The sequence below is a fragment of the Gobio gobio genome (assembly GCF_949357685.1).
Source record: "Gobio gobio genome assembly, chromosome: 4".
NCBI lineage: Eukaryota > Metazoa > Chordata > Actinopteri > Cypriniformes > Gobionidae > Gobio > Gobio gobio.
Window position 1 is genome coordinate 22375448 of NC_137100.1, and position 288358 is coordinate 22663805.

Sequence of the window (288358 nt, forward strand, 5' to 3'; positions counted from 1 at the left end):
GTGTAACAATTTATGATTTGCAAAAATAACTGTTGCATCTGTGTAGGTTACATGAGCAAAGTGTATGCGCGTTGTGCACGCTATACATTATGGTCAAGCATGCGCCCTTAAAATAGCATAATGAACAACGCGCAACGCGCCACTGACTTTAGACTAGGTTTTTTCTGGTCAGTGGCGCAATTGTTTAATGGAACAGCAAAATAGCACCAGGGATTTTTTGCGCCGGAACACGCCTCCTTTTTTGCACTGAACCACCCAGGGAGCGCAAGTTCATTCACTAGTTTAGCGACGTGCTTCTGTGGAGGGAAAAGCGCGCTTTGCGCGGGTGCAAAATAGGAATGACACATGCGTCGGTGTACAAAGTCAATTGCGCTGGGTGCAAGATAGGGCCCACAGTGTTACAGCACAAAGCAACCGGGTTACAGGGTCCCTATTACTAAGCGGCCCGCCCCCGAATCTAATTCAACCCTTGGCTTCACGAGCCCAGGCCTGGCAGGCCATTCCTGGTATATCAAATTGGGTGATGAACATAATAAAACGAGGTTACTCATAACAGTTTGCTCGCAGACCCCCGCGCTTTCGCGCCGTGGTCAAAACCTCAGTGAAAAGCAGCGTGAGTCACGTGCTCCGCACCGAGGTGTCGAAACTGTTGGAAAAGGGAGCGGTGGAAACCGTGCACCCGACACAAAGTAAGTCAGGCTTTTACAGTCGCTACTTCCTCGTCCCGAAAAATTGGATGGTGGCCTCAGGCCCATCCTAGATCTCAGACATCTGAACAAAGCGCTTATGATGCACTCGTTCAAGATGCTGACAGTGAAACAAATCCTCGCGCACATTCGCCCGGGGCTCTCTACATTTCATGGCGAAACACCTCCTTTTATGGGCAGAGCAATACCTGAGCTCCCTGTGAGCGGCTCATGTGCCAGGTATCCTGAATCAGGGTCCGGATATGTTATCCAGAAGCGGCATTCCCCTGGGGGAATGGTCCCTTCACCCGCAGACAATTCAGTTGATTTGGAGCACCTTCGGCAAGCGAAAATAGATCTTTTCGCCTCAGAAGACAATGCTCACTGCCCGATATTTTCTCCTAACACAGGGATGCGCTGGCCCATGTCTGGCCCAGACACCCTCTGTATGCTTTTCCTGTGATCGCGATGTTGCCACCGGCCATCAAAAAGATCAGGCAAACCGAATTCACAGTGCTATTAATAGCCCCATTGTGGAAAAACCAAATATGGGTCTCCGAACTGACTCACATGTCAGACACAGCCCCATGGCCGATTCCGCTGAGGAAAGACCTCTTTCACGCAGGCTAGAGGGAAAATCTGGCATCCTTGTCCCAAACTGTGGGCCCTCCACGTATGACCCATCAACAGATACCCGGGAACCTCTCTGAAAGAGTACTGAATACTATTTCTGAAGCTAGAGCCCCCGCAACCAGGCGGCTCTATGCACTGAAATGGTCGGTATTCTCTATCTGGTGTACAGCATGAAACCTCGATGCACACTTGTGCGAGGTGGCAGAAGTGCTCGCCTTCCTTCAAGAGCTAATGGACATGGGTCGTTCCCCCTCCACGCTCAAAGTATACGTTGCCGCCATAGCAGCTTATGGCGCTCGGGTCGCGGGACAATCACTGGGGAAAAGCGAGCTTATTGTACGTTTTCTAGAGGCTTCCCATAACGCGATACGAGAGAACGAGAGACCTCTCGAAAGGGAACTTACTCGGTTACTCACGTAACCTCGGTTCCCTGAGAGAGGGAACGAGTATTGCGTAACACGCCGTGCTTGTGCTTCTCAGGGTATCGCTTCAGTCGATTTTAAACCTGAATTCCTATGGCAGAACAGTCTTTTAGAGCCTCAATATGCTAATTCTAGCGACCTTGTTCGGCTGGATTTTCTAGCAACCCCTATTAGTTCGCCCTCTCAGCCGCCTCGCCATAGGTTCCTGCAGTTGCCGCAGCACAGCCAATCAGCGCGCAGCTCGCGCTGTTCTATCTGCTGTGCAGCCGCACTGCGTTTTACATAGACACTTTATAGAATAAAGTTTTTGCTTCATATTCTCGAGAAAAGGAGTTTCCCATAACGCAATACGAGAGACCTCTCGAAAGGGAACCAAGGTTACGTGAGTAACCGAGTACGTTTCCTGGAACCTGCCTGTTCCTTTTCCCTAGTCGAGACAATCAATCTGATATTGTTCCTAAATTGTTCTGAGTTCGAGATTGTAGAAGAGGTTCCTGAGAATACGTGTCTTCCTCGTCCAGTCCCCTCAGGAAAGCACGCTGCCTGGTCAGTTCACCCTCAGCCAATTTCCTCCGCATATCCCTCCAGTGGGCCTGCCGGTAAGGTCCTGCCTGCCCCTAAGCCCAGGCGGACGAAGAGGTCTGCCGCTAAGCCATCGATTCCGGTCGTGATGGCCGCGACCACGGCAGATCCACTGGAGCGGTGGTTAATAGACTGGAGCAGACTCCTGGGGTGGAGAGCAGTATGTGGCCCAAACACACAAAATGGCCATTGCCGTAACAGGGAGTACAACTGTCAGTGGAAGAACCTCTGGAACCCTCAGAGATACCCCCACAGAGATGCCAGCTGCTCGCACCGACATCAGTGGTGTGTCCTCCAAAGTGAAAGCCAGTGTCAAATGCAGAGGGACTGCCCTGGTGAGCTTCAGATGCAATGTTCATGACAGAGTATAGGGCTATAGCGACCATAAGAACTGGACATGCTGGCAATTGTGGTAGGCCAATTTATTGAGTCCAAAATTAATTTCATTGAGTCCAAAACAGAAGAAATCAATGAGAGCGTGGTCAGAGAAATTTGCAATGGTCCTAAATGTGGTCCTAGGGAGGTCGATTACCTTGACACAGGCAGAGGATTCTTACTGCTGGATCCATAATGTGTCAGCACTGCATTTCTGAGCGCTCTGTATTTGGCTTCTCATGTTCATGGTTTTTGACTCGCCCAGTTCCTCTTGATCTCTCTGTTTTGACCTTTACATGTTTTTTAGATGACATCTTTAGATCACCGTTTAAAGGTCCCATGGCATGAAATTTAAATTTTATGAGGTTTTTCAACATTAATATGAGTTCCCCTAGCCTGAATATTGTCCCCAAGTGGCTAGAAATTTTGATCGGTGTAAACCAAGTTCTAGCTGTCTTTCTCTGCCTTCGGGAAAATGACAGCCCAGACAAGCTGATCTTGAATTTTCCTGTTATGACGTCATAACAGGAACGGTTACCTCCCTTTCCTCCGCCCAGAGAATTTGGCACGCCCATGTGAGCGCCATATTTGTTTGTCCTCGAGAGATCATGGCTTGTGAACGAGTGAATGCTGGCAGTTTCTCAGTGTTTGGATGTACAAATGAAAACAGAAGTCTTTTTTCAGTTCCTTCTGATCTGTGATCAGTGATTTCTGATGTGTAGTTTCTGCTCAACATCGGCAGAGCCACATCTTTATAGATAAACCTCACACACGCCGAAGCTCGGGCTGCACTGACCGGTCGGCCTTCAACATCACCGACCCCCAGTACTGCATCTGGCCCACAGCGGAGGCACCAAACATGGCGCGAGATTAAGCAGAAGGGGGGTAAGCGTGAGCGTATCAGGGCTAGGCTATCCCCACAATAAACTGGATTACATTCGATTACTGCGCTGTTGTGTCTTTTTTTGCGCTGTGTACTCAATGCTGATAGGAATAAGGAACTTTTTATATGATAGGAAAATATCTAAAAATAATGCTATAATCAACACTTACTCGTAACTCGTTCATCTCGACAGCTGTAATGGGACATTACATGTGTTACAAAGATGGTAATAAGGAGGAAGACGGGCTCGGCGTGACTGGGACTCATGTTTATTCAGAACTCTCAGATACAAACAAAATAAACTTGCGCTGACAGCGCTCTCACAACTCAGTAAAATATCACTTTGTTAGCAATCTCTCCGTCTCTGGTCCATTGATGTCCGGTTCGCGAACAAATCTTTCTTTTGAACCGGTTCTTTTTAGTGAACCGGTCGAACCAGTTCACCAAATTGGACTGAATCGTTCTAAATGGTTTGTGTCTCGAGTCAGCACTGATCCATCATTTACTAAAGTTGCTAACTTTCTGACATGAGTGACAGTACCTCCGATTAGAAATAAACTAATAACCTGAAGTATATGCTAGTAACTACAACAGTTCACTGAACTGAGACGTGCTGAGAGAACTGATGAGAAGTGAACTCAGGTCCATCCGTCTCTCTGGCAGCAGGGTTGCCAGATGCCAGCAGGGTTTTCCAGACCAAAACTTCGCCAAAAACCGCCCACATTTTTTTTGGCTTGTTTCTCGTTTAAATACATTGAAATCATTAACAAGCTTTAAAATTACCCATTTATCGACTAGCCTATCCGATTTCAGAAACAACATTCAATGAAATGAACGCAACCGTGTACTTTTGCGTCCATTCCTTTTTTCATTTTAAACCAAGGAAACAAAAACAAAAATGGAATGGTTGTTGTATTTTTAAATACTATGTTGAATACTATGTTGAATAACAAAATTTAAATAAAAACGTAGGATATACACAAATTCCATGCGCACAAAATAAAATAATTTATTTTTGGATTTTTTTAATTACGTTTTGCATTTCTATAAACTAAAAAATAACAGATTCATATCAATTTACAAATGTTCTTTTGTAAAATTATTTCCAGGTAAAGATAGGATCAGTCAAATGAAACACAATAAACTTACAAATAATGATTACAAATTAAGAAATGTCGTCCAATTTTCTAATATTATTATTTGATGACAACAATACATTTGGAAAACAAAATACAGCCATTTCTGCTCATGAATAACATTACATGAAAATCGCGTTGCACATATTTTTTATAGAACATGTGTCAGTGCGCTCTTTGCAGAAGCAGAACTTTCATGCATGGCGGGCCATCTCTACACAAAAAAATATTTTCATATGCTAAATATCTAACTTGAGTTTAATACCTGTGATTTTGAACAATTAGGCCTAATATCATAAAGCTATAGCCTATATTCCACGAACCGACATGAGCTGAAGGTAGTGGGAGGGAGTGTCTGTTGTGAGTTTACGTCAGGGCACGTCAGCCAGCCCAGAGCTGTAGTGTGTGTGTGAGTGAGTGAGTGAGTGAGTGAGTGAGTGAGTGAGACTGCTGCCTGCTGAACAGAGGGTCGCAGGAAGAAGGATCTGAAGTGCCGGTGTTTCGTCTACAAAAAACCCACCGAACTGATCCAAAACCAGCCCAATTTTTATCCACCCGCCCAAACCCATTTTTGCCTGCAAAATAGATTGCGAAATCGCCCAATTGGGCGGGAAACCGCCCAATATGACAACCCTGTCTGGCAGACTCCTGCCTCCTAGACCTCGTTAAACCACGCCCCCTCCACTCATTTTAAATGCAAAGATGTCAGCCAATCACAACAGTGGCCGTTTTCACTGAAGTCTCACAGAAGACCCGCCCCTTGAAACAGGGCATTCAGCCAGAGGGCAAACATCAGTATAGAAAAAATGCCATTTATTTATAAATTATGACATTTTATGATGTAAAAATCATACTAACAATAAAAGTACACCTCAGAATACATTATAAAATAAAATAAAAAATCCATGCCATGGGACCTTTAATAAGCTACAGCATTTTGATCCTCAATCTTTGCGTCTCCGAGCAGTTCATGACAATATATATATATTACACACCCACACACACACACACACACATACACACACATACACATATATACACATATACATATACATACACGTATACATATACACATATATATATACATACATACATACATACATACACACTTTTATGTATATTATACATTTAATTACAACATTTTTCACAGATGTTCTGTATGGGCCAAGTGAGACCTGCACATAAAAAAATTATCTTCCTGTGGTTTGACTCTCATAAAATATATATTTGTGAAACCTCATGATGCTATTAAGCCAACACGGTCTTTACGGTCTTTAGACGCACTGCTGGAGTGAGAGCAAACATCACCCTTCTTTGTAAATGCACTGCCATAAGGAAGCTTTTCAACCCTCCATTAGGTAAGTGCTCTGCCAAATAGGAAAATCCATCAGCTTTTGTGAAAGCCATTAAGTCATACCTGTCCATTCAGCTATCACTCTCCATTCATACAAAAAAGTATAATTCAAACTTTTCTGTTTGCACACAATAAGTGATACAGCATTACAGCATTGTGCAAATTAGTGCATCACACAATCTATTTCAGAGCATGCTCAGTTAGTGTATCCAAAATTAGAAATGCAAAATGACTTGGCTTTCTATGAAAATAGATTCTGTGCTAATATTGAATTGCTGTAAGGGCAAGAACACACATTTGTTGAAGCACCCAGCATGACTGCAAGCAGGATGCCTGCACTCATGCACCTGGGTTCGCTCTAATCAGATGCCCTTTATATCCCTGTAGTTCTGCCAGACAAATCATGTTGTTTTAGTGTTAAAAATTGCATTATATCATCTCAAGCTAAATTAATCAGCCAAGTTAGGAAAAATGCTAATCAGAAGTACCGATCACATTCCATTTGACCCCTTTCTTACCCCTATTGCTCTTGCTCCACTATTGCAAAAAGCCTCCCAGAATATAATTTTTCATTTATTGATTAGTTTGTTACTTTAATACAATTCAAGATATAAAATAACATGTGCTAAAAGCCCAGCTTTATTAATCAAAATGGCCATATTAACATGGCAAATAAAATAGTTTAAATTGCTAGATTTTACTTAACATTACCAAACATTTGAACATTTCACATAAGAAAAATTGGTCAAAATATGTGGGGTAAGATTACATAAAGGCTGAGAATGTAGGGAATGTGTGCACAACGAGGATGCCGATTTGTGTTTTAAATGTTGTGGGAGACTGTAACAATGAACTTGAATAGAATGGAGAATGATATTTTCATTTAGCCTACAAAATTAAATGAATCTTGAAGAAACCTTGGTTGTTGTGTAATTTTGGCGCTCTATTTAGCGCCAGTGTCGACTAGCCTACTGCCTAGGGTGGCTTTTGTCTGTTACAAGGAGCGATTAATGTTGTCAACAAGTCACTGACACCCCATAGGCCTATGTGACTCTCAAATGATCGTGATCCTGCGAATTTAAAGGTAGGGTGTCTTATGTTGTTAAATATAGTTGGTTTATGCTAGCTGGTATTTTGGGGATTTACGTGGTTAACTCGGTCTAATGAACTTACATCTTTCAGAAACATTCAGACTTCACTGCTAGGGTTGCCACCTTTGATTTGTAAAAAACCGGGACACTGAGATGAAATTTGTTTTGTTGTTGTTGTTTTTTTTTTGGGGGGGGGGGGGGGGGGGGGGGGACTCCCTTTCTTTGTCATAAACGTTGCAATGGCTAGATTTTTGCTTTATGCAAAACTCTGGTGCTTCTTTGTAAAAACGCTGTTTTCCCTTCATATTTAAATGACACAATTTTGGCAGGACACAACACAGGTAGCGGAGAACGGGGGCCTGTTTCAGAAAGGAGGTTCAACCAACTCTGAGTTTAAACCTGAACTCTGAGTTGACTTACTCTGAGATGGGAAACTCTGAGTTTTGGGTTTCAGAACAGCTGAATTGAGGTAGTTCAATCAACTCTGAGTAGACTGACTCTGAGTTAAGCTCATGCACTCCAACTATGAAAAGCCACGATCAATGGAGCTCCGAAATTACGATTCACCATGGCAACAGCACCCAACAAAAAGACGTTTGCATACTTCCGGGTCAATACACAAGTTTAATTCTTCATTATTTTAATTAAGTTTAATTTTCATGGTATCCAAAAGGCAAACAAAGAATGTGGCAGCAGCTAAAAAACAAAAAAACAAAACAAAAACATAATTCAATCAGGAAAAGCTTTAAGCATAAAATGTTCATGAGTGTAGGTTTAATGACTTTACAAACATTTGACATATTAAATAAATATCATTCAGTGTCCAATGTGCAGCAGCTTTTCCCACATAGACCCTTTTCACAGACTGTGATGACGTGTTTTAAATGTCATCAATATCGTAAATCCTGCAACGTTTTTTTTATTTTTTTTTATGTATGTACATTTATAACACTAATACTTTGTATTATATTACTTTTGCATCAAATTACAAAAATCAAGTTACCGCTGCTGTGAGAGTGTTTCTAATACAGTGTCTATGGGAGTGATAGTTAAAATTAACATCTTTCTCTCTTTTCACTGCAGTTATCAATCTTACTTTAATTTTTCCATCTTTTTGAAAGTTGTGAAATCACTATTGTGGAGTTTTTCTTTTGCTATTTGAGCAAATGGAGACACAAAAATATGTATATTTAATGTATTCTCTCATTCACCGCTATAAGAGTTAACCCAACTATGACGACTTCAGCTTCGGAAACCCAGAAATGTGAAAAGGGTCTATGCTCTTTTCACATAATGAAATGTTCTCTGATCCCACCTGTTACATTTATTAATCAGGGTAATGACATTAACATTTGACTTCTACTCAGGCCAGCCAAACTCCAGCACCACTGACAGATGAAGAGGAGATGGAGGAAGAATATTAACACCCAACAGGAAAAAAGAATAAAGCATTTGTAGGAAATAAAGATGTATTTAACAGCTGTGGTGGTAGTTATGCCATATATCTTGTACTACCATCTGGCAGCATCCTTCCATTCCATACAATAATCCGTTTTCAGAAAGTGTGATGATGGGTATATATGAGTGTCATAAATGCGTCCAACCACTGGAAATCCTAAAGGAAATTCTAATTATTAGGTTACTTCTAGAGGATTATCAAGTGAACGTCAGGATCCTGTATAAAAGGACATGCCATGTTTGTCACTTTGACAGTGTCCTCATGATGAAAATATGAGCAATGAATGTTCCTGCAAAGAATGCTTTTCTTACTTTGTATTTTTGTCAAGTGGCAGATAATTTAATTTGTTTTAAGTAAACTTTACTTACTTTAGATTTAGATTAAATTTATAATTTTTTTTATAATTATACGTGAAATACGACCAAAATACTCAGTAAGAAAAGCATTTGTGGCGTTTGAATGAATGAATAAAGTATTTAAACACTGCTGGTGCTTTAAAAAGGGGGAGGAGAAAAAAAGAAACTCTGGGTTTACCAAAGAAAACCTGCTTCTGACCAGGTTAGGTTCACAGAGTAAGTTACCCTGGTAACTGACTCTGAGTATAAGTTACCTCTCTTTCAGAAACGGGCTTGGCTTACCCTGCTTTCTCGGGCTTGACATACCTCCCATTCTGAAACAGAAAACCCAGAGTTTCCCTTATTTCAGGGTTAACCTACTCAGAGTTTTCACTTAACCTCCTTTCTGAAACAGGCCCCGGGTCTCCTTGGGTGGGCCTTACCCATTCAGAAAGGTTTTCTCTTTTTGCAGTCTGAGTTGTAGGTTGTAAATCGTTTTTTCTTTGACAAAATCATCCGATTTTGCTGCGTTATCCTACTCGTCCGTCTCTCCCCCCATTTCACAAAACTGAGTTAATATAAAGTTTTAAAAAAAACTAGCTAGCAACTGAACACTGTTTTATCCTGCAAATGTGTGTGGATGGATGCGTGCGACCGACCGACCGACAGCACAGGCAGTTGCGATAGGCAATAAGTTGAGCTTCCAATCAAATAAAAGTAAACGCCTGGCATTGGCCAATCCACTGTTTGTTTACCCGTTTACAGACACAGGATTGGATGTACACAACCATGAAGAAAACACAGTAACAGTATAAGGAAACGGTTTAATTTGAAGCCAGGAAATTCTACTTTAGAAGTACATTTTCACAAAAAAACGGGACAATTCGTGTCCCGGGAAATAATATACATTTCCCGGGACAGTCGCTCAAAAAAGAGAATAATCCCTGGAAAACCGGGACGGGTGGCAACGCTATTCACTGCACAAAAACAGGGCTCTGGACGCACCGAGCTCTAGATACAAGTCATTACAGGTGAATGTTTGATTTTTATACTTTGTTCAACGTTTAAAGAATCTCACTTTTTTTCTGCCCCTATGGGGGTTTGAATTAAATGTTTAATCTCATTTTCAGTCCACTTGGATCACGTCAGAGTGTGACTCATCCGCTGTGCCACATTCAGGATGTACTTCCTCCTGGACTCTTTAAATATAGTTGATCCAAATAAATCTGTGCAAAAAGGATTTTGCAAAGAGTACTTATAAAACAAATCCAAAACCAACGCATCAACGACAACTCAACTTCCGCAGATTATGAGTCATTCCCAAAAGTTTCCACAAGATGACACTCTTTCGCAAAAATTAGACTCGCTATCTTGTGCAGAGCTTTTGAAGAAGAATTTACCTACATCCAAAGCCTTACACAGTCTACGAATGAAGATCCAGCAACAGAAACTGAGGAGATGAGAGACTCGAACTCCAGCATCTGTGGAGAAAGATAGACAACATTTTACCAGAAAAGTTTGCAGGGTGACAAACAAAGGTCTGCATTGTCACTGAGCATTAGGGTATTTACAAAGCACGGACAAAAATATAGAGTGAAAATATGTCAATTAGATCAGGGGTTTTCAAACTTTATGATGCCAAGGACCCCCAAATATGATGAACCTTTTATGAGGGACCCCCTTCCTTAAATCCATCTATATTTTTATGTATGACATTTTTTTAAACTGTTGGATAAATACTATAGTAAGTGTGACATTATAAATACAACATATTGTTTCCAAGCATAAATCAGCTATACTTAGGCTAATGTTGGAGTTATAAACCTGAAGAAGAACATTTTCAATCAAAAATAATTTGTATAAGCAATTTCACAATAAACGTGTGTAAGCAGCTTATGTAGGCTACTGCGCTAAAAATACCGCTTTACAACCCCAGTGATCAATATAAAGGGGACAATAGTGTTAAAAACTCACTAGAAAGATACAAAGCAAACATACAATTCTGGAAAGTATATATACGGCAAGAAAGGAGAGACACATTTAGAACTGAAACAGTTAGAACGTTCGGTAAACTTTATACATTTTTGCTTTGTCTTTTTATTCTCTGAAATTTTCTGGGGACCCATTAGAACCTTCTGGAGGATCCCTGGTGGGTCCCCGGACCCCAGTTTGAAAACCCCTGAATTAGATGACTTAGAACTTTACAAGTCTGTGTTAAAAAACAATAATAATGTAATTTTAGAAGCAAAAGCATCACAGGGTACTTGTGGAGTTAGGAAAAACCCTGTAAGCTGTTTTTCACCCAATGCCGACTACCAAAGATCTGATCTCCGGGGTGAGACTATTTAATACAATGCTTCCTGACCTAGAATATAATATAAAAATGTCTCAGAGGTTTCAAAGCACCTTGGCCTACTAAATGACTTGCGTAACATAATAGAGCATTTCAATTAAGATTTAAAACTACACTCTGAAAAAGATAATAAAAATTGTATCTTTAGGGGTACAACAGCTTGTCACATGGGGCAGTACCCTCAAAAGGACATCTTTGTCCCTTATTTACCCCTAAAAGGTTCGTAGTAGTAACCTAAAGGTACAGATTACTACTCTAACCATTGTGAAAAAGAAGTACACTTATTTAAATTAAATGTTGACAAACGTTTTATATGTAATATAATTAGGCCTACTTATATTGTTTGACATATGGTGTACTGACAAGCATTTATGGTAAATTAAAATATAATTTAATGTAATTTCCATTGAAACGTGTATTTTTATATCATGTTGTTAAATAAATGTGAAATTACAATTGACCTTTTGTTTAGTTGTTATTATTATCTGCAAGTAGAATGCACATTCAATACAATTAAGCATACCTCTTTTTCACATGGGAAGGTACTGATATGCACCTTTCGGGGGTAGATAAGGTACACAGTTGTTCCTTTAAGGGAACTGCACCATGTGACAAGCTGTTATACCCCTACAAAAGGTACAAGGTTTGCCATTTTACCCCTTTTCCTTTCTTACCATGCAGCAGAGCATTCTACGTACATATCCGCCTGGAGGAATGCCCAGGGGCTTGTGAAACTAATTTTGAACTCACCATGCACTGCTTTTTTACAGGCTGAAAGAGTCAGTTTTAAGGGTAGGCCATAATTCACTTGCATTAAGTGTGCTCACATAATCAGACAAGCATCTTATGCATGCTTATATCATATTTATCTGCAATTATATGCACCTTTGCGTTATTTTAAATTTGTCTAGTTCTCATGCATGCACTTTCTTTACAGATCAGAGTGAGTCAAACAAGAGGGCTCCTCAACAGCCTGTTTTAAACACTCAACCAAATGGAGACCGGTGTTCAAAACAATTTAAAAAGGAAGAGGATTCATCTGAGAAGCATGCCAACTCCTTGAGAGCTCAAGCTCAAGTTTTAAGCATCAGCCGTGCAGCTTCTTCATGCCCGGTCAATGCATTTCCGTTAGCACACATAAGTCACTACTCTAGGGCATCACAAAATCCCACCTCAAATGTCTTTGTTAAAAACGGTGACATTACAAGACCACTAGTAGCAGGTAAAGAAAATGATGGCCAAACAAAATCAAACAGGCAACCAAGACATAATATCCAAGAAGTGCGTGAATACATGCATCACCAGGTCATTGAGAAATGGAAAAAGGGGCTGAAAATAAGGAAAGAAGCACAGCAAGAAGATGAAAGGAAACAAAGGAATATGCATGAAGTAGTTAGGAAACAAAGGCAAGTGCTCCACAGGGCCAAGAGAGAACAGCAACAGGAGTACAAGGTATGTGAATGAATGTTGTCTGGAAAAAGCAATAAGCAAATGTTCTTACCTAGACAAATTAAGAACAAAAGGGTTACCACTTTCGTGCTGTTACAGTAATTGGATATAAATGTGCACTTACACAGAACAGAGGCGGTTCCGAGGAGAAGAAGAGATGTGCTCATGTAGCTGACACAACTGAAGGACAATTGCCTGTCTTTCCTAGACAGAACCTAAGTGTGACAGTGTGAGTCTACTGCAGAGCCCATTGCTCCCTTTCTCAGCCTCAAGAGGGTAGTGTCGAGTCAGCAATTGTTTAAATCACAGAAAAAGACACTATTCATGGTCAAATGCATGTGGACACCACACCCTATAAATTATAGGCTTGTTTAACATTTCATTCAACTTTCCTTTAGCATCACAGCTCTCTAGACAACTTTTCAATAGATGTTGGAATATGCTGTGGGAATTTGCTCCCATTCTGGGTTGTGTCCCATTCAGATTTGAATTGATAATACCTTTTTAATTCCAATTCAGTTCTTTAAATTGAATTGGATTTTTACCAAGGTTAGCAAACAGGATGCAAAATTGAAAAAAAGAAAAGTAAAGTTTATCAAAACATAGATTGATGGACAGAAAAACAGACAACCATTTTTAAAAATGATTTTGCTGCATTTATTTGATCAAAAATACAGTAAAAACAGTAATATTGTAAAATATTATTACAATTCGAAAGAACTGTTTTTATTTTCATTTTTAAAAAATGTAATTTACTCATGTGATGCAAAGCATTTCAAAACATTTCTTATTATCAGTGCTGAAAACTGTTTTGCTGGTCAATATATTTTTGATTTATGCAACGTTGTGTTATTTTAGTATTACTTATATATTTATTATCAATTCGAATTATTACAATTGTATTTTAATAGTTTAATTTTAGTTTATTTTTTAAAGAATTTCGTTGTGTTTTAGTTTTTGTTGCCTTTAATTTATTTTTAATTTCAGTTTTAGTGATTTTAGTTCTTCAACTTACGTTTAGTTATTTAATTTAGTTGCCAAGACAACACTTTATGATTATTTTATTTTACTTTACTTTATATTATTTATTTTATATACTTATTTTATTTTATTGAAAGCCATTTCTGATAGCTTTAGTTAACAATAACAACACTGTTATGCAATGTTTGTATGTGTGATTTTGCATGTCAGTATCTCTCTTTCTCAGCTGTAATCATTCTGATCATGCTTTGATTACAAATCTGACATCTTTGAACCAGCAGAGCTAAGCAGGTGGACCAGACTCAGAGCTCAGGCATGCTGAGTGAAGCTGGCAGTCCTGCGACTGCAGCTGATGTGAGCTGGGCTCAAAACGGTTTGGAAACTCACAGACACAGAGTGGAAGCTCTCAGGAAGACAATTGGTGCTCTGGATACACACACGTACGATGATGCAGCCTGGCTGCGAATCACAGACCACAGAGGAGCTCTGAGACAGTCACGACCCACTGGACAGGGCATCTGTGGAGCCAAATCAAGGCAAACTTTGTCTGATTGTGTATCTCTAGATAGAGATACACGGACAAACCATAAACAAAAAGGAGTGTCCATTAAAAAAGAGATTAAAGATGAAAAGGATGTTGGTATGTGTGTACAAAAACATTTGGCCCCCACTAAAGCATTTAAAATCTTTGGAAGAAATACATATATATAGTGTGTTTGTTTTAGATACGGGACTGTGTGCTGCAGAGACAACATTTAGACCCCAGATTGACCAGACAGAAAAAGGACAAGAGGAGCAAAGTGATAGCAGTGACTCCACCAGCAAGGTAATATATTAAATAGCATTGAAGAAACAGTTTTTCAATGTAATATTACATTTTTTTTGGACATTGGGTAAGATGACCACAACCTTCATTTTTACAGTAGATTTTTACAACACAAAAAAAATGTAATAGTTTATTTATTCACATTTCATGGATTGGTATGCTCAATTTATGCCCAATTTAAAGGTACCCTCCACTTTTTTGAAAATAGGCTAATTTTCCAATTCCATTAGAGTTAAACAGTTGAGTTTTACCATTTTTGTATCCATTTAGAGCTCAAAAAAATCAAGCCCGACCCTACCCGAGCCCGTGCACGTTGTGTCTGAGCCCGGCCTGACACATTAACTGTAATTATGAGCCCGAGCCCGATTTACACCTGATCATTTTTTAATGCGTGGGCGTTCTGACAAGAACTGTAATGAGCGAAGCGGAGCGATGTGAGGCTCAGCTCAATAATCCGCTCTATGTCAGCGTGCTCCACTCGTGAACCGCTCACCGGTAAAATGAGGTTCGCTTAAATCCCACTCAGACATGACATTTATCTGTACTGTAGGCTACTATACTTGTTGTAGCCTTTAAACAATGTATTTTGTTTCATATTTATGTTTGAATATTATAATGTTATTTTTAAATTTCATCTGATTATGAAAAGGGCAAAGATGCGAGTGGGTTAGAAATGATTTGGACCACTTAATTAAGTTTTGTTCTGTAGAAAGCCTTTCTTTAAAGTGAATTTCGTTTTGTATAAATTGTATCTTAATTTTAATCTATGTTTCATCAGTGTTACATAACAGAAGGGACGGAGACAAGAGATACAGGTAAATTATGTTTATTGAACAACCAGAGGAGTTGACGGCAGTGCAGGTGAGGAATAGGTAGGAGTCTGATGAGGATAACTAAGTGATAGTCTTTGTACTTGCAGATGCAGCGGGCTGGAGACAGAACTGGAACGAAGGAGACTCTGGAGGATCCACACAAGACCAGGGACCACGATGGAGACTTGGAGAAACACTGGAAACAGGTAAGTAGGTTTTGGCAGTTCTTAAGGTGAGCATGAAGGTAAGCTCTAGATGCTAACGAGACCAGACAAAGACTGAGTGTGTGAAAGTAATGATAAAAAAAACACAAATGCTTGATCATTTGACGGGATCCCTTGGCGGGATATATCACCCGACCCGGCCCGCGGGTCAAGTTCGGGCTCGGGCAAAGAATCGAAACTATAAATCCATTCAGCCGATCTCTGGATCTGGCGGTAGCACTTTTAGCATAGCTTAGCATAGATCATTGAATCTGATTAGACCATTAGCATCTCGCTAAAAAATGACCAAAGACTTTCGATATTTTTCCTATTTAAAACTTGACTCTTCTGTAGTTACATTGTGTACTAAGATCGATGGAAAATTAAAAGTTGTGATTTTCTAGGCCGATATGGCTTGTAACTATACTCTCATTCCTGCGTAATACTCAAGGAACTCTGCTGCCGTACCATGGGTACAGCAGGCACAATGATATTCGCATCGCCTGAAAATAGTCCCCAGCACGCTCCCTGTGTAAGGAGGTTGTCACGTTGGTTATATTGACGGAAGTTAGCCTATTTTCAGGCACTGCGTAATATCATTGCGCCTGCTGGTATGTCAACAAAGTTCCTTGATTATTACACAGGAATGAGAGTATAGTTCCTAGCCATATCAGTCTAGAAAATCGCAACTTTTCAATTTCTGTCGGTCTTAGTACACAATGAAAGTACAGAAGTGTCCAGTTTTAAATAGGAAAAATATCGAAACTCTTTGGTCATTTTTGAGAGAGATGCTAACGGTCTAATCAGATTCAGTGATCTATGCTAAGCTATGCAAAAAGTTCTACCACCAGACCCGGAGATCGGCTGAATGGATTGGAAAACGGTACAACTCAACTGTTTAACTCAAGGGGAGTTGGAAAATGTGCCTATTTTCAAAATCTGTTCCTTTAATCTAAATATAATTTGTAAAATTAATTTAGTCAAAACACTTAACTGAACTAATTTTGTGTCTCTGGAAAATATGATCTATGACAACGTAAAAATTGTAATAGCAAACATTTTTTGTGTCATTTATTAATGGGGGGATTTTATGAACAAAATCATGTTTTTAGATTTTTAGGTTTTTATTTAAAAGTGAAAAGATCAGACCCTTGGGGTAAGATTGGCACAGAAGGGCTAGAGTGGCATGTTGTTACTAGTGTTATTATGTTTAATACTTAAATAAAATTCATGCAGTTATTATTCAATAATTCCATGAGTTATTTATTCATTAAATCCTATAGGCTCATTGAGTGAAATCATTACATTTGAATATACAGTGTTGCTATTATGACAAAACATCAATGTATGTGCCTGTATATAAATCATAGAATACATTTACCTTTCAGATGAATCTCTTTTAGTTGGATTTTGCTTTGCCTGTCATTTGCTTATTCAATTGTCCAACTAAAAAGGTGACTCATAGGGTAGATTCTGTCTGTAGCTACAAATTGCAAATGTGCACTAAATGGCGTGCATGGCACGTGTATGTCAAAGTATTGAACGCACATTTATGTCTGGCTCCTCTATTAATGCAATTTGTAGTGGAGTGAGCTGAGTGAGTTGTACAGCCAGTGGCTCCACGGCAACCTTTCTCTGGCTCAGAGCCAGCAGTTCCTGAGGGAAGAGGAGCTGAGGGCACGGAAGTACAACGCCCTCTTCAGGCTTAGTGAAAAAGCGGTCTGGGAGAAGACCCAAGCTGAGCTTGACTGGTTGGAGCATTGCAGAAGGTAATGGAAAACTTGTAATGATGTTACATAATCACAATACAACAACATATTCTGTTACAGTTACATTATAAAATATGTATTCAGATTACCGGTGCATTTAGTGAAAATGGGGATTTCTTTGAATAGGATATACTGTATAATCAGGATGTATAAGGGAAACAATATTGTGTAAGCAATGGCACAATCTGCTCACTGCTGAATATCACATTCGCAACTGGGACCTCTCACAACATCACATATTCTCAAGTCAAGCATGTTCAACCTTTGAATCAGTTGCCAACCCAACTCAATTGAATGCCTTTTACTTAACACAATACTGTCATTACATAGAAACATTGTAATTCTAAAATAGTGCCATTTTTAATGATTACACTGTTTTGCTGTTGTACAGAAAATACAAGGCACTATGAAGTATTGTTTTTCTCTCATCTTTAAGTGGCCTTGAGCTGATTAAGTATAATTGTTTTGTAAATAATTCAAGATTTGTCAATTAGTCATTTGTCACAGAGCTCCCATTACTGGATGACAGCATTTTACTCTGTATCATTATAGATGTTAGTCCTCAATTTCATAACTGATGCAATTTGTTTATGCAACAATTTTTATTACCACTTATTCATATGAGAAAATTATTTAAATCATATACAAGTATGATGTTATTGTTACAGCCATTGTATGTAACCATCAATATTGTCATATAACACATCTGTTTTCATAGAACATTACAAGATGATGCACTTGCTTTAGCTGATCTCAAGGAGAAGCAGGAGGAAGTAATCCACAGACTCCAACAAGAGCAGGTGACTTTTGAGGACGTTTTAAGTTTTAAAAAAAGTTAATCTTTTTGTTTAGCAAGGATGCATTAAATTGATCAAATATATGACATCTACGTTGTTACAAAAGTCCCATTTCAAATAAATGCTGTTCTTTTGAACTATTTAGCAAAGAGTCCCAAAAAAAGAACGTTTCCACAAACATAAAACAGCACATTGTTATCAATGTTGGAAACAATTACGTGTAGCCTATCTTAAGCACCAAAGTAAAAATTCAGCTTTATCATCACAGGAATAAATGACATTTTACAATATAATAAAACAGAAAACATTTATTTTAAATTGTAGTAGTATTCCACGTTATTACAAATAATGGAGCATTGGTGAGCATAAAAGACTTCTTTCAAAAACATAAAGTATCACCTCCATTTATATATGTAAGCATCTGATCGATGTTGATTAGGCAGAGATCCACCAGTGGAGAAATATATACAGATCAGGCAGGCGGTAGAGACGGTTGCTTCTCCACCATCAGAGAGACATTCTTCAAATCAAGCAGTCAGCTATTCACTTCTGACAATTGCTGCAAATGCAGACACTGCCAAAGAAATAAAGAAACACCAAGCGGGAGAACACTGTCAGATTCAACGAATCAGAAATCTACCCTTTTACTTCAGTAAGTCTGTGGTTAACATGAAACAGCATTCACAAGCCACTTTCAAAATTTGAGGAATTTACAAATGCAGCATGTTGTAATGGAATACCAGACTCGGAGACAGATTTTAGGTTAACACCACTACCTATCACTATCCCCTCAAATAGTGCCCTATTTAAAGGGGACATAACACACACAGTGTCTGCCAATCTCATGTAATTCTTGAGTACCTATAGAGTAGTATTGCATCCTTCATATCGCCGAAGAGTCTTTAGTTTAGTTTTATCTTTTTTTTCAGAGTTTAAGACAGAAACAGCTGTACCGCTTCTTTCCGAAAACAGTCGAGCTCCTGGAGGCGTACCGTGGGCAGAGCTAAAGAGTCACGATCACACACACACACAATACATGATCGCATTATCCCTGGATAACTTTCGATTCACTATACGTTCGTGTTGTTTATATTATATGCACTTATGTGCCGATTGCCAACAAAACACAGGCATTTGATGCAGTTTACTTACTGCCTGTGGTTTCGAAACATGACTGGGATCTTTTATCTTACATAAGAAAGTCATATACACCTAGGATGGCTTGAGGGTGAGTAAATCATGGAGTCATTTTCATTTTTGGGTGAACTATCCCTTTAAATGTTCACAGTAAAAAAACAAAAAAACGAACAAAAAAAAAGACAACCTAAATAGTCCATTTTGATTTCATGTTGACTTTTTACAAAGTCCAAAATGCAACAGTTCCCATTGCCGTTACTGCAATAATGTGATGGATTGAACAGGAGTGCAAAACCATGTGATAATTACCCATAATGCTCAGATTCCACTTTTAGAAGTACTGATTTTATGCTGATGTTTTGCAGGAGGAAGAGGGTGTTATGCAGCCTGGGATTAAGCCAGATGCTAGAAGCACAGATGAAGCACCCAGAGAAGAAGGGAGGCAAGTGTGATCCCTATCATTCCATAATTTATTATCATACACTTACACAGAGAAGCAGGAAGCATATTTTAGTTCCATATACAGTAAGCAGAGGCAGTGCCAACACATTTATGTAGGATACCACCTCAAGAGGAAATACTGCAGTGCACCACTTACTGTCTTGCAAATCCTGCATGACACACAACAGAGGAGGAGACATGGCAGAAGTGTGTGCATATCATAAGCTTGTTATCTACAGCATTTACTGTGTCTGTCTTGGTTACATGCACCACTCAGAGTAATTACCCTTGGAGAGAGAGAAATGGAAGGAAGTCGCAGAGATAGAGTGGAGACAGATTGAGTGAGAGAGAGAGGAGGGGGAGGCAGGATGGGAGGAGAGAGTTATTGGATGAGAGAGAGTGAGGGAAGCAGGAGGAAGTTAAAGAGAATAAAAAGAGGGCATAGCTGTAGAATAGAGATGCAGGATGACTGCTCTCTCAGCCCGTGGCTCGACTGCAACTGCAAGTAGACACGATATTTGGGGAGTGGCAGCAGCGTCTCACAGGGGACCTGAAGGAGGACAGGCTACTGTTCCTCTGGCTGCTTGCTCGCGACTGAGCCCCTTTGTGATGGCAGTATGCCAGTCATGAACAGGTCAGGGTAGGTGGACGACATTTCTCTCTCTCTCACTCTTTCTGATTCTCACTCTTTTACTCTTTCTATTTGCATGAGTAGGCATTAGTTGTGTGTAAGGTATATAACAGGGACTTAAAGCAGTAGTTCACTCAAACATGAGCATTCTGTTAAGTACATTTCAGTACATTATTTTTAACTTTTTCCATGCAATTACAATTAATAGAAACTAAGTCTTCTGTTTGATGCTTGAAAGCCACAGATCCTGCTAAATTTAATTGCACAAAATTGCAAAAAAAAGATTCTATTAGATATCATTATATTTCGGAAGATGCGTTTTCTTTCATATGGGACAAAGAAAAATATGTTGTTATAATTTGAAGGATAAAACGTGCAATAAAGTTCAATTCATTAACTAAAGTTCAATTCAGTAAGTTTTGTTTTATTTACATTGTATCATTAACTAACAATGAACAATAACTTTTAGCATTTATTAATCTAGGTTCACATTAATTTTACATATACTAATACATTTTTAATATTTCAAGTTATAATTTAACATTAATCGAGAGTAATACATAATGAAAAACATATTAAATTGTTTTTCATTGTTGTCAATATCTATTGTAAAATTATAGTAAAATGTTACATGATGAGGCCTTCGATTTGAGACTAAATGTGAGTGCAAACTTTGCTTGTTTTCCTTCAGCTTGTTGAGTAAGGCAGGTTTGAGGAGGCTGTTGTCATCAGATGAAGTGTGGACTTTAGGAAGGAAGAGGAACCAAGTGGAATTTGTCCCAGCCGAGCAGGATATTCTGCAAGTTGCAGAATCAAATAATCCTCCTGCCAGTCCCTTTCACAGTTACAGCCGACAGAACCAGGCCCCTCTTCACCTTATCAGTCCAGAAAGAATCGCCAAGACGGAAGGTGGAAGCACTTCATGTCAGCGTGATGCTGTGAAGGCTTTAAAATCAGGATCTGAAGTCAATGGTGGGTAGAGGGCTCTGTGTTTTCTGGGGATTTTGAAGCTTTCATGAACACATAGTGACTGCTTCGTCTTCATATCAGGCCGCCAAACAAAGCAGTCAGACTTCATACAGTCTGATTTTACTATTTCACAGTCTGTATCATTGATAGATGCCGTTCTGTTGTTATTGAGTGGACTGCAATTCATTGTGAGTGCTGATTTACAGTATGTTTATTTTCTGCTGACTCATGCTGTTAGCAGAATGACTCAATACCCATACTGATTTACTGTGGCATTTATAGCACTGCATATAATGCAAAACTGGAAAACAATTACACTGTCATAAAAGTGTCAGAAAATCAGAACCAATTCTAATGGGATTGAAGAGGAATCCTTTTAGAATCAAATAAGGGGCCGGTTGCATAAACTGCTAAGACTAGCCTTACAAGTTATTTTTTCTCTATTTAAAATACATACATTTCTCGTAACTGGCACGCAATCAGTTCTGGGGTAAGCAAGGCCACGAAGGATCCATTTGTTGTATTTTGGTTTTAGGGCTGGTTTGGCTTTGGATAACCTAAATGGAAACCACAATGGAACATTTATAGGTGTGAAGTACTTTAGCTGTGACAAAAGTCACGGTGTCATTGTCAGAGCTGAGGACATCGCTCATATTCACAGAGAACATAGTAGTGATGTAGAGACAGGGGTGGATGAGGATCTCTTCTCAGATGAGGAACTGCCTAGTGCAAAGAGAGATAAACACATTGCTAAGACTAGCCTTACAAGCTCTTTTTTTTCCCTTTAAAATTTGTCAATTTCTCTCAAAAAATCCTGTTGTTACTGCCGCGCAATGAGTTCTGGGGTAAGCAAGGATGTGAAGGATCCATTTGTTGTATCCTTCTTTTCACGGGAAACCAAGGCCGCATTTGAAGGAACCTTCAAAATTGAGGCCGCCGGTGACGCAATCGGCCTTCAAATGCGCCCATTCTGAATGGGACGCAGCATATGAATGGGTCATTGAAACATTGAATTCATATAATTATATACCATTGGAAAAAGTAGTGATGATCTTAATAGTAGGACAAATGAGCGTCCGAATCAAGGCTGGACATGGTATTTTAAAACCCTATTTAACATTTTATTTTAAACAGTTGGCAAACAGGGGCGCCGCTAAGGGGGGGAAAGTTAGGACGATTCTAAGGGCCCACACACTTTTGGGGCCCCCGGAGATCATTAAGTTTTGTTTTGTATAAATTGTATCTTAATTTTAATCAGTGTTTCATCAGCCAATTGGGGCATTCTGGGTCGAGCGAGCAGTGCTTAATTGGTCAGTATTATTAAATTGCAGACAAATATTTTGGATAGCTAGGTTGGTGCGGTAGGGGGCCCAACATCATATTCTTTCATAGGGCCCAAAATTGCTAGCGGCGCCCCTGTTGGCAAATATTGTTATATTCCTTCGCGCTAAAAAGCACCATATCCCTACTATATAGTACTGCGATTTTGGATGCAGCCTTAGCATTATGGCACTGCTGGTTACCCAGCATGCTTTGTGGCTGGGCTCAACTCAGAACAAGTTTAATCGCTAGGAATATGTGAAACATTTTTATTGGGGTATATAGTTGATTGAAGGTTTACATTTTGCTGTAATATTGCATGTGTTACCATTGTTGAGATTTACAGTCAAACCAAAAATTATTCAGACACCGGATATAATTTTGTAGGGTGCAGGACACTATAGTTCATTTATGTAAGTGAGGATAGCAAAATAAAGTAAACTGTGACATATTATACCCAAAAATTCTTCACAGTAAAAATGATAAATTTAGGACCAAAATTATTCAGACACTTGTAGTGTTTTTTCTTTAATTGCTAATGCAACCTTTTACACCACAGACTGAACAAGATTAAGCATTGCCTGGTAATTGGTTGACCTAAATGGGTATTATCTAATTGTGCACTTAAATTTAACAGCTGATTGGTTGATTGTAATCCATTACATGCCTTTCTATCAAAGTTATCTGACATTATCAAGATTAATTTGTTCTGACACAGTTTAACTCTTGAGTTTGTGTCATATTTTATTACCATTTTCTAAACTATAGCGAACAAACTGTGATAATGTGAGAAAACGTTGAAGATGTCTGAATAAATTTTGGTTTGACTGTATATCTCCAGACTTATGTAGCCTAAAGGTTATGTAAAGGGGGGAAAAAAGTGAGAATGTTTTACCACATTTGATTTGCAAAAAAATGCTATTTTAAATGCTCCAAACACAGGAGGAAGTTAAAAAATGAAAAATGAATTAACACCTAATTTTCGTCAGATAAATTTATAGAAAATCATTTGAATTATAGCCATTTATTTTTGTTTTCAGAACAAGACACACAGAAGAAAGCACAAGGGTTTTATGAGGACGCCTGCACACCCAGAAGACAAAAGCCACGATATCCAGCTGAAGTGCCAATGAAGCCTGTATTAAATATCCAGCATTTCACACTCACCCGTGAGCCTCATCCAGGCAAAAAAGATGAACTCCGATTGGAGAAGAGCCATCTTAAGCCTAATGAGCAAGATGACATAAAAACGACAAGGGTGGTCCATAGCAGTGCAACACCAGATACCACAGCTCTAAATGTACAGAACAATCAGAGACTGCACAGTGTGCTAGTGTTTAACAACAACCACAATATCTATGACCAGGATGCAGGGGGGCAATGGAAGTCATCTTTTTCATACTCCAAAACTGATAAGACCAATGCAGACCATGAGCTTCCTGAACAAAATACTCAGGCTTGTACAAATGAGCCTGTCACAGACAATCCACTTATTGAAAACTTGATTCTGGAAGCAGTAAGTGCGGAAATAAGAAAGGCTGAGGATAGTCCATCTTGTGATGTCAGTCTGTCTGAGATAGATGAAAAGTCAGAGGCAATTTCATTTCATAGCGAAGCACTCGCTTGGTCTGAGGAAGAGAGGGATTGTCTCGATGAGGAGAAGACTGAGGCAGCTCAAGCAAGTAGTTGCTCTTTGGTTTTTGCAGAAAAGTACACTATGGTACCAGACGATTTTCAGCTTTATGTGAACAATAAACAGGAAGGACGCTGTACACCACCACATTATGAAAGACAAACGGCTGGAGAGTCTACCTTGTCAGAAATTCTCTCTCCTGTAGATGAAGTTTTGTCTTACGGAAGTGCAGAACTGCTTCCGTCTGCTAAAGGAGGAGCCGCATCAGGTCTTGACAGCTATGGCTGTCCTCCTCCCCCTCCTGCCTTTGAGATTATTACATGGACCAGTGAGGAGGAACTGCCAGCTCCACCTGATTCTGTGGAAGATCTCTCCATTAACAGCGAGAACATCCCTCCTCTCCCTGTGGACTTTTCTCTGAAAAGAAGAGAGTCTCTAAGTCTAGGCTCTAACAGTCTGAGGGAAAAGGTGGTAAACGATGATACTAATGGAGCTCTATATGAGGATGCTGAGGAAAATGACTGTTCAGAGTATACTAGCTCACTTCCTGAAGATGTGAGAAATGAAATCTCAGATCCATTGTCCTCTTTTCAGATTGGAGACAGAGTTCTTGTGTGTAACTCTAGACCGGGTGTGCTGAAATATAAAGGCCTCACAGCATTTGCAAATGGTTTTTGGGCTGGTGTGGCTTTGGACAACCCGAATGGAAACCACAATGGAACATTTAGAGGTGTGAAGTACTTTAGCTGTGACAAAAGTCACGGTGTCCTTGTCAAAGCTGAGGACATCGCTCATATACACAGAGAACATAGTAGTGATGTAGAGACGGGGGTGGATGAAGATCCCTTTTCAGATGATGAACCGCCTAGTGCAAAGAGAGATAAACAACAGATAGACACATCAGTGGCAGATAGACAAAGAGGACATATTCATAGTCAGTGTCCTCCTAGAGATGAGATCATACTGACAATCACCACATGCAGACGAAAAAAAGAACCTCAGGAAGTTAAGTCTGATCAAGGGAGGAACCTTTCACATCCCTGTGAAATGTCCTTACCAAGAGTAAGTAAATATAAAAAATCTAAAGGTATATATATATATATGTATTTAAATATATATATTTATTGATTTATTTATTGATTTATTTATTGATTTATATATATATATAATATATACACTATTTGCCAAACTTTTTGGAATAAATGGAACACTAAAAAATAGACTGTAACCACTCAAAAGACAATAAGTCCCAAGGATAAGAGACAATAGGGTAACATATACTATATAGTACAAATAGTGTACTATGATAGAGCACACACACACACACACACACACACACACACACGTGTATATATATATATATATATATATATATATATATATATATATATATATATATATATATATATATATATATATATATATATATATATATATATATATATATATATATATATATATATATATATAATGTACTATGTATGTAGTATATGTTGTCCTATTGTCTCTTATCCTTGACTTATTGTCTGTTGAGTGGTTACAGTCTATTTTTGTTTACAGTCTATTTTAATTGTTCCATTTATTTCATTTTTACTACAAACTGTATGGCTAGAATGATGATAAACTACATTTGAAATGTCTGTTCCTCACACAATGTGCAACTTCAGAAAACGTATAGAATAAAAGTCATATGTACTGTACTGCTTTATTAGTGGTTTTTGTCCTTATTGGAGCTTGACAGCTCTGTGTGATTTCATTCCATGGAAAAGAACGTGTTTTGCAGAAGAAAGAAAATCATACCGTTTTGGAAAGAATGAATAAATGATGACATAATTCTTATTTTTGGGGAACTATTGCTTTCACAAACTTAGTCATGTTAATCTTATAGCATAATGGCAATTGTATCTATCACTAATCACCTGTATTTTACAGCCTCATGTGGATGCTAAACTGACAGAAGAGCTGGATAAAGATGCTCAAGATACTCAGGATACCAGAAAGAGACAAAGAATAAAATCATTGCATGACAGTCAATCTACAGATACTGTAAGTTGGCAAAACAGCCTTGAAATGTTTTAACAAAGGATACAATATCTGTAGAATAATATATATGCATGACATTTGCATGATAAAATCGTATATTTCTGAACTTCTCACTCTTTGATATTCAGGATATCAGAAAAAATGAGGAAGGTTATTTTATGCCACGTGTCTTGGAGCAGTGGCATCAGGCCCAACCCAACACACCATCAAAGATAAAGGTGTCGCCCCATGAAGACCGTATCGTATGCAGATTAGTTGATGCTGCAGTGGAAATTCTGTGCAGCCACGCAAATGAAGACACTCTTGATCTTTATGAAACACCAAGCTATCTATTAGATGATGACAGTCGCAAACATTATCGAAAGGTTAGTCTATGGAATGTATAACAAACAACTATACAAATGCTAAATGAATGAGAGAAGTAAAAATCTCATCTAAACCTTAATTTTTTTACTGTAGGTGATCTTTCAGTTAACATCTGATGTACTTCATGAGATTTTGGGTGATCTGTTAAGGACAAAACCTGCCCAGAATATAGAGGATCAATCTGTAATCTCAACTATGCAATCAAGTAAAATTTCTGTCACATTTTTAAAGGTAAAATCAGCTGTATGAACTACTGATTTTTTTATTTATTTTTTTTTTCTAATATTGTGCAGGTACTTTTAAGCTGAGATATGTAAACATAAATGCCACATTCGACCACTCTAGACACGTTGATACATCTGCCATCTTGGAATTGTGAACACTGTCACCACTTACATTAAAAATCAATGAGTTTTTTAAGATGCCACAACCTATGAAAATAATCTGCTTAAGTCTACTGCGGATATGGATATTCATACATGCGTGTGCACTGGCTTTGACCGTTCCAAAATGGCAGACAGCTTACGTATAGCGCTCCATAGAAACAGCCACTAATGAGGCATCTATGTGTATATATATATATATATATATATATATATTATATTCTCTGAAGCACAGTATATTTGAATATTTTTGGTGTGTTAATCTAAGGTTATTTGCAGGCTGCAGTGAGGAAAGAGATACAGAAAATTCTGAATTTAGAGCGAAGTGAACAACAGATGACTGAGATGCTCCAAAAACTGTGCAAATACTGGTATGCCAAGAGAGACAGAGTGGACTTTATACTGGTGTGTGTAAAGGCACTCCTATAATAATATGCTTGCTTATGAAATTAGTGGTCTTGATAAATTTTGCTCAAATATTATTTAAGACTGCAGTAAATAATAGGACTGAAAATGCCACATTTTGTCTTTTTATCTTCTTCTAGATTCAAGAACTTCATAATGAAGAAAGAACTTGGCTAGACTACAGAGCTGACCAGTACACTGTGAAAATGCATCTGACTGAAGAGATTTTCAGCCTTCTTTTGGATGACACAATATTAACCCTAAATCATATGCACATTTCAACATAGACAAGTTCCCTTTCAGTCAGTCACGTTCAACATACATCGGAACTGAATGACAAATTGATCGCTTTGAGGGACCAATCTACTTTGAGTGTTAACTAAACGAGCCAATGAACATTGGCATGTGGTTCAGGCATTCCACGCTCCTCCCCGCTGTGCGGGTATAAATAAGGAAATGGATGCACCGCATCTTTGCTTTCTGCTTTGCAGCCGAACGATTGCTGTTCCCTTTGTTGACTGTAATCGTTTCTACAAACAGGTGTTTCTTGACGAGTCTGCTCTTTGGGAGGACAGTGTTTCCAGTGTGGTGCAGGTGAGATCGCACTATCAAGTCACAGAAACAGCTGTTTTCACAGCTCTCTGAGAGTCCACCCTGTTGAGAATACAGCTGATTGTGTCTTCAAAGAGTGTGAGTGCTCACAACAGGCTGGCACTTCAGAACTGTTGTGTAGCTGCGGCCATCTCCCCTTTGTGTTCAGCAAGAGCAGTTTACTTCTAAAAGAGCTTACAGGGTTTGACCCTGCATCTTTTTTAAGATGTCATTCAAACCGTGTGTTTCTGGATGTGGTCGCTATCTGTCCCCGGCTGACGGTCACGATCGCTGTCTCTCGTGCTTGGGCATTAGGCACGCTGGTTTTCATGGATGGTTCATGTGTCTTCTGTGGGAAAATGACCATCGAGGTGTTAAGGTCCAGACTTGAACACCTCATACCTCCCTTTCGCCTATTCCCTGATCTAGTGCGTGTTCTGGGGCAACTCAGAAGGTGCCTACTTCGGTTAATAGCCTTGGAGGTGACCTGAGGATCACAGTGAGGGCTTCCCCGCCGAGTCAATCTCCTCAGACCCCTCACTCCTCCACACTGCAAGCTGCGCAGCTTCCGAGAGAGCTTGCTGGTTCCCCCAGAACAAGTGTCCAGCCATGCTGTGGTATTTACGGATGCCTCTGCCACCGGCTGGGGGGGTCACGTACAACGGCCATGCAGTCTCGGGTCTGTGGACAGGGCCTCAAGTGCATTGGCGCTTCCCCCAGTGAGCTTTCTTGCATAGACACTGTGCAAAGTAAGGGAGGACGTGGAGCAGGTCTTGTTAGTTGCGCTGTACTGGCCCAACCAGACCTGGTTCCCAGAACTGATTTTCTTTGCAACAACACCTCCCTGGCCCATTTCTCTACGGTAGGACCTACTTTCTTAGGGACGGGCACCCTTTGGCACCCATGTCCAGACCTCTGGAAACTCCATGTCTGGTCCCTGGATGGGACGCGGAGGTTTTAGTTGACCTACCCCAGTCGGTGGTAGACACCATTACTTCCGCTAGAGCAAGGGGCTCTACGAGGTGCCTCTATGCATTGAAGTGGAACCTGTTCATTGAGTGGTGTTCTTCCTCCTGGGAAGATCCCAGTTGGAGCGAAGGCTGTCTCCCTCCACCCTCAAAGTGTATGTAGCGGCAGTATAGCACGATGCAGTCGAAGGTGAGTCTATAGGGAAGCACGATCTGATCGTCAGGTTCCTCAGAGGTGCGAGGAGTTTAAATCCTCTTCGTCCTACCTCGTTACCCTCTTGGGACCTGTCTGTAGTGCTCATGGTGTTGGAGAGATCTCCCTTTGAGCCTTTGCATTGAGTAGGGCTTTTCTCTGTCCTGTCTGCGCTCTGCTCTGCGGTTATACATGGACTGAACGCAAAGCTTTAGGACCTCAGACCAGTTCTTTGTCTGTTACGGAGGCCAGAAAAAGGGAAAAGCTGTCTCCAAGCAGGGGTTAGCCCACTGGATAGTGGATGCTATTGTCTTGGCGTACCAGTCCCAAGACATGCCTTGCCCGTCCGGGTTGCGAGCACACTCAACAAGAAGTGTTGCTTCCTCCTGGGTGCTGACTCAAGGCGCCTCACTGACAGATATTTGCAGAACTGCAGGCTGGGCAAAACCTAACACATTCGCTAGATTCTATAGCCTTCGTGTAGCCGGTATCTTCATGTATACTCGCCTCCAGTGGCCAGTAGCTTGAGGGACCCGTTCTAAGTGTCGGCTTGCAATGCCACTCCCACCCGCTGGGCCGGATATGTCTATTTGCTCCAGCAGAGTTCCCCAGAAATGGCAAAAACTGTATTGAGTTCCTCCGTCACCCCCAGCAGTCAGATGTGGGGGAGCGTCTGACGCCAGGCCTACACTCATATGCATGGTGGAACCTGTGTTAGGCTGGGTGTCCATATGTAGTGGTCCCTGCGGCGACCCCATATGTGTATTCTTCCACGGTACGACCACACTGTCTTTTCCTTAACGGAACTCGCTCTGTTGTCTCTGCGATGTGTTCTGTAACCCTCATTCCCTGAAGGAGGGAACAGAGACGTACATCCTGTCACCACAATTGCTGTACCTCCGCTGAACGTCCGAGTCACTAAGTTCAGCTCCTCGTCAGAAAAGCAAAGATGCGGTGCATCCACTTCCTTAATAATATGTGTAATGCGTGAACCATATGTTCATTGGCTTGTTTAGTTAACACTCGAAGTAGATTGGTCTCTCAAAGCGATCCCTAATTCGTCGGTCAGTTCCGACTTATGCCTCTGTTCCCTCCTTCAGGCAACGAGGTTTACATATGTAAACGAGACATTTTTTTAAACTTGATGGCATTTTCATATTCTGCTTTTTTGATATGCTGTTATTTTTCTTTTTATGTAAATCTCACAAATCCTGTCAAGAACATGCCCAAGTCATATTTCATATATTTCATAAATAATTTTAGCTTGAAGAAACAAGCAAAAAAAAAAAGCGTTAACAGCTATTAAGTTTTATTAAGTTATTGTGGTACTATTAAGTTCTTGTGGTAATAATAAATTATGTTCATGACAATTAAGCACATTTTTGCACTTTTTGCAATTACTGTAATAACAACAAAACATAATTCTTCTCATTACTGAAAAAAATTAATAATGATGTATGATTTAAATTGTAAAGTATACATCATATATGTATTGGTTGTACTACCTTTAATATCTGCTGATGTAAGTACAAATTTTATGTATCATAGTCATCTGTTTACTCTGATGCATTAAAAATACTTTTACAGTATTACAGTAATGATAATCTAATGCAAATCAATCACCATGATGAATAATGGAGATAACCATAAAAGTAGATGTAATGATATATTACATTAATGAGAATTTCAGGACAAAATGTGCTTAAAGTCCGCATGAAATCAAAGTTTTTTGGCTTTTACAGTGGTATGAATATGTTAGCCTTACAGTTATAGTGTGTTTCAAAACAATGACAAAATTCGTATTTAGAAGATATAAGCGTTAGAAACTTACAATCTCTCACTTCCGCCAATATGAATCAACGATAGAGGGGTAGGGAATGATTCAAACAGTGTAAATATGCTTTCCCTTGGGGCGAATAAAGTCTGCTCCAGTCCAGAGACACGGAAGCACAGAACGGATAATATGCGCGAGTCAGTACAGACCACAAAACGTATCGGACCAATTAGAATTCTGCACATAATGCTGTATTTTAAAGCGATATTGAGGTGATTTGGAGGAGAAACTGTTAGGCAGACGGCATTAGAAACAGCACTGATGAGTAAAAGAAATAACACTGGTGCCATGCACAAAATTAAATGACACTTTTCAAACTACACATTCTCAGCATGATTATGTTCACTGTTTTGCTTTAGTAACAGTTTTATATTAAATCTAAAAGGGATATCTATGGTTCTGACCGAGCTGTGAAACACTTTAAAAAGGAGAGAAGCTGCTCGGTATGTCCCGCCTTGTCTTCCTGTTTCAGTGAAAATTACGTCAACAGATTGAATAATGCTGCACGTTTCAAGGCGCTTGAAACGCTTGCAAAAGTGGGCCTTTAATGGTCATACAATGAGACCATTAGGCACGTCAAAATAAAAAAATAAATTAAAAAAATGCATTCATTTTCTGTATGCAGTATTTATTCTTTTGATTATGGAGTGAGATGTGTTCAGGTTAGTTCAATTTTTTTTTCTCTGTGTTATCTTTATCTTTATCTCTGTTGCTATCTGAAGCTATTATGCTCATTTCTCCCTTCAGGATGGACTTTTTTTGTGTGTAAATAAGTCTGCTGTAATTTAGATCCTCTGCTCCTCTTCCCTTGCCTGCACTGACAAGATGTGACATCAACCTGTTTTTGTGAGATTTACTCTTCTTTTAATCATTCTTCTAATCTTTTTATTGATTAATACTATATGTTTGTGTACGTTATACATTAAAGGTGAAATTTTTTATAGCAACATTTGTGGTGAATGTTTTTTTTTTTCAAAACAATAATTATATAAAGACCCAGTTTCACAGACAGGGCTTAGACCTGGAGGCCTTAGTTCAATTAGGATATTTAAGTATAGCTTTTATAGATGTGCCTTAGAAAAAAACATTACTGGTGCATTATGGGGATCTTGAGACAAAACAATGCCACTTGCATATTTTGAGATATGCCAGGGCAAGTTGCTTTCAGTTAAAACAGCTCAAACATGCATTTTAGTCTGGGACTAGCTTAAAGGGATAGTTCACCCAAAATTTTTAATTACCCATGATTTACTCACCCTCAAACCATCCTATATATGACATTCTTCTTTCAGACGATTACAATCAGAGTTATATTAAAATATGTCCTGGCTCTTCCAAGCATTAATGGCAGCCCAAAATTTGAAGCCCAAAAGAGTGTCCATCCATTATAAAAGTAATCCACATGGCTCCGGGGGGTTAATAAAGGCCTTGTGAAGTGAATCGATGGGTTTTTGTAAGACAAATATCCATATTGAACACGTTATAAAATATCTATAAAATAGCTTAAGCATTTTGAACTGCGAGAGAAAAGGCAGTCTGCCGAAGCTAGATATTTTACTTTATAACGTGTTAAATATGGATATTTTTCTTACAAAAACCCATCGATTAGCTTCAGAAGGCCTTTATCCACACAGAGGATATTGGCCTTCTGAATTACTTTTACAATGGATGGATTCACTTTTTGGGCTGCCATTCGCAAAGCTTGGAAAATCCAGGACATTTTTTAATATAACTCTTGTATTCATCTGAAAGACGAATATCATATACACCAAGGATGGCTTGAGGATGTAATTTTCATTTTTAAGTGAACTATCCCTTTCAGTATTATCTGTGAAACCGGGCTTGCATTAGAGTAGGCTACCATGATATGCGTCGATCATACGCAGATAGGATGCGCACGATAAGCGTCTGCGTTCTCATAGCGCAGTGACAAAGCTCTAGAAGACACGTCTCCAATGTAGTCATCCATGGAAGCGAGCAGAATCACTCTGAATGTAGAGAACTCATTTATGTTTGGTGGCTTCATATTGAACGGCGTTTCCTCTATCACCTCAAATGGCAGTTGCGTTTTGCGTTAAGATCAGTATTGTGATGGGGCTGCTGTTCGGACAGGGTCAGTCAACTCGATTGTACAATGAAGAGGATCCAGTGGTTATACTGAGCAGCGACAGCTTGAAGCAGACCGTGCTCAACTCCTCCAGCGCCTGGCTGCTTCAGTTCTACTCGTCGTGGTGTGGCCACTGTATCCAGTATTCGCCTACATGGAAAGCACTGGCCGGCGACGTGAAGGGTAGGTGGATTTTGATCCTCTTCCTGTTTATTCACTCTTTTGAGGAAGAACACAGTATCGGTGCTTTCACTTCAGGCACACAAGTGTTTCCAATAGTATTGACAGATTTGGGATGGTCACCCTTTCTGTGGAGGGAGGCGGTACCATAGTGATGGTAATATCATGGTACTTTTTATAGATTCCGTGGTACTGTGTTTGATAACCATATCTCCACGAATACCATGGTAGGCTACTATCATGGTAATGTCCATAGACGTGGAATTATTGTCATGGTGGTAGGGCTGTCACGATTATAAAATAATCGTTTGATCGCGATTAATTGGTCTAATCGCGGTCATTACAGGTGATCGTTATTATTGCCCACTATTAGAAGACACAAGGGGGCCCTGTAGTTAGTAGCGGGAAGTTCGGATCATTTTACAGACTCGGATCTTTGAATCTCGTTCAGCAAAATAAAAAAATAAAATAAAAAATTGAGTCATTTCAGCATAACAGGAAGAACGAAAGACTCGGACCCGGCGGAACCCGAACCTCGAAAGATGAACGAATAATTTATCTTTCCGGTTCTGACAGCATAGTCTACTATAGGACTGACAGGAAGAACGAAAGACTCAAACCCGAACTCGAGACTCGAGGGATGAACTAATATTTTCTGTTTCATGTACAGAACCTATGGGATTTTGCGCACACGCGCGGCCAACAAAATGAACGGATCACTCTCTGAGACAACTCGGTAGTCCCGAGTCATATTAAAGAATCATTCGTTCATGAACGACGTACCTGCAGCACTCTACTTCTACCGGTCTCCCTCTGAATTCATTACGCTGAGCATTACGTTCAAATTATATTGCCCTGTTGATTTCTCCATCCTGAGTTAGAGCAGCCCAGTTATTCAACAAAGATGGTTTTAGTTTCAAAGCCGAAAACGACAACGCCAATCAACATGACATCATGACTTTGCTTAAACATACACGCCACTTTCTAAAGCCAAATGGCGTGTTAGCCTATCTGTACGCATTTTGAGCTATCCGCGTGTATGTCTACGCCGTGTGATTCCGCGTGTATGTCTACGCCGTGTGATTCCGCGTGTATGTCTACGCCGTGTGATTCCGCGTGTATGTCTACGCCGTGTGATTCCGCTTGTATGTGTACGCCGAAACCAACCATCATCTCCGCGTGAATGTCTACGCCGTGTGATTCCGCGTGAATGTAAATGGATTTATAAACATACTAAATTATGTTTTTTTTTTTGAAAATGTAAAAATGCAGAATGTTTCTTGTGATGGGTAGGTTTAGGGGCAGTGTGTGTGTGTGTGTGTGTGTGTGTGTGTGTGTGTGTGTGTGTGTGTGTGTGTGTGTGTGTGTGTGTGTGTGTGTGTGTGTGTGTGTGTGTGATGGGTAGGGGCAGTGTAGGGGGATAGAATGAAACGGCGTTGATAAACACGTTAAAAAGCGATTATGCGTCTTGATAGCACTCCAAAATGGCATAGCGAATTGGCGTGTCATACATAGGTTTCCTTTAATTTCCAAGTTGGCGAGAAAGTAGCCTACATGTGCATATGTGCAACAAGTACTGCTTCTGAAAGAATGTTCAGTACAGCTGGCAACATTGTCACCCCAGTTAGATGCTGTCTTAAGCCAGAAAAAGTCAACATGCTAGTGTTTCTTTCCCGTAATCTACCAAGCCATTAAGGAGCATGATTGTTTTTATTTCAGAATTAGATTTTTATGGCCTGTTCTGTTATGATCATAGTTTATATTTGTGATTCATTGTTTCTGTTATTTACAGAATTTTCAAATTTGTAAAATATATTTATATTTTACTTTAGTTTGGAATGAGATATTGACAGTCCTTTTTGTGTTATGGTAACTTTATGGTGATTGTTTCTATTATTTATACTTTCATATACATTTACATTGTTTCTTTAAATGTACACATTTCTGAAAGATACATATTTTTCATTGATTAAATTACTTTAATATTTAAAGGCTTTAAGTGTATTAATGTGTTATTGCAAGTGACAACTTACAAGGGATTCAATTAAATAATCACAACAATTTGTATGACAATTAATCGACAAAGCCCTAAAACAGACAATTAATCGTCATAATCGCAATTATTTATTGGACAATTAATCGTCAGCCAAATTTCATAATCGTGACAGCCCTACATGGTGGATGTCCAAACACCAAACAGCTGCTACTATTCATTTCCAGAATCAGGGTATTGACATCTGTCTGTCTGTCTTGTTCTACCATAACTAACCCATCATATTATTTCCTTGTGTATCACATGGGTTTTAATGAGGCTTACAGTGTTTTTGAGCATTTGGCCTTAAGTACACAAGAGGACATGCATGGAAAGTCGATAATCCCTTTGTTGATACACCTGCATGTAAATCCACGGGTGTTGCTGACTGTTATCTGTATTTATCACTCCGCTCAAGGCCTTAATTTGAACCCACAACACACACTCTTATTATATAGGTAGTGTAGTGTACAGTATATTTACTTTTAGTGGTGTTTTACTTTTAAAGTCACCATTAAATCAATTGACCATTCTTAGTTTTTATGGAATATTGCAGAATTTTTGATAAATGATTTATCTCTCACAATGCACATCATATTCTTAAATTCATGCGCATTCCCGTAATTTTTAAAGTAACTTCCCCTCCCTCTTGCAATGCAACAACACGGCCTAAAGAGCGAGTCAAATCCCGATGGACAAAATTAAGTCTAGCCCTATAATTTGTATTGTTCGAGAAGCCATTCCACTCGACACAATATAAAAGAAAACACAATTGCAGCTTCCGTTTCATGCCAACTTTAACTTTTTTGGTCACTTAAAGGTATCCCATTGTTCTGATCAAATAAAATAAACTCTTTTATGCATATGTGATAGTTTTTCTAAAATAATAAAATAAATATAGGACTATATTGCCTTTCTTGCAGTGTAGCACAATATATCATATTGTAACGCCTGTATCAAGATGCGTATCGTATCGTGCCGATACACAGCCCTAATCTTTAAAGGGGCTATATGCAACTTTTTCCCCAAAATAAACGTAACAATAGCCTTTTTATTTTACCATTTATGACTCAAACATCTCCTGATGAGCATACTGACACCTTGTCCGCTCACAGTGGGTGCACCTATAAAGGCCTGTTCACACCGGGACGATTTTCGCACGCGTTTATCGCCGACGTTTAACGCCTCGGGACTAAACAATGGGCGCCAATGTGAGTGTTCACACCGACGCGCAAAACGGCAGGCGTAAAAGCGTCATTTTTAAAAAACCGCCTCGGGTTCGTTTTTTTATTTTGACGCGGCGCGTAAAAAACTGTCCGACCAATGAGATCGGCGCTTTTGTTCACGTGGCTGGAGCTGCTGAAGTGACAGTAAAACACGACTTGGTGGCGCTCAAGCACAAAACGGTCTTGCCGAGCACACATTGATACGAGGAAGAAGTAGTAAGTAGACAAAGAAGAAGATGAACTGCTAATGCTGCTTGCCAGTTAGCAAAAAGTGTGTGAATGGTTTTGTCCATACACATAATATATCTGTGGTTTTGGCAAGCACGTAAATACTGTCTCTCTTCTCCTTCTGTGTGACAAGCGAGTGTCAGAGGCTTAAAGTGCCGCAGCACCATCTTGTGTACCGGGAGCGCATCTACTGAATGTGCACGTTCACTCGGCGCAGCGCCAGTGAAAATCGCTTGGGTGTGAACACTCAAGACGCGCCGAAAAACGGCACGAAAAACGCTGGCGATAAGCGCGCGCGATATTCGTCCCGGTGTGTACAGGCCTTAAGCCTGTATCCTATTTTTCCTATTTTCTGGCGGGTCGTTTTTTCCCGCGCTGTCTGCGGATGTGACGTCACCACCGCTGCGAGAGCGAGTAGGAAATAAGAGCAGTTCTGTTTTTTGGCCACAGGTGTCAGTCGCGAGTTTAAATTTCAGAAAAACGCATATAGCCCCTTTAAGTTTAAATGTTCTAGTGCTTGTTCATTGTAAGTTGTAACTGCATAAAAAGTATTCAGTATTTCCCCTTTAGTGCTAGACTGAAGACTATACAGGTTAGACACAATATTGTCAATACTGCAGGTAGAAAGCTATACATGTTTGTTATGACATGAGTGATGACAGAATTTCCATTTCGGGTGAATTAATCCTTTAAATAGTCCTACAGCGTAACCGATGCATTTTTAAAAGTACAAATACTCTCAATATGAGATCATACAACTGCATGATTAATTAATGAAAAAACATTTTTTTTATTTGTGCAGTTTGTGAAGGCAGGTGGTTTGTGAGTTTATCAAAAGCTAATAATTAAATCATAAAAATATAAAAATAAAACATCCACCAAAAATATGAAATATGCATGTCATGTGACCAGTAACCAACATCAGAGAACATCATTCAACAACCCGGATACACAAATAGCATTAGTGGTTTTAAGGTTCTGATATTTTGCATGATCTAAAATCAGGAACTCAACATAAGTAACCCTACCAAAAGTGCACTGTCGATGAATTTGATTTCAGAGGTTTACACCTCACAGATTTGATTGCTTTCTCTCGCAGCTCTGGTTGGATGGGGAAAGCCCACCTTTGGCCAAGCCGTGGCTTCCAAAGCCATTTTGAATAAATAATGAGATTAACTCTCTTCAGACCTTCTTAGATCTACAAGACCGGCCTTATTGCTAGTAAAAATGTGTAGACAACGGCGCTATGTGTCTGCCATGCTCTGAGCTAAAGGACTGATGGTATACTGGAGGAAGCCACATGTGTTGGGTGCAGTGAAGGATGACGGCAATGAAAAGGTCAGTGTAGACTGACACATTCAATATAAATGAGGGCAAATGCATTTAACACCTTGTCGCGAAGATGCCAAAAGTAGTAGAGCTGTGAAATGAGGGAGGGTCAGTTCTCTCTCACAGCTTCAGCCTTTTCTCTCATTGATGTTTGGCCCCATGGTAAAGGGATTGTGACCTACAGTACAAAGCAAAGTCTGAGATCAGTAGTGAGTTTTTAGTCAGTTCCTCTTTTTTTCATTTCAACAAACATTCTTGTTGTTACAAATTATATTTAGTTGATAAAATATGAATCTTAAAGGGACTGTTCACCCAAAAATGTACTCAATTAGTTTCAAACTTATATTATTGACTATATGATTGTTCTTCTGTGGAACACAACTGAAGATATTTAGAAGAATGTTGATAACTTAAAGGCACAATATGTAATATGTATTTTATAGGGGTGCGCCGAAATTTCGGCCCCCGAAAATGTTCGGCCGAAAATGGCATTATCGGTTTCGGGCCGAAAAAAAAAAAAACAGCCGAAAATGAATGTCACCCGCCCCTCCCCTCCCATCCGTGCGTAAACGCTTAAAGCCTTGTTTATACTTTCGCCTGGCTCCGCAGCGCGAGCCTCCGCTGACTGCGCACGCTCCTCCCCAAACGGACGAGGAGTTTATACCCGACGCGCTCGCCGCTGTGCTATTAAGTTTCACTCACGGTCGAGCTGTTATGACGTGACGCGTCTGCCTATTAAAGATTAAGCATGTCAGCGGTATGAGAACAAATAGAGACGTATCAGCTGAACTACCCATTGACAGAAGCGACAATCCCCTTGACTACTGGCGCGCGAACGAAGGCCGCTTTCCATTGCTTGCGCGGATTGCACGCAGGTTATTTATCTGTCCCAAGCACCAGCACAAACAGTGCACAGACAGACTGTTCCGTGCAGCATCTCATGTTCTTAATGAGAACCATTCTGTGATTTTTCTGTGCAGTTATTCAGATAATTGTGGATCTCTTTTTGCAAAACTGTTAAAAAACTATTTTATTTGATGGAACAAAACTTGAAGAATAATATTATTTGGTATTATTATTTATATTTATTGTAAAAAAATATTTTAGGTTTTGTTATGTATGTGTTTATTATATTTTTTATAATCAATTTGAGATCCATTAAATTCAAGCTATATATATATATATATATATATATATATAATATTAGTATACGTTTTTAAAAGAAGCCATTTTCGGCTTCAGTTTCGGTTTTCGGCCAAGTGCATCCTAAATTTTTGGTATCGGTTTCGGCCCAGAATTTTCATTTCGGTGCATCACTAGTATTTTATTATGTAGAGGTCACTTCAAGGCATCAACAAGCTACGCCTTTGTTTTGATTTCACTGAATCATGGGAGTTGTTGTCTTCAACTCTACAACCGGTGCAAAAGAATCTGACCGGACTCGGTCAGAAATCATATGGATGAGCTAATATACAACCCCAAATCAGAAAAAGTTGGGACAGTATGGAAAACGCAAAAAAAAAAAAAAAAGAAGTGATTTCTAAATTTACTTTGACTTGTATTTCATTGCAGACAATATGAACAAAAAATATTTCATGTTTTGTCTGGTCAACTTCATGTCATTTGTAAATATGCATCCTTTCCTGTCATTCAGACCTGCAACACATTTCAAAAAAAGTTGGGACAGTAAAGCATTTACCACTTTGTAATGTTGCCATTCCTTTTCACAACACTTAAAAGACGTTTAGGGACTGAAGACACCAAGTGATGAAGTGTTTCAGGTGTAATTTTGTCCCATTCTTCCTGCAAACAAGTCTTAAGGTGGGCAACAGTACAGGGTCTTCGTTGTCGCATTTTGCGCTTCAAAATGCGCCACACATTCTCTATTAGAGACAGGTCGGGACTGCAGGCAGGCCAGTCAAGTACCCGTACCCTCTTCCTCCGCAGCCAGGACTTTGTAATGTGTGCAGAATGTGGATTTGCATTGTCTTGTTGAAATATGCATGGACGTCCCTGGAAAAGATGTCTTCTTGAAGGCAGCATATTATGCTCCAAAATCTCTATGTACTTTTCAGCATTAATGGTGCCTTCACAGAAGTGCAAGTTACCTTTGCCAAGGGCACTGACACAACCCCATACCATGACAGACCCTGGCTTTTGGACTTGTTGCTGGTAACAGTCTGGATGATCCTTTTCTTCTTTGGTCCGGAGCACACGGCGTCCATTCCTCCCAAAAAATACCTGAAATACTGATTCATCTGACCACAGTACACGTTTCCACTGTGTGATGGTCCATCCCAGATGCCTCAGAGCCCAGAGAAGTCGATGGCGCTTCTGGACACTGTTAACATAGGGCTTCCTTTTGGCACAGTACAGTTTTAACTGGCATTTGTGAATGTAACTACGTATTGTGGTACTTGACAAAGGTTTGCCAAAGTAGTCCTGAGCCCATGTGGTGATATCGCTTATAGATGAATGACGATTCTTGATGCAGTGCCGCCTGAGGGATCGGAGATCACGGTTGTTCAGCTTAGGCTTGCGCCCTTGTCCTTTACGCACTGAAATTCCTCCAGATTCCTTGAATCTTTTAATTATGTTATGCACTGTTGAATGTGAAATATCCAAATCTCTTCCTATCTTTCTTTGAGGAACATTGTTTTTAAACATTTCAATAATTTTCTCACGTATTTGTTGGCAAACTGGCGATCCTCGGCCGATCTTTTCTCCTAAAGGATTAGACCTTTCTTGGATGCTACTTTTGTACCAAATCATAATTACAATCACCTGTTGACATCACCTGTTTCAAATCACATCATTATTTAAAAATTTTACCTCATTACTAGCCCTAAATTGCTCCTGTCCCAACTTTTTTTGAAATGTGTTGCAGGTCTGAATGACAGGAAATGATGCATATTTACAAATTACATGAAGTTGACCAGACAAAACATTAAATATTTTTTGTTCATATTGTCTGCAATGAAATACAAGTCAAAGTAAATTTAGAAATCACTTCTTTTTTTATTTCCGTTTTCCATACTGTCCCAACTTTTTCTGATTTGGGGTTGTATTAAAGATTTATAGACTAGTCTCAGCCTCAGACTAGTCTGATGCATATGGGACACTTTTCTGGAAACACTTCAGGAGTTTCGAAGTCATCATCTGATTGGTTGAATTCTACAGGATGTCTGCGAGACGTGTGTTGCATTCTTTAACGGTCCGCCTGGAAACAAATGTTGTGACACCAAACTCCCTCGTGTAATAAGAACGCCGTCGTGTTTACAACTGTGACAATGAGCGCTTACCAGGATCAACTAAACGCTGGATTTTCAAAAGTATGTGAAGTTCGCGACTCCATTGTTTCAGTAAACTTGCACAACGTCCTTGAATTAATCATTTATAGATGCACGCCGGCCTGTTATTGCAGGGACATCAACTTTACATCTTCTAGTACACAATAGCTGCGTGGCGTGAGTGTGTCAGCTGTGTGGCGTGTCGGTTTTTAATCTCTGCTCCCATGTTAACAGGTTAGAGCTTGCACACTGCCTGCGTGAAACGCGCAGGCTCAAGCATGGCTCGAGCCGCGGTGAAAACGCGTGCATGCTAGAAATAGAACCGATGCCTATTTTTCATGCGACACATAAGCTTGTTGGAAGCGTTTCCAGGCAAAATAGAATAGGAAAAGATGTTTATATGTCATTTTGACATGAATGCATATCAATAAATGACATTTTGATGTGTGAAAATTTCTAGGTTTTGACAAATACAGATATAATTGTAATTTAAAAAAAATCTAATATATATTATAAATATTAGATATTGCATAAATATTGCACCTAGCAGCAGCAGCAGCGTTTCTGCTGTGCAAAGACATAGAAAACGCCATGCTGCTGACACGCAACAGAAACGCCATGCTCACACCATGCAGCCAGTGTGTAGCCGGCCCAAACGTGACGTGGAACAAAACGAACTTTGATTTATTGTTTTATATGTCAGTCAAACATCTCTTGGGCGGTAAATCAAGAAACCGAGATCAAGAAACCGTTGTGTTAAACTATATAACAATGATTAGTTTTGTCCATAATGTATCCAAACCGTTGCTCACCTGTGTAATAAAACATATATTAAAGCATCTTTGGTGTTTCCATGGTTTCTACAAAATAAAACTTTCTACGTTTCTACGGAAATTGAGGGTAACGCGGGTATGATGTAATTTATAGGTGACGGATGGACATGGTCCGTGGCCTGGTTTAAATAGCTTATTTCTCTGAATTTAACATTCCTGGAAACGTTTGGGATCATGTAAGTACACAAGTCAACAAAATATATACAATTTTTCTTGTGGTTTTATTTTAATCCAAAAATCTTACATATTGTACATAATTTTTTCACTGTAAGGGGAAAAAAAATCCACTGAGGAATTTCTCAAAATATTTTATTGATAGTAATATAGTATTCATTTTTTGGGTGAAATATATTTCGTAATTTTTTCCCCAAAAAAATTCTAGGTTTGATTGGGATTTTAAATCCCAGATTTTCAATAGGCATGCAGATTTTTTGGACTATGGAATTGAATGATTACCATATTCTTTTACTAAACTAAATTAATTATTATGTTTTAGTTTTTTGGCAATTATTTTGAGAAGACCAGAGTGCTGTTGACTCACAAATACATTTGTCATCATGATCATGTCATAGGGTATATGTTCTGGAATGCCATGCCTTGCTTTTCTTCTTCAGTGGACTGGGAATAAGAATGATTGTGGCCTTTGGATGACTAACGTTGTGAGGACAAGTCTTCTGTTGAATGCTTTCAGTCTGCCTTTGTTGGCACAAGCTGTCGGCTGGGTGGCTCGCGAGTGGCCGCCTACCAGCTGTTACCTTCACAATGAGGGTCAGATGTCCCTATTGTGAGGACGCGACCCCGCTGTGCATTCCCCCACACATCCTAAAACCCACAGTGTCCCACCCTCAGGTGAAGAATAGAGGGCTAAAGTGCCCCCGGCTGTCCCTCTTCTCTCTCATCCAAACATTTTAAAATCAGCTGCCTTCATCACACCCCATCTGCTTCATCTTTCTGACACAGGTTTTACAGCTGTTCAGAGTTTATGAGTTTGCGTTAAAAACAAACCACCTGGCTCCAGAAACTCCATGCAGTGTATAAAATCGTGCTTTGAGGGAGTAATATTTCGTCTCACAAAGGTTTAGCTAGATACTTAATATCTACGTTTCTGATGTCAGACCTCAAAACCACGTAATGCATCAAATGATTTTAGGCTTCCTGCCAGAGTTCCTGTCCACTTAGGCTATCTGGCAGCTGTTCTGGGTGCCAGTACCAATAAGACATTTAGCGTGGACGTCAGCATGTGTTATACAACGCAAATGAAAAAATATAACAAGGCTCAAGTCTCTGCACATGCTCATTTACCTCATTGCATTATAGCCATATGCTTTTTTTCTGTTTAGTAATGTTCTTTTTAGACATTTCATTCAAGTATTGATATCATTTGGTGCTTCAACACTTATATTAATTGGTTACACTTTATATTGTATCTTTAACTACTATTTACTTACATAAAATATTGCATATTGCATATTGTGTTCATGTTGTATTGCAAAACACTTCTGCTGATATTGAGGTGGGATATGGGTAAGGTTAGGGGAAAGTTTCATGGTATGGTTAGGTTTAAGGGTGGGTTAAAATGAAGCGTCAACAGTAATTATAGATGTAATTACATGCAGGTATTTTTTAAATATAAGTACAATGTAAATACATGTATGTACACAATAAGTGCATTGTATAAAATGGTTAATTTTAATGTTAGTAAATATTAAAGACACTTAATTTAAAATAGGAGCATTACTTTTGGGTGATAGTTCACCCTAAAATGAAAACTCTGTCATTATTTACTCACCCCTGTGTCTTTCCAGACCCCTAAAATATTAATTCATCCTCAATCTCTATTAAAGATATTTTTTAATTTCTGTCCCTCAATTGAAAGTCCTTTCCACCAAAACTTGGGCGCTCCAAAAAGTTAATAAAGTGATTAATCCATATAAATCAAGCATTGATCAATGTTTATATGTGAATAAAAGTTTGTTAAATTTGTTCATCATATAAAGCTATTGGGTATTTGTACATTTGGATTAAACTGCTTAATTCATACTTTTATGATCTTTTTATGAACTTCTTGTAGTGTAGTGAAGTCTTGGTGGAGGGACAGAAATATCTCTGGTTTCATTAAATGGGGGGGGGGGGTAATGCTATTGCATGCATTCTGACTTATTTACACTGTTAAAGAGTTGGATTCTCATCCTAAACAAGGCCAAAATAATAAAAAAAACAAGTTGGACGTATGACAGTATTTCTGTGCCAAATTTTATTATTTTGTGTATGTGTGTGCCTGTGACTCTTTAGCTCCGCCCACTGCACTCCTCCACGAGTTGGGCTGTTTTCGGAAAGAATTGGTACAGCATATCTGTCTTTTATAAATCTGATCAAACTAAAGACTCTTCGGAGATTTGAAGCATGCATTACTAATCTATATGTACTCAAGATTAAAGGGTTAGTTCACCCAAAAATGAAAATTCTGTCATTAATTACTCACCCTCATGTCGTTCGACACCCGTAAGACCTCCGTTCATTTTCGGAACACAAATGAAGATATTTTTGTTGAAAGCTGATGGCTGAGAAAGGCTTCAGATAGGCCTCCATTGGCATTCAGTACATTTATACTCCCAAGACCCATAAAAGGCACTTAAAACGTTGTTACAAAGTCCATCTCACCACAGTGACTCTACAATAATTTTACGATGCGACGACAATAGTTTTTGTGCGCAAAAAAAAATCAAAATAACACCTTTTATCCAACTTGTTCTTGTCTTCCGTGTGTGCCTCCACGACGCATGCGCGAGAATATGACGCAGATCCGCCGTTCGGACACATGACCCAGAAGCGATTTGTTTACAAGCAGAGGAAGACGCGCGTGTCTAAGCTGTTGGATTCTACATTGATCGTGCTTTAGGTCTCGGCGTAGTTCTCAAAATGGGGTTAGAGTGTGCATTTCATGGATTCCCGAACCCCGGCGCTACGTCATATTCTCGCGCATGCGTCGTGGAGGCACACACGGAAGACAAGAACAAGTTGGATAAAGGTGTTATTTAGATTTTTTTTTGCGCACAAAAACTATTGTCGTCACATCGTAAAATTATTGTAGAGCCACTGTGGTGAGATGGACTTTGTAACGACGTTTTAAGTGCCTTTTATGGGTCTTGGGAGTGTAAATGTACTGAATGCCAATGGAGGCCTATCTGAAGCCTTTCTCAGCCATCAGCTTTCAACAAAAATATCTTCATTTGTGTTGTGAAGATGAACGGAGGTCTTACGGGTGTCGAACGACATGAGGGTGAGTAATTAATGACAGAATTTTCATTTTTGGGTGAACTAACCCTTTAACATGAGATTGGCAGATACTGTGTGTGTTCTGTACCCTTTAAAATATCTTCATTTGTCTTTTGAAGATGAATAAAAGTCTTATTGTTTTGGAACAACATGAGGGTGAGCTAGTAATTGAAGACAAAATGTTTGAGTTAAGTTTAAATGTGTTTGATATATGTGACGTGTCTCCTACTCTCATAGACTGGGCACAGGCCATTCGTATTGGAGTTCTGGATTGTGCTCATGAGAAGAACTTCGACATCTGTAAGGAGTTCGGAATCCACTTCTACCCCACCTTCAGAGTATGTTTGTGCAAATGATGTTATTTATTCGTTCAACAGATTAAACCTATATAATAAATCTGAGTCTTAACTAGGGGTTTGCAATATTGCCAAAATCATTTAAAAAATACTTTCAATCGGAATCTAAAACTGGGTCAATGAATCATTCACTCAACTGATTTGTTTAAAAACACTTTTCAGATTCAGATTAATTCAGATAAGTGTGTTGCTCAGAGATGCACAACAGTTCTGCTGTGATTTCATTGGTGGAATACAGCAAAAAAAGAAAATTGTGTCTAAAGTGTAACTCACATTATTAACTTCTTGTGTGACTCAATAATGTCAGCTCGCACATCATTAAAACAACAATTGCTGTATTATCGTAGACAATACTACAAACCTAGTCCTAACAAAGCATCAAGCAACACAACATTTTGTTTGCTTGGTTTTTATTTTGTGGCATAATTCAATGTCCTATCAAAATATCTGCATTTTAAAATGATGTGTCAAGGTAACTTGACAAAACAAGATCCTTCCTTCTGTTCTATTTTGCTGTGCTCTTTTCTAGCTGGTTTTGAACACTATAAGACGTCTTATCTATGTCTGATCGAGGTCAGGTAAACCTGAAACCAGGGTAACTATACAGTAGACAAATGTATTATTACACCCTTATCAAATTACCAAATTGCTAGAAACATGCCTGGTTTTAAAATAGACACATATAGGACATGTTGTTTTTCTAGTTTTCATTTAGGAATAATTTTTTTTTTCTTTTTCTTTTTTAGTATTTTAAAGCACATGACACTTCAAATGATTTTGGGAAGACATATCGAGGTGGGTTTCATCATTTTTGCTCTGATTAGAATTTACATTTTTTCAGTTATTATTGTGGATTTAACTTGTATATCTGATTTTGTTTTATTTGTGTACTGTTAGGAGCTGACAGAGAACTGCAAACAGTGAGGCAGTTAATGGTGAACTTCCTTCAAAACCACACTAGACAAGACTGGCCTGTTGGCTGCCCTCCCCTTGAGCCTGTCAGGTGCCCAAATCTGTTGTTACCACCTAATTTTTACATGTTCAATTCCAGCTGTGCTTAATATTTAACATGTTCTGCCTCCAGCATCAGGAGGGACATTTAGAGATGTTTGTTTAGGGTTTAATTTCTAGACAATAATAGAATGTGTCTCCGTTTAATATTTAGAAACATTAAATTTGTCATTTGTTGCAGGTCTGAGGACATCCTGTCCTTAATGGAGAAGAAAACGGAACTCTATACTGCAGTTATAGTTGAGGACGGAGACTCTTATATAGGGAGAGAGGTATGAAAAACACAGATAAAACACAATGTTTAATCAATCTGTTTTTGTAGGAAAGCAGTATAAAATCAGATGTCATAATTTACTCACCCATATGTAATTCGAAACGTATCTAATTGGCTGATATTAGTTTTAATCAGCCGATCAATTTTCATTTCAAGCATTATATTTTTATATATATATATATATATATATATATATATATATATATATATATATATATATATATATATATATATACATACATACATGCATACATGCATACATGCATACATGCATACATGCATACATGCATACATGCATACATGCATACATACATACATACATACATACATACATACATACATACATACATACATACATACATACATACATACATACATACATATACAGTGAGGAAAATAAGTATTTGAACACCCTGCTATTTTGCAAGTTCTCCCACTTAGAAATCATGGAGGGGTCTGAAATTGTCATCGTAGGTGCATGTCCACTGTGAGACATAATCTAAAAAAAAAAAATCCAGAAATTACAATGTATCACTTTTTTTTAACTATTTATTTGTATGATACAGCTGCAAATAAGTATTTGAACACCTGAGAAAATCAATGTTAATATTTGGTACAGTAGCCTTTGTTTGCAATTACAGAGGTCAAACGTTTCCTGTAGTTTTTCACCAGGTTTGCACACACTGCAGGAGGGATTTTGGCCCACTCCTCCACACAGATCTTCTCTAGATCAGTCAGGTTTCTGACCTGTTGCTGAGAAACACGGAGTTTGAGCTCCCTCCAAAGATTTTCTATTGGGTTTAGGTCTGGAGACTGGCTAGGCCACGCCAGAACCTTGATATGCTTCTTACAGAGCCACTCCTTGGTTATCCTGGCTGTGAGCTTCGGGTCATTGTCATGTTGGAAGACCCAGCCTCAACCCATCTTCAATGCTCTAACTGAGGGAAGGAGGTTGTTCCCCAAAATCTCGCAATACATGGCCCCGGTCATCCTCTCCTTAATACAGTGCAGTCGCCCTGTCCCATGTGCAGAAAAACACCCCCAAAGCATGATGCTACCACCCCCATGCTTCACAGTAGGGATGGTGTTCTTGGGATGGTACTCATCATTCTTCTTCCTCCAAACACGTTTAGTGGAATTATGACCAAAAAGTTCTATTTTGGTCTCATCTGACCACATGACTTTCTCCCATGACTCCTCTGGATCATCCAAATGGTCATTGGCAAACTTAAGACGGGCCTGGACATGTGCTGGTTTAAGCAGGGGAACCTTCCGTGCCATGCATGATTTCAAACCATGAATTCTTAGTGTATTACCAACAGTAACCTTGGAAACGGTGGTCCCAGCTCTTTTCAGGTTATTGACCAGCTCCTCCCGTGTAGTTCAGGGCTGATTTCTCACCTTTCTTAGGATCATTGAGACCCCACGAGGTGAGATCTTGCATGGAGCCCCAGTCCGAGGGAGATTGACAGTCATGTTTAGCTTCTTCCATTTTCTAATGATTGCTCCAACAGTGGACCTTTTTTCACCAAGCTGCTTGTCAATCTCCCCGAAGCCCTTTCCAGCCTTGTGGAGGTGTACAATTTTGTCTCTAGTGTCTTTGGACAGCTCTTTGGTCTTGGCCATGTTAGTAGTTGGATTCTTACTGATTGTATGGGGTGGACAGGTGTCTTTATGCAGCTAACGACCTCAAACAGGTGCATCTAATTTAGGATAATAAATGGAGTGGAGGTGGACATTTTAAAGGCAGACTAACAGGTCTTTGAGGGTCAGAATTCTAGCTGATAGACAGGTGTTCAAATACTTATTTGCAGCTGTATCATACAAATAAATAGTTAAAAATCATACATTGTGATTTCTGGATTTTTTTTTAAGATTATGTCTCACAGTGGACATGCACCTACGATGACAATTTCAGACCCCTCCATGATTTCTAAGTGGGAGAACTTGCAAAATAGTAGGGTGTTCAAATACTTATTTTCCTCACTATTTATATATAATTAGAGTTGTCAATAGTTCCGACTTCGGTACTGAAATTTTAAAAAATGTGACGTTACCAGCATTTCCGTCTAGCATTTTGAGCGCTGTTGAACGGATTCTTAAACACCTCTGATTGGCCATTGTGTTCAAGCGCTCAACATATATGTCTCTGATTGGCCATTGTGTTTACTCACTCAACATATATGTCTGTGATTGGCCATTGTGTTCACACGCTCAACATGCTCAAAATATATGTCTCTGATTGGCCATTGTGTTCACACGCTCAACATGCTCAAAATATATGTCTCTGATTGGCTACAATGAGCAATCACATTTTACTGAGTAAAAGCATATCTTTACCGAGTGCATCAATGATGCTCGCTCTTCACAGAGCGCTTACACAGATACACACCAGAGCATTTGAAAGGGAGGTCTACCAGCGGATCCCTAATATATTCGCTAATATATCCGTGAACAAAATGGCCAATAAGAGACATATATGTTGAGCGTGTGCACAATGGCCAATCAGAGGTTTTTAAGAATCCGTTCAACAGCTCTCAAAATTCTAGAGGGAATTGCTGGTATCGTCACATTTTTTTAATTTCTGTGCAGAGGTCTATCAGTGCCAGCGGATGTATATTAGGGATCCGCTGATAGACGCCTGCTTTCAAACGTTCCTGTGTGTATCTGTGTAAGCGCTCTGTGAAGAGGGAGCATCATTGAAGCACTCGGTAAAGAGCGTTGATCATTGTAGCCAATCACAGACATATGTTGATGTGTGAACACAATGACCAATCAGAGGCATATATGCTGAGCGCGTGAACACAGTGGCCAGAGGTGTTTAAGAATCCATTCAACAGTGCTCAAAATGCTAGAGGGAAATGCTGGTATCATCACATTTTTTTAATTTCACTACTGACTTGGTATCTAAGTTGATACTTTTGACAATTCTATAATATTTTAGGGCTGGGTGATGGCCAAAAAAAAATCATGATAAAATGTTTCATATCAGTCGATATCGATAACTATCATGATAAATGTCAAATGTTTAATTAATTCAAGTTTAAAGCCAGATTTTTGCACCTGAAAGTTGTAGAAACCAGACCATTAATTGTCGTTTTAAACTACTTTTTATTGTCAGAACATGACAAACACTGCACATTTTTTAATTCTTTACACTTTTCCAGTCATTTTTCCTCAACTAAATAAATACCTTAATAGAAAAATGTATTTCGCAGTTTCTGCTTGTTGTAACGGGTGATATTGTTTCAAATCATGAAACAGGTTTGTGTTGCCTCACTTGCCTGATTGCAGTGCAGGCTGCAATCTTAATCAGGGTTGGGGGTAACTTGAGTTACGTAATCAGATGACTTTTTCTAGTAACTAGGAAAGTAACGCATTACTTTTCAAATTTACAACAAAATATCGGAGTTACTTTTTCAAAACAGTAAAGCAAGTTACTTTTTCACATTTATTTGACTGACAGCTCTCCTGTCCCCATGTTGAGAAAATTCGAGAGTAAGTGTAGAGGCGTTTTGTGTAAACATGATGGTTATAGAAATGCACCGATTGATCGGCCAGAGATCGGAATTGACCGATTTTTCTGCACGATCGGTGATCGGCCGATCAGTCTCACGTGTCTCTGATTTTGAGCCGATCCATCTACATGCTGTGAGCACGAGCGCGGCCGCGGCGTTGATATCACAGCAACGCTCGTGCTCACAGCCGCATGCAAACATGTCGTTGGCATGGAAGTTTTTTACTGTGAGCGAAGAAGACACTAATTATGCCATTTGTAAAACTTGTAAGGTTAAAATAAACCGCGGGGGAACCACCAGGAAAGCACACAACACGACAAACCTAATTGGACACTTAAAACTCCATCACCCCGCGGAACGTGCCCAGTTTGAAGAAGGTAGTAAAGGTAAAAAGGCTAAAGCTGGCCAGAGCTTAGAGCCAGCCACAGGTCAGCAGCCTCTCCTATCTTTCCTTGTTTGTACATGCTGTCAATTATAGTTCTTAGAAAGAAAATCGGAATCGGTCGATCTCATTAACAAAAAATTGGAAATCGGAATCGGCCAAGAAAATTGCAATCGGTGCATCTTAGATGGTTATTGTAGTTCAAGACAAAATGTGAGCATTTATTCATCTCACTTGCACAATAAAGATTCAGTACTCCTCAAAATGAATAAAATCAGTCAAATGCAAAATCAGAATCCTATGCAAACCTCCAATAATTTAATGTTAAATAAACCAAATATTTGTATGCATTTAATCTACCTTTATTATTGACCAATGTCTTGTTGTTGACCTTTGATGATTCAGTTAAACCATGAGCAAAAATTACTCGATTTTTCTCCTGCGTCCTATTCTTCCATTATCCAGAGTGCCAGCACAGCACAGCAGAGCTGTGCCCTCTACTGTTCATGCGTGAATTTGCATTTTTACCTCAGCCTGAGGCTTATTATTTAAATTTTGGTATGAAGATGTCTTTACATTTGCACAAAAATAGAACTTTGTTATAAAAAACAAAAAAAATAAGCCCAGCCCAGGTGAGAAAAAGTAACGCAAAAATCATGTAACGCATTACTTTTCTTAAAAAGTAACTAAGTAACTGAATTAGTTACTTTTTAAAGGCGTAACGCAATATTGTAATGCATTACTTTTCAAAGTAACTTTCCCCAATACTGATGTTAATATTACATTTTTTATCTCTTAGATATGCACATTTGATAGTAGCTTGAGTTGACAGCAGTAGTAACTTGAGTTTGGATGCAGATTTCAATTTATGTTTATTAACAAAAACAGTAACATCTGTGAAAATTGTAACCTAATTTTTTTAATATGGTAACATTTAAATATTCTGTTTGAGTTTTATTAAAATAACCATGGGTCTTACATGGTGGCATACATTTCATTATAACCACATTTAAAATCATGCATATACAGCACCTCAATACCATGGTAAAATGTAACTATGTGAAAAAGGTTTCTATGGTATTTGTATACAAAACAGTACCCTAAATACATTTAGAATAAATGCACAAATGCTATAGGCAAACTTAATCACAGAATACTGTAATTATATTCCATCACCTTTAAAGGAACACACCAACTTTTTGGGACTTTAGCTTATTCATCGTATCCCCCAGAGTTAGATAAGTCCATACATACCATTCTCATCTCTGTGCGTGCCATAACTGTCTGACACACTCACTGCTAGACAGAGTTATGGCACGCACGGAGATGAGAATGGTATGTATGGACTTATCTAACTCTGGGGGATACGGGGAATAAGATAAAGTCCCAAAAAGTCAGCGTGTTCCTTTAATACATGTCTACGCTAATAATATAATACAATTCGATATGAATATCCCTAGGGCTGGACCAGAATATTCAAATATTTGTTCGATGGGTTTGTATTAGATTTTCAAATTTGGGATTATATTTTTTTTTTTCATCCCCCTTGAAACAGTTCTCATTCGCACTTGCATATGTTTACACTATAAAATTTGGCGAAATACAATACTCTTTTCTTTTACAATTCTTTTATAGCCTAGCAGTTTTTAATAGGATGGACAGTTGAATAGGAACCCAACCTCGTTATACTTAATAAATATGTTTGCTTCTTAGTGTTTCCTGCAACGGAGTAGTATTCTCTGTCTAGAGCGCAGGCTTCTATGGAAGAAGTGCATGCCTGAGCTTGCATTTTGGGTGGGTTAAGTTGCGTTGGTTTGACATTGTGGAAAATAGAATAATAGAGTCAAAATGTATTAGCCTTTTTACCCGTTAGGGATGTGACGGCCAGAAAATGTTCCCTCACCATCACATTGCAGTGCTTGTGCACTGAGCGGCTGTGAACGAATGCGGCCGTGCGTAGTTTACTTTCGGTTTGCCAGTTCGGGGGCGGGTTGCTTGAATTGTGGGTTCATTAGCCTATTATTCTAATGAAAAACACAACATCAAAACAGTACAATGACAAACTCCCTTAAATAGGCGCTTTTACATTTCGCTTTGAAACCAAATCTTCCGCGATCATCTTATCATTCAGCTCCTCACTCTCCTGATGAATGAATAACTCCTGCTGCAGTTTGTGCTGCGACTCTCGTTCGGCTCACGCGGCATGGTCAGTTTTTAATTGTAGTTAATCTGTTCTCTAACTGATCAAAATGATTTTTACTACTATAATATATCAAAACTGGTACGTAACAGACCTGTGTGTTTCACATCACTAGTGCAGTGTCCGTTCTCGCAGCATATAAGCCCTGCCCGTGTGAGACGCGCCACTTCTCGAGATTCATGCTTTTATTAGAGAGAAGAATATGTTCAGCCCCTTCCCTTCGAACCTTTGAATATTCAATGTTGATTACTACCGAAGCTTCGAAGCTCAAAAAATGGTATTCGGACTAGCCCTTAATATCCCACATTTCTGCCACAATACCATGGTGCAGGTAAATGGCGATTTGTAGACTGAATAGCCTTCTGACTGTATCTTGCACACAGTGTTTCTCCTGTTTGTCAGCGCTGTTTCATCTGGCTTTAAGTTAGTTTAAATCACAGAGACATTTGTGTTCTTTGCTGAATTCAAGCGCTTCTCACTGACCTCCCAGTGTTGTTTAGTGGTCATGTGACCGAGACCGTTCAGTGAGTAAACGCATCTGCTCTAGTGAGCTCGCGCTGCGCTCGTTTGAACTTTGAGCCGAGCGGATAAATATTCTGTGTGGCACACAGTTTAAATGACTAGAGCCGTTTCGTTCCACTTTAGGTCCATAAACATTATATTGAACATTTATCAAACTCTTGTTATGTTTTTGAGGAAAATTATATTATATGATGAGACATGCCTTAATTTAGATGTGTATGCCAGTGGTTCTCAAACTTTTTATACCAAGTACCACTTCAGAAAATATTTGGCTCTCCAAGTACAACCATAATGACCAACATTAATATACAGTAGCGTAGTAGGCCTAACTATTCAGCTGCAGCTCTGCACAGTTCAAAAAAGAGTTAGTTTATTCCTAATAATATTTATTGTTGTCAGCCACTTTAACATTGAACATTAACACTGCACTGTGCTTACATACAGGTAAATAAAATAATTAAATAATGATTAAATTAAAATGTGTTGTAAAGTTAAATTAAAACTGTACTGTACTTAAATGTAAAAAAAAAATACTCAAATAAAGATTACATTAAAATGTATGTGTTTTAACATTCATTTATTTAGTTATTCTTCTGCGTACCACTAGAGGCAGCCTGAGTACCACTAGTGGTACTCGTACCACACTTTGAGAACCACTGGTGTATGCCATTTTGTTTTATTGATATTAAATGCATATGAACTGTGATGTGCCCCTTCAAGGGTAACTATTGTGATTTTGCTGAATCGCTGTACAGCTATAGACCGTGAGGAATGCAAAAGTCATGGGTTCATTTCTCAGGGAATACATGTCAAGGCACCTTCATTTATATTGCACTTTTTACAACAGAGATTGCTTCAACGCAGCTTTACAGTGATAATAGGGAATTTTGTTTTAGAAAAAAAATTAAAAGTAAGTTTTTGATTGATTAATTTCTGTTGTAAAAACTGATTAGTTATTTAATTTGAATAAATTAACTAAAATAAACTTGAATGCAATGTTAGTCTTTGAAAAACTGAACCCTCATGCTGTTTACTGGTTGTACGTGTAACACTGGTGTTTTGGAGTTGCAAAAGAGCTCTGTTTCTTTTATATGCTCTAATAAATTATGATCTAGTGTGCAAATTGAACAAAGAAAGAAAGTCTGTGCATTGACTTGTACCTGAACTTCATAGGGACTTTTTTTAGTTGTGATATAGTGTCTCAGTCTACATTACATTCACACTGGTGTTTTAAGAAGCCAAACAATTATAATATAATAATAAGTATTATTTTATATTATTATTATTCCTATGACAGTAATAACCTATATATTGTAAAATCTGTGAAAACCGGTTTACAAACGCATCTCATTACAAATCCAGTGAAACCCTGTAATCAGCTATATACAAAAATGCAATAAATTTTGCAAATGTGAAAAATAATGCGTAACTGGTACCCACTACATTCCCAAATGCAAGCTAATCTCGCAGCACATGCAGAGATGGAGTTCACTGCATTCACTGTGTACTGAGCCATTCTGAGACGCGGAAGATCACGAGCTGATCGCTTGAGCAAAGTGCACACTTCGCTTGAAACCTGTAGTGCAAACAGACTGTATATTCTTAATTAAATCAGACTTTTGTGATTTATTAAAGGGATAGTTCACCCAAAAATGGAAATTCTGTCATAATTTACTCACCCTCAAGTTGTTCCAAACCTGTATGAGCTTCCTTGTTCTGTTGAACACAAAATAAGATATTTAGAAGAATGTTTGTAATCAAGCAGATAGAGCAACCATTGACTATCATAGTATTTTTTCCCCTGCTATGGTAGTCAATGGTTGCTCTATCTGCTTGGTTACAAACATTCTTCTAAATATCTTCTTTTGTGTTCAGCAGAACAAGGGAACTCATGTTTGGAACAACTTGAGGTTGAGTAAATGATGACAGAATTTTCATTTTTGGGTGAACTATTCCTTTAAGGGCATAAAGCCATATCACGCTTTTGATTTTAGTTTGTTTGACAAGTGCTTTGCAAAATCAATGGCGCAAAACAAAGTTGGAGACCTTTTATGTTATTATGAGAACTTTTAAAATATTTTGTGAAACTGAAATTGTGGTGGCACAGAAAAAACTGTTGATCCTTCACAATGTAAATTATTATTTGTATTTTTTCAGTATGGTGCAATAATGCTTAAAACTTGTACACATGTGGCAAGGGACTTTGGGGGTTTTTTATACGGTGATTGTTATTAACCTCCAGTTTCCATGATCTGCGCAGCATTTTTTCAAATCAGTATATAACTTTCTTCCATTGAATACAAAATATGAGATTTTTTGCAGAATGTCCTGGCTGTTCTTTGCCGTAACGTGAAAGTAGATAGAGGGTGTAAAGCTCAGAAAAATATAATAAATTAAGTCTGACTTATAATTCCTCTAAAGCGGCACAATAGCTTTAAGTGAGAAACAAATAGAAATCGAAGTTGTTTGTTATTTTGAAGGTTAATTTTGCCTTTGGTCCTGACAATTTCTTCCATATTATCAAGAGTGGCATATTTATGATATACAACAGAACCAAAGGCTTGTATAGCTCAAATGGTAGCGCATGCCACTATCAAATTCCCAAATTAATGTACAAAGAAAGGACTTCTAACATGAACAGACCAGGTCAGATCTAGTGGAAAGTCCCTTTCTGTCAGTCATGTTTGACGTTGTCTTACTTGGGAGCCCCAATTACCTTTTTGTATTAGCCTTTGTATTAGTTTTTGCCCAAATACAAAAATGGCCAATGAAATTGGCGAGTGGAATTTGCATGCTTAACCACTCCCCCGAACATACAGGTATATAAGATGGTAGCCTGCATTCATTCATTACATTTTTGCTCTGGAGCCGAGTGGTTGCTGACAGCGATGACTCTTCCAATCGCTAAAACGGAAGAATCTCTCTTGCTTGAAACCCTTTGGTGTTAAGCCTCACGTGTCTGGGCCGCGAGCACTCTGAGATGGTGTTCATGGATGGAGAATATGACCATGGCGACATTGCGATCGTGACTCTCCATCCAATTGAAGTGTGGAGTCCCCACTGCTGCTACCCAGCCTGGTTCCTCTGCACTGCACAGAACCACAGTGGTTAGCATTCAGGGAGGTCTGATGGTCAGAGTGGAAGCTCTTCCACCAGGCCAGTCAACACGGACCTCCCACCCCTCCTTGCATGTCCGGCAGAGGAGTCAGACTCAGAATTGACGGTCATGATACAAGATCCCTGTCTCTTCACGTCTTTACAAAAAGTTGAGGAGGCTGCCCTTGCCCTGTTAAGGGAAGCGGGCATTTACATTTTCAATTATCTTGACGACTGACTCATTCATTCTAGCTCACTCTCAATAATTGTTGTGTGAACACAGGGACCTGGTGCTGCTCAGGCACCTCAGCCATCTGGGGTTTCGGGTGAACTGGGAAAAGAGCAAGCACTCCCCTGTGCAGAGCATTTCTTTTCTCTGTATGGAGTTGGACTTGGTCAATATGACTCCGCATCTCATGAACGAGTGTGCATAGTCAGTGCTAAAGTGCCACTGAAACAATTTCTGAGGCTCCTGGGGCATATGGCATCTGTAGCCACGGTAATTCCGCTCTGATTGATGCATATATGGCCGCTTGAGCACTTGCTGCACAGCCAAGTGTCCAGATGTGCATGGCGCCGTGGCACACATTGTGTGACCTTCACACCGATCTGTCCCTGAACTTTCAGTCCTTGCTCAGACCTTGCTTTTCTATGGGCGGGAGTGCCCTTAGAATAAGTGTCCAGGCATGTTGTTGTCGCAACGGATGCCTCCAGAATGGGCTGGTGGGCTGTATGCAACAGGCACGCAGCCTCGGGCTCCTGGACAGGACCTTGACTGCAGTGTCATATCAATTACCTGAAGTTGCTGGCAGTGCTGCTCACCCAGCACCGGTTTAAGCAGCTGTGTAGCTCCATCACTTTCCAGGTAGGACCTACTGCCGGGGGTCAGTCCATGTGTGTATTTCCACATGTACCTCCCTATGGGTAGGATATGGTCTCCCTCTTCACCTGAACTAGGCACACTTACCCAGCGTTAACCACTGGTCATGGCTGTAAAAGAAAAATGCCGTGAAGAACTATTCGGCTTACATGGGGTTGGTAAGGTTATGACTCGGCGAGGGCATTTTGTTACAGGCATTGTAACTACTTGCCACCATCTGCTTTGCTAAAATGTGTAACGCAGTTCAGTATTGACATGCGTAACGTCAAATGGGACCGACAGCAAGAGAACGTCTCAGTTACTGTCGTAACCCTCGTTCCCTGATGGGGGGAACAGAGACATTATGTCCCTCCTGCCACAATCTTGAACTACCTGCTGTGTCCCGGCTCCTCAGCACAAAAAAATGAGTGGATGAAGGCCGCCATCTTCTATATCCGTACAGGGGAGTGTCTAGGCATGCACATTCTACTTGCCAATTTCATTCACTATTTTTGGAAAGCTCAGAGGTGATTGGGGCTCCCAAGTACTCTAATATCAGAATCGACATAACGTCTCCATTCCCTCCACCAAGGAACGAGGGTTACAACAGTAAACGAGACGTTTTTTTACAATGATATTGTTTTAGAAAATCTGCACACTTTTAATATAAATGTTTTGTTATTTTTGTAATATAATTCAAATTCTAAACAAACAGAACATTAAACTGACATTATATTTTTGAGGGTTTTTTTTTACCCAGAGGTCATATCAGCTTTCAGATATTGTTTTGGTCAAAGGGGGCTTTGGAGTCAAAAAGGTTAAGAACTACTGGCTTAAGCCCAAAGTATACTTCGTCCGCGCACTTTCCGTGTGACATAATTTTGTCATCAGGTGGTTACACACTGTCTGCATGCAGCACATTTTTTTTGTGTCCGTGCGGACAGTGCGCAAACAGAAACGCATGTGTGATTGACTTGAGTGCTTGAAAACAAAGTCCACTAGATAGTGCGCACATGCCAGACGCATCTTTCCATGCTCGCGGCCAAAGGAGTATACTTTGAAAGGCTTGTGTGCTCAACTGTTCACAAGACAGAGCGGAACATGGAAAATGAGGTATACTCAGGCCTTTAGACAATCTAAACTTCTTTTGTGTTCCATGGAAAAAGGAAAATAACATAGATTTCGAATGATGAGTGGGTGAGTAGATGATGATCTAAATGATCCCTTTAGGTATAATTAGTGATGTAGCTAGAATTGTAATGCTCTAATTTAATGTTTTATCTTTTTTTAACTAGGTAATTTTGGACCTAATGCCATATGAGGGTATAGCAGTGAAGAGAGCTCTGAGCTCAGACAAACTTCTAATGGAGAAACTAGGGATTAGTTCAGTTCCCTCAGCGTACCTCTTCCATCCCAACGGCACACACACTGTGATGAATGTGTACGTAAACGGCCTCTGCTATTTTTATCCACCAAATAGAAGCCCTGTATATGCGCAATTGATACATTTCTGTTTGTGTTAACAGTCAGAAGAGGCTACGCTTTTTCTTCTCCTCCTTCCTAAAACTCCTCCCTGGAGTCCACAGGAAACAGTCCACCTCGTCCCTTCAGCATCCTCAGCCAGGGAATAATGGGCAGGGAAACCAGGTGGAGTGGAAAGAGTTTAAAAAGTGAGTTTTATTATAATATATATACTACTGTTCAAATGTGTGGAGTCCGTATTATTTTTTTAAAGAAATGAATACTCTGCTCCTGCAAGAATGCATTCATTTGATCAAAAGTAACTTAATTAATGCTGTTGTTTTAAATGTTTTGTTCATCAGAGAAGCCTTAAAAATGTATCCACATAATGTGCACAAATATTTAAAGCAGCACACATCACTGATAATAGGAAATGTTTCTTGAGCACCAAATCAAATTAGATTGATTTCTGAAGGATCATGTGACAGTGAAGACTAGAGAAATGGCTGCTGAAAATTCAGCTTTGCCAGTATAAGAATACATTATTTTATAAAATATATTAAAACAAAAAAAATATTTTAAATTGTAATAATATTTCACAATATTACTGTTTTTACTGTATTTAAGTAAAGGCAGACTAGGTGAACCTAAGAGAAATCTTACCAACCCCAAACTTTTGAACAGTAGTCTATATTTTCAGTCAAATGTTTGGTACTCCAAATGTCTGAAGTTTAACAGTTGCGATGAATGCCTACAGGCTCTTTACTAGCTTTTGATTTAATTTTAAGTAAGACGAGTTCACCAGTATTAATGTTTGTTCAGGTCTAAGGTATACATGGCAGATCTGGAGTCTGGCTTACATTATCTACTGAGGGTTGAACTGGCCACCCACAAGACCTTAGAAGGAGAAGAACTAAAAACATTCAAGGACTTTGTAACCGTTGTCGCCAAGGTAGTGTTTTAACACAAACACAACTTTTTCTTTGCACTTGAGCTGTCTTCTCAAACTGAAATTGTTTTCATAAGAGCTTTGAAATTTTCAGAGTTGTATCTTACTTGGCCCCCTTGATTTTAGCTATTTCCAGGTCGCCAGTCTGTGGTGAAACTTCTTGAGACGTTGCTAGAATGGCTAGTCAGTTTACCTTTGGACAAGATCCCCTATGATGCTATTCTGGACCTAGTTAACAACAAAATGAGGGTAAGAGTGTCACCCGTTAAGCAACTTATTAATTAGCTGGGTTTCCATACAAACGTGAAGTGACTCTTTTCAAATTTTGAAAAAAGAAAAAACAAACAAATGCGAATTGTGTGTGTTTCCATCAAGTTGTTCGAGCGGATGACTAACCTAGGTATTGGTAACCTAGTCAATTTCTATTGGTAACCATCAGTAAATAAAACTCCCTCAGCTTAACCTTAACATGAAAAACGCTTCGTGTGGCTTAAGAAAGGGGTATTAAAAGACCAAACTCGGTAAACACCAAACTAATAAAAGCACACTACAGTATGTACAGAAAAACAGATGAGTCCAGATTATGAACGCAACACGTTTAATTACACATTAAGCATTTTCCTCCCATAGAAAACCAAGAAAATGCTTCTAATGAGGCTTAATGGACCAACAGTTAAAAAAAGACAAAATACGTTCTACATTATTAATGAAACACAGGCAGGTTTAGTGATTTGCAAAGACCAAATCTGCACTGTGTCATAAACGCAGAGGGAGAACTATTCCGACAAGCTCTCTCACCCTGGACACAAATTTGCATTCTTTAGTCATATTCTGGGCTCATCTGCTTTTCTGCACATAGTATGTTTTATTAGTATTTTGTTTTCTGGGTTTGGTCTTTTAATATATCTTTTTTAGTACATTCAGCCACTTTAAGCATTTTAGAATGTTTCCCCATAATGCGAAACAGACGATTTGTCACGTGGGTTTAATGTTAGCTGAAAAGCTACACACTACACACAAATTTGTCAGATTTGGAGAATCCATCCCCCATTATTCGCATTAACACAAGTCAAACACAACCTCAAGCGAACAGAAAAACCTTTTTTCAAATTAAGGGATTTTTTGTGTGAAATTCGGCGTTTCCATCACTCTGGCGTTTCTGATGCGATACTTCAAAATGCGCATAAAAACTGGGTGATGGAAACAGCTATTGTGAAACCACTGCTGCTCTTGCTATTAAAAGCTACCTCATAAAGTCTTTTAGTGTAAGTGTAAGTTTTTAGTATTTTTTGTGTATATGACAGGAACATTAATCAGTTTGTTGGTGGTTTTAAAGTGCTCTGTTGTATTATTCTCAGATCTCGGGCCTGTACCTGAGTGAGCAAGTGCAGTGGGTTGGATGCCAGGGTAGTAGTGTGGCACTAAGAGGATATCCCTGCTCCCTCTGGACTCTGTTTCACGTTTTGACTGTGCAAGCTGCCAACCGACCCGATGCTCTAGCCAACACTGGTATGAGCAGGGAAATCCCTTCCTCTTGAAACATGTTTGATATCTCATCAATTGTAATTATGATTGTAGATTAGTAAATTGAGACTACATTTTAAGTATGAATTTTGCTGTAATATAAGCATATATGTTGCTGTTTGGGCCTGTAGCAAGTAGAACAGTCATCTGGTAAACGTTTTCTATTAGTTCATGTTTCTTCATTGCTACAATTAATTTAAACCCACCTTCCTCTCAGGGCTTGAGGATGATCCCTTAGCTGTGCTTCAAACCATGCGTCGCTACATTGGGACCTTCTTTGGTTGCCAGGAGTGTGGGAAGCATTTTGAGGAGATGGCTCAGGAGTCTCTGAACCAGGTCAAGTCTGCTGATGAGGCAGTATTGTGGCTGTGGAGAAAGCACAACCAGGTTAATGCAAGACTGACAGGTAAGACAGAGAGGTATTTAAAGTAAAATGACTGCACAAATATGCATTTAGGTTCTTGCTCCATCTCATGGGTGTCAGTATACATTACTGATTAAAAGGGTTTTTCCCCCCAAGAAATAATTTTATTCAGAAAGGATGCATTAAATTGAACAAAAGTGTCTATAAAGACATAAGGTTTCAAAACGATTTCTGTATAAATAAATAGTTATTTTGATTTTTTACAAAATCAGAAAGGAAGGAAGGAAAAAGAGGAAAATGGGTTGGATTAAAAAAGGACAATATGGAGAACAATTAAACAGGGCAAGAAAGAAGAATTGAGAAAAGGACAGGTGGAAAGAAAGGAAGGGAAAGAGACCAGAAAGGGGAAAGAAAGTAATACAGGAAAAAAGGGGAAAAGGAAGGGGAATACAGAATGAAATCAGGACTAGATGGAAAAGAACAGGAAGAAAGAAGCAATGGAAGAAAATTAACAATAATCAAATTAGGACTGAAAGGAAAAAGAACAGAAAGTAAGGAAGGAAAAAAGACATGAAGAGAGAAAGCACAACGGAAAGCAAGAAAAAGAGGAATGACATGAAGAAAGGGAGAAAAGGCAAAGGTGATGGACAGGAGGGAAGAAAGAGGGAAACAGAAAGGAGAGAAAAGTGACAAAGGAAGAAAGGAGAAAAGACAGGAAGCAAGAAAGGGAAAAGAAGAAAGACAAAAAAAACTCAAAGAAAGAAATAAGTACTGGGATGAATGAATGAAAAGGGGAAAGGAAGAATTAATTAAATTAGGGCTGGATGGGGGGGTGGGGTGAAAAAGGAAAACCGGAAGGAAGGGAAGAAAAGAGAATAGACAGGAAGAAAGAAAGGGAAAGGGGAGAAAAGATAAAAGACAGGGAGAAAGAAAAGGAAAAAAAGAAAAAGGACCGATTACATGAAGAAAGTACCAGAAGGGAGGAATAAAAGGGAGAAAGGGAAAGGAAAGAAAGAATGACGCATGTTACCACACGTCACCCTCATAGTTGATTGCACTCTTTATGCAGGCTCAATGAGCGAGGACCCCATGTTTCCTAAGACTCAGTGGCCTACTCCTGATCTCTGTCCCACATGTCACGAGGAGCAAGAAGGCCTTCATGTCTGGAATGATCAGATGGTGCTCACTTTCCTCAAACAACACTACAGTGCTTCCAACATCTCCCCAAAATACTCCAGCAGCAGCCAACCAGAGCCAGGCCCTCCGGCTCTTGACAAACCCAAAGCCATAACCAAACCTAAAAGCAACCATCACCTCAACCAGAACCTCAAACCATCTCCTGAGAATGTTCCTAAACATCAGAAAAGGACTGGCACCAATGGTGCGGAAGAGAAGCACACTGGTGTCCAGATTGAAGCCAGACCAGGGATGACATTCCTGGGTCTGGGATTCTCCAGCGTGGACATGAGTCTTTGCGTGCTGCTCTACGCCGTCTCCTGCGTCTTTCTCATGTTCATGTTCTTCTTCTTCCGCTTTCGATCAAAGAGATTGAAAGCCAGAAACTACCGCCCTTACGTATAGTGGCGGCATATTGAGATGGAAAACTGACTAAGGTGCCAAGTGTTGAAGGAGACTTTTAATTTATTTGATTTTTTTTTTTATTATTATTATATTTGGGGGGGGGTTTGTTGTTGTTGTTGTTGTTGTTGATGTTTTTATGAAATATTTTGTTATGAAGAACTTGTCTAATGACCGATGAAAGCTCCGCTTAGGCCTAGTTGTGTAAACAAGCACCTGTTAGTGAGTATTTCTCAACCCTAAACAAACAGAGAGGACGATTTAACACGAGAAACTATTTTATTACAGTACAAGTAACAACCTAGGTCAAAGTATATTTTTATGGAATATTCTACATTTATTTATAGAGATTTTTATTGAAATAATATATCCTAAGTTAGTTTCTCATAGGGTATATATTGCTCTCTATGAAAGTCACTCTGTCCCCATATATCTATTTGATGGTCCAAAAAACACTTGAGAAACTTGATTTATTCTGTCACTCAAGGTCGCTAGCTGAGAAGCCAGTGAAACGTAACACTGCCTGTCAATGACCAGTGGAAAAACCCTCATGGTCCATTGAAATCTGTTATATAGGCTGCTTGAACTCTGTTTTTTTAAGTCTGCATGTGAAGTCACAAGAAGAGCTACAGTGGCACATTATTATTATTATTATTGACTTAAAAAGGTGGCTTTTTAAAAAATATAAATGCATTTATCTTTTTAAATATGGTTGAAAAGCTTCACAAATGGTTTATTGGTGCAACTCTGCAGCAAGTGATTTATAATCTCCATTGAAAACTTGAAAACTGGAACTTACTGTTTTTTTTATTTTTTTTAAATGGTCCAATTCTCTGTAACAATTAATGCATTATGATGTAGAGCTCCTATAATATGTTGAACCCTAAGGAAAAAGATTAATAAAATGTACTCATAGGATTCTTGATCACAGACCATTCATTGTTCAATGTGTATATCACTACAGCAGTATTTTGATTCAAAGTTAAGAATTAAAAAGTGTTGATATTGTGAACTTTTTCAGTATTTCAGGTTTATCAGCATTTGGTTTGTGGACTGATTTGAAGTAATGTGATCAATCTGTTGAAGCACTGTTAATGAAGACCTGAGGCTAAATATTTATGAAGCATATTTTTAATAAAATGCTTCTGTGTTGTGACCATATGTGCACATGGCCTTCTAAGCTGCTCCAAATGAACGGCTGTTAATTAAGTTGCGTTTTATTTTTATTATTATTTCCACTACTTTAAAAATTATATTTTTATGTAAAGCCTAGTTGTTCTGTATATGTAGTTTGTCCTTGCATTTTTTTATAAAGAATACTGTAAGATGTCTTTCAAATAAAAATGTATAATTCCTGAGTTCATACAAACATTGCAACACAAACTTTACGCATTTGATGTTTTTAGCCATCAATATTTTAAATAGCACCACTGCCCGGCCAAAACAAAAGTTGCTATTTGGATTTAAATAGGCAAATGCTTGAGTGTCTTTGATTGGATAATTATTGCAGTGATTATTATGTTCTATGTTTGGCAACAGTTCGTCTAAACCTAATTGATGGAGTGTGTTGCTTTTCATTTCTTAAAGGAAGACACATCATGACCATATTCCAGGATGACAATGTCAAGATTCAAGTTGGGACACATGAATTGGCACCTCTGAGTCCAGACCTTAAATTCATTGATAGTCTTTAGGATGTGCCGGGGTAGACTTTACAGAGTACTTGACTCTTGCATTGTCAATACAAGATCAATACAACATTTATGTACATCAAGAGGTGCATCACTTTTTGGTCAAGATATTTTATTGATAATGCAAGAGTCCAGCACTCTGTAAAGTCTACCCCACCAAAGACTTTCAATGAATTTAAGGTCTGGACTCGGAGGTGCCAATTCATGTATGGAAATGATTCTTCATACTCCCTGTCAACCATTCTTTCACAATAGAATATGGCCATTCTTCCTTCAAGAAACGAACAGCTACACACTCCATCAATTAGGGTTAGAAGACCTGTTGCCAAACACAACATGCTAGAAACATAATAATCACTGTGATAATGATCCAATCATAGACTCTTAAGTATTTGTATTTAAGTATTTCAAACTTTTTTGGTGTCGGGCAGTTACATGGGGTGTAAATGTTTCATTCTGAGAGTAATTCTTACTCGTTTATCAGGAGAACAGTTGAATGTACTATTCTGAGAACACAGTGTAACTGCAGCTTAAAGTCTAAGCACATTGAGAGGTCATTTAAGTTTTCTATTGCTGTAATTCTGCGTCTGCCCTCTAGTAGGCAGTACGGAGTCTCCCTTTCCCCACCAGCTCAAACTGCAGTCTGTTCTCCCCAGGGACATCATACATGTGACCATACTAACGCTGTCTATTACTAGAGCTCCAGCTGTCAACTTAACAGATGTCTGCACTGGCACTCTTGTTTCCAAATGTAAAACATCTTACTATGTTAATCTCTTCAGACTGGAAGAGGACATTTTCCTCAATGGCTGGAAACAAAGTTTGAGGGCAGTTTCTTCAAGAGACAGCTTAATGTGTCACATTTTGCTTTTCTCTGCGTTCGAAAAGACCAGACAGACAGCTAGTTTTGCAGCATTAGCAGGGCGTGTGTCTGCCACACTTTATTGATTTATTATAATTTTTTGCTGTTGATATTAGACAGAAGACTGGAACACGGCAGTTTATCTCTGATAGCGCTGACTCACGCCGTAGCCCGTCGGCGTCTCAGCATTAAAAGCCAGCAAGTCAGAGACGGAAGCACAGCGCCTTCTTCCCCACTTTGCTGAGAGACGCTGCTTTACTGCCCCACTGCTCTGTACTCAACTCTTACTCGCACAATACAGTCTTTCAGACTTCCATCTGTCTATGTGCCACCTTAAAATGCTTCTCTGTTTGATGCACTGATCTGACATTCAGGGCAGCTTTGATGCTGAGTCTATCTCTTTTCTTTCTCTTATCGGTTGAGTATCTGTCTGATGCCGTGTTGGCACATCTGATTGGGTATGCAGACTCTGTACTGAGCATGCCAGCCTGTGACAGGGACTGCAATGCAGAGCTGCTCTCCTGGCACACACCATTTGTCTGCCCTTAATGTAAATAATCCTGAACACGGAGCCGTTCATGGCAGAGACGGCTTCTGATGGATTATGTGTCTGCACACGTTCGGGTTGGTGCATGCGGGGTAAACGCTCCCATTCTTGTCTTTTCTTCGTGTGGTGATGCTCAAATAAAAGTGAGCCATTGCTCTCTCTCTCTCCCTCTCATTCTGTCTTGCCTGTCTTTTGTCTCCATCGCACATGAACACGTTTACTCTCTGCAGGGCAGTTATCCGCATCAGGCTCTCTCTCTTTCTCTGTCTCTTGCTCGATCTCTCTCTCTCACTCTGTGTCCTTAAATGACTTTCCTCCAGTCTCACTCCCTCCCCCTCTCTCCCTAGTCTCTGTGTCTGTGCCTATAGCCTCTCTCCCCCTTTCTGTGACATACAGTAGATGGTGCATCGATTGCACACAGACGCTTGCTTTCCCTCTCGCTGATTCAGTCCTGTGCGAGGAGGAAGAGGACGGATTGAGACGTATCTCGCTGCTTCTCAAGCTACATTTCCTCATGCTGAGCTGCTGTGAGGAGCCAGCCCGCATTCTCTCTCTCTCATCTCGGAAGATTCTGCTATAGAGGTCAGGTAGTGGCGGGGTGGAGAGGGAGGGTGGGCGGGTGGGTTTGTGGGTCACTTTTCAGCTTCTTTTGAATACTCCAGGCAAGCTTATGCTGACTTGCCAAACATGGAGACTCTAGTAATGTTGGGGTGAAGAGAGCTGTTTACCAAGGGAGTTGCTGTGCAGCATTTCTGTCGCATTTTTCTGCTGTGTCTGCACCAGATAAACATTGTGTGACTTTTGAATCTAGTAATTTTCTGTTTGTTACCTCATCAAGCTGGTCCACCTTCATTTTGACTTTCCTCTGTCTTAGATGTCTGGTGAGAACATCCTGTCCTTTCCAGAGATCTGAAACGGGCATGATGTCTCAACTCTTGCACATGGAGATTCCAAACTTCGGCAGCACTGTTCTGGACAGCCTTAACGAACAGCGGCTGCTGGGCCAGCACTGCGATGTGGCCATCATGGTCAACGGACAGGCCTTCAAGGCCCATCGCGCCGTTTTAGCAGCCAGCAGCCTCTACTTCCGTGATCTGTTCAGCGGTAGTGCCCAGACACTCTTTGAGCTGCCCTCATCTGTGGCCCCATCCTGCTTCCAGCAGATTCTGTCATTCTGCTACACAGGCCGGATGACGGTGAGTGCCAGCGATCAGCTGATGGTCATGTACACCGCAGGCTACCTTCAGATCCAGAACATCGTGGAGCGGGGAATGGACCTCATGTTCAAGGCCAGCGCTCCGTACTGCGACTCACAGTCGTCTGCCACAGACGATCCCCCTAGCCCAAACAACAACAACTCCTCCTTGTTGCTAGGCGACCAGCCCACAACTGTCTGCAAGATCAAGGAAGAGAAGTTAGAGACCCCGGTGTGTGCTCAGAATGGGGAGCTAAAGCACTCGGAGGAGGACAGGGGACCTAGGGGCAGATCTTTCAGGAATGGGACTCTTTTCTACACCAGTGGAGGTGTAAACGGGATCATACCCGTGATGCATGCCTACGAGCACTCGACCCGAGACCATGCCAGCCCCGGTGCCTCTAGCCTCCCGACCACAGACAGCCCAACTTCACACCAAAATGAGGAGGAGGACTTTGAAGACGACTCATACGAAAGCCTGACAAGCGGAAAGATCTTTGGGGGCTCGACTGGGATCTATAGCAGTAAATATCTTTTGATGGACTTCACTTTTGCTCCATTGCAGCTCAAGGTTCATCCCTGTGAGTGTGATCTTTTGTGTCTCTTCCCAGTGCAAGAGAAGATGGAGGTGTCCTCCCTGCCTCTGTCCTTGGAGAACCGTTTCTGTGTGCTGTTGGGAGGAGACAGAGAGGCTCTGCCCGCCGGACTCATCAGCCAGATCGGCTACCGTTGCCATCCTGCTCTCTACACAGAGGGCGACCCTGGAGAGAGACTGGAGCTGATTGGAGGTGAGGCCTGAATAATACCAGCCTGTCTGAAACTCCATGTCCATCTGAATTATTTATCAGTTCAGACTGAGTCATTTGATTCAGTGATTCAGAGCTAAGGTCTCCTTGTTTCTCTGTTGTTGGTGTTGTGGAAGGATCTGGTGTCTTCATGACTCGTGGGCAGCTGATGAACTGTCACCTCTGTGCTGGGGTCAAGCACAAAGTCCTGCTGAGACGCCTTCTAGCTGCTTTTTTTGACAGGTCTAAAACATTACAAATGTGTAACAAGTGTGTATGTGTGTCTGTAGAATGTCTGAAATACTAAGAGCTTAGATCTGCAGTAAAAAATAACCAAGCAGAGATGGAATCGAGGTCCTCATATTCAAATGTTTCAGTATATTGTGTTTGATAACTGTAGGGACCGCATGGTGTTTTGGAAATATTTTGTGTGTGTGCCCTCCAGTGGTTGACTATGGTATTTTGACTGCAGGAATACACTGGCTGACAGCTGTGGGACTGGAATACGTTCCTCTAACTGTGATCCGAATCGCAAACCACTGGACAGCCGCATACTCAACACAGTGAAACGTGAGTGACCCTTTGCTATGATGTTAAAGCAAACAAAACTGACCATATTTAGTATGTTACTGGTCTTAGTGTGCATGATTCCATTTGTATTTCAACAATATTTCCTCGCCTCCAATCTTTACTTTTCATGAACCAAACAGTTACACTGTACAAACTTTTCTCCTGTTTCATTTGGAAATGTCACAATATGGAATTGGAATAGGCTTAATGCTGACTTGAAGCATTCATTTTCCTGTTTCTTTCCCTCTCCATTTGGTCATTAGTGTATTGTCAGAACTTTGCCCCTAACTTCAAAGAAAGCGAGATGAATGTGATCGCCGCAGACATGTGCACCAATGCCCGGAGAGTTCGCAAGCGCTGGCTCCCCAAGATTAAGTCCATGCTTCCAGAGGCGATCGAGGTGTACAGGGGGACTGCGGTCCTCAGCCAGGTGGAAGGAGCCACCCATCCAGGCGGTGGCTTTCCCTTTGAGTCAGAGTTCAAACACCTGGCAGCATCAAATCTGACTCTGGAGCAGCACCTCTATGGAGACTGCAGAGAGACATTGAGGAATGGCTCTCACTTCAATATGGAAGAGAGGTCCCAAAAAGGTGAAGCAGCCAAGCCCGAGCCAGGCCGGGCCAAAGAGTCTGACAACCCACAAGAAGTTGAAAGGCTTCCGGAGAGTCCAGAGAGAGCGGCCAGTGTGCTCGCTCTCAACCCAGCCAGCAAGAAAGGGGAAAAAGAGCGGGCATCCAGCAGCCCCAAATCACAGAAAGAGGAACAGAACAGACAGAGACCACTCAAAGAGGATCAGTGACTTCCTCTACTTCATACTACTATTAAAAACTGGTCTGCAGCTTCTCATACCAAAAAGGATCACTATCAATGAAGGCAAATCTACCATGCCATTGAACATTTCATTAAAGCTGCATGATCATGGAAACTGGACATATACAATTTTTTCCAGGATAGATTGAAGAACGTCTGCATTAAATACAGTTGTGCTCACAAATTTCCCTTCCCCTTAGAGAGTCTACAAAATGTTTTTCAATTTATTACTGTCCTTATGAAGCCATTTGACAGATATTTACACATATTCCACAAGACAAAATAACTGAATTTACAAAACTGATCTTTTTCAAAAGTTTACATACCCTTGGTTTTTAATATCATAGTGCCTCAAGGAATCAATGACTGTTTGTAGTCTTTTGTGATAGTTGTGCATTAGTTTATGGTTTGTCCTGAGCAGTGAAGCTGTTCTTTGACAAAGCCTAGAGGGCCTGTAAGTTATTTGGTTTCCCAGCATACTCTGAACATTTGAGTTTTTCTCTACAGTGGCAATATAATGTTTTGCCACGATGGATAATTGAGGGATTCGTGCAAATCTATGATGCTTGAGGCAACACACAATACCAAGAATCAAATATGTGACCGTCTGAATAGGATATTTTTTGTAATGTAAGTTATTTTTTCTTAAAAAACACAAATAGGTTTTATTCAGCTTCTTCAGGGCAGTATTAAATAAAAAATATATTATTTTTTAGAATTTTATCTTTTTTTTTTTTTTAAATGCTAAATGTCTGATTTCCCAAGGGGTTTGCAAACATCTGAGCATGACTGTATAAGAAATTGTAAGGTTCTTTCATGGAGCCACTTAGCATACGTAAATGCAGGCTCACGCTGCATATTCAAGCTCAGTACATTAAGGCAATCGGCAGTGCGTTTTTTTATGAATGCATGTGATGCATAAGCTCTGGCATTTCTGACTAAATACTCTTGCCAGTCACAGAAACAAATGGATTATGGACTTCTGCATGGCAAAAACAAGTGAAGGACAAAGGCTCTCCTTAATATAACATGACTTACATGCTTCAGAAATCAACTATACTGCTTTTAACTCCAGCCGCACAGTGGGTTGCTATGTACAAAGCTGACTGTGGGACTGCTGAGTTCAGTACAGTAAGGGAAGCTGAACAGAGAACAACAGTTCTCTAGAGAGTAGCCTGGACTCTCAGTTTTCCCTCTCAAGCTTTTTAATCTCTCTCTTGTTCTCAAGCTGCTGTATAGTAAATGCTTGCCTGTTTTTTGCATATCAGCTGGTCTGGACATTTGAAACGCGATTGTATGATTGTTTTTGGAAGTGAAATAAAGGAAAGGATTATTTTGAGGGATAATTAGCTTATGCCTATTTGGTCACCATTATTGTTTGATAAAAAGGGCTGTTGCTTGATTTCAGTGAAATTTATTTAATATAGATGAAACAGTTGATGAATCAGTTTTACAGTCGAATGCAGTTGAATTTACAGTTTTAAAGTTGAATGCAGAAAATACAATACATGTGAAATGTCTCAATAAGGTCTAGATAAACAGAGATAATTACAGAATTATTATGGTTGATGGGATTATAATTTTCTTATCGAACATCTCATTTGCCTAACTGCAGTTCGCAACTATCAAATATATTGCGTTCATTTTCATACAGACAGGTTTTCTTCCTTAAATACATGGATGAATCTCTGCATCTGTTCCCCCAGCAGGCAGTTGTTTCTCCTTTACCCTGCAAAATAACAGCATTGTTCATTTTCAGATATCATTGACTCTATTCTTTGAAAACTGCTAAAAAGGATCAGATTCAGCATCTGCCCAGACAATAACCTCTGATTTGGGAGAGGTAAACAGCATGTTGTGCCATGTGTGGTGATTTTGTGATGATCTTTACACATCACATCCTGATCCTTTTCCAGATGCCTCCAGATGTTCCAGAAATCACGAACAGCACAACAATTCTCACAGTTTTTCAGCTGCTCGTTCTCTAGCCGAAATAGATTCCAAATAAAACGTCTGGTTGAACAGAAAGAAAGAATATGTCAAATAATAAATATTCTGCGAAATAGTCAGATAACCTTTCCTAAAATGAGTTTGCTCAAAGTACAATCTAATCCTGAATATTTTTCCTATGAGTCAGCAGCCACCGTAAAATTAAATTATAGGAAAATTAAATTTGCGCTAATCATTCTGAATTACAACTTTACAAACCCCCTCTCTTGCTGCTTAAAGTGTGTGACTGAAATCTAACCTGAGGACTTCCAGTGGTGCCAGCAGGGCACTTGCAGTGGCAGCTGCAGCTGAATCCTTCATCTGAGCCAGAAGGATATTTATAGCCCAGGAGACCCGCAACAGCACATCCGCCAGCATGGCTGCATAGTAGTACAACTGAAAGAGCACATCTCTCAATATTAAGAGCTGTTGCAGGACAGTTTGACCCCTTAGCCTCTAACAGAGATTAATTTAGTGGCACCTTTTCAGCCTGAAACTTCATGAGATGCCAGTGATATAGGCTTCCACGGTCGCCACACAGACTAAATCACTTACAACAAAATGTGACTTTGAGCCTCGCTTTGTCATGTTTGGTCAATTTGACCGAGTAATACCTATGCTTGATCTTAAATAGTGATAGCAGAGAAAGATTTAGTAAACTAGTAACTACTGCTAAATGTTTTTGTAACTCAGATTAGGGACTGATACTACCAAATACAGAATAAATATTTACTGTTGAGAATGATCTATAATAATAATGTGGATTTAACGTGGATCAGACAACTCGCTCTCACAGCAATTCGTACTTATTTAACAAGTTGCCCAATTTGTATGAATTTGGTCCTAAACCTACCCATGGGGTTTAGACAAATTGTAGGCCTATGAATTTGTGCGAATTAGCCACCAAAATGGTTGTGAGATAGTGTTGGGGCAGATAAACTCTCATTTATGGTTATGTGCATAGCATGCATTAAATGAAAGGTTTGCCCAAAATAAAAATTCTTCATTATAACTAGGTGAATTTTTAAATAATATCCCGGTTAGTCAAAGTCAATAAAAATGGCTATCTCAACAAGGTTGCCAGATCTGTTTAACAAAACCAGCCCACTGGCCAATCAAAACTAGCCCAAAAAGTAGCCAAAACTCAAAACATGCTACTCACATATGCCTCAAATATATATACTATCACTTTTATACTTGAAAATCACTGTAGTACACTCTTCAACAAACCGTCTCCGGGGTGATGACTCCGATCTTTAACCAGATAGAACTGGATAAATATTCTGAATGTTTCGATCCAATCTGACTTCGGACTTCTGTTTGTTCATTGGGCAGAGAAGAACTGGCCCCCCGACTGAACCTTGTTTCTCGCAAGGTTTTTTTCTCCATTCTGTCACCCGATGAAGTTTTCATTCCTTGCCACTGTTGCCTTTGGCTTTTGGCTTGCTTAGTTGGGGACACTAAATATTCAAAAATATTATTGATCTGTCTGCATTGACACCATTGTATGAAAATTTAACTGAGCTGGACAATGACATCATTGTTTTTCCAGATTTCCTTTGTCCCACTGTGATTAAGAAGACAGAAGGATGTGATAGGACCCTCAACAGCAACTAAAAGGACTATGGTAATCAGGACTGCAAGATTGAGGACATCAACGTCCCATTGATCACAGGCTAATCTCATTACCAGTTGCCCATCGTTCACCTCAGCCGTCCATGCCGGAGACCAAGGTGTGAATGACCATGGAGTGCCCAGGGCCACCAAACCAGTTCTGGCTAGAACACAGTAAGAAATGCCCCAAGAGAAATATAATCTCTATACACAAATTGGATTGACACCACAAAAATGGACAGGAAACTGTAAGGAACATGTCATATACGTCTCCTTATTCGTCCAGGAAAATTCATGCTGAAATAACAGTTAATGTAATCTCACACATCTTGTTGATACCTCAACCAATGTACATCAAGTTTGGACGCTATGAGTGCAAAACACTGCCACAGGAACTTTGAGAAAGTTTTGAAAAATAAATAAAGCATTTCCAAGGTTCTAAAGTTTTATTTAACTGTGTATTTTGGGACAATGCATAAAGCTCCACAGGATGGAAAGGTGGGACCTGATGGGCGAACACTTGGAATGCTACGACCCAATCACACCATTACAGTAGGAAGGTATGAATTAGTTATCCCCTCCCCAACTGGAAGGAATAAAAGCTTTCCCAAGTGTCCTGAGTTTCTGACCTGACGAGGGAAGGAACAACTCTTGTGAGTAAACCTTCACCCGCATGGACTTTCAAACAGCCTAACCGCTCCTGCTGAGGACTACACCACTATTTTCTTCTAGATCTGCTTTACAGCCGAAGCTAACTTTGTTTATTTAACTTTATTATTTTCCTGTTATCACTATAAAGCTGCTTTGAAACAATCTGTAGTGTAAAAAGCGCTATATAAATAAAGGCGACTTGACTTAATAAGTTCAGAATACTCAAAACATTTGTGGAAACCGATAAACTCAAAACATTAAAGTAGCCTAAGTTTTTTTTTAAGTTAACTAACCCAAAGATTAAGTTAGTAGAACTTAACGTTTGTATTTTGTACTACACAAACATGTTAATTGCAATTTAATTGAAATATTGAATAAACTCATACAGTCTGTTAAATATTATGTTAACTAGCATGTGCTAATGTATCAAAGAAACTGTTACTATATACACTTGTATGTAATCAACATGAGTAACTTTAAAGTTTTGCAGCCAATCCTTGACCAAACCCAAGGCTCCATCCTTCACCACAATGGTAAACCTACAAAACTTCAACATTCAGAAACTCTTGTAAATTCCAATTTAACAGAACATTAAACACAAACTCATCTCTCCCTATATTAATCTTGTGCAAAATAGCACTTCATTTCAACATTTATTATCATTATACAGTCTTACGCAAAGCATGCTAGGAACTGAAAAGTACACGTAAGTAATATTTGAGTGAAATTAACTAATTTCATTCATTTAAACTGTTCAGTTTTACAGTGTAGTTAGCCAAGTTGGCTAAACTGGCACACTTATGTAAATGTTTATTATTGTGCAGACTGTCCCTGTAACTCTAAACTGTATAAATAAAATAAATAGTAAAATAACATAATTTTACCTTAAAGCTGTAGTCCGTACGTTTTGCCTATGTGTCGCCATCTCTGTTTGAAACCTACAATTGCAGTTATTTGCGGAGTTATCATCTGTATGTTAGTCGTGCGTCGGCGCGGCTCCTCAGCGCGGATGAATCTAATGTTTTGAGGAGTATGTGCGGCTTGCTGTCAGTCACCACACCCGTGTGGATACTGTACTTCAGAATCACAGATTCTACGTCTTGTATAAGCTAAATAAGAATTTTTACCGGAAAATGTAATCTGAACAAGTAAGTAACATGTCAGGCACTTTTGGAACAAAACAGTACAATAAATCGCGCTACCAATGGTGATTAAATCTAACGATCGCTCATATCACATCAAAACGTGCAAATTATTACTAATGTTATACTTTGTTCTCAAATTGTTAATGTTAACAGCCTTACGCCCGTTTCACACATACTCCGTCTGCAGTGCGTATGTGGTGCGTATGCGGTGCAGGAGCAGCACGCGCTGTTGTGCTTTCATATATGCTGCGTTTGCAGCGCGCAACTGATCCGCGGTTGTATACCACAAACAGAGCATTTATTCACTATTTTTTTTATTTCAAATCCAAAAGTTGTTACTGAACATGGCTTGTCAGAATTGCAATTCTCTTTGTTTACACTTTCATAGATATCACGTTTTAACGTAGTACATTTAAACAACGCTTTATTCAATTCATTACTTTATATTTATATAGGCTACTTTAGATTTAGCTCACACAAGTGGCAAAACATTTAAATATAACTTATAGCCTATAAACATTTTAAATTAGAAACTTACAATAGGCTATACAAAAACAGCCGACTCTCGTCTTTTCTTTCGTTTTTAAACCCTTTTAAAAGCAGGTCATAAAGACCTTTGTTTTTCCACCTCCAGGAACGTACGTGCTCTCCATTATTTCAATTTTTGTGTGTTGACTTTGAAACTTTAAATTATATGCATCTGTGGTAAAATTACTAGATTTTCGCGTCAATACATGTTTATTTTAAAGCGAACAATGTGCTGTCACTTTAATTCCGCAGTGCAGCACAGCAAAAAATAGACTCGGTACGGAAACGATCGCCGGACTGCTGCAGACGCACCGCACCTGGAACGGACTGACGGACAGCATCCGCGCGCAGTGTGAAAGCTGTAATCCGTTAACATGGGTACGGAAAAAAATACGCACCGCATACGCACTGCAAACGGAGTATGTGTGAAACGGGCGTTAGCATTGCGTGACTACGTGTATTTAGTGTGTATTAGCGTTACCTGTAGATTTCAATTTCCGTATAATCTTTTGCTTTTGACTACGGGTGAATCTCCAGCTGTCACTGATGATGTCATTTGGGCCTTTCTGGATTACAATCTGCCATCAAAAGGATACATTGAATTGCTCCAGTTGCTGTGAGAAAAGTCTATAAATTATCCGCTGAAGAACATGCGGTATACATGCTCCTCACATGCGTTGCTACTACTAGCCGGACTCTTTCTTTATGTATACAGACGTGACGTAATGACGCAAAGACATTCTTGATTTTGCTGCGGAAATCCACCATACCACTCTAATTATAACACATTATTACAAGCTTACCGTTGTGAATGGGTCTATGGTAAGGAGATAGTTTTTAAAACTGGCTTGTTGTATATTTGCTCAAAAATTGATTTTGGATAATTTTTTACCAAAAAAAGTTACGGACTGCAGCTTTAAGAATGACAGTGAACAAAATCATTCAGCCTATGTCTGAAAATTCCTTTTTACAGTTTACAATGTCAACTAAACATTTCAAGATATTCCTATTAGGTTATCAATCAATGGAAAATGCTTCTGAAGATTACATATGATACTTTTTTTTATTTTTTTTTGTTTATTAGCCACAATCATGGAGAGATTTGCCAGTCTGTTACCATGGAAACAAAACAGCAGCACACAGGCTTTGTAGCAGTGGCCCTCAAATTCTCCCAACTCTGTCTCATCATCTAGCACAGATTTATCATTGTTAGAATATAAATATGGAAGAGTAAAATATTTTAATACAAGCATTTCTGTCAAGTCAAGTCACCATAGCGCTTTGTACAATACAGATCATTTCAAAGCAGCTTTACAGTGACAACAGAAAAACTATACATTTCAGCTGTTGTTCAGTTTAAGTCAGTTATGTGTTGTTTCAGATCCGTTGTAAAGATCATCAATTATTAAATTAGTTAATTTAATCAGTTCTGCAAAAAATGATGTCATCCTCCAGCTCAATTCAGTTCTCTTAAAACTGCGTCAGTACAGTCAGATCAATAATATTGTTGAATATTATAATTATTGTTGTATACAGTATGTAAGTGTCACCAACTAAGCAAGGCAACAGTTGCAAGGAACCCAAACTCTATCAGGTGACAAAATGGAGAAAATTAAAAATAAATATTTTTTTGTATCAAATACAATTTATGCAGTGTCAAAAAAACAAACCAAAAAAATCAAGCAACCCACATCTGCAAGAAAAGCACAGACTTGGGCACCCTGGCTGTCAAGCTCTAAATATATCTTAATATCTCATTGAATAAAAGTCTCATAGTCCATATGACATATACACAAGTTTTCTGAAGCCATATGATAACTTTCTGAGGAAGAGACCGAAATTTTGTGGTGAACTATTTCTTTAATATACCGTGCTAATTTATTGTCAAATATATTTCTCACATGCACCTTATCACTATTAATTTGACAATCACCAGATCAAAACTAAAAAAATTTAATGAAAAATTGTTATACTAATTTGTATACTAACTTACCTGTTGGGAGTACACCAACTTGTCTTTTAGCAGGCCATTTCCCTGAAGTAATCCCCAGTCCATCCTTAAATCCCAACTCACTGTAACTAGAACACCCATACAGGTAACCACGGCCCAGATGTACAGGTATATCCTCCCTTCCACAAGCAACGCAGATCTCTCTATTACACATATACACACAAATAGACTGAGCATCATAACATTTTCAAGGTCCTTTATTTTCCTTTATTATCTATTTGATTTTTTGCCTTGCATTAACCATAACATTTCTAGCCATGTTTAGAATAGTTATTTAAAACCCTGAGGACTCAATCATTTTATGTATGCCACTTGCTCATGTTTTTCTCTCTAAACAACAATGTTTCGTCATAATAATATATGAAGAATACTAAATGCTACCTATTTATACGGTCGTGTACCTCTGGCCATGTTGTAGAGGCCGGCGAATGTGACCATAAGAAACACAGTGAAGTATTTTCCTGCATTCAGGAGATGTAGCGTGTGGCCAGTGTCCCAGAAGCACCTCAGGCATTGTGCAAATCTAAGCCATGGTGGAAAACACTGGATCAGACAGGTTACAGCCATACTATATCGTCCACAGTCCAGACTCACTGTAACAAACAGAAGAAAATCTCAACTAAAAAAACATCAAAGGAATATAAAGAGGTTTTTTGATACATTGAAACATTCTATGAACTTTGAAGTAGTTCTGTCCTAAAACTTTTAAATGTGCTTTACAATATTGGAAGCGAGAGCCCCTTTCACACAAGTTAATGGGTGGTCTTCAATACCTGGTGTAAAGCACAGCATGAGGACCCCATATCATACCCCTTGGCGGTTACGTTGTCTTTTCCATAGGAGCGCTTAGAGAACAGGCAAGGGTCTTCCACGCTCAAAGAGTATGTGGCATTGATTATGGCGTATTACCAATGGATTATCGACAAACCAGTAGCTAAATGTGATTTGGTGATAAGACTCCTGATAATTGGCTGGACCAATCAGACACACAATTGTTCATTATATATAATAAATAATCTAACAGACCCCGCAAAACCGTGCTCTACTTTGCTTGAACTGAGGCGGCTACAGCTATATGTCATGCCACATAAAAGAGTGCAAAAAAGGTAATATAATATAATTAATATAGTAATATAATATAATATACCGGTTATATAATATACACTAGCAATTAGTGGTTTAGGATTGGGCCCCTCTTACCTGCGGATGGAGGGCTGTCAGACCACATATCTCTCCAGTTGATCTGATAGGTATAGAAGCACAGCAGATCCCTCAAGCCAAGGAACAAAGGGCTTAGACTGTTGAATTGATCAGCTAGCCAGCATTCTGCAAAGCCCACAGGCTGGAAGGGGGCTGCCAAGACCTTACACTGTGATTTGTAATGCATAAATGATGACATTGCATATGATGATGCATTCTCTAGAGACCACTGTTGATAAAATGTGCTATTGCAAAACATTTTACAGCAAAGATAGCAAGGTACTAGTTGACAACATGTCTACCCTAGTTATTAATACAGACAAACTTTAAACACAACATTAAAATGTCTTCCAAGTTTGGCTTTCCACCTTATTTTTCAAACCAGAAGAAGGCTGTTTTCTACAGTATGAATGCATGCAACCTCAGATTTATTAGCCACTATAGGTAATTAACTATACAAATAACATAGTGCAGTAAATGGTAAAACCATTTGTGCTACAACATAGTGTGTTCATGATTACTAATAAATTTAAATAATATGATAACAAATAGCCTACCAGTTTGGAATATCAAGCAGCATAACAGACTGGATGACACCAGATCCCTCACACATTCAATTTAGAAATGGCCGCACCCACTCTTATGTTAAAAATAAAGTGGACAGAAGAGCTGTAGATAAAACTGTGAAATAGAACTATTTGTAATTACAACATACTGAAATGTACATTATTAAATGGAAGTTGTGATAGTCTTTTCTTCCTTATTGTGACTTATACCCTGCTAACAAAATCCAGCATTGACCAGCACGAATTCCAGGTTGGTTAGTGCTGGTTAGTGCTGGTATAGTGCTGGTTTAGCTGGCGGACCAGCATAGTCATGCTGTTCGGAAGCAAACCGGAGCTGGTGAAGCTGGTTCACCAGCATGGTCTTCAGAGGTGGTCACAAATCAGTTAAAAAGAGCTTGAGTATATGCAAAAACAAAAACATATGGATATATGAAATTATATAATTTGTTTAATAACATGGGTTATGAGAAGAGCTCTTTTAATGGAACAGTTAATAGCAACTTGATAATGAAAGTTCAAAATTAAATGTTGCTGTTTTTAAAGACTTTCATGTTCTTTTGGGAACTTTTGTCAAAATCCAGCTGTCAGTCACAGATTCCAAAAAGTGTACATAGTAAAGGGTGTCATTGCAGTCAGGACCATGAAATATTGTAGACAGTAGTGATAGCATGCACTTTCATCAATTGCTGAAAGATAATTAATGCATGGGCCAAGTGCACAAAGAGGGAACATTAATCACCATAATGGTGACTTCAAAGAGACTTCAACAACTCTTATACATGTACCATATGAAAGAAATAAAACCAGGAGTTGGAGTTGTTTAAGCATTCTCTGGTGAGATCACTGATTTCATTTATAGTTGATTTCATCTAAGGCTGTGTGGCTGTATAAGGCCACATCCACCCAAAGCCAGAGCTTTCCCTATACGATCTTTTTTTTCCCTTGTTCTAAATTTTTTTTTCCATACACACAGCGTCGTCTCAAGAAATATTTGCATACACTCGAAACCACTGAAACCGACTCAAAATGATGTAGTATACATGCCAGACCAGTATGTGGCGCTTTAATTCTGCCACAGAGATACACAAAAAATGGAGAAGAAGAGCATGCGCATGTGGCCCTGTCCCAAATGGCATCCTAAACCCACACGGTCTTCCTCTGAGTCCGCACTTTCATGACATAATGCTGCTTTGACTGCCGGGAAGAAGTCCGCTGCCTAACCCCCACCAGTGCAGGCTCGGCAAAAGTGTGCATCGAGGGTGCATATCGACCGCGAAGCTCGTGAGCACCCTTCTGAGACCTAAAATGACAAACGGTCATCATTGACACCATACGGTTTCGTGGACTTAACGGACACACGCACGTGGCAGCCATTGTAAGTCCACAAGATTGAAAGTGCACATGAAGTGTGCCATTTGGGACAGGGCCTAATGTGTCTGACTAAGGTTGAGACCATAGACTGTAAAAAAATATGGACGTAGTGTCCGTGACGTCACCCATAGGATTCTGATGAGCCGTTCTGAAGCGCAAAGTATGGACGAGATGGCCGTTGCCATCTTGGCAGCGCGTCACTCCCGGATAACAGAATATGGGCAAAAAGGCGTGATGTGGGTGGAGCTGAAGTGACACGATGACTAACAGACAGCAGATAAATGGCTATCCACCTGTCACTCGAAGTGGCCACGCCCTTAATTATGCAGAACTTTAATGCTTTATATAATGTAAACGAATGAGTTATAAAAAAATTCACCCCCCTCACAGTTGTCATGAAGGGCAAAATTAGCCGTATAGACCAAAACCACAATTTGTACCAGGCTGTAAACATGTTTTAATCTGCTGTAAAGTTGGCCATTTTAACATGGGGCTCAATGAGATTCTGCTCCCTTCTGGAGCCTGTCCCTAGCGGCCAGTCGATGAATTGCAGTATAAGGCACTTCCGTATTGGCTTCAAGAGAAACTGTGGGAGGTTGCCGCTTGGTCGAGACGTGGGGTGATGACATCGTTGTTTCACAAAATATACGGATTGGCTGTACACGTGAAAACGCAAGGGTGTCGTTTTAAGATTTATCCACTCTGAGACCCGGATTAAAAAAATAGCGGTTTCAGACTCCCAAAACGCTGGAAACGTCTGGACGAAATGCCGATACGATATAAAATATTTACGTATACAGCTAAATTCGTCTCCGTGAGTACATCAGTAATAATTATTGTGTTTTCTGCCCATCTCTTCTCTTTTTTCTGTTCTTGTTGTTACTCTTATCTTCAGTGATTCTACTTGTTAACTGCAGGTCTCATCACTTATGCTCAATCATCACTTGTAGAGTTAATCTATTTTCATTCAAACTGCTTCAGTTAGATTTGGACCATATGAAAATTGAGCAGTGATCGGCACTGAGGATTTTGCAGCAAACCAGCAACCAGCATCAAATGTTGGGGACCATCAAACCATCAATCAGCATCCCATGCTGGGAACCAGGAACCAGTACCCCATGTTGGGGACCAGCAAACCAACAACCATCACCCCATGTTGGGGACCAGCAAACCTTCAACCAGCATCCCATGTTGGGGACCAGCAAACCATCAATCAGTATCCCATGCTGGGAACCTGCAAACCATCAAACAGCATCCCATGTTGGGGACTAGCAAACCTTCAACCAGCATCCCATGCTGGGAACCAGCACCCCATGTTGAGGACCAGCAAACCTTCAACCAGCATCCCATGCTGGGAACCTGCAAACCAGCAACCAGCAGCCCATGTTGGGGACTAGCAAACCTTCAACCAGCATCTCATGCTGGAAACCAGCAACCCAGAAACGAGCATCCCATGTTGGGGACCAGCAAACCATCAATCAGCATCCCATGCTGGGAACCTGCAAACCATCAACCAGGATCCCATGCTGGGAACCAGCACCCCATGTTGAGGACCAGCAAACCTTCAACCAGCATCCCATGCTGGGAACCTGCAAACCAGCAACCAGCACCCCATGTTGGGGACCAGCAAACCTTCAACCAGCATCCCATGCTGGTCCCCGGAGTGCAAAACATACCTTATGCTGGTGACAAGCAATACTGGATTTTTAAGTATCCATGTGAAATGGCTTCTCGAACAAGAAAAAATGTAGGGTGGGACTTGATTTTGTCTAAGAGGAATTGATTGAATCATTGGATCATTGTTGTTTGCTATTGCTGTGATCTTTTGTTCTGCCCGTATGCTGAAAAATGTAATCAGAGAAGAGACATGCCGTTCCAAGATTTAATAAATAATTTATAATAAATACTGCAATATTCCATAAAAAATAGGAATTATGAATTTTGATTTCATGTTGACTTTAAGAAATATCATGAGCAAGAATGTTGTTCTGAATCTGAATATCAGCACTGTACAACACGGCTGTGAAAGTCACCGGCTGTATTATTAATCAGAGCCCTGCTGACATTCAGACCAGCGGCACACTTGCGAGTGTGTTATTAAAGGAAGGTATTCATATTGATTAAAGTTTTTATTCTAGACACAATATTGCAAGTTACTGTCACCTTGGTTTGTCTTATTTTTAGTTTGGTGACAGGATCCTGACACACATGTTGTTAGTCTCTAGACTTGTCAGGGTGTCAAGTCAAGTCAACTTTATTTATATAGCGCTTTTTACAATGCAGATTGTTTCAAAGTAGCTTGTTAAACAGGAAAATGCAACAGAATTTTATTCGGCCGTACAGCCGCTCCGGAGAAAACGGTGATGTCATCTAGCTCATTTCAATTATCATACAGTGACAATGTGGGCAGATCAGTAATTTAGTTTATATAGTTAATTTAGTTTACCAATTAGATTCATTTGGATATTTAGTTGAAAAGTTTGTGTCCCCAACTTAGGGTGTGGTACATGAAAAGGGAGCGAGGACTCAAGTGCAAATAAAGAAGGGATTTATTAAATAGAAAATAAAACAAACACAAACAAAACATCCACGAGGGGAAAATCAAACTAGAAATACTTAAATACAACGCAGGAACATGTAGCAGGACAGAGAACAGACGACATCCGACATAAGACAACGATCCAGCACTGGACTGCAGACACGAGGAGATTATAAAGAGTGACAAATCAGGCAGGATATGAGGGAGAACAGATGGGGCAAATTGACCAATAATCAGATAACAAGAAGGGTGGGGTGACAAGGGACCAGAGACATGACATCACACTAAAACCACCACATGTGCTGCACAGGACAAGACAGACATGTGACAAGACTAGACTCTCCCCTGTGAAGGCCTCATCGGCACGACATCCTCAACAAATCCGTCTCCAGCGTGATGACGCCGATCTTCAATCAGATGGAACTGGACAAATATTCTGAATATTCTGATCTAATATGACTACTGACCTGTAATTTGTTGCCAGAATCAAAATCATACAATGTTTGTTCGTTGGCCAGAGAATAACTGGCACCCCGACTGAGTCTGGTTTCTCCCATGGTTTTTTTCTCCATTATGTCACCTGATGGAGTTTTGGTTCCTTGCCACCATTGCCTCTGTCGCCTTTGGCTTTTGGCTTGCTTAGTTGGGGACACTAAATATTCAACTATATTAATGATCTGACCGCATTGACACTATATGATAATTGAACTGAGCTGAATGACATCACTGTTTTCACCAAAGTACAGCCGAATCAAAATCTATTGCATTATATTCCTGTTTAACACTGCGAAGGTGCTTTGAAACAATCAGCATTGTAAAAAGCGCTATATAAATAAAGGTGACTTGACTTTTCCTGCCTTTGTGTGAGCGTACGGCTAGGTTGTTCTTTGGGCCGTGTGCTCTTATGTCTTATGTTTTGGGTGTGTGTGAGCACATGACTTCTGTCATGTTTCTTTGCCATGTGCCTTTTGCACATGACTTTTATTTGTTTCTGTGTGCCATGTGCTCTTTTGTCAGCCACTAGTATTGGTCATGCCCTCTTGTTACCTTGTTATTGGTTTATTTGCCCCACCTGCTCTCCCTTGTTACCCTCCTGATTTACTTCCATATTTATTCTCCATTTTGTTTTCTTTCCTGTGCTGGTTTGTGTATTATCCCTACTTGTATCCCTAATTTCTGGCCAGTCTCGTGTGGTTAGTCTCTTCATTGACCTGGTTGTTTTTCTAGTTTTATTTCTTTTTTGCCCTCTCAGCCAAGACAGACAACAAAGGGAGAATAAAGGTGTGTTTATATGACAACGATGTATAAAAAATATTTTTTTTCTTAGCTTATAGACAATAATGATCCCTGTTCACACAGATCTGCGTAAATGACTAAAAACGCTGTATTATGCATGCCGGCTATGTCACTTTGTATGGGTGCTTTCGAAACACTGATTCGTGAAGCGTTGAGACATTTGTGAATCTTTTGTCATTTGTGAAACTGCCTGTCACGTGATTTCAGTAAACGAGGCTTTGTAATGTCATAACTGTTTCAAAATGTTTTAAAAATTTAATAAGATAACACATTATACGGAGACGTCATATTTAATGGTATTAGATTATTTGTTAATTTAATATATTACATTTAATAGATTACACTTTCAATAACACATTTGTAATCGGTTTGGGAAATAATTTTCATGCATGTTTGGGCTCACCGTTCTGGCCAGCATGCATCACCAGCATGTGGTGTTTAGAGCACTTCGAAACAGTCAATCATTTTGTGAAGCAATTGGTTCGGTTGTCGTGTAAATTAATGGCCAAAACGCATAAAACGTTTTTCTTTTTGTTGAAAACTGTGTAGTGTATGTGACACCTGTAAAGGGGAGGAAATCAGGAGGGTAACAAAGGACAGCAGCTGGGACAAGTAAACCAATAATCAGGTAACAACAGGGTGGGACCAAGACTAGAGGCTGAGAGAAAAGCACATGGCACACAGAAACAAACAAAAGCCCATGGCAAACAAACATGATTCAATGACTCACTCATAAAGATAGTCACTTGTTTTGTTCCTGAATGAATTTTTTTGGAACAAATCGGTTGAATAAATTGTTCAGTGACTCATAAAGACATTTGTCGGCACCTATACTGCACTGTAAAACCCAACAAGTTAAGCTAACTCATTTAATTTGAGGAAACTGATTACCTCAATTCAATTGAGTTTAACAAACTTAATTGAAGTAAAAAAAACAGTAGTTATGAGTACTCTGAACTTATTTTAATTGAATGCACTAAACCAAGGATATTTCTTAATATACAATTAAACTTTATACTGCATTGAAACACTTTTTACAGCTAAAACTTCACTATAATGAGTAAAACAACAGAAATTACAAAATTTAAATGAACTCAGAGAGCTTGTTGCTGCTAGGTCACAATAGCACACACAAAGTCAAACCCAAAAGTTAAGCAAACTCATTACATTTGAGGAAACTTATTACCTCAAATAATTTGAGTTTAAAAACCAACAGTTATTAGTACTCTAAGCTTGTTTCAGTTGAGTTCACTAATATAATTTTTTTTAATGATTCTTAATATATGTTGCAGTTAAGTAATTATGTGATGATTGAGAATTAATTATGAACACCTGATGATAATGAGCAGAATCACTGAATGAAAGAGAAACATTTCCACAACTGCACTGGATCTTGTGCTGTAGAATCACATGGCTTCTTTTATGAATAATACAAAAAATAATAACACAATACCTCTATTACCAGAGCATTAAGGCCCGGGTATACTTCACTTACCGCGGCCGGACGCGACACGCGCGCAGCCCTGTCCGTGCGTCTTTCAAAGTATACTACATCACGGATGCGCGCGGATGATCGCGTTCAACACATGCGCAGTAAAAAAGTGTCTATGCTCTACCAGACATCAGAGGGCAGCACTGAGTCCTGTCATCAACGGGACATTCGCTGGGCATGATCGGAGAAGAACTTAAGTGCATCCACTATTGCAACATAGTTTGGAAGAAACACTGAATAATCAAAAATTCTCTCTTTTTTTTCAAGCGTGTTGTTTTTAAACCGGTCTTTGCACACTCTTCTTCGACGGCTGAACACTGTGCTCAATACTGTGTGTATTGCCACCTAGTGGACTCTCCTGTATTTTGCGGTCTAGAAATTTAGGCTGCGCTCGGACGGGGTGTGCGGCCGGCCGCGAGCCCTCCGAATGACGAAAATTACGTCATGCGGGCGGTGTACGAACGCGGACGGCCGAAGTATACCCGGGCCTTTAGACTCTGAATGAGATCAGTGATTCAGCCACCACATGACGATAAAATCATCACCAGATAACATTCTCTCTTGACTTTTCTTGCCATAACAAATGTGCCTTTTAAACAGTTAAAGCAGGCAGAAAAACATTTAAGCTAAAAAGGACCGGATCAAGGGCCCAACTAAAGCAAACACTGAACACCATCATGGTGACTTCAAACTAAACTATTATTTTCATTAAAACATAAAATCACAAAAATAAAGTCAGTCTGGTTACGAATGCATGAAGCTGGTAATGCTGTTTGTGGAGTTGTTTAATCCTCCTCTGCTGAGATATTCTGAGATTTAATGTCTTCTTTTATCTTCAGTTGATTTCATCTAAGGCTGTGGCTAAAGTCAGTTGTAGTTCTTGTGTTTCTCTTTCCTTCAGTGATTCTACTCATTATCATCAGGCGTTCATCATTAATGCTCAATTATCACTTATTTAATGACTCAACAATACAATCATTATCATCCAATTATTATGCTGGGAATTAGAAATGTTCTATAACTCATTCAATTTGAGTTCTGTTTCAGTCAGTCATTGTGTCCACATAATGTTTGGTAATATTTGAGTGCAGTGAACTCATTTTTATTTAGTACATAAAACTGTTCAGTTTTACAGTGTGGCGTACCACTAATACACAGATTAACAGTCTATCTTACCGTTGTGACCATGAGCCAGCGACGAGCCTGAGCATGAAATATGGAGAAGGGATTTAGTAGCAGAAACAAGAGGAAGCTGTGAAAAAGTAATGGGTGGAGCTGCTGTGGGATTGACAGCACAGGAGGATGAAGACTAGCCAGTACACTAGAGCACCAGCACACAGTCAGACCCCCGGACATCTGCAATACACAGTCAGACATATGAGGCCTCAGCACAGCAATCATAAGATTAGGCCTATTAAACACACTCAAATAAAGGATTTCACAACTAACCTCAAAAAGATGGTAGCATGAGAGGTGGTCTCTGGGATCAAGTCCAAAGATGAGCGTGTGATTTATAGCTGAAGTATTAAAGCAGTACAGGTTCAGTCCGATCAGGAACAAAAACTCAATCAGCAGGAAACATCCCTTGTAAAGCTGCAGCTGAGGCTTCAGAAACTCCAGGTCTGTTTCATTAAACACTTTCAAGACAAGTTAGCAATTGGGCGTTACATACTTTGTTCATGCACACTGGCATATAAATAGATACAGAGGAATATGACTTGAAATCCCTTGTATCATAATAATTTTTTGCACACATAGTAATGGTTAATAATAAAATAAAGTATCTGACCCCCATAGCCAGATATCGAAAATGATATGCGATTGGTTACAGTTGTTTAGGGAAATGGTGGGAAAGAGGTTGTTAACTTTACTAACCTCTGAAAATTAAAATGGTAAGGAAAGCCAGATTGAGACCGCAAACAAAGCCAGTCCGAAACATTATCCACACTCCGACTTTCTTTGTACAGAAGAAAAAAGACGGTTACACTTTATTTTACAGTATGTAGTTACAGTGTAGTTACCAAAGAAAGTACTAGTAATAAGGTAACTACTACACTCTCAGAAAAAAAAGGTACAGTGGAGGTACAATTTTGTTCCTTGGGGAACAAAACGTATAACTGTACCTTTAAAGGTACAAAATTGGTCCTTAGGGTACAATTTCCCCTACAATTAACCATTAGCAGGCAAGTTCGGTCCTAGTGAGCCGATGTCCTGCAGAGTTTGGCTCCAACCCTGAAAGACATCTATAGAAGCTCTTATTGAGAATTAACAGAGGTTTAGATGTTGGTTTTATTGAAAATGTTTGGTCACCATTATGACAATCGGGGTTTTCTTTAGTTGGGCAGTTTAACTCTTGGCTTTTTTATTTTAGTTTGTGCTTTTTGTTACAGTGTTAACAAAACACATAATCTGTTCAAATCAAAAGAAGCCATAAACAAAAATTGTCATGAAGAAAAATGTTTTACTGAACTCATCACTGACTAAAACTATTAATAAATTATGTTTCTTACCACAGATCAGGTATTCTGAATTTTGATTTTTAAATACATTCTAGGGGAAAAAAAGTTTCGATGCACACAGATATCAAGAATCAGCATATGCATCTCAACAATGGTGACATACTTAATGCTGCAATGCATGCTGGGAGCCATGCGTTTTATACTGTGGTGGATTAGTAGGGTTGGAGCTAAACTTTGCAGGACATCAGCTCTCCAGGACCGAACTTGCCTACCCCTGACTTAGAGGTACAAAAATGTACCCTTAAGGGTACCACTGATGGCCACTTGTACCTTAAAAGGTACAATTTTGTACTCTTTTTTTTTTGAGAGTGTAAGGTTATGGTTGATATCAGGATGAGAAATGTTTTTTAAACATGTTAATAAATAAATCATATTATGACATTTAACAATAGAAAATCTTGCATCTGATTTTAGATAAATAAGATAATCTTACTGCATTTAGTACCATTTGATTTTTGTGTGTTTTGTTGGTGATACAGTACAGTAAAAAAATTTTTTATAAATAAAAATACCTGCTGACTACCTTCATTCAGGAGGATTTCACAGGTGACACTGTATGTTCTTACCGGTGTTTTGTCCATTACTGGGACTTCAAGTTTTTTCATTGCTTTCAATTTGTCACCCCCTTCCAGCTGAATCATAAATGTCTGTAGAATTACATTCAGTTTACTGATCCAGAGACTTGATGTTCTGTATTGAATTAAACAAACTAAAGGTAATGTTACAGTCCTGCATTCTCACCTCCAGTTTAGACATGAGATGTTCACATTTGCCTCTGTCCGTGTTGAGCAGAGATGTGTCAAGCCTCTCATTTCTCCATTTTTGGCCATGTTCAGAAGCAAACTTTGAATCGTACATTATGGTGATCTTGCAGAAACATTTGTAATTAAATTCCTAGGGAACAAATCCAGCACAATGTATAATAATTTGTATTGTTTTTTTTATACCACTTCAGTCATGGACATCTGCTATAACTTTCAAAAGTTTGGGGTCAAATAATAATAATAATAATACTTTTATTTAGCAAGGATACATCAAATTGATCAAAAATGTTGTTTTATAATGTTACAAAATATTTCTTTCTAATAAAAATGCTTTTCTTTAGAACTTTTTATTCAGCAAAGAATCCAGCTTTCTTTTGTGAAATATCAGTTTCCACAAAAAAACAGCACAATTGTGATGATAATAATAACACATATTTTTACAATGTTCTAATAATTCACAATATTGCTAGTTTTACAGATTTTTTATCAAATAAATGCAGCGTCACTGGGCATAAGAGACTTCTTTCAAAAACATTTATAAAATCTAACTGAACCCAGACTTGCTTATGGTTGTGTGTGTGTATGAGTGTGTATTGCTAGATGTAAACTAAGATTTCTAAAGACCACCTGGTATTTTTGCAGAAAGGCCAGGCTCAGGTAGAGCTCACAAACTGCCATTTTGATTTGTTTTATATTGGTGTTTTGTCTTTTGATAGGTGGGGAAATTCTGATGACACGATTATCTCCTTGAAACTCAGATACAGAAACATCCTGAGCTACAATCCCAAATGTTGCCAGTCTGTTTTGAGCTTCTGATAGTTTCTCTGTAATATAGAAATAGCTGCAGTAAGGAATATGTATCCACATGTATTGTAAATGATCTGCTCTAAGTACATTAGAGTTGTCTACCTGAATAGAAGAGGTTCACCTTGTTCAGCTCTTCCTCGCAGCTTTTGAAGAATTCCTCTGTCACAGACCCTTGACTGTTTGCTATAAAGAGGTCTCATTATTACTGATGAATAAAACTTAAGTAATAATATTATTCACTAACTTCCTTCACAACATCTCAATCCTTTCCCTCATTAAGCATTCAACTTTGCAAAGTTATGAATGATTCATTTGACCTGCTTCACCTTTTAATATTGTGAAGATACCTGCCATAGAAAGTCAAAATCTATCATGCATTTAATTTCAATGGGAATAATTTATGAGGTTACACTGTTGTAAATGACGTTCATAAATATGCCTTGACACCAATCATTTTTTTAAACTCATTTTAACAGTGTACAATTCATGCAAATATGCAAATGACTGAGAAATATTATTTCGATATTGGAGTACTCTCACGTAACTGGAATTCATCACCTAAAACAACCAATGCTCTTACCATAACAAATGAGGTTAAGCCTATCTTTCTTTTTCAGCATAGACTTCAGGGTCTGAAAAATAAAATGCTTTCCTTTATTTGGTTCATTAATCATGCTAAGGTACGCTTACAATTGTACTACATTTCTGAAGGGTTGAAAGTGTAAAGAATATATCCAAGAACAAGGACCCACTCACCTCATAGCTAATATATTGCTTCTTCCATTCAGGAATCATTTGTAAATCCGGGTGGTCAGACAATGTCATTTGGACTACTTGATTAAAAGCATTGAGTGAGTTCCAGTGTTTCTCCAGGTGTGTGTGTGTGTGTGTGTATCATAACAATAGAATATATGAGAGGGAGGGGGCAGTCACAGTGCAAGAGCACAAAGAATCACTAAACCCATGTATAATTCAAAGATATCATGATCTTTCTTATTGGAAGTATCTTCTCTTTTTAGCAAAACTGTAGAAAGTAAACACTTGCCTGCAATCTTTAAACAAAACATTTACCATTTTTTTTCTGCCTGAAGAGACTTTAAAAATGACTTTTCGAAGTTGTAATATATAAATATCGATCAGGCATAACATTATGACATTATCCTAATATTGTGTTGGTCCCCCTTTTGCTGCCAAAACAGCCCTGACCCATCGAGGCATGGACTCCACTAGACCCCTGAAAGTGTGCTGTGGTATCTGGCACCAAGATGTTAGCAGCAGATCCTTTAAGTCCTGTAAGTTGCGAGGTGGGGCCCCCATGGATCGGACTTGTTTGTTCAGCACATCCCACAGATGCTCGATTGGATTGAGATCTGGGGAATTTGGAGGCCAAGTCAACACCTCAAACTCGTTGTTGTGCTCCTCAAACCATTCCTGAAACATTTTTGCTTTGTGGCAGGGCGCATTATCCTGCTGAAAGAGGCCACAGTCACCAGGGAATACGGTTTCCATGAAAGGGTGTACATGGTCTGCAACAAGGTTTAGGTAGGTTTACGTGTCAAAGTAACATCCACATGGATGGCAGGTCCAAAGGTTTCCCAGCAGAACATTGCCCAAAGCATTACACTGCCTCCATCAGCTTACCTTCTTCCCATAGTGCATCCTGGTGCCATGTGTTTCCCAGGTAAGCAACGCACACGCACCCGGCCAACCACATGATGTAAAAGAAAACAAAATTCAGAACCAGCATTAACCTTTTGAGCAATTAAGCTAGAGTAGCTTGTCTGTTTGATCGGACCACAGGGGTCAGCCTTTGCTCCCCACGTGCATCAATGAGCCTTGGCTGTCCATGACCCTGTCATGGCTTCACCACTGTTCCTTCCTTGGACCACTTTTGATAGATACTGACCACTGCAGACCGGGAACACCCCACAAGAGCTGCAGTTTTGGAGATGCTCTGACCCAGCTGTCTAGCCGTCTGTCCATTTTTCCTGCTTCTAACAAATCAACTTTGAGGACAAAATGTTCACTTGTTAATATATCCCACCCACTAACAGGTGCCGTGATGAAGAGGTAATCAGTGTTGATCATGATCATCAGGCTTAACTCATGGAGTTCATGATGCTTGAGTGCTGCTGCTGTTATTAAAGCAAAACATAGCAATCTATAATAACTAAAATGTACTGTAAAATGGTGATGCATTTATAAAGGTATCTTTATTTTTAAATGCAGAAACTTGATAAATGAATTGTTCTCATTCAGATATTTACATCAAAATGAAAACTTGATTACTGACAGGTATGATAAATATACACAAATGTACAAAGCATCTTTGTTGTTTCTGTAAGACGTTATCTGTATACAGAAGTCCTGGAGTAGCTTAAAGTCAGCATGAAGTGAAAATGCACTGTATTTCCTAAATACACATTATAGATCATATTATGAACTATTCAGCATGTTTTTTTTTTTTTTTTTTTTTTTTTTGCCTAATCAAAACCTTTAATCAACTGAATTTTCTGTGGTAAAATGACAGGACATCCTTTGGTGATGTTTGCTGGACTTCTGCCTTTCATCTGCCTCCATTTTTGAGTGCAACAGTCACATCCAAAAGTTCAATCAACCACAAAAGATAAAACCAAGTTCCCGCCCTACATTTTTTGTTTTTTTTTGGATAATCCATTACGCTCAGCTTTACACTCTTAGAAAAAAAGGGTTCAGTGAGTTTCTATATACAACCCAAGGGTTCTTTTAATTGAGAAATGTCTTAAATGATTGCGTATACTTTCATTTTTAACAATTATTTCTAGTGATAAAGTATGTTTACAGTCTGTTTAATTGATACAATTTAATTAAAAATAAAATTTAATTAAAACAAAGTTAATTCATTAAAACAAAATCCATAAAATGATCCATGATCAGGATCCGGAACTCCTAAAGGCCAATTCACACTGCACAGACAGATGCAGACCAATGCTGACAGCCAAGAGACAGGGGTAATGATCCAATAAAACCTGACAAAATGTCAGTTTCCGTCTGGGTTCTGTCAGGCGCTTCATACTGAAAACTTAAAAAAAGATTTGTCACTATATCACAAATTTTAAGTTTAGTACTTTTCCCTATATGACGTCATCATTAATACAAATATTAAGATTTTCTAGTCTAGGGGTTCACTAGAGGGTTACTATGACCCTATGAGGTCCACTTTCGAGGTCCACTTTTTGACCCACATGGTCCACATTCCAATTCCAATCCTATTCAAACATTCCTTAACAAACTAATGAAGGTCTTCAGGGTTACTAAAACGTTACTGGTAGGTAAGTTTAATCAAGGTTGGAGCTAAACTCTGGAAAGTGGACTTTGTTGAGTTGAGAACCCCTAGATAATCTGACTATTTGTATTTAGTACCCCTGCTCTTGTTTGTTCATATTTACAATGATAATACTAAACAATGTGACAAATAAGGATGTCCACAGAGTCTCTGTTGATACAAGACTTTTGAGATGTAAATGAATACATAAGAGTAAAAAAATAGGGCAACTTGGAGTATTTTAGAATCAGGTCATATGGTCCCTATTGAGAGGAAGCTCTCAAACAAAGAACAAAGTTTGTGTGATTCAGATAAAATTATTGGTCACAATCATCAAATAACAATATCAATAATATGAAGTTGAAATTCTATTGTGAAGCAATTTGTCTTGTATGATAAATTTAGATTTGATTTAAACTGACAAGTAAAATTAGAATTAAGCTGTCTGGCCTTTTGTGAAGTTTTGACAAAAACTATTTAGTAATGACAAAACTCAGACAGTGGGAAAAAAACAGTGACACACTGATTTTATTGTAGAGTTTCCACCTTATCTTCAACTTAAAGGTTATGCATATTAAAAAAAAAAATAGACAGAGATGAAGTACCTGAAACACAGCTTGCTCTCCTGAAAAGCTGCCTCTTAAAACATGAGAAGACAATTAAATTATTCACAGTTCTAGTCCAGGGAACATTCTGTAAGAGGTCATGGACACAAGTGACGTTTGCAAATGTGTTTCCTGTAATTGCACAAAATAAAAGGCAACAGAACTTTGGCCACACCGGACTAAAAATAAATATGCCACCTTCATTAAGCATTTAATAATCAGCTCGTTCTGTGTGAACAAATGATTTTAGTTTAGTTCATAATAATCGCTTTTATAAGGCCACATTTCAGTTTATGGCCAAGTATCCAAAGGCCACATGCAGTTTCGTCATACAAATGACAAATATTAAAATATCTTAAAACAAAACAGTGCACAATATAATAAATGTGTGTCCTTAAACAGCATAATAACAATCAGTAAATACACAAATAATACCTTTGTTTCTTTCAAACTTTAAATCAGTAGCCCTGTTTAATAGCACTCACTCCATGCCAAAGTTCATTTAATTGTAGCATTATTTAATCATTTCAAGCTAAGATGGAAGGAAATATCCTTCATGATATTTTGGGGGGATGACCACAATGGGCTCCCCATTTCTAGGCCGCCACATTAGAACCTGGGCATCATTGGCATTAGGCTTAAGCAAGGTGTTTGTTGGGATGGGTTCATTCCTAACTAGGACTTGAGGCTGCTCCTGGATCAGTGGCTCCATAACTATGGCTCTTTGACCCAGAGGCTTCTTTGGATCCACTTTAATACAGAGCTGCATCCTCCAGCGGACGGTTCGGAGAAGCACCATCTCAGCTGTGGTTTCGTTTAAGGCCACCAGCCAGGTGGTGAAGCATTGGTCCCTCTGGATGGAGCTCAGGAGAGCAGGACTGCTCGTGGTGCCCACTGGGACACTCCACGTCACACTTGGGCAGAAGTTGTCGTTCATGCTGACAGTGAGTTTGGTGCTCTTCTTAGTGGGGCCCACTATCGTGTACATCTCAGTGGTGCAGCCATACCAGGGGTAATTCACACCGTCTGAATCACTGATGGCCTGGATCTGCCCACATCTCAGCTCTGGGATCTCCCAGCTGGATCTAAAGGGGGAAGATGACACTTATTTTTCAGATTATTTCAAGTTGTTTAAATGATATGGTGAGTTAAAGGAACACTCAATTTAAAAAAAAAAAAATAGGCTCATTTTACAAGTCCCCTAGAGTTGAATAGTTGAGTTTTACCGTTTTTGAATCCATTCAGCCGATCTTTGTATCTGGCGGTAGCACTTTTATCATAGCTTAGCATACATCATTGATTCTGATCAGTCCATTAGCATCTCGTTCAAAAAATGACCAAAGACACTTTCAATATTTTTCCTATTTAAAACTTGACTCTTCTACAGTTACATCGTGTGCTAAGACCAACTGAAAATGAAAAGTTGCGATTTTCTACACCTATATGGCTAGGAACTACTTTCTCATTCTTGCGTAATAGTCGCGGTCCTTCGTGGCCGTACCATGGCTGCAGCAGCACAATGATATTACGCGCCTGAAAGTAGCCCCCAGCTAGGTAACTTTCAATGTGACCGGCACTAAGTTTGTGTAGTTGCAGAGAGAGTTTCAGGCTTGCAGCCGACAAATTGTATTGTGGATTTACCTGTGTGATTAGCCATGGTTCTGTATGTTGTAAAGGGCTGTGATAGTAAGTCGAAGGTGTATACTATCACCATATTTCACAAAATACCAACGAATCATTGCGCCGCTGCAGCCATGGTACGGCCGCGAAGATCCGCGACTATTACGCAGGAAAGAGAAAGTAGTTCCTAGCCATATAGGTGTAGAAAATCACAACTTTTCATTTTCAGTTGTTCTTAGCATACAATGTAACTGTAGAAGAGTCAAGTTTTAAATAGGAAAAATATTGAAAGTGTCTTTGGTCATTTTTTGAATGAGATGCTAATGGACTGATCAGAATCAATGATGTATGCTAAGCTATGCTAAAAGTGCTACCGCCAGATACAAAGATCGGCTGAATGGATTAAAAAAACGGTAAAACTCAACTATTTAACTCTAGGGGACTTGTAAAATTAGCCTATTTTCAAAAAAAGTGGAGTGTTCCTTTAATACACCCTTGCATCAGTGATGTACCTTAAATATTCACACTAATTATTTTCCACCAAATCGGAAACGAGTATTTGTGTGTAAAAGTTTAAAAACGGAATATATTCTTAACAATTAACTACCCTGTAATTTCCTGGAGCATGTTAATGTCATAAAAAATGTGAACACATGATCTAGAAATAAAACCTGACTGACAGACGCTGGTAAAGGACAAGCCTTTGTCCTTCTAGGGGTGTGTTCAACTTTTCTGCTGCTGAGGAAACAATCCCAGGAAATTGGACCATAAACATCACTTACATCCTGAGAAATAGTTTTTGCATAGGTTTTCATGCTACATATGAAGAAAGCAACTGAGATTATTTAGTTTAGTTCATTTTAACAATATTTTATTTACTGCCCTCTAAGTAGTGCAAAAGGCGGGAATGATTTTAGCATTTTGAAACAATGTGACTATGTGATATGTGATAAATGTGATAAATAATATGCATTGACTTTTATTCAAATTTATTCTCATCTTTGTTTCGTGTTGTCTAACTTTTTTTCACTTGAGAATGAATGGTTATTTTAAAAGCTAAGTAATTATTTGAAGAAGTAATTTTCCCCGTGGATACTATGTTGAGTGCAGTTCTTTGACTGACAAATGTTGCCATTTATGGGTTCACTTTTAAAAATAAAACTTTTGTGATGCAATAGGACCATTCAAGGTTCCCCAAAGGTGCTTTTTGTGAAAAGAGCACTTTTTCCCCCTCAGTGTGAAGAATATTTCAATAATCTTAAGAACCCTTTTCCACTATAACAAAACACTAGTGCAGTGGAAAGGGTCCTTGGATGTTAAAGGTTCTTCATGGAACCATTGATAACCATAAATAACTTTTTATTTTTTAAACGTGTAGATAGTATTCGGGGTCCATGCGCAACAATTTCCACATTTTATTTTTTAAAAAGGTAGAAGCCCAAAACAATAAACACACTAAAAAGGCAATAGTATTCAGGATATCTATTCATATTATTAAACAATGGACACACTTACACTCCTTCATTTCCATATATATTGAAGAAATCCATTTGATTGCAAGCCTGGATCCAGCCAATAGTCCAGATCTCCTTGCAAAGCATGGGTGGCACCAGCACCTGAGCTGATGCCCTGAAGTAAGGCGTGCGGTAACGCAGAACCACATTAGATGATTCATCGATGACAGTTGGACTAGGATCAATGGAGGCTTGCAGTTCCAAGACTGTGATGTTCTCATGAAAACTTGGCTTGAGTTTTACACTCTGTACACATCCCATGGTGGAGGCTCTTTAGACTGGCAGCACAAACACCCATCAGTATCAAAATGAAGCAGTATTATTCATAATGAGAGTAAAAGGGCCCAATTGTCTCTGGTCACAGTGCTATGACATGATCCATGACATGATTCCTGACATGTCAACATAACGGATCACTACATATTTCTTGTCATTTCTTAAATTTAGCATTAATAGATCCCAGGTCTTTCCCCTCCTTCAGTCAAGCAAAAATATAATAAACCTTACATATTCATTCTAATAATTATTTGATTAAACGTAATAATTAAAGAACTGTAGCTATTGCCTGTTGTTTGCCACAAAATATATGATGTCAGCTCATACGTGCGTTTGATTTAAAACCTGAAAAGTCTAAGCACCTGTAAGGCACAGTCCAATAGAGCGGCATTACGACCTGTTACGCTGCGCTCCAGTCAACAGTCGTTTGCCATTCAGTCGATCCATAATTCAAAAGGTCCATCAGGATGGCAAAAAGAACAAGAAACATTACTTTAAGTTGAAATCCACAGAGGCTCTTTACGGCTCGAGCTCCACGCTGCGTCTTCTGGGATAACTTGAGACTAAAATTTCTGGTGTCAAATAAAATATCGGTGCTCTTAATTTCCGCGTCATAGTATCTGAGAGATTTAAAGAGCGTGACCAGTCGGGTTATTTTGTGTCGCCCTGGCCCTATTTAAGGGTAGTCAGGTTCCTCTGGTGTAATACAATACTTCAGCTGTTCGCTTTTTTTATCCAAGCGGCTTAGAATTAGACTTCCCTTCTTGACGACGTTTTGCATCCTGGGTAGTGTAGTTTAGAGTCAGGGGGCTGGACAGTCAACAGGTTTCAGTATTTGTTCTTTCTTTTTTTCAAAATCTGCTCATTAAGCTATTTTATGAGAAGCATAAGAGTGAAGGATTGTTAGGCATTTTAGAATTAGGGTGACACATGCATGGAGTATAAAGTTTTTGGTGGAATTGTTTGGTAGAAAAGTGCTGATAAATGCTTTTAACTTTAAAGGATCTTTAAGGGTTTTTTTTTGTTTGTTTTTTTGATGCCATAACAGTGTAGGCCTATGTATAGAAACAATATTTGATTTAATTTATTTATGATTATAATGAACTTTGAACACAGTTGGGCACTGCATTGCATGGGTGGCACAGTGATTTATATTTAAATTAACATTGTAAAAAGTGAAGAAACTCGTTGCCTTAAAATTATTAAGTAAATAAAAATTTATTTATTTATCTATCTATCTATCTATCTGTCTGTCTGTCTGTCTGTCTGTCTGTCTGTCTGTCTGTCTGTCTGTCTGTCTGTCTGTCTGTCTGTCTGTCTGTCTGTCTGTCTGTCTGTCTGTCTGTCTGTCTGTCTATCTATCTATCTATCTATCTATCTATCTATCTATCTATCTATCTATCTATCTATCTATCTATCTATCTATCTATCTATCTATCTATCTATCTATCCGGCTGACACTTTTTGAAAAAAAAAAGAAAAAAAGATAACATTTGCTTCAGAGCATGCAGTTTGTCTGTCATTATTTATTTATTTATGTGCATGTTTAAAGCGAGGACAAGGCGATTTACTTAGTCGAGTGTCATTCGTTTATCTCGATTTTCTGCTGTAATAAGGCAGCATGTGGATGCGTCTCATGTATCCAGGCGGCTGGAATGTCTATTTATAGTGTAACTGGAATAGAAGTCGCAACACTTAGAACAGAGCAAGACATGATCTGGGAATGGACATGGTAGACCGTTCACTGTCTCTCAGTGTGAAGAACAGGACAGTAAAACATATTTAAGGCTGGAAGGACTGTAGAAAAACAAGATGCCTGCAAACCAGACTCGATCCAGGGCGAGGGAGCGAAACAATGTGCTGAACAGACCCGAGTTTATGTCTCTAAATCAGCCTTTAAAGAGCGGTAGCTCTGAAGCTCGCGGCACTGCGCGGAGGCCGTCGCAGAGACCGCAGCAAAGTCAACACCAGCCAGGCGAAAATGCGCAGAGCGAGTCGCCCGAGAACAATAAAGAGAAGAAGGAATTACCAGAAGAAGACTGCATGCAGCTAAACCCCTCATTCAAAGGCATCGCTATGAACTCTCTTCTGGCCATTGATATTTGTATGTCTAAGCGGCTCGGCGTGTGCGCGCACCCCTCATCGTCGTGGGGAAGCGTGCGCTCTATGGTCAAGCTGCTCGCGCTCACTGGCCATGGCATCCCGTGGATCTTCGGTACAATTTTTTGTCTTACAAGAAGCAACACGTTGGCAGGTCAAGAGGTTTTGGTCAATTTGCTGCTAGGTGAGTTGTAACGCTTCTCTGATAAGGAGTAGCCTATAGGCTACTGACACTCCGAGGAACGTCCAAATGTATCACAGTCTAAAAATGTGGGTGGCTATATAAACACCAGGCTACTATTTTGGTCAAACACATGCTACTGTGATTGAGAAATGTCTTCCTCTAAACCAACGCAGACCTTCTTGCCGAATGTCTGACAGAAATAGTAAAACAGTTTTATCTTTTTAAATTCTTAAATTGACTTAAGGATTTCCAACTAATTTAGAACAATTTAAATAAATACATTCAGGATAATTCCAGTGTTAGATACATGTAACGTTACATTTATTTGTATTTTTGAACCTCTTTCTGAAAGAGATTTAAATGCGATGTAAATGTTTGATGGGATTAAAGTGACATTCAAAATAATTATGTAGCCTACATAAATGAGAATGAAAAAAAAAATTGCATCCTGTTAAGTAAATCTGATTTTGGAATGAATTTGAAATCACACTGTGCTCACACTGAGGGTTTTTTAGCAACTTGTGAGGATGCTGTTGGGTTTGTAGGTCAGTGGATAAGGGAATACAAGGATATGTGTTCTGACTGACTGATGTGACTAGTTCATTGCACGCTGGCATAATGAAAATCTTTTCATTTATACTTTATAATTTATTACTTTTACCACTCCTTTTATTTTACTTTGGGTTCTAAAACCCAAAAATGAATATTCTGTCTTTCCAGATGTATGACTTTATTTCTTCTGCGGAACACATTATGAAGATCTGAAGTAAAACATTTCAGCATGCACTGCAAACAATACAGAAGGTCTGCACTCTATAAAATATTTTTTATTGATTAAAACAGGAGATATAAAGACAAAGTTTTAGCTGTTCTGTTCTTCATCAGTGTTACAATTCACATTTTACTCAGTGACTATATTGAAGACATTACAGATCATCAGGTGATAATTATCAAGTAGCTTAATAAATTGATTCAAAGACTCCAGTTCAACTCCATTTGAAACAACAGGTAACAATTTCACATTCAATTTCACACATTTCACAAGAGATTCAACAATTCACATTTTTCTCAGTGATTGTATTGAAGGCATTAAAGATCATCAATGATTATCAAGTAGATTAATTGATTCACAGACTCCAGTTCGACTTCATCTGAAACAACGGGTAAACATACACTCTAAAAAAAATGTTGCTATATAGCACTAAAAGTGGTTCTTGGCTCGCAATCATGTTGAAAGCAATAAGCACCATATCTTAACAGGTTCTGTATATAGGTAGCAGTGCTATATAGCACCTCAGTCATCCCAAAGAACTGGCGAAGAACCGCTGAAGAACCACTGAAGCACCCGATTTGGTGCTATACAGCACTTAAAGTGGTTCCCCTATGATTACGAGCCAAATAACCACTTTTAGTGCTATATAGCACCATTTTTTTAGAGTGTAATGGGAACAATAACACATCAGGCAGTACATGCTCTTCATACACATTGTGTCCAAAGAAAGAAGACTGTAGGTCCATATCACGAAAAAAAGAATTGGTGCTATATGGCACTAAAAGTGTTTTTTGGCTTGTAATCATAGGGGAATCTATTTTGGTGCTATATAGCACCATATCTTTAATGGTGCTCTACAGCACCTTTGTCAAATGGTGATGTAGAACCCATAAGAGGTGCCATATCGCATTTTATTTCTTCATCAAAAATGGTGCTAAACAGCACCAACAGTGGTTCTTTGGCTTGTAAAGAACATTTAAAGGGGTTTAAAAGGTTCTTTGTACCGCAGTGGTGCTATATAGCACCTTAACCACCCCAAAGAACCACTGAAAAAACTCTGAAGAACCATTCAGGGGCCTAACAGGTTCTGTATATGGTAGTGGTGCTATATAGCACCTCAGTCATCCCAAAGAACCGGTGAAGAACCGCTGAAGAACCACTGAAGCACCAAGATTTGGTGCTATACAGCACTTAAAATGGTTCCCCTGATTACGAGCCAAAGAACCACTTTTAGTACTATATAGCACCTTTTTTAGACTGTATGGTACACTGTAGGTCCATAAAATGCAAGTAAAGGATGACCAAAAACTGTAAAGCTCCAAAAAAAGTATAAATATAGTGAATCCATAATACGACTCCAGTTGTTTAATCCATGTCTCTGAAGTGATTGAATCAGTTTGCTGTAAATCTTTATTTTTGCAGCCTTCTTGGCGATCCTGATTTCAAACTTGATTAGCATAATACAACTTGAATTATCAATCTTGCCTGAGATGTTCTTATTATTATGGGGAGATTCAGCCTCCAGTTTATTCATCATACGTAAGCCTCACCTTCACTGACACCCACTATCTCCCCCGTACCGTCACATCTGTGCGATGTTCAGCAAATTTTCTCTGGTGATATCAAATCATTTCAATGGGAATCCCATCCTGATTTTGCAACAGTTTCAAGATGTTGCAGATTTGCCGTGTTGAACAACAGAAAGCTACTTGGTTTAAAGCGCCTCCTAATCTCACATTTTTCCTAATCTCAAATGGCTTAAGCTGTCTTTGTTAGTTCTAACGTAATATTTTCTAAGTAGTAATGAAGACGCATTGGAATCTTTTGAAGTAGCAATAAGAGATTTAAATCGGGGGTGTAAAATAGTAGTTCCATACACAAGAGGGTCTTTGGAAAACTCATTGGTTTTTCCTTACTTATTTACATACACGTCATTGTTGTATAAAAGCAATATCATACTTGCAAGAGTGTTATGGCTGTAAATCATGATCTTCTGGCCAAATCACACCGATGCTGATATATAGCCAAAAACATTCTTGTGAGTCTGATATTGCTTTAATAACATACATTTAACATCATTGCTTTACAGCTCTCTTACTGGATGTGATGACTGTAGCAGGCATGCAGAAGTTGGTGAAGCGTAAAGGGCCTTGGGAAATGGCACCCAGTTTCCTCGACTACCTGGCCATGGATATTTATTCTTTCCCAGCAGCACATGCAAGCCGAGCAGCCATGGTATCTAAATTCCTGTTAGCACACTTGGTGCTTGCAGTTCCTCTGCGTATTTTGCTTGTATTATGGGGCGTCCTAGCTGGCACATCCCGCGTGTTTCTGGGTCGCCACCATCTGACAGATGTCGGATGTGGCTTTGCCTTGGGATTCCTTCATTACAGTTTAGTGGAGATGGTGTGGCTCTCCTCCAACACTTGCCAGACTATAATATCCATAGGGACATTTAACTGGAGCCCTCTCTACTGATCATTGCGGGATTTCAAAAGCCGCTGCATGTTTTTTTTTCCCCCTCCAGGTTAAGTGACCTCCGCCTATACTGAAAAGTGCATGACAGAAACATGTACTGAAAAAAAAACTTACCCTAAGCAGCACACATCCATTAGCTTGATTTGACCATTTCTTGTTCCATTTCTGTCAAAGCAATACAGAGTTTGGAGAAACGCTTTGGAAAAGCATCAGGTGCACAGTTTTTCCTTTCGCGTTAAGAGAAAGGACGTTGATGCAAGTATTTTTTTTACTGTCAACTTTGATTAAAGGCCAAATCACTTTGTGTGATTTATATCAATCGGCTAATGGATTTTATTGATCACAGTAAGTGAGCGAAACATTTGCTCAGGGACTTTATCAAGCAGCATAAGAAGTCATTTCAGATTTCTATTTTCTTGGAATTGTATGTAATTTTCTGAATATTTACAATGTATTTGAGAAATGTTGTAAATTTAAACAACCATGGACTGTTTTACAGGACATCGTGGATAATTTGAGACTTTTTGGACTGTTTTGGTTGGTCTGGAGTTTAAATTCAGTTGTACTGACATTTCACAATACTCTGAATGCATCGCATTTATATGAATGAAATTACTGAACATTTCAAGCACATTTTTCACTTTTACCAAAAATCGCAATGTTGTTTATATGAAATTGTATGTTTTCAATCGCTGCAAGCCCCAGATGTGCCATTTTATATGATTTTCACTGCAGTGTTATATGTGTATGGGCCATAAATAAAAGAATCCCGTCAATGAATTTGATACCTGATTGTTGTAAATCAAAAGTCTTTTAGTGCTGTACAGATTGAAGAAAAGCATACATGATGCATAAATCAAACAAGTTGTACTTCTTTTACCAACAGTATTTATTGGTTATGAGTATTTGGCTACTGTGTATGTGCGAATGCAAGTGTGTGATATCATTAAGCATCATGACTTTTTTTCTTCTTCTTTGATTCTTTATGCATAAAAATGCAGAGACAGGGTTATCTATTATGATAGGATGATAACAAATGCATGATTTTATTTGGGCAAAATAAGAAAACAAAATGACTGTCCCCTTAAATATGGAACAGGATGGCAACTTTGTACATTATAAGATTAGACCAAGCGGCAACCTTCCTGTATCTCTTTTGAATCCAACACGGAAGAGACTTAAACTGCAAATCATCGACTGGCCGCTACAGACAGGCTTCAAAAGGGAATCAATCCCATAGACCCCCCATGTTAAAATGCCCAACTTTACAGCAGAAAAAAATATGTTTACAGCATGGTACAAAAAGTGGTTTTGGTCTATATAGCTACTTTTGCCCTTCATGACAACTGTGAGGGTGGATTTTAACTCATCCGTTTAAATTATATTAAAGTTATTAAAAGCCTTAAAGTTATGCATAATTAAGGGCGTGGCCACTTGAGTGACAGGTGGATTGCCGCTGCTGTCACTACTAGCCATTTGTCTGCTGTCTGTTGGTCCTCCCACGCCCCGCCTCTTTGCCCATTTTCCGTTATCCGGGAGTGACGTGTGGTGACACTGCCAAGATGGCGACGGCTGGCTCCGCCCATTTTGGGCTTCAAAAACACTCTTCAGAAATCTACAGGTGATGTCACAGGCACTATGTCCATTGTTATTCAGTCTATGGATTAGACCTATCTCAAGATTATCTTAAAAGCTGTTATGATGAGAAAACATCTTCAGACAGAAAAAGAGCAACAAATAAAGATGAAGAAATGCTAGGCGCCAAACACAGGTACTGATCCCAGAAAAACATGAGATATTCTCCATTAATTTTATCCAATCAAAAAACGGTTGAGATTCACACAATTCTACAGTTATTTAGCATTACAACATAACAACCTGACACAAAAGGTTGTGCTTTTTTGCACTATGATAAATTGCATTTTACGTTATTAACTCCAAAATCATCAGGTATATGCACGTGAGAGCGACTTGTTGAGACAACACTAGAACGTGTGTTTTAGTTTAATCATAGGCGGAGTGTGAACCAGGGTAAGGCTAAGGATGTAGTGAATTATAGGAAGTGAAGTGAAGTGAAGTTAAGTGATGTGAAGACCAAGTATGGCAACCTATTCTCAGAATTTGTCCTCTGCATTTAACCCATCCAAGTTAGTGCACACACATTAGGAGCAGTGAGTAGTGAACACACACACACTGCAAACCGTGGACACACAGCTGGAGCAGTGGGCAGCCATTCACTGCGACACCCGGGGAACGATTAAGTGCCTTGCTCGGGAGAACCTCAGTTGTTGCCTGCAGGTATTAAGAATCAAACCCACAACCTTCAGGATTAGGCCACAACTTCCCCTTTAAAAGCACACACAGTACATTTCCAGTTTAAATTTACGTGTCACACACAACGTCCAAGCATAAATGCTCCCGATAAATCATTTGTTATTAAAGCGTCTATGTTCACAAACCACTGTTAATTTGAACAGAAAAGCAATTAGGCCTATGCAGGATTTGGCATGGCAGAAAGCATGCAAAGAGTGTTCCCTTTATAATAACTAAAAGGCTGTCACTCATCTTAGTTCACTGTGACTTCACAAAGTTGTGTTATAATAAATGAAGCTGACTGCACAATGAATCTCTTATTCACATAATGTCTAGTGAGTGGATTTGCGAGCGTGCAGAACTCAGAATCCACTCACCTCTCAAGACGGTAGTGTTGTTTTTCAGTGCTAACTTAAACACCTTTGATTGGCCATTGCGTTCAAGAAATCAACAAATATGTTTGTGATTCAAGTGTGCTGATCATCATTCGATCATCATTCTGAATCCGATCCGGATGTAGTCTTTGACAAAAATGTGATTTCTCAGCTTTTTGTTTAAATGTTGCTTTTTTAATGAAACTTACACACATTCAAGTGTTGATAAAAAAGGATGCATGAAGCTAGAATAAAATGGAAAGAGTAAAAGTACAGTTAAATGTAGCCAATATTTCAAGTATAAAAAAATGAATAACCAAATAGGAATATAGTAGTATACCTAAAATGCAAAAATAATATATAAATATTAAACTATAAGTATGATGTTACGTTCATTTAAAGAAAATTTATACTTATACAAGTATACTTGTTGTATAAAACTACTAGTTTACTGAGAGTACGCTTCAAAGTGTATACTTTCATAAGCTAAAGAATTTACTACAGTATTAAAATAGTAAAGTATAGTATACTTATAAGTTCACTTGTAGTACAGATGCAGTACAAATGAGAAACGTAGTTGTGAACTAGTTGTGCACTGTTACACTTATAGTACACTTAAACGTATACTTTTATATACTAAAAAGTGGGCCAATTTAGTCCCAAGCGTTATTGAAATAGTACACTTACAAGTTTACTACTAGTACATTGATGTATACCTACTACATAAAGTATACTTAAAAATATACTTTAACTTTACTCAAGAATACTTCATTAAATGAACTTTAAGTATACTTATTTTTCATAAGGGTTGGCCACAAAACACGCTGTAAAGAGAACCTTTTGGCTCTTTAGAGCGCAAACACAGATACTAATTGGACCCTATACCAAATCTGTTTTGCCAATATGCTATATACAAAGTAAACTGATCCTAGGCCCGCAGTTATGCTAATCTCAAGCCCTTGGCCAAGGGAAGGCTAAGCCTTGCCCAGCCTTACACACTCTCTCTATGTTGGTATTTGCAGTCAGAGACACAAATAACTTTTGTGTAGCGTAATTAATTAATTGAGCGCGCCATAGAGGCACCCACACTTAGGCGCCGATGTTTGGACTGCTTGTTTTGCATTAATGTTCGACAGAAGAGATGAAACTTTTATTGAAATGGTTGCTTGATATCTCAGCAGCTGTCTTTGTCAGTCTCCCGACCAACTTTGTGCTTATAGCAGTGATCTGCCAATGCATGACCCTGACTCAGCAGTCTATAAATACCAGCAGGGGTCAGACTCTGAATCCATGTTCTTGCTACTGACTATTAGAACCCCACTGCTCCTGTGACCTACATACATAGTGTAAATACTGCTCACTACTGACAGAGTTGATTTGTAATAAGCTTCATTCACTATTGAAAAATCACATGAAGTGTAATTAAAGTATAATTATAATGGAAGATGAAACTCTTTTCTCTACTTTTTTAAAGCAAAATTCCATTGCAGATTAAGCAAAATTCTTTGTACGGTTTAAAGGTATTAAAGTCAAATTCTGTCAAACAAAAATACTATTGTTCTTTAAGATTACAAGAACAGTTACACAAAACGGCTTAAACACCTTATAACACATGAAAAATTGATTACAGTATATTAAAAATAGCTGAATTTATTAAAATGACCCCATTCAAAAGTTTATGAACCATTGATTCTTAAAGGAACACGCCAACTTTTTGGGACTTTAGCTTATTCACCATATACCCCAGAGTTAGATAAGTCCAAACATACCATTCTCATCTCAGTGCGTGCCATAACTGTCTGACACACTCACTGCTAGCCTAGCTTAGCACAAAGACTGGAGGTAAATGGCTCCAGCTAGCTTACTGCTCAATAAGTGACAAAATTGTCCTATTTACATGTTGTGATGTGTATAGTTATGTCGTGTACTAAGACTGACGGAAAATGAAAAGTTGCGATTTTCTAGACTGATATGGCTAGAAACTATACTCATTCCTGTGTAATAATCAAGGAACTTTGAGCCGTACCATGAGTGCAGCGGTGCAATGATATTATGCAGCACCTGATAAAAGTCCCCAGCGTTCTCTGTGCAAGCAGATTGTCACGTTGTGTAGCGTTGTGTCCAAATGATGGCCAGACTTTACTGGTGTTTCATGGAGTTTATTGAAACCGTTTGATCTCCAAAAAAATCACTGTAAGAGCTGAACAAATAAAGCAAAGAAGTGCGCATTAACACCTCGTACACAAACTCTCTCTCTTCATAGCATTATCATAACATACAGCGAAATACACAAAAATACTCATTACAGATGACAGTAAACAAGAACATACACACCTTATGCCTTTTCGGGGGGTGCTTAACAAACGGCAAACTTTAAATCTGCCTATACCACTCCGATGAACCGCGAGCTCTCACTATCTTTCCGTAGACTACAACATCCGTCAAAATAAAAGTCCCTACTTATTGAGACAGATAATGCAGACCTTAAACCTATTTAAACGTCAAAAATGTACACAAAAAACAAAAACAAATTATAAGATAAATCACAATGTAGTCTGTTACACGTTGGTTATGTTGATGGAAGTTAGCCTATTTTCAGGTGCTGCATTATATAATTGCGCTGCTGCACTCATGGTACGGCAGTAAAATTCCTTGATCATTACGCAGGAATAATACAGTTCATAGTCATATTGGTCTAGAAAATCACAACTTTTAATTTTCCGTCGTCTTAGTACACAATGTAACTATACTCATCACAACATGTAAATAGGAAAATGTTGGCGTTCTTTTGACAATTATTGAGCAGTAGGCTAGCTGGAGCCATTTACCTCCAGTCTTTGTGCTAAGCTAGGCTAGTGGTGGGTGCGTCAGACAGAGTTATGGCACACGGAGATGAGAATGGTATGTAAGGAAACACAATGCATTAAGAGCCGGGGGGTAACGTTTTGAATTTGAAGATCAAGGTAAATTGTGCTTGATTTGTGTTCAGGGAAACAGTATCTTCTGTTGCTTCCGAAAGGCAGTACTAAATGAAAAAGAAAGATATATAAACAAAAGAAGAAAAAATTGGACCATCCTGTTCAAAAGTTGTCAACAAAAGTTCTTAATGCATCAGGTTTCCTTTTGGAGCATGTTTGAACCTTTTTTTAATAGTTGTGTTTGAGTCCCTCAATTGTCCTCAGTGTGAAAAGACGGATGTTAAAATCATACAGTCACTGCTGGAGAGGGTTCAAAAATGCAAAAGATGCTGGGAAACGGAAGAATTTGCAGGACCTGAAGGATTTTTCTGAAGAACGTTAGGCAGTTTATCTGCTCAGGACAAACAAGGGACTCAAGAACAACCATCACAAAACAACAAAACAGCCGGATCATCCAGGTAACGACACTATAAATATTAAGAATCAATGGTTCATAAACTTTTGAACAGGGCCATTTGAATAAATTCAGCAATTTTTTTTGTCTTGTGGACTTTTAATGTAAAATATCTTAAGACAATAACTAATTAAAAAATAACATGCATTTTGTATGATCACTTACAGTATTTTGTAAAAATAATTCACAGATTCTGCAAGTAGTTCACATACTTTTTCTTGCAACTGTGTGTGTATATATATATATATATATATATATATATACATTAATAATTAAATAAAAAGTAAGAGAGTGGATATAAAAAGTCTACACACCCCTAAATAGCCAGTTTTTGTGATGTAAAAGAATGAATTTTTACACCTTTAATATAAAAAATAACAACCTTTGCAATGCCACTGAAAACCAAAGTAACACATTTCAAAGAAGAAAAATGGAATAACCACAATACGGTGCTTCTCATTTGTGCATCCTCAGCTCCACCCCCCTGAGGATGCCAGGGAAGGAAAACGAGGATGGATTAATCGATGGAAAGCTTATTTGTATATTGGAATATTTTTTATCACTCAAGCTTCACTTCAAAGCATGATCAACAGCGCTCAAATTATCTGCCCTTACGTTGTTGAAGATGGTTATTTAATTCAAATTCATTAATTAAATTCAAAAATAAAAATAATAAACCAAGATTCCCTGTTGAAATATGTGAGATATATGGTTTATTTAAACTGCAAAGGTAAAGTATAATTCCATATGTGCGTCAGTTTTTTTTTTTTTTGACAAGAAAGACTTCCGCATAGGATATGCCTGTGCACCTGCGTGTTTGTTTGACAAAATGTTTTTTGGTCCCAGGAAAATATTTATATTTATATATAATAATTATAATAATAATAAAAAAATGAAAATGTAAAAATGCAGAAAGTTTTCTGTGATGGGTGGGTTTAGGGGAAATAATTTACAGTTTATAGAGTATAAAAGTCATTATGTTTATGGATGTTCTTCTGTTCTGTTCTTGAAGAAAATGTGCTATTTAAGTAAGTAAGTAAATAAATATTTCCGATGAAATTGGTATTCTGCTAATATAATTTCTAATGAAAAACCTTCCACTATGTTGTTGCGTCAGATGGAATGCAGGGCAAATTAAAAGCTTTGATACACTCGGTTTATTGAATATAAGACATATATTAAAATACAATTTTATATTTTCTCTGCGCCCCTTTTTTAAATGCACATTCTAACAAAACGATACTCGTTAATTCACGTTACAGGGGCTTGTTGACATATCTCATTTAGTGACGTATTTCCGGTTTAGTTCAGTAGCATAAAGAGCAGAGACGTGCTCGACAACTTCAACGCCCCGTTGTTGCCTATCATCAAACACTTCTGCAAATAATTCTCGTAAACATGGCAGAGAGTGACTGGGATACAGTGACTGTTTTGAGGAAGAAGGGATCGGCTGCACAGTCAAAGTCTAAGCAGGTATCTCACAGTCATCTGCTACATAGTTTGCTGACGTTATTAGTTCACGTTTGACGAACACATTGTTGCTGTGACCTGCTTGCAAATGTTTCGCTTCAAATAATGCGCAAATATGTCTCCTAAAGCTTAAAATATCGGCCTGACATCAAGTATAACAAGAATACTATAATGTTAAAGCCAGTGTATGAAACGTGATGGAAGCCATAATAATAGTCATAATAACGACAGCAGCTCAAATATGTACGTGTAGTTTCGGTTTACATAACAATAATAGTGCTTTTGTTTCAGGCTATAATTACTGCTCAGAGGAAGGGAGAAGAAGTCGAAACGTCTAAGAAATGTAAGAACATTTAAACCTTTTGTACATAATCAATTTATATTCTCACTGTAATTAAATGAATAATCGGTAACACTTTACACTTTGGTTGTATTAGTTAACATGAACAACACCTCTGTTCAGCATTAGTTTATCTTTGTTAACATCCGTTAATAAAAATACAGCTGTTCGTGGTTAGTTCACAGTGCATTTACTAATGTTAACAAGATTTTAATAATGCATTAGTAAATGTTGAAATTAACAAAGATAAATAAATGCTTTATAAGTGCAGTTCATTATTAGTTCATGTTAACTAATGTAGGTAACTAATGTTAACTAATGAACCTTATTGTATAGTGTTACCGAATACCTCTGTTTTTTAAGGGGCTGCTGGGCAAAATAAACAGCATGTTATAACCAAGAACACAGCCAAGCTGGACAGAGAGACAGAGGAGCTCAGCCATCAGAGAGTACCTCTTGAAGTGGGGAAAGTGATCCAGCTGGGCCGCCAGAGTAAGGGCCTCACCCAGAAAGATCTGGCTACTGTGAGTATTTGCCAATTTAAAGTCCAGCCGGCCAATCGCAACTTACTGTATGATTCACCTTTTAAAGTCACCATGAATTCAAAATCAACTTTTTTTGTGTTATTTTATTTTTTAAAATTCATGTGCCCTTGTAATCTTTAATCAAAATAACTTCCCCCTCCCACTAGCAAAGACAACTCTTCTCTGATAATGTTTACTGACAGGATGGTGGGACAACCTGTCACTCACACGAGATCACGGAAATGGCAAACCACCATGATCTAACAACCCAGTCTATTCCAGATGTCAAAACCAAGTTTCGCCCCACATTTTTTCTTGTTCAAGCTGATTCACTCGGATATGTCACAATATGGAAGACATTTCATGCGACTTAAACATTTATAATTGTCTTTCTTGCAGAAAATTAATGAGAAGCCCCAGATCATCGCGGAGTATGAATCTGGGAAGGCCATTCCCAATAACCAAGTCATGGGGAAGATTGAGCGAGCCATTGGTAGGATTTTGTCATTCATTACTATTTGCCGCCTGCTTAAGGTTTATGCATTAAATGATAGGAAATCGATTTGTGCTTTGTATAATTCAGCAAAATAAAAAATTGCTTGCATCATGGTCTCATAGACTTCATATCGGTCTATCATGTGGGTGCAGCATTGTGCAAAATTTTTTTTACATACCAGTGACACTGTAGTATGTGTATGTGTGGCTTGTAATATATTCTGCAACTAAAAGTATCTGATAATGGGAGTAACGAGCAATCAATTAGATTTTTTTGTATAGGGATGACCCTAATAGTCGACGAGAAGAGGCTTAGTCGACCATATTTTAATTAGTTGGTTAGTCGCAGAAAAAAAATGCAATACATGTTAGTAGCCGTTTGCCACGTTGCATGTCTGCGCGCTCTAACGTTAACCTGGATAAATGTGCGCGATTATCGCTGCCTATTCAAATGTTTGTGCGGACTAACCCAGAGGCGCCGGCGCAATCTCTCTTTTTTTCCCCCTGATATCGGTGAAAAGAACTTTTGTAAAAAGAGCTTTTGTAAAATGTTTGTAAAAAAACCAGGATGCACTTTCTGCCATCTAGGTCTCTGTGTAATGGAGCGCATCACAAAAATGAACCGGAACTCAGCGTATACTTGCCGCACATGATAAATATCTCTCTAAATCAGTGGTCACCAACCTTTTCAAGCCAAAGATCCTTGACCTCAGCCTTGATGAATGACAAGATCTACTATAGATTTTTCATGGCTGATTCAGAGGGTTTTTTTTTTATTTCGAGACCATCTGTCTTCTTTTTTATTATTATTATTATTTTTTATTTTTTTATTTGTTTAAGCAAATTAATTTATTGTTTATTTGCTCTATAACGCTTTGTTTAAAATTTGAAATGTGAGGCAACCACTGCATTTTAATCACGATCCAAACAAAGATACACACATGTAGCATGAGCAGTGTTTTTTTTAATTTAAATTAGATTGCATAATTTCAAGACTTAGAGCAAATACAGAATGGTCTGACTTTAGCTTTGTGAAATTGTTACACAAGACACACCTGCACAAAACAAACACAGATGGACTGAATAAAAATGCTAATTCACTCTTTGACAGTAGATGGTGCTTATGGAAAAGAAGCGTTTCTTTGGGTACCGCTGTAAAATGCCATCAAAACTATTCTGGAGACAGTCAGTTTCGTTCAGAGATACATTCATGTTACCCCCCTCCCCTCCTCAATTCAATATTTATATTTTTCTTCCTGTTTTTCAAGCATCCCGAACAGTTATCTTGCTGGGACTATTTATACCTGGTGTTTTTAGAGATCAGATATCTGATTTATCAGAACGATTCCATTTACACTTGGTCACATAAATGTGTCTCCGCAAAACGGATATAAATCTGATCTTCAATTCCCACGCTATATGCATTTTTAATGGAGTTCACGTCACCGAAATCAACAAATATGAGCTGCATTGTATTGATCAACAGCTAATTTCAAAATCAAGGACTGCAATAGGAGAGAGAGTGTGGCATAAGCACTGATCATTTAGTTTCTTTACTTTTGATGATAATTATTGTGTATTGAGTGTCGGCAACTTTTACTTTCCTTTGCGGCAGTTTGCTGAAGAGATATTCAGCTGCAGTAGCGCTGTCATAACTATAGCATCGTCGATTTGTGCTGTGCGAATTTCGAGGTTGCAGAGAATACATTTTGGGAGCATAAGGAGCGATTTTCATGCCTTGATAATGTGTTTGTAACACTTTACACAGAGAGGCCAGATAGCTGGCCTGAATGGTTGTAGTCAAGTGTAAGCAAAACTCACGTATCTGATATTTGACAGGGGTTTATTATCAGTGTCGTCGATCCCACGTACACATGGGGCAGTTTGCAAAACACTTCACTAACAACTGCGTTACTGAACAGACAATAAACAGTGCAAAGAGCAACAGAAATATTACACGCATACATGCGATGTTCACGGCACGCGCTCCATCCACGGACTGCCCACTCATCAGTGAGTAACGCCCGTTTCACACATACTCCGTTTGCAGTGCGTATGCGGTGCGTATTTTTTTCCGTACCCATGTTAACGGATTACAGCTTTCACACTGCGCGCGGATGCTGTCCGTCAGTCCGTTCCAGGTGCGGTGCGTCTGCAGCAGTCCGGCGATCGTTTCCGTACCGAGTCTATTTTTTGCTGTGCTGCACTGCGGAATTAAAGTGACAGCACATTGTTCGCTTTAAAATAAACATGTACTGACACGAAAATCTAGTAATTTTACCACAGATGTATGTAATTTAAAATATACTCTGTTTCAAAGTCAACACATGGCTTTTTTTTCTCGGGGAAAGCAAGGAAACGACACCTTACCTGGCATTTAGGTTAAAAAAATTTAAATAAGGAAGAGCACGTACATTCCTGGAGGTGGAAAAACAAAGGTCTTTATGACCTGCTTTTAAAAGGGTTTAAAAACGAGAGAAGACGAGAGTCGGCTGTTTCTATTGTAAGTTTCTAATTTAAAATGTTTATAGGCTATAAGTTATATTTCAATGTTTTGCCACTTGTGTGAGCTAAAGTATAGGCTATATAAAGTTATATAGGCTATATAAATATAAAGTAATGACTTGAATAAAACGTTGTTTAAATGTACTACGTTAAAACTTGACATCTATGAAAGTGTAAACAAAGAGAATTGCAATTCTGACAAGCCATGTTCAGTAACAACTTTTGGATTTGAAATGAAAATAATAATGAATAAATGCTGTGTTTGTGGTATACAACCGCGGATCAGTTGCGCGGTGCAAACGCAGCATATATGAAAGCACAACAGCGCGTGCTGCTCCTGCACCGCATACGCACCGCAACACGCACCGCATACGCACTGCAGACGGAGTATGTGTGAAACGGGCGTGAGTGAGTGCGTGCGTTCTGCCTTAAAGGAGTGGTACATAATTCTACTTGTTACATGTTGTTCATTATTTTTCGGTTATTTATCGGGAGCTACCGGGACAGTGATAAAGATCGACCAGTCGATCGCGATCGACGGGTTGGCGACCACTGCTCGAGACCTATTGAAATGTCTACATTTAAATGAACCAATTCAAATCAAAAACAAATATTTTCTGATTTAATAATCTGAATGAAAACAAAAGCCCACTGCAGAGATGGCGAGTCCACATCATCATCAACATTTTTGCAGCCGACTATAGCTGTTTCCATCACCCTGTTTTTATGTGCATTTTGAAGTTCTACATCAGAAACGAGAACACCGAATTTGGGAAAACTCCTTAATTCGCAAAAAAGATGTTACGCTTGCTTGGTGGTTTTTGAAAAAGAGTTAATGTGAGATGGAAACGCATTTGCTGAATAAATTCTGACATAGTGAACATTAAACCCACATGACTAATCAGCGGTTTCCACTGATGGTGTTTTATTTACTATTGGTTTCTAGGTTACCAATACCACCGTCATCCGCTCAAACAACTTCATGGAAACTTACCTAAAAAACTTACCTTTTTCAATATTATGGCTTAATATTATGGTTTTATATTTCTCTGTAATGTATAACCAATGTTACATATATTCTATCTCAGCTCTGAAACTCAAATGTATGCTGGGTGGTGGCATCAGAAATTGGTTTCAAGTAATTTAATTAATATCATAAATGTCCGATTAGTCTACTATTGGCTTAAATGAGCAATGACTAGTCGACTAGAAACATCTTTATTCGGGGGGGGGGAAGCCCTATTTGTTTATATTTAAAAAAGTTTTAAGCTCTCTTATGTGGCGTTCACACCGGACGCGATTGGCGCGAATAATTCGCGCTAATCGCGCGAAGGTGGACGCGTGTACATTTTGAGTTTACTCGCGCGAATCGCGCGTGACATTCACTGCACAACAGATGCGAATTCGCGTCATGGGCGGGGCTTCCGCCAGCAGCTCGTTGAGAAATGGCTGACATGGGCTGTGTTTACATGTCTTTTTTTTGTTTGTTCATATCTACTGTTAATGTGTGACAAAACGTAGTTTTAAGACTTTTTCAGTCGATAAAGTAGTTGTTTAAAGCTCAAATCTGTGGTTTATTTACATAAACAGTGCCTATTTGAACATTTTATCTACCGTTGTCGGAGCTGTGAGCTCCAGCGGACAGCGCGCTCAGCGCACGTGAAAGCCGGCGAGGGCAGCCTTTCCTCGGCCAGTCCTTCTGCCGTCTACCGCTGGCTCTGATGTCTCTGTGGTGTGTCTCGAGCTATAATTCGTCTTGTAACGGCCGATCTTTGGTCTCATGGATCTATAATTTGTTCCCTGGCAAATCGTTTAGGCTGAGGGCAAAGATAAGTTTCATTACCTTATATTTTTAGGCTATAACTGTACGTTGCAGTTGTAACGTTAGCCTACTAGCACTGACTTTGAATGTTTGACTGCATTGTTTGCTTTATTTCATGTATAGCTTGTTATACATTACTTATACTTTTGTATTATTGATCATACATAAACTTGCATTTAACAAAAAGAGACTGGGTTGTGTTTCTTGTCATTTAATGTTATCACAGTGATAATCATATTGTCTGAACCAGATATTAATATACAGATTTTCTCCTCATTGTTGTCACTACTAGAGCAAGCTCCTGATTGGTTAACGCGGCGCGAAATATCCGCCAAAGTTCAGATTTTTCAACTTGAGCGAATCGCGCGTTCAAAACGCTCAATTCGCGTCCTTCGCGCCGCCTCAATCGCGCGAATCGCGCTGCAGAATGCCATTTCGCGTCTCTGCATTGACTTAACATGTAAAGGCCTGTACACACCGGGACTAATATCGCACGCGCTTATCGCCAGCGTTTTTCGTGACGTTTTTCGGCGCGTCTTGAGTGTTCACACGCAAGCGATTTTCACTGGCGATGCGCCGAGTGAACGTGCACATTCAGTAGATGCGCTCCCGGTACACAAGGTGGTGCTGCGGCCCTTTAAGCTTCTGACACTCGCTTGTCACACAGAAGAAGAGGAGAGACAGTATTTACATGCTTGCCAAAACCACAGATATATTATGTCTATGGCAAAACCATTCACACACTTTTTGCTAACTGGCAAGCAGCATTAGCAGCCCATCTTCTTCTTTGTCTACTTACTACTTCTTCGTCGTATCAATGTGTGCTCGGCAAGACCGATTTTGTGCTTGAGCGCCACCAAGTCGTGTTTTACTGTCACTTCAGCAGCTCCAGGCACGTGAACAAAAGCGCTGATCTCATTGGTCGGCCAGTTTTTAACGCGCCGCGTCAAAATAAAAAAACTAACCCGAGGCCTTTTTTTTTAAATGACGCTTTTACGCCTGGCGTTTTACGCATCGGTGTGAACACTCACATTGGCGCCCATTGTTTAGTCACGAGGCGTTAAACGTCGGCGATAAACGCGTGCGAAAATCGTCCCGGTGTGAACAGGCCTTAAATCACTCGCACGAATCGCGTCCGGTGTGAATGCACCATTATGCTCACCAAGGCTGCATTTATTTGATCAAAATACAGTAAAAACAGTATTGTAAAATTTTATTACAATTTTAAATAACTGTTTGCTATTGTAATATATTTTAAAATGCAGTGGCAAAGCTGAATTTTCAGTATCATTACTCCATTCTTCAGTGTCACGTGATCCTTCAGAAATCATTCTAATATGCTGATTTACTGCTCAAGGAAAAAAACGTACTAACCGCACACCTTTGAACAGTATAGATCATTTTAAATGTTTGCCAAAAGAAAAAATTGTGCAAGAAAAAAAATGAAGTCCTTTTAAAGGAGAACAAACATTATTTTAACATTTTTTTAGACTTTGTTTTCCTCCATTTTAAAAATATTTCTTCACTCTTTCACTTTTAGGTCTTAAGTTGCGTGGAAAGGAGATTGGACAGCCTCTTGATGCCGGCCCTAAGAAGAAATGAGTACAAAATCCTCGAAAGATCCACCATCTACTGAAACCTCCCAGTAGTTATATGATCTTTACAGTCAATCTTTAGTAATTGCTGCATTACTTCATATTTTGTCAACTCAATGGTGGACCAGACATGCACATTTTTCCACCTATACAAAATGCTTATTATCTAACGTTTTATGTCAGATGATGAAGACTTTAATTTTTTTTTAGCTTGCTCACTGCTTTGAAATAAAAACATGTTTCTATGTCTGACTAAGTTGTGTTATAACTGATGCTGCATTTTTTTTTCAGGTGATGTAATTAATGAAACTCATTATTTTATTGGGAATTTGATTTGTTAATTGCTTGGTTAAATACTTGTTTGTTGTTTATAGCATCAAAATTTCTCTTGTACTTGTACTGTAAATAAACCCAAGTGGTGCTCACTGCAGACTCAGAGCCAAATGATGCCCAACTCCCCCTTTGTGGACGTCATTGGTTGAGCTTGAACTAGTCTAGCTCCACCTCTGTGGATCTAATGGGTGGATGGATAGAGTTATATGGGTAGGGAGGGGTGTGGTTGAACCTTCTAGCTCCACCCATTACGCCTAATTTACATCTAGTGAGGGGGCGCATGACTTTACGCTCTGTAGTGAGCAGCCTCTCAATGAACCTGCACTAGGAACCATGAAACGTCTCCTGATTGCAGTCGGACTTGCATTCAAGCGGACGTTGTTGCCACAGGCAGCCGCTGGCGTTGTCTGCTGTTTATTTTCCCGAATTACTCCACAAGGAAACTGAAATTTTTGACACATTTGAATACCACAGAAGACCAGGTTCTCGTGAAGCTACTGTGAAATATAATTCACCTACTATCGGCATACATTATTGTCAGCCAACAAAATGCAGAAGGGATTAGCATGGTCTAACCGTCATTTAGATTATGCGCAACTGGTGAAGACTAGTCGCTTTTCTCCCTACATCAAGCCTGCCGTTGTGGAACTTCGGGGCATTTTTCTAAAGGCGTGATCAAAACCAAGACGACAGTTGAGATGATCACCTTCATGAGAGATTTAGCAAGACGTCTTCCCGCACTTCATCGGTAATACTCGCAATGACGGAGCGCTATCCTTTAGCTGAGAAGGCGATGTCGGAGGGCTACGCTCGGCTCCGGTTCAAGGACACATCATTGCTGATTTGGCAACAGCAGCAGCTGGAGCTGGAGAAAGCGCCTCCGACCAATTACCTGAGCCGCAGTCAGAGCTCGTGGTACAGCCAGTATGGCAACCAGGCGGTTGTGATACAGGACAAAACAAAAGACTCAGAGAGACCTGGACAGTCCCGGATTTGTGCGGTTATGTGATAGTGTTATTCTTGTTGTGACGGATACAACACACATTTGAGTGTTTCAAGTCAAAAATACTGTAATTTGTATGTCATTATTCAGACAATCTGGTGGGCAAGTTTACACCGAGCTTCATGAACAAAGCATCAGTATTTGACCATTAATGTGCAACAGCATAATGGTTTGAGGAACATCGTCTACTACTTATTAAAGTTACAGACGAACGAGTATTAAAAATTAATTGAAACATTTTAAAACCATGTTATACCCAGAAAAGTGAGCATATATTTTTCTCTCTTTGGATATCCCAGTTTAACAAACTGCACGTCTTTAAATTTTTTTTAAGTGTGTTTTATGGTAGCAGTGTTATTCTATGGGAAAACAAATTCAGAAATTGCTGTTCAAGGCACAACTAGATTATATACTTTTTCATTCAATATAACTACGCTTGTAGAATTAGTTACTTGTTTAAACATCATTTTTACATGCATTAAGATTTATATGAGACAATCTTAACACACACACTAGTATTATGCCCTGATTTCACAGACAAGGCCTAAACTAGTAGTCCCACACTTAAATGCATACTTGAGCTGTTTTAACTGCAAGCAAATTGCACTGACATATTAAAATATCAGTGCCATTCTTTGTCTAAAAATGCACATCAGTAATGTTGTTTTCTAAGGGATGTTTATAAAAGATACTTAATCTAAACCCTGTCTGTGAAACCAGGCCTATATGTACCAAATATTCTAGCTTTGTCTGTATTATATCATGCTTTGATGCCTCCAAAAAATGTGAAATCAAGATTTTCATGGGGTACTTTGACCATAAATATGGTACATTTTGACTTGACCTAATAACGCTGCTCAAAACAGTATCTTACTTTTGCGTTTTAATGTCTAATAAAAAGGGGGGAAAACATTAAGTGCACTCAAATAAATATATCTAGATAGTAAAAAGACACTTCTATGGGTTTTTGTGATTTATTTACGAAAAACGAGGGGCTCAGTGTCCAAATCTCAGATTAGCTTATACATCAGATATTACCATGTAAGTCTGTGCCAAAACATACTTGTCAACTTGCTTTAACTTGCTGAACTTAACATATGCAGCACTACCAATTTTAAAATTTCACTCGAAAGAATGACATTTACATGTTATAAACTGCTCAAAAAGTTTAAGAAATATACTGTAAATTGGCATGCAATACACAAACGTTCTCTCTCGTTCTCTCATAAAAAAAGAATTAAAATACTTAGACCCAAGACAGAGTTGACGAATAAGTAGTGAATATACATTTATATCTGTAATTATATATTCTATGTATCTTTATATCTCTGTCTGCATCATTTTCTGTATCATGAACCCCAGTTCAGTTTATACTGGGCTCTGCTGGAGGAATTGAGGAAGAGGAGCTGTAACAGAAATCATCTTAGCGACAAGGTAGGTTATAGTCACAAGGAACATGTAATGCAATACAGTGGTATAATGAATAAAATCAAAACATAATTAAAAGCATCCTACATGTAAAAAGAAAACCAATGAAGTCACTTTACATCACAATTTTTTTTGATGTTTTTATGATACAAAAAAAAAAAAAAAAACTATACACATTGGCTTCAACTTAATCAGCTATACCAGACCCATTTTACTTTATTTTAGTGTGCCAACTAAACTTAAGGCAAAAAAGAGCACATCCAATGATTTTAAGGGGTTCAGAGTTAAATTCAAGGCTGTTAAATGAAATAAATCATTGCCAATGCCACAAACCATGTGAATGAGTGGCATTACTGCAGCCACAAAAAGAAAATGAGAAAATAACCTCTAATACATTCATATTTTTTTTATAAAGATTATCAGTCATGGTCCATTTCCAAACTATTCTGGATACATGGCAAGAAGTGTCTGGGTACCATTGAAAGCATTCAATACACCATTTGAGAAAAACAAAACTAAAATAATAAAGTTGAGAACATACATTAGTTGTAATACTTTCAACTAATAATAACTATTGTCAAACACATATCCTTCTGAAATTAAACCTAGCACTGCTGCTTGAAGTCTTCTAAAAGATAAGTCCAACTTTGTCTTTAAATGCTTTCCTCTTTTTCTTTACAGAAGTGGCTGCTAGTCGTTTCAGAGGCTGATTCATTCCGATCTGCAGCCTTGTGGGTGTTTTTAACATCTGAATGTATTTTGCCATTATTTTTTAAGTGTACTCGGTCATTCTAAAATACCTCCATTTCATACATACTGAATTTAAATCCCAACTTTGATTGTCCTATGAGTGGACTGGGTAAAGATGAGGCATATCAGATAGAAAGTAGGATAAGAGATACTCAGAGCACCTACATATCAATAGTATAAAAAAAAGTACAGAAGACAATCCAAATATAAAACAAACAAACAAACAAACGAGCGTATGATATAGATTAAAAACAAACAAACAAAAAATTGCGACACATAATTCTACATCAAATACTGAGCTGAGAATGAACAGTGTTGAAATAGCCAAAATGACTGCGAAGCCTCTGAAAATGAAGGTTTAATAACGATACTCACACCAGAGATGCGGGATGCTGTCTAGAGTTCTAGTGAGTTATGTTGAGCCAAATTTCCTACATTTAAACTGGTCAACTGGAAACATTTCTGTAGACTGAATGTTGAAAACACGCAGAACTTTGTGCCTTTTTGGATAAAAAAAATAAATAGATTCTCTTAAAAATGTTAACAATGAAGAGTATTATCATAGTCAGCAAAATAAATGCGGAATGAGTTGAAATGTCATGCCAACATGACAGAACCACACCAGAGTGAGAGAGCCTATAATTCATTGTTTGTTCCTTCAGATTTTGAGATCTTGAGTAGCTACTCGATCAGTAAAATGCAGCCAGGCATTTGTCAGTTTTATCCCTAACGCACATTTTCAGTATGGATCTAACGAGCAGCAACCTAAAAAAAAAAAACAACGGACACACAACCGTTTCACCTCCACAACTGACATATTTTCAAAAAAATATCTTTTTTTTTTGTCTTTTTTTTTTCTTCCTCTGGTGATACCAGGCATTTCCCTTTGAGGGCCAGCGAGAACCTTAAAACTGCTTGAACTATTCCAACTCTCCTCTTTGTCTGAGCCAAGAGCATCCTACAAACTATTTTAAAATATCCTCTGCCATCTGCAAAGCATCTAGCTCTTTATAAAACGGGCCTTCAGAGAGATACTATCATGACAACACACACTACTCATTAGAAAATCGAGGAGGTTGAAGAATGCAACGTGTCGATTGGAGTTCAGTCTGAGTCGCTGCTCTCGGAGCTGGAGCCACTGGAGCTGCTGCTGCCCGAATCCGAAGAACTGCTGCTGCCACTCAGCCGAGATGGCCCGCCCCCCTGCGCTGACCCCGCCTTCTCTGCTGGGAACAGGGAAGAGAAGTGATTGCATGTTCAATATGCGTGCGAAACGCAAACATTGAATGTACATATTAATTTCCATTAAGACCTTTGTCCCTATATTGTTTTATTGGACGCCCTTACCCACACCTGCAGCTGTGTATTACAGTAAAGCAGAGACATGCACAAAGAAAGCAAAGAACTGATCTCGAAAGGACAGAATATATTGCGTGCCCACCAAAGCAGCTGACGTCAAGTGAAGTCGGTTAGTTACAGCACATACATAACCATATTCATCAGTTATTAGCTTCTCTAGCAGTTTTAACAATGTTTTACTCTTTGTCCAAGTCAGGGCTCAACAGCAAGGATTTTTTTTTCTGTCAGTAGCTCAAGATTTCTAATTGCCCTGCCAAGACTTTTACAGGCCCTAACACAAAAATGAGAAATTAATTAATATACATGAAATAACAAAAAGCAGTGTTTATAGAGATAGTGTTTATACAGTGTTTGGGGGTCAGGAAGATTTTTTTTTAAATGTTAATGAAAGTCTTTTATCCTCTAAATACAGTAAAAGTAATAGTGAAATTTAACTGTAATTTTAAATAAGAGTTTTTTAATTTTAATATTTTAAAATGTAATTTATTCCTGTGATGGCAAAGCCAAATTTTCAGCATCATTACTCCAGTCTTCAGTGTCACATGAGCTTTCAGAAATCATTCTAATATGCTGATTTGCTCACAACTTATTTTCTTATTATTAATGTTGAAAACAGTTGTACTGCTTAAGGTTTTTTTGGAAACCTCAATATATATTTTTATTAATAGAAAGTTAAAAATAACTTTCTTTGTAAATGTCTTTACTGTTGATCAATTGAATGCACCCTTGCTGAATAAAAGTAATGATTTCTTTCTAAAAAAATGTTTGATTTCAAACTTTTGAACAGTAGTGTATAAACAGTTATAATAATCATAAAGGAGTTCCAAGACAGGAAAATGATGGCATTTGTGGGTAAAAAACAAAATCTTACTGAATCTACCAAGAATATTAAAAGTCAAAACTAAGGGTTCACCAACAATTTCGGCTACCGAAAATTAAATGGTTAGTTCACCCAAAAATTAAAATTATCCCATGATTTACTCACCCTAAAGTCATCCTAGGTGTATATGACATTCTTCTTTCAGATGAATAAAATCAGAGTTATATTAAAAATGTCCTTCCAAGCTTTATAATGGCAGTGACTGTTGGGTCATTTTTTAAGTCCATAAAAGTGCATCTATTCATCATATAACTGCTCCACAAGGCTCCGGGGGGTTAATAAAGGCCTTCTGTGTTTGTGTAGGAAAAAGATCCATATTTAAAACTTTATAAAGTAAATTATCTAGCTTCCGGCTAATCGCCTTCCGTATTCACTTACGGAAAAAGTGTAGCGCCTCTCGCAATTCAAAATGCTTATGCTACGTCTGACGAAATTGCACACCAATTACGCTTGGATGACAATATATTTCTCGGTTTCAATCGATACTGACTGTTAAATCTCAAGATCGATCTTCTAGTCTATGCTGTTTTCTATTGATGCATGAACAAAACTCCACTACACACTTAGCACACCTGCCATCCAATAATCTCAATACGTTTTGCGGTTTGTTACTTTTAATATGAAACAAAGTCTCAACTTTCAAATTTTGTTCATTTTATCACAAAATTCAAAGAATAAATGTCATTTTGGTGCTCTTTAATATGGCGTGACAGATCACTACCTGTAGCCGCATCAGTTCAAGCGGCAGCATTCAATTAAATTTTCACTTCCAATCTCTTCCAAAAATTGTCTGGCAGCCCACAGCATTTACTCACATCAATACACTTCCACATCAAATAATAAAACACATTCACATCAAATAATAAAACACATTACAATAAGCACTTAAACGAAGGATCAAGCGCAAATGAACAGATACTCTCTTCCTCTTTCTTTACTACCAGTTATAGCACTGAATAAACATGAATGAACATCAGAAGGCATGTTGAAATATATAGACTGACATGTATGTATCATGTAATCTCTCAATCAGTGTTTCAACCACGGAAAGACGTCAATAAAACCGCTTGTATACAATATGTCCCGTAACGTCACATTTATGTTAGTTAGCTAGAAAATAAGGTTACACTTTATTTTGATAGTCCACTTTAAACATTCTACTAACTATAAGTAACTTTGCAACTACATGTCAACTAACTGTCATTAGAGTATTAGTTGACTGTCAGTAGACTGGTAGGTTATGGTTAGGTGTTAGGGTTCGGGTAAGTAGAATAAGTTGAATTGTAGTTGCCAAGTTACTTATAGTCAGTAGAATGTCTGTTGGGGGACCAACAAAATAAAGTTTTAGTAAATATTAATCAGACAGTCTTCAAATACTCTAATGACAGTTAGTTGACATGTAGTTGCAAAGTTACTTATAGTTAGTAGAATGTCTAAAGTGGACTATCAAAATAAAGTGTTACCGAAAATAAATAACTTTTGGTAAATATATGAACTGTATTACATAATCATTATATTTTTAATGTTACTGATGTCTTCAATTTTTAATGTGTTTCAATAAATATGTCTTGCAAGCAAATTAAAGCCATCATTATAGAATTTGTTGGTGAAGTTGATTTAAAATCTGCCTTGTGTCTAATTAATCTTTTGTTAAGCTCAGTTTTATTTGAGTGTTGATTATTAAAGAATTTAATTTATTTTTGGAAAATAAAGTTTTTGGTGTTTATGTAAAATTCATAACATTAACTAAAAGTCTAATATAAAAATATATATATATATATATATATATATATATATATATATATATATATATATATATATATATATATATATATATATATATATATATATATATATATATATAAAAATGGGGGGGGGTGTTCGGCCAAGTGGATCCTGAATTTTCGATTTCAGCCCAGAATTTTTATTTCGGTGCATCACTACCAAAGACTATTAAACTGAGTCTTTAAAACAAAACATTAAGCTTACCTAGCTAACAAAAGTACAAAGTTGACCAGCAGAATTCACTAGCAAATTTCACAGAAGAAATTCCCAGTAGGGCAATAGACAGTCCCATCAACTGGTTCAAAGCTGGGGCCAGCAGTCCATCCTTGTTGTTGAGCCCTGCAAACCCTTTTCAGTGTGTGAATAGCATTGCATACGAAGGTCTGACAGAAGCCCTTCGATCAAGTTAGTCAAATTAGTGAAGCAAAAAGCCTATCCTTATCTCCGTTTTCTTAGCCTACCATCCTACAAATCCAGCTAACCCAGATTGGTCACCTGTCTGCTCACATCTGCACACTACCACACAGGTACCTTTTTTGGGTGGTTTCTTGTTGTTGTTCAGTTGTCCGCTCACGTCCTGTAGCCTCTTTTCTAACTCTTTCTTCTTTTCCTGAACCAGTTCCTCTTTAGACTTGGCACTCTTTTTCCCAGTGCCCGCTGCAGGAGACACACAGCGGTGACCGGTGAGTAACGGGTTGCCCTCGTAGCCCACCGCCGTGGCAACAAGCAGCAAAAAGCACTCTGCTACACTGGTTTTAAACTCCATGATGTCAAATTTGTGTTCAAGGAATCTTATCAGGTTCAAGTTAAGACCAAACAGCAGCATTTGGTTACTACTACCATAAAAAATTATTTAGACCCATCCTTAATTTTCCTTAAAACAAACAAAGTTATGTTGAAACACTAAAAATTGCCCTGATTCACTTCTATTGTTAAAGGGTTTAAAGGAAATGAGAATTTATGCGTTTAAGTAAGTTGTTCGGTAAATTTTAGTTTATTTATTTTAGGGTTTATGGCATTATCATGGTAACAAAGTTGTACACAGAAACTGTTACCAAGCTATTTTTTTCACACCAAAATCATGCTAATACACTGTTTATGTCTTGTGGCTATACTGTAGAGTGCAACAGTCAGGTTCTCCATAAGGGAACAGATTTTTAATGATAATTCAAAAGGTTGAACTATGAGGTTGTTTATTGACAGTATAAACTTGCATTTGAAGCATTATTTCAACTTATTTTGTTTAAATAATAGTGAAAAACTACATTACCTATAATTCTGCAAAGAAATCACCACCAATCAGAGAACGGCAACAAGAAAACTGTGGTAAAAGAATTTTTGCGCCTACCCACTCTCCTTGAAACAACGTGAATAACGTAAAAGAGTCAGTCTCCCTACACTTTCAAACTACTTAATATTTATATATACACATGCTAATTTTGCATTAAGTGAGGCCGATTAACATGGTTTTAGCAATGGTATTTTGAATTGTGCCATTGTAGTTCTTTCCTTCATTAAAGATGTTTAATTCACAGTCCTGTACCTTAGACTTCTTGTCTGATTTTCAAATACTTTTATGGCTCAAATAAGTTTGTAATGTTGAGATTCACATCATAGCTGAAAAAATAAATAGAAAAAATACTTCCCAAACTAAGGCCACTAAAAATGTGAGCAGGCACGGTTGCACTGCATTGAAACCATTCTAATGGTTATGGATTGACCCCATTCACTTCCATTGTATGTGCCTTTTTTAGAAAAGAAGGGACAAGTGGAAATTACTTATTGTGATATTCAACATTATGCCACAAATGCTGACAACTGAGCTTAACTTGTAATGAGCCCAGGATATAGTGCAGTAGTGCAGTGTGCACAATAGTAACATGTACACTGTGTACTATAAGGAAATTCATGGTCTGATCAAATGTTCTCTACGGTATACTGATGTACTCTTTAAACCCTTGAAGCTTCACTTGAAAGTATTAATACCAGAGAAAGCACATGTAAGGTAATCCACCAAAAGTCATGCAAAACATTGGAGAAGGTGAGTGCTCCCAGCTCAAAGAAGGAAATAGCACAGCCCATTTCAGCTTTTAGAGCAGACGGACCAGGCAAGAAAAGAGAGCTGCTTGTCTATAAAACACTGAAGTAAGCCTATTCCTAGCAACAAATCTGCTGAGAAAGAAAAGAGGGGCACTCACGTAAAGGTTTGCGCTGCTTTTTCTGTAAACAGGACTTGACGTATCGTTCGAGCTCACGCAACGTGGAAGGCTTGAGCGTTTCAAAGTCGATCTCGATCTCGTCTGGGTTGGAGTCTCGCAGTGACGGCTCACGTGACTGGATGATGTGGACCACACGGCCCAGTTTCTCACCCGGCAACCGGTTGATATCCAGGCTAAGTTGCCGCTTCTCATCATAAGACATGGGAAGAGACTCCTCCTCGTCAGACTCGTAGTTTGCTGCGCCAGGTTTGCCCCCCTTTTTCGGTTGCCTGTGGATTGGAGGTGTAGTTTGCACAAAGGCTTCTAAACCTTAAAGTCTATACACAAGACTGAACTGGCATATTGAGACTGAACAAACTACATGATGCTAGCTCACTTTACCTCTATGACAGATAAATGGTACACTATTGTATTGTGTTGTGTTGATTTACTTTAAACAACTTAAAATTGGTATGTATCCACCTATACAATAGGCCAAATAATCAGCAGATATCATCAGTGGATTATCGGTTGATAATCATGACTGCTTGGCCTATTAACAAGTGTTTTCCAATGGTATTGTGGATCATGAGTTTTTTTTATGGAACCCTGTTTCCACCTCAGAGTAAAAAACAATAAATGTGAGAAACTGCGGTAACACTTTAGTTAAGGTTGTATTAGTTAACATTATTTAATGCATTAGTTAACATGAAATAACCATGAACAACACCTCTGTTCAGCATTAGTTCATCTTTGTTAACGTCAGTTAATAAAAAATACAGCTGTTCATGGTTTGTTCATGTTAGTTCACAGCGCATTAACTAATGTTAACAAGATTTTATTAATGCAATAGTAAATGTTGAAATTAACATTAACAAAGATAAATAAATGCTTTATAAGTGCAGTTCATAATTAGTTCATGTTAACTAATGTAGTTAACTAATGCTAACTAATGAACTTTAGTTAAGTGTTACCGAAACTTTAAAATAAGAAATAAAGTCACACTAAAGTCGCACTTTCTATTCATCAAAGAATAATGAAAAGAATTTACCAGTTTCCACAAAAATATTAAGCAGTAACTTTTTTCAACATTTATAATGTTGAAATGTTTCTTGAGCACCAAATAACCATATCAGAATGATTTCTGAAGGATCATGTGACACTGACGACTGGAGTAATGATGCTGAAAATTCAGCTTTGCCTTCACAGGAATAAATTCAATTTTAAAATATATTAAAATAGAAAACAGTAACAGTATTTCACAATATTACTGTTTTACTGTATTTTTATCAAATAAATGCATCTCAGATGAGCAAAAATCCTTAAAAATTTGTGCAGTGTAAAGTAGTGTAAAGTCACAATTACAAGTAACATTTTGTTCTTTTTTTTCAAATCTGAGGTGGAACAGGTTTCCATAGTTTTCAGATATTTTAGAGGGAATTTTGAAAAAATATTATGTAAAATAAAATGCATGTGTGCACATTCCGTTTGCAAATCGACATAAATCCTGTATAATAAAATATAGCATGCAGTATAACATTGTCCTGTATTACAATTATATGGCATTATAAAATACATATACAGTATAAGCATTATAATTAATTTGTCGGCATTCTTTTTAGATATCACAAAATCCATATCCACTATAAATAGGACCAAATATTTACACTACATTAAAACAAAATAAGCTAACCTTGTAGTGGATGTGCTGTTGGGTTTCCGTGCGGAGGTCTTTTTCTGCGGAGTTTGCTTATTCGGTTGTGTGGACTTGGCCTTTTTGTCTTCTTCCACCACCTTGACCTTGTTTTTGTCTTTGTCCTTCTCTTTGTCTTTTTTCTTCTTCTCTTTTTCCTTCTTCTCTTTCTTTTTCTTTGGTTTGCTCACAGGACCCTGTGACAGAGCGGCTAGCTGTTCATGAACAGCCTTCAGCTGAGGAGGAAGGTGGAGGGAATGGTTAGCAAGCAGGGGATGGGGCATGCTGCATCGATGCTAACTTAAAAGACTAGGATCTCAGCTGTGCAGGACAGATGATGGGACTGGTGATGAAGGGAAGAGTTTGAAGGAGGATAATGAATGACATTTGTCACCTACATATCTCCCAGTTTCATGGAAATGCTCTCCCCAGAAATTAGCTGTGTGCGGAAGACTCTTATTTTGGAAAATAAATGCCAAGCCCAGAAAAGTTGTTTACTTCTGAATTCTTTGCGAACAAAATGGACAAACACTTTTAACTACTTTAAATTCCAAATACACTGATCAAACATATTTACCATCTTTCATCATTTAGTTATCCAGTTACCAACCCACATGTAAACAGTTTAAAGTTGGTATAAAATGAAAGATTTACCTATTTTCGAAATGCCTGTTATTGATCTTACTCATCTGTTTGTAGGTTTTTTAAACCTCATAATTCTTCATTTAAATATCATAACTCAATTTTCCAGCGAAACGACGGGCTTCTCTCCGATGCACATGCCAGACTTCACCAAACATTTAGTCCATTTAATCCCGCCCCTTTCTTACAATCGACTGCAAGCTCGCATTCAGATCTGCCTCCATCCAATAAACAACCGAGTGATACAATCAAGTCCCAGTCCTACATTTTTCTTCTGTTTTCAATAAGAAAGACTCTACCATGATGATTTGGAAGCACCGGAGACCACATCCCAGCAAAGAATTTGGATTCTCACTGATAAACATGCCAATCAATGTCATTCACAGAGCAAAGAAGGAAACAGAGCCAAAAGACTAGCTGAGTGTCAAAGCAAGCTCACTTAAAGATGCCCAGCTCAAATACACCCCATAAAGCACCACCTTAACCCTCTACCGCTCACTTAAGAAGAAGCTACGAAAAATGGAGGAGTTAGTGGGGTGGGGGACCGGGAAGTAAAAATATCATTCACCTGAAAACGTTTGGCACACCCGTTTTTTGTCCCCGACCTGTTACCATTGGGGTGCTCCACAGTGAATTGCTGGTAAAAAAGCCAAAGTGAAATCAAGGGACAAAATAGTCATTCTCAAAAATGTATTTTAACAACAGACTGTGTCATGATGAGAGCAGAGTAACTATAATCGACACCAATATGTTTAACACTGAGACAGCGAAATTAAAAACTGTCATCTGAAGTTTTACAGCATGCAAGCCCAATGTATACCAAGATGCCAACACAAACTGCAGAGGCGGTAGAGGGTTAAACGTTCAGTCCAGGGTGAAAATGGGCACTCGTTTCCAAAACATTATGAAAACAAGAGACATTAAGGAAAAAAAAAATCCAAATGACTAACACAAGCAGTCAGACTGAGGAGGAGGAGGTGGTGAATGTGAGGGGGAGTGGCTGTGGCCTCTGCCTGTCTCTCCACCCTTGGTTTGGATCTTGGTCCTCAAGTGGTGACACCCACCTGTTTGCCACTCACCTGTTCCTGCAGCTCAGCCAGACGAGTGGCCCGTTCCTCCTCCGAGTCGGAGCTGGAGCTGGAAGAGTCTGCGCTGCTCTCGCTGCTGCCGGTGCTCTTGCTCACCACTGCCGTGGCCGACACCGCACTGGGCGAGGACGGCTCTACGGGTTCATCGGGCATCTTCGCGAACTTCATCTCAAACACATCCTGGAGGACATAGACAAATATGATTGGTGAGATCTGAAAGCACATCCTCAGGCACAATGGCTCTTTTTTAACCGCCGCACCTGGAGTTTTCTTGCCATGGCAACGACCTCGTGATCAGGCGGGTTGTACTTGTAACAATTTGAGAACATTAACCGAATATCTGCTGCGAAACTTTGGGCGTCTTGGTATTCTCGACCGTCCATCTTTTTCTGAAAAAGACACGTATGAGATAATGTTTGGCTTTAAAAATGTAGAAAAGGGGAGTAAAAACCGAAGTTATACATAAGTTTATTTAGTTAAAATCAATCATTTCATTTTGAATATTAACCATTCTATACTTAATAACTTTGCAAGGTGTAATTTTAGGCCATACTTTGACAGTGCTGAGGTCCATTGGTTGCTTGATGATTTCATGATAGTCATGCAGCTCCAGGGCCTCTGCATCTACAGGCTTGTAGAACGGCCAGGCGTAGGCCGCATGCTTCTTGGAAAGCATCTCTTTAAGTATAGTGTCACAGTATTTGAGATGATCGTTGAGCTTGCTTTTCTTGTTGCCTTGCTGTTGAACATCCCCATCCTCCAGGTCTTTTTTGGGAGGTTTGATGGGTCGACCTGTGCTCTCTCTTCTGGAAATGACTTTACTGAGTTTGGACTCTAACATCGCAGTGGGCGACTCACTTCTGCTGGCAGTGATCGCGCAGGTTGTGGGTGTGGTAGTGTCCGCTTTCCGCTTCACCCCTTTCTTCTGAGGAAAATTAGATCAGTGTGTGTTAGAACACTACTAAAATAAGGATGTGCAATAGGGATGTGCCCGAAGCCCAATACCTTATTCGGAAAGGAAATAAAAGCATTCCTAAAGGGACATGGTAATGGAAAAAAATATGAGATGGGAGGAAAAATATCTCTCAATGCATTTGCGTTCTCTCGCAATTATACAGTTGGGTAATTATATTGTAGACAGGGAGCTGCTATCAATATGTGGGGTATTGAAATCCGTTTTGAATGCACAATCGCTTTTCAAACAAATTTGAGCTCATGCATACTCTGTGTATAGGGAAGATATATTTGTTGTATAAAAAATAAATGCACACAATGTAACACTGACTAACCCAAGCAAGGCTAACCATGTCCCTTTAGGGGCTCTTTGCTATTAATTTTCTGTGCCTTTCCGGCTTCGGGCACATCCCTAATGTGCAAAATGACGGACTAGTCTTAAGGAAGCCTTTACAAATTAAGCTGGTTAAGGGTGAAGTTCATCAGACACCAATCAGCCATGTTTTTTTTAGAGATATACAGACACTAAATTCATCCTTCAATAGGATAAATTACATATTGTACAAATAAATAGACTACAGACATTTTTTATTGCACCAACTATTATAACCCTCACAAAAAACTGATTCTACATAATAAAGGGAACATTACTCACAGTAGGGGATATGAAATGTATTGCTGAAGGCGGTGAATCTGTTACAAAAGCTGTTATGATGGCTGAAATAGTGGTGCTTTAAGAGATGAAATGTGCTGACAATCTTACAGCTACTTTTAGACTGTTAACACACTAAAGCATAGCATGCTGTCAAAAAGACTAAAGACCTCTCAGAGAAGTTGCATCTCTAAATACATCCCCTTTAAAGCCCATCTGCTAAAAATATGTAAAGTTAAAATGTAATAAATAAAAATGTAAGATAAACAGACAGACAGATTTTAAATGTTATGATTTTATCTTTTAACAGACCCCCTAAACTGTGTGTGAGTTTAATGGGGGGTAATGGAGAATGAACAGGTAAAAGTCATTGACGTGAGAGGAGTCAATGCCGCCATTGCGATATAACTGATCGGTTATGATTGGTTTTCATGGGCGTTCTCGAATCAGCCTGAATGAAGACAATGATGCCGTTAATGAGAAGACTAATTAAAATTAAACAACTATATGTCACGTCAAAATGGTCTGAAACCATGTGGGGGTTTTTAGTGAACAATCAGCTTGGTGAAATGTACAGCTTCGCGTCTGCGATCAGTATGTACACGCTTGATGAACGCTGAAAATAAGTTGACTATTAAAAAGGAAAGCTGAACATTCATTTATATTGTTTAAATTGTTCCTGCCTTTAGTTATTATTTTGGAATAAATGTAAAAATGTGTAAAAACACTAACGTTTTTAATAAATAGCATTACATAGTTAGTGTAAAAATACAAAATAGAATGTTTTTTAATGTAATGTTTATTTAACCAGGAAAATTAAGAGCAACAGGGACATACATTTACATTTGATGTATAAATAAAAAATGTGAGGACTTTGCCTCCTCATTTTAAAACACCACCGCACACCACTGATAGATAGATAGATAGATAGATAGATAGGTGCCAGTAGTTAGTTGGCTTGGCTAGTCAACCACACTGATCCATCCCCACAACAAAAGCTATTCACTTTTTTCCTGTGTACAAATGACAATGAAAAGGACTGAGCAAGTAAAACCTGCTACTTCCACATAATTTCAGCTGGTCTTACTTTGACAACAGGCTGTGCGGTTGGAATCATGGCAGGGGGCGTGGCAGGGGGCACAGCTTGGACATTGGAGGTGATGGTCGAGACTGGAGTCGCAGCTATTACAGGAGTCTGAGCCAGCTGAGGAGGGGAGCTCGGACATGACGAGGATGGAGAACCAGTAGTCAGTGCTATTGATTGTTGGTTTTCTGTTTGGATGTGATAATGACAAGGTCAGCTGGAAACCCTCCTTCAAGCCGTATGTCATTGGTAACTTCAAAGGTTTATTATGTGTGGCATCTAGTCAGTTACCTGAACCAGGGGGTGCTCCAGGTTTCCGTGCTTTACCCTTCGGTGGTGGGGGTAAAAGTTCCACCTCCTCCTGGGGCATCTGAGCTACCTTTTGGAGGAAAATCTTTTCCAAGGCTTGAGCCATGAGAACAATGTCATCTGTAGGCTAGGGCAATAATTCAAGGGAAATTCATTTTAAAAATCACACATTAGTATTGGAATAAAGTATATTATTACAAAAAAAAAAGATAAAATATTAAGGACATGGATCTACCTTGTTATAGATGTAACAGTTTGTGAACATAGTGTTAAAGTCCTGCATGCATTCGCCAGCAGTCCAATAGTAATTATTCTCAAGTCGCTTCTTTATGGTTCCCATGTCCATTGGATTCTTAATAACTTTATGGTAGTCCTATTTGACCGAGATAATAAATTAGACAAGGCGTAATGCACTAGGTAGATGAAAACAAACATTTAAAGGTGATGTGTGTAATATTTTGGATTTTAAAACACTACAGCCATAAGTCATGTATAGTTTATTTCCCACTTGTTTGATAATCCCAACAAATAAACACTGACTCAATCAACTGCATTAGTTTGGGAATCTCTACTTGCCCGACCAATAGCGGATTGTCACTATTTTTGCAATTCCTTTTGGTAACACTAGAGTTACAAAAATTACACTAGTCACCTTTAAGTCAACTTATAACACACTACACTACTGGTCAAAAGTTTGGAATGATTAAGACTTTGTAAAATAAGTCTCACCATGGCAGCATTTATTTGTGTGTGTGTGTGTGTGACAGTAAATAAAAAACTATTTAGCAGCTTTGCCATCACATCAATATATTACATTTTAAAATATATAATAAAATAGAAAACAGTTATTTTAAATTGGGATAATGTAACTATTTCCCACACACACACATATATTCATGTGATGGCAAAGCTGCTAAATAATTATTTTCTGGAAACGGTGATAACTGATAATAATTGAGCACTAAATCAGAAAATGTTATCGATTTCTGAAGGATCATGTGACACCGAAGTCTGTTTTATTAATGATTTTACAATATTTTTGATCATTGGTACGCATGAGACTTCTTATAAAAAACACTTTTGACCAGTGGTGTGTGAGAAAATGAAAGGGAAAAAAAAAAATTACTCACTGGCAGATTCAACTTGATAGCATCCACAGGTGTGTAAAAGGGCCATGCAAACTGATGCTTCCACAGAGTCTTCACAACCACATTCTGCATATACTGTAGCTGGTTGGTTTTTCGGCCAGGCTTACCAGGGTTCGTGACCTCAGGTGGGGGAGGGTTTACAATGGGTGGAGGCACCTGGGCAGGGGATGTGACTACCGACATACTGGTCAGTTAAGGGAAAGAAGTTGCTTGAATGACGTCTGTACGTCTCTTAGCTCAGTTTCAATGATCCTCTTGCTGCTCCTTAGTCCCACCTCCACACACACATCCCATCTCAGGACCTGAGTGTCAGCACGCTGCCAGAAAACGTAGATACATAACTAATTGAATATACAGCTATGAAAATAAATTACCTATCTATCTATACGGTGTGTATATAGCATCAATAGAAATATAATTGCAAAAATGATACCAGTTTACACCATGATTTTTATTTGTTTACATATTATAATGCTATTTGCACATGGCGTAGCACAGCCAATAAAAATAAATTACCCAACTTAAACCTCAATAGAGCACAATCAAGGTGGAAGTGGATGTGCATGTTGTAAACAAACAGCATTTTTAATAACTAATGTTATTTTCCATAGCTGCATTAATATTAATTGATGTACACCAGGTTGATTTTAAAAATAATTTTCAGGTTATTTTTGTTTAGCTTAGTGAAATGTATGCATCGTCACCAGTAAATTAGTTTAAAGTCTGAACTACAGTATCGAGGGTTTCACACGAATGAATGACTAGTAAACCAAGAAAAAGCTGAAATTTCTGTGAACTTGTGCGTTTCATTTGAACCACTCCAATAGTTTTAAATACCAACAAAACGACCACAATTTCGCGTGAAATGAGAGGCCATAAAAAAAATCGCAGGTTTAGTCAGAATTAAACCAAAACATCAGCTAGCAAATTGCGCCCCTGCGCGCCCTTAAACGGAGCTCTAACTGTAAACTTGACTGGAAATACATTTTACCATCGCGCTTTAAAGTAACCGAATCAGGCTTGTGTATATAAGTTCTTGAAAAGATGGCGGGCACGGGGAGAGACAGGGCATCGAGTGAGGAATGCCGAGGATCGAGCCCCACCATGTCTTTAACACAACCATTGTGTGTGCATGCCGTTCAGCCAGCTAGCTACTCAGCGGGCTAATTTGAAATCATCCCACAATGCATCCACCAGTCCTGTTTATACACTTGATACAACGAAAAAAAACCGTGCAAACAATTGCAGCGAGCTCTACGTTTACGGATCGAAACGGCTGCGCGTGAAAGAAGGTTTTGTTACATTGTTGCAAAGCGCCGCTCATCAGCTTCTCTCTGTCAGAGGAGATCCTGCTAGCCACATTCAGCTGTGTTTCCCCCCAAAAACACCAATATACATCACCTAAACTGAATATAAACTTCGATCGGAATGCACTAATCGTAAATATATATGTTATACTTTATTACTTTCACTCCAAGCAGCTCCGGTAGCGTTTTCCTTGCAGATTTTCGGGTAGCTTTTATTGCGAAGAAGCATAATAGATGGCTGGGGTCGACACTGGTTGGGTAGTGTTGTGCGCATGCGCGCTGCGTCGCACGGTATTGTGGTTGTTGTTGTGTAAATGAACGCTCTCGGCGCCTCTCAGCCTTGTTCCAAACGTCCAGTACACTTGTTGTTGTTGTTTTTCTTTATTCTTTATTAAATATCAAAGTGGCATAGTTTCAGTGTAAAGTCAGTAGGTTTTGATTAGGAGCACGAAACTGTTTTGTATCACCGTGACGTGATGGGTTTGTTGTGAGCGTTGATGACCAACTGACAATAGTGTATTACATACTAGCTACTTACTAAATAAATTAATGCGTGGACGTGAAATATTGATGTATTGAATTTTTTATTTTCAAGAGACAAATATTTGATGCAGAGAACTTGCTGCACTCTTAATAATATATATAAAATATATATCTATAATATTTCTAAATGAAAAAAAAAACAATTAAAAAGTGTTTGTTTGTAATATTCCACATTTCATGACCGAAACAGTAAAACTGTATCAGTAAGGCTGATCCCAGATCAGTTATGTATGGAGCGAAATGAACACTTTTCCGAGGAAAGATTTCAACAATATTAGGCTAATCGTAAAGTACTTAAATAAAAATAGATTATTTAGTTTACAATATATTTATAAAAACTAAAGCTGTGGAAAATGATTATTGGTCGCTGCCATCGTAAGAAACTGAAGTTGTCATTACACAATGCACATGCGCGGTGGCGCGCGTGTAATTTCTATTTGGCCCAGCAAGTGTCCCGACGCATCTTTTCTACTAACCTTAGTTGTTTTGTAAACATAGTCGTTTGGAGCAGCTCGTTTGAAAGCGAAACTTTGGTTCAGGACCTTCCAGTAAGTTATCTTTTGTTTGTTCGTGTTTCGTGGCTTATGTGATATGGAAACATGAGCTGAATGCAATATACGGTTGTTAGCCATGCTAGGTGTGTGTGAGTGAACAGCAGTGACAGGCGTGTGTGCGTGATAGGGCGGTAACTACATAGTTGTTTACTGTTGTAACGGAATTATGTGTGTCTGACTTGTCAAAATATACTCCACACCAGCCGCAGTTCTAAATAAACATGAATTAGTCAGAGGAAGTAACTGGCTTGGCTGCCATGCTATTGTAAGCGAGACTTTCTTGTTAGGCCACGTGCATTTTGTACTAGACCAATGCTGAAGTTTTGTTGATATACCAAATAAATTACTTTATGAGCTCTTTCTCTATTATTTAGAGCAACTGTATTTGACCACATGAGATGCAGTGATGGCATCGGAGAAGAAGCTGGACACAGAAACACATAAGACACATGCAGCATCATCATCCTCTAAGGTAAAATAAAATAGCCTTTTGGTTGCTTTGGTCTTTTAAAGTCACCATGAATTCAAATTTAACCATTCTTATTTTGTATGGAATACTGCAGTATTTATTATAAATGATTTATCTGTGCACACCATTTATATAATGTGTTTTTCTATTGATGTAATCTGTATACGTTTTTTATTTCCTCAAGTCTTCCCCTGTGAAGCCAAACTACTCATTGAAGTTCACCCTCGCAGGCCACACAAAAGCTATATCATCAGTGAAATTTAGCCCTAGTGGTGAATGGTTGGCAAGTTCTTGTAAGCAGTGCTTTTTTTAATTTGTTTTGTGTTGTAACAATCAGTTGTAATCTACAAAAAGCAAACCAATGCCTGAAGATTTTAAAAATGACAATCTCTTTTTCAGCGGCAGACAAGCTCATCAAAATATGGGGCACTTTTGACGGAAAGTTTGAGAAGAGTCTTGCAGGACATAAACTTGTGAGTATAATCTAAGTTACAATGATAGTTGAAGGATTAGTTCACTTCAAATGTCACTTCATGTCTTTCTTTCTTCAGTCGAAAAGAAATTACGTTTTTTGAGGAAAACATTCCAGGATTTTTCTCCACACCGTAGACTTCCATGGAAACCAAAATGTTGAAGGTCCAAATCAATGCAGTTTCAAAGCGCTTCGAAGGGCTTCAGAGGCTCTGTGCAATCCCAGGCGAGGAATAGGGTCTTATCTAGCAAAACAATCGGTCATTTAAAAAATAAAATTAAAATGAATATACTTTTTAACCAAAATTGCTCATCTTGCGCTCTGCAGCGCACTAGCGATTGCATAATCACGTCGGAAAGGTCGCACTGGATGTAGGCAGAAGTACTGTCCCCCTGTGTTTACAAAGCGCACATGCGAAGACTAATACAAACATCCTTTAGCAAAACAACTATGTCGGACGATTTTGAAGTTGAAGATGTGTTTTTTATGTAAAGGGCGTTTGTATTAACCCTCGCACGTTTGCTTGGGGCGGTATTTCTGCCTACGTCTACGTGAGCTTTCCGACGTGATTGGGCAATCCTTGGCACGTCGCAGAGCAGCGCAAGATGACCAATTTAGGCTAAAAAGTATATTCGTTTTGTTTCAATTGTTTCGCTAGATAAGACCCTATTCCTCGTCTGGGATCGCGCTGAGCCTCTGAAGCCCTTCGAAGCACTTTGAAACTGCACTGATTTGGTCCTTCAACATTTTGGTTGCCATTGAAGTCCATTATGTGAAGAAAAATCCTGGAGTGTTTTCCTCAAAAACTTAATTTCTTTTCGACTGAAGAAAGAACATCTTGGATGAGATGGGGTGAGTGAAATATCTGGAAATTTTCATTTTGAAGTGAACTAATCCTTTCACCTGCCTTGTTGGCAGAGGCTATTTACACTAACTCCGCCCACTGACGTCTTGTTGGGCCAGACAAAATTACGGAAGATGCTGGATCGTCAACAGTGGCAGTAGTGTAGGGATAAGGCACGTGACAGACAGTTTCGATGCAAATTGACCCGAGTTTGAATCCGCCTTTTGCTCTACTCTTTTTTTTTTTTTCCTATCACATATCAGATCAGAAAGGCATTTATTTTCAATAGTTTAATAATACAGTGTTTATTGGTTATAGTTATGTATAGGGAGGCATTAATTGTCCCAATAAGGTGGCATCCTTAATAAATATTTTAAAATAAGCATTTACACTGTTATTATTGCATACAGTTTAATGTACAACAACACTGAGGGGCAAATAGTATCTGCCACTATTTATAAGTATAAATAGCATCTGACTACTATTTACACCTATTGCTAAATAAAATACTAGTTTTTACACAGTGTAAATAGAATATATTGCTATTTAAACTTAGTGTAAATAAAATCTGGATGAATTTCATTTTAGTGCAAATAGCCGCTGCCAAAATGAAAATTCTGTCATTGGAACAACATGAGGGTGAGTAAATGATGACAATTTTATTTTTAGGTGAACTATCCTTTTAAAGACTCAATCTGTAAATCCAGCAACATTCCGTAATCAAAGATAGATGTATTAAAGAAATGCTATTGTAAAAAAATACTCCTGTAAATAGAATATTCCTGTTCCAACATTTAGAGATCATATTGTGGTGTTGTATTTGGCAGGGAATATCAGATGTGGCCTGGTCTTCAGACTCAAATCTTTTGGTGTCTGCATCAGATGACAAGACACTGAAGATCTGGGATATGAGTTCGGTAAATCTTTTCAGATATTTTTATTTTATATATAAAGTATATATTTTGATGCTGTATATTTCATCCATATCAGTTTCTGAGTTTTGTCCCCAAATTCTCTGTCATGCTTTTAAAGGGAAAATGTCTTAAGACACTAAAAGGCCACAGCAACTACGTCTTCTGTTGTAACTTCAACCCACAGTCGAATCTTGTTGTTTCTGGATCTGTAAGTAAACAGACAGATGGATTATTTTTTAAATGCAAAATAAATAAATATTCATATGAGACAATGAATACAATGGCATGTGATTTAGTGATCGAGTGGTGTGGTTCATGTTGACAGTTTGATGAGAGTGTACGGATTTGGGATGTCAAAAGTGGGAAGTGTTTGAAGACCCTGCCAGCTCACTCGGACCCGGTCTCTGCGGTAAAAATCAATTCCTAAAAAATATTTTCGTTAGCTTGCATGCAGATTTTGATGATGTTGTTTTCATCTAATGTTTCCAGGTTCACTTCAACAGAGACGGATCTCTGATAGTATCCAGTAGCTATGATGGTTTATGGTAAGTTTTTGGATATGACCTTTCATGCAGTGTGTACTATTGCTGTTTGTGAATGTAAAATGTCTGCAAAGTTTTAAAGATCAGTGCACAAAACAAAAGTTATTGTTTCCTGAAAGAAAGAATCGATGCTGAACTGCCAGAAGCAATTCCAGTCTCACTTCCTGTTACATCATACCTACATAACAATGTAACACATTTGCATAATTCCAGCCTATGGTCTTCATTGGCTGCCCGCAAACAACGTCTCCATTGACCCGCCCTCAAACTCTGTAGTTGTAGCTGAGGCCGGGAAGAGTTTGGTTCAAGTTGTTGACACGTCGAGAAGGCACTGTTTTCAGCGCTGCAAATCCGCTTTGCATGCTCTTCAAAAGGATGAGGACGTGTGCTGGAATTGATATGGAAAAACCGACAGCTTCATTCGTATCACTATGTATCAAGCACGGAGGAAGCCTCCGGAGCTGAAATTCAGATATGGTAATAGGCGTTTCGTTTCCGACACACACTTTAAGCCTCTAGAGTAGACCAACAGACTGGGCCATCTGACAATCAGAGCAGAGTAGGCTGGCGGTAAGGCTTGTATTCGAATATTTGGGCTCATAAAAAATGAATATTTGAATATTCGTTTATTTAAATGACGTTATTTTGAGAAAATTAGTGATACTTTTTTTTTTTTTAATTCATCAAGTTGTCATCACCATATCTGAACAAACTTATGATTAGGTAATATACACAACAAGCTTACGTTTTATCTTAAGGTTTTCATTCAGTTCAAAACATTAAACAATATGTGAAAACAAAAAAAACAAAAATCGGCCCAAAGAACAAAAAGCATTATAAGCTCAAGTAGCGAGCAGAAAAAAAACCGCTAATAGAGCAGAGTGCGCCAGTTATCGCGCAGAACGTTCATATACACTGGAGTCAGAATATGGTTATCGTGTTTATATTTGCTTCACATTATAATGTTAGGAAAAACAATAATATCATGTGGATGATGATATTCTCGGGTGAGAAAACGCGCTCCGCTGACAGATGTTGCAGAGACACAAAGATAGCCTAACAGCACAGATGTGTTTTCTGTTCTTAAAACCCTCGACAAAGCTTAAAGGAAGCATTTGTCTCAAGATCATTTTGCTATCTCGCTCTGTGCCTACCTGCACTCGTGAATGCAGTGATGGACAGCTGTCTTTTCTCATTCGCCTGGTGTTTGGATTTCATGTGATTTCTCATTGTGGTCGTGATATGATAACTCCGTTTCATTAATTCATTTTATCAAAAGTAACTCCATTTTGTAAGCTCATTTTCAATTTTCATCCAAGTAATTCCAAACACCGCGTGGCAGACGACGACATTGATCAAATCATAGACTGTAAAAAAATATGGACGTAGTGTCCGTGACGTCACCCATAGGATTCTGATGAGTTTTGAAGCGTGAAATGAGCTACAAAAAAATTCACCCCCTCACAGTTGTATAGACCATAAGCACAATTTGTACCAGGCTGTAAACATATTTTATTCTGCTGTAAAGTTGGGCATTTTAACATGGGGCTCAATTAAATTCTGCTCCCTTCTGGAGCCTGTCCCTAGTGGCCAGTCGATGAATTGCAGTATATGTCACTTCCGTATTGGCTTCAAGAGAATAGGCTTGTTTGAGATGCGCCTCGCCTCGCCTCCAATTCAGCCGTGACTAGGCGGCTGCAGTGAGGGGACGAGTGAAAAAAGTGCTGGCAAGACGGACAGTTCTCTCTTCTCGTAGTGGATCAGACTGCGAGATCAAAGGCGGATATCGCGGGATTCACACTCGTGCACTTTGTTGCTGATAAACTGGATGTAATTTAAGTTTGGTTGCTTTTATATGAAAATAAATATGATGAACAAGACACCCAAAGTTTATTTATTTTTATCAATTATTTTTACTTTAATTACATAGGCTACATGTTTTTATATTATTTATAAATATCACGACCCACAGAGAGTTTGGAAAGTCAGAGAGTTTGGGAATATTCACACATAATTTATATACACATAAAACATGATATCAGAGTTTTAAAAAATAACCATACATCACGGTTGTTTAAACCAATAAGCATTAAGCTGTGTCGTCAGCAAGTCGTTTCCCATCATGCTTTTGATCAGAGCAGTCGGTGGAGAGCAACTGCACCCGACTGCGCAATATGAAACAGCCGCCTTTCGCTCGCGAGAGTTTGTTGACACACGTCATTATGACATCAGAGCAAGTCGGACGTAACACTTTTCTAACCGGCATGCATCTCGAGGTGATCACCGGTGATCGGTTCTGCGCAGATTTTCAATCAAATCTCAAATCTCAAACAAACCTAAACTGTGGGAGGTTGGCGCTTGGATCAGATACATGTAACACACGTTTTACAGACTCCACAGCGCCACTCAGTGGATTTAGTTATAACTGAGTTTTAGTGTGATTTATCATGGATTCACTGAATTTACGGCCAGCAAAGCAGTATAGTAAAATGAGTAGAGATCCACCGATTGCAATTTTCTTGGCCGATTCTGATTTTTTGTTAGTGAGATCGGCCGATACCGAATTTTGCCGATTCCGATTTTCTTTCTAAGAACTATAATTGACAGCTTATACAAACAAATATCCACTTTTTCTTCAAAGCAAAATTATATTTTAATTATAAAATAAATTATTAAACATTACAACAGGATCTTCTCGCACTTGAACATCTCTCAAAAAACAAGTGTTCTGTGCCTGGAAAGAAGTAGAAATAACAAATAACTAAAAATCAGTTGCTTTATGAAACAAAACATTATAAATTGACCTTTTTCTCTTTTTTACTTGTCTTACAAAAGTCAAAAGATCCTATGAATGAAAAAACCTGAAATGTATACTCCTCCAAATAATAGTTCAGTAATTAAGTAATAAATGTTGCCAGCTAGGAATGTCACGGTACCAAAATTCCAGTTGTCGGTACCAATACCATTCAAAATTTTACTGTACTCTGTACCAATTTGGTTACCACAGCTAAATGTGTTTTTATATATATTTTATTTATTTAACCATTTTAATGTATAAAGTTTATTATTTATGATGATAATCATTATAAGTAAATAATACATAAACATTTAAAGGCTGTAATGCTGTTTACAAGTAAACAGCATTACAAAAAAATCAAGTGAAAAATAATCAACCATCTAACCGGCATAATTATTATTATTAGTAGAGATGTATTATTATAACAAAGAGCCGGCGCTAAATCTACTATAGGCTACAACAGTAGCCTAATATATTTTTGTCAATTTCATTTTTTTTTAAAGTTAACTTTTATTTTGACGGATTGCCGTGAAGAGCTTTGAGTGTGTGTGTTCACGGTTTTCTCAAATTATATGGTAAATTCTCATGAAGTGACGGTTTATGCATTCGGCTGGTCATCCAGCGCCATGAAGTCCATTTCTTTTTAATTGCTTTGGTCTTTTCGCTGCTTATACCAAGGAAAGATAGGAGCGGCTGCAGATCTGTGGCTTGCTCTGAGCTCTGGCCAGCTTTAGCCGTTTTACCTTTACTACCTTCTTCAAACTGGGCCAGTTCCATGGGGTGATGGAGTTTTAAGTGTCTAATTAGGTTTGTCGTGTTGTGCGCTTTCCTGGTGGTTCCCCCGCAGTTTATTTTAACCTGACAGTTTTACAAATGGCATAATTAGTGTCTTCTTCGCTCAGTAAAAAACTTCCATGGCAACGACATGTTTGCATCCGGCCTGAGCGCAAGCGTGGCTGTGACATCAACGTCGCGGCCGCGCTCGTGCTCGTGCTCACAGCCGCATGTAGACGGATCGGCTCAAAATCGGAGACACGTGAGACTGAAACAGAAAATCAGCCAATTCTGATCCCTGGCCGATCAGTCGGTGCATCTCTAAAAATGAGGTGATGTGCAATGGATATTATGATTAAATTGTATTATGAGAACCTTGTAGGAATTTTAGGAGTCCTTCATAACAAAATTAGGAACCTATTAAATGGCATAATAAGGCCACTTTTAGAGGGTTAGTTCACCTTAAAATGAAAATTCTGTCATCATTTACTCACCCTCATGTCGTTCCAAACCCGCAAGACTTTCATTTATCTTCGGAACGCATCTTTTGATGAAATCTGAGAGGTCTCTGACCCCTCCATAGACAGCCTATGCCATTGCAACTCTGACGCTTCAAAAAGTTCATAAAGAGATTGGAAAACGAATCCGTATGAAGCTCAACCGAACTTGAATGATGCGTGAGAACAAACAACCTTCAGCAAGAGGTTTGTTCTTGCGTGTCATTCAAGTTCGGTTGAGCTTCTGTTTATGTTCGCTGATCAATGTTTATATGTGAGTAAATGCCTAAACTAAATCGGTTCATCATAAAAAGCGATCGAGTCTCTTCAGAACATTTGGACTAAACCACTCAATTCATATGGATTAATTTTCCAATCTCTTTATGAAAGTGTCAAAGTTGCAGTGGTGTATGCTTGTCTATGGAGGGGACAGAGCTCTCAGATTTAATCAAAAATATCTTAATTTGTGTTCCCGAAGATGAATGAACGGGATTTGGAACGACATGAGAGTGAGTAATTAATGACAGTATTTTTATTTTTGGGTGAACTAACTCTTTAAAAGTGCTGAAAGCCATTCCAGCGTATTTGCTAACTTACCCAAGACCACTCCCATCTCTTCAACCACACACCCTCTCTTTAAAACCTTGCCCTCCAAAGGCATGCCAACAAATCCAAACATGTAAAAGGCAGAGTGGCATAGCACATTATCTGTCAGGCAGAGCAGACATACTAAATATTTACTTGCAGCACCTCTAAGTAAGCCACTATCCATACTTATGATTCTTTAAGACCATTGTGATGTCAATATTTATCCATTCATGTTATGCACTGTATTTCAGTCGATTGTGGGACACTGCTTCAGGACAATGTCTGAGAACTCTTATAGGTATGTGACAGTTTTCTCTTTAGTATGTACTGATGAAGCCGGAGAGCATGATATGAAGTTTTCTAATTATAGTTGGACTTTGTTTTAGATGTTGAGTGTTGTTGTGGTGCCAGATGGCAGGATGTTGTGTGGTGCATAATTTGGATAAATGTGGCCTCTCTAAATGCAAATAAGGAGAATCTGTTGATGAAGAACTGATCCTTTTTTTTATTTGAAGATGATGACAACCCTCCTGTCTCATTTGTAAAGTTTTCTCCAAATGGAAAATACATTCTAGCTGCAACACTGGACAAGTAAGTGAACTCGCCCATCTATAGTGACTGTTTATGTTTTCCATTCAGCGTTTCGGAGACCATATTAATTCAGTAAAACTGTCAAAATTGTAAAAACAAATGTATAATATAAATATTATGGTAGCACTTTACATTAGTCAGTGTATTGGCTTATTGGCATAAATTAACAATGAACAATATATTTTTTTACAGCATTTATTAACCTTTGTTAATGTTAGTTAACAATCAAGTTCATGTTAGTTCACAGTGCATTATGTGAACTAATGTTACTAATGTTTATAGGTACAAAGTTTGACATTAATGTAAATGTTGAGATTACCATTAACTAAGATTAATACATGCTTTAAAGTATGTTTCATGCTAACTATTGGTAACAAGTGAAACCTATTGTAAAGCGTTACTAATAATTTAATATGTGTACCGGTATCTCCTTTTCCTTACAGTACTTTAAAGCTCTGGGACTACAGCAAAGGAAAGGTATGTCGTTTAACTGAATGTTGTTACATTAATGTTGACTGCTACTGATTAACATTCCACATACTATTATGCATACTATTAATTTTATTACATTAACACAAATATTTTGTGACATGTTGATAATGCTTATTTAAATGCATATTTGTGCATGATTGACTATACTTGTGAGTTCCAATTTATATTTAACCCTTGTGCATCAATTACCCAATGTCCATATCAAAAAGACTTAAGTTTGGTCTCATTTTGAAGAAAATCTTTTGCCAAATTGTGTTGAAGTAAAACGAAAGCTTATAGTTATAGGCTTAAGAAGTTAGAGGTTTAAGTTTATGAACATTATTTTATAAAAAAATATATATTTAATAAAACATGTTGAACTCAAAAACTGCTAGAAAAAAAGACAATCTGATCTAATCTAAACAAATAGTGTTCCAAATTTGATGTGTTTGATTTCAGTAAGATTGTGTTTTGGCGCAGTACCAAATTTTCCTCATTAGATGCCAGCAAAGCTCCACTGGTACACACAGTGGTTGGATTTGTGATTTGCATAGTTTTTTTCTCTCAAATATTACACACACTTTTTTTTTTTGTTATCACACACATACAAAACACACTCTGACATCCGTACCAACACACCCACACAATTATAGCTGCATGATTATCCATTTGGCTTAATATGCAGACAACAGGAATAAAGCAAATATTAGCTTTTTAGGCCAAATAGTAAAAAAAAATGATTTTGAAGCCTTGCCAACAGAATAAAAGCCTATTAACAAAGTCTGCATCATTTTGTAGTTAAATGGCCCTGGGATTAAAAATTGCCGTTTTAATGGGTTTCAAATTGGGGACTTTTTTGTACTTTGCTGCTCCTAAGTGTAACTATTTTGTGTACCTAGTGTAAAATAGATTTATTAAAAGAAATGGGGGTGAAATGGTAAAATAGAAAATACACACTATTGCCAAAATTTATGCTGTTGGCATTTTGTTAAAAATAACAAAATAAGATGATAACCTGAAAAAGATAAAAATGTCCATAAGGACACACAAAAGTTAAATCTAGTGTTTTGCACAGGTTTCTGTGAGGATTATGTTTAGGTATAGGCCGGGTTAGGTAATAACATGGATCATTAACCTTATAAAATATAATATATATAACAGAAAACTGTTTTATATTTTTAGAGCATTTTTATGATAAAAAAAGTTACTTACTATTTACTTATTTTTATACCCTTTTTTTATATGTACAAATGAGGACGTCCCCATACTCATGGACATCCAATGTATGTATGTATGTATGTATGTATATGTGTATATATATATATAGATAGATAGATAGATAGACAGACAGACAGACAGACAGACAGACAGACAGACAGACAGACAGACAGACAGACAGACAGACAGACAGACAGACAGACAGACAGACAGACAGACAGACAGACAGACAGACAGACAGACAGACAGACAGACAGACAATAGATGTCCATGAGATGTCCTCACTAAGTTTGGGGATGTCCTCATTTGTAAAAATGGGTATAAAAATAGGTAAATAGTAAATAATTTTTTTTTTTATTATAAAAATGTAAAAACGTTTTCTGTTAGAGTTAAGATATAGTATTTCTAATTAGCTGTATATAAAAACAATAGACTGTCAACATTTAGCAGTAAGTAAACGTGTGTGGGTAATGTTTCATGCTTTAATGATCTATTGTATCTTTTAATTTTTTGTAGTGTCTCAAGACATATACTGGACATAAGAATGAAAAGTATTGTGTGTTTGCCAATTTTTCTGTGACTGGAGGAAAGGTAGGTTCTGTTTGACTTTGTCAAAATATTTGTTTTAATACATAGCTAGCTAAAGTTATTTTAAGCCAGTTCCTGTTATTTAAGAGTAAGTTTTTTGAATAACCTGAATCTTTCTTGCTTTCGTTCAGTGGATTGTTTCAGGCTCTGAAGACAATATGGTGTATATCTGGAACTTGCAGACCAAAGAAATTGTGCAGAAGTTACAAGGGCACACAGGTATATGCCATTTGATTGACCTCCCAGACACTGCAGTCTCTTTCATTTTGTTAAATTAAGAGGTAAGACATTGTAAATATGATGTGTTTTTGTCCTTAGATGTAGTGATCTCGACAGCTTGTCACCCTACAGAAAACATCATTGCCTCTGCAGCCCTGGAGAATGACAAGACCATCAAACTGTGGAAGAGTGATAGTTGAGTTAAAGCGTAGTACTTCAGAGGATTTGGTAGAAAGATTCAGACTGATGACTTTGAATAATGATAGCACATGGTGCAGGTCTATCTGAGAGATGGGCAGGTCCTATCTGCTTAGAATAGTGACATCTTAGTTATCTTTAAGCCTTTTCTCCCCTTAATATACTGTATAATCTACTGTAATGTTTTCAGTTCATTTTAATTTATTACAGAAGGGCAAATGTTTTCTATCAAATCATGAATTCTATTGTTTTATTGTTCTATCTGGGTAAAGATACCAAAAATGTGTATATAATATATACGTTTTTGTTAAACGAGAAAACGTCTCTTGATGTACATTTTTGCTGTCAAATGTTAGTCTTTGTTGCTTTTTTTGTATAATCATTTTGCAAATATTGATATTTATAGGGAAACTTCAATTGTTTCCAGCATTTCAGCTTTGAATTTAAAGGTGCTGTATGTAGGAATGACAGCTAGTGGTTGAAATGGGTACTGCAGTCCAAATTAAAAATATAGTTTGCCCCAGACTCGACGCTCACACAGGTTGCCAGTTTAAGGACACACAACAGGAGCGGGCGCAATTTACAATGGAAGGCGAGGAGACTTGCACTGTAAGTTGATTTATCCACATTTTAATGTGCTTACATTCATACAGATTTTAGATGGATTTTAGGTCGGGACCGGGTAGAATCTGCAATTGCTGACCCAGTTTGTGCTGGCTTCCATGGCAGAAATACGCAGTGTTTTCCACCAACTGGCAACCTGGCGTGTTGAAATACTATTAGGTCAATTGGCGACATGCCGTATTGCACAGACCAGACCAAAACAAAAACAGACATTCCTACACGGAACGCTTATTTCAAAGTAGAATAACTGGCTGTAGCACTGTTTTTCAGAGAAACGAGTATGTGAACTCAGCATGTTTCCTAAATATCTGCAAACATGATGGTATTTTTATGCTTTAGTACAGCCAAAAACTTGCATAAAGCACCTTTTAAATGTATCAATTCGTCTTCAGCTTTATTGGGTTGGCTTTGATCCATTGGAGCAGCAGGTTAATCGCCATAAAATGTATAATCTTAGGAGTATATGGAAATATCTTGTATATCATCATTTATTCATAACTATCGAATACTTCTATTTTCTGAAGATGACATCACAGTCTTTTTTTGACAATCTGAAATTTAATAGTCCTTTGAGCAGACATAATATAATACACAATACACCCTCGATTTGTCTTGTAAAAAAGAACAAGTGAGCAGGTGAGGGTACCATGAAAACATCAGAACAGAAGCCTTTGCACGTAAACCTTTCCTTTAGTCCAGGTTTAAGGGCATGACTCCACTTAAAAATGAATATTTACACCAACAATGTGTACAACATAGAACTGATGAAATAATGATACAGAGGAAAAATTACACTTTGTACAAAAATAGATAATTCTCTTAAAATGCGTCTCTTTCGTGTTTTGCTAACTTGTCCTCTGATGGACTGGTGTCTCAGTCTCAGGGAAATATATTACAGATTCAGAGAAAGATGTCTGATGGCAGCACGTATCAGATAAGATGTGCCTGGCTCCTGATGGCCTAACTAACCCTGTTCGACTAGTCCAACACAGTGTATACCCAAGAGCGCTTTACATGTCTTTACCTCAGCAAAGGGCTTTTAGTTCTTGTCTGCACATTCTAAATATGCTGGTTTTGGAGTAATGAAAGGCCAAAGATGTCCAATGACAGAACAAACAAAAGTCCCCTGACGGCTGATTCAAAGCATAAAAACATGACCACTACAACTTTAGGTTCTGTATAGCAGTCATGTAGAGAGTATTATGCTGTTTGTGTGCATATCAGACTGAGTACTCTTGTCATTTTGCTGTGAGACCTGGTGTAACACAGCTCCCATAGCTCCCGAATTCTAATAATAGTTCTTTTAAATTCATCATGAAAACACTGGTTCAGATTGGCTCAATCTGCAACTGAGGTTTGATGCGTCGGTACAAATGGCATGAATCTGTACAGTTTCTTCCTTATGACGCAGATAAGACACTGCACAACAGAACCAAATACACAAGAAAATGTGGGTTTTTGCATCAACCTGAGGCGTAGAAATTTTGCAATGTTTGCCAAGCGTTTTATGAAAACCAACTCTTAAACTGTACTAATTCCAAGTGATAGCAAATGAGTGCAGCTGCAATGTCACAACTCTTCCAATAGGGGACAGACGAAGCACTTCTCAAACCTCGTGATTCCCTGAGGCCAGACTATCATCTGGATTCCTTTAACTCATTGCATATTTTCAAATCGCAAACACCCACTTGCTGGGAAGTACCAGATGATATATAAACATTATTGAAAATCTTTGGAAATACTTAATACATATTTATGCTGAATTATAGAGGCAAACATTTTTTTTTTTTTTATACAATTCTAACAATGATTCATTGTATTTTCATCCGGTGCGAGTTCAGCCAGGAGTACACCTGCTTTTCATTCTTTTTTAGACCGTTGTTTTTCATAGGCCCATATATCTCCCAAAAAGAAAAGGACTTAAAGCCAAATTGTGTCCAGTTTCTTCCTCATGAAGATGGACTTTTAGCATCCTGATATATGAAAGAAGCCATTTCTAAGTGCCTAGGGAAAAAAACAAAACAAATGTGGTCCTTTTAACACTGTTAACACTGAACTCTGTGCTAGTTTGAGCAAGAGCTTCTAATGACAGATACAGTGGTGTGTTCTTCAAGGACAGCTGCATGAAGAAGTGCATCCGAGGTAATTTTTTTTTCCTCATGAAATCAGAAAATTCACAGCAAAATGATTGTGAGTTCAGAGATGAGGCGGATTGGCTGTGTACTCAATGGAAAGCAGAGGTAGACCTCTGTAAGGCAGAAGAAATGAGAAACCATAAAAACAACTCCAGAACTTTGTGAGACTTTCCAAACGTGCATGCAAACCAGGAAAAAACTCACTTAATCCATCCTGTATGGTATTCCGCAATGAACGGTTACTCTGTATTTTGTGGATTGCGCAATGTTTCTGATGAAACGCCAAGGTAGAATTACTCTTGGTTCAATCCTCTCCTGTGAGATCGGAGATGTGTCCTGTCCGGCCTCCTGTAGTGTTCTATACACAAGCTGCACCCTCTGTCCGAGGGGCGGAGATGAAAATAAATCATTCCCTTATGTCATTTGGTGTGGCTGCTCGAGCATTTCCATTAGGAAAGTGTCGATGGGTGTGTCCCCGATTAACTTGAAAAAGAAGAGATGTTCAAGACACTTCAGGCCGATGGAGCGCAGAGCAGGCAGACGCAGTAACAGCTTGGCGAATCTGTTCATGAAAAACAATGGAACGATGGAAGTCAATGTTTGGATTAGCACAGTGTAAACCTAAGCTGTTTTCTTAACATGTTAAGTTGTGGTAAATCATCAATAGATTGTAAATAAAAGAAAATACTGTTCAAAAGTTTGGGGTTAGTAAGGTCTTTCTTAAAGACAAAAATTACTGTAAAAGACAGATTTCAAATAAATGCGGTTCTTTTAAACTTTCTATTCATCAAACAACCCTGAAAGTATCATGTTTTCCACAAAAATATGAAAGGATTAGTTCACTTTAAAATGAAAATTTCCTGATAATTTACTCACCCCCATCTCATCATTTGTGTCTTTCTTTCTTCAGTCGAAAAGATATTAAGTTTTTGAGGAAAACATTCCAGGATTTTTCTTCACATTATGGACTTCAATGGCAACTAAAATGTTGAAGGTGCAGTTTCAAAGTGCTTCGAAGGACTTCAGAGGCTCTGCGCGATCCCAGCCGAGGAATAGGGTCTTATCTAATGAAACCATCTTTCATTTTCAAGAAAAAATACCAAAATTTGTAACCTAAATTGTTCATCTTGCGCTGCTCTGCGACGCACCACGGATTGCACAATCACGTCGGAACGGTCATGCTGGATGTAGGCGGAAGTACTGCCCCAAGCAAACGTGCGAGGACTAATACATCCGTGGTGTGTCGCAGAGTTTTTAGGTTAAAAACTATATAAATTTTTATCTTTTTTAGAAAATGACAGATGGGCTCGCTAGATAAGACCCTATTCCTTGTCTGGGATCGTGCAGAGCCTCTGAAGGCCTTTGAAACTGCAATTATTTGGACCTTCAACATTTTGGTTGCCATTGAAGTCCATTGTGTGGAGACATGAACATCTTGGATGGCATGGGGGTGAGTAAAATATCAGGAAATTTTCATTTTGATGTGAACTAATCCTTTAAGCAGCACAACTGTTTCCAATATTGATATTAATAAGAAATGTTTCTAGAGCACCAAATCAGCATATTAGAATGATTGGTAACACTTAACTTAATGCCTTTATGTATAATGCATTATATAGTTATATAGTTATGTTACACATTTAGAATGCATTCAAACATTACAAACAACCAATTTCAGATGTTCAGAAGGAATCTTCAAATATTATAATGCATTGGTTACAATTTTTAATGAAAATATATAATGGTATCACTATACAATAGGTTTCCTATACAATAAGGTTTCATTTGTTAACATTAGTCAATGTATTAACTAACATGAATTAACCATTAGCAATACATTTGTTACTGTATTTGTGCATCTTTATTAATAATAATTTAATAAAAAATTCAGCTGTTCATGGTTTGTTCATGTTAGTTCACAGTGCATTAACTAATGCTAACAAATACAACTTTTGATTTTACTAATGTATTAGCAAATGTTCAAATTAAGATTAACAAAGATTTATACATTCTGTAGAAGTATTGTTCATTCTTAGTTCATGATAACTAATGTAGTTAACTAATGAAACCTTATTGTAAAGTGTTACTAATATAACACATTAGAGCACATATTATGAATACCTTCATAATACATTACACATAAAGGCTTTTAGCAAAGTGTTACCAAATGATTTCTGACAGATCATGTGATACTGAAGACTGACTAATGATAATTCAGCTTTGCCATCACATGAATAAATTACACTTTAAAATATATTTAAATGGTAAACCGTTATTTTAAATTCAAATAATATTTTGCAATATCAATGTTTTTATATGATCTTAATTAGCTTTATCTCCCCCCTCCAAAACATTACAAAATCGTGCCGCTCACAAACGGGTAAACGGTAAAGAGATTTAATAAAAATGTAGAAAATAAACAAAATGGAATAGAAAATTGACATTTTCAATAGGTAAAATGGCTTGTGAAAATGAACATGAAATGCTCACTATGAATCCAGTTAGACCTTTGCTAAATCTCTATAGCACTCTTTTTGTGCTATTACTTTCATTTTTATATACAAGTGAAATAATGAGTACGTAAACGCATGTGAGGTGTGTGTGTGTGTGTGTGTGTGTGTACCTCCCAGGCTGATCAGGGTACTTGTGTTTACAGTAGGCCTCTAGAGAAGCATACACTCTTTCCCTTAATGCCTCCACCTCTGATGGATTAGACAGTCCTTTTGAATCTAAGAGTAGATAAAAACACAAAAGCCACAATTTATTGTGAACTACCTAAAATAGTCATATTTACACACATAAGAATTGGTATTGACTGTACTTTGTTCCGACATCTGAAATAAAGTGCATCACCTTCTAAGAACGTTCTTCACATACTGTACACCTAAAGAGAGGATGCTGAGCATCAGATACCATATCCCACATATCCCATTTTTTTTTTTCTTGAGTATAGTTGCTTTTCCACCATTGGGCCAAACCGTTCTCAATGCTTAACTGTTCCATTCCTTGTTGATCCGGCCGAGTACGGATATGGTTTTATTTTCCAATTTTGGGCTGATGACGGAGCTTTTTGGAATGTAATACAAATACATCTGTCGTTGTGTTGCTAATGCAAGAGTTTACAGATTGTATAGTGTTTTCACGATACTGGAATTTCTAACTTCGATGTGATACCTGGAAAAGTATGCAGGTAAGAAACTGAATAAAAAAGTAATCAAATTTAAAATACCGTTGGATAATCTTCATTGTAAAAAAATTAATACAGATCAATTCATTAAAGTTGCACAAGTTAATCAGTCAAGAGCAGTAAGTGATCGTTTTATCTTTTTGTAGTTTGAATAACATTAACACCATAGAGATTGGCATGTTTATTCGGCTGCTGTCTCTTTAAGACCCAAAGAACACCATTTACGCTGTGCACAAAGTATAATATTTATGCTTTTTTTTATAATGTACGACAAAAAGGCCTCAGTACATGTTTTGTCTCACTCGCTCTCTTGAACCTAATTTATTTTACATTTTATGTTTACCTTGGCTCAATGTTTGTTTTGTTTTGTTTTTTTGTTTGTTCTTTTTACTGCCTCTCTGTCTACTGCTTACAATTCTGTTTGTGTTGTTAAATTATTTTTTGAGCTGTAACTGTGTATATGTTCAATAAAAAACAAAAAATGTCACACATTCTTCCTGACTGATGGGGCCCAAGATGGGCATTGTGACATTATTTTTGAGTGTATTTGACCATTAATAAGCTGGGAAAAGGACCTCCTTTTTGCACTTGTATGTCAGAGGCGGCTTTACAGTATTACCGTATGCGTTTGCGCTTCAGATGTGAGTGCGAAATCTGCGGGAATGAGTAGAATTATGTGCAATCCTGCGCAAAATTCAGATTCGTCACACCAACACTATTTAACCGGAGTGAATGAGAAAACGCGGGTGCGTGTCAACTCGCTGTCGGTCGGAGAGGAGAGCAAGAAAGCGCAGCTGGTATCGGTGTATTTCAGTATCGATACATATTGAAATATCAATATTTTTGATGACACTACAGACTGTATGAGATGTAAATAGCGACCACATTATGGAGGATAATCACAAATTTCTTTAAAAGTTATTGTTAACTTGTTTTTACTTGGCCAGCTACAGAGAAACTGGTAGCCAGGAAACAGAAACGGTTTGTAATCGGACCAAGCTCAAGTGGAAATATAACTGGAACTGTTCCCTAAAGCAGCACTAGGTAGTTTTTGCTCTCAGGGTCCCCCTACAGTTGGGAAACAGTATTATCCTCTACTACTGTCGTAAACTGTCATTCTACATCAGTGGATGCATCGCACGTGCATTTATTGACATGACAACTATGATAGCCCTGAACACTGCAGGAGGAGTTCACATGTCTATGGAGTTCACATGCAGGTGTTCTGCTTGCATCACGTGTGAAATGTCTTCATCCCAGGTACAGTGGCATATGTTTCAGCATGTCATATGAATATAATTTCATGGGTTTTATTTTTTTCAAACGCCAAATGATCGCGATGCTCACGTTTACAAGCTAGCGTCATTATAGTAGCCTAGTCTATTTGTTACCGTTTTACGGAATCTATATGATACTTCAATTCAATGTTTGAGTGGTAGGTAATAACCATATATCGTCAATATTATACTATCAAGCTACCCTAGATGAATCTGCAAATTTGAAAAATCGATTTGCATTATAGCTTGAGGCAAGACAAAAAAAACAATATCACAGACATGTTAGGTATCCTAAAATATGATTTTGTACGTCTTACGTATTTACTTGCAAGAATGTAGCCCCTCCTCCTCCAGCTCAAGCCAACGAGCAAACGCTGGCCCAATGTTGATCCTCGTCCTGCCTTTAATCCCATCACTTTCTCGTTTCCTCTTTTTGCTTTCCTCCGACAAAACATTTGCTTTCTTATTTTTCTGTGCTGCTTCGGCCATGACTATAACATTCGGCAAACAAATGATAGTTGGGCTCGCACGTCCGAATTTAAGGAAGTGGGGGTGGTGGTGGAAGTGACGTATATGCCGTAAAGCAGTCGAATTTTGTAGTTCTTTTTTTTCTCGGGTTACTACCCGAAACCCGAAGTTTAAAAGTACGATTAAAAACAATACAGACCCCGTCAGGCTATGGCAGACGTGTCATTCAACCTATTGTAAGTCGATGTATCATCACAAGAGGTTTGAAAATATATTATAAAGGTTGAAAAGTTACCCAGTGCTGCTTTAATATTCTAAAAAACCATTCGGCCCGACAGTGGACAAGCGGCTTGTGTCTAGCATTCATGCAGTTCTATAAGACTTGAGACCTAGACGCATTTTAAACATTTTAAAACATGACAAAAAGAGAACATGGTCAAATACATCCATGTAGCACATATTAAAGGGAACATATCATGAAAATTGTTTAAATCCTATAATCGGGTCCCCAGTGCATCTACCAACCCAGAAAACGTGCAAAAGGACAACCCAGAAACTTTGTTTTGGTAAGCCTTTCTCTGCAAGCACGTGCAAAAATAAACCACTCAGATTTCTCTCCCCTTCTGCTGTAGGAAGAGGATCTTAACATTACCTAATATTACCACCCCTTAATCTGCATGTTTCCACCCACGGTGCCACGATTTTATTTTTGCAAGCGACAGTGGTGAACAAGACCCTTGTGTGTACTCACGAGATTTGACGTCTGACAGTTGTCTGTGTATGTGTGCTTCAGATAAGTGCGCTCAGAAAATGATCCATTAGAAGTTTAAACTAATGTAGCTTTAAAATAATACACTTCAATGATGAAAGAAGAACTATGCTATCCGTTATCCGTGAGAGTGATTGCGTTACAGATGATAATCAAAACCAAGTAGATGTCTTGTTAGTATTTGGCAGAGAATCCGATTGAGGCAGGAACTGTGTGGAGAGGGGGCGGCACGCAGCAGCTCATTCGCATTTAAAAGTACATGCGCAAAAACAGCCTGTTCTTGACTGTAGTCAGAAATGGGCATTTACAACAGATTTATAAATGATCTGTGAGGTATTTTAAGCTGAAACTTCACAGACAGATTCTGGGGACACCTGAAACTTAAATCACATCTCATAAAAATAGGCATAATAGGGTCCTCTTTAAAACAACTGAAAACCAGTGTAGGTGGACACAGAAACACGGTGAATGTCCGCTTATTCACATGACAGTGTAGCTGAATTTTCTCAAAGTATACCTCTCAAAAAGTAGCTTTTGTTTCAATTGTTTGTAGGTGGAAATCTGCTTTATCCAATGCTGACAAAGAAACGATGTAAAAGAATGATTAATTTACGAATGATTTGCATATATTGTTCAGCACGGGACACACATAATAACTGCTGAAATATTTGCAGGGAAAACGTTTCTCAGCTCATAGTACACAAGGTGCGTACAGCCATAGAGCTGCAGGCGCCACTGTAACAAGTGATCAAACTGATCTCTTTCTTGACTCATTGTTTGACTGGACTGTCAATATTTATATAAGACATTTTTACACACCAAAATTACCATTTTTGTTGTTTGAGGATGAACACAGAGGTCTCGTGAGAACAAAGCTGCAGTGTTAATGTTATACTAAGGTTTACAGTCACAGGAATCTCATTTACCCTTTCTTTTATCCCAACACATCTTTTTAAAAATGGGCAGAAAAAAATAGCAAGGTAGCTTAAACAAACTGAAGTGGAATTTTAAACGCACTTGCATAAGAGTGCTGTGTGTTTGTCTAAGTATACTGTACCTGGATTGAACAGAACAATGGCCCGCAGGCATCCAAGTTCAGTCTTGTCCATTTGCATGTCTCTCATCTTTGACACAAGCTCTGTTAGCACTCTGTAAAAAAAGTGACAAAAATCTTTACGTTCACAGGCAGCTAAATTATAGCGAGTTCATTTTTCTCCAACATGCCCTTAAAAATGCCGGTAAATGTTCTGTAACATATTAAACATGCTCAGTGAGTCATCGCTCCGCTTTATATTTAGTTTTCATATCGCCTTGAAAATCAAAGTCATTATGTCTTATAAGACTCATTCATCTCTACTGCAGACAGACCGGGCAGCATATATTTCATTAGTGAGGACACAAGCATATCTCACGCAGCCAGTGAAACATTATCATAGCGCTACATAAAACTGCCATACGGCTTAATGTAAAAACGGCATCAATCAAGAGTAAGATGTGCAGGACACTTTCATGATGCTGCATCTAATATCATTATAGGGGTTATTTTCAAAAATTCATGTGTGCATGACCTACGGCTGTCACAAATCTTCCACAGGGTGTACTATCAGGACACAGAAAGGTTTCTTAGTAGATCACAAGACCATACTCTCTAAAAAACTGAACACTGACACTGAGTTTAAAACGATAGTTCACCCAAAATGAAAATTCGGCCATTACTAGGGGCTTTTGCACCGGGTAGTTATAGGAACTCGAGAACAAAATTTTCCCCTTGGGCCATTTTCCTGGTTGCATTCACACTGGCAGTAGGAACTCTGAAGTGACGTAAGACGTTTAAGCCTGCAGTGCTACATATCATCGAGGCTGAGAAATGCTGCAGACAAAGGCGACCGGTAAATGCTGTTAACATTAGCTTTCTGTATATTTATGCCTTATCGCTGTTCTCCATGTCCGTGGAGTAAGTATATGTAAACTGTGTGTTTACACGGCTGTGTTTAAATGGCAGGTACCGGTGTTCAGCCGATCAATGTACGTTACTTAAGTTACTGGTAGTTCCTATTGTACTGGGTTAGACCCTACTCTGAATTAGAAGCTAATTTAGTCCCCACAAAAGGCTTTCCTATTACTAAAAATCATTCCCAGTTCCTGTGGTGCAAACATGCCAAAAAGGGAATACTTCCGCCAGTAGTTATAGGAACTGTGAAAAAGTTCCTCCGGCGGGAAAGCCCCTATTTTACTCACCCTCACATTGTTAACAACCTGTGTTACTTTTGCTTTTTTCGTGGAACACAAAGAGGGATGTTTAGGGGAATGTTGTGGCTGCTCTTCCATATAATTTAAGTGAATGGGACTGGATCTATCAAGCTCCAAAATGTAGAAAAAGTGCCATAAGCATAATTTTAATACAACTATAGACGGTTTCAACGGCAACAACATAAAAAAAAACGTTACTGTGCATGCGCGCTTTTGTGGCCCAAACTTAACTTCCGGTAGACGTCCGCAAAGAATCAATAACAACAGAGGCTGCGTTATCTTTCTTATGCGATATCATCTTTCACTTTAACTAGGAAACATAATCTTAATTTACATGTTTTTATTGTTTCAGCATGTTTATTATAAATAATCTCCCATTTCTGTCTGCAATATAGAGTGGGGGAAACGCCCCCCTTAAACATGCATTGCATGATTGAAGCATTTATAGAAACTGTACAGAAAACAGCATTATACGGTCCTTAAAGGGTTAGTTCACCCAAAAAAATTTAATTCATACATTAATTACTCACCCTCATGTCGACCCCAAAATGTGTTTCTACTGAGTAGTGCGCCATACTATCCCCTTGCCAGACCGATAAACAAACACAGACCGGAAGTTAACTTAGGGCCAGGCGCGTAACCGTGGCAACGCGCGTGCATCTGATGAAACCGTCTATATTCCACATCTTATGAAGCTCTATGATAGTTTTGTGTTTGAAAAACGCAGAAATTTACATTCTGTCTAATGGCACCATATTTGATTTGAGATTTTCAGTGAATAACACCTTTGGTCTGTCCTTCACACAAAACTATCATATGGCTTCAGTTGATTTGGTACAATGCAACAGTGTCCACCCACTTTTTCAGTGGCCTTTGTTCTGAAAGTTTCCCATTCATTTTTCCTATAGGGATTTTTAAGTCTTTGTTAAAGAGTTAAAAGGCATGAACTAAACCAACCAGCTATGAAGTGAATCACAACATTACAAACTTTGATTCGAAGCAATGAATGAAATGGAAAGGAAATGACTCAAGTGGCCGGCCCACGCCCCCCAGGGCCCACTTGTGGCGCTGACACTGAAAATATGCATATAGGAGCCCCTAAGGAGACGGAAAAAATATGAGATGGGAGGAAATTTTGTATTTCAATGGTTTTACACCGAGAAACTTTGCATTTACTCGCAAAAGCACTGCATTTTTTATTCCCATCTCATATTATTTCTATATAATTTATTTGCGAGCGAAAGTTTCGCAAAGGGGAAAGCAAATCTTTTGTGAGAGAACGCACAAGAATTAAAATATAATTTTTCCTCTTTTTTTACTGTCTCTTTACAGGCTCCATAGGAAACTAACTCTATGCCATTAACATTGCTTCATGGAAATCAATGGCTGCTAAAGAGTTCTTTTGGTGTTATTTGCTTGTTTCGATTCTTTAATGCTGGAGATTTCTCAGCAGAATCATGATTAACGATTTGGTGTGTAATCTCCTTTCCCTGATGGAGGGAACAAGACATTCTGTCCATCCTGTCACAATGCTGAGCTGACCGCTGAAATGGCCGGGACACTGTCTCGGCTCCAAAGAACCAATCTAAATGAGCTCCTTATATACCTGTATGCAGGGGAGTGGCAAGCGAGTTTCACTTGCCAGGTCACTTTTTCTGAAGTATCAAGTAGTGTTTGGGGTTCCCAAGTGCGATCCCTAGTGGGAATGTTGATTTACACCAATAATTCTGCTGTTAAACATGATCATTTGAAAATAAGATGAAATAAATAATGTTGTTGATGGCTTCAACAAAAGCATACAACATTGACTGACAACCTTGTAGCTCACACTACAGTAGTGGCTAAAAATGATTTCCGGAGGGGATATTTGTTCTTAAAGCTACACTGTGTAACTTTTTTAGTTTATTCTTAGCTAAAAACACTTAGTTCTTTCAAAAATATATGTGCTCATTAATGTATATTTACTTCTTTCAAGTAATAAAGTATTCTCGTAAGTTTATAATATGCCATTGAAAATACATACGGGTAAGGGGTTCGAATGCGGGTCGCCATGTTGCCCCTTCATCTTGAAAGTACATTAGCCAAAGAGGGACATACCCGTAAATTCAAGCTTCGCCTTTCGCATTTTAACACTCGATGGCACCGTGTTGAATGTGGACGAGGTCGAACTGGAAGCCATGTTAATCTTGGACTAAATCGGCCACCGTAGGAGTTAAAACGAAATCGGAATTGAGAGGAACAGAAACTAAAATTCACTGGATGTTCATATACTGTTTCACCACTAGATGGGAGAAAATATCACACAGTGTAGCTTTAATTACCCTATAAGTTCAATTAAACCATTGGAACATGGGGGGGGGGGGGGGGGGGGTATATATTTCTTTTATATATGAGGAAAGAACAAAACACAAAACTTCGTTACGGTATTATCTGACAAAATAATTTAGCAAAAATGTCAAACTACTGCAACAGGTTTTATTCTACTTGGCAAAAAAATGCATTAAAAAACAAAGAGCCCAATTTTAAAAACCTGAGCGCATGGTCTGAAGCGCATGGCGCAGGTGCCCTTAGGGCGTGTCCGAATACACTTTTGCTAGTTTTTTAACGACGGAAAAAACAGTCGGCATGCCAGGCGCATGGTCCAGAGGGTTGTACCTAGGGCGTAACGTTACGTGCAATAAACCAATCAGAGTATTATCTCCCATTCCCTTTAAAAGCCAGTTGCGCTTGCACCATGGCGGATTCGCTATTTACATGGCGGAAAGACTGAACGCTTCTCCAGAGAGGAATCCTTTTATTTTAATATTTAAAAATGTTTATGTGCTGCTGCGGATCCCTGTGTGTGTAATAAGCAGAGTGTATGCGTGTTGTGCACCCACCTATAGGCGCATATTACTAACGCACCCTTTAAATAACACCAGAAATACTGAAATAACAAGTCAAATTTCATTTTTAATAAGTCATTTTCAGTTGCCTCAGAATAGCAACCCGCCAACAATGCGCCTGAACACACCTCGTTTTCAGACCAGCATGCCCATGGGCGAACAGATGGGCATGAGTGCATTTGCTATTTAAACTATGTATGATAGGGCCCAAAATCTCACAGGAAAAAGCATACATTGACTATTAATATTAATATGAATTAATAATGTTTTGTTAGTTCTCTCTTTTTTTTGCATGTGTTCATAATTTGTTTGTTTGAAAGCATGGGCAAAAATTATGTCTGCACTATTTGGCATGTTTCATTGCATTATCACAAATAAAACAATTGACTCCAAGCACAACTATGCAATATGCTTACAAAATCTGTAATACATTTTTAATAATATTTGAATAAAGAGGGTAAAGATGTCAATTGTCCTAGGCCGGACATCACTTTTGGCCACTACTGTAGATCTGACTTTAATGTTTACTAAGTTATTGTTAAAAATGTATTCCCCTATGGAGGAAATGAATGGGGTTTTTACTACTGGAACATGACTATTGCACTCTATAGTTTTTAAGTTGTCATTTTTGTCATTCGTAAGCTTGACAGCCCCAGTCCCCATTTACTTTCAATATATTGTAAAGAACATCCAAAATATTCTTCAGAAATTCACCTTTGACGATACAAGCTCAGACTTTTTTCTCTGAAAGCTTGGACTAACCTGTCGAAGATGGCTCCCACACCGGCAGTATGTGCACTGTTTCTATGGACGTGAAGGCCTGTAGCTAATAATATCCCATCTTTCACAGCTATGGACCGATGCGAAAAAGAGGCAATCAGAAGTTCATTCCACCCTAGCAACAGAGGACAGGAGCACAAAAGCACATTGATAAGCGAACAAACAAACAAAGGTAGTAAGAAAGGGAGCAACACATCTACTTTGTATCTGTGTGTGTGTGTGTTGGATTTCTCTGCTGTATTTGTTTTCTCATATAGCTCAATATCAACTTAAGTTGTATGTTCTTAATAAATTGTCACAGTTTCATATGCTACATTCCAATTTCTGAGACTCTGAATTAAACACACTGAACAGAAAGACACTGAGAGTTTGGTTGTCCTCAGGCAACCTACAGCCTAATGAAATAAATGCAACATGTGAGCACGGCGAGAACAATCTATCCTCTTATTCTCGCTCCATCATTCTTTACAGAATAAGTACTCTCACTCCAAGATAATGAGATGGAATTCCTTCTTTAATCGATGCTATGGCCCAAGGCTGGATCAAATGTATCTACGAATCTGTATAAATGCTTCTGGAATAGACTGTAATGTGAAATAACCACAAACATACTCATTTCATTAGCTTTTTTCAGCTGTGACTTCATAGCTGGATGAATAGATGTAAAGAAAACGGGTCATGTTAGGTCGATGTCTGCATGACTCAAAAAAAGAAATGAAAAAAGAAAGCGTTCTGTGTTCATTTACTGACGCACCTGCTCGCAGGAGGATGACTTGATCGTCCAACGGGAGATCGGAAAAGTGAGGTATCCGCTTGGCCCACTCCACTAAGGTAAAGAGTTGCTTGTCAGCTGCTTGGCAGATGTTTGTTACAGGGTCATTGGGCTAGAGAGAGAGAGAGAGAGAGAGAGAGAGAGAGAGAGAGAGAGAGATAGCTTTCCTGTCAGTAGCCTTCCTGACTATATACAAAGACAAGAAAAATCAAAAATGAGTTCTCTGTTGTCTCAGTTGTTTTCCCTAGACAGCAATGGAGAGGAAACTTTTGCTTTGGTCTGATTCTTTGATTTTCTTCAGGGAAAACGAGCGCTTCGCCCTACATTTAATAGTTTAATATCCTGTTTCACTTACATATTGGAATTAAAGTATGGAAGGAAGATGGGTTACAAATGCCGTTTCTTTTTTTATATTTACTGAGTGTTACTTGTTCCATGTTTATTTGTACTTTAATGTTGTATAATGTTGTATAGTTTCCTGTGTCTAGGTTTGTAGTCCTTTTGTTTCACTGGTTCCCCTTGTTTGTTGCCATAGTGATTTATTACCCACACTTGTTCCTTGTCAAGCCCTTGTTACCCTGTAAATGAAGAGTTCAGATGCAAAAGCCGCTAAACGCCACCTCCGTCAAAATGAGATAATGATATTGAGCGAATGCTCTCCACACATAGTATACTTTCATCAAATGCTTTCACTTCAGATCCCCTAAATCCCAGCGTCAGCCCATTCAGAACCGGTTAACGCCACTTCCCTTTGTCAGAAAAAGTCCACAGAAACCAATCAGAAGACGTGAATCAAATCATATGATTTCAAGATGAATAACGTGTGCTTATGAGCCAGCTTTAAATTGCCGCACTTAAAGTGTTTTGTCCATTGTTACAGTTGCAATGACATGATTTTGCGAGTAGCAAGTAAACAAAACAGCGTTCCTTGTGCTTCTGTAAAACACGTTCCTTGTGCTTCTGTAAAAGTCTGACAGAAACGGACGTGGCACGCACTTGCATCACAGCCAATTACTGTGGATCAGTTTCTTTATTGTTACATATTTAATTCTGCTTGCATCATTTTCAATGTTTCCAATTGCATCTTTAGTGATTATTCAAGTGTTTGTATTGTTGTCCAAAGAGGTGGACTTAGAGGTTTTTGCAACAACAACAAAAACACATGGACTTAGCTGGTTTGGCAGCAAAGTCTGACTTGACTAAAGTGACATTTTTGAAAATAAGGCATTTCAATGACTGTCTAATAACCTTTTTTATTGCCATTAAAGAGAAATGACTAAACCTAAACATACAATTTAAAAGAAAACATGTCAGACGGACTTAGAGGTCTTTTTTGCATCTGAACTCTTCATATTTATACTCCAGTGTTTTCTTTGTTCAGTGTCGCATGCTAATCTTTTGAGATTAACATATGAGGTTAACATATTATATGAGTCAAATCTCTTTTACTACTGTTTAAAAGTTTGGGGTCTGTAAGATTTTCTTTTTTTTAAATGAATTAATTTATTCATGAAGGAAGCATTACAATTGATAAGGGGCTGTGTAAAGACATACTGTTACAAAATACTTATTTTTCAAATATATGCTGTTCTTTTGAACTTTCTATTGATCATACGAATATAAAAAAACAACACAACTGTTTTCAACAGATAGTAATAAATGTTTCCTGAGCACCAAATCAGCATATTAGAATGATTTATGAAGGATCATGTGACACTGAGGACTCGAGTAATCATGCTGAAAATTCAGCTTTGACATTACAGGAATAAACTACATTTTAAAATATATTGAAATAGTAAACAGTTATTCTAAATTATAACAATATTTCACAATATTACTGTTATTTTACTATAATTTGGATCAAATAAAGGCAGCATTGGTGAGCATAAAAGTATTTCGAAAACGTTTTAAAAAATCTTACCGACCCCAAACTTTTTGTGCTTTTGGACATTTTAATGAGAATGCAATAAACAATGCAGGAATATGGACAAAATGTATTTGCAAACTCTGAAACAGCGTTCGGGTGTCATTGACTTCACTGCGTGACCTGTTTTGCCTCATCTGCATTCTGCAAAGATATCACAGAGAGAAACTCAACTGTCAAACTCAGTGATGTGAGTGGAAAATGAACAGATATCTTGTGGGAAGTCTTGTGGAAATCATTCCTATCATTTTCCCAGATTGAATATTTGTATTCCCTGTTTAACTCTTGCTCTCTAAAAGCCTTTCCTTCTGCTTGAATAACCCAAGCTCTCCAGCCCAGAATCAATCAGGACAAGCACTCTTGAACCAACATGGCATGTCAGAGATATTCTGCTGTTGTCATGGAGCAAATTCTGTCCCTGTAGGATCCCAAAATTACATCATCACTGAAGCATCATCATCATCATCATCATCATCTACCCAGAGCAGAAAGCTCTTCCATTTTAGTGGTAACATACCCTTGTGAAAAAGAAGTAGGGGAGAGCGGGGCACAACCTAACGCTTTTTGACTTTCTCAGTTTGTGTAAATCCACTTGGGGTTCAGAGTATGTATTTTTCCCACATTAATTGCACACAAGTCTAGTACAATTATGTGGTTTTGTTTCATTAATACAGTGTATACTTTTTTTCTTGATTTACCCCGAAAGAATGGAAGTGAAATGTGACAACATGCCCCGTGTGAGGGGCACATTGTAACATGACCAAATGCTTAATATGTTTAATATTATATCAGGTAACAGCTTAATATGTTACCTGATATAATAATGGCATTTTTTAATCATTAAAAATATTAGCATTTTTGAGTTTGACTACAAACACATCGCTAAATACAGCTATGCAGCATAATTCAAAACATAATAATAATGAATAATTTCCGAACATTGACTCTCAGTCATTATTCACTCTTTTCTCATGGTTTCTCAAAAGAATTCATAAAAGTATAGAATATAATGGCATATTTCTAAAAGGGGCTCATTGTAACGCAGTTTTATAACGCACCCCATCTGCGCAACTGGGATTTAAACTGCGGCTCGTGTCTTCTGCTGTTAGATCAGCATTAAAGAACGATCTCAACTGTTAAATAACAGATTAAAGATTAAAATAATATCAGATTTGTCTGATATTTTAAATAAACACAAAAAACAGAGATGAAACATAAACTTAAGTTAGAAATTTACTTTAGCTATGGTTAAATACATGTTCAGTTATATCTTCCAGAGATTTTTTAATTTTGGCGCTATTTTTTCTCTAAATAATGTTGATATGGCAACTAGTAAATACACTAGGTTTCGTCATTCTGGCATTTGTGGAAAGGGTTAAAACGTGCGTGTTACAACTAACCCAGCGTTAGGTTGTGCCCCGCGCTCACCTACTCTTTACTTCCTTTTCAAAGAGCACTGGAAATAATATTCTTTAAAAGAAAATAGCCAACTTGTTTGAAACTAATGTATGTTTTAGACGGTTAACTGCTTCTTAATTGTAATTAAATGAAAATGTATTATTGTTTACATTTAAATTAAATGCAACAGCTGAACTGGGTTTTTTGACCCACTTACTGTAAGTAGGACTTTAGTACATCTTTATATGTAATTTTAAAATTAAATGATTGCCTTTGAAATGTGGTTAAATCATACTGCCAAGTTTACTGACAAGCATTTAAATGGATAGTTCACCCAAGTAGGTTGTTCCAAACCTGAATGAATTCAAGTGAACACAGAAAAAGATTTTGAAGAATGTGGGTAACCAACAGTTGACGGTAGCCATTGACTTCCATATTTTCCCTACTATGGAAGTCGATGGCTACCAATTACAACAAGTTGACAGTGAGTAAATTATGACAGAATTTAAATTTTTAGGTGAACTATTCCTTTAAGGAAAACTAAAATGGAATTTCTACTACATCTATTCTATTCTATAAACTTTTGTCATGTATTTAAATATATTTATAATACACATTTGTAATGATGAAGTTGCAATGTAGTGCATTTAAAATATGTTACATTTAAATGTAATACTGAATAACACACTACAGTTAAAAATGATAATGAAGTATTTTAAATGTGCTTTAGTATGTTAGTCATCAAATCAAAATAAAGCATGACAAACAATGTACTTTAAAGTAAAAATGTTCTTCTTATATAATGACAATGTGCACAAAAGTATGACAATTGTGAAAGTGTACTCTCACTTAAAGGAGTCATGAACTTGTTTTATTGTTTTATGTTTCCTGTGGTGCACTTATAATGCTAGTATGAATTTTACATAAAAAATTGTCATAATTTAGAAATAAAACCGCCCTCTGATTTGAATGCTCTGTTTGAATGGGCGTGTCTGCTGAGACTTCAGTGTAAACGCCCACTGCTGTGATTGGCTAACATCTTTGCATATGAAACAGCTGAGTATTACTGTCGAGTCCATATCATAAAAGTCTGTTTGCAAAGCCTGCGCTGAAATTGCGACTGATTTACCAAAGAATCCAAAGTGAAATGTACCGAATACAAATAAATAAAGCTGATGGTCTCAGTTTATTTATTAAATAAATAAACAGAGACATTCAGATTGTTGAAAATAAATAACCACATTCCTAGCAGTAGGATCCTTTGGAAGGTAATGTTATTTGTAGTCCATCCTGTATCGCTCTTCTCTCCTCGTCATCTCACTAACACGCCAATGTTGCAATGATGAAGTAGGCGTTGATTTTCATCTGCAGAGGCAGTCTTTCACCGATCTATAGGAACATTCCACAGTGAGTCGTTATCTGGGCTTGGTTACAATGCAAGTTGTTTTTTGACTAACAAGGAAGTTTTCAGTTCTAAAACTTACAAGATATTCTTATAGTATGATGACCTCTTACATGTCAAAACTCAAGGAAAATTTGATTTCTTAGTTCATGACCCCTTTAAGTACACATAAGTGGCCTTTTATTTAATTAATATTATATTATCTGCAAGTAAATTTTTTTTAATACACTTTTAAGATTTGAAGTACACTACAAGTGCACATTCCATACAATTACGCTCACTTCTTTTACACAAGTGTATTCATGAGTGCTCAGTTCATATCACCACCATACTCAAATAGCATAACAATAAGATATACATCTTGCTTAAAAGTCTCCTATTCTGCACGGCTTTCATTTAAGAACGTCACGTCTTAACAGATTTCCAATCAACCCAAGAGGAACTCAAATTCATTAGAGCCCTATTCATGTGAGAGGACCTTCCCCAGGGCTCAAGGACGAACACACAAACAGCCATTAAAAAACGACTGTGGGGGAAACAAACAATCTGAAAATACAAAGTAGGGAAGACAAAGCATATGCCTCTTTTTCCCTGACCTCTACCTGATTTAGAGCTTACAGCTGCACAAAACAGAGGACAAATGTGCACAAGGCATAAATATACACAGCGCTAGCTAGCCTCGGTGTGTCAAACTGACATGGTTAATGGCTGAAGCTCTTATCTAGTGACATGACAATGTGCTTCTTCTGCAGTATGTCCCCTCTCGAGGGGTCTGTACAGAGGCCTTCAAAGCCAAAGTGCATTGCTATGTAGCTGAATCCATCCACTGGGAGTGGGATCGTAAAAATAGCCCTTCTTATTCACAAACAGAAATACTTGTATCTGCATCTGACTTTTTCTTGGACATCTGCAAACCTCTTAAAACTGTCTTTTCGTATATATCTGCAGGCAGGCTGGAACCTTTCTCTAGTCTTGACATTCAGAAAATGATCAAGCCCGGCCAGCTCACTGAGGAGCAATTGTGAAGTGTAACTCTGAAATGGCACTTCAGACGAGCCAAACGTTCTCCATAAGTTGAATGTCACTGAGTGTGATTTAGAGGGAGAGATTGGCTTACAGAGTTGGCAGGCGGACTCAGGTTGGCCTCCACGTAGGTCTCCGTCTTTGGTTCGACTGCCAGTTCGGCATCCAGAATCTTCTCCACGGGCATGTCCTCGTTGGCACAGCTGCCGAATTCAGCCTCGCTCCGCTCCTTCGCCCGCTGCCGCTCCTCCTGAACGGCTGCACACGTGCACATACAAAATTAGAACGGCTTGCATGTGTGACATGTACAGGTACATACACAAACAAAACCGTGACCTTGTGCACAAAAACACGCAGCTGCTTTTGGTTTGCTCTTAATCTACACATTTCCACAAAAACAGCTCAGGCTGTTTTTCATCGAGCTGCAAATGCATCCAGCCCATTATTCATCGACTTCAGAGGCTGAAAGTTGAGGAGGTCATTCTACGTTTGGCATGACGTTATTAGTAATATATATTCTGCTTTTTAAAATATGTGTATTTTATTTGGGTACGATCCAGTGCAAACATGATTCTGTGCTCCATTCAGTCTATGGGCAAAGTCATGGGCCATAAAACCGTCCTTCTAAAACTTTTGGTCAAACGATTAGTTATGCAGGTTGACAATGTATTGGTGTGTGTGTGCCACATTTGGGTGAGCATCTGTGTGTTGTGTACACAGCGTGCACGTTTGTTTGGCCTGGTTTAGAGGGGGAGCCAGGTCTAAACCACACAGTCGGTCTACTGTGGTCTGGACCTGGTGGAAATGAGCCCCGTCTGCCTCGCTGTCAGGCTGTGGAACATTTCAGCTTTTCTTTCTGTCTGTAAAAGCCCTGTTTTATGACACTCTCTCTCTCTCTCTGTTCAACAGAAACCGCTAGCAGATCATGAGGGGAATTCTTGAGTAGGAGCAGCAGAGAGCCGTGGAGGTCAGCTGAAGGATAAAGCTTTACTCCAGGAGTCACTGAGAGGTGAAGAGAGAGGCACAAGGAAATTATTTTAGCTTTATTGTCCTCAGAAACAGAAAGACAGAGAGAGTGGCTTGTGGGGGAGAAGTGTGTCAGGTTACCTCTCTCTCAGAGGCCTCAGTATAGGGGGTCCAGCCCTCATGTCCAAGACCATTTTAATAGCTTGAAAAATATACCTAACATTTTATGACATGACTTTTTCTACCCTTTTGAGAACAGATTATAAACAAAATTGATAGCACAACATAACGAACATGATAACATAATTCAGCTGTCTTCCATTGAAAAATGTCATAATGCAACTTATGTCTGATATAAAGAAATTGATAAATGCAATCAGTTTTCACATGCTAAACTTGTTTTACTTTGTATCACACTGTAATGGTACACTACCGATTGTGACTTATTTTATTGTACTTTTCTACAGTGTGTTTTTGGTTGAGCCTTGGGGTCCGTTCTTCGTACCTTGCTTAATACATCTGAGATGATTTGACAGATTTTTGACACATTTCTGAAATGTGTGTACGTGTGATTCGGAAAAACGAACCTATGCACAAAAAAACGTGTGTACGCCTCTCTTTCGCATGTGAAATAGCCTATATAAATCGCAAATGATCTTGAAATTGTGCGAAGCTGAATGATTTCAGATATCCGCCTTGTAAACGCACCCTAATTAATATCATTAGCATATAAAAGAGCACCATTCAACGTCCAAATCTTTCACTTGAGACTAGCTGCAAGAAAAATAATTTTAGCAAGGCCGAAATCGGGGTCCTGCTAAATAATGCTACATAATTTAACTTCTATGCCGTGTAATTATCCTAACAGGGTTTTGAAAAAACATGCAGGCTATATGTTTTATTTTGAACAAGTAGCCTAGAATATTCTTTTAATCGATTCATTTGTACAGTTATTTTTTTAGTGATGCACCGATCATGATTTTACATGGCCGATTCCGATGCCGATTTTTTTCAAGAAAACTGGCCGATTCCGATACCGATTTCCGATTTTCTTTTTTACACAATAAAAGAACAAAAGTATACATGAACAAGATGTTTATTTGGTATTTAACAGGTTAAATTGGCTTTTGGCTAATGCAAACAAGTCCGCAATCTGAAATTAACAGGAAATTTAATTGGAAATTAAAAGGCTGAAAGGTGAAATTAAAGGCAACAACTGCATATTCTGCAATACAAACAAATATGTTACTTAAATCAGCATTTGTTTTTAAATTCAGTGTAAAGAAAAAAAAGTATTTACCAGTGAAATTAAATAAAACCAAAGTATATAATTGTTCCAAAATGTTAAATCAAATGATGTTTAGTGCAACAAAAAAAACTAAGATGCTACAGCAGGTGCTTTTTAAATCAAATTAAGGCAATGTAATTTTAAGGTAAAATAAAAATGATCATCCTATTGGCTACAGAACTGATAGTATTTCATTTCAAAAGTGCATGCATGTTCTTCTTTAGGCTACAAAAATAAGTATTTCGGCTTTGTCACAAGTTAGTCTGTTTCGTTCTCATCTGATCCAACACGTGAGAAGCTGAGCTGAACAAACGCTTATCTGCTCGTGCAGGGCGCGGAGAGGTAAGCTCGCGCAACTTCAGCTCGCGCAGGAAAGCGGCTCTTCATTCCCTTCAGTGGATCTCGTCTCTTCGTTCAGTTCTCAAGTTTCCGTTTGTAACACACAAGTGACATGTTCGCGAATGATTGCAATATAGGCGTATGTGCACGCGGGCGCACTTCCGGAAAAATCGGCAGAAAAATACAAAGAAAACCGGTTCCGGCTTTTGGCCGGTCAACCGGTGCATCCCTATATTTTTTTACTTTTACTTTCAGTTTGTTTGTTTTATGAATTAAGGTTTTTTATAATCAATGTTGTAATTAGCAATTCATTTAATTTTTAATTCAATTTGAAGCAGATTTGTTACGTGACAGCATTAATTCAAGTTTCTTAAGGGTCAAGATCAAGTTATCTGCATCTTCTGTGCCGCATCAAGTCACTCCCATATCCATCATCACTCAAATTAATGCACGGCTCAGATTAACGTTACAGCATGTGTGTAAGATTCCAATAACATTATAAAGTAATTATTTTATCAAAAATAAATCTCTCAATCAAGTTGCTGTGTCTATAGTATTATACAGAACATTATAATTGTCAGGGTTCTCTGATAGCTCTGTCTGTTTTGTCATTGTTTAATGTGTCTTTGTTTATGTTGTGCTGGAATAGGCTACATGGCTCTGTCTTGGTTTGTGTTTGCCATGTGCTCCTTGTGTCCTGCCTCCTTGTTTCCTGTTACCACGCCCCCTTGTTTAGTCCTTGTCTAGTCCTGGTTAATTAACTAATTGTGTGCTCACCTGTTCCTTGTCTGAGTGTGCTCACCCTTTCCTCATGTTCTCTGCTCCTTGTTTGTCTGAGTGTGTTCACCTGTTCCTCATGTTCTCTGCTCCTTGTTTGTCTGAGTGTGTTCACCTGTTCCTCATGTTCTCTGCTCCTTGTTTGTCTGAGTGTGTTCACCTGTTCCTCATGTTCTCTGCTCCTTGTTTGTCTGAGTGCGTTCACCTGTTCCTCATGTTTTCTGCTCCCTTTCTTAAGTGTGTTCTTTCCCTCATGTGTTGCTGGTTTGTTATACGTTGTACCATACATACCATTGCTAAGTGTTTGTGCCGCCTTTCGGTCTCGTCTTGTTTTCTGTGTCTCTAGTTCCTGTCCTGCAAGTAGAGATTCCCTGGCAGCTTGCTCTCCTTGCCTAGCTGCAAGCTTGGTGAGTTTCCTGATAAGACCTGACTGCATTGCCCTAGGATTCCTGGTATCCTCTGGTCTCATGCTGCTCTGTCAGAACTTCAGTCTACCACCTTCTGGAGCTAGTTATAGTGGCTGCTCTTCCTGCCTGTGATTGTACTCCTAACCCGCCTACTGTTTAGACTGTGTTCACCTCCTGACCATTTCTTGTATTTCAGCTGTTTGTCAATAAACCCCTGATCACTCATTCCTGCATTTGAGTCCTCTCTCATAGAACTGTGACAATAATATTATTGTCAAATACATTTTTATATTAATCTTATCGTTATTATTTAAAATGATCATTGCCCCTGGTTCCGTAAGGAACTCTCGTAATAAAGTAGCAGTGGTTGGGACAAAATGTAAGTATCAACGCTGCCTAAAAAGATGCAATCTAATCCTGTTTACATGAAATAACCCTGCCCGCGAGTAGGTTTAAGCTTCCGGACCTGTTGCAATGACAGCAAGTCCAGGATGAGCGTTGAAGAACCAAACAATCCAAGATCATGCCAAATCATCAACAATCAAATCCAGCTAACCGAGTTAGCCACATACGAAGAACAGATCCCTGGACAGAAGCAACTTTAGTGGAATGTATATTAGTTATATTTCTGAAAAGTGCACCCCCAACTTTGTGGTAAAACAAAAGGATAAAGCTTCAATGATATCTGGCTACTGGGCTTTAACTAGATCAGAAAAACATGTTAAAAGAATTAGAAGGAACAATAAGAGGTTCATTTTAAAATCATTAATTTGAAATTGATTATTACCATTTTCATACACGCATCATTGATCGGGACCCCAATCTTATACACAGAACATGAGGGATAGTGCGTATTTGAAAAACAAAAACAAAAAAAACATGCCTCTCAGCTATTGGAATGTTCTCATACATGTAATATTCTGAATAAATTACTTGTAAGCCTACATTCTATTACCACTATTCGTTATTGGAAATGCTGGAAATACAATCTCTTGCCATTTAATTCAATTCCTTTTAGATGATTCTAGACTTAAAATGCATAATTTAATCAACACACTAATCAATCTCATTTATTTCCTTCCCAAACAGAATACAGGAGTGCAATGAACTGCAAATTGTAGGCCACTGGTGAGTTCAACCACCTGTGCCATGTGTTGATTAATGTTTATTTATTTTAAGTCTGTAAAAAGATCCTCTCCTAAAATGTGTTTCTTTGATAGTTTGACTTTTCAAAACTGTCTGTGTCTCATAACATTTATACTTACTTTCATTTGGATATAATACAAATGAACATTAGATATTCAGAATAAGGTGATTTCATGAAACTGGAATTGTGTTTGACCAGGTTAAAGGAATAGTTCACCCAAAAAAGAAAATTATCCTATAATTTACCTCAAGCCATCCTAGGTGTATATGACCCTCTTCTTTCAGCCGAACAATCAGAGTTATATTAAATAATATCCTGGCTCTTCTCAGCTTTGTGATGAGTTTTTGAAGCTTCAAAAAGCACATCCATCCATCATAAAAGTAATTCATATGACTCCAGTGGGTTAATAAATGCCTTCTGAAGCAAAGTTATAGGTTTTTGTAATCGAAATATCCATATTTAAAACTTTATAAATCGATGGCTTCCGGCATGTTCATGAGAGGTCGCATTCCGGCAGACAGGTGACCTTTGACCCGACGTATGATGTCATATGTTGGGTCAGAGGCCACCTAGTCTCAGCCTCAGACATCACGCACACGGACCGTTGGCTGAATGTCTGATGCATATGGCATGCTTATCTGGGCTGCGTTCAGCCCCGACAAAACGTTGCAAAAAGTATTTTTAAACGGAAACGGTGCTGCGTTAAACACCCTGTTCTGATGACGCAAGAGTTGCAACTATGGCAGCTTTCTTTGTGTTCTTTTTGAAGAATTTTCGGAGCATAATAAAATCGGTATAAATATGTGTTTAATACTGCAAAATACGCTCAATGTTACAGTCACTGCCCTTGCCGTCCAGAATAAAAAAGAACATCCCCATCCCATTTAATTAACTGTTTTATCTCCTGGTAATCAATTCTAATTTAAATAATTTTGTTTCTAGATCTTACACTCTAAAAACTGCTGGGTTGCTTTAACCCAAATTTGGGTCAAATATGGACAAACCCAACCTTTGGGTTAAATGTAAAATTTTAACCCAACGGTTGGGTTTGTACATATTTGACCCAAATTTGGGTTAAAATAACCCAGCATTTTTAAAGTGTACTTTTTAATACCTTTTTATTTTCTTTCTCATTTTTATGTAAAGCACTTAATTACCATTATGTATGAAATTTGGTATATAAATAAACTAAAACTGAAGCTAAAAATATAAACAACTACATCATCATGTTGATATGCTATATTTTTACTATAAAACTCTTACAACAAACATGTCTTGTAAAATCTTCAATTGTTGCGTATACCAGAGTTTCCGCTAGAAAAAAATGGTGCCGGTCAAAGTGACCGGCAGAGGTTTCGTTTTCCGGACATTTTGATGATATGCCGGTCAAATATCGCCTCTTAATTATTCAAGTTGAGGAAAACTGAAAGCAGTTTATGTAACTTAAAAAAATGACATAATCAGGCCGTATATGCAACATGTTTATTAGCCTAACTTTCAAATAGACGGGAAAAAAAACATGAACGTCCGATTGGCGTCAATCAACCAATTTTTTTTACTATGGTTTCACATTTCATAGTTTAACAAACCAACCCCCCTTCCCCACATAAAATATCCGAATATAGCATTGTTTTTACTCAAGCAAATTTAATTATAAACTCAGTATGTCTCATTTAGTTGGTAACATTTAAATTGGCCACCGTGTAAATGACTCCTTGTCAAATGAACTTGAACAAACAAATGACTAGGCCTATAACATTGTCTCGCGGCATTTTTGGCTACTTTTTACGCTTTTTTGCAGTGCTGAATTGTGCAGCTGCCGACTTAAAATCAAAAGTTCCCAGTGTCTCTCCACAACTTGCAATGCGCATAAGCCGCGTAACCTTGTTCTCCGCAAGGCGACTTCGCTGCTTCGTCTTGATCCGATTCTGCAGTGAGAACCCCCTCTCTGCAGGAACACTCGAGACAGGGATTACACAGGCTATCTTGGCGAGCTTGGTCCACTCTGGATACATTTAGCTGAAATCACATCTGAGGACTTCGCAGGCTGTGGAGAAATGCAATCCTCCATAGCCACGGAGGGCATCACGTCGCAGGCTTACGGTATCGATAAGAGGAGCGGTGTCCGCAGACTCAAGGCTTGTAAAATGGCAAACAATCCTTCTGATCGCTGGTTCTGCATATTCTTGGAGAGCTATTTGTCAGATTTGGAGAGCTATTTGTCAGATTTTAATCTGAAATTTTAATCTGACAATTTGACCGAAAATATTTAATTTTTTCGGACATTTAATTTTTTTCCCGGCCAATGTCCGGTAATTACCGGACAACGGAAACCCTGGCGTATACATACTGAGCTGCAGCGGACACATTTGTAAACAACTTTACTTGGACCCATTGTGCGAACTGTCTCTTTAATACCGCGTGGTTTATATATATGTTGCTGCTGATTGGGCTGACATTTTTGACACACCCACCAAAGAAAAAACATATCTCAAACCCTGTTGCACACCGTTTCCAGGAAACATGTCGTTCAACCCGGAAACCGTAGCAAAACGTTGCAAACTGGTTTGAGCTGGTTTGAGCTTGAACGTGCCCCTGGAAACACTTCTTGAATTTCGAGGTCGTCATCTGATAGGCTGAATTCTACAGGATGTCCGCGAGACAAGTGTGTTGCAGTCTTTAACGGTCCGCCTGGAAAAAAATGCTGTGACGCCAAACTCCCTCGAGGAAGAAGAACGCTGTCGTGTTTACAACTGTGGCAATGAGCGCTTCTTGAATGAATCATTTATAGATGCTCAATCATTTATAGTGTTAATGCAGGGACATCGACTTTAAATTTTCACACCGCTAAGCATGACGTGGAACAAAATGAACTGTGATTGGTTGCGTTACATGTCATTCAGACGTCCTCTTGGGTGATCCTTAACCAATGAACGTCAGTTTGAAGGTCTGGCTACACAAGACTAGAGGTCACCTAGTCTGGGTGAACTATTCCTTTAATGATTTTATGACCCATCTATAATCAGAATATGACCAAATTATCTTATTATTCAGAATTGTCATGTGTTCAAAGAAAGAAGCAACGCACCTTCTCTCTTCATTCCCATGGCTAAGCACTTCTGATAGCGACAGTACTGGCAGCGGTTGCGTTGGCGTTTGTCGATCATACAGTCCTTGTTGTCTCTGCAAGTGTACGTCAAATCCTTTCTCACCGTTCTCTTGAAAAAGCCCTTACATCCCTCACAGCTGTACACCCCGTAGTGTTTACCTGCCAGCAGACATATGCTTTAGTATTCTTCCCAGCAGGGTTAACTTTAATTGGCATTTAATATCAATAATTCAATAGCTGCACATCTGTTTTGTCACACATTACTCTGAAAGACAGAATATGTAGAGTGACCAATTTCATGACTGCAGTTTAACAAGAACAATAAAGCATAATATTAAACAGCACTCTGGAATACTTGATTATGATTGGTCAGTTGGGGCATACTGTGGCCGTACATTTTTGTATCCAGCTTTTTCCGAACAAGCCTACTGCGTTTTAGATTATGGGAGGAACTTCCAGTTTGGGGAAGTTGAAAAAGACTGAAACAAATAATTTCAAATCATAAGGCTGAGCTACAAATAATCCTTATCCATCAGTTTGACTGAATGAGCTATACAATTTCCTTCATGTTCTCATGTTCAAGAGAATAATGTAACGCTTGGTATTAATGTGATGTGGTATAACAAGAATATCTATGGCAAGAGCTCGTTTCAACCTTTGAACTGTTTTCCTCCTTATTATCTTCTTTTTTTCCTTTGTATTCTGCTGTTACAGTATGAAAAGGACAACATATACTGCACATTTGTGGTCCCTGATTTAATTTATCCCATTAATAATTCACTGGAATGCACTAAGAATAGTTTTTCTCCCCAAATCCTCATGTTTCTTTCCAGGTTTGTTTTAATACTTATGCTTTAAAATATAATTGTCTCCCCCTTTCCCTTCTAAACCCTATTAGCAGTGTTTACTGTAATGTTTCTAAAGCAGGTAAATACAATATTTATTGCCTGTCAAAATGACGGAAATCCCTTTGAAATATTATTACTCATTGTTCCAGTCAATGAACATTTTTGATTAAGGCAACGTGTTGCATAATACAGACATATATTAATACAGAGATATTTAACATGTCCATAATATTGCTGTGGAAATAATCAGGGATTATTCATGGTCTGTGTGGTATAATTTGTTAATGCTTTTGCACTTTTAAATGTCCTTTTAATGTTCGATGATTGAAGGGTAAGTCAAATAATGTCATCTCATTGTACCCAGACTCTGAAAATTTAAAGAGCGAGTCTTTCTCTGATTGTTTACAGTTTAATGGAAGTCTCTGCCATAATTCGCAAAAAGCATCATGGGGCATAGGAAAAGGTGGATAATGACTATTGAACTGTATATGTTATTCCTGGCAGCTAGACATGCTCTCATATCAGTCTGTGTGCTCTTTTGCCTCACATAATAAAATAAGTACTATTTTCAATCAAAACTAAATGTTATGTCTATTATTTAATATATATTATTATTTATTAATATAGATTTGCTGCTAATAGATTACTATGATAATTTAGCTATTTTGTTCTGTACTAACAGACACAATTTACGTATTGCACTGCAAAAAAAGGCTTACCTTATTTAGAAATGTTGTCTTGTTTCCAGTCAAAATATCTAAAAATTCATTTTACTTACCCCAGATAATTTTACTTGTTTTAAGCCAAATTCACTTAATTTAGAACTGGAAACAAGACAAAATTACTACGTAAGATAATCCTTTTTTTTCCCAGTGTGCATTAATAATTTTTTTAATTATCTAGGTATGTGTGCTCCAGTGTGTGTGTGTGTGTGTGTGTGTGTGTGTGTGTGTGTGTGTGTGTGTGTGTCACCTGATGAACGGTCTCCGCAAATGGCACAGATGTGTTTAGTGAATGAGAGGGATGTGCCTGTGGGCTGTGCTGGGACCTTCATCACCCCGTTCAGACCCAGAGGGGGTTTAATGTCCTCCGAACTACTGACTGGATTCATGGGCGAACTGAGCTAAAAAAAGAAAGAAAGAAAAAAACAAGATCAGATATCAAACCATTAAGCTGATAATAACTGAATCAACGCACTGAAGCCACCAAGGGATGTATCTGATGAAATACAGTAAAAACTGTAATATTGTGAATTGTCATATTTGTATGCTTAATATTTTTGTGGAAACATTTCAGGATTTTTCTGATAAATATAAAGTACAAAAGAACAGAATTTTTTGAAATGTACATATTTTGTAACATTTTAAATGTCTTTACTGTCTCTTGTGATCAATTTAATGCATCTTTGCTAAATAAAAGTATGAATTATTTTCAAACCCCAAACATTTGAATGGTAGTGCATAATTCCACATAAAAAGTGTCTGTTGGAATGGGATCAGTTACACGTGGAATTTATTCTTAACTACCCAGAACTAAAGTCACGCAAATTGTGATGATGGATGAGCTGACCTGTGAAAAACATGACAGACACACCTACAGGAAACATTACGACAAAAGAATGTTCACTATGTTTTTCTTTGTTAATTCGTGCGGGACAGACACATGAAACTATATAGCTTTCTGAAGAGAGGAAAACATTAAAATCATTCACCGTTAACAATTCTAAACTATTTCTAACCAAACAAAAAAAAACAAAGGCTAAGTCTATGATGTATGAGTCAAGTATTCAAATATACAGTAGTGTTGAAATGTCTAAATATTTTGAGGCAGACAGCATGACAATTTGCTTGAGGGAGAATTAGAGACTATTGTGTTCATTTAACAAAAACCCACTCCTGGCATTTCCACACCTTAAACTGTGTCAGCATTATTTTGTTTGCACTATCAAAGAAAACTCATGACATAAGCTTCTGGTTTATGACACATCCCCACACCTGAAGTCAGGGCTACCAATATAGATATGACATCAAAGTCCTTTATACATACTCTTAAGCCCAGAATCACCAAACCAACGGTCAGCCTTCGAGCCGTTTTTGAGGACTGTTGGGCGGCTTTAAAGGGGATACAGACATTCATGGTTAGCAACACAATGTGAAGCTTTTAACATGAAGCTTTCAATCCTAACAGCTTACCTCTTGGTTAAAGAATTAGAAAATAAAACAAATCTAAATGCAAATGCAGTCCACCACTGCACATGAAAAACTGTGCCATCCATGTACATACATACTGAACAAAAAGAAATACGGATGTGAATGTGATAGTAAAGCAGTGGCAGGAACCCAGATACATACCACTATGCACACACCAGCACATGTGTTTACACTCACATGCACCTGCACACCTGCACATACACACACACACACACACACACACACACACACACACACACACACACACACACACACACACACACACACACACACACACACACACACACACACACACACACACACACACACACACACACACACACACACACACACACACACACACACACACATCTACGCAAATAGATCTACCTGCCTCCTGCTTTTATTCGGATGCAGGCATGGCTCTTTTGACAGCCAAATCCTGGTGGGCCACTAGAGCGTACCCCCCCCCCCCCGCACACAAACACTATTTAGGGTGAACTGTAATTCAATATGCTCAGTGCCATGGGACTGGTAGCCTCTAGATTTAAACCAGAAGACAGAGAACAGACTAACAGTCTTACCTTTAAGCCCTGAAAGTCTCAGCAATCCCTAAAAGTGCACAAAAATCTACCAGATAAACTCGAAAAACCTAGACAACTGTTACTTGTGTTCACACTTGGCATGTATGGTTCTATTAAACCAAACATGGTGAAATTGCTCTGTTAGTGTGGTTCATTTGAATAAGTGTGAATGCTGCCAATCCGAACCCTGGTGCGCTCAAACAAGTGGACTGAGACCACTGAAAAGATGAGAGATGAACTCGGTTTGAATGAAATATGAATGCAACATGGACAAAAGACATGTAAACGAACCAAAAAACGGGACATGAAGTGACAAGATGTGACCCTAAAAAGAACAGAATGCTCAAGCACCTGTTTTTTCTTGTCATAGTCGTGTTGTTGCCCATCTCAGTTCGGTACAGGCATCAGAACTGCGTCTCCTCGCAGCAGATCTTTGTGATGAAGGGATTCCTGCCGCTATTTTGACTACTTGTTTTGAACCTTCACAAGTTCTCAGCGGGTCAAAATACCATCATATGTAGGCTATGTACATACAACGAGCGCATATAGCCCAGCACACGGCATTGTTTTGGATGTTCGGTAAGTTCCGTCGTGAAATATACGTTATAAAAGTCGACCAATCAGATTGTGAACATATCCCTATGCCTTTAGGTTCGGTATCTATAGGTACTGTATGGTGTTAAAATGCACCAGGATATTTTTTTGGTCCAGACCAAATGAACCAAGCAAACCAAACTACAAGTGTGAACACACCTTTGGGGTGCTTTCACACTAGCACTTTTGGTGCGCACCAGGGTTTGATTGACATCAGAGTTCAGTTACTTTGGATGTGAACACTGTGTTACTCAGTGCGCACCTGTGAACCGTATCCGAGTCCGCCTAGGGTAAAGTTCATGTGAACTATGGTTCGCTGCTGATATGAGGCAGGCAATCAAACCAAGTGTGAAAGCATCCTTAAAAAGTAAAGTACAGTGCTAGCAACACCAAGGTTATGGGGCTGATTCCTAGGGAATGCATGAATCTTTAGATTGGATGCACTGTAAGTTTGGACAAAAGCATCTGTCAAATGTGTAAATGTAGGAATCAGAGGCGCCACACAGCCATGCATGGGCGGCAGTGGCTCAGTGGTTCATGTAGGTTGTCTACAAACTGGAAGGTTGGTGGTTCGATCCCCGGTTCCACCTGACCAAGTGTCGAGGTGTCCATGAGCAAGACACCTAACCCCAGCTGCTCCCGACGAGCTGGATGGCGCCTTGCATGGCTGACACCGCCGTCGGTGTGTGAATGAGTGTATGAATGGGTGAATGTGAGGCAAATGTAAAGTGCTTTGGATGGCCGTAGGTCTGTTAAAAGCGCTATATAAATGCAGTCCATTTACCATGTTTAATTTGTGGTGACACCAATGGTGGCAACGAAATGAACCAAAACAAAACGCAAAGCAAAACAAAACAAAACAGAAACACAACACTTTTAACCTGTAAATGATTTAAGTTAAAATCCAGGCTATTTTATTTTTCAGTGAACTGAACTTCATGGAAAGGAGCAGCTTTGACATTTAGAAAACTGTGAAAAATGTGGGCATGATGCTTCTGGTAGAAATAATTGAGAAGTATCAAGACTTCCATATAGCAAAATATGTGAATGACTGAATGACTGGCATTTTCATAATCCTGAGAACCGTCTATGGCAACTACATTAAAATGAGTAGCATGTCCAGAGAGTAGAGACAGACAGACATAATGAACAGGGAAAACATACGTTTTATTATTGCATCTTACACTGTAGAGCCAACAGCAGCTGTTAGAAGACAGATCACATGTGCCATGTGACCATCTCATGCTGCTGCTTTAGAGCTTTTAAAATTGTTAAATCTGTCCACAAATTAGTGTTGCTGCTTTGCACAGTCATGAGATGCTGCGAACATCAGTCACTGATCATAAACATGCCCCAAATATAATCTGTGCTCTGAATTATGCTGCAGACCATTTTTAAACAGGATTGTATGTTTCCCAAAGAAAATGTGAGTGGTGCTTGCTTTGAAAACCCTAGTCGTAATGAGTGCGTAGTTGCAAGGATGTTGCTATGTGGTTGCTAGGGTATTCTGGGTGGTTTCTACACTGTAAAAAAATTCAGGTCTCCAATTTAAAATTTTCTAGTGACTGATCACATCTATATTTTTTAGTTGGCCAAATTGAATTTCTGTGAATTTAATTGCATCAATTCACAGAAATTCAATTTGGCCAACTGAAAAATTTAGATGTGACCAGTCACTAGAAAATTTTTAATTGGAGAGGCCTGACATTTTTTACAGTGTAGGTGGTTGTTAGAGTGTTCTGGGTTGTGGCCAGGTTGTTCTTACTGGCCCAAGACAAAATAACCCAACTCTCTATGATATTGACTGAGGTCCCGTCTTGTTTAAATCCTTAACCTTAAATATGAGTGATAGTAATACCACAAAACAAAATGTACTTTACACTGTAAAAAAAAATTCAGGTCTCCAATTGAACATTTTCTAGTGACCGATCACATCTAATTTTTTTAGTTGGCCAAATTGAATTTCTGTGAATTAAATGGCATCAATTCACAGAAATTCAATTTGGCCAACTGAAAAATTTAGATGTGATCGGTCACTAGAAAATTTTCAATTGGAGACCTGAATTTTTTTTACAGTGTAGTTAAATGCCATTTAAATCCATGGTCCACCAGGTGGTACAGTAAAGACTTTTATAATGTTACAAAATATTTGTATTTGTTTTAATGTTTGAATAAAAAGCATTTTTAAAAATATATAAAAATAAAAAAGTATTATTTTAAATGGTAATAAATTGTAGTAATATTGTTTTAAATAGATTTAAAAGATTTTAAGAATATTAATTTTAATATTAATTTTATTAATACATTATTAATTTTTCTTCTTTGATGAATAGAACGTTCAAAAGAACAGTATTTATTTGAAATAGACAGCTTTTGCGACATTGTACTACTGTTCAAAAGTTTTGGGTCAGTAAGAATTATTTTTTGGGGGGGGGGGGGGGGGGGTTTAAAGAAATTAATACTTTTATTCAGCAAGGATGCATTAAATTGCATCAATCCAATCCAAAGTGATGGCAAAGACATTTAAAATGTTACAAAAGATTCTATTTAAAATAAATGCTGTTCTGTTGAACTTTCTTTTCATCAAAGAATCCTGAAAAAATGTTTTACACAACTGTTTTAGGCATTGATAATAATCATAAATGTTTCTTGAGCATCAAATCATCATATTAGAAGGATTTCTGAAGGAACATCTGACACTGAAGGCTAAAGTAATGATGCTGAAAATTCAGCCTTTTATCACATGAATAAATTACATTTAAAAATATATTCAAATAGAAAACAGTTATTTCACATTTTAATAATATTTCACAATATTACTGTTTTTTGTATTTTTAATAAATCAATGCAGCCTTGGTGAGCATAAGAGACTCCTCAAAACATTACAAATTCTAAAAACATTTACAAAATCTTACCGATCAAACGCTTTTGAACGGCATATACCAAATAAATGCAGCTTTGGTGAGCATAACAATTTTCATTCAAATTCTTTAATCTTACTGATCCCAAACTTTTGAACAGTAGTGTACATGCACAAATGTCTATCTGTCTGTGTGTATGAGGAGATTGAACTGGCAGGGTGTTAAAAGAGTTTCTTTCTGACACACACCACATGGCTAAACTGCAGATTTTAACAAGCCAGCTCATTTCCCGTGCGATTGGGCCCTGACCAGGCCCCAACCGGGCCTCTTCTGAACCCATTTAGCATGCCAATAAAAAGTAAAAAGCCCATGTGGCACACTAAGGCCGTGCTTGACACCATGCGGTCAGAGATCAAGCACTCTGACGGGGCTAATGAGGATGAATGGGGGCCGGGGCACCTCCAAGACGCCTCTCCTTAAGCCTATACGCCATTACTTAAGGCAACACCATTAATGTGAAACGCCCCTTCTCCATTTAGTAGCCAAATTAAAGCTGTCTGACATGAAGCGGTGGAAAGAAAAAAAGGAAAAAAAGTTCATTGTTTTTATGCCAACCCAAACTTGTTTTTAATGGGAACTTGTTTCCATTTGGGGGTACAACACTAACGACTGAACACTTTACTACTGCTAGTGTGGGGAGGGGATATAAGGGGGAGAAGCCTTCACAATAACATATCCCTAACGAGTATAGTATGTGGTTTATCTTAAACTGTATTGCAGGGATTTCAGTTCTCATATACCATCTGGTGTCTGATAACACCCCACGGTCTTCAAATGAATTTATAAAAGGCTGTTATTTGATATGACTAGAGTTACACTAAATGGCTTTACTGATTCTCAAATGACTCTGGCAGGCACTCAGTGATTTCACTGAGCCAAAGTCTGACTTAAATCCATCTTACTTATCTCTACAGATTTAAAGTTATACGTTAATGATTACATTTGTAATTCAAACACACTCGTACAGAGCGGCTCTACAAACCCTAGAGCAACGGAAAAAAAATCAGCTGAGATCAAAACATTTCTTCAGTCAATTATATTATGTTGCTCTAATACATATTCTTCACTTTCCTCGGACACAATATTTTATTCAAACGAAAATTGGCTACTATGAAAAGATTTTAATTTAATTTCTTATATTTAACCTAAAAGACAAGCAATAAAAAACATGCAATGATGTGACATTCTATATTCTATATAATATTCAACATTCTATAACATATATTCTATATTCTACTAAAAAGTAAAACAGGAAAATAGTTATCAATATTTTTTCTGAAATGAAAACTGTATATTTTAAAAACATGTTTCAGAAAGAGTTCCACCTGCATTTACTGTAATCTTTTTTTAATTTTATTTACTGAAGCATACACAGGGAACATGTTCTGCTCTAAATGCTTGAGCACAAATTCCTTTTTTAAATGTTTATCTATTTATTTTTTATCTATACCCTAAAAAAGGCACAAGTAACCTACAAATATGCTTAAATATAAAATAACAATCCAAGCTACATTCCTGGAAAACAAATGTAGACAATTATAATACAAAAGTGGAATTACATCATTTGGAAACTGTAATATTCCTAGTATGATGTCTCATAAAACCCAGCTCATATAGAGAGAGGGATTTAACAGAAATCCAATAACACCACAATTTTTTACAAGAAGCTGCATTTTCCACCAATAAAACACTGCTTCAGCTGAGCTTTTTAAGCTATGTGTTATTAAATAAAACCCAATCATAAAGCTGATAGCACTGATGCTGAATTGATTACATTTTCTGTGAATAAGCGGAGGACTGCAGCATGCGAGAAAAGCACATTTGAGGCAAATGAATGAGTTAACACTGTGTACAAAATGCAAGTGTGTACGCATGTGTGTGCCATATGGAAAATAATTAAACTATTTATGTATTTCTAAACTTTATAATTACTATAATTTTCCACTGCTGAGAGACTTTGGCAGAGCTTTTTGTGCTATGATGTATGCAGACAGCCATTTGCTATGAACAAGCAGGTGACCATGTCTCATTGTAGCAAGAAATGCTCATTAAAAGCAATTTTTCAAAACCTTACTGAATTGGCTGATTGGTTCAATAATGAGGTAAAGATTTGAATAAATGTTTGTGTCCCTGCATGTGTTTGATTTTGTGCACCATCTAGTCAAACAATCAAACCCATTTGAGCAATCAGACTCTTTAAAATTGATCTTTCATTTCCAACAGAGTTCAGGTCAAGTTTAGCCAATTGAGCAGGAAAATTCAGTTCAAGCTGAGCCTGAGAACACGTTGCTGACAAAATGAGTCGCAATGAGCTTATTTTCAAAAATGAATTATTGTTATTTTCACCATCACAATAATGTATGATTTGTTCTAACAGCTACACCTGTTTGAAGTCAATAGAGTCAGCAAAGTCCATTTTGAGAAAAATCGAGTAAAAGTTTTCTGAAGGTAAACAAAATCACCTAACACCAAATTTTGCACACAGCAAGTCAAATCCCATATCTATAGGGAAAATATATCACAAAAGTCACATTTTGTCGCACAGGTATATTTGTGGCAATAGCCAACAATACAGAAGAAGATATTTAGTAAATTCCTTCCGTAAATATATCAAAATTGTATTATTAGTAGTAATATGCGTTGCTAAGGACTTCATTTGGAGAACATGTAAAGATGATTTTCCAACGCTATCTCTCAATATTTTGATTTTTTTTGCACCCTCAGATTCCAGATTTTCAAATAGTTGCATCTCAACCAAATATTGTCCTATCCTAACAAACCATACAACAATGGAAAGCTTTATTTATTCAGCTTTTTCAATTTCCATTTTCCAAAAAATTACCCTTATGGCTGGTTTTGTGGTCCAGGGTCACACATATATTCAAAATGTTTTCCATGATAATATTTGATTAATATTAATGACAGACAGCCTATATATTAAGACCTACCTCACCTCACAGATCTAATGTTACACATCAGATGTTTTTCCCCAACAGTTAACCAAATGTTTACTTAAGACATAATGTTTGCATGAGTACTCACCAAGACAGAAAATACTGTAATTCAGTGTATATATGTATATCGGGATCACGCGCTGTCTGAAGCGTCTTTTTGTGCACGCTGTCAGTCAGCACGAGTAAGATCGTTTTTTGTGTACATCAGCATGAGTTTGAAAATCACATTTCATTGGTTCAGACTCGTGCCATTGAGAATTCGCTGTGAATATTCACTAAGTTGGAATGCTGCACTTTAAAACGATACCAAAAACGAAGCGCCAGTCGCCATTTTTCATGGACAAGGGAAAAGTAACCCTCTCAGAAAACATACAGATAAAGATACTTTTAGATGTTTAAGTACTGCTTGGAGCATTGGGATTGCTAGACCAGGGCTTAATGAAAACATTTTTGTGAAATTTTCGCCCGTGCGCATTACGACTCATTTTGTCAGCGCGGGTCACATTTTGATTGGTTGCATACCTCTGAAAGATTCTGCAATAGCACTTGGCACTGCACCCACTGCAATTCATACTGAAGCTGCTTAATAAGTCCACAGTAAATGCAGTGATGTCTTACCTGTGGACTTAGACTGGGTCTGAAGGTCATGCTGGTGGAGGACGGGCCGCTCATGGAGGGATGGCACATGGGCGAGCTGATGATGGGGAACGGTGAGGACAGGCCATTGATGGGCGAGCTGAGAGTGCTGATGGGCGAGTGCAGCTGACCTGGGCTGGAGCTCATAGCGGATGGGCTGAGCAGGGGCTGATGGAGAGGATGGTTACTGATGCCTCGGTGACACGTGGAGGAGCTCAAAGGAGACGACGAGAGGTGACCGGAGGAGTCTGCAGGACGGCGAGAGGGAAAAAGAGTTACACACAAAGGAAATATCAGGAATATTTTGCATTGTGAGGTAAACAATGCCATTGTGTCTCAGTTCGGTTATTTTGCACATCTGCTGAACAGATGATGTGAAAAGGTTTAAGAATGCGAACATAGTGTATAATTATCCATTCATTTTAAAAGTTGACAAAAGACCAATATTGTAAGATTTTTTTTAACTTTTGAAGTAAACAAGTTTAATGTAGTGTATAAACATTTCAAAGAAACCTCTTCTCTAGTCCAAAAAGAGCACCTATTGGAACTAAACTGCAAAAAATGTGCAGCAACAAAAACTTTCTAATTCAGTCATAGAGAAGTTGCTAAATCATCATAAAAACTATGACAAATAACATTTCAAAATTATTAATATAAGAAATTAATAAAATAAACTGATATAATAAGTACATTAAAGGCGTCATGAACTGGGTTGTTTTATTGTTTTATGATGTTTCCTGAGGTGCACTTATGTTAGAATGCTTTTTACATCAAACATTGTCATAATTTAGAAATAAAAAGCATTTTCCCTACCCTGATTTTAGCCTTCTGCTCTGAACGCTCTGTTTTAAGGGGCGTGTCTGCTGATAGAGTTCAGTGTAAATGCCTACTGCTGTGATTGGCTAACGTCTTTCCATTTGAAATAGCTAAGTATTTTTTAGCGCGTTTTTACTATTTCAGCTCTCATGGTTAACTAATCGTGTTGCATTACATTTAGATCTATGGCATTAAATTAAGATCACAGACATGTTGAGCACATGAAAGCAGTGATCTCGTCATTGCAACTCAGTTTCTGTACACTAACGAATGCTTTCATCATAACTAACAGAGCAAACGTGATATAGTTAAGAGATTCGTTGGATAAAACGGGAGTCCAGAACTCAGTCACTGATAAACTCACGCTGTTTGATTGACAGCTGCAGTGCGCACTGCTCTAACGATTGCAAAGGGAGCTTTCTTTGATCGCTTTCTTTATAGAATTCAATCACCGTTAACATCTTACTGTGTCATGAACACTAACATGAATCATTACATTTCAGAAATCACTGGTGACAGATCAGGCATTAGAATTAAGTTCAAGTTCACTTTATTAATGAATGAACATTAGAAAGAACACTAGTGTTCATTAGCATGAACACAGTTACTTACATGTTGCATTACTGTCGAGCCCAGGCACTGCACAATAATTTGTAATCCTCAACAGCATCTTTATTGCTTGGTAGCTTGATCTGGTTTAACACCACGTAGGCCTTAAGGCCTGTACACACCGGGACGAATATCGCGCGAGCTTATCGCCAGCATTTTTCGTGACGTTTTTCGGCGCGTCTTGAGTGTTCACAACCAAGTGATTTTCACTGGCGATGTGCCGAGTGAACGTGCACATTCAGTAGATGCACTCCCGGTACACAAGGTGGTGGTGTGGCACTTTAAGCTTCTGACACTCGCTTGTCACACAGAAGAAGAGAGACAGTATTTACGTGCTTGCCAAAACCCATAAGACATATTATGTCTATGGCCAAAACCATTCACACACTTTTTGCTAACTGGCAAGCAGCATTAGCAGCTTATCTTCTTCTTTGTCTACTTACTACTTCTTCGTCGTATAAATGCGTGCTCGGCAAGACCGTTTTGTGCTTGAGCGCCACCAAGTCGTGTTTTACTGTCACTTCAGCAGCTCCAGGCACGTGAACATTTTCATTGGTTGGACAGTTTTTAACGCACCGCGTCAAAATAAAAAAACGAACCAGAGGCGTTTTTTTTTTGATGACGCTTTTACGGCTGGCGTTTTGCGTGTCGGTGTGCACACTCACATTGGCGCCCTTTGTTTAGTCACGAGGCGTTAAACGTCGGCGATAAACGCGCGCGAAAATCGTCCTGGTGTGAACAGGCCTTTAGGCTTCCTATTCTATTGCATGTAATGCGCGAATCGGTGGGGGCGGGGCTAAACAGGCAGTGATGAAGTAGGCGTTGATATTCTTCTGCAGAAGCGGTGCTTGACTCCCTTTGACGTCATAGATCCCCACTTTGAAAAACCTGTTGTTTGCTGGGCCTGGTGTCAATAAAAGCTTTTAATGGACTAACAAGGAAGTTTTCAGTTCTGAAACTTACAGGATATCCTTAAAGTATGATGACCTCTTAAGCCCCGTTTCCACCGAAATTACCCGGAACAATTTGTACCAGGAACTTTTTTCCCCCCAGACCTGCTCCTGTCTGCGTTTCCACTACTGTCTAAAGTACTGTGAAGATTAGGCAAATTAGTCCGGTGACGTAGGACTGCTCGCGACTGAGATTCAAGCTGTGCTGCTTTTGCTGGTTATGTATTGGTTTACTAAAGAGGTAATTAACAAAACTGCGGAAAAGAGATGAGCACTGATACTAAAGTGTATTCTGAAAGCTTGTAAAGCTAGATTTAAAATAAGACAACGTATGTTTTCAGCTATTACGGACATTGACCATGAGATGGCTCAGACGAACGTGCGACATCAGACAGAAACAGCAAGACTGATATTTGCTGAACGCAGAACAATCCTTGCAAAAGACTTTTAAAAATGCCGGTTGAAATAAAATGCTGCGCCATCAGCTCAACCAATCAGCATGTTCAGCGCCCAAGTCCCACCCCCGAAAGTTCCTGAACTTTGAAAAAGAGTGGGCAACATGCATTTATTTTAAACAATTTTGCAAAGAAAATTCAAAATATCTAATTTCCTGTTGGTTTTCAGATTTTGTACCAGGAGACCTTTTTTGTAGGTATTGGGTATGTACCGAATTTCATACCTTTACGTCAAACGTAGCGGGAGGGGCACTTAGTTGAAATGTTGTAGGTGGCGCTATCGAGCCATTTTGCCATGCCTAATTCTGAAACTCATATGTAGATGTCTTCATGCCAGGACTCTTATCAAACATGTGAAGTTTGGAGCAGATCGGACATTGTATGCCTGACTTACAACAGCTTCCTGTGTCATGGCGAGACATCAGACTGTCAGGCCGGCACGGACATGCCATTCAGGGAAAACTCAAGATCTTCGCAATTTAACATCACCATGGCTTTTAGATTAGACTGTGCAAATATGATGAGAAAATTAAAAATATCTCACTTCCTGTTGGGTTTTCATACTTTGCACCCAGGGTCTTTTTTGTAGGTATTGGCCTGTTACATGTGACTACCGAATTTCATACTCATACGTGAAACTTAGCTCGAATGGCGCTTAATTGAACTTTTGTAGGTGGCGCTATCGAGCCATTTAGCCACGCCTAATTCTGAAAGCCATATCAGACGTACATTTTCACCACTTCTGACACGTGTGCAAAGTTTCATGAGTTTTCGAGCATGTTTAGGCCCTCAAAAATGCGATTCATTTGGGAGAAGAAGAAGAATCTGCTGAGCAATTACAATAGTCCTCACACCATCGGTGCTCGGGCCCTAAATATATTCAAACAACACATTATTTATGGCAAGCATAATATTTTTTTTACTGACTTGAAACGCTATTGTTAATTATTAGGTATATTTTAAGAAGTATTATCATGCTAATTATTTGTGGGTACTCACACAGCCACTTTGTAGACACACACTTTGTTTAGGGGTGTAGGGTTAGGGGATATAATACACAGTTTGTACAGTATAAAAATCATTAAGTCTATATGGAAAGTCCCCATAAAACATGAAAACACAACATTTGTGTGTGTGTTTGTGTTTGCTATTCCATATAGCCTACATATTTATTGTACTGTTAGTTGATTTGTTGACATTGTCTATGCTGATAACACAGTGGACTTCAGCCACAACTTGCCTTCTCTTTACAGAGAGAGTAAACACATGCTGAGAAAACACAGAGGACTTAATTACTCATCCTTGTTTCCCCCCACAGCTACAAGACCTTGACTGAAATGAAAACAATATCAATCTTCCTATACATGCAGCAACACATTTCAGGAAAAGGTAACAGTTCAAGTGTCATAGCAAATATTGCATTGAAACATCAGCTTCAGCTTATTTTTTCATCTGTCTATTGTGAAACATTTTCAAGGCCATTAGTCATTCAATGTGTTTCTCTGGAAAAAGGAAGTTTGTAATATGATTTTTATTTCTGTCTCTTGAAAAGCATGAACACAATCATGTTATTCTGTTAAAATCAGCAAGGTTTTTCTATATCACATTTGACATGTCTTTACAAGTCCAGTGACTAGTAACATCTTTCCACTGAAATGGAAACTACTGAGCTTATCCAAAAATGATTTGGATAATATACAGATGTGTAGAATTTTTTAACCAATGGGATTTTTCACTGTGGGCAAAGATACATGGCAACCGTCAAAAGGTTTGTTCGACATTGGCCGCGGTTGGATGTAAACAATCGGCGAGAGTTGCTGCATACAGGTGGGTAGGAGCTGAAAATGGAGATCAGACACATTCTGCTTCCTGTACTGACGCTCACGCTGTGTTTGCATACTATACCACAGCTGAAGTTAAATAAATGTAATATTTGTCAAATACACAGATGTTTCAGAGACATTTTTATTCAATACTTTATGTAGGCCTACAGCTTAATACAGCGTCTGTTTGTACAAGAATAAAGTTCAAAATAAGCCTATACTATCAATGATGTAGGGTCTATGTTTTTTTATCAGTTTTATTTTGATAAACATGACAATATAACATTGCAAGTTTTTACTGTTGTACTATTGTGAGCATTTATGTGCATTAGTGGAACTGAAGTTTTTAGTATAAACACAACACAAGTGATCGCTGTCATGTGGTGAATCCAGCCAATCATGTAACAGCTGTGTCAGAAGCAGCGCAAAATGAACCAGCCGGCTGCTCTCGAATTGCTCTTGCGGCATTTTGATGGCATATGTCACATACTTTTTTTGGGGACACTAAATTTTCAACTAAATATCCAAATAAATCTAATTAGTAAACTAAATTAACCATATAAACTAAATTACTGATCTGCCCACATTGTCACTGTATGATAGTTGAAATGAGCTGATGACATCACTGTTTTCTCCAGAGCGGCTGTACGGCCGAATAAAATTCTGTTGCATTATTTTCCTGTTTAACACTGTTAAGCTGCTTTGAAACAATCTGCATTGTAAAAAGCACTATATAAATAAAGTTGACTTGACTTGCCTTGACAGACATGTGGCATCAGCGCTGTCTAAAGTCGGACAAGATCTCTGACTGGCATGCACTACATCAATGCAAATTCCCTATCAAGGAAAGTCTGTTCACTCATATTTTAAATCAGCAACAAAATCTGACATGAACTGTCACATAAATGTTGTTTCTTATGCTCAAATAGCATTAAAAAAGCTTATTCTTCAGGCTAAATGAGCCAATGCGCATGTGCAGTGCTAAGCGCAAGACTCAGGTTTATATGGGAAACGGAGCTTCTAACAGCAGCTGCAGTGACGCAATGACTTTATTAATCAGCGATTGGCTCTTTTACTTTAGAAGGCGGGACTATTCCGCCATATTGCGTGTTGCAGTTTCTCTCATTCATGGGTAATAGGAGTGAACTGTCTTTCTATATCTATTGTATTTGCTTCAAGTCAACCGCTGATCGGTCTGCTCAGCACTGCATGAAGTCGAACAAGCCAATTATGTCCTGATACTCATCACAGGCTACACAGTTAATTGGGACAAAAAAATTAAAAAGACAGCTTTTACTATGAATTTATCATGTCAGCTGTAATGCTAGCTTACATGGAGCAGATGAAGATGATGGTGAGGAGAACCATTTAATGGTGTTTTATTAACAAATTTCAGGAGGAACAAGTTCAAATTGCCTATCCAATTAGCATGAGAGGAGGCCTATATACATAGCTGACTCATCTATGTTCCTCAACAGTTTTTTCTGCATCCCTCCACCACACCGTATCCTCACACTTGTCTGGTTACTACTAATCTAACCAGAGATACAAGGGGTGTACTCTAGGTTTGGGCCTAATTCCGAGCTCGGAGCCCTCCCCTCGGACAGCACGCCAAATACACATTCTTTTTATCTGATTTGTAAGTGTGAAACAAAACATAAACTCAATCCTGACATGAAAAAAAAAAAAAAACTAACTTGAACAATGAACAATTCATACATGGAACATGGAACATCATAACATTCTTCGATATATGACAAAGTAACATGGCAAACATAAGGGCTGAAATACAAGACTATGGGGATCACATGACAAAAAAAACAACCAATGATCAGACAGAACTAATGAAACAAGAACCTATAGGCTTGTTCGAGATGAACTACACTAGCCTGCTACCATCTGGCGAGATCTGCCGGTTACAGGCGGGGGAGGAGGTACTTTGATGGCACATGTGATCGTAAGGCAGCTGCAGCACTGATCAAAGTCGGACACATTTTCTAACCAGAATTGACAGGCGGCAGCCGATCTTTGCGGCGCCGCATGAAGTCGAACAAGCCTAATGAGAACACAACATAAAACAAAGGAACCAGTGAAAACTATGTTTTCAGTGGTGTATGAAGACCTTACATAATGTACCGTTATGTTTTTATTACCTTAATAGGAGCCATTTCTATCTACATACACCGCGGGTCCCCTTACAGTGAAATCGACATTTTGCGCCGTCAATTTTCTACAGTAGCTCTAAATGGACAAACTTTTCTATAGAGCGCTAGTCACTCTCTGCTCTATCCGACAACGTAATTTTTGTCCTGTGTCGGCCCCCGTTGCTTCTCTATGTGCTTCGAAAGGGAGGGGTGAGTGGCGGGTGATTGCTATTCACAACCTCACCACTAGATGCCGCTAAATTTCATACACTGCACCTTTAAGTTTATAGAATATGTATAGGATTGAGTCGTGCTGCGCAGTATGATGGCACACCTATAGAGTGACACTAATACATTTTGCTTTACCATAGTAAATACATGTGTGCTGTTATTTACATGCTGTTCACATTTAAATGATTGAATTTTAATTTTTTTGTTTACCCCTTTATTGCGCATAACAATGTGAAACCAAACCACTGAAGATTATAAGGAGTCAGTAAGATTTGGCAGGTTGGATTTACTCCAGGATTTTTTTCGCCAACCCAAACCAGCCCTGCACACTCACCAGCATTTCTCCATGAGAAAACTCAAAAGCGGTAAGTGAACATGTGCATAGTACAAAAACATATATTAACCGAGTGGAAAGCTCATGCACACTCATGTTTTCTTTTAAAAATGTGTCTGAAAGCCCTCACTGGACAGCTTAAATTGGTTGTGATCTGGTTTCTCATCCTATCTACATGACAGAGTATGAGTCGGCAACAAATGACGGTCAGCGATATGTGTCTCTGACACACCACACACATGCACACACACCTTCTCCCCTGCCAACATATAACAGCCCACGGCAACACACAACTTGTGGGCACAGGTCCATACAGTATAGGCATATACTTTCACACAGACTATAAACATCAACACACACCTATACACACATTCCCAGAGCACTGGAAGAACATTTCAGATCATAAACACGGTGTGTAGGAAGATCATTAGATGACCCCCCCCCCCCCTCTCTCTCTCTCACACACACACATACATTTATACACCACAAAACTAATTCTGAATGAGGATCTGCGCTATTTTGAGCAACAGAAAATTGTGGTTTTCTCCCTAAGATGCTGACAGCAAGATCTGCAGCTCAAATCCTTCCTTTGAGAACTACAGCATAACTAAGTATAACTTATAAAACTGGCCTACACTGAAAAATATGTGGTGTTGGATTTACGTCAAAACAATTTTCACTCAGAAATTGCTAGTGAATTTCACAAATAAGTAACACATTAAACGGTCACACTTTACAATAAGGTTTCATTAGTTAACATTAATGTCTTAACTAACATGAACTAACCATGAGCAGTACATTTGTTACTATTTGTTCACCTTTGTTAACGTGAGTTAATAAAAATACAGCCGTTCATGGTTTGTTCATTGTTAGTTCACAGTGCATTAACTAATGTTAACAAGATTTTAATAAAGTATTAGTAAATGTTGAAACGAACATTAACAAAGATTAATAAATGCTTTATAAGTGCAGTTCATTATTACTTCATGTTAACCAATGTAGTTATAATGTTAACTAATGAACCTTATTGTGAAGTGTTACCCTTTAAATTAAACGTTACATTTTGAGGTAGAAATACTGAAATAGTATTTTCATGTTAAACATACTCCAGTTATCTCCAGTTAACAATCATTTGTTACAGCCTACTGTAAAGCTCACAGAATCTCCTGCATCACATTGTGTATGTCCTGCATCATACAAGTGTATGTCCAGTTTCAAAGCTAAACCCTCGGAATACATTAATAATGTCATTAAAATCTCAATACTGTGAGTTTGGGTTCTGTTTTATTTTAATATAGACAACCAGTAGTGTCTCTGTGTCAATTAAGAATATGATTTGGCCTTATCGCGTAAACACAACAATCTTGACTTGACCGCTATATAAATACTGCCACACAAAGTGTTTACTCAATCACCACAAACACCTACTCACTGAAATGTAAATCAAGGGTGGGAGATAAACAGACTAGGGATAAGGATATACCGCCAGCCTAAGCAAAATGTATTTGAGCAAAACATCGTTACAGTTCGCTAATGAGGCAGCGAGAAGCAGAGCAGGGCCCTGATTAGTCAGAGGATGAGGGATGATGGAAAGGCTGAGCAGAGGGCTGACTTCATCACAACACAACACACTGCTGAACCGCATGGACACACAAATGACAAGATCATAACTCGCAATGCTACTGAATTTGATCCAAGCAAAGAAAGAGTGAGAATCTTTATAGTTTATAAAAACACATATTTAGATGTGTGTATTCACTGACGGAGCACTGCATTTTATTTCTATTCTACTTTTTAAATCTATTATTATTACTTACTTTTTATTGTTATTTTTTATTTCTTATGAGCCTTTTATTATTATTTTAATCAGTTTTATGTAAAGCACTTTGAATTACCATTGTGGTATTTATGTGCCATAAATATTTCGTTTTGATATTTATTTAATGCTAATAAACTGATTATTAAATAAATGTACAGTTTTATATATTTTAAATACAATTTAATTCATTAAATTTGTTAATATTGCATAATATCTCTACTAATATTTTACTTCAGTATTTCATTTTACATATACTATGCTGCAAATGTGTTGGTATACAAATGTTTAGTTTTTGTCAATCCAATAAAACACACCAAATTGAACAGAATTGAAACTGAAAGAGTAAGAGTAAACTGATTAAGGTGTTTACATGAGTCGCTTTTAGAATATTCCTTTCATGTTCCTGTTTTACATGTTATAGAGCACTCTCAGAAAACAATTTGCAAAAATTGTACCTTTAGGGGTGCAACAGATTGTAACTGGGGCAGTACCCTTAAAAGGACATCATTGTACCTTTTTTACGCCTAAAAGGTTCAGTACCTTAAAGGGTTACTTCACCGATTAGCATTAAGCTTTGTAGGGCTGTAATCAACCAAAGAAAATCTTGGTCGACTGAAGTCCCGAAATTTTTGACAAAAAATTGACAAAAAATAACAGGGGAAAAAAAAAGTTAAATTAATTAGCAGCGCACTGTGTGCAGTACTTGGTAGCCTTGTTGTCTGCCTAAATGGATTAAAACATAAAAAACTAGTAGGCTATTTGCAGTATATTAAATCATTTTTGACCTCATTATTTTGCACTGAAATGAGTCTGACACACGAGTCTGTCGGCTCTGACAGCATTGCATCGCGTGCACCTGCGCAATATCATAGCCTATGATTTCCGAAAATATAGTACTATGTTGTCAACTAGTGATATCATCACAAGAACTTTTGAGGAATGTGCAACATAATTTAGACAATTGTTTTTGTCATGTATTATAATAACCGACAGACACTATCATTTCAGCTTAGCGGCTAAGACATGAATAGACTATTAACTTAAAGCTTTTACTCTTAAACACAAAAGGCACGTCCACTTTAATAAAAAATGAATATTGATTAAACAAGCCAGATCAAGAGCAGAAACTAAATAAAGTGCATAAATGAAAAATAAAGAATAGGCTCAAAACGAATACAAACAGTGGGCACAGTGCATCGCGCATTAGGCTCCAAATAAAAAACATTGAAATATGTTAATTCTGATATGTCAATATAGCCTACTCAAAACAGACGGGGCAACCTAACACAGACAAGTTAGCTTAACGTTTTTAGGTGATATGACATGTTTGTCGTCGAGCTGTGATATGCAAACTGTTGCTTGCAAAATTTGCATTCAACTTTTTTTCCCATTTTCTATAAAAAAAAAATGCTGCCACACTGCCGATATCTTTGTTGACATGGTAGAAGAGGACTGACTAGGAAAACGCTCTCACAATTAAATAAATAATATACAGCAAAGCAGCCTACTTCAATCTGTCTCTCTTCTCCAGTGGGTTGGGCTAATCCAAAAGAAGTGAAAACAAGGGGGGTGTTCTGAAGACAGACTGTTACCTGTGAAAAAGGCGTGCTCTGAAAACACCCCCATTAGCAATTAGTGCTTTCCACCTGATGAAATGAATGCGGCAAAACTGATGAAATAAACGCGGGATGAAATGAATGCGGCAAAAAATCGACCAATCAGAATTTTGGTCAAGCCAGAATGTATCGACTAATGATCGACTAATCGACTGGGAGATTACAGCCCTAAAGCTTTGTATCAGTAGAAACCCGGTAGCATTTTCAAATGACAGTGCTTCCCTCCCTCATGTCCCCCTGAGGCGAGAGATTTCTGTATTTTTTTGGAAAAAAACCTCAGATGACGCAAAAATAGTAATTTAGCGTCATCAGAGGCTTTTTTGGCCAGAGGCTAGAGACTACAGCCAGTAGTAGGAGCCAGTTCTGTATGTTTTCAACCCGCCCATAGGGGTGGGATCTCACTCACAGAATGTAAAATGCGCACGGCCGCTCAGGCATTCATAAGGGAGGGGTGCGGAGCAAAGCGAGTGTTTTCAATTAATTCCTATGAAAGTTAAGATTCCATAGGCATGAACTGAAAACGTGCCAGACTGGACACGCACCGTGAATGACTGTGCGGCCATGAATGAATGACAATGTGGCCATGAATGAATGCCTGTGCGGTCATGTTCATTTTAGTTTCGTTTTAGAATTAGCGCCAATTCGGAGGCGGGTTGCTTGAATTGTGCGTTCATTCGCCTATTATTCTTAATGAAAAACACAACAACAAATCGGTACAATGACAAACTCACTTAAATTACTTTTAACTTTTTTACTCGCTTTTACATTTCGCTTTGAAACCAAATCTTCCACGATCATCTTGTCTGTCAGCTCCTCACTCTCTGTTGAATGAAATCTGACTCCTGCTGCGTTTGTGCTGCGACTCTTGTTCTGCTCATGCTGTATTAAGCCCCGTTTCCACCGAAATTACCAGGAACAGTTTGTCCCAGGACCTTTTTTTTCCCATGAACTCTTTTTCTCTCAGACCTGCTGCTGTCTGCGTTTCCATAGCAGTCTAAAGTACCACGAAGATTAGTCCGGCTTGGGAATTTGGGAGCGAAGCAAGTGCATTCTGGGAGTTGTTGTCTTTCATCCACATGAGAAATTTTTTTTTTCTGGCTTTTCTCAGTCTAGAAGGCACCAACTTCTAAAATAATTTCACATTTCTACTACATAAAAGACCCAATTTAAATACACAATCATCTTTCCAGCGGTGAAGTATCCCTTTAAAGGGGGGGGGGGGGGGGGGGGGGGGGTGTGAAATGCTGTTTCATGCATACTGAGCTTTTTACACTGTTAAAGACTTGGATTCCCATCCTAAACATGGACAAAGTTTTTTTTTAAAAAGTTGGACGCTTGATGGAGTATTTCTTTGCCAAAAATACTCCTTCCGATTTCTCATAAGTTTCAGAAAGTTTTTTTAGAGTATGGGCATATGTGACGTCAGATGGGGCGGAATGTCCTTGTACGGGCCATACGGGCTCTTCTCCCGGAAGGGCGTGCGCGCGACTAGAGCGAGAGAGCAAACGCTTTAGGGAAGCCAGCTGCGCTGCAGTCACAGGACTTCACAAAATCAACAATGTCATCAAAGAAGTGTGTTTTTGGTTGTCATGGTAAGACAATCATGTTTTTCCGGAGCAGCAACGGAGTTATGCAAGTGTTTGTTTGTTCCCTGAATTTCAGCGACGATGGTTTATAAACAAGGTACAGTTCAACTACGGATTTGTAGCTCGCCTAATGGAGAAAGATGGAGCGGTCCCAGCGATTAATGTTCACGGATATGTGTTGGTAGCAGGCGATGAGTAAAACTGCTTCAAATGTCTTTGTGTTGTTAGCTATCGATTCCATTGTTTTTCTATGTAAACATGCATAGCTCAACGCAATAGCTGCACACGCTCTTCATTCTTTAGCTCCGGCCGAACGATACGCCCCCATCCGCTCTGCTTTTTTCAGAAAGACTCAGTACAGCGTATCTTTCTTTTATAAATATAATAAAACTAAAGACTTTTCGGAGATATGAAAGATGCAATACTACTCTATAGGTACTCAAGATTGACATGATATTGACTGAAAATTAGTGTTTCACTCCACCTTTAAGGTACACATTGCTACTCTAAAGCCCCGTTTCCACCAAAATTACCCGGAACAATTTGTACCAGGAACTTTTTTTACAGGAACTTTTTCCCCCCAGACCTGCTACTGTCTGCGTTTCCACTGTGGTCTAAAGCAGTGGTTCCCAACCACGTTCCTGGAGGACCCCCAACAGTGCACATTTTGGATGTGTCCTTTGTCTGACACACCCACATCAGGTCTTGGAGTAGCTACTAATGAGCTGATGACCTGAATCAGGTGTGTTTGATTGAGGAGACATGCAAAATGTGCACTGTTGGGGGTCCTCCAGGAACGTGGTTGGGAACCACTGGTCTAAAGTACCATGAAGATTAGGCAAATTAGTCCGGTGATGTAGGACAGCGCGCGACTGCTCCTCCCAGTCAGCAACGGACAGTAATCTTTTATGCGCGACACTGTCTGCAACAATAACAAGTGGAGGAGATGCAAGCAGCGCTGCTTTTGCTGGTTATATTGGTTTACTAAAGATGTAATTAACAAAACGGAAGCGTATTCTGAAAGCTCTTTAGCTAGATTTAAAATAAGACAACGTATGTTTTAATCAGCTATTATGGACATTGACCGTGAGATGGCTGAGACGAACGCGCGCCATCGGACAGAAAGAGCGAGACCGAAAATATTTACTGAACGCAGAACGAACCTCGTTTGAGCTCAACCAAACAGCAAGCAAACACACCGAGTACCACCCCAAAGTTCCTAGTTCCTGGGGAAAGTTCCTGCAGTGGAAACGCGGCTTAAGGTACTAATATGCACCTTTTAAGGGTGAACAAGGTACAAAGACGTCCTTTTAAGGGTACTGCCCCAGTGACAAGCTGTTGTACCCCTAAAGGTACAATTTTTTCAGAGAGTGAACATAGATCGATTAATGGCATGTCATTAGATCCCCATGCCATGCTTTCCAACATTCCCTCCAGAATTTCACACATCAACATACAGTTGATGAAATAGGAATACTCCACATGGCTTAATTCGATTTGTGTTTACTTTGAGTATGACTTTAGCCAGATTAAGGTCATCAGCACTCGCTGTTTACATGGTAGTTTCTTAATCAGAGTATTGTCTTAATCGGATTAATATCAGAATAATGTTGTCCATGTAAACGTACTGAGGGATGTTGTTTTGTGGTTTCTAGGGTGTTATAAATGGTTGTTCTAGAGCGTTGCTAGACGGTTGCTTAGTCTATGTTGGCCCAAGTCAAAAAAGCCAATTTCTTCAAAGCAATCAGTATAGAATTTATCCACCGGTTTTATCATTTGCTCCGCATTTGTCAGTGTAATACTAAGGCTTATGTGTTTGTTTAAATCCCTATTACTACATATGAGACCTATTAATAATAATGCTTACCTTAGCACCATTAATATAAAAAAAGCATTGGTCATCATTGAGTAATCATCAACCTCAACCTATTGATGAGGTTAGCACTTGATGACTCCCAAGATTATTACGAACCGATCTCTTTAAACAGGTACAAAACAAGACACAAGCTAAAAGAAGGGTGAATCAGTCATAAACAACACAGATGAGTCTGTTTTCAATTCGCTCTGAGCTCAGAAGTGCTGCAGAGTCATTTGAATATAGAGGAAGTGAGTGGTTTCGTGGCTTCCTACATTCAATCAGCACAGAGTGTTTAAATCAAACCCTCACTTATGTGTTTAGTCTGACACTTCATGAGCACCTTATTCCTTCTCTCTGTTTCATTCTACTTTTCTTTAACTGGTCTGATCTTCACAGATCTACACAAACACAGACTTGTATCACGCAGTGCGTGTGGTCATCACGTCCAGGAAGGACATTTAGTCGACATAATAAATACGCATTACATGCTCACTCACACACCGTCTCTCCATTCCTCACTCTCACACACATATAAACACTATATATCTCATATATTCATGCACACATACACATACATATGCTGCAGACAAAGATTTAATTACACTCCCACTATGGTCACATATAGCAGTTTTGACTAAAGATTCATCCCCGTTTTGAGGCCACTATAATTTCACACATCCAACCAATTCAGATAATTAGAAAATATGCAGTTGTTCAAACAGTTGCTAATAGTGAATAATGCAACATAAGCAGTTTGATGAATAATAGAAAGCACAATGACTAATCTATATATGATTAATCTCCGGCTGGCACTTTTAATGAAAACCTTGAACAAAGACAGGATAAATATTTTGAAACTGAACGTCTGGGATTTCCTCTACAGGTTTAATCCCAGTTTAGACACTATTACAACTTTTTCATGACAAATTACAACAATGTGATGATGTTTCAAAATTAAAAACAGATAAACTGGACATACATTTTACAACATTTGTCATCTTGTTCAGAGAGGGGAAAAAAAAGATCTGACGATCTCAATGCATTAGCATTTTTTGTCTAGTGTCTTGTCTATAAACCACAGGCAGCCACTGAGATATCTGAAATATTCATGATCCTTATTCCCCCTCTGGGCTTTCTTTTGAAATGACGGCCATAATATTTCAATCTCAGTACCAAAGTGATTTCATTTTAAACAACCTTTTATCTCGAACCACCAGACAGAGACTGTACATCACGGATATGACAAAGTGGTCAGTGTAAAAAGTGTTCTGAACAAGTTCAACTGGATGCATGATATAAATCTTCCTGCTTTCATCTGATTTAGTATCACTGATAAATTTCATTTGAGAATAACTATAGCAGTCAACATCTCAAAGGCCCAGACAGCAAGTTCCCACGGTGATTTCCAAGATTTGCTGGCAGAGATGGTGACTTGAGTCTGAGACGCTTACTTGAGACACGGTCAAATAAACAAATTGATTGTATAAGCTTGACTTAAACTCATAAACAATTGACATGAGCCTTCACCTGGACTTCAAATTAAAAAGTTGTGGACATAAAAAGCATTAGGTTTATTGAGTGAGTCTAGTGAGTCTAATGTTCTTACATCCAAAAATAAGTCAAATGTAATTATTGTGTTGATGTATTGCAAAACACTTTTGCTTCTACTGAGATGGGATAGGGGTAAGTTTAGGGACAGGTTTAGTGGTATGGGTAGATTTAAGGGTGGGTTATAAGGGAAGGGAAAGCTGTAATTAGAGAAATTAATCACAGATGTACATGCAGGTAATTATAATATGTACAATGTTCAAACATGTATGTAGTGCATTGTGTCAAATTATTAATTTAAATGTGAGTAGTACATAGTAGTTCAGTGTTCAATATCAATATTTTACAGTCCTGTTCCCCATGTACATATAATGTACTTATTAAAGTAATTACAATAACAGGGTAATAACTAGGTAGTAACCCTAACCTTAACCGATAAATACAATTTTTTTTAAAGTGCATGTCAGTAAAGATGATCTATTGATTTAAGTAAAAATTCATCTACTTTATTTTAGATGGATAGGGATAGGACAAAAATAAAAATTCGGTCATCATTTAATTACCCTCATGCCATTCCAAACCTATGAGTTCCTTTGACTGTCTTAGGCTTTTTGTGCATACAATGGAAGTCAATGGTGACCAAAAAAGTTTGGTTCCAAATTGTCTTCAAAAAAATTTCTTTTGTGCTCAGCAGAAGAAAGAAAGTCACAGGTTGGGAACGATATCAGGGTGAGTAAATTATGATAGAATTCTCATTTTTGGATAAACTAGATATTATTTATTGGATAAACTATTCCTTAGACCTACACTGTAAAAAAGTGTGAAAATTGATCATTACATATTGGCCCAATACATGACTTTCAAATCATTATTTAAAAAGATGCATTGTACTAATCATAGCTTAAGGTCTTCACTCAAAATTAAAATTGTATATTCACCGAACATATTTAATTGTGCTCAGTCAATCTATGAAGTCGAAGTGAAAAAACCATGTTGGCTGAACAAGTCCTATGTCCGAAAAACGGTATACGCATGCGCAAAATGCGCTTGAAGAAAACCGTTCGTGTGGAGATTTCAAATGCGGAGCGCGGGAGCGGCAGGCGAGCGGAGCCAAACCAGCAGGTGCTGAAGACCGAAACAGACATTCCCAAGAGAATAGAGATATTCATCTCACAAAGACGTTGGTGTGTATTTAGCACGGAAATTATTCTCCAGAGTTTTGCTTTATGACCCGGTATGAATGGGGGTGATGGGGGTGAAAACAAGATGCATGTTGACTAAATTCAAGCATTAAAGAGAAAACAATGTCTTCAATTTTATCTTTTTACACATTCATTTCCCACATATAATTGAATGAGGAAAGGAAAAACTAAAGAAAACAGCAACAACAGACTAGCATGTTGACTACTTGAACATACATTTTGCCCTCCTTTCTTTCTGGCCAGCAAATTTCTCAATGACTCTAAAGTCAGTCATCTCAGTAGTGTCCTGACGTTTGCATTGTTCAGTTAGATATTTGAGGTCTCTTACCCCGGTTGTTGTCCACAAAACTTCAGTACCGACACTTTGAAATAAAAGACAGGGAAAGCAATAAAGGGCATTGCTAACAACACATCCAGCCAGCCACCTACGTTTCTCATAACAAGCGCGTGAAGCTCCGAGTGCAGCTTCATCCTCTGTCACTGGCCTGCTGCTGGATTTGTAAATCGTGTTGGTCCGGTTCGGGATCCTTTATCCTTTTTTTTCTTCCAGCAAACGTTTTGTGAAAGAATTTGGTTTAACTGCTGCCATCTCTACGAAAGTGATCATCCATTCCTAACAAGGTTTTGGCGGAGTCGGAGTGACTGTGTCGCCCGCACACTTTTGACTTTAGTTGCCAAGAATGTAAAGTTGAATGACAGGTGACGAGAACCTATCAGATTGGATAAAATAACACGCATCCAATTCTGATTCGCCAGGGACACAGCGACCTGCGTCCGGCGGAGGATCTTTAAGAAACCAATTAGAGACCAGCTTCAGGTCACATGCTGCCCGTAGATTTTTGTACTCAGATAGACATCCATTTGTCCGGCGTCCCTCGCGCATGAAACTGCATGAAACATATTGAAGAACATATAAAATAGTTAACCGATCAAAGCCAATTTTTATTAAATGCTGAGGCTCTTACTAACAGCCGGCACATCATATGAGTAAACTATTTTATTTTTATTTAATTTTTATATCATTTTTGTATACATGTATATTTCTGGAATTTTGATGAGGGCGGCGCCCCAGCGCCCTCTATTGACCAGCCGCCACTGGTATGAAGTTTAAAAGACATTTTGTAGAATCACGAGTTCATGCATTCATTGGTTTCATGCGTGTGTTCTCATTTACCTCGTTTACTCTAATGGTGGCCAATAGTTTTATTTTCCTCATGTCTTATATGTCTAAAACAATAGGTAATAAGTAAATTAAGTCATTTGTGTGATATGTGTGCCATGCGACCCGGTGCCGTTAGATTGCATTTGGAGTCGGCCTCTTTCAGGGTTTTTGCCTTTTAATATCAAACATGTCAAGCTCGTGATTTTCTTATTCATCCATTCATTCGTCTCATCCTCATTATAAAATGAAGTAACTTCTGTTCTGTCATTTGCCAGATGTGATGCAGGGGAACTTTGTCATTAATGTTAGTTTTTATTTTTATTTGCAGGTTTTTAGCCTATGCAGTGCCGCGCTTTCTACACCACATTAAGGCATCCTGTTATGCAGAAGACTTATTGAATGTATTCAGAGTTTTTGCTTATTGAAAATAAGGTATTTTCACCAAATATCCTGTGTTGGAATTTACTTGTTAATAAAGTAATGTGATAAAATGTCAACCCTGTTGTCTGTGTTCTGTATTTTACTTAATATATTTAGGCTATGTTTTTAGTAATTTTTGTCTTTTGGGCAGTGAGAAATAAACAATTGTGACTACAATTTAAAACATTTAATTGGACAAATCTAACAGTTTCACTGTAAAACATTTCTCCAATTCAAAATTTTCTAGTGACCGATCACATCTAAATTTTTTAGTTGGCCAAATTGAATTTCTGTGAATAAAATTTTATCAATTCACAGAAATTCAATTTGGACAACTGAAAAATTTAGATGTGATCGGTCACTAGAAAATTTTAAATTGGAGAGGCCTGACATTTTTTACAGTGTTGGTAAATTAAATTTTTCCATTGGCTCAACATATTATTTCTAATTGAGCCCATGTTAACAGACTGTTGCCACAATGGATACAATTCAGTTCACAGAAATTCAATTTGGCCAATTGAAAAATTTAGATGTGATCGCTCACTAGAAAATTTTGAATTGGAGAGGCCTTAAATTTTTTACAGTGTACAGTATAGACCTATTCACATGTATAGCACAAACAATGTAGGACAGGTTTAAATGGTTAGTTCACCCAAAAATGAAAATTAGACCATGATTTACTCACCCTCAAGTCAGGTGTATATGACATTCTTCTTTCAGACAAATAAAATCAGAGTTATATTAAAACTTAACCCTTGGACGGTCAGTGGTACGCGTCGACTTGTGCTAAAAGAGTAACCCTTGACCCTTGACGCATGCGTATTGACGAACGTAGAAGCGCAGAGGATAGAGCAAAACAAAACACCGGTCATGAATTAGAAGTCTAAACGAGAATTTTTAAAGAGAAATGGCTTAGGATTTCGATATAAGAGAAGAGGGAGCCCTATCCGCGAGAGGCCTGACTGCCGGAAGCTAGTTAATTTAGTCTATAAAGTTTTAAATATGGATATTTTTCTTTCACAAACGTGCCACTTCGCTTCAGAAGGCCTTTATTAACCCCCCAGAGCCGTGTGGAGCAGTTATATGATGGATAGATACACTTTTATGGACTTCAAAAACGACATAACCATTCACTGCCATTATAAAGCTTTGAAGAACCAGGACATTTTTAATATAACGATTTTATTCGTCTGAAAGAAGAATGTCATATACACCTAGGATGACTTGAGGGTGAGTAAATCATGGTCTAATTTTCATTTTTGGGTGAAGTAAGCCTTTAATACTCTTCCAACACCAAACCCTAAAATCCGATCGAAAGGTTGAAAGGAATATTATTCCGGAACAAAAAGGATGTTGATCCAAGAAGTCGCTGCACATTTCTGCGGAGCAGATTGTTTAAGCTGAGCTAATACAAGCATCAGAGCTCAAGGTGATGCACCTGTTTAAAGGTCTTGCTGACTGTGTCAGATATCGGGCCAAGCATCTGCTGTCCATATGTTCTTGGCATGTTAAATTAAACATTTGCTTATATTATTTGCTTCATTGTCAGAACCATGCCAACCATGCTAATGTAAAGGCTACAAGCACAGTGTAGCTCCAATGTCTGTCTGATTTCAGGGCATGGGAAGCTGGTCCCTGAATCTGAAATGTTATCAGTTTCCACTACAAGACTAGAGTGAATGAGACAATCAGATAAGCGTCTCTGTAGCGCAGAGAGAAAGCTTGCTTTCTATAAGCCACCTGTGAGATTAAGCCAGTGCTATCTGACACACTCGGCTACACGTGTTTGCACAGAGATGGACAGATATGAACTGCTGGTACGGAGAGAACTGCTCGCAGCCTGGGCCAGTGAAAGAGCACATGCATTAGTCTAAATGACACAGTGAACATACAGTGGCAACATGTCTGAATAGATCACAGACCTGACATGCTTTGAATTCAATGCTTTAAGGATTGATTGACAAATGAATGATTGCTTTTAAATATGGTCTAGTATGATTGAGTGCACTTTTTATAAGATGAGACTCAGATAAGTCTAAAAGATTGGTACAGTATGTCTAGAGGGGGTATTTGAAAAGATTTTTAATTTTGCTTCGTTAAATAAAATAGAAAAATTATTAAAATGACTAATTGGGATGAATGTTTTTGTTTCTTTTTTAAATAAAGAAAACATTATATGTGTGCAAGGGTTAAAACTAGAGATGCACAGATACTAAATTTCTCAGCCGATACCGGTAGCCAATTATTCATATTATTCAGCCTCTCATTTGGTACACAATAACAGTGGTTACAATTACAGTAACAACAAAGATATTATATTAAACTGCTATTTATTTTCAGATATAATAGGCTAATTACACCCACATAAAAAACTGAAATGTTTGTTTACAACTCGATATAAGGTATTTTAAACATATTATATATATATATATATATATATATATATATATATATATATATATATATATATATATATATATATATATATATATAATATGTATTATATATTATATACATATTGACATTATTATATACATTATTAACAGTAAGTAAGCTCCTCTCTAGTGTTTCTTTATTGCTAACTGTCAAACTGTGCACATCGGGTGACTTTACTGGTAGACTAAATACAATGTTAAGCGACCTATTGTTTACAAGCTGTTTTACTGGCGTCTTTCCACGGTTGAAACACTGATTGCGTGATTACAAGAGTACGGATTTCGGTAAGTTAAGTTTTGGTAACTTTTAACATATCTTTAGATATTCATGCATATTTTTCGAAACGCATTTATTGTTTGAATTTTGTGATAAATAGACAGAATTTAAAAAGCAAAGTGCTATTTGCGATTATTGGATGAGATGTGCGCTAAAAATAATGTTTAGTGTAGGAAAAAAACTGCAGATCTAGCAACTCTGGCTTGAACTATGGGTGATTCATAGGGTCAAATAGAGCCTGCTTATTTTTTTACTGTTAATGCGCTATTGTTGCGTTAACTTGCTCTAAATTCAACATGAGACATTTTCTTCACACACACCCACACACACAATATGAGTTGCAGCCACACACATTTTTCTGCACCCTTTTGAATGACACGATACAATTGGCCCTGATCATCGACTGTTTTTAAACAATCGACCGATGGCCGATAGTGAAAATAATAGCTTTTATCAGCAGATAAGATTATTGGCGGATAATTTAATAATGCATTTCTAGTTAAAACCATAATTTCCATTACTTGAAATAAACTAAAATATTTAAAAAACTTAAAGACAAGGCAACATTTCTCATTTTCGTAGAGAAAAATATAAAATATAAATATAAAAAATATAAAAACAAACAAATATATATTAATACTAAAATAACATGATGCGTGCAATATTAAATTAAATGATATTAAATTTAATTTAATTAAGTATTTGCATTAATTATAGTGATGCTTGCTGTATATCAAACCAAACGTTCCTGGGGTTAGCAGGTGAGCAAATGAATAATAGAAACACACACATGAAGAATCCCTTCCATCAGCTACAAACAAAAGATTCATGTCTGCTGATTTGATGTGTGTCCCTTCAATGTCTGACAATAAACCATCTCTACAGACCTCTTTATTCTCTCTTTCTGCTTTAAATCGGGACAGTAGACATCCTGTCATTCTCTCTCAGTGTATCCCTGCAGTAAGATTGCAGGCTGCCCCACTTTTAGGTTGCAAAAACACAAAGATGCACACACACATTCTTGCACAATCACCGGTGGGACTGGATGGCTGGCCTGGTGCCCTGAGAACTGGAGCTTTTACTGTGCGTCTGCCAATCTGAGCCCAACAAGCTGTTTTGGGGGAGGCATGTGCGTTTAATTTCATTCTCACAGACCATCAATGTCCTGCGAAAAGGCCAATATAAACCTCAGTCACTAAAGAGTTTTCTGAAAAATCCTTTGTCACATTGCGCTTGTTAAAAGATCAAGAAAAACTTTTCCCAGATTCTCAAAGCAAATAGAGCAAGAATTCAAAATGAAAAATGATATTGTTTTTGATACAGATGAGTGATTTGTGTTCATTTTCCTCTATCTCTTCCCTTTGACTGAAATTAAAAAAAAAAAAAACTGATAGGTGCAGTTTAACAGTGGGACGTCAGAAATGAGATAATATTTCATTGTGACTGTGCCAGAGAGATAAAGAGAGCTCAGCGAGACCTCAGGAGCTGATTAAAGCTGATACAGCTCCAGGATGGATAGCTTCCCTCCAGCTTCTGTGTCGTTAGCCGCTCCTCTGAATACCATGAGTGCACCATATCCAGAGATTCAAAATGGAATTAGATTGGATACTTTGATTTGCATTAAATTGCTGATTTTGAGCAGGTTCATGTGTTGTTGTTGTTTTTAACTAAACACTTTTATGATTTTGATTAAAACAGATGAGATGTTGTCTTGAAATTGTTTTCATACCCTTCATCATTTATTTTTTCCATGTTTCAAATGCGTTTTATAGATGGATTTTGTTTTATTCTTATCTTTCAGTCACTTTCATTCTTTAAATAGAAAATCCACATAGAAATATGAATTATTACACATCGTCGCTGTCGGGTGGAAAACTTGTATCTCCATATTTAGTAATACATTTTTTTTTCATAAATCATTACTAACCTTTAAGTCTGTCTGTGGGTTTAGCAAATATTTAACCATTGGATCCTCAAACTGTGGGTAAAACCTTATAAATCACCCGTCTCTATCGTGAACGAAGTGCCGCACACAGTTTGGACCATCTCTGCTTGTTTGCAGAGCAAAAGTAAATAAAAAACTGGTTCTTTGAATAGGTACAAGTACAGCATTACTCACAAAACACTATATATATACATACACCGTTCAGGCATAACATTATTCCAAATTCCAAATATTGTGTTCGTCCCCCTTTTGCTGCCAAAATAACCCTGACCAGTCGAGGCATGGACTCCACTAGACCCCTGAAGGTGTGCTGTGGTATCTGGCACCAAGGTGTTAGCAGCAGATCCTTTAAGTCCTGTAAGTTGCGAGGTGGGGCCTCCATGGATCGGACTTGTTTGTTCAGCACAACCCACAGATGCTCGATTGGATTGATAGCTGGGGAATTTGGAGGCCAGGTCAACACCTCAAACCCGTTGTTGTGCTAGTCAAACCATTCCTGAACCATTTTTGCTTTGTGGCAGGGCACATTATCCTGCTGAAAGAGACCACAGCCACCAGCGAATACTGAATACCGAAAGGGTGTACATGGCCTACACATGCCCACTGTTGGTGCTTTCGGCGGTGGACAGGGATCAGCATGGGCACCCTGACTGGTCTGGGGCCCCATGCCCAACAAAAACTGTGATGCACTGTGTATTCTGACACATTTTCTATCAGAACCAACATTAATTTCTTGAGCAATTTGAGCTACAGTAGCTCGTCTGTTTGATCGGACCACACAGGCCAGCCTTCTCTTCCCACGTGCATCAATGAGCCTTGGACGCCCATGACCCTGTCACCGGTTCACCACTGTTCCTTCCTTGGACCACTTTTGATAGATACTGACCTCTGCAAACCAGGAGCACCCCACAAGAGCTGCAGTTTTGGAGATGCTCTGACCCAGTCATCTAGCCATCACAATTTGGCCCTTGTCAAACTCGCTCAAATCCTAATGCTTTCCCATTTTTCCTTCTCTGCATTTAGAATTTTAGCAGGTTGCATCGTTGAGCTGGGTGTGACAACACAAAATGCTAGCTATTAAATTACCATTATCAAATCAATGGAGCCATGTTATTTGAAATAAAATAAAAAATTCTACTTCTGTTATTTAAATCACGGAATGTTATTAAACATAATACATAATTGAGAGACACATAGGAAATGAGAGTGGTGGAAACGACCACGACAAAAGGACAAAAGTGCCCATAGCTGAAAAAACACCCAATTATAAATTACCATCGCTGTTTAACTATTTTCAATTTCATGTCAACTACAACAATCAAGTATTATTATTATTTTTTCAGTAAACCTCAAATGCTAGCAAAATATTTAGTTTTCTCTCACAGGCATCTTTAGTCACTTAAATAACCCAACACATTACACATGTGATGTAGCTCAGCCCGCTGTGGCACCTCAGTCTGCTTTATGGAGACAACTGCCTCGATCATCAGGAAGAAATTAGCCGAGCACTAAGCAGCACAATCTTATTGGCTGCCGGGCCCGTCCGCTCCATTTGAGGTCAGCCCAGACATTCCAATGGATAATCTTTTCCATCCCTCCACTCTCTTGTCTTTCTCTCTCACACACTCTGTTTTCCTCAAAGAGCAACTACAGCACAAGGCTGGCTTTGTGTAGCCTCTTCACTAGCGTTTTCTTACTCAGTCAGTGTGTTTTAAGTGAACCGTATGGAGCTGAAATACATATCTGCCTTTGGTCCCAGCTTTCCCTGCACCTTGGCTTCCAGTAAAGTTATTTTCTATAGTAAGCTAGTAATATGAAGCCTCAGAATTAGGGCCATCACCACATCACAAAGCTTCTGGAGAGTAGCTGAGCTATGTTTGCTTCTGGAGCTTCGCCCACTTTTCCCAGCATCCCATTCTTTGTTCTGCTCGCTCTCTCTGAACTAGCAACAAAAGGCTGTAATTATGGTGGGCACAAACCAGAGAGAAAGAGCGATATTATAGCATTCTCTCACACATCAAATATGCTTGCTCGCTAGGAGTTACAGGAACCCGTTTAGATTTATGCCAGCTGTGGAAATGACAGCTGCTGTGAACTTCCGGGATGGTCGTTTTGATGCAACCCACATATCTCATGCGTTCTGAATCACAATATTTACACAAGTCCTCATGTTAAACGCCTGAGATACACATCCTTGCCTAAACATACTGTCGTGTGGTCGCACTGAAGACTAGCTATAATGCGTTACATATTAACTGGTAACACTTCATAATACATTTCCATTAGTTAATATTAGTTAACTACATTAGGTGACATGAAATAACAATGAAAAATATACATCTAAAGCATTATTAATCTTAGCTGATGGTAACATTTACTAATACATTATTAAAATCAAAAGTTCTTTTATTAAATAAAATTTAATTTAAAGTGTCTATTTACACTAAGTGCAAATAGCCCACCTTGTTGGCAGAGGCTATCTACACTAACTGCACTACACTACACTACACTAATCTGATTGGGCCAGACAAAATTACAGATGACGCTGTATTGTCAGCTGTTGCAATAGTGTAGGGGTAATGCGCGTGACAGAATATTTAGATTTTCGCAAATTGACCAGAGTTCGAATCCACCTTTTGCCGAACTCGCTCTACTCCCTTTTCCCATCACATATCAGATCGGAAAGGTATTTATTTTCAATAAAAATGAAGAAAATATTTGAAAAGTGTGAATCAAATGTCTAACGTGTGTTTAAAGAAGTCATCGGATGCAAAATTCACTTTAGGTGTTTGCATATAAATGTCTTTGCAGTGTGTGGACACAACCACCCCACACCCTTTTTTAATCCTCCAAAAACCTAAACACTCTCAATAATCAATGCTCCGCCCACGACCGCTGATGGACTAGCATATTAGCATCCCATATGGGACTAGCATCCCATATTAGCATATCTCCGCCCTCAGCCAGTTGTACACTGTCCGCCAAGGCAGCACTTCACGTGTCTACACGCCCCACGGAAGAGAAGGGTGAGTAGCTCATTATCATTTAAAGAGACATGCACCGAAACAGTTCGCTGTGAACAGAGCTGTTTTTGAGGAGGTAAAGAGGGTGTTGTTTTACACAAATTCACTCAATGTTATTATAGCATACTGTTTAATGTAATGTATAACTGCCACTATTCATAGGTATAAGTAGCATCTAACTACTATTTACACCTATTGCAAAGAAAATGCTGCTATTTTTACAGTGTAAATAGAATCTATTGCTATTTAAACTTAGTGTAAATAACAGCTATCACTATTTGCACTTGGTGTAAATAGCATCTATCGCTAAGAAAATATGCTTTTTGCACATGCCTTTAATTTAATGATGATAATAACAAATAATAATAAATTAATATCTAAGATTATTTAATGGACCTGAACTAACATGAACTAACAATGAACAGTGGTATTTGTGGTAACACGTTATTTGACTGTGTCCTTGTTACACATTATATATACTTATATAGTAATAACAGTAAATTATGCATAATTACAATACAAGAAACTAACTTAAACCAAACTCTAATCTTAACCCAACCCTATATATTAACAAATATGAAAAAATACTGTAACAAATGTAACACTCATTGTTAGTTAATATTAGTTAATGCATTAACTAACTTGAACTAATGGGACCTTATTGTAAAGTGTAACCAATTAACTGATTAACTTTGAATAAGCAGCAAGCCTGGGGAAAAACAAACTTGTTGTATGCTGAAAACCATCTGAAAACAAAGAGACCTACAACATGTGAACACGGGGAATAAGACCGGTGAAACATGTCCGTTAAAGTAGGGGCCAGGGGAGACGCTCACTATTTGGGCTTTGTTGTAACATGTTTGAAGCTGAAAATATTTCTCATGAGTGAAACTGTATCTTGAGTTCTGCTTGGGAATGACAGGACAAGACATCCTACACTTGGAATGAAGACTGATTTTGCCCTACAGCGTTGGATCGCTGACATTATGCATGGATGATCCAGAGCTGTAGGGCAAAATCAGTTCAATGCAACTGTGCTAACACAAACCAGATGGCTTTCAGCTGAATTAAAACACTGATCTGTTGTGTCCATGTGGCAAGCGCAGGTGCTCTGATGTGTTTGTGCATGTGAATGTGTGTTTTATACCTGTGGATATCCTGCGCTGTTGTAGCGGGTACGCACCCGAGAAGCTGGAGCAGCCATTGGGCGAACTGCCAGCATCGCCCGGCCAGCTCCGCGCTACAGAGCAGGGGTTTTTCAGGAGCCCTGTGTGTGTGACACAAGAGAAGTGGGTGAGAGTCACTCACTTCTTATTCAATCAGGTGAGGATTTCAGACCAATATGCGAAAGTACACATTACACTTTACTTAAATATGTTATGGATGGATCTTGCATAAGATATGCATAATATGACAGTAGAGGAAGATGTAATTGCTCCGATGTTGCTCTCAGGAAACTTAATGGTGTTTATCAATCATTGTCTCAATATGTCTCTTATAATAAAAAAAGAGAAAATAAATACATTTAGAAACAAATAAAAACAATCGTTGACATACAATAAAAGTACACAGCTATACAATGGATGTTGACAATTTTGGAAGAGACTGACGAGAAAGTCTGAGCTCACGTTGACTTTTATTTGCAAATCTCAACACAGTTTGTGACATTATTGAGATCTCTTATGAAGCATTTGAGATAATGTCACATGTGGGTATAATAAGGTGCTCAAAGAAGGAGTAAAGAAACAAAAACAGTCTTTAATGATAAATTCAAAAAGGGAACATGCAGGAGATCGCAGGAGAATAACGTAACCACATTAACATTGATGTTGACATAAACAATACCGGACAAAGAAACTGAGGAAACTAAGGGTATTTAAAGCAGGGAGATAATGAGTAGAACAGAAACAGGTGTGTGGGAACTAACTAGCAGCCATGGAAACTAACTAGGGAACTAAGGAAAACAGAAACAGAGCAAACAGAGTGAAAACGAAACTAAAACAGGACATAACAGAGCCGCTACAGATGCAAAGGGAAAGTCTGAATTCCATTTGCTCTCCATTTAATCGTGTTGTTGTTAAGGAGAACATTTGAATAATAAAGGGATCATATGTGAATTTTCTTACTGAAATAGTGTCTGTATAGAAGCCTATTTCTGCCTCAGAGAAAAAAAATATAAGAAATAAAGAAATTGACAATTTTTCATGATTGGAACTTTATGGGCCAGATTTACTAACCCTCTTTTGGCATTAAAAAACTACTATCAAGATATACTAATGACACATAGTGAAGATTGAGTACTAAAAAGGCATTCTGCGGCTGACCTTATTGCATGCATTTGTAGGAGTTTCCCTCATTTTTGGGAGAAGAGTATTTAAATGAATCACACAAGGTGATTTAAGGTTTACACTTGTCAATTTACTGGTATTTGTGCCATTATTTACATCCCAAAAAAAGCATGTCTTAAACCAGACACTAATTTGCGCTGCTCTTGGTAGATTGCGTTGGTGGAAATGATCCGGTTGCGTCTCTGTCAGTAGATAACATCAGCAGATCACGTAGACCACTCCCATCTGCGTTTTTTTGGGGGATTGCGCCCTCACGCTAATTTGCCCTGTTTAGTAAATCTGGCCCTATGTCTCATAATTGCTTATTTTAAACTTTATCTTACAATTACTTTATTTTTTACTTTAAAGGGATAGTTCACTCAAAAATCATACTTGGACTTCTGCCCCTGATTTCGTTACAAATATAGACTAAGCCTTCCATTCATCTTCGAAACCCAAATTAAGATATTTAAAAAAAAAATTAAATATTTAAATTCCTTTCCACCAAAATTGTGATGCTTTATTAAGACATTGCAAAAGTAATCTGTATCAAATTGAATTTATGATGAGCATATTTAATTTAGGCTTTTATTCACATTTAACATTGATCAACGCACATACATAGAGCTCATCAAATATGGTAAATGGAAGCTCAACAATGCTTGAACTAGTAAGATTTGTCTCGCACATCAAGTTAGCATGTTATAAATATGTTTAATAGCTTGATTCATATGAATTACTTTGACTTTATATTAACTTGTTGAAGTGTCTAAGTTATGGTGGAACATACTTTCAATGCGTGGCACAGAAATCTCTCATATTTTCAAAAATCTCTTAATTTGTATTTCAAAGAAGTTGAATGGGTTTGTAACAACTACAACATGAGGGTGAGTAAATGATGGATTTTGAAAAAAAAAATCTCTTTAAGGCAGAAAATGGGCTTCCATACTTATACGTACTTACTTGAAACTTCTGTAATTAATGTTTCCTTTTCTACATGTTGCAAACATTTCAGCAATTGTGTAGTGTCAAAGAAAGACCCAAGTGAGAGTGTTTGTGACTGAATGTGTGTGGCCCATGCTACATATCTCTGATTGATATGGAAATAACTTGACCTCCAGATGTTTTATTTGTTCGCTAGTAAAATTGCAAGTGCCTCATTTTCATCTGCCTCTGAATATGAACTTTCAGACCACCCAATAATCAGACTCACTATGACCTTGAGCAACAAAGGACACCTAGTCACACACACACACACACACACACACACACACACACACACACACAAACACAGACTTAAGGCAAAATTTGCAGGCTCACTTTATGAGACCCGGGATATTTGCTCCTTTCAAAGCCCTCATTTACGAGACCTTGATGAGAGGCCGTGCCACGCAGAGCAGATTCCTTTTTTCAAGGTTTCCATCTCATCTCTAAGACAATCAAGCTCAAGGTCAAAGATCAAACCTGCAATTCAATTCATCATGAACGTCATAAAAATCTCTCTTTCAAGGGTTCTTGATTAGCTCTTTAGAAGGGGGCTTGAAGGATGGACCTCAGTAAAGGCAGAAGTTGTTGCCTTGACCATGTGATCATTAGAGAACCAGCCTTGAAAGCTGCATTAGAGATGTATAGAGATTGAGAGGTTTCAGTTTAATACCTCCTTATCTTCTTTGTGATTGATTATAGTGTGTGATTTGACGACGGCACGTACAATGAGTTCTGGATAGTATACTAAGAAAAAAAGTATGCTAAAGACCAATGGATTTGACAGTCAGAATGATGAAGATCTGCCACATATGCTGTTATTCATATTGATACAACTAAAACATTTAGACCAATACCAGAATAAGATGTATGACGGCCTGAACCTGTTTTTAATGTAGGTTTTGCTGTGTCATATCCTGTCAGTAAATGGGTACAAGAATAACTGCTTTGGCAATACCGTTGAAAAAGTCAAGATAGTATGCAGGAACAAAAGGTCTGATCCATAACCTTTCATGAAACGCTGCCAGGAAGAGACATGGAGATGTTAGGATTGATGGAGAGACAAGCAGTCTAAACTAAGAAAGGCTTTTAAAATAGCAGCCAAATTCCAGCCTTTCTCCTTATAGCTGCTCATATAAACATAGACACAATCTTTACGAGACAGTCAGGAAAAGCAGACCCATAAGAAAATGGGTCAATGACATATACTATGCCCACGAAACACATGTGCCAACAAATGTATTCATGTTGGCTTTTAAAAGTTGAAATTTAATGCCTCTAAAAATGTCATGTGTTGTAACCATCAGGTAAAACCTAATAACATACTTTCCTTAAAGCTTGAACACATTTGACTGTACACATCCTCTTCATATAGAGTATATATATCATGAGGATCTGCATTTATCCTCTCTATGATAAAATGTTTTTGCGTCTATGTTTTTTCATAGATGAGGTGTATACAAGTCGTTGTATGTTGAACACATTAATAGATCCAGACAAAAATTATCATCATGTCATTGATCCAAATTGCAAATGAGATGTCTTTAATATCTTAGTTGTTTTTCCTAGACAGCATTGCTATGAAATGGAGAGTAAATGGAGACTTTTGCTAAAGTCTTCTGCTTCTCAGATGTGTATCTCCTTCAGAGTTTCAGAAGGAACTTAGATGCTCAGATTTGTATTTGATATCAAGTCTATAATCAAAGTATCAACGTGAATTTTTATAGATCTATACTCAACAAAATATCTCATTAGATAATTATTTAGATATCATTAATATAACACTGATTTGATTTCTTAGCCTATAAATCTAGACGCACCCTAGCGGCAGCAAATGTAATTTGCAGCCAGGGTCGTCTAGAAACTCTCCGTTGGCTTGCGAGCTGAAAAAAACAAACTCTGGTCAGGGCAATCGCATTGTGTACAGGGTCGGTGGGCGGGCTTAACAACACAATGACGGCAGAGTTGCGACGCTTCCGTATACTACTTGTAAATAAAGAAGCTGGCGAACAGCGGTCTTTCGATTCGGCTTTGTCCGCGACTCTGGAAGACTTGGAGTTAAGCTTTTCTTTGAGAAAAGAACAAAGAAGTCATTCTTAAGAAAGGAAGATGTGTTCGGAGTTTTGCCGACCGGATACGGCGAAAGTTTAATCTATCAACTAGCTCTGCTTCACCTTCTTCGTTGCTCTGGTTGTTTGTAGCGCTATGCTATTGTGTGCAGAGGGAATTTGAAAGACAACCGTTTATCCCGCCCCTCGGATTGAGCCCTGCAATGCTGTTTCCAGACCCAACATCTTGATGTGGGTCTGGCTTGTCAGGCTATTGATTTCTAGTTTTGTGAGTATATATTTTTCTTAGAACAAAATATGACTATATTTTATGGTTTTGAAGTAGTCCATGAGTTATGAAGGAAAATATAAAAAAAATAGCTAAAAAGGTTTTTAAAGACAAGAGAGTTGTTTTCAAGAGAAGGTCAAGCTGATGTAATTTCCGCATCTGTGCACAGTGCATCACGATGGAGACTAGAGCCTCTGATAAAAATATAAAGCCAATTTCACCTTCAAATTGTTATTATTATGAGGTCTTCATCTTCTGTGAAAACACACCAAAAATATTAATGACATCATGTTACACTAGTAAACAGACCTTATTGCAATCAAATTCTCTCTAGAATGAGAATTAAATCTAATGCAATAGTTTAGCAAATAGCAAATCGTGCTTCAAGATTGTGATGCTATTAAAATAAGGGACAAGTCCTTCAACATGTGCTTGTCAAGTGATTTCATGGGAAGGATTATGGGAAGTCTGGTAATATTGTTTTTAAACCTTTCCAATTTATTGGTCATAAGAAATCCCCTGAAAACTCAATCACTCAAATCCAATTATCAGAGAGGAAATGGAAAAGAAGGGAGAGAAAGTAAAAGAAGGTGAATGTGAGAAGAGCATTCAGAGCAATGGCAAAAACATCTAGCTTATTGAAATCTACTTCAATATTCCATCAGCCCATTTTTTTTTCTCTATTTCCTATGGAAGGAACAGCATGGAGTGTTTATGGCAGTCGGAGTGTCCGGTACATTAATCTCTCTGTAGATAGACCAATCTGCCTCTCAACAACAGTGGTTCAATGAAAGTATGTGGAAAAAATACTCCAGAGAGGCCTTTAATAATTGACGTCATCAATACAGAACAACACATTCAGTCTCTTATATTTGAACATCTGACCGCCTGCAATAACAAGCATGCACATGTGTAAACACGCACACATGTACACGTTACTGTTAATGTTGTTTTCTAGATATGTGATGGGCCACCCACAGATGTGCCATCCTCTTGTTTTGTTTTTTTCTTCAGTATGTCTGATTCACCAGTGATGTGTAAAATATGAGGTCCATATATCCCTGGTGTATGACACATGAGGGCCTGCAAGTTGAGTTAATTTGGAAAGAATGTCGGCTATACCAAGAATAAATTTTAGGAAATATTTGGCTCACTTGCAATCATAATATTAATTATGTAGAGGGGAAGAATTATTTAAGGCAACTTGGAATACTGGAAGCATCCAGAGGATTGAAAGGGAGAAGCGCTTAAGGTTTTGGAAACCACAGTTTGGAAATAATCGGATGTTATAATTATTTATAAGAAATAGAGGCATATTTTTATATAGATCATCAGAACAGATCTGAATGAAGGGAAGTAAGTGTTGAAGATGTTAAACTCTGCCTGTTCTTTCATACCAAATTTAAAGGGTTATTTCACCTAAAAATTTAAATTCGGTCATTAATTAGTCACCCTCGTGACGTTCCAAACCCCGTAAGACCTTCGTTCATCTTCAGAACACAAATTAAGATATTTTTGATGAAATCCTAGAGCTTTCTGACCCCCTATAGACTACAAAGTTATTACCACTTTCATGGCCCAGTTAATGACAGCATTTTCATTTTTGGGTGAACTAACCCTTTAAATGCTAAGAGATTGCTCTTTCAAAGCTCAGGAGACTTTAAATTTGGCACGCAATGAAGATTCACCATATCTATTTTGTAAATGCATGTTATAGATCTTAATGTAAATGATTAATTCATGTATACATTTTCTCCTTTTTTTGGCTTTGTAATGTTTAATCAAAATGTCATAACTGAATCTTCCAGAGAAAAGTCAGAATTCTCTCTGTTGACGTATTCAGGCCTTGTACAATTCCACTAAAACCCCACCCCTCCACAACTGACCACAAGATCAAAAACCAATGTACAGAACCAAGTTTTTTTCGATTTCGATTTTTCATTAAACTCAGATGTATGTCAAAATCCAGAAAAAAAGATATGTTGCTACTCCTTTTCTTCCAAGGAGTTCCAAGCATAGGTTTGGGAGGACCCTATTCATTCAGTCCTGTCAATCATCATTACGAGCGTATAAGCAGCAGTCAATTCTTCCGGCATTCCTCCACCTCCCCATCTCCTCCTCTATTTCTCTCATTCTTCCTCTACATATTACCGTTATAGGGGAGTTTAGCTCAGGGTTCGAGTCTCCTTTGAGGAAAGCAAGCCAAGTTCATTTACCATTAACTATTAAGACTGGATGGGAGTTTTCAGTTTCAATTTTGTCTCAGTTACAATTACCTCTAACCTCCTGTAATATAATCCTTCATAAACACGAGAGCCATATTGTGTTATAGCAAATGTCTATTTGACATGAAAGCAGACGATTTCTGTTTATTAATTAGCATTTACGCGTGTTCTCATCTCAGGAGCCTATTAGAGCCATGTCTCCAGCAGGTAAATAGCCCCCCTTCCAAGCACACACACACACAGTCGCATTGCTCTGACATCCTGTTCCTCGCCTCCTCATTGTTCTCTTATGACTTCCTGCTGTACCAAATCACACACTCACCAATGTAAACAACCCTGAGAGAAAATAACGGCAAACGGGAAAAAAAAGTGTAAAAAGAAGGCCGTAAACACTTCATGTCCTGTCCTGTAGTTACATCACTCGGAGAGCGTTAACAAGAAAAATACAGCGAAAAGAATGATGGAATATCATATCATTCCATCAACATTATGTCATGATATTGTATCATGTTACAAAACAATTAAATGAGACGTGTCTGATGGCTTGGAAAATCATCTGACCGGATGAGGGCAAAGGGTGAAAGGTTCATTCGTTCCTAAACATTCTTTAAAGTGCAACTCCAGTGCAACTTCACCCCAGAGACATCTAAATCAGTCTAGAAGGAAACACACACGCATAAAGGGGCCGAATGAAATGTATAGCACAATTCAGTCTTATCTTTCACGCCCAAGGAAAAAGAAAAACCTATATGCAATCTACAATGAAGTCATACACAAAACATACTCCAACCATATATAAGATGTTATTTAAGAGCAAGGACAAGGAGGACAAAGCGTCTCTCGTGCTGTATACACAATGAAATAAAAAAGATGATATGCTGTAGGGACAACCATGTTGGGAATCACACGTCCTAATCACACTCTAAAAACAGATTGTACTGAATGCATAATGTAAAAATGTCTTTAATGACCTACTGGAGAAAAGATGGACAGATCACAGTGCCCTTCAGTATCTGTTTTAATTAGTTTACTTGGGCTGGCTAATTAATTAGGCAAACAAGTAAGTGTTTGGATTGAATGTGAATTTTGGAAGTTCTCAAGGCATCAAAGCTGGAATGATATCCGTGGCCGGTTGCATAATCTTACAAGTCAGTCATTTAATTTTTTTTCTTCAAGACTGGTCATAGCTTTTTAAAGTCTGGTACAAAAAAAAAGGTAGATTGGTCTAATTTGAATCCAAAAAGTAAGACTATTACCCCTTGGTTAACTGCTAGCAGATTTATTTTTATGCAACTGGTCCCCGGTCAGTTATCCACCTCCAGTTCTCTTCCAGTGAAAGAGTGTCAGTAGGGAGAATACATGGTAGGCTACATACAAATGAACACGTACACACATTACACATACATGGTAAATGTACAGTACAATGGAAGTGCTTTACTTGATACTATCATGCTAATTTAAAATATGTTTTTTTTTTTTAAATAGCATTTTTTTAATATGCTTATAGTCATATGGAGGAAAAATACATTGTTTTCCACTTTTTAAATGGTTATGCAAAAGCCTTTAGAACAATCTAGCCACATGAGTCATGACTCAATTAAGTTATTAGGTACAAAATGGAGCTGGCACATTTACACGATCAACATTTGGTGCAATTACTAGTGCAGCAGAGAAGTGGCTAGAAATAGTACTGACACAAGTTCAGGGCTGTTATAATGATTCAGTCTCCAGTGTGCTTTGACAGTGTATAGTTATGAAAACCTATGCTGCATCTGGGAATGTTAAAAAAGACAAAATAATCCTTACCCTCACTTTGGTAAAGTAGCAATTTTGCCTTTATAATGAAAATCTATATGCGAGTATAAATCCACACCTCAGCTTCAGAAGAAAAATAATCATCAGAAAGATATTGCATTTATTTAACTTAGAACTTAGCTACCCTTGTAATAAATATAAGAAAGTATTTTGGTCTGAAACCAGTATAGTTACTGTACTTTAATGTATTATTCAGACTGGATCAAACAATGCAACTGAAAAGAATGATTCGTTCATTAAACAGACCTCACTACTTCTCTTACACCAAAGAACGTAACCTTATGCCGAGTTCACACTGCACGATTTTCAAAGTCGTCGGATCACGATTCTTTTCACACTGCATGAATATCTGGGGTAGCATTCAGTCGCTGTTGTGTGCACACTGCACGATTGATCGGTGATAGGGGGTTTCACATTGCATGACTTTACTCGGCGACAAGTGATATGGAAATAATGCAAGATCACGCGTGCGTGAGACTGGAGTTCTTGTGCGAGTCTGGAATTATTATTAAAAATGATAGCCTGCCAGGAAGCTCACGATCCAAATTGTCTGTGCGCTGAATTGCAGCAAAAAGGAGAAAAAAAGATTATGGAGGAGGAAATGCGGGAGCAAGGATTGTGTTCTGCAAAGAGAGTTGAAGGTAAATAAATAATTTTGCAATGTCAAGCAAATATTTGTGCTTTGTTTCTGTTTGATATAATTGTAAATATTAAAAATACTGATATTCTGATCGATAGCTACTCCCTGAACTTCCCGCTGCCCTGTATCTTTCTCTCTCATTGGCTGTAGGTCATCGCCGATGTAATTTTCAGTCAGATCACATTTCAAACAGCAGGAGTTTGAAACACCGACAGGTCCAGATATTTAGCATGCCAAATATCTCACGGGCGTCGGCGACTTGTCGGCGATTCTCTCAGATCGCTTCTTTGATAATACACGTGATTGTCACTCGTGTGAAAGAAGACCAATTTATGTTATGTTTACACGACAACGATGTACCAAAAACAGATTAAAAAAATTGTCAAACGATCTCCGTTCACACGGATCTGCAAAAAATTATTAAAAAGGCTGTATTATGAATTCCAGGCCAGTAGTTCGCGACATAACTTTGTCAAGAAACACCCCGCGAACACGTAATACGCATGTGTGAACACATAATACGCATGTGTGAACACGTAATACGCATGCGTGAACACGTAATACGCATGTGTGAACACTACGCATGTGTGAACACGTAATACGCATGCGTGAACATGTAATACACATGTGTGAACATGTAATATGCATTAACATTTGCACATCACCGTTTTCACAGAAAGATGGTAAACCTTGAACTTTGAAACCCCCTTTCAAAGGCTTGCGCTTTCAGTAACCAAAAAACGCTGTTGTAAACGAACAGCCAAAACGCATTTTTAAGAAATTAGTTTTCAGTCATTGTTTCAGTCATGTAAACATACCCAGTTTTCATTGTCACTATTTCAGTTCTAGTTCATTAGTTGTTATGGTTTCTGATGGTTACACACCTGTTCCCTGTTCCTTTGATTACCATCCTCAATGTATTTAAGCCCTCCATTTTCCTCTGTTCATTGTCTCTTGTTAATGTAATGTGATGCTATTTTAATTGTAGTTCCTAGAGTTATCTTTGTGTTCATTACATATTAAATTGTTTTTGTTTATTCTGCGTCACACATCTTTGTGGATTACGCTACATGGCAACCTGTGACAAAAAGTACATTAAAAATGACTAAAATTTAAACTGAATGAAAGTATAAAAATAAAAGCTAACAAAAAATATGAATAGATACTAAAATAACACTACTATGGATTCAGAAGATTTTACATTTAGTGAAGGCGTATGGACAACTTGTAATTTAAAAGAGTGGCCAGTATTAAAGGGGCTATATGCGTTTTTCTGAAATTTAAACTCGCGACTGACACCTGTGGCCAAAAAACAGAACTGCTCTCATTTTCTGCTCGCTCTCGCAGCGGTGGTGACGTCACATCCGCAGACAGCGCGGGAAAAGACGACCCGCCAGAAAATAGGAAAAATAGGAGACAGGCTTATAGGTGCACCCACTGTGAGCGGACAAGGTGTCAGTATGCTCATCAGGAGATGTTTGAGTTATAAATGGTAAAATAAAAAGGCTATTGTTACGTTTATTTTGGGGAAAAAGTTGCATATAGCCCCTTTAAGGGAGAGCGGGGCACAACGCTTTTTGACTTTCTCAGTTTGTGTAAATCCACTTGAGGTTCAAAGTACTTATTTTTTCCCAAATTAATTTCACACATGTCTAGTACAATTATGTGGTTTTGTTTCATTAATACAGAGTATACTTTTTTCTTGATTTACCCTGAAAGAATGGAAGTGGAATGTGACAACATGCCCCATAGGTGGGGTACATTGTAACATGACCAAATGACAGCTTAAAATGTAACCTGATATAATAAAATAAAAAAATATCAAAGACAAACTAAAATATTTTGTCAATAAAATACAATTATTAACTTTTTAAAATAAAATGTCATTTTTTAATAATTAAAAATATACTCATTTTTGAAATACACAAACACACAGCATAGTTAAAAACATAATAATAATGAATAATTTCTGAACACTGACTCTCAGTCATTATTCACCCTTTTCTCATGGTTTCTCAAAAGAATTTAAAAAGTATAGAATATAATAGCATATTTCCAATAGGGGCTCATTGTAACGCAGTGTTACAACGCACCCCACCTTCGCAACTGGGATTTAAACCGCGGCTCGTGTCTTCTGCTGTTAGATCAGCATTAAAGAACCATCTCAACTCTTAAATAACAGATATAAGATTAAAATAAAATCAGATTTGTCTTATTTTAAATAAACACAAAAAACAGAGATGAAAAAAAAAAACGCAAGTAAGAAATTAACTTTTGCTAAGGTTAAATAAATGTTCAGTGATAACTTCCAAAGATTTTTTAATTTTGGCACATTTTTTTCTCTAAATAATGATGATATGGCAACGAGTGAATACACTAAGTTTCGTCATCCTGGCATGTGTGGAAATATGTTAGGTTTATAATGAAATCTAAAGAGCCAACCTCACATGATATAAAAAAAATTGGTCTATATTTGAGGTATTTATATCTTTAGACATGAAGGAAATGCAACCAATATGTTCAGAAACGTGTTGCATCAGTACTGAGCTTTCAAAGTGGTTTGAACAGCCTTCAACATTCTTTAATGTCAGGAAAAGTGAATTAGCTCATTAGTGATTTAACTCATTACTGTCACTGTAATAGAGCCAAAGACACAGCGCAAGTGTGTCTCCTGTCAACAGAGCTTGTGCACGGAGCATGAAAGGGGACCGAGACTAGCGCTTGCATGGACAATCTGCAAGCACAAAAATACTCCCAACATACCCAGCAGGAACGATAATGTGTGTGACACCTGAGTCACCATAACTAATCTGCTTTTCATTCTTTACACCTCTAGTCTCTGGATAAGCACTTTTGCTTAAATTTAAAGGGACAGTTCACCCAAGATGAAAATGCTGTCATCAATTGTCATCAACTATTGAAACATTCTTCAGAATATTAACTTATTTTACACGGAAGAAAGAAAGTCATAGAAGTTTAAAACGACACAAGGGTGAGTAAATGATGACAGAATTAAAAAATTTGGGCAAACTGTCCCTTTAAATTAAAACATTTAGCCTATGTTAGGCTATCATGATGCTCATCTCTTCTCTAAATTCAGTAGCAATGAATCAACTAATTATCAAATATCTAATATAAATAAACCGAATCGCACTAGAGGCGATTCTAAAACGAGCCAGTGACTCAGAGGAACTAAACTTCCTTTCGAATTGCAGTCTTCTCCAGGGTGCAAATTGGATCCGTCTGTCCCGTAGGGTGTACATGCAGCAAATAACACCTGTCTAAGTATCGCATGAACAGTAGTTTGGGGGGCCCGTTACTGTTTAATGGAATTTTTTGGTGTGTATAATTTGCTGCTCTCATGGGAAAAGAAATGCCAGATTCATATCTCCATCAGATCTTATCTGAATTACTGGCTGTTCTGCATTCGGCTTGTAACATATCCTTCAAAAGAGCTAGAGTACGAGGAGATGAAAAGAGCAGTGAAAGGGAAAAGGGGAGGAAAGGATACCATAATCAGACATGGTAGCTTTTATGGACAGTATTTACAGTCAGTTGAGGTTTAAGTTACGATATGTTCTGACCTGCACTTTAAAGAATGTGCTGGAACAAAACACAAAAACAGATGAAAGCATTAAAAAACATATAGTCCTCCTGACTTCAAAAAATGCACTTTTAACCATTTTATAGACAACATTTTGCAGAACAGAATTTTACAACATAGGCCTGTACACACCGGGACGAATATCGGGCGCGCTTATCGCCAGCGTTTTTCGTGACGTTTTTCGGCGCGTCTTGAGTGTTCACACCCAAGCGATTTTCACTGGCGATGCGCCGAGTGAACGTGCACATTCAGTAGATGCGCTCCCGGTACACAAGATGGTGCTGCGGCACTTTAAGCCTCTAACACTCGCTTGTCACACAGAAGGAGAAGAGAGACAGTATTTACGTGCTTGCCAAAACCATAGACATATTATGTATATGGACAAAACCATTCACACACTTTTTGCTAACTGGCAAGCAGCATTAGCAGTTAATCTTCTTCTTTGTCTACTTACTACTTCTTCGTCGTATCAATGTGTGCTCGGCAAGACCGCTTTGTGCTTGAGCGCCACCAAGTCGTGTTTTACTGTCACTTCAGCAGCTCCAGAAACGTGAACAAAAGCGCCGATCTCATTGGTCGGACAGTTTTTTACGCGCCGCGTCAAAATAAAAAAACGAACCCGAGGCGTTTTTTTAAAAATTACGCTTTTACGCCTGGCGTTTTGCGCGTCGGTGTGAACACTCACATTGGCGCCCATTGTTTAGTCCCGAGGCGTTAAACGTCGGCGATAAACGCGTGCGAAAATCGTCCTGGTGTGAACAGGCCTATACACTACCATTTAAAAGTTTGGGGTCAGTAAGATTTGTTTTTAAATAATTTTGCTCATAAAAGCTGCCTTCAAAAACACAGTAAAAAGTAATATTGTGAAATATTACTATAATTGAAACTTTTCATTTAAAAATATTAAAAAAATTATTAATAAAAAATAATTTATTCCTGTGATGGCAAAGCTGAATTAAGTGTCACATAATCATAATTTTGTAGAAACATGATACATTTTTGATAAATAGAATGTTTAAAAGAACAACATTTATATGAAATCTTTTGTAACCATGTAAAAGTATTTTATAGTTTAATATGATGAATAAAAGTATTCATTTCCTTAAAGGGTTAGTTCACCCAAAAATTAAAATAATGTCATTAATTACTCACCCTCATGCCGTTCCACACCCGTAAGACCTCTGTTCATCTTCGGAACACAAATTAAGATATTTTTGTTGAAATCCGAAGGCTCAGTGAGGCCTGCATAGGCAGCAATGAAATTTCCCCCCTTAAGATCCATTAATGTACTAAAAACAGGGCTCGACATTAACGCTTGTCCGCTTGTCCGGGACAAGTGGATTTTTTGAAGGGGCAAGTGAAAGAGAATTTTACTTGCCTGACGGACAAGTAGCCTGATAAAACGTCATTAACAAAAAAATAACTAGGGAATCACCAAAATGCAAGAATGATTCTGCATTCATTACTGAGAAGTGGCGATTGACAGTGGATGATAATATATAATGTATAATGAACTGACGGTAACTAACGTTGCACTGTTGATGCTAGCGCAGCTCGAGGATAAATCGAAACAAATGTGCACCGCTCACACAGCGAAACTCAGTTAACACACTGCCGTAAAATTGTAGAAATGTGGAGTTTATTTATATTTATAACATGATACCGTTGCAACGTCACATTACCAAGAGTGCTGTTTTCCTGAATAACATCACGACTGAAAATGACACTGATTTCATATGACAGTTCCATAAACAATTATTAACATTAAGTCACTTACATTTTAGATGCAATATCGAGTGTTTTTTTTCTATTTCAGCAGCGAAAATAGTTCCAAAAGATCACAGCAGAACGAGTGTCACAGCAACAACGTGTTAGTGAATGATTCAGCGTTTTGAATGAATCGATAGAATCAAAGATTCAATGAACTATTCGTAAACGACCGCCTCATTCTTGAATTAATCAGCGTTTGAACGAATCGACTCAATGACTCACTCATTCAGACGGTCACCTGCTGCCACCTACTGGTGGTTTAGTTTCATCTTTCCAACATTTCTTATTTGTATATTCAAAAAATATTTAAAACAATCTCATAACATTATTTAATGCAGTTGTAATTTTTCAGTGTAAATTATTTAATTTGACTGGTAACAGCCAGTGTCGTCTTCTAATTTAATTTATTGATCCAATTTAAGAATATAAAAGGAAATCTGATTCATAGCCTATATTTAATAAGATTAGGGGAACCATGCCCTTTATAAAAGGTACAAATATCACAAATATGCATATGTCAAAGCTGATTGAACACTGGTGAGAATATTGCTTCAGAATAAATTTTCTGTACAACACACACAACATTTTTTTTTTCTTTTTTCGGACAAGCACATTTTTTACTCGGACAAGTGAATGACAGATTTACTTGTCCGAAGGACAAGCACGTGAACATGCTTAATGTCGAGCCCTGCTAAAAACATATTTAAATCAGGCCATGTGAGTACAGTGCTTCAATACAAATATTATAAAGCGACAAGAATATTTTTCGTGCACCAAAAAAACTAAATAACGACTTGTATAGTGATAACCGATTTCAAAACACGATTCAATGATTCGATACGCTCCGAAGCTTCATGAAGCAGTGTTTTGAAATCGGTTATCACTATATAAGTCATTATTTAGTTTTTTTTGGCTCACAAAAAATATTTTCGTATAATATTAATATTGAACCACTGTACTCACATGAACTGATTTAAATATGTTTTTAGTACATTCATGGATCTTGAGAGTGTAAATTTCATTGCTGCCTTTGCAGGCCTCACTGAGCCTTCGGATTTCAACAAAAATATCTTAATTTGTGTTCCGAAGATGAACGGGTGTGGAACGGCACAAGGGTGAGTAATAAATTACATTATGTTTTATTTATATTCATTTTTGAACCCTTTAACTAACCCTTTAAGAAAAAAAAGACTGACTCTGAACTTCTCATAGTGTATATAATAATAATAGAGACTGAATACGATAATTTAATTTTGGCACAGTGTGAAAGATTGGGGTGTGCCTGCATTTGCAGTTCTGCTGCTTTACTTACACACTGCTTGTGTGTGTGGCCTGAAACAGGCTTTATATACACTATACTCTGGTGCCACAGACAGGGGTCAGTTTGCAAGTATCAGTGTCCATGTGCAGTGAAGAAGTTGACCTAATAAGTTTGCACCTGGTAATTAGACAGCTGGACCTCTCATTAACTGGACCTCATGCAAAAACAAAGATAGACACAGAGTTAAACATATTAGATAATTACACTGGTGGTGACCTGCCTCTAGACAATGTTCAGCATTAAAGTCAGAGGACTACACTAGGGCTGTGCAATTAATCGAATTTCGATTTCGATTTCGATTTTGCCTCCCAACGATCACCAAAATAGTACAATCGAGAAAAAACGATTATTTTGCCTTGCGTTCTGAATGAAACGCGCACGCGCACATCCGCCCCTCCCGAACCCACAAATCTCTCTCAGGTCGTGAGACTCGTGTTCATATCATCCGCTGGAATTTAAATACTCGGCGCGAGTAAAGATGGCAGAAGGAGGGCAGTTACAGCAGCGTTTGGTGAGCAAAAAAGGCAAAACCAACTCCGTTGTCTGGGAACAGTTTGGCTTCGAGGAATCAGACGACGAGCAGAAACATGCTAAGATTTGCTACATGGCAGTGGCTGTGATATGGAAGGATATCACCACGAATTTGTTTAACCACTTGAAAATTAAACAGAGTGACCTATGACAATCTAATAAAGAAACAAAAACTGACGAGAGCAGGGGAGCCGTGTAAACGTCCTTTTTTTCCTTCATATTTTTCAAATAATTCTCTCTTTGTAAACTTTGTTCAATGCATGCGAGATTGCGAGTGCTGCCATATTTTCGAATATGACCAGTCGTTTTCACCGTCATCACCCGGGTTTAGTGCTTTAGGGTTTAGGTTTAGAATGAGAAGCCGCGCGCGCTGTGAGAAAATGTGTCTCTGTGCTCTCATCCGAGAGCGCGCACACGTCTCACAGCGCGCAAATATTGAGTTCTCTTTCAAGTCTTGCTCTTAAACGGACAAACTCACACAAAACGTATGTCAACATGTCCATCTTGATGAGTATCTTGATGAGTATCTTAGCAGACATAGTCTGTATATGCCTTAAGTGAACTTTATACAGTCGATAAAGAAGACGCGAGGTCTTAAAGGGGCAGTAGCCTTTACTGCTGTCTGTTTAATGTCAAACAACAAAAGACAAGGACATCACTCACTGCTCTTGATTGATTAGCTTTTGTAAGTTTAATTTAATTTAACTTTAATTTATGCACTCAAATATGCAATGTTATTTTACATTTGATACATTTCTGTACCTGAAAACTAATGTTAGACGTACATGAAAAGCATAGCCGAACCATATTGTTGATCTTATTTATTTGTGGTTATCATTTTTACGTGAATACTTTTATACTTTGATTCGAATATATGTTATATTATTTATTTTAATAGTTCAAAAAGTACAACAAATGTTACAATTTCAATTGAATTGTTGAAAGGTGTATTTTTAATAAATACAACACATTCCCAAAGTCATGTGAAATAATCGTGTTACATAATCGTGATTTCAATATTGACCAAAATAATCGTGATTATGATTTTTTCCATAATCGAGCAGCCCTAGACTACACACACACACACACACACACGTCTGGTTTGCAATCTTTGTGGGGCCTCTCCATAGACGTACTAGTTTTTATACTGTACAAACTGTATATTCTATCCCCTTACACTACCCCTAAACCTACCCATCACACAAAACATTTTGCATTTTTACATAATAAAAAAAAAATAAAAACTAATTCTGTATGATTTATAAGCTTGTTTCCTCCTGGGTACCTCAATTTACATCCCCACGGTGACATGAGTCCCCATGAGTCAGTGTGCATTCAGGTATCAAGTCCCCACCGGGATAGAAAAACATGAACACGCACACACACACTCACACACACTCATTCTTGTACGTCTATCTTTGTGAGGACATTAATTGACAGAATGCAACCTCTAGCTCCTTACCCTATTCCTACCCATCGCAATTAAGTGCCTAACCCGAACCCTTACCCTAAACCTACCCTTAAACTAACTATAACCTTATCCCTTAAACCAAGTCTTGACCCTCAAACAGGCCTCTAAAGGGGTCTTAGAAAGTGAGGACCAGCCAAAATGTCCTCACCTTACTCTCTTTGTCCTCACTCACACACACACACGCACACACACACACACACACGCACGCACGCACGCACGCACGCACGTACACACACACACACACACACACACACACACACACACACACACACACACACACACACACACACACACACACACACACACACACACACACACACACACACACACACACACACACACACACACACACACACACACACACACACACACACACACACACACACACACACACACACACACACACACACACACACATCCTTCACACTCTAAATGACATGATACTTATGCTGCCATAAAGATGGAAAGTGGGGATGGGAGAGGTATTGTACATTCTTTAGATTCTCCAAATCCATTAACTTAAACTGAATTACCATGCATAAGGTCAAGTGTAATCCCATTAACACTGCACCAGAGGAAAAAAATGGCTCTTAAACACAGAAGTTGTTAAGGCCTGCTATTTTCAATTTTACAAAAATTTGGATGATGACATCCATACATTTTAAGACAATGTAATTTTATTTATCAAACCATACAAAAATTCCGAAAAAACGAAATATGTGTAAATGAAAAATATCCATGACTGTTTTAGAATTTGATTTATCCTTCTTTTGCTTTAATGGCAGCCGCATATGAGCTGAATTACACCAAGATCTCACATATTCAATCTAACACATTCACTTAAATTTTCTTAGTGACGGGGAATTGAAAATAATTAATATTCATTCAACGTTTCCTTCAGACTTTTGGTGCCGCCTGTACTTTCAATGCTACAGCTTTCTCTAAATGTATGCAACCAAACAAGGACCACAGTACAAGGTGCAGAGTTGCCTTTATCAAGGAGTCATGCATACACTGCATAGAGCAAATGATTAACAGGGCAGCTTTTTGAGCCGATCAAATATACCCCCACTGACATCCCTCATCACTTTCAAAGCTGAAGAGCTGATGCTTAAATTGCAACAGTTTGTACAACAGTGAAACAAGAGAAGATCTAAACACACACTCCCCCTCCAATGTGTGTGTATCACCTGACACTTCAGACAAACTTTCTCAAGTGCAGTTTGGCCCTCTGTGTAGTCCTGTCTAGAAACAGCCCGAGCTGCTTTTGATTTGGAGACAGACAGTGGCTGGAGGGTGTCTGAGAGACACTGTCACTTTAAGCAATTAACTTTCCCTTTAAAGCCGCTCTTATAAAACTGACAGCTGCAGACATTCACAAAGGACCAATCACCTCTTCAGAAACACAAAACTGCTCTGCCGTAAACCAAACTGGTTCTGTTTTATTGGGGTGGTCCGGCATCCCGTATACACCCCCCTCACTACCACAGACGGGCCTTCTTACAATGGGACCCTCTATTTCTTATTAACGCTCATGGACTTGGGACGCTCCAGGGAAAGGTTGTGGCCCCCAGAGACCTATATAGAGCAAACTTTAAAAATGCCAATAAAGTTGGGCACATTAAGCCCCAAAACTTGCTGTTTACACTGGAATTCCAACATGCAGGAAGAATGTATATATAGGTGGCTTGGAAAATGAATATTGTTGCAGTGCAAGTTTACACAACAAGCTCTGTACCATCACATGTGTCATGAGTTATTACTTTCTAAATCTCAATGGCTACTGCCAAACTATGATTTTCCAACCAAACATGCGTTTTCTCATTTAGGAGACAGCCGGATGAATCTGAAAGAGGCTGATGTGGTTTAAGAGGATCTCAGGTAAGAACAGACTATACTGTTGCACTTTCATTCGCAATGATCGCATCACATAATCACCCAGCAAACCAAAGAAAAAATATAGATCTCGATAAACCCGAGAGATCTAGTAAAGTCTTCAAATCTCAGCGGCCTCAGAGCTCAGTGTACTGCCCTTTGAAGTGGTTGAGATAACTATTGAAGTGGGCTGACATCGATTTGTTGAGCTTATATGGCAGGCCGGTTTAACATTTATTCATTTAAACAGGCTAGTCTAGTGTCTACTTTTATATTACTAATACTTATTTTGTAATTACTAGTCAATAATCAAATAGTGCTATATCCAATAGTAGGTCACACTTTATCTTAAGGTGCCCTTGTCATAGTGTAATTACACAAATAAGTACTGAGAAATATTAATTAACAACATGTACTTACTGTAAAATGTAGTTTAGGATTTGTTTTAGGTTTAGCTGCTTGTAATTATTCAAAAATGTTCTGTTATAACTAATAGATACATGTGTAACATTGTAAAATAAGGTTTTAACCAATTCCTTTGCTACTCCACTACTCCAACTAACTTATTGTATCCCATTTGCTATCTCACTGGTTGCTTTTTTACTTGTCATATGTGACGACTTGTCAGAATTGTAACTTTATAGTCACTTTATTGAGATTAAAATATTGCCAGTAACAACAGAAACACAAACTACAGTTAATAAACACATAGCAGTGTCTATTACATTAGTAATAGATAACTATTCGTTGTCAGTAGTTACTAGTTCTCACTATTAACATACGATCAAAAATAAATATTAAACGCATAAGAACAATACTAGAGACATAAAAATAGATAGGCTACTCGTTCGTTTACCAGAATAATTGTTTAAACGGCTTGCCATGAGCATTTAGAGTAATAAATGTGACAGCTCAACTGAAGAACGAGCGCGCTTCAATAAACTATTAACATTCACTGTTTGACTGAAGTGATAGTGTCTGCACTTCATGAATTATTAGTCACACACCTTTATTGTACACTGATTAGTACACTGATTATTTTATAAAGATACTGATGATAATAATTAGGCTTCATCATGGATAAACTAATAATAAAGATGACAATCTCGCTCATTATCATTTTATAAACTTAATTAGCTTGCTTTCTCTCTTATTCCATTTCATTACCATTAGCCTACCTGCCAGCGAAAAATGAAGAAATGCTATTATTTTAAGGAAAACTAGTTTAAGTCACTCATAGACATATGAACGTAAACATGCAGCATAGTTTCGTTTTGTTCAGCACTTCAGAGCAGAAACTGGTAGATGTCTGTAGCTCTGCATGACATTAGCGTTAAGATAATAGAAACCATATTTCCCTTGAGTCAAACTCACCTAGAGACAAGAATGGTTTGGTTTCCATATTAGCGCATGCCAGCTATGTTTCTTGTAGATAATGATTTATCTTCCCCAGTGGGCAAGCTATAAGATCCAGTAGGAAACGCCGTTAGACCAAAGCCAGAGATCCGCTGTCAAAATCCACTTAATATAACTAAAGTATCTACTTCAATCGGCTCCATCCAGTTTGTAACTCCGCGAGAGCGCTCGCTCACTCACTCCCAGTATTCCTTCAGCGATCAAGCACTGCCTCACTATAGGGACCCTACCAAGGGGGACTCTGACCGCGAGCACTTTTGCAGCGACAAGCCACTACTAGCCTACTACAAGCCACTGGTACTGTTGCCCAGACCCCCTTCCGACTATAAGATGGTAAATAAATAAGAATAAGTAAAATAAGTTCTAGATCTAATTGTACTAGTTCTGAAGTGGTCGATTTAAACTATTTGCAAATGATAGACCCTTTTCACAGACTGTGATGACGCGTTTTAATGGTCATCAATATCGTAAATCCTGCAATGTTTTTTGTATTTTAATTTTTTTTTATGTAGGCTACATGTATAACACTAATACTTGCATTGTATTACTTTTGCATCAAATTATAAAAAAACAAGTTACCGCTGCTGTGAGGGTGTTTCTAATAGCCTCTACGGGAGTGATAGTAAAAATGCTGTTATCAATCTCACTCAATTTTTTCCCTTTTTTTGAAAGTTGTGAAAACACTATTGTGGCATTTTTCTTTTACTATTTAAGCAAATGGGCACACACACACACACACACACACACACACACACACACACACACACACACACACACATGTATTCTCTCATTCACAACCAAATACGACTTCCGCTCTGAGAAACCCGGAAATGTGAAAAGGGTCTATATTTTATTTTAAAGGGGTGGTAAAACACATTCTTTTGAAGGCTTGACTGTGTTTGTGGGGTGCACTGTAACATGTGTTCATGCTTCGTTTAAAAAAAAAAAGCCTTATTTTTCATATATTTGACCTTTATTCTACACTGCTCTGTCCCTCCTTGTAAAACGGCCTGATGCTTTCCGGGTTGTATGAAGCCAGTCCCTCAAAAATACGCAGTGGGCTCTGATTGGTTAGCTGGCCCAGTGTGTTGTGATTCGCTAACCGCCTAGTGTACGTTTTTCGGAAACGTCACGCCCCTTACCGGAGGCTGTGCTTTGGTATTAGAAACAACGGCTTCAATAAAAACAAATGAGCCCGAATCAGACCCAGAACATTTGAGTGAAGATGATCGAGCAGAACCTGTTCAAGAGTAAAGACTGCGGATCTATAATGATCGCTACTGAATGGCACTTTAACTTTTGTATTTTTAGAACGATTATAGCCAAATATCTGTCGCAAGAACTATTAACCCAAAACGAACACTAAGCACTGGCTTTAACTAGTAAGTTAGCCAAATCACACACAGAACCATGTTTAGCATGCCTGTAGATAAATAATACATAAAAGCTCTAATCAAAGAATCATTTACACTAATGTCAGGTTCGCTGTTGAGATTTTAACGTTAGTGTTTGTAACGTTAGGTGTTCGTCGGATAACGTTAAGTATGAATGAGCATTTAACAGACTGGTTTGCAGAACAGCGTTGTCATCTGTTTACTTCCTTGCTACAACCTATTACAGGAAAACACATCGATGAAAAATAAATCAGACTTACAGGTTGTGGCCCGTGAACAGCTTCTGTTTGTAAATCCAGCTTTCAGGACAAGCCGTTGTGCATATCCTGCATTGAACTCGCGAAGTTTGTGGAAGTTTGTGTTGTCCTCCGTGAAATGTGCAGCGCGCGCGTCGTGCATCCACGCACCGGCAGTGTTTTTTTCACGCAGCTGACGTTGTGCAAATCTGGCATTGAAATCGCGAAGACGGTGGATGTTTTCCTCTGTTAGATGTGCTGCAGGGAGCCCTGCGCGCGCCTGATTCCCCGCTGACTCAAACACACGTGCATATAACATGCTGTATGTTAAACGCTCTGCAACGCACCCCCGTCCCAAGGAAGGCTGAACAGAGCAAGTACCCCAGACCTGCAATCCGGATGAAAATAACAGCGTTTCCTTGGCATCGCGGCAACAACACTCCAGCCTAACTATACCACAACAGCGCCGCGATACAAAATGGCCTCACCCCCCTTATTTAATATTCTCGGAGGAGGGGTTTATGTAAATATTGAGCCTGTTGATGTCACCAACCCTGGAGGAATGTGTGTAGTCGCCTGCTGGCCGTTTGCTGTAGTTCTTAGAAACTGATTTCTTTAAAAGCAAATATCTCCCTTTGCTTTAAACTTTGAACGTTGTAACTTTGCAGATGTTGTTTATGCTCAAGCAGCAACATTACACGTTAGCTAAAGTTAGAATAGTGAAATCGTGGTTTACCACCCCTTTAAAATGTGCTCACTTTCACTAGGCCTATTATGCCTAATATGTCGAAAACACAAACGTTTCTTGTCTCCCATTATTTACTCACCCTCAAGTCATCCTAGGTGTATATGACATTCTTCTTTCAGACAAATAAAATCAGAGTTATATTTAAAAATGTGCTTCCAAGCTTTATAATGGCAGTGAATTGTTGCTCCAGTTTTGAAGTCCATGAAAGTGCATCTAACCATCATCAAAAATATCCATATTTAAAACTTAATAAACACTGTAAAAAATGATTGCGATTTTAACAGTATTTTACTGTAAAAATTCTACGGTGAAAAACTGTTAATTGGTTAACAGAAAGTTTCCGTTCTATATACGGTGAATAACTGTAATAGATCTAACCTTACATTTAATTGTGAAAAAGTGAAGTGAAAAAGAACAAGTCATTGTGTAATTTACAGTGAAAACCCGTAAATTTACATTCCCAGAATTCCCTGCGTGACACTTCGCATTTGATGTATTTTCATTGCAATAACTGTTTCTTCTTTGTTTTTTCCAATCAGTTATGTACATTAGGGCTTTATGTTACATCTGATGTTGTTAAATTATTGTTTATTGCATTTTTTAAATTGCATGTGTTTTACCATGATGGTGTTTAGTGCTTGTGTGAATGACACTGAGCACCTTCTATATATTAGTATTGTCCTCTTAAAAGCTGCTTGTGATGAGCTTTGATTCATCACGCGATTCTGATTACCACTGTGATTGGTGGTTGTCCGTATATATCAAAGGTGCATAACAGATATTAGTATTTCAATAAGTTGGTAATTTAACATTATTTCAGTTAAACATAAACATAATCATTACAATATAAACCTTTAAATTATACGGTTTTGAACTGTAAAATAATTTTTTTAACCATAATTATTACATTACAAACCTTTAAATTATACGGTTTTGAACTTTAAAATAAAAACATTTTTAACCGTAATTATTACATTATAAACCTTTAAATTATATGGTGCTGTCCCTAAAAACCTAAAACGTTACTGCCGTATTTTTTACGGTAAAGTTCTGTCAACCACAACTGCTGTTTTTTTTACGGGGATTTTTTTTACAGTGAAGTAAAATATCTAGCTTCCGCCAGATCGGAATAAAAAACTTAACTGTTGTGCAATGTCGTCAGACGTAGCGTAAGCATTTTGAACTGAGAGAGGCACTACACTTTTTCCGTAAATTGAATACGGAAGGCAATCTGGTGGAAGCTAGATAATTTACTTTATAAAGTTATTTTTCTTACACAAACGCATCGCTTCGCTTCAGAAGGCCTTTATAAACACCCCGGAGCCGTGTAGAACAGTTATATGATGGAATTTTATTTTTGGGTGAACTAACCCTTTAATGGATTACATAAATCATGATATATTTAAATGGTGAAATTTCATAAAACGTTTGCATCACTAGATTATTACTGTCGGTCGCTGAACAGTTCTATCATAAAAGAGTCGTCTAATACATACATCTTTCCACGAACTCTCGTTGTGATAGTAAGACCTGCCTTTTTTTATGGCCATCTCAATAATTTTTACTGAAGAGCGCTGTTAGACCGCTGACAAGTTTAATTTGCAAAAAAACTTAACTTTTAAAACGTTTTGTCATCTTAAAGGGATAGTTCACCCAAAAATGAAATTTCTGTCATCATTTGCTCACCCTTAAATTGTTCCAAACCTATATGAGTTTCTTTGTTCTGCTGAACACAAAAGAAGATATTTAGAAGAATGTTTGTAACAAAGCAGATATAGCAACCATTGACTACCATAGTATTTTTTCCCTACTATGGTAGTTAATGGTTGCTCTATCTGCTTGGTTACACACATTCTTCTAAATATCTTCTTTTGTGTTCAGCAGAACAAAGAAACTCATAAAAAATATAAAATGGGCATGTAAGACCTGGGCGTACCAAAGTACACACGGTTACAAAAATCCGGCGGTGTGCATTCAGTATGCGCGTACTCTTCTGATGACAAATTTTCCGCTACGGGCACTGTACGCTGACCCTTGCATACGCATAAAAAATTAAGTATACTTTGGCCTTAGGGCTATTGTTTTAAATGTTATGTAAAAAACAACAACAACAACAACAACAACAACAACAACAACAACAACAACACAAAAACATTAAATTGGTTTATCACTGAAGAGCTATTAAAATAATCCTCTTGTTCACCCTGCATGAATAAAAATATTTATCTGTAGCTACATTCTATAGTATTTTTTCTCTTTCCTGTTTGGACAGGATGGACAACCTCAGGGTTGTCTATCTATAGAAGAACTAAATGTGTTACTGTGTGTGTATTCACACTGGTGTTGTATCCTGCAGGGATTTCTTCATTAATTAATGCATGGTACATTAAAGATCAAAACTATCATTAGCATTATGAAAAGAGTATTTCAATGAATATTCATAGATATAGATTGAGGGTTTACTCAGTGCCAAGGGGAATTAATTATGTGAGTTGAAGATGTATTCTAATAGTTTTATAATTTTAATATAAATTGTGTGGCATGATATATTAAAACCTGACATAAAAAGAGAAATATAAATAAAGAGAGACAGTAAAATGAGAGACAGTATCTTGTTGCAGCTAATTCTGCAATTAAAACTAACCTATAAATTGATCCACGTGTATATAAATGACTTTCTAATGCACAATCACGTAACTTTCTCCTTTGTTAAACTCTTTATGTTTCACAGTAAATGCATTTTTCATCTGAACAGAGTCTTGAAATGTTGCTAATACTCGTGTAATGTCTTCAAGCAGGTCAACGTCACAAGGTTTCAGGAGAGGATGTCAGTGAGCGTTCAAACTAATTATAACACTGAGAACAAAATATTGCACACCATGTAGGTTTTGATAGTTTAATAATAATAATAATAATAATAATAATAATAATAATACGTTTTATTTATATAGCGCCTTTCCCAAGCTCAAGGTTGCTGTACAAGAAAATAACACATACAGCATCAACATAGAACATAGATCGTCTCGGTTACGTATGTAACCCTCGTTCCCTGAAGGAGGGAACGGAGACGTACGTCGGAACTGACCGACGAATTGGGATCTGATCTCAGAGACCAATCTACTTCGAGTGTATTAAAAACGAGCCAATGGAGATTGGCATGCGATCCACGCATTCCACGCACCGCCCCGCAGCGCGGGTATAAATAAGGAAGTGGAATGCTTGATCATTGCCTTTTTCTGCTGAGGAGCCGAACTAGTGACTCGGCCCCCTGGCGGAAGCACAGCACCTGGCGACGGGACGTACGTCTCCGTTCCCTCCTTCAGGGAACGAGGGTTACATACGTAACCGAGACGTTCCCTTTCAGTCGGTCACGTTCGACGTACGTCGGAACTGACCGACGAATTGGGATCCCTACCAAAACGCCAGGGCGCTGGCCCTTCCAGCGTCCTGCTTGAGCGCACTGGACCGTCTTAGATGGTACGGAAGTCAGGGCTCCAAGCAGGGAGGTCAGTCACTGCTGTTTCTGCAAGACCCACTCAGTGTGACTATTGGATAACGCTGGGAAAGCGTGCCCGTCTCGGGAGATGGTACGCTGCGGAGCCACGTCCTTCGTAGAAGGCTAGGTGGCAGAATACACATAAGGACTAACCTGGCAGGGTAGTGCAACATATGGCAGTCTCTGGGGTGGTTCCAGCCTGGTCCCAGGGGGGAAAGAACACGCCCAGAGACGACAGAGCGGGCTCTGTCAAGGGAAAGACACGGGGCTAGCCGAGAAGGGCAGCTGGTACCGTGGAAGAATACACATATGGGGTAGCCGTGAGGGGACCGCTACATATGGAACCCAGCCTACACACACGTTTCACAAGCATACGGGTGCAGGCCTGGCGTCAGACGGCCGCAACGTCTGGCACCGCAGGGGTGACGGAGGAGCTCGACAGGGTTAGCCGTTTCCGGGGAACACAACTGGAGAAAATAGACGCACGTATCCGGCCCAGAGGGCGGGAGTGGCGTTGCAAGCCGACACTTAGAACGGGCACTTAGCGCTACTGGCCACTGGGGGCGAGGATGCGGGAAGATACCGGCTCTACACGGAGGCTATAGAATCTAGCGAACGTGTTAGGTGTCGCCCAGCCCGCAGCTCTACATATATCTGTCAGCGAGGCGCCTTGAGCCAGCGCCCAGGAAGAAGCAACACTCCTTGTTGAGTGTGCTCGCAACCCGAACGGGCAAGGCACGTCTTGGGACTGGTAAGCCAAGACGATAGCATCCACTATCCAGTGGGCTAACCTCTGCTTGGAGACAGCCTTTCCCTTCTGCTGGCCTCCGTAACAGACAAAGAGTTGCTCTGAGGTCCGAAAGCTTTGAGTCCGGTCGACGTAAGCGCGAAGAGCGCGGACGGGACATAAAGCCTGGGCTGGGTCTGCCTCCTCCGAGGGCAGCGCTTGCAGGTTCACTACCTGGTCCCGGAAGGGAGTGGTAGGAACCTTGGGCACGTATCCAGGCCGGGGTCTCAGGACAACGTGAGAGTTGGCCGGCCCGAATTCTAGGCACGATTCGTTGACCGAAAGTGCATGCAGGTCCCCTACCCTCTTGATGGAGGCCAATGCCGTCAGAAGCACTGTCTTCATTGACAGGATTTTAAGCTCCACAGACTGCAAAGGCTCAAAGGGAGGGCTCTGAAGTGCTCTGAGCACTAGAGCTAAGTCCCAAGAGGGTAACGAGTTTGGACGAGGAGGATTTAGCCTCCTCGCACCTCTGAGGAACCTGACGATTAAGTCGTGCTTTCCTATGTACTTACCTTCGACTGCGTCGTGATACGCCGCTATTGCTGCGACGTACACTTTGAGGGTGGAGGGAGACAGCCTTCGCTCCAGCCCATCTTGCAGGAAAGAAAGCACGACACTAACCGAACACCTTCGGGGGTCTTCCCGGTGGGAAGAGCACCATTCAACGAACAGGTTCCACTTCAAAGCGTAGAGGCGCCTCGTAGAGGGGGCTCTAGCAGAAGAGATGGTGTCCACCACTGCCTGTGGTAGACCACCTAGAACCTCCGCGTCCCGTCCAGGGACCAGACATGGAGTTTCCAGAGGTCTGGACGCGGGTGCCATAGAGTGCCCCGTCCCTGAGAAAGAAGGTCCCTCCTCAGGGGGATCGGCCAAGGAGGGGCTGTCGCGAGGAGAGTTAGTTCTGGGAACCAGGTCCGGTTGGGCCAGTAGGGCGCAACTAACAAGACCTGCTCCTCGTCCTCCCTGACCTTGCACAGGGTCTGTGCAAGAAGGCTCACTGGGGGAAACGCATATTTGCGCAGGTCCCGGGGCCAGCTGTGCGCCAGTGCATCCGTGCCGAGGGTGCCCCCGGTCAGGGAATAGTACCACTGGCAATGGGTCGAGTCCGGAGAGGCAAACAGGTCTACCTGTGCGGCTCCGAAGAGGTCCCATATCAGCTGGACCGCCTGGGGATGGAGTCGCCACTCCCCCGGAGGTGTCGACTGGCGAGAGAGCTCGTCGGCTGTCTGGTTCAGCGCACCTGGGATGTGAATGGCACGAAGCGACCTCAGATGCTTCTGACTCCAAAGGAGGAGGTGGCGGGCGAGTTGGAACATGCAACGGGAGCGTAGACCACCCTGACGGTTGATGTACGCAACGGCCGCAGTGCTGTCCGTACGGACCAGTACATGCTTGCCACGTAGCGGCCCCTTGAGGCGGCGCAGTGCCAAGTGTACCGCTAACAACTCGAGGCAATTGATATGCCAATGCAATTGAGGTCCCGTCCACAGACCTGAAACTGCATGCCCGTTGTACGTGGCCCCCCAGCCCGTGGAGGAGGCATCCGTGAAGAGCACAGCATGCCTGGACACTTGTTCTAAGGGCACTCCGGCCCGGAGAAACGAAGCGTCGGACCATGGGCTGAAAGTTTGGCGGCAGTAAGGAGTCACTGGGACCCGGTACTGGCCGCTCTGCCACGCCCACCTCGGGACTCGGCCATGGAGCCAGTGTTGAAGCGGTCTCATATGAAGCAATCCGAGCGGCGTTACCGCGGCTGCAGATGCCATATGCCCCAGGAGCCTCTGAAAAAATTTCAGTGGGACCGCCGTCCTGTTCTTGAACGAATTCAAGCAGTTCAACACCGACCGGACCCGCTCTTCCGTGAGGCGCGCAGTCTGGCTGACCGAATCCAGCTCCATACCGAGATAAGAGATCCTCTGCGTGGGACAGAGTTTGCTCTGCTCTCGGTTGACCCGAAGGCCCAACAGGCTGAGGTGACTGAGCACCATGTCCCTGTGTTCGCACAACTGCTCCCGAGACTGGGCGAGTATGAGCCAGTCGTCGAGATAGTTGAGGATACGAACGCCGCGTTCTCTGAGCGGAACAATGGCTGCCTCTGCGACTTTCGTGAAGACGCGAGGCGACAGGGACAGCCCGAAGGGCAGGACTTTGTACTGATATGCCTTCCCCTCGAACGCAAAACGTAGGAACGTCTGTGTCGAGGAAGGATAGAGACATGAAAGTACGCATCCTTCAGGTCGATCGCTGCGAACCAATCTTGGGGACGGATGCATTCGAAGATGCGTTTCTGCGTTAGCATCCGGAACGGGAGCTTGTGCAGGGCCCGATTCAGGATACGCAGGTCCAAGATTGGCCGTAACCCACCCCCTTTCTTGGGTACAATGAAGTAGGGGCTATAGAACCCCGCCTTCATATCGGCTGGAGGAACCGGCTCGACCGCGTCCTTCGCCAGTAGGACATCGATCTCTGACCGCAAGACCTGAGCATCGCTGCTTCGCACGGAGGTGAAGAGGATGCCCTTGTACTTGTGAGGCCGGTGAGCGAACTGAATCGCGTAGCCGAGTCTGTTGGTACGGATGAGCCAGCGAGACGGCCTGGGGGCCGAAGCCCAGAGACCGCACAAGCGGGACCAACGGCACCACAGACGTACCCGGGGTGGGGCAGCGAGGCGGAATAGACAGACCCGACTCGGGAGGCCCGGAGGCGGCCCTGAGTGTTGTCTGAGTATTCCAGGGTGGGGCAGAGTGTGGGTGAGAAGGCCCGGGGGCGTTCTCGGTGCCCACACTGCTGCCCCCTGGCGAAGGGAGGGGAGGAAAGAAGTGACAAGGCCCGGGGGCGTCGCACACTGCCAACCTGGCCCTCTTGGGGCCCAGGGAGAGAGGAAACTGCTCTGAAAATGTGGGTACCGCTGGACTCCGGAGAGCCAGCGGCAGAGTATTGACACCAGTCAGGGCCCCCGGTCCTCCTCCGGGGGGGTTGAGGGAGGGGTGCGGACACCAACTCCCTCGGAGCAGCTCCTGTTCTCCCTGGGCTGCCCATCTCAGGGCCGCTTGCCCTTACGCTTGCTTGTAGACTAGCAAGCCCTGAGTGGGTTGGGCGCCTCCCTTACGTCCGACACCCTGCCTCCCAGATGGAGGCTGCTGCCTGGGTTTCGCAGGGGCAGAGGTGGACGCAGGGGGGGCACCCTCGGCGACAAGCAGGCAGAGGTGCTGCGAATTAGGATTTTTTTTTTTTTTTTTTTAAACCACCTCTGTCTGCTTCTAGGCCATCGAGAACTGCTGGGCAAAGTACTCGACGGCGTCGCCGAAGAGGCCAGCCTGACAGACAGGGGCGTTAAGGAACCGAACTTAGTCGGACTCACGCATATCTGCCAGGTTTAGCCCCAGGTTCCTGGACCACTAGTGTGGACATCGCCTGACCCAGGGAGCGTGCAGTGACTTCCGTCGCCCAGAGAGCGAGGTCCACCACCGCACGCAGTTCCTGCATAACCCCTGGGTCGGGACTACCCTCGTACATGCAGGACAGAGGGTAGTGAGAGAGGGAAAAATTTATACAGATTTTGGCCCTTTTGGTGTTCCATATTTTGACACCAAATAGTTCCATACTGCTCATTTTTCCAATGCCCATCCGGGAAAAAAGGCACGGGGGTAGGCAAGGCGATTTAAGCGTTGCACTACGCCTCGGCCACCCGGGAAAGCATGGCTGCCAACTCTGAATCTGATTCAGCAAAAGCACACACCATTATAGTGGGAAACTCAGCATCATCATTTCCAGTGCATAACAGCCCTCTCTCCGATGCAGCAATTGACATCTGTCCTCTGCCAGAGCCACAAATGAAACATTAGGTCTCCTTGTTTTAAAAGGACCAGCAATCCCATCTGTAAGCTACCAGCAGGCATGTGAAACAGTGAACGTGGCCGTCAAACTCGACGGCACACGGTGCGCTGAACGCTCAAGCCCTATGAAAAGGCAAGACGAACACCGCACCGACGTGGTCATGTTCTCATGAGAGAACATGAACCACCCACGAACAAAGTCTCGGCATGCTCATGATGCGATAGAGGAGTGGGGGCCCGAAGAGATGTACCCGGCGGGGATGCCCCACTGTAATCCTCAGGTCCACCAAAGCTTATTAACTAAAGTAGTCCTTTTCTGATGCACCAGAAAAGAAACTAGATCAGGGAATAAGGAAAGGGACTCAACCCCATTTGAGGTTTCATAGTCTGGACCGCGCATCTAGAGAGTGCCGAGTGACGCGCTGGGTTGCCGTGGCAACCCCCGCTGTCAGCCGGCGCTCGACGGCACACGGCGCGCTGAACGCTCGAGCCCTTACGAGAAAGGTGAGACGAACAACGCGCCGACGTGACCATGCTCTCCTGAGAGAGCATGGATCACCCACGAACGCAATCACACATGTTTATATGTGAGAGAGATCGTGGCCGTCAAATGAGGGCAGGAAACAACCGCATCCAGAAACACACGGTTTGAATGACATCTTGAAAAAGACGCAGGGTCAAACCGTGTTGCTCTTTTAGAAAAGGAAAACCGCTCTTTCAGTGCTGAAGCACTCAGGGAGATGACCGCGGCTCACGCAGTTCAGATAGTGCAAGCCTGCGTGAGCACTCAGAAATGGAAACGCCCAGCCAACCAACAAAACCAGCTCTTTATCTCCTCTGAAGCGGCCACCCGCTGAAAAGCGCCGTCACACCCGCACTGGAACAGCAATCCTTCTCACGAGACTCGAATAACACTCTTCGTAGACACAGCAATGACGCTGTTCGGCTCCGAAAAAAAAGGCAATGATCAAGCATTCCACTTCCTTATTTATACCCGCGCTGCGGGGCGGTGCGTGGAATGCGTGGATCGCATGCCAATCTCCATTGGCTCGTTTTTAATACACTCGAAGTAGATTGGTCTCTGAGATCAGATCCCAATTCGTCGGTCAGTTCCGACGTACGTCGAACGTGACCGACTGAAAGGGAAATACAAATATACAGTGAGAAAAAAAAAAAAAAAACACTAAGCAGAGGAGGGTTGGAAATACTGTAAGAAAATATATGTTTTTAGTTGAGATGTGAATGAGGATATAGCAGTGTCACGCAGAGTATGAGGGCGAGAATTCCAGAGTTTTGGAGCCACAGCACTGAATGATGCTGAATGATCCATAGTTGAAAGATGGAAATGAGGTACAGCAAGCAGTTTTAAGTCAGATGACCGGAGAGAACGAGGAGGAGAATAACAGTGCAAGAGTTCAGAAAAATAATGGGGAGCAAGTCCATGAAGACATTTAAAAGTTAACAAATAATGTTATACTGGATGCGGACACAATGTAGATTATAGAGCAAAGGGGTAATGGGATCAGTTCTATTATTAGCTGTGTCATCTGATTAGGTGTTTGTTTAAATGGCTATTTACAGCCTTGAATTTTCTGTCTTATACTGTCTTATTATGCATTATACTGCACTTGACACCTCTCCGATAATGCTTGTCAGAGCAAAGAAAATGCTGCCTCAGATCTAATGGTAAATGGTAAGTTTAGAGGTCAAATAGCTTTTCAAAGCAAATGGCACAGTTCAACTTCTGAGTTCTATACTGCAACTCATAGCTGTAAAAACGAATGAGGAGAGAGTCATAGGTTACAATAACAGCTGGTGAGATTGGGAGAGCATACTCACTTTTCAAACAGTATCTTTCTCTGAGGAGACCAAAGGCGTTCCAGGAAAGATTGCAATTATTCCTTAGTTCTATTGAGAGAATATATCCAGCCATCCAAATGTGATTAATTGCAAATAGGATCCCACTGATATCTATATTACCTGTAAAATGTAATATAAAATATATAGATCAGTTCAGTTTCAGAATACAGTCCAAACTAATTCATTCTTTCATTTCTTATTTTAATGTATCATTTAAATGAAATACTTATTTAAATAATTGACTAACAATTGTAATCCGCTCTTTTACACCTAAAGTAGACAAGTTTCTCTACATTATTTTACTGCAAGAATTTTAAATATTACTTTATGCCATATATTTTTGTTTTAAACTTCAATAGAAAATGTAAACCTGTGTCAGAAGCACATCGTTTTCTTAGAACAGCGAGTGTTAGAAAGGGACCCACTTTATATTAGGTGGCCTTAACTACTATGTACTAACATTTAAATTAATAATTTAACAATGCACCTATTGTGTACATACATGTTTTACATTGTACTTATATTTTGAAAAATACCAGCATGTAATTATATCTGTAATTAATTTCTGTAGTTGCATTCATAATTACACTGTTGACACTTCCCTTACACCGAACCCTACCCTTAAACCCATAACACCACACCTGTCCCACCTCAATATCAGCAAAAGTGTTTTGCAATACAATATGAACACAATGTAATTATAGGCTATAAAAATTATAGGCTATAAAGTAATGAAAAATATTTTATCTAATTCAGAACTGTTGTTAGGGAATTTATTTATATACAGCCATTCCAATATATATAGCAATAAGAATAATTAGTTTTCTAGCCAGTTTATCACTTGGTTGTTGTTTTGTAATTACTCTGTCAGAATACGTCTATACTCTCAGGAACTGTTTTCCTATAGAGATTTACTAACAGTGATGGTGCAACAAACAGCACAGCTTATAATGAGAACACCACACCTCTCAGAACAGGAGCAACTCCATCAAACCGTGGTATTATCAGGGGTTAGTGATAGGAAACCAAAATCCTTGCGCAGTGTGACTTTCTCAGGGAGACAAATTGAGATGTGTCTCACTGACTGATCCCTCAAGGATCAACGCCAAGTGCAGGGGCTCAGTGGCAGGAGTGATTTAGTGCGTCTCACTCTCTCTGCTGGTCAGCCACTGTGGAGGAAAGAGAGGGGCAATCAGCCTCGTCATAAATCTCTACACTTCCTCCCACCATCACCAGTTCAAGAGAAATACCCCCAACCCCCTCGTACACAGCCCATTAAACCTGTTTGCCCCCGGACACACACACACACACACACACACACACACACACACACACACACACACACACACACACACACACACACACACACACACACACACACACACACACACACACACACACACACACACACACACACTCACACTTAGACGATCAGCCTACGTCCAACATAGCAGCAAGTAATCAGTCATTTCATGTCTGTTAAATGCATCCATCATTTGAGTTCTGGGGGGGGGGGGGTCATGAACTAAATATAAAAATTGGACTGTGAATGTATAGAAGAATTATAGACAAGCCTGCAATTAAAGGAATAGCTCATGGAAAATGAAACATTCTGTAATTATGTATTTATGTGTTTCAAACCCATATGCCGTTAGTTTTTCGAAGGAATTCAAATACATAATATAGTATGTCAATACACACTTCCATTCAACATTTTCCCCGCAAGTAATATTGTGAAATATTATAACAATTCAAAATAACTGTAAAATATATGTATATACTGGTACGTAATATATATATATATATATATATATATATATATATATATATATATATATATATATATATATATATATATATATATATATATATATATATATATATATATATATATATATAACAATTTAATGATAATTACGTAACATTATTTGACTTTTGATCAATTTTAAAGCATTCTTGCTGAATAAAAGTACTAATTTCTTTTTAAAAAATCACAACCCCCAACTTTGCATCTGAATATCTATTAAAATGTAATATTATAATTATGTATACTACTAATCTAACATTTTAAATGTAATTTTACATTTTTGGGTGAAGTATTCCTTAAGCTTTGAATGAAAAAATAAATGAAAAGGTAATGGTAGACCATCTCTCCATCAGATTATTATCTGATCTTTTTTTCTTGCTTCTTGCAAATGTTATAAGATCCATGTTTTATGCAAAATACACAGACACAATGTACAAGGGGTGAGTATTTTGCCAGCAGATCTCAACACAGAATAAAATACATAGTACTGAAATACATTGTTCAAAGCACTGAGGCCCAGTTCCGCTGTATGAGCTTCAGTATGAGTCGAAAGATTTACTGCTGTGAATAATTAGTAAGTGAAGTGTGGCTGACTTCTCCATAGCCCTAGATACTTGGCACACTCTCTCCCTGTTTGCATCTCCACCAGCGTATCCAGATGGTCAACTCACTATGAACTCCCTGGGCTAGCTGCACCATGCAGCCTGCATATTATTTATCAATAACTGCCGTCCTATCAGGTGCTGGAACACCAAGAGCACTCAGCGGTTAGGAGACAGTAGGGGGGCAAACATGTAAATACACACACACAGGCAAGTGTGCATGACTGCGGACCTACACACACACACACAACCGCAGGCTCTGACACTGACCCAACATCTGCTTTTCATTAGCATCCAGCACACACACGCTCCCTCTCTGTGTCCCGCTCACTCGCTCGCTCTATATACATTCACAACAACAGCCTGCTGTTGCTCAAAGAGCTGTCAACAGTTAGGACTTTCTCAAGACGTAAAAGGCAGAGAGAGCCAGTCGGAGGGAGAGAGACAGAGGGAGAGAGGCAAACAAAAGGGCACCATATGGAGAGGGTGCTTAGAAAACCACCTGGCTCTATGATATGAGTGCCAAGTCTGTAATGTGAATGACCTGTCCTTAAATACTTAAAGTACACATGCGACCAGTGGGCAGAACTTACCTTAAACTCTCTTAACTAAATGTAAAGAGCCTACAAAAATAATACATATAAAAACAGTGGGCTCTAAAAAAGTAGTTAAAAACTTAAAAACGCACAAATTTCTATGCATCATAAAACAAAATATAAAGTTAGAAAATAAAACTATTGATTTTCTGTTCAAAATTAAGATCAAATGTACTGTGACACTTCTAATTGTCAAACATTAGTAAATCATGTTCATAGTTCATGTGATGAACAGCACCTGCATGCGAACTTGAGGACAACTAACTTTATACGTCCACAAAAAAAATCATGGGTCCAGTTGGTTTAAAGTAATTGCAAAAATAGGATTGATATTTTACATCTATTAAAGTGAAATATCTATTAAAGTGCATCTTAACCCTGCAAAGCCTGATATATGAAATAGTCAGACAAAATAGAACAATTTATTGAGCCTTTAGACAACATCCAATATATCTGTTTTTTGTTGAGTATCATATTTGATACTTCCTGTTTTCATGGCTCATATATAGTAAGGAGACTATAGAGCTCACACTCGAGGAGGAAAAACACCTACATTTTATTCAGATGACCAAACTGAGAAAGAATATGCAATTTGGTGCAGTTGCTGATATATGGCCAAAAGTAATATGAAATTCTGTTCAATGAGATCTTTATAACAGTAGCAGACTACTTACGTAAAATGCATATATATCAGTTGCCACTCTAAAGCATTACAGATTTCACTGCAATAGACATTTTTATAGATTCTTTTTTTATTTGCTAAAAAAAGTATAAACTATCAATCAAAGGGAAGAACTATCAATCAAAACAGGTTTTTCAGCAAAAATTTGATCATGTTAACCACTTTAAGGCCTTAGAATGTTGCTTATCAAACATTATACAGTAGGCTTTATAGGGTTAAGTGTCCACAAGTTTTTTTTCAAATTTTTTTTTGCTGCTCTACACTGAAAAAAACGTGTTTCTTACTTAGTACATGTTACATGTACTTACCATAGTAATAACAGTAAATTATGTATAACTAACCCTCGACTAAACCCGAATCCTACCCTTACCGTATAGTAATACATGTAATGAATTAATATTACTCAGTACTTAAATATATAATTACACTGTAACAATGACACCTTAAAATAAAGTTTAAGCCAAGATTTTTTTTCTTACCCCACTGGCAGATATGTAGCTTGTTTTAACAAAAAATTCACTTCATTTTTATTTTATTTTACAGAAAACAAGATTTTTATAATTTTACTTATTTAGTAAAAGCATCTTGATTTAAGAATATTTAGATGTTTAGACTGGAAACGTTTAGACTGAATACTAAATAAGAAAAGCATTTTTTTGCAGTGTATATAGCTAGTATTAATTGTCTTCCTCATATATTTTGTTGTTTTTTTCTTTATTTTAAATTTACTTGAATTTAGAAAGAAACAAAAGTATTCTTTGTCCTTGTTTACCATCATCTCACATTCATAATTTGAAGCGTTCCCAAACCCACTGTTGATTTACAGCTGCTTACAGTATGTTGGCCATCACAGTCTCCCCTAGGTGGCCCCTCACACTGAGATTCTGCCATTTTGTAATGGTGTGGTGAGGCCACAGTCAGGCGAACTTCACTAGAGAGTGGGTCAGAGTCAGGTCAACTCACAGGCTCTCTACCATCATCAGGCCAAGAGTCTGGCCTAACCCCTCACCCTCACATGCCCCCTCCAATGAACATGCTCATTAGAGTGAATTGGAGCCATTTGGACCCTAACAGTGGGCCATTGGTGCTGTCTGCTGCTTAAGTGATGGTGTTACCCCAAGTACAACGAGAATAACAACTGTAATTTAAACATTAAAATAAAAGTTTGGGATGGATGTATTTTTGGTTTATGAAACAATTTTTCTCGTTCTTTTATAGACAGAACGGAAACAGTTTCTTCTGAGGGCGATTTGTCGTTATCAATTTCTTCTTTTTTTTTATTGTTTGGATCAATATTAACTAAGCCTGCATGTATGTGAATTGCAATTTATTACATCATATTTAAATTTAGTCATGTGATAGATACTATTGTTTTTCAAAAATGTGCTCCTTTAAAATTTGTGATGTTTCTGAACTGTTGAAATGTCTTTTTGAAATGTCCATTTTTTTTAATCTCTTTATGTAAAATACAATGACATTCATACATTTAAAGTGCCCAATACCTCACATTTCTCTATATATTTCTGTCGCCTTTGTTGTTTGCAGTGTTACAGCTGCTGTTTTCTGTTTACTGTAGACTCACATATGCTCTGAGTGAAATGTAACAAGAGTGTTCAGATTCCTCAAGCCAAAAATAAAAGGAAAGCAAGAAAATAGTGATGTGGTTTCATGACTTGTGGATGGTACGCACACTTTATGCTACAGGGTGAATGTGTGAGTTTTTAGTAGAATTTTGTTAGATCACTGATAAATGATGTACATCATTGGCCTTTGGAGTTTTTTATGCTTGTCACCCTCCTAAAGGTAAATATAAATATATAGAAACAATAATTCATCATTTGAACATGATAGGTGTTGCATTTTTAAAGAAATTCTGCTCTTTATCAAACAACCATACAAAGATCTTATTGGTCAGATGTCTGAATATTAAATAAATAAACTGTATCTCTCTCACTCTCCTCACTCTCTTTTCTCTCTGCTCTCAAATAATGTTCCCTGTGATAAATGATCAGAGTCACAGATGCTGTGATTATAATTTTGTCTGATACCATCTTTCAGCTGTACCAACTTCACTCCTCTGGCAAACCAGACTTTTTGTTTATCATTCAAGCAAAAAGGCTCTTGCAAAATGAAAATCCACATACAGTAATATTTCTATCAGGACCACTATCGTCAAAGATGATTGACAATTAGCATATAGTTTGGATTGGCGGTATGGTTCTGTTCTGGGCAAGAACTCCCTGTGCATCCATGCAGCCTAGCATGAGCTGAAAAGTGTAAAAGATGATCTATATTTGACTTATACGAATTAGATCAGTCGCAGTCCAGACAGTACTTTACATATATGTACATATATGTATCAGTGATGCGCGGGTTGATCCAAAATGAGCGGGTGCCCGCGGCCACCCGCGGTTACCCGCGGTTACGAGTCATCCAAAAATATTTTTAATGATATTCGGGTCACGGTCGGTCGGATCGTCAATACATCCTTATTTACCTTTTGAATGTTGAGCGTTATTAACTTTTGAATAAATGCTGACGCGGGACAAAATGCCCGATTTCCCAAAACGTTGAACTGAGCAATGCCATTGTACCATTTTAATAGGCTACTTTTAAACGCATTTAAAGTCAGTTTTATGTATTTTCTGAGAGGGGGCGGGATTTTTGTTGGGAAAGTCGGGGGAGAGACGCACACTTCGATTAGACTGGATAAACACATGCAGCATCTTAATTGTTAAGAAAATTAAACGAAATAAATGAATAAATCAAGCCTGTATTACATAACACTAGGCTATATCATACAGCATTCAGAAAAATAACAGTTTGCGCTCCTAAGGGCTTTCACACTTTTCCAAATGTTTTCCAAATGTGGGCTGATGAATTCTTCAAGCCGGGTCGAAACATAAACATCGCGTTCATCAATAATATGCATCTGGAGCTGAAATGGAAAATGATGGGCCGCCTCAAGAACTTCCTGCTCTCGCTGCTGCACCTCTGAGCACCACGCCAGGGCCTGAAACATTTTCTCAATGGCCCAATGAGCTACGATGAGCATTTACTACTTTTAAAAAATGCGGGTCGGGTACAATATTTTCTTCTTTTTTTTTGCGGTCCGAGTTGCGGGCGGGTTAGTCGAAAACGTCGGTCGGGTGCGGGTTGTTTATACATTGACCCGCGCATCACTGATATGTATGTATATATATACTGTGTCACAGGGAATAAAACAGGATTTAAATGCGAGTGAAAACAATATATTTATTGAGAGTCACAGATGAGAGTAGTGGAACAGGGTCAGATGAAGAGATGGTGCCTGGAACAGTCAAACACTTGGCAGCACAGGGACTCAATGGACAACCCAGATCCTCCGTGGAGAAGTGAGAAGCGATCAGGAAATCCAATTCTCCACAGAACAAAGCAGGGCAAACCACACCGGTTGTTCCTCCATGAAGACAGGCAGAGCGATCAACAATCCGACAGGGAATCCACAAGAGCTCAGGAAACGGCCAGGAGACTAACATGCACGCAGCAACAAACCCAACAATCTGACAAACACAAGACGAATGAAAATGAGTATAAATAGACACAGATGATGAGTGGCAGCTGGTGCTGATAATCAGCCGAGTGGTAATCAGCGGCCACATCCACACACACACACACACAGAGCAAGAACTAGTCAGTCAATTCATGAACCGTGACAATAGGCTTGTTTGAGATGCGCCGCGCCTCGCCTCGCCTGAAATATAGGTGAGACTAGGCGGCTGCAGTGAGGGGAGGAGTGAAAAAAGTGCAGGCAAGACGGACAGTTCTCTCTTCTCGTAGTGGATCAGACTCTGCGAGATCAAAGGCGGATATCGCGGGATTCACACTTGTGCGCTTTGTTGCTGATAAACTGGATGTAATTTAAGTTCTGTTACTTTTATATGAAAATAAGTATTATGAACAAGACACCCTAAGTTTTTGTTATTTATTTCCATTCGAAAGACGTGTTTATCAATCATTTTTACTTTAATTAGGCCTACATACATGTTTTTATATATATTCTGATTTATAAAGATGTTGTTACAAAGTCAGCAGTTTGGATCGCCAAATTTCAGCAGTTTGGTGGTTTGACACGCGATCCGAATCATGATTCGACTCACTGATTCATAGCGCTTCGAAGCTTTGATGCCGTGTTTTGAAATCGTTATCACTATATAAGTCGTTACTATTCTCGCCGATTCATAAAGTTATTTTAGAACCACTGTAGTGAGATGGATTTTGTAACGACGTCTTTAGTACCTTTTAAGGGTCTTGAGAGTGAACCGTGCATTGTGCCAATGGAGGCCTTTCAGAGCCATCAGATTTCAACTAAAATATCTTCATTTGTGTTCCGAAGATGAACGGAGGTCTTACGGGTGTCGAACGACATGAGGGTAATTAATTAATGACAGAATTTTCATTTTTGGGTGAACTAACCCTTTAAGCTGTGTCGTCAGCAAGTCGTTTCCCATCATGCTTTTGATCAGCGCACTCGGTGGAGAGCAACTGCGCTCGACTGCAGAATCCGACACATCCGCTTTTCGCTCGCGAGAGTTTTTTGACACACGTCAGCATGACATCAGAGCAAGGCGGACCGCCCTCGGACACATTTCTAACCGGCATGCATCTCGCGCTGATCACCGGTGATCGGTTTCTGCGCAGATTTCGCTCATCTCAAACAAGCTTAATATATATGCACATTTTAGAGTGGCCTTTTATTGTGGCCAGCCTAAGGCACACCTGTGCAATAAACATGCTGTCTAATCAGCATCTTGATATGCCACACCTGTGAGGTGGGTGGATTATCTCGGCAAAGGAGAACTGCTCACTAACACATTTAGACAGATTCGTGAACAATATTTGAGAGAAAGGCCTTTTGTGTAGCCTACATAGAAAAAGTCTTAGATTTTTTAATTCAGCTCATGAAAAATATGGGGCAAAAATAAAAGTGTTGCATTTATAATTTTGTTCAGTGTATGTATGCTGTGATAGACATCTTATTGGTAGACGTGATCAGCTGACAGTCAGCTGATGCGAGCTTGACTAATGTGAGCTGCCAGAAGTAACACTACACTTGATATATATATGGAAATATAAAAATTCAGTACTACAGTATATAGTACATACTATATGTAAAGTACTGTCTGGAATGCGACTGATCTACTTCATATCTGTCAAATATAGATAATCTTTTATACTTGTTTGGTATTTAGGAAGTGCAAAAATGCTCAGTGAAACTGACTGAGTTAAAATTGTCTCCTTGTGACCATGGTCGACTCACACATCCTCAGTATGTGAGGAGTTTCTCTGTACAAATTGAGCTTTGTAACATAGTGATCATCCTTTATGCAGATAGTGTGACTGTCACTGCAGAGCTGCTGGTGTTGCTTAGGGTGACATGTGTTTGGCTTGAGACGTCAAAACAGCTCAGAATAACAAAAAATATGACGTCATGCACTCTGATCTCATGACTTTTTTGTGTCTATCTGACATTTGTGATTCAAATGTCTTCAACCTCATGAGAAGAATCAGATATCATTGAAACCATCAGCAAAAACATATTTCTTTGGCTGTGATCTATATACCAGCACCATTTACCAATTTGTCCGGTCATAAGTAATTTCTGAGTGTGTCAGACTGTGCTAAGAGCAATATTCTGGGCTCATAAATTACACTCAGTCGACAGCATTTGTAATGTATGTAATGTATAATGTAGATTATGCCACAAATATTACCCCCCCCCCAAGAAAGCATTTAAATGAAATATATATGAATAATGTATTTATTATATTATATTATATTATATTATATTATATTATATTATATTATATTATATTATATTATATTATATTATATTATATTATATTATATATTTTATATTATATTATATTATATTATATTATATTATATTATATTATATTATATTATATTATAAATTTTAATTGATTTGATTAATTTCCCCTTTTTTAAAAAGGAAATTTGTAAATGTTAAAATACTCACTGTTTCATAACCATAAGGAGTATACAATATGCATGATAACATGATTTTAATATAATAAAAAAAAAATTACTAACCTTGTCTGTGTAATTATTTGTGTAAATATGTTTAAACATTTTTAGAGCTCAATACCCAAGTTAAATGTAAGTGCTTTTTATAAAACATAAAAATTATAAACTTCATATTTCATAGAAAAATCATTACTATAACCTTGATTTTCGGTTTGCGGTTGCCCTTGAATTCCTCAACAAATCCAGCCTTCTCAAGTGATTCTTACTAAACTAACATCAGGTAGTAATTGAGATCATACAATTCTACCTCAAGCAAAAAAAAAAAAAGCATAAAAAAAACTGTCCTTTGAAAGTGTCTCTGGTGAAGTGCTGACAAGACATTGTCATTTGATCTTAATTCCACCCTGCCACACAATCCACTAAATTTACAATGACACAAGCCATTAGCCAGCACCTACAACCTCCCAATCTCCTCTCCCATTTCTGGCACGGAAAGCCTCAAGGTTTATTTTCACAGCTCATGTTACTGACCCAAAGTAGACATCTGAACAGTCTTGATAGTCCTAGAGGACAATCGAAAAGAGGGACTGGAAAACTGGATGTGTTATAAATGAGTAGACATGACTATACAATACAGAGATAATAAGATCAAGATGGAATTACATCAATTTTAAAATTCAGATTTTTTTCATCAGTACAGCCACAGGCAATTTAAAACAATCAGATCAGATATACTTACACAATCAGTTGTACTGATTATATAATCCTGCCAGGCAGCAAATGACGCAAAAAGAAATAGTTTACTTTAAACATGTCATGCACAGAGCATTGTCCAATTGTCCATCAAGTCCATTTTCTAAGCTGTCTTTTAGTGAAGTCCAAAACAGAGTATTTAGTCAGTTTTCTTGTTTGAGCTGACGCCATATTTTCAAGACGCAGTGTGTGTTCAGCTCTTTTGAAATGCCATCGGTCTTATATCATTCTGAACATCACAGAGTGGTTTTCTCTCTTAGAGAAGTGTACATTACAGAGACCAGACATTACAGACGATTCTATTAAGTTCCTCTGTTAATTACTTCCTGTGTCAACAGCCTCAGGCTCAGCTCAAACTAATACAAAACAGAGAGACATGCATGAGCGTTCATCAAAGATGTGATTTTGATCTGTTTTTCATTTAGAAAATCACAAATTAAATTGTAATATATTAATATCTTTAATAACTATTTTAATATTTAATCTCTAATATATCATAGTTTAATATCTTTAGTATCTCATAAACAGCAATTGAAAACGTATGTCTCCTACTTGAATTTTTAGTTAAATTTCTCAAACTGTGCTCCAATTCGCTAAAAAACTGCAAATTAAATTCAAAGATTTCGATATGAACTCAGATATTTAAAATTTGTATTATTACAATTCATATCTTTTTTTTCTATTTGAATATATTTGAACAATGTAATGTATTCCATTGATGGCAAAGCTGCCATATAGTGTCACATGATCCTTCAGAAATAATCTAATATGCTGATTTTGTGATCAATATTTCTTCTTACAGTCAATGTCGAAAACAGGTGTGCTGTTTTTTGTGAAAACTGTGATAAATTATTTTCAGGATTCTTTAATGAATAGAAAGTTCAAAATAACAGCATCTATTGGAAATCATTTGTAACAATGTACAGGCTTTACTGCTTTTGATCAGTTTTATGAATATTTGCTGAATTAGATTATTAATTTCTTTTAAAAAAATCTTACTACCCTAAACTGTTAAAAGGTACTGTATATACAGTATATACACCAATCATGCATAACATTATGTGAAGTGAATAACACTGATTATCTCTTCATCGTATATTGGGGATATAATAAGGCAGCAAGTGAACATTTTGCCCTCAAAGTTGATATGTTAGAAGCAGGAAAAATGGGCAAAGGTAAGGATTTGAGCGAGTTTGACAAGGGCCAAATTGTGATGGCTAGACGACTGGGTCAGAGCATCTCCAAAACTGCAGCTCTTATGGGGTGCTCCCTGTCTGCAGTGGTCAGTATCTATCAAAAGTGTTCCAAAGAAGGAACAGTAGTGAACCGGCGACAAGCTCATCATGGGCGGCCATGGCTCATTGATGCACGTGGGGAGCAAAGGCTGACCCGTGTGGTCTGATCAAACAGACGAGTAAATCAAATTGCTCAAGAACTTAATGCTGGTTCTGATAGAAAGGTGTCAGAATACACAGTGCATCGCAGTTTGTTGTATATGGGGCTGCATAGCCGCAGACCAGTCAGGGTGCCCATGCTGACCCCTGTCCACTGCCGACAGTGCCAACAGTGGGCACATGAGCATCAGAACTGGACCACGGAGCAATGGAAGAAGGTGGCCTGGTCTGATGAATCACATTTTCTTTTACATCACGTGGATGTATGGGTGCGTGTTCGTCGCTTACCTGGGGAATACATGGCACCAGGATACACTATGGGAAGAAGGCAAGCTGGCAGAGTGTGATGTTTTGGGCAATGTTCTGCAGGGAAACCTTGGGTCCTGCCATCTATGTAGCTGTTACTTTGACATGTACCACCTACCTAAGTATTGTTGCAGACCATATAAACTCTTTCATGGTATTTCCTGGTGGCTGTGGCCTCTTTCAGCAGGATTATGTGCCCTGCCACAAAGCAAAAATGGTTCAGGAATGGTTTGAGCTGTTGACTTGTCCTCCAAATTCCCCAGATCTCAATCCAATCGAGCATCTGTGGGATGTGATGAACAAACAAGTTCGATCCATGGAGTCCCCACCTCGCAACTTACAGGATTTAAAGGATTTGCTGCTAACATCTTGGTGCCAGATACCACAGCATACCTTCAGGGTCTAGTGGAGTCCATGCCTCGACAGGTCAGGGCTGTTTTGGCAGCAAAAGGTATTAGGTCATAATGTTATGCCTAATGTATATATATGAGATGGAGTTGTATATATATATATATATATATATATATATATATATATATATATATATATATATATATATATATATATATATATATATATATATATATATATATATATATATATATACATACAGTATATAAAATTAATGTAAAATTCTGAGAGGACAAAAATAAAAAAAAATATTTCAAATGATACTTACAATACTAATCTATAAATGACATCATGAAATAATAATAAATATCTATACCATTCATTATGCATTATTGTGTCACTGTCTATTGCCATATACTTTCCAACATGCAGTCGGTGCTGGAGCTGTAATAGGACTGTGGTGTGCCGGCCCTTCTCAGCCTACAGAATTGCATAATGCTCAGTGAACCTATTATGAACCCTACAGAAATTACTTCAGAGAACAGATGCCTGACTTTGTCATGATTCTTCACGTTAACAGTCACTATAATGCAACAGAAACTCTACACTAGTGTACTTACAGTTGTGTGGTATTATCCAGCATCATGCCCTGGAGACAATGCTCATACAATGTGTCGGATATACAGAAACACTTCTTTAACTATTCCCACACTTCTACAATACAATAACATCAGACAATCATGTTTTCTATGGCCTCTTAACCATACAACAGAGCACTCATGTAGTAATGACTATGATAAACAGTCTCAGTGTAAACACAACCTGCTGTTTGGATCTTTGCACACAAAAAAAATGTAGGCAATCAGTTGACAGCCATGTTGTGCTCTGTAAAGCTGAATGCTCCGTTGTTCCACATTCAATAAAACCATATGTAGCAATTAGCTGGTGAGAACACTAAAGCACTGTCAGATCTGTGGTGGACAAGTAGGAGGGGAACAGTGGAGAAAATTACCCATTATGGTAAAAAAAAATAAAAAATAAGCTGCTCTGACTATGTTTGATTGGGCCAAGTATGATGTACAATGAAACAACTGTTGTGCCCAGCATATGTTTCAAAAGACAACGTAATTGTTAACAGTAGTGTAAGGAAGTGTAACTTTCTTGTGTTTGTTTATTGATAGAAAGATTTCAAGATCATACAGCACATGCACAGAAAAGCAAATGCCTCTGCATCAATTGAAAGTTAACCAATACTTTCTTATGCTCAACATTCAATACAACAACTCCTATTTCGCTTGGGATATAAGGTATACATCATGCCCTTTTTCTGAAAGCCTTGTTTACTGAATGTGCATGAACCATTTTCCAGAAGAACGCAGTGTTTTTAAAGTGCTTTAACTGGACCATCAAAAAACAGCTGTGTGATTACAAGAATAATTTAAAGGACAACTCCGGTGAAAAATGAATCTAGGGGTAATTAACACATGGTTACAGAGTAGATCGTTCTCTGGGATGTGTTTTCATGAAAATCGAATGTAAAGAGTTTTATCTCTAAAAACAGATTAGCTTATAACGCTAGTATATGGGGCATAGAATAAGTAAAATTAAATCGCTAGTTAATACCACTAACAAGGCTCAAAAAAGCCTCACACTAACACGGTAGCATAATGAGGGTCCCTACATGCAAACCGAAGCATTGAGAATTTTGTAAGTGTACAAACAGTTTAATAAGAAGATACTTTATAAAGACATTACGCGTATAGGAGCCATCTTGGAAAACAGTCTCGACAAGTCGAGCCACGGTTGAATAATCAGCCATCTCTTTAGTGTGTATCCTTTGGAAGCACTAGTCTGTGTTGCGTTCAGTTTTTTTTTAAATTATTTATTTTCTCTGTTGCGTTCAGTGCTTTCTTCCAGAAACAACGGACCATATGAGATTCCAAGTCACAGTTCATCACTTAGCACAGCGTTCGTGGCTCGACTTGTCTTGTTTTCCAAGATGGCTCCTGTCTGTATACGCGTAATGTACTGTCTTTATAAAGTATCTTCTTATTAAACTGTTTGTACACTTACAAAGTTCTCAATGCTTCGGTTTGCATGTAGGGACCCTCATTATGCTACCGTGTTAGTGTGAGGCTATTTTGAGCCTTGTTAGTGGTATTAACTAGCGATTTAATTTTACTTATTCTGTGCCCCTATAGCGTTATAAGCTAATCTGTTTTTAGAGATAAAACTCTTTACATTCGACTTTCATGAAGACGCATCCCACAGAACGATCTACTCGGTAACCATGTGTTAATTACCCCTAGGTTCATTTTTCACCGGAGTTGTCCTTTAAGGGGAAGGAAGAGAGAGTGAGTAAAAGAGAAAATAGTATATTTTACTGTTCCCTTTCGAAAGGGAACTCTCGCTGCGTCTTGCTGACGCTATGGGGGAACGCCCTCGGCGTGACTGGTGTCTGAAGCTACTATCGAATCACGGCAAAGTCTTTGACCGACGTCAGTCCATGACGTCATCAACGTGCGACCCGGAAGTATAAAAGGGCGCCGTGCCAACACATACACATCTTTCTCGTCTTCAGGGACTGTCTGTTTGAACTGCTATACGAGTTAAGGTAAAACAAATTCAATTATTAATACACACGAGTGTGTATTTACTGCCTGGGATCAAGAGCATGCACAGTCAAGTTCATTTGAAGTTGTTTGTGTGTGAGTGTGAGCGGTTTTCAATCTGAGATCGCTCCACTCTAGTCTGGCTTTTTTCCTGAGGGAAGAAAGTTTGGCATCTGGGACTGGATGATGCTGTCCCGCTCAAGCTGAGGCTAAGCGTTGGCATACATCATGGGTTCTCAGATGCAGCTCGCCGATCGTCGCGACGATCTGGCGGCTAACGAGACTAAACAGCAAGTGCTCTTAGGGATGGCTGGTGAGAGTGGTATGAATCCTCTCAGCCACCTTGACCGTGTATGCTGAGCTGATGAATGTTATGGAACGTGCTGCGGGCAGGCTGCTGCTGCCATGTTGGCGCGTTAGAGGAGAGATCGCTCGTGATAAATTGCACGATCGATTTCTCCTTGGCCATAAACCATCAGCTCAGATGAGCCTTCCATTCCTTCTTGATCTTCTTACAGAGATCGAGAGGGCATGGAAGAATCCATATTCTACCCAATGTTCATCAACATCAGCGTTGTAACTTCGCTGATGTCGAGGGGATAGGGGAATATGGATATGTGTTGAGGCTACCGACTGGCTAGGAAAGTTTGCGAACTTTTCTCGCATTTCGTGGGCATCAACACTGAAGAGCTCAAACTCTGCCTTTCTAAATCACGTTGTGCTTTAATGGCAGGGGCATACACGGCAGCGGGTCAGGCTGGTGCTGCTTTTCACACCATGGCGGTGTTTCAGGCGTACCAGGCGGACCTGCTGGAGGATCTCGACCAGGGGGCCGGGCTGTCCCCTGAGGCGGTTGCTGAGCTGCGCCGCACCACAGATCTGTCTCTCCGGGCCACCAAGCAGACTGCTGCTGCTATCGGCCGCTCTATGGCGGCTATGGTGGTTACGGAGAGGCATCTGTGGTTGGGCCTGGCTGATATCGGGGAGAGAGAAAAGGCGTTTTCTCTTCGATTCGCCGGTTTCGCCTACTGAACTTTTCGGCACCTCCGTGGAGGCGGTGGTTGGAAAGTTCAGGGAGGCGAAGGCGCGCTCAGCGGCATTTAAGAATAAAACATGCATACCGCTGAGATCCGCGCCCCCACCCAGGCAGGCGGGACCTGGTCCTTCACGGTCTGAGGACCGTAGGCAGGACCAGAGTGCTAGCGTCTCCTCTTGTGCCCCCCCCCCCCCCCCCCTCCTTGGAGGAGCAGGGTACAGAGGAGATGGGATTCCCGCGGGAAAAAGGATCTAAGGGAGGTGATCCAGGACAAACGTTCTCAACGAAGGCGTTGGTGATGGATCACTTCCCTTAAGGGCGATTACATCATAGCCCTCTCCTTTTTCCTTTTTAATGTCTTTTTATGAAACTTTTACCCAGGCGCTTCTTACATCAGGCCTGAGGCGGGCCTATGGTGAGTAGAACTATGTTCTGATGGCCCGCCCGGACTTGCTCAGTGAGAACGCCCCTTTCAGGCATTCAAGGGCGGTAGAACTTGGTGGTGAGAACCGCACAATGAGTCTTCGCTCAGCATGCCGCAGGTGAGAGTGGTCATTTTTGTGTGTTATACTAAAAATATGTATTTCTTACAGACCCCAGGTTCCTGTATAGAGTTGGATATTCATCAGAGAGAACTGTCTATTCCCCTGCTTAGTTAGGCTTTAACACAGCACCATTATCTGGGCTATGTTTGTGAGCGTGTGTTGGCTTTCCCTGGTTGGTCAAGATGGCGCCAGATAGGCCACCGCTTATGGTTATCAGAAGATGGGCCTCCTCTCATTTTGAGAGTAGTGTTTAGGCCGCCGCTCTTTTCTTTGAAATGTTTGCGGATTACTAGGCGGTAGCACACTTTTCTGATAGAATGTAGTGTTTGTCTACCGCCTAGGGTTACTATGTGTCTTCGGTTCCCTAAAGCCACTGCAGGTTGGATTAGTTTGTCTCTGTTACGACTGAGCGCTACGGCGTCAGTTGGTATGTGGATGAAGGAGGCGCATTGCTGAGGCACCGTCACCTTTTTGTTGTACTTAGATCGGAGGCCTCCTCTCATTGAGAGTCGTTGGTTTTAATAGCAGTCAGTTTGTTTGTCTGGCAGTTATTTCTCGTTTTTTGCGAAACTCGTACAGCTTGTAGGCTTCTACAAGCCTCCCTGGAACGGGTCCCCATAGTAATGGGTAGCTATCATGTGTTAGGCCTCAGCAGGCCTCCATGAAAACGAGCCGTAGGGTCTAATATTACGACAACCCACATTTTTCAAATATGGCTGTCCCAGTTAGCAGGAAGGATTGCACCGTTCTCAAGAGTAAACGATGACAGTGGTAGGTCTTATCAGGCCTCTAGTAAGGCAGGTGACAATGCTTAAGCATCAAGGTACTACTAGCCTAGCTGGCTATCAGGTTAAATAGGGGTAAATACGCTCTCCTGAAGGTCGGCTGTCAATTGTAGGCCTCAGTAGGCCTCTTGAACAAGGCGCATTATCAGTTGGAAGGCCTCAAACAGGCCTCACTGGAGGTATGTACCGATGTGCGCATCAGGACAGCTAGCCTGGAGGCTATCAGGTTGTAGGCCTCATCAGGCCTCCCCGAAGGCCCGCTGGTAGGTGTAAGGCCTTACTAGGCCTCCTTGAGGGTGAGCTCTCAGGTTGTGATCACTACCAGAAGCAGGTTGTAGGCCTCATCAGGCCTCCCTGAAAGGCCTGCTGTTAACTCTAAGACCTTACTAGGCTTTCCTGAGGGTGAGTTCCCAGATTGTGGTCGCTCTCAGAGGCAGGTTGTAGGCCTCATCAGGCCTCCCTGAAAGCCTGCTGTTAATTCTAGGCCTTAATAGGCCTCCCTGACTCGAACAAGGTAGTAGGCCCCATCAGGCCTCCCTGAGGTGTTCCTGGGGTCCAGTCATCTCAAACAGTTAGCACGCATTGCAAACAGGTAGCAGGCCTCTCCAGGCCTCCCTAAAGGCTGCTTATCAGGTAGTAGGCCTCGATAGGCCTCCCTTGAGGGCGAGTTCCTTAATCAGGATGCTCGAAAAGCCTGCGTAGCTTGACTGTCGAGTCCCAGATGGTGGTCACTCGAACGAGGTAGTAGGCCCCATCAGGCCTCCCTAAGGTGTTCCTGGGACCCAGTCATTTAGCACGTATTGCAATCAGGTAGTAGGCCTCTCCAGGCCTCCCTAAAGGCTGGTTATCAGGTAGTAGGCCTTAATAGGCCTCCCTTGAGGACGGGTTCCTTAAACAGGATGCCCGACTAGCCTGCGTAGCTTGACTGTCAAGTAGTAGGCCTCCATTAGGCCTCCTTGAGAAAACATGGGTAACCTCAGCAGGCGGTATTGCTGTCAGGTAGTAGGCCTCACTAAGGCCTGCCTGAGGATAGAGTCCCGAGCCTGGATGCTTGGGTTTCCAGCATGGCTTGCGGTTAGGTAGTAGGCCTCTATAGGCCTCCCTGGAATACCCGCTATCAAGTAGTAGGCCCACAGGGCCTCCTTGAAGTTGAAGTTCCTGAGCTAGGCACTTTGATTACCAGTTCTCTGTGAGAACTTGTGGTAGTTGGGCCTATAGCTGGAGGTTACTCGCCAGGCAGGCTCAGCTGCTCCCCTCAATGAGGGTCGTCTATGAGTGCTCAGCCGCCTGAGCCTGGTCAGACGGTCGTAGGCCTCTCATGAGGCCTCCCTGTTAGATCAGTCCTTAGGCCCTTTCGGCCTCCCTACTGCTTTGAAACACAAGCACCTGGTAGATCCTTGATTTGAGCAGGCAGACTCCCCTCGATAGCAAGGGTTGAAAAGCACTACGCTGAGTGTTGCTCTCTTGGATAACCCGTCTCTGAGTTCCGGGCTAAGTAAGACTGCCTGTGTTTCAGTCCCTTAGCTTGGACGCCCTTTGGGCACCATCCAGAGGCTCTGTTTTGAACAGACAGGGTTGGCTAAACCGAAGTGTCCATAACACTTAGGGCACCAGGTCAGGCCTCCCTGGTGGCACTCGGGAGAACTTTTTCCCGAGTAGTGACTGGCTGGGGTTCCTTCGGGTCCCCTAGCCACATTCCCTTGAAGGGACCCCTTCATTGGAAGTAGTGGTCCCGGGCCTTCGCGCGGTCTAGATGGAACTCCACGCAGTGCGTTAGGGTTCCGTTTAGTTGTATAGCTTGGGCTATGACCGTAGGGAGTGCTGTCACTGTCAGCCCAGGACCTGAGGGGGAATCGCTCAGGTTTTTCTATGAATTACTTGAGTTGACAGTTGTCACTGCCAATGGGCAGACACTCCCCTCAGCATGGCGGCGTTGGTATATCGTTCCCCATAGCGTCAGCTAGATGCAGCGAGAGTTCCCTTTCGAAAGGGAACGTCTAAGGTTACGTATGTAACCTCTGTTCCCTGAGAACAGGGAACGAGCGCTGCGTCGCGTTGCCATGCTTCAGGGCCTATCTGCCATACAGTCCCTTCAGACGAGAAGATGTGTATGTGTTGGCACGGCGCCCTTTTATACTTCCGGGTCGCACGTTGATGACGTCATGGGCTGACGTCGGTCAAAGACTTTGCCGTGATTCGATAGTAGCTTCAGACACCAGTCACGCCGAGGGCGTTCCCCCATAGCGTCAGCTAGACGCAGCGCTCGTTCCCTGTTCTCAGGGAACAGAGGTTACATACGTAACCTTAGACGTTCTCTTGTCATTTACTGCTTTTGTCCAAATTCTATTAATTCAATTCATTCAGCACTTTAAATGTTATTCATGTCTCATCAATAATACATACTACCTTTGAAATTCAAAAACAAAAGAGTGGAAAATCAATATAAGAGACAGAAATGGGCATATGGGGAAGGTATGAAATGTCTTTTTCTAAGTGAAAAATGAGATCATTAACATATCAGTTGTTTCCCTCAGACAGGAATGAGAAAGAACAAAGAGCAAATGATGAGTTTTACAAAAACCTCCTGCTTTTTCCAGAGAAATAAACTGTTCATCTCACATATGTCTCCTGTAGAGTGTCAGATGAAATCCCAGAAATGTCACTAACTCAATCTGTCATTTTTGCCAAGGTACTGAAGTGATTTTTAAAGTTTGAACTGCATTTCTATACAACTTTTTCTCATCAAATCCTTCTCAAATCAAATTATCTGAGCTTTGCTATCTACATTATCCACATTAGCTCTATATCGCTTGCGACATGCTTTAATGTTACTATGTATAATCCACCCCCCCCCTCCAACATTTTTTTTTCCTCTACAGAATTTTACAAGAAACATCTTGATACTTAAACAAATAAAATTCCTGAGCTGAACTCTGGGCAAAGAAACAAAAGGTTATTTCAAATACTTACTAAATATGTAAACCTGAGAGTCTGTGTCTGGTGCTAGAAAGTATATGCTGTTGGTGTGTGTAAATGTGACTGATGTTTGTTGCTGCAGCCTATTTGACAGCTATTAGTTACATTTTAGGACTAGATGGTAATACCCCTTGCTATTATTATAACATGAGTGGAAAACAAATATGGAAGAATATGGTGGTGATAAGGATAGATGGAGGCACAAAGCTTCATGGGGGTCATCAGATGGGTACCTTCTTTCCTTGGTGTTTCAATGATAAATGCCCACAACACCTCCAGAGGGCTCATAGGAAACATCTGGCTTCCCATGTGCGCCCCACTCTGCTTTTACCCCCAATCTGTGCCTCTGCTGTTACGTGGCCCAGATTGTAACATGTACAGTCATGAGAAAATGTTAGGACACCCTATTGAATTCCAGTTTTCTGTGTCAGGACATAATAAAAAAAATATTCTAGTGCTTGCCAGGTTTTAAAATTTGAAAAATAAAACCTCAGATGAACAAAAACACATGACATATTACACTGTGTCATTATTTATTTATCAAAAATAAAGTCAAGATGTAAAAACCATGGGTGACAAAGTTAGGACACCCTATCATTCAATTGCCCGTAGATCCACTTTTAGCAGCAATAACTTGAAGCAATCATTTTCTGCATGATTTAGCAGTCTCTTACATCATTCTGGAGGAATTTTGGTCCACTCTTTACAATATTGCTTCAGTTTGTTGAGGTTTGTGGGCATTTGTTTATGCACAGCTCTTGTCACAGCATTTCTGTCATGATGAGGTCTGGACTTCAACTGGGCCATTGCAACACCTTCATTATTTTCTTTTTCAGCCATTTTGTTGTAGATTTGCTGGTGATCTACGGATCATTGTCCGGTTGCATGACCCAATTTTAGCCAAGCTTTAGCTGTCGGTCAGATGGTCTCACATTTGACTCTAGAATACTTTGGTATAGAGAGGAGTTCATGGTTTGAGATACTTCCATACCCCACAGCTCTTTCCAAGACAAGTTTCACCTCTCAACTCCCTCTCATCTCATCCACTGCCCTTGGTTTGCTTGGGAGATAGCCGCTGCATATCTCAATGCTAGCTCTCGTTGCTAGCGAACAAAGTTTTTAATGCTGAGATGGAGTTGACTGGGCCAGGATGGTCTCCAAGGCCAAGGCCTTCTCTTCCTTGCTGCCCGGTGCTTAAGGGCTGACTTAGCCTGCTGTACAGCTGAGAATAGAGTCCACCTACTTCCAGTGTCGAGGGCAGGAAATATTTGGGCTATGCATGGATCGCTTGATTCCATCACTGTCATTTCCAGCCTTTGTATTTGTATTTGAGCATTTGTACTCTTCAGTAAGACTGGACACTGGAAGATGCCTTTTCCATACAGCCCTATGTTGATCTTGCACCTGGGGATGCCTAGCCATTTTTAAACAAATTATCAGATCAACCTTTCCAAGTTTTTCAACTTTCAAGACTAGTACCTCATAGGTGGTCAGCGGCCACATCAGCCGTGGTAGGAGACCAAATTGGAAACACCAGAGCTTTGACAGGTCAGGACGCAAGGACTTGACAATTCTCTCAAGGCAACTAAGGGTGTCCAGCCTGAGCTGGTCCACTTGTTCTGTGTCCTTGAGAGTCACATCATACCAGTGTCCGAGGCTTTAAACTGGTTTCTCCATCACCGTTGGTATGGGTTCTTCCCCAATCAAGAAACAATGATCTTACAGTCCTCAATTGATTATTAATTTGCTCCTATTTACTTGGCTTTATCTTACCTGCATCTATACAAACTTGTAATTGTTGCATCCTTGATGCATTTTACGGCCTGCAAAGGATGTTACCTTAGCACAGCCACAACTACAACATTACAACACTTAATTGCTAGAGTATATTTTGTTGGCTCAGGTTTAGTGCTGGTCATCATTCTCATTGTTTGTTCCATTCCAAGGTCAATTGCCCTGTTGTCTGCTGTGGTGTCATATTCCACCCCTGCTCTAGCTGACTCTAGGGTATTTGCTTCCTTGATCTACTCGTAGCCATGGATGGGTGGGACCCGTACACTAATTTTGCTGGGTTCCTCTCGCTATAGTTTAGCTAGCCTATGGCAGGCCGCGAAGCGTCTTTCCCTCCTGTCAGCTGTCTTTCCAGGCTGTCACCAGGTCTTTCCCTAGTTGGCAACTGCTCTATTCACAGCTGATTCACTTAGAATCAGCAGGAAATTCAAATATGCTTTCTAAATGTATGTTATACATTCATCCATGTATATGATTCCATAAAATTTTTTGGAATCCATTTTTGGAGGCCATTTTAAAGGCCTCATAATTTCATAACTGGACCTTTCAGTGAAAATGACAGACTTATCTCTGGTGACGTATGCAGGGCTTCCCAAATCATTAAGTCTACTTAAACCCCACCCTTGCAAGCTAACGTTCATCTTCCTACATTTTTTGAGTGCAGTGCACACACCTCAAAATCCAGTCCATAACCAGTTTTCTTCTTTTTCAATAATCCATTACACTAGATGTATGTCACAATGCAGAAGAAAAGATCTTTCACTACTTCAGTTTCATTGCAACTTTAAAGCAGCTCTGGTTAGTCACACATTGTGATCATAGTGAGGGTAGGCGCTGCATCAGCAGTATATGAGGTTGTGTGAGGCGGACTGTGTTGTAGGTTGAGGCATTATTCACATAAAAATAAATGACAAGATAAGTGTTCTCCTGCTTCACATTAAAAGCTGTGATATCTCTCAGAACTGCCAATAGTTCACATATCAATTGGATTAAACCTGTATAGTCTTGACCTCTCTATACATTGGTTTGCCTTGTCAGCCTAAAAAAGGCATTCTGGGAAAAATAAATCAATGAAAATATAAGTTATCATGGGCTTGTCTCCTCTAGGTTGTGGCAAAATTTCAATCAAACCTAATTTGCCATTAATCTGCAGTGTCTGTTTTCTGCCTGCTCCCGTTGTTGCTGTTTGTGATAGTTTTGAGATTCATGCTCAATAACAAATTAGGTAAAGCTCAATGCATTAAGACTGACAGGATAATTCTTTACAGCATAAATACTAGTTGTTCAACATAAACCGAGACTGGGATTCTCAAACAGCAACAGCATATTGGACTGGACGATGGCCTGTTGTGACTAAAGGGGTGGTGACATTAAACGATTCATTCCTTAGATTCATTCCATAGACTTCACACAAATGTAGGAGATCGGAAACACAAGCTCATGTGAAGAAGTTTTGCATAGTGTTTGAAAATTTGGTGAGCTCTGAGTTCTGAGATGTGTGACCAACAGAGAATCTAAATGTCACATATTGACCTCCTAGCTGAATTAAAAGGTTAGTTCATCCAAAATGGCAAAACTTGTCATCATTTAATCACCCTCATGTTGTTCCAAACCAATTCGACTTTCGTTCATCTTTTTTTAATGAAACCTGAGAGATTTGTTCCTCAATTAAAATTTAGGGTTAGGTTAGGTTTCATAAAAATATCTTTATTTGTGTTTTAAGGATGAATGAAAGTGTTATTGGTTTGACATGATATTAAACAACAGCCTCTCCGACCTTTGCAGCCTTCGAAGGCATGGCCGAGTCCTTAGTAGGATGCAACCTTTGAATTGGGACACATGTGAATGTGAGTTGGTAGTTGCTGAATCTGAGGTGTTTCATATATGAGACAAATACTTTTTGAATTATATTGGTTTCTTTGCCCATTTTTTTGTTAGCTTTTTTTTTGCGAATGTTTGTAGATGAAGAGGTGTTGTGTCAACACAATGATTGCTAAACACACGATTGCTCTCCTCACAAATCAACTGTGTCTTGTTTTTCACTGTCTCTTATAGATGTTGAAGACTAGTGCATATTTGAGTCTACATTCAGTAGGTAAAATACTATTAAAATCAGAGACTTTTATTCAAGTCATATTGGAATTGGTGTCTTGTAACTTGCAATGGGGTCCTTTCTGCTATAAGATATCTATACTTTTACTCAAGTATGTTTTTCAGGTACTCTTTACACCCCTGGCTTTACTCAGAACATCTCAGCAAGCACACAACAATGATCTGCCAACCGCCCAGAACACCGTAGCATTATAGCAGTGGGTTTACTTGGACCACTGCAACAATAAAACATTAATTTGATCCACAGTGAAATGTGTATGCTGATTGGTGAAGCATTTTGCATGTTAAATAGGACAAATATATTCAATGAGATTCTTGCTTTGACTCATTTGTGGTCTGTCATTGACTTATATTGAACAAACTGAAACAAATCCACTCAAAAGCACCAAATGGATTATAGAATCTCACCAAATGCAATGCAATCAATTGTGAAAGTATAGTCATTTCAGTGTTAGGGGCATGTGACAGCAGAAGTTAAAGATAGGAAAAAGCTGAGGGTGCTGCCACAGAGAACAGATTGTGCTTCAGCACTCATTAGCTCTGTTACTCAGAGGCCGTGCACAGCTTTGAGAGTCTGGCAGGAGCGTACACTGCCTTATTTCATACGCCAGCTCTCAAACCTGTCTCCGCATTCTCTCTCCGCTAATTTCTGGATGAATCATGAGGAGAGTTAAAAGATGAAACACTTCTTCCTCCTCTCTGAGAGAGATGGCTTTCAGTGCCTGTGTTTTCTCAAAGGCTGGATTAAACAAATCAAAACAGAGCCATGAGCCTCCGCGGATCTCTTCCCGTTTATTTTCATAAGAGCTTTCACCATAAGACAGGCCATTGCTCTTAAACTGTTCTCTGAATCTGTCGCCTCTTCAAAGGACCAATATGAAGAATCACTGCGCATATATTACAAACATGATTTCTAGCAAAGAATGAATCCCAGTAAAATATTGCTCTAGTCAGGCATGTTTTATGGCTCTAATTACGATGAACACAGTGGACTGAGCAGTGGGCACCACAACATATCTGCTGTGTCAGATTTTGTCAGGTTGAACATTTACGCCTGTGTCAAGAGATTGTGAAACACTGCCATCTCCTGATCTGAGCCCTCTTTAGACATCATTTAGAGATACATTTTCACTTCTCAGCCAAGAATTCATATGGATCAGCAATTATATGTAGGCTATAGCCAGACCTTCTTTTTTTTGTTTACGGACATGACATAAATCATGACATAAATACAAAATGTTTTATTTAATATTACAGGCTGAATCAAGGTAGGACAACATGTATTTGCTCAATTATGGAATGCTGTTCCATAAACAAACATCAAACAAACATAATTTGCAGCGCAGTGCTATAGGCCTAGATGTCTTATATAAATATTCAAAACTAAGATGAGAAGCTGCATATTTCAGCACTCTCTTATTGTAAAAACTTGTTCAAAGTTAATGTGATGGACTAAACCTGTGGTTGCACATGTGGGAACTCGAGGGGACCAAATAAAAATCACATCAAAACCGAATAAAAATCACATTGAAACCAGCTAAAGGAAATTAGAAAAATATCTGAGAAAAGGTCAGCATCACTGCATTGTTCACTTGTTTTGATATTTTTTTTCTAATGCAAAGACATTTTACATTGGGACATCCGTATAGCCTACAATTTCTGAACAGACATAGAAAGCTAGAAGGAAAGCATAAATGGGCATGCCTCTTCCTTAGCTTTAACATTTTTTAAAGGGTAAAAAACTAAGTTGACTTGTTGCTTGGCCATGTAAAAAGTCCTTGTGAGGCTTAGGCCTACAGTAAGTTTTTTTATTTATTATTATTTAAGAAATTATCTAATGATCCAATAAATGATCCAAAGACAACTTTAAATTGAAGATCAGATGTGATACATGAAGAAGGTTACACACTCCAGGGTCTGTGTTCACAGATTTTATAATTATATGTGCACGGTTCCCTCCTTTATATCTTGTATCCAAGCGTAGCTGCCGTAATTTTGCCGTTCAAATGTCTAAGTTATTTTGTCCACAGAATGAAACCTTGAAGCAACAAAGCAAACGTCAATGAGAACATAGGCATCAGTGTGGTTGTCCGCCAGCGGGTGGCGCTGTTGCACAGATCAGAGTCGCAGCAGTGGATGTTGACTCCCGGCAGCTCCTCCGTATGGCAGTGTCGGGCTGTGGCACAGCCACTGGTCAGCATGACTCCCAATGCAACTGCAGCAACATAAACAAAACAATGTTTTTGAGAAACTGCATGCTGTGTTACATAGAATACATTTAAGAGGGATTTAATTTGAAAACACAATTGTAAAGCAGGTCGCAATAGAACTGTCGAGTTGCTTGTTCTAAAACCTGGAGGAGATTCAGCATCATATGAGCCATGGGTTCATGGGTTAAGAATTTCTTGTGTTTTTAGAATGGCATGTTTTGGATTTAATAGTAGAATTAATATCTGTGGTTAACACTGCATGACGTAACTTCTGTTTTCTTTTGCAACATAAAATAAACACAGTCAGACATGAATTTTGAAGTAACTGTTAGAAACATAATTTACTAAGACGCTGCTAAGAACTATGCAACTACCACAAGTGACTTCACATGCTTGATACTTGACAACTGCTTATGCAGCAATTTATTAGCTTCAAAATTCATGTTTGATGCATGACTGTCATGTTTGATGCATGATGTGTGTAGTTTATATTACAGAACAAAACATGGAAGTAATGTTAACCACAGACATTTTAATCAATGAGTGATTTAGCTTTCTGTCATGGTGTACAAATTGATGTCATGACTGAACAGCTCTATCACATATTAAAGGAATCAATAGGTCTATCTGTAAGCGCTATTGCAAATGCAATTTGGCTTGTTTTTACAAGCACAGGTCAGAAATTATCATGACACTATTGATTCCCCTATTTTCAAAACCGCAGCTTTTTCTACGCGGTTTGGCTGTTCGTCCACACGCAAACGCAGTATCCGGTTACTGAAACCAGACTTTTTTGAAAACTCCAGCCAGGGTGAAGATTTTTAGAAACTCTGGTTACAGTGTTGTCGTGTAGATGGTGAAACCGGAGATTTTGGCTTATTAAGTCGAAGTGTGCGCCATTCTCTCCTTTGTTTGACGTCAGATTGTGCGCCATTATCGCTTTTGTTTACATGAGTGGAGTCTATGCAATGGCGGACGTAGTTTTTACTAACTCTGCTAACAGCGCTTATCACATGTATACAGATACATGCACAGTTATTGTATTGCAGAACAGAGGTGCCAGAATGCAATAATACAACATAGTGTGTGAAGCAAGCGTGTGAAGCTTCAGTCCACTTGGGCCCTGCCCCTGTGTACAGTTACTTGTCACTGAGTCCAAAGTAAACTTGCAGAAGGGTTTCACTGAGCCCATGGCATCCCTCAGTGCACCGGTGCCGTGGATGGGACCCATGTGGAAATCTGGCAGCCAATCATAGCGCGGTTTTGCGTTTTCATGTGGACAGAGATTTTTTTTTTAAACGGAGGAGGAAAAACTCAGGTTATACAAATACCGGTGTACGTGTGGACTAGGCCTAGGTTAAAGTATCATTGAAGCAGTGTTGAAGTTAATGAGATAATAGAGTGATGATTGAGGATTAATGATGAACACCTGATGATAATGAGCAGAATCACTGAAGGAAAGAGAAACACAAGAACTACAACTGACTCAGCCACAGCCTTAGATGAAATCAACTGAAGATAAAATAAGACATTCAATCTCTGAAGTTCTCATCAGAGGAGGATTAAACAACTCCACAAACAGCATTACCAGCTTCACGCATTACTAACCAGACTGAATTTATTTCTGTCATTTCTGTTTTAATGAAAATAATAGTTTCGTTGGAAGTCACCATGCTGGAGATCAGTGTCTGCTTTGGTTGGGCTCTTGACCCTTTACTCTTTAACTGTGTTTATAAAGCACATTTGTTATGGCAAGGGAAGCCAAGATAAAATGTTATTAGGTGATGTTGGGTATTTGTCGTGGCCAGAATCACTGTTCTCATTCAGAGTCTAAAGCTCTTTTTATAGAGGTAATGTGTTATTAATTTTGTAGTATTCATACTTATAGCTATGTGATGTACCCAGCATGCACTGCAGCATGAAGCTTTTCATCGATTGTCACCATTGTTGAGATTCATACATTCATACATTGATTCTTGATGTCTGTGTGTATCTAAGAAATGTCGTAGATTTAAATCCTGCATTTTATTAAATGATCACAACAATACTGGAACTCATGCTATAGAATCACATGGCAACTATTTTGAATAAAACAAAACTAGTAACACATTACCTCTATAATCAGAGCATTAGACTCTGAGATTCAGCCACTACATGATTATGTCATCATCATTAATAAACAAACAGCCAACATTACCTGATAACAGTTTTGCTTGGCTTCTCTTGTCATAATACATAATATGTGCTTTATTAACACACAGTTAAACCCAAGTGTCAAGAGCCCAACTAAAGCAAACACTGATCTGAGTCTGGTTAGTTAGCAAGCTGGTAATACTGTTTGTGGAGTTGTTTAATCCCCCTCTGCTGAGATCTTCAGAGATTTAATGTCTTCTTTTATCTTCAGTTGATTTCATCTAAGGCTGTGGCTGAAGTCAGTTGTGGTTCTTGTGTTTCTCTTTCCTTCAGTGATTCTGCTCATTATCATCAGGTGTTCATCATTAATGCTCAATCATCACTCAGTTATCTCATTAACTTAAACACTGCTTCAATGATACTTTAACAAATGAACACTAGGCAGTGTTAATTTAACATTGGCGTTTTTCTGTGCACTATTACATAAATAATTTAAGTAAAACTGGCATATATGAATCACATTCAGTTTATCAATACAATTACATAAATAAAAACAAAACAAAAGGACCTCTGCAATGTGTTGACTGAATGTTTGGCCAGGCTCCGGGAGCACCTCATGCATAAAATCCTGGAATGGAAGGTGGCTTTTGTGACTCCTACTGGCCTTGGGCCCATAAGGCCAGTAGGAGTCACAAAAGCCACCTTCCATTCATCCCCATATCCAGATAAGGTTGTACAGAGATTGAACTTAGTGGAGACCTTGGCTCTTCTTAGGTGCTCCAATGCCACTGGGACGAGAGGAAGGGGTACCAGAATTTCATAGTGATCTTGTTGAGGGCTTGATAGTCAATGCATGAACGCAAGCCTCCATCCTTTTTGGCCATGAAGAAGCTAGAAGCAGCAGGGGAGATCGATTTTTTTATGTAACCTTGTTGTAAGGCCTCCTGAATGTACTACTCCATGTCAACAGACTGCTGATTAAATGGGACTTTCGATGGAGGTGGTGCAAATGGCAACTGTTCGAGGTACCTTCTTGAGTTGGAGTGGTAACATAGTGAAACGGGAGAGGTAACAGCGATCTTTTAATCTCCTTATCTGACCAGTTTCCCATTAGAGAGCTCTGGATGATGTTTTATTAGCCACGGCCCATGATGTCAGCATTAGAAATCTCCAGAACAATTCAATTAATCTCTTCTTGATGAAGAACTCTGGCATGTAACAGAAGTGGACCACACTCTATACTTGATGTTGGAACAGTTCAGGGGTCTCCCAGTTATGGATTGGGCTTTGTAGTTTCTCTCATTTGGGTGAAGTTCCCGGCTGACTCAGAGTCGATGAGTGCGGTGACTGGAATGGATGTTTGAGAGACAGTAATGAACACTTTGGGAGTGAGAGGTGATGAACTAAAGCATGCTGTATGCTGTCTTCGGTCTGGTCTTCTGTCAGGAAACACCCTGGACAGACCGGTAAGTTTTCAAAACAATCCAAAACACTTTATTCATGCAAATGTGGAAGTAGCAACTAAGTGATGTGGCAAGAAACAGAGCAGTGAAGAAGATGATGAATGGTGAGTAGCCACACACACACGCACTTCAATCAGTCACTGAGAGGAACTTTCCTTTTCTCTTGCACATGTGCAGACTGGAGGATGACGAGAAACTTGAGACTGGAACCAGGGACAAAGAAAGGATCAAGGAGGTAAGTACACTTCAGGTAACAACCCAAACAAATATAGTCCGAGCCATAGATGAGACTAGACAATATGTGTGGGAAATCTTCCATGCTGTCCAAGGTTTGAAGGGTTCTTGGAGAGATGGCTTGTAAGATGAGTTGAGGGAGATGTCAACAAGTGATTATATCAGGTGATTTACCAGGATTGGTGTTGAATTCGCCTCTGGAACCAGAAATACATTTTTGGTAGGATTTTCAACATGTTAAAAAAAACAACAACGGGGTCCGACTAGTGCGGATTGTGTGGAACAAGGAGCAAAAACTGGGCCGGCCGAAGCTGTCGGCTTGGTGTGTCAGGGCCTTTATTGTGAGGGAACTTGAATGTTAATGCAGTGTGCCATTGATTCATTATCGCAATAGACTAAAATATTGTTGGAGGGCCATTGTTTCCCCCACAGCAAGGCTGTGTTGATGAGGGGGTAAAGCTCAAACAGAGTGAAGAGGCTGAAGACTGCTGTAAGTGTAAGAGCGGGAGGGCCACAGAGACACAGCTGCCTTGGTAAAAAAAACGACAAAGCCGATGGAGTGGGCTGCATCAGCTGGATATCATCAGGGAGAGACCAATGATTGTAGTAAAAGAAAGTTAGACTGTTCCATTGTTATAGGTTATCCACAATTGTAGGTCATCATGGCATGGATGAGTTAGGAAGATTTGGTCCTCCAAAGAGAGAAAAGAAGACGTGAGGGACAGCCTAGCGGGATTATATGCATACCGAAATTAAGATGGTGGACCAGAGAGAGGAGTCCACATTTAGAACAGTTTGGGCAGTCTAGGTGTGACACAATCAAGATAACTCTGCCGATTTTTTTCCTTAGGCAACGACCCTTGAAAAATAAACCAAGTCTATGTTAAAGGTCCCATGGCATGAAAATTTCATTTTATGAGGTTTTTTAACATTATTATGAGTTCCCCTAGCCTGTATATGGTCCCCCAAGTGGCTAGAAATTTTGATAGGTGTAAACCGAGTTCTGGCTGTCCTGCTCTGCCTTTGAGAAAATGAAAGCTCAGACAAGCCGATCTGGAATCTTCCCTGTTATGCCATCATAACAGGGACGGTTACCTCCCCTTCCTCTGCTTTGCCCGCCCAGAGAATTTGGAGAAAATGGATTCAGTTTATCAGTTGCGATGTCAGCACAGGCTTTACAAACAGACTTTTACCATATGGATTCGACAGCACTGCCCCAAACAGTGAGTAACAGTGTTCTTTAATGCCTGATCTGTGATCAGTGATTTCTGATGTGTAGCTAATCATTCTAGTTCACACAGACTTTCTTTCTAAATCGTTTAATACTGTTAATGCATCTGTGAATCAAGCCAGTGACTAAACGATCAACTTCACGCTGTCTGAAGCAATATGCTGGATTTTGTCCAATAATTATGCAATCCCTCCCATATTCACTTGCTCAAAAAAAAAAAAAAAAAAGAATCATCTCACTATTGATGCTATTGCCGTCCATCTTCTCACAGTTCAAAACGTTTTCGTGTAGACTTTGGGATTCCGATAGCCCCGGAAAAAACACCATATCCAGCACGGGTTCAGCCACATCCATCGAGTTTCTGGCTTTAAAGGTCCCATGGCGTGGATTTTTTAAATGATTTTATGTTTCCTGAGGTGTACTTATATTGTTAGTATTTTTACATAATAAAATGTCATAATTTAGAAATAAAAGGCATTTTTCTATTCTGATATTAGCCCTCTGGCTTGAATGCTCTATTTCAAGGGGCGTGTCTGCTGTGAGACCCACTGTTGTGATTGGCTGACATCTTTGCATTTGAAATGATTATTAGATTATGTGGCGGAGGGGGCATGGTTTAGCGAGGTCTGCAAGGGCTGCCAGAGAGAGACGGACTGGGCACTTGTAGACCAGAAAGACGAGAGCTGGAGGAAGATTGCTGAGAAAAGTTATATTGTACGGAATTATTGAGAGAGCTGTGAGCACGAGTTTATTTTGTTTGTATCTGAGAGTTCTGAATAAACCCTGTCCTAAAAATAAAACCTGACCCTGTCGTCATCCTCCTTATTCTACAAACTTTGTAACATGTGGAACCCCTTTTTTTACATTTACAGCTGTCGAGATGAACGAATCGTGAAAGTGTTGATTATAGCTTTATTTTTAGGTCTTTTTCATCCATTGACATATTTACTGCTTATCACTTGAGACTTACTCTAACCCTAGCGTCGAAATTGGTGGAAGCATTCAAACAGGTAGTTGCAAGCTGCATACTTGTGGAGCATAACTTGTGGATTTGATCTGATTTTGTTTCAGGCATGAGATGATTAGAGGGTTAATTTGCGGACAGAATGGGGTTGAGTAATCGACCAATCTACAGACCATGCAAGAAAAGTTATGGCAGCCCAGGAAAAACATTGACACTGGAGAAGACCCGCTCCCCCACAGGAGGAGTGCGGTGTTGCTCCTGAACACAAGATTGGGGCCTGATGGACCATACTCGTTCAACTGGAAGTTCAGATGGCTTTGGAAGAAAGGTTAACAGACTGCAGAGAAACGTACAGGTTGTATAGTTGCTTTATTTAATCTGCATGAGTATTGGATGTCTAAATTGATCAGAATTTGCACTTTAACTGTCTATTTCTCTGTGGCAGGGATGGCTGAATGGGCCAGAGTAGAATAAAATGTGGAGGAAGATGGTAGGCCTCTGTGTCCTGCCATGTGGGGACTCGTTCCGGTGGCCTACCGACCCTGCGATGATGACAGGGGCTTGGTGGCGGTGTTTGGCAGAGGAAACTCGCTCCTTGGGCCGGCAGATTGCAGGTGGAGATTCCTCAGAGATGAAAGATTCTTTATCAGCTGGGAAGAGCTCGATTTGGGACATGATGGACCCTTAGGGCGGGGCCAAATGCTGGAAAACTGTCATGGAATGGAGGTGAGAGACAGCTTTTTATAGGCTTCTTCTTGTGCTGATTGGTTGGATTACATGAACATGCCCCTCCTGTGTTGAGTGCGTGTTCGGGCATGCTACAAGAAGTATACAAGCTCAAAGGCCATAATATACTTGAGTTTTGATGCAACAGCTTAGTATAGGAAAATGGCTGAATACATAGCCTTTAAAAGTACAGTATATGATACTATATGAAAGTCAAATGAGTGCGTGCAAACACAGGCACTTGTCACATGCACATTTGAAAAGTTCAAGGTTAGTCACATGCACTGTAACACTAACATTTATAATTTATTTACTGCTAAAATGTTGCAGTTATATGTAACAAGCAAAGTATTTATCGTCATGTACTTTAAATAGTGGCATTGTACATTGTACGATGAGGACGTTGTCATGTTGACAGAAATAGAGTCATCTGTGTCCCAATGTGTAGTGAACCAGGGTCCTTACCAGTGCCCGAATTCTTGTGCATGATTGGGACGCACTGTCTGTCTTCTGAAGTGAAAACTCAAAACAAAAGCTAATGTGAGAAGTCAGCTCATCCACCTCAAATTTTGGACTACGGGCAAGGTATAAATATATATAACCACACGACTTAAAGGCATACTCCATCCAAAAATGTTCTCATCATCTAATCACCCTCATGCCATGCCAGATTTATATGTATATAAAGATTTTTAGAAATAAAACTCCATTCAAGTGGGATCCCTCAAAGCTGACCAAATAAAGTAAACACGATGGAAATCTTAAAGGGGTGGTAAAACACATTCTTTTGAAGGCTTGATTGTGTTTGTGGGGTGCACTTTAACATGTGTTCATGCTTCATTTTTAAAAAAAATTGCATTATTTTTCATATATTTGACCTTAATTCTACACTGCTCTGTCCCTCCTTGTAAAACGGTCTGAAAGTTTCCGGGTTGTATGGAGCCAGTCCCTTAAAAATACGCAATGGGCTCAGATTGGTTAGCTGGCCCAGTGTGTTGTGATTCGCTAACCGCCTAGTGCACGTTTGTCGGAAACGGCACGCCCCTTACCTGGAGGCTGTGCTTTGGTCAGTATTAGAAACAATAGCGTCAATAAAACCATATGAGCCCGAATCAGACCCAGAACATTTTAGTGAAGATGATCGAGCAGAACCTGTTCAGTCCTCAAGAGTAAAGACTGCGGATCTATAGTGATCGCTACTGAATGGCACTCTTGTATTTTTAGAACGATTATAGCCAAATATCTGTGGCAAGAACTATTAACCCAAAACGAACACTAAACACTGGCTTTACTAGTAAGTTAGCCAAATCACACACAGAACCATGTTTAGCATGCCTGTAGATAAATAATACATAAAAGCTCTAATCAAAGAATAATTTACACTAATGCCAAGTTCGCTGTTGAGATTTTAACGTTAGTGTTTGTAGCGTTAGGTGTTCGCCGGATAACGTTAAGTATGAATGAGCATTTAACAGACTGGTTTGCAGAACAGTGTTGTTATCTGTTTACTTCCTTGCTACAACGTACAATTAACCTATTACAGGAAAACACATAGATGAAAAATAAATCAGACTTACAGGTTGTGGCCCGTAAACAGCTTCCGTTTGTAAATCCAGCTTTCAGGACAAGCCGTTGTGCGAATCCTGTATTGAACTCGCGAAGATTGTGGAAGTTTTCCTCTGTGAAATGTGCAGCGCGCGCGTCGTGCATCTACACACTGGCCGTGCACACAAGCCGACAACGCAGCTGACGTTGTGCAAATCCGGCATTGAACTCGCGAAGATTGTGGATGTTTTCCTTTGTGAAATGTGCAGCGGGAGGCGCGAGCCCGTCGTGCATGATTCACACTGGCAGTGTTTGTCTCGCTGAACCGCTGCTCATGAATTGCAGTGGACGAATATTGTCCATTATGTCACATTTTCCAGTCTTCTCCTCCAACCCTGTCTGTCTCGTGGTTTATGATGGGCCCCTCCGTCTCATACACACATGCATATAACATGCTGTATGTTAAACGCTCTGCAACGCACCCCCGTCCCTAGGAAGGAAAGCAAGTACCCCAGACCTGCAATCCGGATGAAAATAACAGCGTTTCGTCGGCATTGCAGCAACACCACTCCAGCCTAACTATACCACAACAACAGCGATACAAAATGGCCTCACCCCCCCTTATTTAATATTCTCTGAGGAGGGGTTTATGTAAATAATGAGGCTGGTGATGTCACCAACCCTGGAGGAATGTCTGTAGTCGCCTACTGGCCGTTTGCTGTAGTCCTTAGAAACTGATTTCTTTAAAAGCAAATATCTCCCTTTGCTTTAAACTTTGAACGTTGTAACTTTGCAGATGTTGTTTATGCTCAAGCAGCAACATTACACGCTAGCTAAAGTTAGAATAGTGAAGTCGTGGTTTACCACCCCTTTAAGCAAAATGATACTTGTGTGTGTGAGAAAAATAATATCTTAAACTTTTTAAACTACAAACCATCGTTTCAGATGTGTTGTGTGCGTTCGCTTGACGTAAATGTAAATTAAACTTGCGCAAGAAGTGACACAATCAGCTATTAGCAATTCCTGCCAAATTTACATGATACAGTCAAGGTTTACATAGAAACAAATCTACTCACATGAGCTCTGTCAGTAACGCATAACAAGAAATTTATCCACCTACAGTAGTCTTACTGCTAAAAGGATAATTAAGACAGCTTCATAGTGAGGAATCAGTATAGGTGTTCAAACAAAATAAAACACACTCGACAAAGACTTCAATTGTAAGTGCATCTTTACCACTGATGGAGGAGTCATAATTATTGTCAGTCACGATTAGCAACATGTCACAGAAACTGTTGTTAGAGTCTAACTTATATTGAAGCTAGAGCCTATATACCTTCAACTAAAAGCAGAAGATCTGGCCATACACTACGGTAAAACAAGTGGCATGAGCACTTGCTCAGGGCTGAGTCATGTGACAGGTCTGTGAGGCATGCTGAGCCGAGGAGGGAAGCAGAGCTGGCTCAACTTGTGAAACTGGATAACTCTGGAGGATTATGGCTGGCCGATGATCCAACACACAGAGAGAGAGAAATCCCTGATGATCGCTGTCTAAATGCTCTTATCAGCCTTATCAACTGTGCAGGCCTGTTACCTATTTGGAGGACTGTCTGTATAAGAGTCTGGCTGTGTTCTGTCAATGCCATTTAGGTCATAAATGCAGTCAGGATTTCATGTTGACTGTTGTGCTGGAAGCCTCAAGCATCTATAGCATTGCTGCGAAACCCGTATAATAAAATAACCGTAAAATAACCATTTTTTGGTTCCCCAAAGAATTAACCTTTCAATGAACGTTTCTTAAAAGGAATAATTTTTTCTTAGTGTAAAGAATATTTAAATTATCTTAAGAAACTTTTTTCACAATAAAGAACCTTTTGAACTATGGAAGGGTTCCATGGATTCTAAAGGTTCAGATGCCAAATAAAGAACCTTTATTTTCAAGAATTTAGTAATTCACAGTCTATGAACGAAATGTATTACATACATTCAAAACTCATGTAGATTTTTGTGGTTGATTGGGAGATGAAGGTGTTGGAAGTATGGGTTAAAGCAGGTTAATTAGACGGGGGGCAGGGAACACTGTGATCACTAACTTCAGTTGGTCTTTTCTGAGGAGCGATCATCCACCTCTAATGCTCCTTATGCTGCCAAAGTGTGATGACAATTACACGCAGGGAGTCACAGGGAGGATTAAGGTGTCGCTGTTGGTGTTCTGTTGCTTAAAGCATTTCAGAAATCCTCACCATGAATTTAACGAACAAAATTGTCACCAAAAACGATCATGATGTATTATTCTACACAATAATTGATGCTCATGTAATGACTGCCTCAGTCATATGAACCCAGGCAGCCATTTCTGATTGATATACTAGTGGTTGCTGGTGGGTGGTTGTAGTCAAGGGCGATGTTCTTACCACTTTCGGTCCTGATGCAGAAGCGATGCTTAAAGCCCTTGTGGGAGTGGGAGCAGGTGATGACTTCGGGGCTGGAGCAGCCTACATCCACATACCTCTGGTTATGCACAATGTTACAGGCATAACACTGTAGCCCGCCAACTATAAAGCAGAAAGCAGATATTTGTTTTTATCAGAGCTTTGGAGAATACTAATAAACAAGAACAAAAGCAGCCTATACTTTATTCCAAAATGAGCAGAATTCAGAGTAAATATTCAGCAATATCTTCGTTCACCATCGGTTTCTCAATGATTTTGCCCCCACTGGCTTCAGATCAAATAGGGATGAGGTTATAGCGACTGAGATTGAATTTAGCCCTGAGGTTTTAAGTCACTCAGCCATGTGCTCAGAACCCTGCTCTTGATACACATGGGTTTAGCTGCACAATGCCCCTGGCTACACTATGACAGGTGGTTGTTAGTCTAATGTACTGCTCCTTTTTGATAATATTATGTGAGAAGGGCAGTACATATATAGTATTAATGAAACGCTTCAAAATCGTTTACATCAACAAGGAAAAGCCTTTTGCTTGCGTCCATTATTGATGCAATTGAGTCCCACTAATCTTTTGAATAATTTGCAGTGGCATGCAATCTGTATAATGCTTTGACACTATCCAGTGGAAATCTGCATAATGTGTGCAGTTTCTGACAGGTGATTGGCTTTTTCTTGTGTATGGTAATTTATGATTTCTGGTAATGTGATCTTCGTGTCCTTTTCAAAAGGCAAAGTTCATCTGGTGGCGGTGGCTCACTTTATATAACCCCCTCACTGGAATCAGTTCAGACAGAAATGTTGTATTTGCATGTAAGATTAGATCTAAATGAGGTTAGTGAGCTTTAGGAGGCAACACTGCAAGCAAACAAACATATCTGAATGTATTACTGTCATATAAATCAGATACATTTGGCATGAAGGATTCTAGTGTATTATACTTTTTTATAAGTGTCAATTACAAAATTTGTTTGTTTCATGTTTGTGTTACAATGAACACAAAGGACATTTTTCTGAATTTTGTGAGGTCTCCAAGCAAGTGTATTGGTCAGGTAGATTGTTCAAAGAACAAGGGCATCCACATGTTTGCTATATAACACAAAAACTTAGTATACATACAATTTGAGCTTAAATAAACACAGAGAAAAGACTAATACTGTTCAAAGACTACAAAAGAAATGCCTTGTTTTTCCAGTAAAATATCTAAATATCCTGATAACAGAATGTGCTTACTTAACAAGCTAAATTGAATGAAGCATTGCACGAATCAAGCTTATTTCTCTTA

General features: G+C 38.9%; 13 protein-coding genes across 31 annotated transcripts in view; 8 read left to right on the forward strand and 5 right to left on the reverse strand.

Annotated features, from left to right (window-relative positions):
• The first annotated feature begins 10948 nt into the window (after positions 1-10948).
• On the forward strand, positions 10949-14706 carry LOC307124879 (uncharacterized protein). Its single transcript, XM_079814358.1, has 5 exons — positions 10949-11291; positions 12247-12761; positions 12887-12987; positions 14021-14379; positions 14465-14706. Exons 2-5 carry the CDS (start codon positions 12603-12605, stop codon positions 14575-14577), a joined length of 732 nt encoding a protein of 243 aa, XP_079670484.1. The 5' UTR covers positions 10949-11291; positions 12247-12602; the 3' UTR covers positions 14578-14706.
• LOC307124877 (uncharacterized protein) lies at positions 14468-30828 on the forward strand. 2 transcript variants are annotated; one of them, XM_079814354.1, is made up of 13 exons: positions 14468-14565; positions 15344-15380; positions 15485-15583; positions 17165-17349; positions 18068-18149; positions 19649-19725; positions 21047-21327; positions 23685-25339; positions 26210-26323; positions 26449-26685; positions 26780-26917; positions 27349-27474; positions 27615-30828. In XM_079814354.1, exons 3-13 carry the CDS (start codon positions 15485-15487, stop codon positions 27759-27761), a joined length of 3141 nt encoding a protein of 1046 aa, XP_079670480.1. In that variant the 5' UTR covers positions 14468-14565; positions 15344-15380; the 3' UTR covers positions 27762-30828. The 2 variants fall into 2 exon arrangements, with proteins under 2 accessions (XP_079670480.1, XP_079670481.1); XM_079814355.1 differs by having other exon boundaries at positions 27349-27440; positions 27615-30814.
• Positions 30829-33002: 2174 nt separating this feature from the next.
• Positions 33003-65036, forward strand: qsox2 (quiescin Q6 sulfhydryl oxidase 2). The gene is made up of 12 exons (XM_079816068.1): positions 33003-33350; positions 45799-45899; positions 46664-46712; positions 46815-46920; positions 47110-47200; positions 59075-59220; positions 59306-59449; positions 60063-60192; positions 60316-60438; positions 61548-61698; positions 61931-62119; positions 63147-65036. The coding sequence occupies exons 1-12, from the start codon at positions 33116-33118 to the stop codon at positions 63656-63658; spliced, it is 1977 nt and encodes a 658-aa protein (XP_079672194.1). The 5' UTR covers positions 33003-33115; the 3' UTR covers positions 63659-65036.
• Positions 65037-67675: 2639 nt separating this feature from the next.
• On the forward strand, positions 67676-70104 carry nacc2l (NACC family member 2-like; the record flags this gene model as incomplete). The annotated part of the gene is made up of 5 exons (XM_079814294.1): positions 67676-68474; positions 68562-68738; positions 68873-68978; positions 69208-69305; positions 69569-70104. The coding sequence occupies 5 exons, from the start codon at positions 67676-67678 to the stop codon at positions 70102-70104; spliced, it is 1716 nt and encodes a 571-aa protein (XP_079670420.1).
• Positions 70105-71783: 1679 nt separating this feature from the next.
• On the reverse strand, positions 71784-90807 carry LOC307125393 (solute carrier family 53 member 1; the record flags this gene model as incomplete). The annotated part of the gene is made up of 12 exons (XM_079815245.1): positions 71784-71844; positions 71943-72128; positions 72364-72500; positions 78036-78196; positions 78455-78646; positions 79254-79422; positions 87694-87873; positions 87967-88139; positions 89560-89668; positions 89778-89930; positions 90428-90624; positions 90729-90807. 12 exons carry the CDS (start codon positions 90805-90807, stop codon positions 71784-71786), a joined length of 1797 nt encoding a protein of 598 aa, XP_079671371.1.
• Positions 90808-94407: 3600 nt separating this feature from the next.
• fam78aa (family with sequence similarity 78 member Aa) lies at positions 94408-98692 on the reverse strand. Of its 3 annotated transcripts, XM_079814501.1 has the most exons (3): positions 98289-98566; positions 97652-97928; positions 94408-95601 (listed from the first exon to the last, which is right to left on the reverse strand). In XM_079814501.1, the coding sequence occupies exons 2-3, from the start codon at positions 97909-97911 to the stop codon at positions 95049-95051; spliced, it is 813 nt and encodes a 270-aa protein (XP_079670627.1). In that variant the 5' UTR covers positions 97912-97928; positions 98289-98566; the 3' UTR covers positions 94408-95048. The 3 variants fall into 3 exon arrangements, with proteins under 3 accessions (XP_079670627.1, XP_079670626.1, XP_079670628.1); XM_079814500.1 differs by having other exon boundaries at positions 94417-95601; positions 97652-98692; XM_079814502.1 differs by lacking the exon at positions 97652-97928 and having other exon boundaries at positions 94417-95601; positions 98289-98594.
• An 842-nt stretch (positions 98693-99534) lies between these two features.
• plpp7a (phospholipid phosphatase 7a (inactive)) lies at positions 99535-105175 on the forward strand. Of its 2 annotated transcripts, XR_013816317.1 has the most exons (3): positions 99643-100210; positions 100931-101014; positions 103072-104244. XR_013816317.1 is itself a non-coding variant. In XM_079814505.1 (2 exons), exons 1-2 carry the CDS (start codon positions 99739-99741, stop codon positions 103458-103460), a joined length of 861 nt encoding a protein of 286 aa, XP_079670631.1. In that variant the 5' UTR covers positions 99535-99738; the 3' UTR covers positions 103461-105175. The 2 variants fall into 2 exon arrangements, 1 of the variants encoding a protein (XP_079670631.1); XM_079814505.1 differs by lacking the exon at positions 100931-101014 and having other exon boundaries at positions 99535-100210; positions 103072-105175.
• A 5448-nt stretch (positions 105176-110623) lies between these two features.
• Positions 110624-118695, forward strand: edf1 (endothelial differentiation-related factor 1). Of its 2 annotated transcripts, none has more exons than XR_013816342.1 (5): positions 110624-110992; positions 111281-111332; positions 111693-111853; positions 112057-112346; positions 118216-118695. XR_013816342.1 is itself a non-coding variant. In XM_079814954.1 (5 exons), exons 1-5 carry the CDS (start codon positions 110918-110920, stop codon positions 118275-118277), a joined length of 444 nt encoding a protein of 147 aa, XP_079671080.1. In that variant the 5' UTR covers positions 110624-110917; the 3' UTR covers positions 118278-118695. The 2 variants fall into 2 exon arrangements, 1 of the variants encoding a protein (XP_079671080.1); XM_079814954.1 differs by having other exon boundaries at positions 112253-112346.
• Positions 118696-119217: 522 nt separating this feature from the next.
• On the forward strand, positions 119218-119754 carry brd3os (BRD3 opposite strand). The gene has a single exon (XM_079814955.1). The coding sequence runs from the start codon at positions 119364-119366 to the stop codon at positions 119610-119612; it is 249 nt and encodes an 82-aa protein (XP_079671081.1). The 5' UTR covers positions 119218-119363; the 3' UTR covers positions 119613-119754.
• Positions 119755-120484: 730 nt separating this feature from the next.
• Positions 120485-137161, reverse strand: brd3b (bromodomain containing 3b). Of its 13 annotated transcripts, none has more exons than XM_079814943.1 (13): positions 137043-137153; positions 135559-135893; positions 134664-134801; positions 134411-134555; positions 134123-134307; positions 131983-132354; positions 131690-131818; positions 131421-131609; positions 130910-130978; positions 129700-129935; positions 128007-128296; positions 126340-126465; positions 120566-123010 (listed from the first exon to the last, which is right to left on the reverse strand). In XM_079814943.1, exons 2-13 carry the CDS (start codon positions 135757-135759, stop codon positions 122889-122891), a joined length of 2202 nt encoding a protein of 733 aa, XP_079671069.1. In that variant the 5' UTR covers positions 135760-135893; positions 137043-137153; the 3' UTR covers positions 120566-122888. The 13 variants fall into 13 exon arrangements, with proteins under 13 accessions (XP_079671065.1, XP_079671075.1, XP_079671067.1 ...); XM_079814937.1 differs by having other exon boundaries at positions 131406-131609; XM_079814944.1 differs by having other exon boundaries at positions 137035-137153.
• Positions 137162-137803: 642 nt separating this feature from the next.
• LOC307125894 (WD repeat-containing protein 5-like) lies at positions 137804-150338 on the forward strand. Of its 2 annotated transcripts, none has more exons than XM_079816121.1 (14): positions 137804-137974; positions 138355-138452; positions 138634-138742; positions 138849-138922; positions 140593-140682; positions 140798-140887; positions 141005-141088; positions 141169-141224; positions 146129-146175; positions 146393-146468; positions 146912-146945; positions 148674-148748; positions 148877-148964; positions 149064-150338. In XM_079816121.1, the coding sequence occupies exons 2-14, from the start codon at positions 138387-138389 to the stop codon at positions 149162-149164; spliced, it is 990 nt and encodes a 329-aa protein (XP_079672247.1). In that variant the 5' UTR covers positions 137804-137974; positions 138355-138386; the 3' UTR covers positions 149165-150338. The 2 variants fall into 2 exon arrangements, with proteins under 2 accessions (XP_079672247.1, XP_079672248.1); XM_079816122.1 differs by lacking the exon at positions 137804-137974 and adding an exon at positions 138083-138245.
• On the reverse strand, positions 150332-237571 carry rxrab (retinoid x receptor, alpha b). Its single transcript, XM_079816114.1, has 11 exons — positions 237343-237571; positions 216216-216335; positions 188798-189063; positions 179910-180060; positions 178069-178248; positions 170151-170314; positions 164292-164421; positions 163520-163652; positions 158680-158771; positions 154545-154650; positions 150332-152483 (listed from the first exon to the last, which is right to left on the reverse strand). Exons 1-11 carry the CDS (start codon positions 237368-237370, stop codon positions 152336-152338), a joined length of 1518 nt encoding a protein of 505 aa, XP_079672240.1. The 5' UTR covers positions 237371-237571; the 3' UTR covers positions 150332-152335.
• A 37320-nt stretch (positions 237572-274891) lies between these two features.
• LOC307125900 (uncharacterized protein) overlaps positions 274892-288358 on the reverse strand; it is a 13991-nt gene continuing 524 nt past the window's right edge. Inside the window, exons 2-3 of the mRNA XM_079816130.1 lie at positions 287040-287180; positions 274892-276334 (exon numbers count right to left, since the gene is read on the reverse strand). Coding sequence (XP_079672256.1) covers positions 276135-276334; positions 287040-287180 — 341 coding nt within the window. The 3' untranslated portion in view covers positions 274892-276134. The remainder of the gene's footprint in view (positions 276335-287039; positions 287181-288358) is intronic.

What these genes read in the sequence shown, in the direction of transcription:
- qsox2 (XM_079816068.1), top strand. Translation starts at nt 33,116, where the DNA reads ATGGCAGTTGCGTTTTGCGTTAAGATCAGTATTGTGATGGGGCTGCTG. An exon ending in ACTCTTATATAGGGAGAGAG is followed by an intron (nt 47,201 to 59,074) that starts GTATGAAAAACA and finishes TTTTTTAACTAG; the next exon opens with GTAATTTTGGACCTAATGCC. An exon ending in TAGTTAACAACAAAATGAGG is followed by an intron (nt 60,439 to 61,547) that starts GTAAGAGTGTCA and finishes TATTATTCTCAG; the next exon opens with ATCTCGGGCCTGTACCTGAG.
- LOC307124877 (XM_079814354.1), top strand. Translation starts at nt 15,485, where the DNA reads ATGCAGCGGGCTGGAGACAGAACTGGAACGAAGGAGACTCTGGAGGAT. An exon ending in TGGAGAAACACTGGAAACAG is followed by an intron (nt 15,584 to 17,164) that starts GTAAGTAGGTTT and finishes TGCAATTTGTAG; the next exon opens with TGGAGTGAGCTGAGTGAGTT. An exon ending in ACAGACTCCAACAAGAGCAG is followed by an intron (nt 18,150 to 19,648) that starts GTGACTTTTGAG and finishes GATGTTTTGCAG; the next exon opens with GAGGAAGAGGGTGTTATGCA.
- edf1 (XM_079814954.1), top strand. Translation starts at nt 110,918, where the DNA reads ATGGCAGAGAGTGACTGGGATACAGTGACTGTTTTGAGGAAGAAGGGA. An exon ending in AGTCGAAACGTCTAAGAAAT is followed by an intron (nt 111,333 to 111,692) that starts GTAAGAACATTT and finishes CTGTTTTTTAAG; the next exon opens with GGGCTGCTGGGCAAAATAAA. An exon ending in GAAGATTGAGCGAGCCATTG is followed by an intron (nt 112,347 to 118,215) that starts GTAGGATTTTGT and finishes TTTCACTTTTAG; the next exon opens with GTCTTAAGTTGCGTGGAAAG.
- brd3b (XM_079814937.1), bottom strand. Translation starts at nt 135,759, where the DNA reads ATGTCGGTAGTCACATCCCCTGCCCAGGTGCCTCCACCCATTGTAAAC. An exon ending in CCGCACAGCCTGTTGTCAAA is followed by an intron (nt 132,355 to 134,122) that starts GTAAGACCAGCT and finishes AATTTTCCTCAG; the next exon opens with AAGAAAGGGGTGAAGCGGAA. An exon ending in AACAGCACATCCACTACAAG is followed by an intron (nt 128,297 to 129,699) that starts GTTAGCTTATTT and finishes TCCAATCCACAG; the next exon opens with GCAACCGAAAAAGGGGGGCA.
- fam78aa (XM_079814501.1), bottom strand. Translation starts at nt 97,911, where the DNA reads ATGGGATGTGTACAGAGTGTAAAACTCAAGCCAAGTTTTCATGAGAAC. An exon ending in ATATATGGAAATGAAGGAGT is followed by an intron (nt 95,602 to 97,651) that starts GTAAGTGTGTCC and finishes TTCCCCCTTTAG; the next exon opens with ATCCAGCTGGGAGATCCCAG.
- brd3os (XM_079814955.1), top strand. Translation starts at nt 119,364, where the DNA reads ATGACGGAGCGCTATCCTTTAGCTGAGAAGGCGATGTCGGAGGGCTAC.
- LOC307124879 (XM_079814358.1), top strand. Translation starts at nt 12,603, where the DNA reads ATGCATCACCAGGTCATTGAGAAATGGAAAAAGGGGCTGAAAATAAGG. An exon ending in CAGAACCTAAGTGTGACAGT is followed by an intron (nt 12,988 to 14,020) that starts GTGAGTCTACTG and finishes TTGAACCAGCAG; the next exon opens with AGCTAAGCAGGTGGACCAGA. An exon ending in TAAAGATGAAAAGGATGTTG is followed by an intron (nt 14,380 to 14,464) that starts GTATGTGTGTAC and finishes TGTTTGTTTTAG; the next exon opens with ATACGGGACTGTGTGCTGCA.
- LOC307125894 (XM_079816121.1), top strand. Translation starts at nt 138,387, where the DNA reads ATGGCATCGGAGAAGAAGCTGGACACAGAAACACATAAGACACATGCA. An exon ending in ATGTCTGAGAACTCTTATAG is followed by an intron (nt 146,176 to 146,392) that starts GTATGTGACAGT and finishes TTTTATTTGAAG; the next exon opens with ATGATGACAACCCTCCTGTC. An exon ending in GGGACTACAGCAAAGGAAAG is followed by an intron (nt 146,946 to 148,673) that starts GTATGTCGTTTA and finishes AATTTTTTGTAG; the next exon opens with TGTCTCAAGACATATACTGG.
- plpp7a (XM_079814505.1), top strand. Translation starts at nt 99,739, where the DNA reads ATGCCTGCAAACCAGACTCGATCCAGGGCGAGGGAGCGAAACAATGTG. An exon ending in TTTGGTCAATTTGCTGCTAG is followed by an intron (nt 100,211 to 103,071) that starts GTGAGTTGTAAC and finishes ATTGCTTTACAG; the next exon opens with CTCTCTTACTGGATGTGATG.
- rxrab (XM_079816114.1), bottom strand. Translation starts at nt 237,370, where the DNA reads ATGGAAACCAAACCATTCTTGTCTCTAG. An exon ending in AGTCATCCTCCTGCGAGCAG is followed by an intron (nt 163,653 to 164,291) that starts GTGCGTCAGTAA and finishes CTCTGTTGCTAG; the next exon opens with GGTGGAATGAACTTCTGATT. An exon ending in GTGGGAGCCATCTTCGACAG is followed by an intron (nt 158,772 to 163,519) that starts GTTAGTCCAAGC and finishes CTTTTTTTACAG; the next exon opens with AGTGCTAACAGAGCTTGTGT.